Genomic DNA, 288,358 nt, shown 5'->3' with positions numbered 1-288,358 from the left:
AGGGCTGCAGCTGCTGTTTGTGAGGCCAAGATTGTACAGAGGAAGTCTTTTCCCGCTGCCACCCAGGCCAGCAGCACAGAGGAAGAGGTTGGAGCTGCTGCCGCTGAGGCCAAGACTCCAGAGACAAAGTCTTGTCCTGTTCTCACCCAGGCCAGCAGCCCATGGAAAGAGGCTGGAGCTGCTGGCACCCAGACCAGGAGCCCAGGGATACGCTGCAGAAGAAAGGTTTCCTGGGCATACCTCCAGGGAGCAGCGACTCAGCCAATAGCCCCAAGCTCCAGTATGGATCCCAGGGCCATCGACCAGCTGCAAGGGGTGGACAGCAACAACCGGGAGCGAGTGCAGGGGTCTGCTGAGGAGCTGCAGAAGATGGTGAGTGATGGGGGCAGATCCGCTCTGGCAGGGGATGGGTGTCCCTCACCCTCCTCCTGCTCTCCCAGCCCTCACCTCCTCCTGCTCAACATCTGGGTGGGTGTGAGATGAGACCCACACAGAGGCTCGTTGGTCTAGAGGTAAGATTCTCACTTGCCGGAGAGGACAGCGACACTGGGAGGGCTGTGTGTGCCCGGGGAGGGACCAGCGCCACCACCCGCCGGGCCTGGTGACCCTGGCACCATCACCCTGGTGTGAGGTGCCAGGGGCGGCAGCAGCGAGGCCAAGGAGTTCAGAGTTCCCGTCTGTGAGCAGTAAGTGCTGCAGTGGGACCCCCACCCGGGGCGGCGGGAGCGGCGGCGGGGCAGGGCCCGCACAGGCCCGGCGGGGCAGGGGGAAGGCCGCTGGCTGCCCACTGTCTCTCCTGCTCACAGGTCAGACTCCCGCTGTGGAACACAGCAGCAGCGATGGCACCGCTCAGCCCGTCTCAGCTGCTGGACGCTGCCATCAGCACGTCCAATGTGGGACATGTGAATTTCAGAGATGCACAGCCTCCTGCGGGCTGTGCTGGGGCTCTTGGGCCTTGGGGACCTGCCTGTCCCAGACAGCAGGCAGCCTGCCCAGGGGTCAGGGCCCGGGCCCAGCATGTGGGGCAGCAGCCCCCAGAGCCAGGCAAGCGGCAGCCCAGGACAGACCAGCTGCAGGGCACCACCAGCGGCTCCCGAGTTGACGCCGTGGCTGCCGGTGTGGGGCAGCTGAATGAGCTGGAAGCCATGGAGAGCAGCAGCTCCGAGGCAGGGGCTCTCCCGAGTCCCCTGGGCTCCACAGCCCTGGGGCTCTGGCCCCACCGTCCTCCCCATCCCTCCCTTCCCCACTCCTGACCTGCGGCTGGGAATCAGCCAAGGCCATTGACCAGCTGCAAGGGGCGGACAGCAACAACCTGGAGCGAGTGCAGGAGCCTGCTGAGGAGCTGCAGAAGATGGTGAGTGATGGGGGGAGATCTGCTCTGGCAGCAGATGGGTGTCCCTCACCATCCTCCTGCTCACCCAGCCCTGCAGCAACATCTGGGTGGGTGTGAGATGAGACCCAGCTCAAAACAGAGCTTGGGGTGTCCCATTTGGAGACAGGGAGTCATTTAACCCTTGGTGTGGCTGCCTGAGGAGGGCAAAGCCTCCTTGGATGGGAGGCTGGGACAGAACAGAGTGTCAGAGCCTGCGAGCAGGGAGAAGGGATCATATCCACTTACTTGTGCTATCTCCATTGTGGTCACTGTGCCTCCCACACTTTGCAGCCCCAACCCCACCATCCCCTCTCTAAATGCCATGGGTGCTCTGGAAAAGCATCTTGATGCCACCAAGACCTCCAGGCAATGATGGGGGCAGGAAGGCAGCCAAGACACTGAAGCTGGAGACCCCCCTGGCTCTTTGGCCCTGTCCAGGCTGGGTCTCACTTGCTGGGGTGCCGAGGCTCACCAAGGGCTCACCAAGAGCTCACTGTCCCTGCTCCCTCTGCTCTGCAGCTGCAGGAGCATGAGCTGCAGGAGGCCGTCTTGCTGGTGTTTGCCAACAAGCAGGTCATGCCCAAAGCCATGGCCGGGAGCGAGCTGACCGAAAAGCTCTGGCTGCAGGCGCTGCACACCAGGACAGTGAGTGCCTGGGATGCCGTCCCTATCCCCATCCCTATGGGATGGACCCGTGGGGCTGCTCCTTTGTGACCTGCAAAGCCCAGAGTTCTCCATTCCCTCTGTTTTGCAGTGGTACGTGCAGGCCACGTGTGCGAGCCAGGGCACAGGGTTTTACAATGGGCTGGACTGGCTCTTGCTCGAGCTCTCCAAGCGCTAGCGGTGCCAGTGGCACAGGCACCAGAGGAGCTGGGCACATCTCTTCCAACTGCTCTTTCCCTTTGTTTCCTTTGGGGTTCATTATCTGGGGGGGGTGTTTTTCCGTTCTCCCCAGAGTGGCCTTGTCTCTCTGTGTTTATGGGGTAGGTCTTGAAGCTCAAGGACTCTTGGGGCAGTCCCACAGTGGTGCCCTGCCCTGGCCCCGGCAACGCCATGTGTTGGCCCCCCTCCCAACCCGCATGTGCTGTCTGCTAGAGCCTGCCCACACCTCCTGTGGTGGTGTGTACCTCAGTGTCCCTGTGCCTTGCCTGGAGCTGGGGCTGGGGCCTGGGCGGGGCTGGAGGCAGCAGGAAGGATTCTTCCTTTGGTAACTTCAGAGTTCTCTTTCTCCTGCAGAGGGCTGTGGCTGCAGAACGTGCTGTTGTACATCGACCATTAAACACCACCACTTTGTACCCTGTGTCCGGCCTGTTTCTGCCTGCCTCCAGGGAAAAGAATCATGGAATGGTTTGTGTTGGAAGGGAGCTTAAAGATCATGCAGTTCCAACCCCTGCCACGGGCAGGGACACCTTCCACTAGAGCAGGTTGCTCCAAGCCCTTGTGTCCAACCTGGCCTTGAACACTACCAGGGATGGGGCAGCCACAGCTTCTCTGGGCAGCCTGTTCTAAAGGCCCCACCACGATCGCAGCAGCCTCAAGCCTCGAAAGCCACCTTGCAGCAGGGGACAAGGTGATGCCCGTGCCTTCGCTTCCTGGCATGGCTCCTGAGTGATGGTTAATCCCTGTGAGGTGGGTGATGCTTTATGGTGATGGTGGAAGACCTGCACCCATCACCTCTCAGTGCCAGGCACCCTCTGCTGGGTCGTGGAGGGTCCTGTGGCACTGGGGACAGCTTTGTGCCCCCGTAGAATCAATGGGGTTTGAAAAGCCCTTTAAGCTCATCCAGTCCAACTGCTCCCCATCACTGCCAAGGCCACCACTAACCCATGGCACTGAGGGCCTCAGCTACACAGTGTGTGAACACTTGCAGGGACGGTGATTCCAGCACCGCCCTGGGCAGCCTGTTTCAATGCCTGAGCACCCTTTGGGGAAGGAATTGGTTCCCGTCTCCATCTAAACCTGCCCTGGTGCAGCTTGAGGCCGTTTCCTCTTGTCCTGTCCCTTGTTCCTTGGGAGCAGACACCAGCTCCCTCCTGGCTCCATCCTCCTGTCAGGCAGTTGTGGGGAGCGATAAGGTCCCCACTTCCCTGGGGACAGCCAAGAGCAGTCCTGGGGGGACTCAGCTCCATGTCCACCATACACAGCCACCTGCACCCACAGTATGGGCTTCTCTATGCACTTTCCAACATGATTGTTGGAAACATTCATGTTAAACACACAAAATACTTTGAGGTTTAGGTCTTATCAAAGTCCTTTAGAACTGACCATTTTTTAGACTTCAGTAAACTCAAGATCAAACCTTTTGGTTTAAGGTTTAAGATTTTTTCCTTAAAGCAGTTTCTAAGCAGATGTATACAAGGTGATCACTCCATTTGTGAACAGTAGTATAGAAGGAATGCTACAGGCATTATGTATGCTCACGTTCTGTAGACACTGAATTCGAGAAGTGATGTAATAGTGTGAAGTGCTTTAAAGAACTAAACCTTCCCAATTCATCATTACAAAACACTAGGCTGTTAAGTGGTATGGCTACACATGCAGGTTGTTCAGGCTAGATTTACAAGGGTTGCATAAAAGTCTCTGCTCAAAATGCCTTTTAAGACGCTAACGAAATTCTCCGAAGATGTGCCTTCTGCGTGTGAATATCTGAGCCTCTGAACTGTCTCCACTGGCAGACTTTGCTACATGCCTAACTACTTGCTAACAGGAGTATGCACAACTGCCTCTGACACTGCTGAGCAGATGCTGCAGCTCCATACAGCCTTGCCTCTCTCTAGCACAGTCATTACAAAATAGGTTTGGCCTTTTTTTATGGTTTTTTTTTCCCCCTCAAATGAATGAATGAAGCTTAAGGAGGTTCTTGTCCGGTAAATGGCCCAAATGTTCTTGGGACTGCAAGTTAATAAACATTGGTATAGTTATATTTATACAGCATAGCTATATGGAAGAACCATAGGATGTTACATTTAGACCATTAAGCACAAGAAACCAAACACCTGAGGGATGAATTCAGCAACCATAAGAAGAAAGGAGATGAAGCTAGACCCATAACAATGACCTATCTCATTATATTCATGTCATCATTGCCATTTCATTTTATAATGGTTATTATAAAACTGTGTAGAAGCTAAAACCCCTTCATTTCTTGCACATATTGTAAAATCTGTTACATTAATTGCAGACTGTAATGACTTTCCTGCCATGACTTTTATTTGGTTTGCCTGCATTACTGCAGTCGACTTCTACGTAGATATTAGGCTAAATTCAGCTGTGATTTCTAGTCCACACAAATCTACTGACTTTACAGGAACTATGTTAGATGTGACCCAGCAGGTCTTCTTCTCGTATTAGGAATCCAAAGCAGATGGAAGAAATTCATTGTCAACATATCCATCTCACTGTTGGCTTGTCAAAGATCCTGAAAGTTTATCTCAAATTATCCATGGAATCAATTTGATCAAACAGCCACGTGCATCTGAGCAGCTCAATTTATAGCCCCTTAACTGCTGATGAAAAGGCATGGGATCTTTGAGGTTGCAGCTGGTCACACCTTGATTTAGACAGCAATAGCTGGTGAAAGGATTCATCACTGCATTAAACAGAACCAGAATCAATTACAATGCTTTTAGTTGTTAATATTGCGTCACAGAAGACTGACTTCGGCTGATATAAATCCCAACTGAAGTAGCTAAATTTTAGATGGCTTCTGTAAGTAGTAGCAGTTCCTGTCCTAAACCAAATTATTTTTACTTTTGGTAGCAGCAAATTCATGAAGTCATTAAGGGAGAACGTTGCTAATGTTGATCATTAGCTTCTAACCCAGTCTGCAGATTGAAATATTATTCCAGTTTGCTCAAGTCTAACAATCTTTCAGAATATATACCATTACATGGAAATCAGTGTTTTCTTACCATAATCATAATTAGATAGAACTACAGAATAGTTAGGCTTGGAAAGGACCTTAAGATCATCTAGTTCCAACCCTCCTGACTTTCAAACCAGAGTTCCCTGTCACTATGACCCGCTGCTTTTTCCTGGCAGCACCAGCAGAAATCTTCTTTACCGGTGCATCAGCCGGTTGTTCATGGTGCGAGTGTGCTTCCTCGTTAGCCCCCTGCAGACCTGCAAAGCGGTTCTGGGTGGGGACATCAGATTTAGAAGGAAGCCCCTTGCTTTTCATTGGCCTCTTCCTCCTTTTTTTGTTGGTTTTTTCGTTGCTGTTTCCCAGCTTCCTGGGTTAACGGCCTCCTTCTTTCCCCCATGAGCTACAGAGGACGCTTGAGGCCCCTGCACAGTCTGGGCCTGGAGCAGGCAGCGCCGCTTCCTCTCAGCTTCCCTGACATCTTGCAGCCTATTGATTGACAGCGTCCCGCAGCTCAGCCCTTGCTGCAAGAGGAGCTGCACCAGGAGCACCGGGTGCAGCCCTGCCCGTTGCGCTGCCGGAGCAGCCAGAGCACAGCTCCCAGACGGGGCCTCGCTCCTGAGGCGAGTGCTCCCCGCCCGCTCGCCTGCCCGCGCAAACCGCCGCGCCACGCCCTGCCGGCCCGCCCTGCTCCCCGCGCTCCCTGGGGCGGGTTTTTAACGCCTCAGGGCTGGTGCCGCTCCTCCCGGCTCCGCCCCCCGTGGGTCCCTGCTCGCGCCGGCTGAGCTGCCGGCTCCTGGGCGAGTCCTGTCGAGGAGCTGGGGCTCCCTCGGTGGCTCTCGGCGCTCTGGGTTGAGGCTCCTGGGCGCTGAGCTTCCCCCGCTCCGGGGTTGAAGGCGGCCTCTCTCGAGCTGCTCACTCAGCAATTCTTCCCTTGCTTCCATTAGCCTTATCTTGGTCTCTGATAACTGCCCAGTATTCTGCAGCTCAAAGTATTTTGTACCTACTCCAAATAGCAATTAATTACAATTCCAGAATATCCTGTATTATTCCCTTTGGTAGCTAGTTAAGTTTTTTCACTTAGATGTGGTTCTGTGGCAGCAATTTCTATAGTTTAATTATACATTTGTGATAAAATTTCCCCTAGCAGGCAGCCTGTATTTCTTGTTATCATAGTGTGCTACAGGGATGGCAGCAGTTTTAAATCTAAGTTCTCCAGAACGTTTGCTGCTGTACATACTTTCATTTCACGTTTTTATTTCTCCATGAAGAAAACAATTGTCATTCACTCTGTCTTGGTTTTTCCCTTCCCACCTTTAGAATACTTCAGTATTCTCCTTATTCTAACAAACTCTGAGCTTATTCCTCTGAAAAGAGGTACTAATACAGTATATTGTAATACATTTCATCTTGGATGCTTATACATGACCCTATGAGATTTCTTGCATAATTCTCCACTCTCATTGCTTATGCAACCTTGCATTTTGCTCCTTAGAGCCCACTTACACACTGAATGATCTTGCACTGATGTCTATGACAAGACACTAAATTTGAACATACCTCTACTACCTAAGGTTCATACAGGATCTTAAACTTGACAGTTTTTGATCAGTAAAGACCTGAAGCTGCAATTTTAAATGGTTTAATTTGCATTTCATGGCATCTTATTAGGAATCAAAATATTTCAGGTACATATCACTAAACTTTTTAGGTTTTCTCCTCATGATACAGGTTTTGTGAAGCCTTCGATGTTGTGCGTTCATTTTTTTCATCTTTCTTTTGTGCTGTTTTCATTACATTCATTATTTCTGTCATTCTTCAATCACAGCTAGGTGCAGTCACTAGAATAAAATTGGAGAATCATAGACTGGTTAGAGTTGGAAGGGGCCTTAAAGCGTATCTAATTCCACCCCTCCTGCCATGGGCAGGGACACCTTCCACTAAAGCAGGTTGCTCAAAACCCCATCCAACCTGGCCTTGAACACTGCCAGGGATGGGGCATCCACCGCGTCTCTGGGCAACCTGTTCCAGCCTCACCACTCTTGTAAAAAATTTCTTTTCTATATCTAATTATAGCTACACTCTTCTTTATATCTACATCTACCTTTTATTAGTTTTAGAACTGTTACACTTTGTCCTGTTGCTGCAGGCCCAGGTAAAAAGTATCTCTTCATCTTTCTTGTAAGCCCTTTGCATAGATTGAAAGGGTGCGGTAAGGTCTTCCCAGAACCTTTTCTTGTCCAGGCTGAACAACCCCTACTGTCTCAGCCTGTCGTCATAGGATGGATATTCCAGTCTTCTGATTTCTGTGGCCCTCTGTAACCACTCTAAAAGGTCCATATCTGGGGACTCCAGAACTGGAAGCAGTATTCCAGGTGGGGTCCCACGAGAGCAGAACAGATGAGGAGAATCACCTCCTTCGTCCTGGTGGCCATGCTTCTTTTATGCAGCCTAGGATATGATTGGCTTTCCAGGCTACAAGTGCACATTTCTGGGTATTCTGCCACTATCCACAAGTCCTGTTCTCAATCCGTTCACCACCCAGTCTTTACTGATACTCGTACAGACTGTACAATAGCCTTTTCTCCTGCTGGAGTACTGGCATATGCTCAAGCTGCAGTGTAAACAAAACTATTTAGAAGCTTAGCTTTGGCCCCTTATATCATAATGGATTCCCTTAATTTTATTACTTGGCACTGCTACAAACCTCTTGTTAACAGGAAGCTCAGTGATTTACCAAGTTTGATGAAAATGCCAATACAAGTACAAAAACTAGCTCAACTTTTGTTTCAGAAAACAGCCATATGAAAAATTACTTCATGTGTGTGAGAAGATGCTCATTCTGATACGAACGTATCTTACAGTTTCAGGCTTAAAATTAACATACCTCCAAACAATAGAAAAAAATGTGGATTCATAATGGCTTAAGTCAACAGCCTCTGTAGTAAATATTGCTGAAAAGTAATTCTAGAGAAATTGCTGTGGTAGCTGACCCCAAACCTTACAGGTCCTAGTGAACTCAAAAGTATATCTTATTTCTGGCATGTGTTTCACTTAGAGCAGTGTGAGTTACAAGTCATTCATCTGACTAAGACAGCATTTTCTTATGTGGAAGGAATAGAATATTCTGATAGAGGAAACACGTATTTACATTCTATGTAGCTAAAGAATTTTCTGCATTCTGAGAGATAATAAAACGTATCAGATTTTATCTTCATGAGAACTGTAACTCAAATCACGGACATCTTAATTTTATTAGCAGCAATTTGGCTAACTACAGTAAATCCTGACTGATCTGGGTTTACCTTTCTAACTAGTAAACCTCTTCATATATTCGCCATAACTTTTGCAGAAACCTTTAACAATTCTTTTTAATGATACGTGCAGTGAACAAGAATTATCTGTATTTCTCATCCACTGTAAGGAAATGTTCCTTTTTGTAAGAGCACTTTAAACAAGCATGTTGATATAGACACTAAGAAACCTTGTGAAATTAGCTAACCAGCCCATCTGATTGTGCTTTCTGTCTTCATGATACTATCCACTATCACCTTTATGATGGTATTTGTGAGGATATATCTGTCTTCTGTTTCCAACTAAATAAAAGTAGAACCTCATGGTCAACGAAAGCATTCTCCTGAAAGGATTATCTGAGGTATGTGATGCCTTACTGTTTCCAAACATATGATTCTTCTGCTAAATTATTAAGTTACTGTTCCCATTAGTGGGATTGTTCGGTTGTCCATTTTTGTTGGTTTGCTCCTAAAGGCTTCTTTGAACTTTAGTATCTTTAAGAATATTTCTGTTTTAATTTAAATCTATATTTATTTTAGATTCTAAATTAAATTTGCTTTAGCAACTTAAAGGAAATGAATTTTAATATTTCTCTTTTATCTATCGGTTTTATTCTGTCTTGGTTCAGATAACTGTTCTTCCTTGATTTTAAGTATTGGAGCATTAATACTCCAATTTCTCTTGCTTTTCTGATTATTGTTGCTTTTCTAGACAGCTGAAGCTACTGAACAACTTCACACATCCAGGGCCGAAATCCTTCCTTTCTAAAATTGTCAAAATACCTAAAATACCTCAAACAAAACAAAAAACATTTTTAGAGAAGTACTGTTAGTTTCTACTTAGATTTGACAGAACGTATCTGCCTTCTTCACTTATTATTTGCTATTATGACTTTACATCTCCCTCTTTATGATATGAATGCATATACCTGCAGAAGGAATGTATTTAGCTATTAAAATTGCTACTTTTTCCCTACCTCAAACCAATTGATTGTAATCATTATGGTTGTTGGTTTTTTCCTTCCAGTTCTTCTTTTGTTTAGATGAGTAGTTGAGATGAAAAATCAATTATTCATAGAGCCTGAGTCCACATAGATGTACTTCATTTCCCTTGTCTAAAAATTCACTTATCAAAAAGATATCAAATTAATCAGGCATGAACTACCTTTGTTAAATGTGTGCTGTATTTAATCCAATTTTCCATGTTCTTCCATTTCTCTGATTACATTTTCCTTTAAAATTTTGTTCAGAGATTTCAGTACCATTCATTCATGTGACAACGTCTACACTTATTCCGATTGCTGTGTTCTTCCCTCTTAAAAGCAGACATTATATTTTTCCCATCTCAGTTACATGACACCACATTCATTTGCTTGCTAATGATATATTGGTAATTTCCTGTACAGCATGCTCCAGCATACTGTGATAGAAAATATTCGATCCTTTGTCTGAGAACTTTTACAGGTTTTTTTGCCACCTTAGTTTTTGGGGGTTTGGTTTTTTGTTTGGTTTGGTTTGGTTTTTTACCAGGAGCTTTCTTTGTGATGTTTCAATTACCTTCTTGCATTACTAACTTCCAGAGTGACATTCTAAAGCAGTTTACTGTAAGAAATGTGAAGGCAAGCATCTGATCAAACTAGCATTAAATATCTGACCCAATGTAGACTAACACCAATAGCTTTGTACGAGCAGATCATCCTACGCCACTTAGAATCATAGAATCATAAAATAGTTGGCTGGAAAGGACCTTAAGATCATCTAGTCCAATCCCCCTGCCATGGGCAGGGACACCTCACACTAAACCATGCCACCCAAGCCCTCATCCAACCTGGCCTTGAACACCGCCAAGGATGGAGCATTCACAGCCTCCCTGGGCAACCCATTCCAGTGCCTCACCACCCTCACAGTAAAGAATTTCTTCCTTATATCCAATCTAAACTTCCCCTGTTTAAGTTTTAACCCGTTACCCCTTGTCCTGTCACTACAGTCCCTGATGAACAGTCCATCCCCAGCATCCTTGTAGGCCCCCTTCAGATACTGGAAGGCTGCTATGAGGTCTCCACGCAGCTGCCTCTTCTCCAGGCTGAACAGCCCCAACTTTCTCAGCCTGTCTTCATACAGGAGGTGCTCCAGTCCTCTGATCATCCTCGTGGCCCTCCTCTGGACTTGTTCCAACAGTTCCATGTCCTTTTTATGTTGAGGACACCAGAACTGCACGCAATACTCCAAGTGAGGTCTCACGAGAGCAGAGTAGAGGGGCAGGATCACCTTCTTCGACCTGCTGGTCATGCTCCTCTTGATGCAGCCCAGGATACAGTTGGCTGTCTAGGCTGCGAGCGCACACTGCCGGCTCATGTTCATTTTTTCATTGACCAACACGCCCAAGTCCTCTGCAGGGCTGCTCTGAATCTCTTCTCTGCCCAACCTGTAGCTGCTTCAACAGAAGCGGACAAGACCACAAGCAGTTTCACTGCAACACGAGAAAGAACTTCTTCACACTGAGGGTGGCAGAGCCCTGGGACAGGCTGCCCAGGGAGGCTGTGGAGTCTCCCTTTCTGGAGACATTAAAAACCTGCCTGGAGCGTTCCTGTGTAACCTCCTCTAGGTGGCCCTGCCTTGGCAGCCCTAGTCCAACTCTAGTGATTCTGTGAGATACACAACATACAATCTAACTCATCCCAAAGCAGATCAACTAGGTCAGATGAAAGTGTGTTCTAAAAGTGTTTATTTCTTCCCATAAACTATAAAGGGGATGTAAAGCAACTCGCACCCCTAGCAATTGATAGAATGGCAGATAGACTTTCAAAATACAAGTACCACCAAATTCATGATCTGAAGAAATCAAACATGTATGCATTCTTATCATTATATTGAATACAACTTTTGAATTATTAAGGAAAATTCGTATAGCTAGCAGCTAGTATAATACGTTGCCTTCCTGAGAAAAAAAACACAACCAAACAAACCCCAAATCAAACCAAACAGCAAAAAATTATCTACTTGTACAGACACTTTGATCCATTTTTTTAAACTAGAGCTCCTAAAATAGTAAGCCATTTTTTTAATCTGGGACCTCAAATGAATGGTTCATGTTAAAGAATTTATCGTTAAAATAGCATAATTTTGACAAAACGATCACTTTTAAAAATGGAGTCCTCCATGTGGTTGTTTAATATTCAGGTGGTCTCTTGAAAGGATTTGTTTCCATACTAGCACTTGGTGTTCCACCTGGAGGTTTTCTAAAACAGCAATGGCTAACAATGGAAATGAAAAATGTCTGTAAAAGAAAGAAACAAACACAGCACTGGCCAAAACACCATAGGAACATCATCCTGAGTATGAAAGGCAGGTAGGCATCTGCCTTCTCACTGGAGCCAAACAAGAAGCTGCCGAGAAAACTCCCAGTGTCTGGATCTCACTGCCCAGGGAGTCTCTCGGTCGGTATTGGTTATTTACTAGATAAAAGCCTTATATGCTATAAAATTCCTAACCTGCAACTACTTCCATAGGGCTTTAGTTATAACTTGAAGAAATAAATATAAGGCAGATTCAGTCACAGTGCTCATTTATTCTCTATCCACTTCAAATGATAAGTTCTAATACTGGTACTTAGTTTTGCAACTCATATCCATGTACTGTCAGTGCAGGAAATTAATGGAGATAATTTGAAAATGTCATGGTGCCTGTGTTTAGGAAGTGCATGCATTCAATTAAGTTAAATTTTGGCTTCCAGGCCTACAATTCTGAAGTCAACTTGTAAAAAATAGGATGGGAGAAAAGTTAATTGAAAATCTACATTTAGTAGTGTTCCAGAGATACGTATCTCTGCTTAATTTTAGCTTAAGAAATGCTAAATGCTGCCTTTAGTAGGAATGGCTTACAAAGTTGAATGGTCAAATGATCATGTTTTTGCTGCCACAGGCAGGAAAACTGGCTAGAGGGCTATAAGGAAGCATGAAGATCTTCAGGAAGTCAAAGTAACAAAAGACTAGTCTGGTGCATACTGTGAAATATGATCTCCAACAATCCTAGGAACATCCAAAGAGAAGTGAAATGGCTATGAAAGGCTTTGTTCAACAAGGCCTCAGTCTTGCATATTAGTATCAGAAGGAGACAAATTAGCACATAGCAGTGATATGTAGTGGTAGAAGCATAGGCCTAAATGAATCAAAGAGCATGAGAAATGACAGGTAAGAAAGGCAGAAAAGAGGCTCAGACAAATGCAAAAGCAAAGGAAAGACTGTGCTGAAATCAGAGACATTGAGGGAAGTATTTTGGACCATACCTTTTAGTTGTTGTAAACGAAAAAAGTATGTTACATTCATTCTCAGAAGTGGAACTACCAAGTACGTAGAGAAAGCATTAAGAATTGAATACATGTAATTTAAAGACATAAAACTGGAGATGGAAAACAAAGAGAGTGAAGTCCGGATGTAAGCATTTCCTAAAATATAATAGTTCTATGGATCATGAATATTTTCTGTGATGCATATTCCTGCCGTACTCCAGTGCTCTCTACATTTGAGCAGCTCTTTCAGATAACACATGACCACCATGCTGAATGGTTAAAGGAAAACACATCAATAGTCACACTTTTTCACAATGCACTATTTTTTGCAGGATTCTGAAATGTTGCCCCATTGCCTGTCTATTCTACACTGCACCAGGTGGAAGCAAAGATCTTTATTTACCATCTGTGCCAAGTGAACGAACTGATCTAAAATAATAATCTAAAAAAGGAGAGAGGGTGTTGTACAACTGCATGAACACAAACTGACTGCAGTCAGATGCAGTAAAAAACTGACTTGAAAACTGGCTCAGTTTTCAAGTGAGATAAATTCTGGACAAAGCTCTGCAATGAAAGCCAAAAGAAAAAAGAAATAAAAAAGAGAAAGAGAGTAAATAAGTCACTTCTGTGGATTTTTTAACCATTGGTTTCCCTTATTTAGGAGAGTTGAATACTGAAGCTGCTATGAACCATTCTCCAGCAAAAGAGAAGATAAATGAATTGTAGTAAACAGGGGAAGAGATCAGAAGTGACTGTTAGAAGGTCGACCACAGGACTAAATGCCTTTGCGAAGAGGTCAGTGTTTGATATGACTTTTGCTGTTGGGCAAAGTATTGTACTTCCTAAAAATACTTTGACCTGGTGGGTTTCAACTTGTTTGCTCCTATCCTTCAGCTCTCAACCAGCACTAAAATGTATAATTAAGCAAAAGCTCCCTTGCTTCAGTCCATGATAAAGGAAGAAACTGTTTAGAATCAGAAGATCCAATTAGGTCAATAACAGAGGGAGAGTCTGAAGGTTTGAGTTGCTGAAGGCTGCCAAACTGGAAGCAAGAATAGATCCTCATAAGTTAGTTTGCTTCGTAGCAATCAACAGTGCCCTCCTTGTTCACTTGCAATGAAAAGGTCCTGATGACAACATCTTGCTGTCTTTGAATCTCTGCTCAAAATGCCTTGAAGACGCTAATGAAATTCTCCGAAGATGTGCCTTCTGTGTGTGAATATCTGAGCCTCTGAACTGTCTCCACTGGCAGACTTTGCTACATGCCTAACTACTTGCTAACAGGAGTATGCACAACTGCCTCTGACACTGCTGAGCAGATGCTGCAGCTCCATACAGCCTTGCCTCTTTCTAGCACAGTCATTACAAAATAGGTTTGGCCTTTTTTTATTTTTTTTTTCCACCCTCGAATGAATGAATGAAGCTTAAGGAGGTTCTTGTCCAGTAAATGGCCCAAATGTTCTTGGGACTGCAAGTTAATAAACATTGGTATAGTTATATTTATACAGCATAGCTATATGGAAGAACCATAGGATGTTAGACAATTAAGCACAAGAAACCAACCAGGAGCCTGCAGGGGAGAGGCAGGGAGGGCAGTGCTGGGTCGGGAAACATGCAGGACCCAGCCCTGGTTTTGGCTAGGGAAAGCCAGGGATGAAGCTTTCTTGCCTTGGGCAACATTCCCGCTGGATGGATGCAGGTAGGCATCACCCCATGCCATGGGGGATGGCTTGGGGAGCTGCCAGGGGCCATCCTGGCCACAGGATTGGAGCTGCCTTTCACCGGGGGGGGCACAGAGGGCGGTTTTGTCCTCTCCCCAGCTCCCACAGGGCTCTGGAGCTGGGACACAAACCCAGACATCCCAGTGCCCAGTGCCAGATCTCAGTGGGGTGGCCCCTGGACCCCAGCCCCATCCTTGGGCATCAGATCCCCAGGTTCTGTCCCCTTTGCCCTGGGCTGTCACCTGCAGCTCCAGCCTCCAGCTCCTGCTTGGCCTCCTGCCTCCACTTCGCTCGCCGGTTGGAGAACCAGACCTGCGGAGGAGGGAGGAGAATGAGGCTGCAGCACCCACCCTGTGGCACCCCCCTGCGGCACCCCCCCGCAACACCAACCCAGCAGCACCCGCGCCCTGGCCCCACTCCAGCTCCTTGGTGCAGCTCTTCATCCCGGAACATGGGCTCTTCACACACAACACCGGGCATAGGAATGAGATGGCCATGGGCATGGTATGGGGATGAGGATGGACATGGGGATGGGCATGGTCAGGGGGTGCTTTCAGCCTGCCTAGGATGGCTCCATCTCCTCCATACAAGCTGCCAGCTCCAGCCTGGCTTCTCCCACAGGGTCTTATCTTCGGGGTGCACAGCAACGACCAGGAGTGAGTGCAGGAGCCTGCTGAGGAGCTGCAGAAGATGGTGAGTGATGAGGGCAGATCCGCTCTGGCAGGGGATGGGTGTCCCTCACCCTCCTCCTGCTCACCCAGCCCTGCAGCAACATCTGGGTGGGTGTGAGATGAGACCTGGCTCCACACGGTGCTTGGGGTGTCCCATGTGGAGACAGGGAGTGATTTAATCCTTGATGTGGCTGCCTGAGGGAGGCAGAGGCTCCTTGGGATGGGAAGCTGGGACAGAGCAGAGTGTCAGAGCCTGCAAGCAGGGAGAAGGGATCATGCCCACTCTCTTGTGCTATCCCCATGGTGTTTACTGTGGCCCCCACATTTTCTCTACATAACCAATACGACCCTTTCCCTTCAGGAACATTCCAATAACTAGTTAGAGGTTTTCGAAAGTGAAGTTGCATTGCCCAGCTGCAATACGGGTAATTTCCTATGGACATGTTGCCTTGATTAAGAGTTTTGTTAGTGGTTGCACATTTAACTTCTCACATATACGAGGCTTGTATCCTTAAAACCTGTAAATTTATATGGCTTTTGTCAGTATAAATGGGATCTCTCCATAATCTATTCCAAATTGTCTTAAAGGGGATAAGGAGGCCAATTAAAGGAATACCCGTTCTCTCTCCTGATTTAGATAGCTGAGTGCAGGTACAACAATCACTCTTGTTTAAGACACTGGTAACATTTTGTATCAATCTCAGATAGAGATTTTGATTCCACGCTTCTACACTTATTATTATACAAGTCCAGATTATGATCGATGCAGTCTCACATGTGTGGGTCCTGAAGACTCAACGCACCATATCTTCTCTGTCTCTGGTGCTTTCTTGACTCTTGAATGGTGTATCCAAGCAGGTTGTTCCTTCATCTTCACTGCTGTAAAGGCAGTCAGTAATACCTGGTATGGTCCGCTCCACTCCTCTTCTAGGGGATCACCTGCAAAATTCTTCATATAAACCCAATCTCCTGGCTTAAAAGGATGAACAGGATAATCTAAACCTCTGGCCCTGGTCCCTAACACTCTACCATTTATTTCTTGTGTTCCTAAGTTTACCAAGAACTGTTGAAGTTACCCTTCTCCTACTTCTTGAAGGCTCTCTCCTTTAAATTGAGATTGATATGGCCTTCCATATAGACTCTCAAATGGGCTAATTCCTTCCTTTGACCTTGGTTTTGTTCTGATTCTCGATAAGGCCAATGGCAATGCTTGACACCAATATAACTTAGTCTCTTGACAAATCTTCCCAAGCTCTTGTTTAATTAAGTGAATCGTTTTGTCCACTTGCCCACTGGACCAAGGCCTACATGGAACATCTCATTGCCTATCTATTTCCAATTTCTTGCTGATTTCTTGTAATAATTTTGCACTGAAATGGGTACCATGGTAAGAGGAGATAGTTGCTGGTACCCCAAAATGAGGTATTATTTCATTTAATAGCACTTTAATCACTTGGTTTGCATTATTTGCCCTGCAAGGGAATGCTTCTGGCCACCTTGAAAAAGTATCTGTCAATACCAACAAATATGGATAACTTCCTTTCCTAGGTAATTCAGAAAAATCTATTTGCCACTGTTGTCCCGGATAATTCACTTTTCCAATTGTCCCAACCTCATTCCCATTTTCAGTCTTAGGGTTATTTTTCAGACATAGTTGACATTGTTTTGTCACTAATTGCATTATGGTATAGAAATTTCTTCCTATGATCTGTTTGGTTACATGTTTATACAAGGCATTACTTCCCCCATGAGTTTTGTTATGTTCTTTTTGTATCTTCCATAATTGATTATAGGGGATCACTACTCGCCCATCGTGTATTTTTATCCAGCCCTTTTCGGTTTACTGTCTTTCCAAGTCTTCAATTAGTTTCATATCTTCTTTAGAGTACCTAGGTTTATTTTGCTCAATTACCAGTTTACCGTCAGGAATTAGGGACATAACCTCAAGTCTTTCTGTTTCTGCCGTTTAGCCTCATGATCAGCCAGTTTCTTTCCAATCTCTTATCAGAGTTACCTTTTTGATGTCCTTTACACTGTATGAGAGCCACTTCACGAGGTAATTGTATAGCTTCTAAAATGCAGAATTTCCGTTGCATGTTTAATTTGTCTTCCCTGGCTATTTAAAAAGTCCTCATTCTTTTGAAATTGCTCCATGTGCATGAACTACACCAAAGGCATATTTGGAATCAGTCCATATGTTTATCCGCTTGTCCTTTGCCAATTCCAAGGCTCTAGTCAGGGCTATTATTTCTGCCTTTTGTGCTGAGGTGTTAGAGAGTAATGGTTTAGCTTCTATTACCTTTGAAGTTGTAGTTATGGCGTATCCTGCTCTTCGTTTACCATCTTTAACAAAGCTGCTGCCATTGGTGAACCAGGAATCTGCACCCTCCAGAGCCTCCTTCTTCAGGTCTGCTCAGCTCAAGCATACTGTCTCTGTAGTGGCCAAGCAATCGTGAACCAATCGTTTGGTAGGGGTTTCCTGAAGGACAGATGCTGGATTCACAACATCAGTGATCACAATTTCCACATCATCCAGTTCTGCTTGGATGACTTGATACTTCAAGAAACACGATGGCGATAGCCAGTGGCTACCGTTTTGTTCTAGGACTGTTGATACTGCGTGTGGCACTAACACGGTGATCTTTCGTCCCAGTGTGAATTTTCGTGCCTCTTGGATGTTTAAGATAACCGCTGCCACTGCTCCCAAGCATCCAGGCCAGCCTTTACTTGGTTCGTCCAGCTGTTTTGAAAAATAGGCCTCCGCTCTTTTATAAGGTCCCAATCTTTGAGCCGAAACCCCCAAGGCTATTCCCTGTTCCTCATAGGAATATAGCCAAATTTAGTTATGTCCGGGAGCCCAAAAGCTGGAGCTCTCACGAGTTCTGTCTTTAAACTTTTAAATGCTTCTTCAGCTTGATCTGTCCATTTTAGAAAGGTTGGATTTTCTTCTAGCAGCTCATATAAGAGTCTTACCAGAACACCGTAATCATGGATCCCGAGTCGACACCACCCTGTCATTCCCAGAAATGTCTGGAGATCTTTAACCATGGATGGTCGTGGTGTTTGACCGATTGCTTCCTTCCGAGCTGCTCCAAGTTCTGGTTGTCCTCCTGTTATTTCTATCCTAAATAAGATACTTGGGTTCGAATTAGTTGAGCTTTCAATTTAGACAGCCGGTATCTGTTTAGCCCTAGAAAGTTTAACAGTTCTACAGTCCATTGAACACATTCTGTCTCAGTTTCAGTAGCAATTAACAGGTTGTCAACATATTGTAGTGAAGTGCCTGTCTGGGTGAGTGCTTCCCAGGATTCTGATTCTCCTGCCGATTGATTTCTGGAAATGGTTGGACTGTTCTTAAATCCCTGAGATAACACCATCCAAGAGAGCTGTGTCCTTCTTCCTGTTTCTGGGTTTTCCCATTTGAAAGCAAATAAATTTTGACTTTCTTTGGCTGGGGCAGACAGAAAAATGCATCCAGAACGGTAAACCACTTCTGATTGTTACTCAGTTTAGTCAATAAGGTATGCAGGTTAGCTACTACTGGATGAATATCCTCCACAATTTTGTTGATCGCTCTGAGATCTTGAACTAATCTGTAACTTTTCCCATTGGATTTCTTTACTGGCATGATAGGAGTATTATATTCCGATTCACATTCAATTAATAATCCATACTTTTAGAAGTTATCAATGATTTCTTTGATTCCCTTTCAGTCCTCCAATTTTAAGGGATATTGGTGTATTCTAATTGGGCAGCCTCCCCCTTTTATTTCTACTTCAACAGGCAAAGCATTTTTTCTCCTTACCTGGAACTTCCGATGCCCATACTCCCAGATATACCTGATTAAGGATTTCTTCTATTTCAGGGAGGTCCTCCTGTTCACTTTTCTGTTGAATTAAAGATAAACTCAAAACTTCAATTAATTGATCAGTTTTGACTCTTAATTCCATTTTGCCTTCTTTTTTAAATGTTGCTTCTCGCCCTAAGAAAGATTTTGGAGAATTTGGCATGTATAAAACTTTATGCATTCCTATTTGTTTTCCCAATTTGTACTCCAAAGGTTTCAGAAAGAATGTTTTTTCCTTGGTGGCCCGTAGCTCCCACATCTATAACAAATTCTTTTTCCCTCTGATTTAACACTGAATAAGTTGCTCCTGTATCCACTAAAAATCCCACTTCATTTTCTCTAGTCCCTAGCTTTAATTTAACCAGTGGATCTGCTAGGGTAGATTCCCCAGATCCCCGTCAGTCTAGTTCTAATTCAGTCACCGGAGCCACCTTGTGGGTATTCGTTTTAGAGCAGTCTCACTTCCAACGTCCAAATTCCTTAAAGTATGCACGCTGATTCCATCCCACAGGAGAAGAAGTCACTCTTTCACCTCTGCCCGACATTCCTTCTCTACCTCTGCCTCCTCCTCTCCCATTAGTCCCTCCACCAGTTTCTGCTTGCCCCAAAGCAGCCACCGTAGCCGTGCCTGTGGCACGACTCAGCTCTTTCTTCTCTACCTGTTCCCAGTTCCTATCCCCTCTCCAAGCTTCTTTAACATTCTCAGGTCCTTCTGCTCTGTTGCCAGTGACAGCAACCTCTTCCTCTTCATCAACAACAGATGGGGCAGATGTCGAGGGTGCTCCTCTCGGAGGTACCTGTGATATGTAATCCTCCAACCTATCTTCCTGATGACTCTGGTTTTTAACTTTAAACATCTTTCCCCAGTATCACAGGCTGAACAACATCTCTCAATCTTAGCTTTCTGGTTTTCCCTGTCCTTTTCCAAAGCCAAAATTAAGGGATCTGCGGGGGCTATATTAATTTTGCATTCCGTCTGCCACTCCGGGTAGTTTCTTAAAGTGAAAAACGTGTCTGCATACATCACTTCATCCCATTTTCCTTGTTGTCTTAACAATAACATTAATTGCAACAATGTATTATAATTTCAAATCCCATTTTTGGGCCATTTTCCCTGATCCTCCAAGGTATATAATGGCCACCATTGGTTACAATATTTCATTAAAGTCTTTTTATTTACTGAGCCCCTGGGGGATCTCCTAATTCTTTCCAATGAGTAAGAACACATCCCAAAGGGCTCTTTTCTATTATTTCTCTGCTCTATTTCCCATTATTTCCTTATACACGCTATGCACACGCACACTCACACGGGATTCCAAAAATTCTACTCACTCGCTCACAATTTCCAAAACAAAAACATGCACCAAGTACACAAATACCAATTAGCAGCATGATAAAAATATATGCGGTTCGCCGTTCATGAATTACCCAAGCACAGCATCAAACACCGGTTGTCAGAAATTGGGTCACATACCAGGAAAATACAGCCGCGTTCCCGCATGTGGTGTCTCCTGTGCCTTACGGAACAATTCAGAACATATACCTGTATACCAAACGGACACTAGCAGCTGGGTATACACCCTTACCTATGAGATTTTCCTATCCCAGTTTACGGAAGGCTTTGTTATTCCTGCGTACACCTTACGGAATGTTGACCACGTTTCCTGCATTCCTGCGTTCGACATCTCCTACGCCTTATGGAACACTAATCGGCATTCCCACATAGGATATCTGCTATGCCTTATGGAATTCCATAAAGCAAAATAATCAAAAGAATACCTTTGCAATGATGGTGATGGTCCTTGTCTGCTCCCCCAGTAATCCCACTGAGTCGAGGGGTTCCTCCGGGGAAACTCATCCCAGGGGCCCTAGGGAGCCCTGTGCTCAGTGAGTCCTGCAGCTGAGCAGAGAGGGTCCCACCTGGGCCGCCAAATTGATTTGGAGAAATCTCCAGGAACTCGCCAACAAAGTTGAAGCTGACAAGCAGGAATTCTTTATTGCAGCGCTGGGAGACATGGGGGATAGTTCCTCCTAGCGTGTCTCATCCAAGCATCAACCAGGCTGTGAATATATTGTCCTTAAACAGACATGTTCATTATATTACATACATTACATCCTGCTCCTAGAGAATCCCTCCCGCATGCGCACTAAAATGTGGTAGTGGGCTTTGGGACCCTGGTGGTTACTTCATCACTTCATTTCAGGATCATTGTCATATCAGTAACCACCTGGCCGGTTCTGGCAAAGCTGATCTTGGTTATTTCCTTTTCTCCATAGCTGCTAACAAAGACTAAGGTCCTTGAAGTTACTTATTTGCAATCCTATTCTTCAATCAACCCCATTCTTCAATCAACCCCATTCTTCAATCCCCCCTATTCTTCAGACAACCCCATTCTCCAGTGACATGGTGGGGGGTCCCCAGCATGGTGGGATTGAGGGTCCCTCCAAAGGGTGATGGGATGGAGGACCCCAAGGTGGTGTCACCCCCAGTGACATGATGGGGGTCCCCAAGGTGATGTTATGGGGGGTCCCAAGGGTGTTGTGACAGGGGGTCCCCAGGTTGACATAAACGGCGGGAGCTCCCCCCCACAGCGGCGTTGCCCGGGGCAACGACGGGAAGGGGGCGTGTCCACGGCAACGGGCCAGGCCTATAGACAGGGGCGCGTAAACGTCAGGGGGCCGTGGTCATCGCGGCGGGGGGCGTGGCCAGCGCCGGAAACGCAACTGGGAGGCGGGCTGTGGGCGGGGCGACAGCGGCGTTGCCCTGGCAACGACGGTACGCGGCGTGGTCAGTTGGAGGCGTGGCCACAGAGAGCGGGCTAGAACCGCCAAACCGCAACCCCAAACCGGCACCGGCCGGCAGCGGTACCCCCAAACCCGGCACCGGCAACCTCAAACCCCGGTACCCCTCAGCTCCGGCACCCCCAAACATTGACACCCCCAGACACAGGTACCCCCGAAACAACAGAGACCGGCACCCACAGACACCAGCACCCCAAAACCTAGGCACCCCCAAGCCCCAACACCCCATTCTTGTGGGGTGTCCGGGTGCTATGGGGGTCCTCAGGTTCTCCCAGGTCTGCTTCACGAAGGGGAAGAGGAAGATGATGATGCAGGCCACAATGAAGTGGATGGAGGGCTTGAGGCTGATGGTGCTGTCCTGGGGAGGGACAGGGACAGGGTCCGTGATACTGCACACGGTGGCACCCCCAAACCCCGGTGTGCTCCCCCCCCGTACCTGGCCCAGGGTCCCCTCGTGGTTGGGGTCAGCGAAGTCGATGGAGTCGTCGAAGCAGGGGGAGACGCTGAAGGGGCTCTGGCCCTCGGGGCACCTGCGGGGGGCAGGAGGTGGGGAACAGATGCAGGCACGTGGGGACACGGGGACACCGGGGGCACGGCTGGGGGATGACGGGAATGGGGCTGGGGGCACGGGGACATGGCCATGGGGCAGAGGGAAATGGCTGGGGGGTACTGAGGACATTGACAAGGGGACAATGGGGACATGGCCATGGGGACAACTACAGGGACAAAGGGTACCTGGACATAGGGACAGGGGGGACATTGCCAGGGGGCACAGGGGATATGGACAAGGGGACAACGGGGACATGGCCATGGGAACAGGAGCCACTGGGACACGGTCATGGGGACGTGAGGGACATGGGCCGGTGGGACATGGCCTGGGGGCAGTGGGGACGTGCAAGCCGATGAGCTGTTTCTTCACACGCGCACCCGGTTGCACCTCTGCACACACGTGTGTGTGTGTGACCCCTCACATGCACATGTGCCCTTCACCCCCTCAGAGCCCCCCGCTCCCTGGGGTGTGGGTGTTCCGCACAGCATGTCCCTGTCCAGCCCCCCTATGACCCATGGTGTGACCCTGCCCCATGTTCCTGTGCCCCATAGCATGTCCTTGTCCCGCCCTCCCTGTGCCCCAGTGGGTTCCCACCCATGTCCCTCTCCCACCCCATGGCCTGTCCCTTCCCTGTGCTCCATAGCGTGTGTTCCTCTCCCACCCCGTGCCCCATAGCATGTCCCCATCAATGTCCCTGTCCCCTTGTGCCCCACATAATGTCCCCACCCTACATCCCTGTCCCCCCTACGCCCCACCGCCTATCTCCCACTCCCCTCCCCAGCCCCACGCCGCGCCCCACAGAGCACAGGAGGCCGCCAGCGGTGACAGCATGTGTTAGGGACTCGCGGGGGCGGCATGGTCCAACGGCTGTGTGTCCCTGGGGGGGCCCAGACCCGCTTGGGGGCAGGGATGGGGCAGGAGTGGCCATGGAGCAGGCAGGGAGCAGGCACGGATCGGCAGGAGGGGACGGGGAGCAGGCAAGGACGAGGCAGGGATGGGCAAGGAGCGGACAGGAGCGGTCAGAGTGCGCCAGGATCACGCAGGACCAGTCAGGATCACCCGGGATCGGGCAGGATCACGCAGCCCCGCGGCGGCACTTCCCGTTCCAGCGCTGCTGACCCAGAGTCACGGGAGCTTCAACCCCCCCCCCCCCCATCAGCACCGCGGGAGGGGTCTGAGGCCCGGGGGGGCCGGATTAGGGTCCCCAGGGAGGGATTTTGGGGTCCAAAGAGGGGATTTTGGGGTCTCAAGGGGATTTTGAGGTCCATGGGGGCGGGTTGAGTTCCCCCGAGGGTGTTGATGACCCCGCAGGTGGGGTTTAGGACCCTGGGGGTGTTTTGGAGTCCCCAGGAGGGTTTGGGGTCCCAAGGCGGGTATTTAAGACCTCTGGAGGTGTTTGAGGTCCCGGGGGGCGGTGGGGTCCCGGAGGAGGGGTTTAGGACAGCACAGGGGGTTTTAGGACCTCAATTGGGGGGGGGGGGGGGGGAAATTGGGTTTCCCGGGTAGGGCTGAGGTCTCCCGGGGTGGTTCCGAAGAGGTTCCAGGGGTGCTCCATGGGGGCTGCTCCGGGGGAGCCCCCTCCTAGCGCAGGTCCTCGGGGGCGAGGAGGCCCCTGGCGCGGCGCAGCACCCAGTCCTTGCTGGGGTCGTAGGGGTGCTCCTTGGAGGGGATCTCGAGCACGGCGGGCAGCGGCCGGCGGTGCGCCTCCACGGCGTGCCGGATGGGCTCGGCCACGCACCGGCTGATCAGGATGATGCCGATGTCCTCCCGGCTCAGGAAGCTCCTGCGGGCGGGCCGGGGGCTCCAATCAGCACGCGGACCCCCTCATCCCTACCCGTGGATGTGTGTGTGTGTGTGCGCCCCGCCCCCGGCGGAGCGGCGCCTACCGGAACGCCTCCTCGACCTTGGCCACGCTGGTCTCCCTCCCCAGCACCAGGAAGTTGGGCTTGCGGTGCTTGTCCAGCTCGCCGATGCCGCCCAGCAGGAACCCGGTCACCGTGTCCATTGGCACACGGTCACGGGGACGTGGGGGACATGGGCCGGTGGGACATGGCCTGGGAGCAGAGGAGACGTGAATGGGCCATATACAGGAGGGAACAACCATGGGGACATGTAGCTCCTTGGGGGTCCAATGGGGTCTGTGGGTCCTGTGGGTGCGATGGATGCTGTGGGTGGTACCGGTGGCAGCAGAGGTGGTGGCAGTGCTGGGGCACAGCTGTAGCGCACACGGCTCCTTCTCCAGCTGTTCCTGCGGCACCGGCGGCAGAACCAGCTCCTCTGCACGGCCCGTGGGACACACCTCAGCCCCACAGCACCCACCTCAGCCTCACAGCACCCACCTCAGCCCCACAGCACCCACCTCAGCCCCACAGCACCCACCTCAGCCCCACAGCACCCACATCAGCCTCACAGCACCCACCTCAGCCCCACAGCAGCCCCACAGCACCCACATAAGCCCCACAGCACCGGCGGGTGGTGGCGCTGGTCCCTCCCCAGACACACACCCCCCTCCCAGTGTCGCTGTCCCCTCCAGTAAGCGAGAATCATACCCCTAGACCAACCAGCCTCTGTGTGGGTCTCATCTCACACCCACCCAGATGTTGCTGCAGGGCTGGGTGAGCAGGAGGAGGGTGAGGGACACCCATCCCCTGCCAGAGCGGATCTGCCCTCATCACTCACCATCTTCTGCAGCTCCTCAGCAGGCTCCTGCACTCGCTCCTGGTCGTTGCTGTGCACCCCGAAGATAAGACCCTGTGGGAGAAGCCAGGCTGGAGCTGGCAGCTTGTATGGAGGAGATGGGGCCATCCTAGGCAGGCTGAAAGCACCCCCTGACCATGCCCATCCCCATGTCCATCCTCATCCCCATACCATGCCCAGTGTTGTGTGTGAAGAGCCCATGTTCTGGGATGAAGAGCTGCACCAAGGCGCTGGAGTGGGGCCAGGGAGCGGGTGCTGCTGGGTTGGTGTTGCGGGGGGGTGCCGCAGGGGGGTGCCACAGGGTGGGTGCTGCAGCCTCATTCTCCTCCCTCCTCCGCAGGTCTGGTTCTCCAACCGGCGAGCGAAGTGGAGGCAGGAGGCCAAGCAGGAGCTGGAGGCTGGAGCTGCAGGTGACAGCCCAGAGCAAAGGGGACAGAACCTGGGGATCTGATGCCCAAGGATGGGGCTGGGGTCCAGGGGCCACCCCACTGAGATCTGGCACTGGGCACTGGGATGTCTGGGTTTGTGTCCCAGCTCCAGAGCCCTGTGGGAGCTGGGGAGAGGACAAAACCGTCCTCTGTGCCCCCTCTGGTGAAAGGCAGCTCCAATCCTGTGGCCAGGATGGCCCCTGGCAGCTCCCCAAGCCATCCCCCATGGCATGGGGTGATGCCTACCTGCATCCATCCAGCGGGAATGTGCTACCCCCAAGGCAGAAAAGCTTCATCCCTGGCTTTCCCCAGACAAACCAAGGCTGGGTCCTGCATGTTTCCCGACCCAGCACTGCCCTCCTTGCCTCTGCCCTGCAGGCTCCTGGCGCCACTGGACCCTGCTCCATGGGGTATCCATGGCTGCTTTCCACCACGTGTCCCCAACAGCCACCAGCTCTGCACAGTTTGACATTTCTGAGGTCCCTTCCCTCTATCCGGGGTGATGGGGAGGCCCCACCAGCACCCAGAAGGCTCCGGGCACTCTCTGGAGCCCACACTCCCATTGCCCGGCTGCATTGAGCTTTCCTGGTGCTGCCTACTCCACGGAGCATTCCTGGAGCCACTTCGGAGGGTGACAATTTGCTGGTCCCCTCCGGGATGGCCTGGTCCAAAAGCATCCCTATGGATGCTCCTTCACACCCCACTGTGCTCCCCACTGCCCCCCATGCCATGCACAGGTACCTTTGGCACGGGCACTGTCGGGGTTGGGCTCCTGCTTGTGCCGGCGCTGCAGCTCCTCGCGCAGGGCTGATCTCGTCCCGCAGCCGCGTGGCCTCGGCCGCCTCCTGCTCCGCCACCGCGGCCGCCGTGGTGCCCTCGGCCAGGAGCTGGGAGATCTCGTCCCGCAGCGCCCGCAGGCTCTCTGGGAGCAGTGATACTGACACTGCATGGCTCTGCATGGCACCCACCCCGGGTACCTGCAGCGCCCATAGACCCGCTGAACTCAGTGTCCCTGGCACTGGCACCAGCACTGGCACCAGCCTATGGGTGCCCCTCCTTTGGGTGACCAACCCTGGGGTGCCCCCAGCGCCTACAGACCCACTGGGACCAGCGTCATCAACAGGGCATGGACATGGGGACCAGCACCCACCCAGGGGGACATCCTGGGGGTGACCAACCCTGTGGGGTACGCGCAGCACCTGCAGGCCCGCTGAGCACAGCATCACCAACAGGGACACCAGCACCAGCCCTGTGGGTGCCTCTGTTTAGGGTGACCAGCCTTGGGGAGACCAGTCCTGGGGTGACCTTTACCCTGAGGTTGTCAATACCTACGGATGCCCTCTTTAGGGTGCCCCTCTTTTGGGTGCTCATCCTTATTGGGTGCTCCTGCTTAGGATGCACATCCTGGAGGGTGCTGGTGCCCATGAGTGCCCGTTTGAGGGGGTGCCCATTTGGGGGTGCCCGCCCCGGGTAGGGGTCCCACTGCAGCACTTACTGCCCACAGATGGGGACTCTTTGAGCTCCATGGCCCCCCCGATCACACACCCCTCCCAGTGTCGCTGTTACCCCCCAGTCCCCCCCCAGCTCCAGGCTGCACTGTGACGAGCGTTCACTCTGGAACCTTCTGATGAGGCCTGCCTGAGGACCGGGTGTTCCTAAGTCATGGGGGGGGCCTGACCCAGTACAGCCCAGTATGACTCATTACAGCCCTATATGACCCAGTACAGACCAGTATGACCCAGCACAACCCATATGACCCACTCCAACCTAGTATGGCCCAACCCAGCCCAACCCAATATGGTACAACCTGGTGCAGTTCAGTCCTGTATAACCAAGTACAGCCCAGTACAGTGTGTTTTGGTACAATACAAGCAGACCTGACCCAGTCCAGCCCAGTCCAGTCCAGTACAGTGTGGAACAGCCCAGTATGTCCCAGTAAAGCCCAGTAAAGCCTGGTATACTCTAGTACAGCTCTATGCAGTATGGTTTGGTACAGTACAGTACAGTACAACCAGACCTGACCCAGTACAGTCCACTATGAACCAGTCCAGCCTAGTACAGTATGGTACAGAACAGTACAGCCCAGTATGACCCAGTCCAGCCCAATCAGACCAGTACAGCCCAGTGTGACTTCCAAAAAAAAAATCTGAGAAGTTTTTCGCATGAGGCAGGGTTTGTCCAAAAATCTTCAGAGGACGTGGGGATGATGCTGACAACAGTGCTGGCAAAATGCTGAATTCAAGCAAGATGACTGTCCAGCCCATAATCTCTAAAAAGGTACCACACATCAATGAATAATAGTTCTCAGGCACATCATTCAAAAGCAGGTCTCAAAAAGAGTATCTAGATCTAGCTAAAAATTCAATGGCGAGTTTACAAACCTCCGGCTGACTAATCAACCAGTGTTCTTCCTACTAGTACCTGAGAATGTCAAGGTTACACAAGGCTCACTAATGTTCTTAAGAATGATATTTAAACATTAATTAACACTCAGGGGAGAGACCTCTCTTCAACTCTCTTCACTTTTGCTGGACCAAGTGTGGTATTTAGGGATCTCTACTATTCTTTTCTGACTTCCAGAAAGGCACCTTGAAGCAACATGGAAGTACTTTGCAATATCTGCATTAGGATCTTTGCTTCTGCCTCATGCAGATGAGTAGTAACCACATATCCGGCACATGTATATTGAGACTTAATGCTGGTCTGCTTCACACAACTAAATAATTAACCTTGTGAGTAAGCAAAGGATTTGCCACTGACCCGCTTCCTGAGGAGCCTGCATGAGGCTGCCAGCAGTTTTGTTCCATCAGCACCAGAACAAACCTCTCACACAGCTTTTGTCCTTCCCTCTGTATTTTTCAATGCCATGAAGCTCGAGCAAGTGTCCTGAAAGCCCATTAGCTGTGGAAAAAAAGTATGGGAAAGCTAAGGGCTACTCAACAGGTAACAGCACCTCATGGCCCAAAGTCCTCTTGGTGCCCTTGTCATTTTTGCCTTAAGACAAGTGAAAGGCTGAACATCTCAACTATCTTTCCCAGACCCTATTCAGGGAATTGCAGGAGTTGCAGGTAGCCACACTGGGGTTAACCTGCGTGTGTACACATGTAGATGCCTGATTTTAGATGCCTAAATGCAGTTATCATCACCAGGAGTTATCAAACGGAGTTATCATCATCTGGAGCTGTTCTTCAATTTCTGCAGAGCAGACCTGAACAACAGCTTCAAAAGCATTTTAAATGCAGTATTGTTTTCCTTTAACATCATACAGACTATTACTATTGTTCCATTTGGAGGTTCTTATCAGGATCCCATTCTACTAGACATTCAAACAGAAATAAGCAAATACAACCTCAACTTTTCAAAACACCAGGAAAATACGGGTTAAGAATTTAAAGTGTTTGTGACAAAATAAGCTCAAAGGTTTAGATAAGCTAATTTATATGAATACAGTCAGGGTTTAGGTGACAGAATGACTAGCTATTGCAGGTGATGTAGGCTGTCCAGTGAAGACCATTAAAGTCCATTGGAATTTGTACAGAAAAAGTAGTTGTGTTTCATAAAGAGACTCCATATGATGCTCCCAAAATTCAAACAGCTCTTACTACTAAATTGAAACTGAAGATAAATATTAGCAAACTCAAAGCAGGGTATGTTTTGATGTTTCATTCAGAGAAACAAATTCAAGATTGTTTCCCCTTCTACAAAGACAGTTTGTAACATTACCTCCATGGAAAACAAAACAAAACAACAACAACAACAAAACCTTCTTGCCTATAACTGGGCCATCAGCGTAGCACTCTATTTCCACAGGATTCAGTCTTACACATGGAATAAAATGATAATGCTCTTCTTTAAACTTTAGCAGTTACTAAAATAACAAAGGTGGGATTACAAGCACAGACATCTTTCAGCTTGATCCTGACCTTAAAATATAAAATACCTCACTTTGTCAAAATAAGATTGCATCCTTGAAAAATGAGACTTGCATAAATGGACAAACACCGTGGAAGAAGACTTAATGTTAGCATTAATTTATTAACAACCAGCACTACCTTATTAATTGCAGAGATATATTGATCCTGAAGTCCTGCTTTCAAAGGGAAACATACCCACCCTGACTGCACTCAAAATGTCTCGCCAAATTGCATCAATCAAACTGACATGTCTGTTCAAAAGCTGTTCAAAGTCCTGTTCTGCTGACAGACAGGGTACGCCACAAAGTGACCACACACTAGCTGTATAATATGCAGAGTTTATTAAACAAGTACACTAAAGCCAATGAGCACACTAAAAGCAAGCACACTAATGTGAATTAGGTAAATCTCTCCCTCTATATAGTGAATAAGTACAATACGGCAAATCAGAGATACAGGTATATAAGTAAAGTACCAAAGAAAGTTGGCAATGCATTAGAACAGTACTGTATAGAGAGAATAGAGATTAAGAAGAAATACATCACCAATTACCACTGAATCACAATCCAAGCCCACATTTCCAGCTGGGAAGCCCCACTGCAGCCAATGCCAGGAGCCTCAGGTAATCGGGAAAATTCCTATGCAGTGCATCCAACCATGGGTGACGCATTTCTCATTGCCACAAGAGGGTCCTGCTTTTATATCCTTAGCAAAACAACTGGCTTTATGCCAGATCTCTAATCGGTTACTCATGGGACAGTGCAGTTTCTCATGATCTCACTGTTGTCCACTCTCAGAGCGTTGGCTAGGCGCCTTGGTCTGACCAAGTATGAAGGTCGTGAAACTCCTGCACACCTATGTTTTCCTGCCTCTTTCCAACAAACAGACATGATGAACACAAACATATATACTCTGCCGAATACACTGTGCCACATCCTTTGTTATAGTTCTCAGTCATGAGAGGGAATGAACTCCCTCATCCACTACAAGTCCTTAAAATAAAAGGCATTTAACCTCCTCACTGTGCTCCCTGGCAGGTAAGCTCATACCCTCATGTTCATGGACTAGAGCTACCAGCTAGCTCCATTCCTAGCCACAACTCATTTCTTTTGTATCCTCCAGTGACTCCAAGACCCAAAACTAACTTGATTTGTTTTATCAACAACACAGTGAAAAAAATAATGGAGCTAATCAAGTTACAGTATGGTGAGGTATAATGAAAAAATACATAAGGGAGATGGGATTTAATAGGAAAAAAGATTATACATATCATTAGGCAAAGATGAGGGCTCAAGCAAACTAAAAGAACATTGAGAGACGCTTTTCATCCTGGAATAATGAAAGGTTGGTTTGGTGACCTACTTGTGAAAGGGTAGAGCCTGATCAGCCGTGTATTTTGAAATATAATCTGGAAGACCTTCTCAATTACAAGATTGTCTCCACTTCTTATGGAAAACTTCGTATTTTGAGTGCAACGATAATTTCACAGTAACTTAAAGTTTCTTCAAATTAAGATTCCTCGGGGCCACACAATAAAATGATCCCTCTAACTTAACTAACCAGCTATTTCAAAATTAAGAGAACAAAGTTCACCTGGGGATAGATTAATGGTTAATGGTCATGCGGATGCACCTATATAATCAAACTTCTCTGTTTTCCCACATCACTTTGCATCTGAACTGTGTGCACCGTGCTGTTCCAAACACAAATTGCCTGGATGTTACCTCCTTGTTGAAAGGCTGGCAGGCAGCCACAGGGCCCCATGTGTGACTACATACTCCTGTAATTGCACACCCTGCACTCCAGCGATATTACAGCAGTCGTATCTCATGCATTTGTATGGAGCCACGCAGAGGTCACAGACTTTGCAGTCTGGGAAGAGGAGACCACTGTGTGCTGCCTCAACAGCAGTCATGATGATGTGAAGATACACAGATGTATATCAAAGCAATGCTGAGAGAGGTCACTCCAGGAGCACTGCTCGAAGCTGCAGCAAGCAAAGGGGCTCTGGCACAGTGATTTAAAAACAAACCTCTGGAAAGAAGCAGAATCCTGGCAACACTCCAAGTACCTTTCCCAAGTACCTCTGAGCACCAGATGGACTTTTTCCAGCAAAGCCACCGATTTTGTGTAATGCAGACAAAAGGCACAGAGGAGTCTGTGGTCCTTAACCAGGGCTCTAGTCAGAGCGAGCTTCCTTTCCCCATACCGGAGTCCAAACCAGAACCTGCAGAACAGAAAGCTCTTTCATCCCTGCACGCACACATGCAGAGTGGAAGCGTCTAGCCAGTCCCAAGCAAGTCACTGTGGGACTGCAGTGGTTTCAAATAAAAATAGTGTAATGGAGGTATGTTTATGGAAACATCAAATACAGAAAAGAAAAGCAATGTAAAACATACTTTGCTTTTTATAAGGCATATTTAGCATTTTATAAGGTATACTTTCCCAAGTGAGGAATGGAAAATTGCAAAGACATTGAAAAAACTCAGCCAGGCTTGGTGTTATTAAACTTTCGTTCAGTTCAGTGACTCCAAAGAGCTGCTCACTGCACAGTGCATTCTGTGTGAGCCTGCAGGTAACAGAAAAGTATCTTAAGACAAGAATGATGATCTCTTTTGGCATGAAAATTGCAGGCTTTATCAGTATTGCAGATGCAAATAATTTTTCCATTTCTACCCTGGCAGATTGTGCTCGTGAGTCACCGAATCATTTGCTGCTTTGTCTCCTCCCTTTCTGAAATAAGCCCACTGGCTTACATCAGATCAACGTCTTTCACGCAGCAGGTGCGTGTGTGGAAGAGCAAAGGTGCACATGCCTGTTTCCTGTAATCTCTTATCTCCTAGCCTGTGCCTAAAGCCCAGGCTAGCTATTCCACAGTTTTGCCGTGATTACCCTCAGAAAGTTCTCAGGTTTTCACCCTGAATCTTCCTTACTGCAGTCTAAGCCGCACTACCTCTTACATGGTCCTACTTTCTCCACAGTGGGAAAACTGAAACAGCCTTTTATAAAGCAGTTGAAGATGACTATTACGTCTCTCCTTCAACCAGCTCCAGGCTCAAGCTATTTGCAGGAGTCAACTCCGCAGCAATGCTCTGCAGTTTTCTGTTTCTCACACAGAAATGAGGCTACCTTTAACAGGCATTTTAAAGAAAATTGCACTGGATGTTTTAGGAGAAGGCAACCCAGGATGCTTGTCCAGAACTCTAAATGCTTCTTCTGGGAAAACATCAGTGCTGTTCTTCTGCAGAGCCGCGCACAAGAAAGCAGACAGCATAATTATTTCAAAAGTTATTATTCAACAATGAAAGCAATGCATAAATCTCCAAATTCAGGATTAAAGCTGAAAGATACTGATCTGCAGCAACTAAAAATGCAACATGACATTAGGAAAACGATAAATACTTCCCAGATTATAGAGTCGTGCTCATATTTTTTGTATCTGCAACTGAAATGTAGTATCTTAAGTCAACTCAGTAGAACTTTGCTCCAAATCATTTCATCACGGAATCATATAATTTATTTACTTCTCCCTGGAGAATCTGAATACAGCAGAGGCCACTATTTTCCAATTTTTAAAAGCACTTTTAGTCTAATCTATTGCATACATTTCTAAAGTGTCTATCACTTCAGTTTCTTGGCAGGCGTTAGGTGATATTCACAAGTTAAAGAATAACATATTGCACTCCCCATCCCACATCCCAAAATCTTAGTTTTTGTGGATTCCTAAATGTGAGCTACCATGTTGGGCAATTGGGAAGAGGGAGGGGAAAAGGGAGCAATTCCATGAGTACAAGGTCTGACTGTACAAAGTGCTATGTGGTAATCTGAGAAATGTTGAGCATCTTTGTGTTCTAGTGAATTAAACTGAGTTGACTTTGAAGGACAGGACACAAAATTAGAAGACAGCTATTTTGTATTAAGCGTTCATGGAAGTGAAACGCATCTCTAGTGGGATGTACACTGAGGGAGAGCATTAACACCCAAAGCTTCTTCTATTGGATATTCCTGAATGCAGCTGTGTGTTTGCAGCTGTGGACAGCCCCAGCTTGCTGGAGAACTCATTCTGCATAGTAGGTAGAAGTGAATCCAAGGTGAACACGAGTGAAGATTGTTTACTTGTTTACTTTTCACAAGGTGAAAAATCACTGGAACTTCCTTTTCCAGACCTGTCATACCTACAACAGGCACAGGAAGTCGTGTTCAAGATAAACACAACCACAACGCTTCCTCAAGCCATGGTGCACCATGTGCAGGGCAGGTCTGGCGTAGATAACTGTCAGCAGACACGAGAGACCGCCACAGGAAACCCAGTCCTGCTCTACCATGCAGATACCGCACGTAAAGGCCAAAAGACGCAGGTGGCTCTTCCCTTCCAATGTCACTCCCCACTCGTCACCGCCTTCCTCATCCTCCCTCCCACTGCAGCCTCTGCCCACGCCGCAGAAAGAGCGGCGCGGGCCGAGACCGTCCCCCTCAGCCGGTTATGGCCCGCTACGACGCAGAGAGCCGCGTCTGCCACCGCCCCTACCTGCGGGGCACAGCCGCTCCACAGCGCCCCCTGGGCGGGCAGGCCGCCGCGATCGAGCAGCTCGGCCGCTCGACAGAGGGCCCTGCTTGGCGGTGCGGTGTGCGACGGCCCTTCCCGGAAGCGGGGAGGTTGTCGTCGTTGGTGCGGGAGGTGGCGGCGATGGCGATGGCGGAGCAGCTCTATCCGCGGAGCTCCATCGAAGATGACTTCAATTATGGCAGCAACGTGGCCTCGGCCAGCGTTCACATCCGCATGGGTAGGGACTGGGGATAAGATCGACACACCGTCCCCACCCCTAACCGCCCCCGCCAGCCCCTGCGGAGAGGCCCCGCTGCCTCCCTCTCTGGGTCGTGCCTCGGCGCTCCCGCAGTTGCTGTCTGTTAGCCCCGCCGCATGTGGCGTTTACCTGCGCTCGGGTTCTGCGCTGTATTTTAACCACCTGAGCTAAGGCTGTGAGGGGGGAGCCAGGGCCTTGCTTAGCCCAGGTTAACTATCAATGATAGAGGTGGAGGTAGCATCAAGGAAAATGAGGTTCCGGCTATAGACTCTGACATTAAGCGTAGAGGGGATACGTCTTATTATCAGAGGGATTAAACCAATATATAATAAACTTTATTTTCCCCACAGTGATGCGTTTTGAAGCCCAAACATCATACATGAGGTGCATACCTGCCAAAATTGGTGCCTGTTAGAGTAGTTTAAGCAGGATACTGACAGAGTTGAGTTTTATCTGTGAGGGATTGAAATGCTGTCTCTTCCACTGAAGTGTTTGTGTGCTATAAGGTCATACTAGTGGTCATGAAGTATTGCTTTGCTGTTAATACGCAGGTCTCAAATGCTCTTGTATAATGTGTCTAATCAGGAATTCTTGCTGGAATAGTTAGAGGGTTATTGGGTATATCTTGGAATAAAAACAGCTGTGTGCTGTGAATTTTTCATTAGATATTTCTGATAAACTGGAGGCCTTTTCCTGTGAAAATAAAGTTTTATCTTGTCTGGAAAATAAACAACATAAAAGAGCTATTGCTTTTAGCAGAATTGCTGATGTATTTAGTAATGTGGGGAGAAGGCCATGGTAGCTAGCAGGCTACTTCAAGGTTTGTTCAGTTTATTATAACAAAATAGGCCCCAGTCCCTCATGGCTTACAAGTATGTTTAACCTTACCTGCTGCACACAGGTCATTCAGCTTCTCATAGTATGTACTTTTAAACTTGTTTAGGCTGTGTTACTAAAGATTGAATCCATTATCTCCATAAGCTTGCTCTTCAGAGCATTTTACCTAATGGGTTTGGTCTCCTTTCATACGGGGAATATCTGTATGATATATTTGTATGTGCTGAACCACTCTTCAGAATTCTAGAACTATGAAGCCTGTTAGCTTAATTCTGGGATTTTTAATTTATTTTTTTCAAAGTCAGTATCTGTACGTACCCATTCAGTACTATGCAGGTTACAAATTATGATAAATTACATTTAACATGGTGAAAGGTCAATCAGGTAGATACTACCGTACATGTTTTTCCAACTTTTATGGCAGTTTTTGTCTACCAGAGAACTTGCTAGTTAATCTTTCTTCATTTATGTCCATTAGATACCACTAATGTGATGGAGGTTTTATACTGTTATCAATTTCTTAGTGAGATTAGGTATACGTAGTTTTTTAAAGAGTCTGAAGTAAGTTCCTTGCAAATGTTTTTTGCATTTGTTTTGTTATCATTGTTATTGTTTAAATACTGTTGTCCAGAAATAAATGTAATTTTCCTGGAATTTGCAATTTTTTAAGGAGACATAGCTTCTTGCCATTTAGCTCTGTGCATTTTCACTGAATAGTTTCTAATGATTCCTTACCAAATAGAAAACTTTCATCTGATTTACTATTGAACTTTGTAAGTGTAAATCAAAAATTATTTAATTTTTATTTTCCTTATTCTAGCTTTTCTGAGAAAAGTCTACAGCATTCTTTCCATTCAAGTTCTTCTGACCACAGTCACATCAGCAATTTTTATGTACTATACTGGAGTGCAGGCATTTGTTCATGAAAGGTAAATACTAAAATGAAATGGAGCTGTTTATCCTGTGTTAAGTGTAGTTAATGTAGTTCATTCCTCTGGAACACTTCAATATTACTAACCGTTTTTATACCCTGTGTTTTGATTCTGTGATAGAAATTTTGTAACCTGATTAGGAAGTAACTTTTCTTGTCTGACATTCTCCCCCTTGGTTTATTATTAGAATTTATTATTAAAGTTTATTTTAATCAATATTTCATTAATAGTGCTTGGTATAATAATTATGCTATGAAAACCTATATATGAATTGGAGAACATCTCAATTATTGACATTTCTTGTTTTATGGTGTAAGTATCTACTTTTACTTTTCATCTGTTTGGAATGCTGTTGTTTAGTTACCTGTTCCAAAAAGCTGAATCATGTCTTTTTTCTCCCCTTCCCCAATTTTCTTTTGTTCTTTGGTTGTTGTTGGTTTTTGATTTCCAGAAAACTGGTCTGCTAACATTCCCATGGGCTTACTTCTTTCTGCCTCTCAGATTTTCATGGGGAAAAAAACAAGTCTCAGAATCCAAACTGTGGTGGACGGGCAGGGGTAAAGAACAGCTTGGTGGAGAGCATTGAGTGCAGTTTCTGGTTTTCCCCACGTGTACTTTCAGTCTTTGCTTTTGCTTTCATTTCAAAGCCCAGATGGAAAAGGAGTATCAAGTGCTCTCTAAAGGTTTCTGTATAATCTATACTGTATGCAACAGAGGTTGTAAAACTACAGTTTTCTACTGAAATCTGATTATTTCAAATCATCCTGCTCACTTAGAAGTGTTGAAATTTTGTGATTGATTATGGTGCAGTTTTTGTTTGGAGGGCTGCTTGGATGATTTAATTCTAGGGATACTTACTATTCAGTACTAATTTCTTTTGGTGCATTTAATGCCCACATTTGTTGCACTCAGGTGCTTACTAAAGCCAGTTGCCTGAATGTGGCATTCTTAATAGGTTAAAATATTACATGTTCTTTAATACTGTTAGTTTAGTACGGATGGATTTTCTTCTTCATACGGGTTCATTTCCAGGTGATGAACTCCTGCGCAATCTTCAGTTTCAGTATGAAAAAAAATGTCTTGTGATTGTACTATTTTTAACTGATTATAGTGGTATGTTTTCAATCAGTTTTATTGTGAAACTTGCTTTACATTTCCTTTATCTATATGGAGCAGTACCTTATCTAGGTGATCACTTAAAAATTACTTTTATATAAACTGGTTTTTCTTCTTCCAGATGCTTCTTTCAAATTTTGATGACTTTTTGTATGGAACTTTACAGGCCTGCCTTGCTTTTGATATCTGGCTTGGGATCTTTGGCTGTTATAGTGGCACTGACCCTCTACAGACACCAGCATCCTGTTAATTTATACCTGCTTTTTGGATTTGCAAGTATTTATATAAATTCAATTTTAATAATCCCTAGAATATCTTTCATTGTGATGAACTCCTTGAAGCAAACTAGTGGTGGGTAATTGGTTTTTCTTTTATTCCTCAAAAGATGCCCTACAAACTTCCAAAAGCCTGAGTTACTTTTTGGAGATCCTGTTCACAGCTTATTTCTAGAGAGCCTCTATGTCAGGTTTCTTCCAGTATCTTTTTAGGAAGAGTGTTAGAACTTGGAATCAGGTTGAGCAAGCTTCCCCCTGCCTACCCTTTGTGTGTATAATTATATCTGTCCTTCTGCTCTCATTGTTCTGTTGAAGTTAGTGATTTTTTTCTATTAAATTGCTCAGTAGGAAAGGAGGAGGCATTTCTGTTACCTTATTTGTTTATTGGACAGCCTCCAGCAAAGATCCAAATACAACCAGCCACACATGTTTATTTCTTTAATTGTTGGCTTTTTGATGCTGAATTCTGGGCATGTTTTGAACACAGGCAGGTCACTCAGAGCTGTACTCAAATTCCAGTCTCCTGCCTGATGTTGCGGATTTCTAGATATGGGCTAAATGTTGATCTTGGATATTTTGGCTTATGTAGCAAATCAGTCTTCTGGAAAGGAGTCACAGTAGCACAATTAGAATTTGATGTTTTAGGAGTTGCCTGAATTACATGTGTGATACAATGAGGTTTGCTGTGTAAGTAAATAAGACTGTTTAAATGGTAACACAGTTGTATGCTTCCTGAGTTTTGAACTCTTGCAGGAGAGTAAAACCTTTAAAAACTTTCAACAAGTTCAGCTGTAACAAGGAGTGATGTAATAGTTTGGCCAAATGTGATGTGGGAGTTTGTGGTATGACTCTGTAAGTATTACATTGTGTAGGAATAGTAGGATTCAAACCCATGATAAATCAATCTAAACAGAATATGGGTTAAATATTCTGTTATTTCTGGGCTCTTGGTTCACAACATAGAGACTTTTCTCACATTTTGTTTAATGAAACTTAATTTGAAATTATCTTTTAGAAAAACTCAGGGCCCATACTAGCCTTCAGCCCAGACATTGATACGTGTGGTTTTAAAGTTAGCTGTTTCAAAACAAGGCCAGGTGGGAAAAGGAAGCTGATGCAGACACTTAGCTGTCTCATAAGACATTGAGTGTATTAATTTTATAGCCCCTTGAATAGTGTGTAAGAAGTGTGATAAGAATGCTATGTGCTTTGAGTGGAAAATCTAAATAGCGTTTTTGTATAGGGGCTGTCTCTCATTCATTTTCAGTTTATGTTCTTTTTATGTAACACAACAACTTCTGGCACAGTTGGACACTATGATTGCCATTTGCTTGTTGAAAACTAAACGTGTTTTCATATACAAAGATTTAGCAAGAGAGCTAATGTAATGCATGGGGGGATTATATAGCAGAATGGGCTCATTGTGTGTGAAGTCTCCGTGTGTTTTGTGATCTGTTTTGGTTTTTTTTTTTTATCCTTGTAATTTTTTGTTTTTACTTTTTGTAGACCCTGCTGGAAGCACTGACAGTTGCTATTACAGGTAAATGGTAGCCATCCTATTGTCTGATTCTATAAAGAAATTGGAAAAGGTATCCAGTATGTTGTACTAATTGCCATCTGAGGTTTCCTAGATGTGACTAAAATGATAATATTTTGAATATTTGTTTGAAAACTTCAATGACAGTGATACGAGTTTGGCAAAAAACCAGGGAATCAAGGGAGGAGGCTGGATTCTGATCCAGAACTGAAACTGTGCAAACCTGAAGTGAGAAATGAGCTGGGTCATCTGTTCTTTCTGTAGATCCAGTCATCTGTTCTTTCCTGTAAAGCAGCTCTGAGCAGAGCTGATTGGCAAGTGAAATATCCTTATTTTGGCCCTCAGTTTCCTCCAGAGTTTGGAGAGTTCTGTACTTTGTTGTCAGGGTTGAGATGGAGCAGTGTGCAGATAAGTCATCACCTTCCACTATAGCTTCTAGCATAAGATGAAACCTTGTTGTGGCTTGTGATCTCCTGAGGAAAAAAAAAGAAATTGTTTGGGGAAAGGAAAGAAGGAAGAATTAAGGAGGAAGGGAAGAAAAAGGTTCCACTCATTTGTGTTATCTTTCCCATCTAATCAAAACTTTGTGAGCCTTTGCGTAGGACTGATTTTTTTTTCCCTTATTTCAGTATCATGAAAAATTCAGATAGCTTTTCCCTTAAGATGTCTCACATCTATGCTTAAAATACTTTTTTTTTTTTTTTGTTATTAGGGAAGATCTGTTATTTCCATTTAAGAAGCTACAGCTATAAGGTGACTGTCAAACTTAGCTAGTGCAAGGTCCATGAGTTCTATGATCATGATTTTGAAGTGCAAAGACAAATTCAGGCATAATTTACTTTTTTTGTTCACAGTTAAGATTTTTTTTCCTGTCTGTGAAAGTTTAAACTTCTGTTTCCTCAAAAGATAACTTCACAAATATGTAGTGTAGTGCTCTTTAAATGACACTTTTTCTGTTTATAGTGAGTTTCTATGATGTCTTCATCGTCTTGCAAGCCTTTATTCTTACTACTGCTGTATTTCTTGGACTGACTGCATATACCTTGCAGTCAAAGAGAGACTTCAGCAGATTTGGAGCAGGGTATGTTCTCATATTGATGATTTTTTTTCTTGTTTTGTTAAGATGAATTTTCCTTTTTCAAAGCAAGCTTTGCAGATATAATAAGAAATGCAGGTCAATAGAACCTGCTTCAAGGGGGTGAGGGTGTTAACTCATAAATTATTAATTTTATGTGGTTCTTCTTTCTTGGTAAGAAATTATTTTCTGTGATTATGAATCTTAAAACTGTAATATTAGACTAAAAAACTAGTTTATCTGGGTTTTTCACTGAGACAGAAGGCAGCTGCTCCACATACTTTTTAAAAAGTAGTTAGATCATAGCTTTTGACAGCTTTATAAAACTGAGTTTTATTGCTCATACCAACGAAAACCTGGCATCCAGGAATTATGGGCAGTTACTTACCAAATATAATGTGAAGAGGTTTTAGAAGAAGGGAAAAGATTGTAAGTAAAATTTAAAAGGAAATGTATTGTTGCTCACAGTTGAATGTGTTTTTTTCAGCCTCTTCACTTGTTTGTGGATTTTAATCTTGTCGGGTTTCTTGAGGGTAAGATACTTTTTCATAGTTAAAAAGTATTCTTTAACATAAAACTTTTATTCTAGTGTAACAAAAAGGTTTTAGACAGTGCAATATAGCTTAACGAGTGAAAATCCCTAACCAGATCCATTACTGTTACAGATCATGCTGGTGATCTTTTAACCATTCGTTTCTAGTTCAGATTTTTGTTGGATACTGTTCTTAATGTAAAAGTGGTATTTGCGTCAATTGACAAAATGTATCAGTTGAGATCCACTACTTGATTGAGACAATGGAAAGGAGATTGGGGGTTTAATTTTGTTTTGTTCTTCTCATTTTTCTGCTCTTAATACTCTGGAGACCAGAGCTTCCTCTCTTTTGAGTGGAGACATTTTTACTCAGTTAAAGAGATTGTGGGACTGAGGACTATATGAAATAAGAACACTGAAATGTCATCATAATACCATATTTACGTGTCCATAGCAGTAAAAAGGAAGCGTGCATCCTTGTTTTAAGTGTGACATATCAATATGCAGGGATTTAAATATTAAAAAGAAAATTACATTTACAATTTTTTTTTCATGTTTCATTTGCCTCCAGTTTTTTTTCTATAGTGAGACAGTAGAGTTGGTGTTTGCTGCTGCTGGAGCTCTTCTATTCTGTGGATTTATTATTTATGACACTCATTTGCTGATGCACAAATTATCCCCTGAAGAGTACATACTGGCTGCAATCAATCTCTACTTGGACATCATCAATCTGTTCCTGCACCTACTACGCTTACTGGAGGCATTTAATAAAAAATAGTCAAAAGCGATGTAGTTTGACTATAGCATATGAAAAGTTAAGCGTTTGGATGATCTGCAGGCTGTGTAGTTCTGTCTTCTAGAGACTGAATCTTTATTACTTTTTCATTCCATGAATATTTCTCTCTCCTTAGGAAAAGATAAAAAAGGCTTTTTAATGTAGCTACAGTTCTTCTTTAGATTATATATTTTATGTAGTTACCATGCTGTCATCATTTCAGTCACTTTTTTAATCACTTCATTTGCACTTGACAGAATTCACGATTAAAAATTTGCCAGCTTCCGTTTGCTCCAGAATAAGGACTTGTCTGCTATTTTGTAGCTGCTAGAAATGTTTCCTATGGCATTACAAGTATGTGTACCATGTAAGGGTAGCCTGAGCTTATCATCATGCAATGTTTTACTAAGTTTTTTGGTTTTTTTCTAGTTTTTGTTTGGTAAAATGGAATGCTCTCTGTAACAGGGATGCTCTGTTCTTGTTCAGGGCTGTCAGGTCATTCTGGAAGCTCAGAGGGTTTTAAAACAAAGGGAATGTTCTTCATTTAAGTGTTATTTATTGCCTAATTTTAGTGTTCTGGAAAATCATTTGGAGATGGATTCTGGCATTTATCAATTTATGTAGATGAAGGTTAGTTGTCTGTCAATAAAAATCAGAACAACTTCAGTCTGTTCTTGCAGTTGAGGCTGGAAAACTTCAGAGTGCTGAAGAGGACAGAGCACAACGGCCCTGTACTGAACAGGCAAGTGTGTGCTAGCAGGGAAATGGTGCTGTGACAGTGGCTGCTTTCCAACCTGTTGAGCTCCTGGAATGGCAGGCAGGGTACAAACAGTTTTGAAAGGCTTTCTTACTTCACAGTATTGAAGTCCAGGTATTGTTCCTGCTTACCTGTCCTGTCAGGTTAACAAAAAGACAATGGAGGGCTTGGTAAACATCACGTGTCCTGCCACAGGAAGTGACTATGGATGCTTTCTGTGCTGGAACTTGACTATTGAATTATGGAATCAGAGAATCAACCAGGTTGGAAAAGACCTTTAAGATCATCAAGTCCAGTTGTTACGTCAGGACTGCCAAGTCCACCACTAAACCATGTCACTAAGGGCCACATCTACACGGTTTTTGAACACTTCCAAGGATGATGATTCCACCACTGCCCTGGGCAGCCTGTTCAAATAACCTGATCACACCTTTGGTGAAGAGGTTTTTCCTAATATCCAGTCTAAACGTCCCCTGGCACAGCTTGAGGCCAGTTCCTCTTGTCCTGTCACTTGTTAAGTGAGAGACATACCTCCACCTCCCTACAACCTCCTTTCAGGTAGTTGTAGAAAGCGGAAAGGTCCCCACGGAGCCACTCCCAAAGCTACACAATCCCGGATCCCTCAGCCGTTCCTGATAAGGCTTGTTCTCCAGACTTTGTTGCCCTTCTCTGGACCCCCTGAAGCACAACTGCAAATTGCTTTGGGCAGGCATGAGGGTTTCTCTCCTCTGCTGGGGTTTCATTAAGAAATGTGTGGCAACAGCTACGAATAAAACTGCACTTTTTCCCTTATGAAGAAGGACGTGTGTATTTAACACCGATCCCCCCCCCCCCCCCCCCCGCCCGAAGTGCTGCCGAAAGGAGCCAGAGCGGCGGCTGCGCGCTTGCTCGGAGCATTACGGTAGAGCTTGCAGCGCCCCGCTGGGTGGGCAGGGTCTACCTGGCCAGAACGCGCATGCGCGGGCAGGGAGCTCAACGTAACGTGAGCGCGGGCGGCGGGCCTCGGGCACGGCTGGGGTGAGTGGCGGTAGTGGTGGACTTGTGTCCGCGCGCTGTCCGGCCGGTCGAGCCGTGGCAGCAGAGCGAGTGGCGCGTGCGCCGCCTTAACGGCTTCTCTGCCCTGCGCTTATTTCGCCCTCACCGTGTCCTTCTTCCCTCCCCTCAGGACATGGCAAAGAGCCTAAGGAGCAAATGGAGGAGGAAGATGCGGGCGGAGAAGAGGAAGAAGAACGCGCCCAAGGAGCTGGAGAGGCTGAAAAAGATCTTGGGAACCAACGCTGATGTCGTCATGGAGGAGGTCAAGGAGGTGGCGACTGTGGTGCCGCCCCAGAAAGTCCTCGAGCAGCCGGGCGGTGAGTTGGGCTCTCGCGGGGCGGTGCGTGACCCACGGGGAGGGCCCCGCTGCAGACCGGAACAGGCCGCGGCGGAAGCTGAGCGGGCCCTGGGCTGCCCAGGACCTTCCTTCTGAGTGGCCGGCTGGTCTCCCCGCCTCCTCCCACCACGTTTCTAGCGTGGTTTTTATTATACTAGGATTTTTTTTTCTGTTGCAATCATCTGCGTGTCGGGGCGTCCTGCGTTATTTCTTATCGTTGTTCCTGTGACTTTCAGTGTCGTGATCATGCGTACAGTTATTACAGGTTGAGATTGTTGAGTTGGAAGACCAAATGGTTGTCTTTTACAGCCGTAAGATGCTATTTAAATCATTGAATCTGGTCACTTTGCAATAGTAGCTTCTCTATGCATCCAGTCACTTGTGGAACAAGTTTATTAACGTGATTTAAAGTATGTAGTATCTTACCTAGAGTCGTTTCTTTGTGGAGACAGCTTAGAAGCTGTTCTAATTACAGCATTGTATTTGCTGTTAAAGTGGAGATGGGGTATTAATTCCCTTCTAGTTTAAGGAGGACACTAAACATACAAAAGTTGGACCCAAATATAATGTAATTTTGTGGATATTTTATCATTAATAGGGTGATTTCCCTCCTCCCCCTTTTTTAAATGTACTGTTTCAAGGTAGGTGTAGCAAGGACCTTGGTTTTGTATGCTAATTAGTGCTGCACTGCACATGGTGCAGGAACAGGTATTGTTATCTGTCTACAGATGATGCCACCTTCCTCTATAGTCTGTGGGTAGGATGTAATTTGTAAAGGAAGTAACCCAGGAAGTGGAAACAAAGGTTTTAAGTGGGTATATACTGGACAGGAGTCAGAAGGACACATTGTCTTTCCAAAACTGCAGTCCAAACTAAATCATAGTACATTTTGCTTCTCCAGTTTTTGCCACTTAAGCTGTTAGGATATTGCAGATACGAGCTTTTTATGTGGCATGCAGAAGACTCTTGGGAGATCACAGTGAGGATATAGAGTAATGATAGTAATCACTGTCAGTCATGCAGTCAGTTTTGTCAGTGTTTCTGGAATTAGGAAAGACAGGTGGTGTGAGGTTGAATAGCAGACCCTCTGAACTATATTGAAAATGGAAATAGAATGCTATATAAAAATACTTGCCCAGTTAAGGGTGGCTTGGAGTATAATTTGTAGTTTTATCCATGGTTCTGATTTGTATACCAGATGTAAAAGTTGTTCTTTATGGGATTATTAGAATTGAATTTCCAGAATGTTTTGAAACATTGTCAACCTTCTGATGCTGGAGCTGTAGGAAACAGTGTTGTCTTAAACCTAATTTCGGAAGCAAATGCCTGGCTGTCTGTCATTCCTGCACCCCCTTCCAACTCTGCTGGCAACTTTTCTACAAGTGGCCCGTTTCACTTGGCCTTTGTAGATTGATAGCCGCCTCAGACATACCTAAGAATACATTTCACAAAGCACCTACAAGTTTTGTGAAAATTATAGTGTCTTCTTTGAAAGGACTTTTCAGCACTAGCTGTCTGTGCAGGGGAGTTCACATAGTTGTAAGAACTGAAGTAGATGATAGCTTCGTTCAGAATATGCACTTTCCATAGATAGGTAAATAATTTTCCAGCCCAAGAAAATATATAGGTGTACATTAGGGGCATTTTCTTGTCTTGCTTTAAGGTGTTTTTCACAGCATGCCGTGAAATAATTTCAGTTTTTGTTGTTAGGAAAAAAAAATAAGATCTGGATAGCCTTTGGTCAAAAATGGTTTTTAAAACTTTGTGGACAGGCACAGATTTTTTTCATTATAGTGATATCTATTGAGTGTGCTTGGATAACCTACAGCTTTTGGGTTTTTTTCTTGTTCATTTTCTCTTTGTCTTTAAACCTTTTGATAGGTTTTCTTTGTGTCCTTGCACCACTTCTGTTCAGTAGGTTTCTTCCTGTTGCCAATTCCTGTAGCATCCTTGAGATTGCAAAGTATGATGAAAACATTGTGCTGCATGAGCAACAGGTACTTTTTGTCCAGGAGTATTTCTTCATTTAGTCTATGTTGCAGCTGGCACTTATTGTGGGTGTGCTTTTTTGCAGTCAGAATTTGTGTAATAGATGAACCTCAGTCATATGACAGGACAAGAATCAGAGAAGAAGATTACGTAGAGTTGGTTTTCTTGGGGTGGTAGGGTTTCTTGTATTTTGTTGTTGGGGGCCATCTCTCCTATGACATTTGGAAAGGATTGCTGTTAAGAAAGTCTCATGTGTTTCTCTGATGTCTCAAGAGGTTTCTGGAGCTGGGACTTCTTGTGCTGCCTGTCTCATGCTGGATCAGCCTTCGATTGCGCCAGTAGGCCCATGTGCTGATTCTTTGCTGACTGCAAGTATTTGTATCTCAACTTCAGGGTTCCCTAAGCACAAACTTGTGCTGCACATCCAGGTAGACTGTCAGCATGCTTCAAGTAGTGAAGCAGCACGTGGACTTTTTGTTTCCCAAAATTGTTCCCTTTATTGTTTCAGACAGGCACAATATAAAAAGTCTTTTTTTTCCTGTTTATAAAACTCGTGTTAAAGTGTTTAGAGTTGTACGTGGAATGAGACATGGCATTTATGTGGTGTTAGCTAACTGTGGGGGCAGTGTTCTTGAGCATGACTATGTCACCAGCGGTCTTCCTGGTCCTAGAGATTAATCATAGAATGGTTTGTGTTGGAAGGGACCTTAAAGATCACCTAGATCCAGCCTCCCTATTATGGGAAGAGACACATTCCACCAGACCAGGTTGCTCAAAGCCCCATACAGCTTGGCCTTAAACACTTCCAGGGATGGGGACAGCCACAGCTTCTCTAGACAACCCTGTTCCGGTGTGTCACCACCCTCAAAGTGAAGAATTTCTTCCTAATATCTAATCTAACTACCCTCTTTCAGTTTAAAGGCACTCTTTCTTGTCTTATCACTAGATGTTTATGTAGAAAGTCCCTTTCCAGATTTCTTGTGGGCCCCTTTTAGGAACTGGAATGCTGCTTTAAGGTCTCCCTGGAGCCTTCTCTTCTCCAGGCTGAATAACCCCAGCTTTCTCAGCTTGTCTTCATAGGAGAGGTGCTCCAGCCTTCTGATGATCTTTGTGCCCTCCTCTGGACTCACTTGAGCAGGTCCATGTCCATCTTACCTTGGGGGCGTCAGGGCTGCACACAGTACTCCAGGTGGGGTCTCACGAGAGCAGAGTAGAGGGCCAGGATCACCTCTTTCGACTTGCTGGTCACACTCCTTTTGATGCAGCCCAGGCTTTCTGGGCTGTAAACACACACTGCTGGGTCATGTTGAATTAATCCTTTATTTCTGTCTCTAAATATATTAGACTTGACCTTGTGCTGACTTCTTGAGCCAAACACAGCATCACTGGCTCCCTTGTGCTTTATACCATCATTGTATTTTAGCTTTTCCTTCTATTTTATCTTTACGTGTCTTCGTCTTCCACTCAAATTAATTTAATGTTGCATCATAAAAAGTGTTTAATTGTGCATATGTTTCAGTAAGCCTATAGCTTCCGGTTTGGTTGCAGCTTTTGATGGAGACCACACACAATGTTTTTATACATGGTACTGGAGCAGATGGCAGACTAGAAGTATAAGGTGCCTCCAGACATGGGCCTTGAGGGACAATTCTGCATGTTTATTATCAGCTGTTGAAGTTTCTGGGTTGTAGTTGTATTGGTTTGGAAACCGCTTTCAGAGTATAAAGCTTTCAGCTTTTTCTGTACAGATACTGTTGTGTGGAGGAGGTATGTTTTCATTGTTTTGGGAAATCTGGTGACAAAATAGCTTTTTTGAAGCTGATTCATGTATTTTATTCATTTTACTCAAATAACTTTTTTTTATTTTCAGGTGACTGCAAAATGGATGTAGATAATAAACGGAACAAAAAGACTCTTCTAGACCAGCATGGACAGTACCCAATATGGATGAATTCCAGGCAGAGAAAGAAGCTTAAGGCACAGCGTGTTAAGGGGAAAAAAAAATCAAAATTGGCCAAAGGCCTAGTCTGGTAAAATCAGAGTTTTGTAAGATCATGAATATTTTACTTGCAAAATAGTTATCCCAAATAATACATTATATTTTTGTGCTTGGCCACCAAATATAGTACATTGTGTTGCATGAATTTTTTTAAGAGACTGTTGGGCCAGAAAATGATGACAGCAGTATCAACTTGGTGTCTAACAAACTTAAATCAAGCTGAGTGCCTTTGAATAGACTGTCTGTTGTGATCTGTTTTGTTGAGGGGGAAGGGTCTTCATCTTTTATATTGTAAATGTTGAAAATGCTTAAGGAAATCCTGAAAATAATAAAGCTGTAAATGTTTTTTATACTGTGGTCTTTGTCAATGTAACTTATCTTTTAGTAAATTCAACCAAAGGATTGTGTAAAGTCGCCATATCCTTTAAATTCTTCTGTAAAATCACTTTTATTGTGCAGTTGTGTTGCTTTTAACATCTGGTAATTAATGAAAATGGGCTTTTGACATGTAATTTGAAAGAGATTATACCCTGAAACCAACTCCAAGGCTTTGTAAAACTTCTGTTAGTAAAAAGACAAAGTGTCAGCTGACTTCAGCTCACAAAGAGAAGGTTGTTGGAACAAAGAAGTATTTTGCTGCTGTCTGCAACTGAAATATTGTAGGAACTCTAAATAACTGAAAGTAAAAATCATTATTATTGATATGAGGGAATGCAAATGCACAGATTGGAAATAAAATAGTTTTTATTTAAGATCTTTTCCAAGTTTTAGTAAAGTAAACGAGAATTTTCTTTTCCAGATGTGTTTTCAGTAGCCATTTTTTCCTCCTAAAATGGTACTTGTCTGTCATGTTTTACAACGTGGGCATAGGATAAAATATTGCATGGGGGCGTAACAGATGCCATTTATATGTGATTAGCTACAGTTGGTTGCATATTACTTGGCAATAACATGTGATGACAGATGCAAGAATTAGTTGCCCTGAAAGCTTGTGTTTTTAAAATGTCTCTCATTTCAAGGATGGAAACAATTACAGTACCAGTCCTGCAGGATGTTGCCTGTTGAAGTACCATTCGTCAGTGCAGAGCATAACCTGTGTCCAGGTTCATCCAAGGTGGAATCCATGTTCTGTAATTGACCACAAATTGTGATATGTGCCTGTTGTGGTAACTTGGGCACATGAAATAGGATATATTGCTTTAAAAGTAATCACACTAGCTTATACTATGCTAAAATCCACCAAGAACAACTCATCCTGATAGAAAATCTAGTTTTTCGGAAAAAAATACAGTGGGGTTTTTAGTATTCTTTTTGTTAGGAGAAAAGTATTCTCTTCCTCAGGTAAAGAACTACAGTTTGTTGGAGGAAATACCAATGCATCTTCTGTTTTCTCGTACATGTTGACAGTTAATGACACTTGGTAAGATGCATAAGTCAAAGTTTACCAAATTATATACCATTAATAACTTTGTACTTTAAAAATATTTCCATTAAGTTGATAATAACCTGCTAAAAACCAGATTCTAGTCTCAATTTTTTATTAAATAAATGGGTCTAGATTTTGGTATCAAATATGTTAGCATTTAGATTAGTGCTACTTTAAAATTTATAAACACAGAGGAAAGTTTTATTTAAGGTTTATTCTATAATTATCCAGAAATTGAATGAACAGTCATTTTGTATTTCTTTAGTATTTTAGTGATGTAGGCTGTATTTTGCTTAGGGTGTGCTTTGGAGAGTTGTAGAGACGAGCTGCTTGGGTTTAAACACTGATGATTTGGGGGGGGGGTTGTATAGGGTAAGCACAGTGCTATTTTTGACACGCTTGTTTGTAAATCAGATTTTCAAGCACCTCCTGATGGGAAAACAGACTGCTTTTCCTGCTTGGAGATAGTCACACTGGTAAAGTTGTCCCATTTAACTGTACTGCTTCAGAGTCAGTTTATTTTCATTCTTTAGGTACACAGCCATACTCTCATCCTGATTGAGGCTGCCACTACTGTACTTGCCTTACCCACTCCTCTCTGGAGGTGTTCCAGTTCTCCGTCTGCTCCTTTCTCACAGAGAAAATTGCCCACGCAACTGAGCACTCTCATTTCTGCTTTTATGACTTTGCCCTTGAGCTTGGTTGCACAAGTTTATTAGTTACTGCTTTTGTGACCAGATTAAGGTTTTGAATCTCAAGTGGGAGACAGCAGATGCTGCACTGATGTTTTATTTAGCAGTTACTTCCTACCAGCTGAAACAATACTGGCTGTGTGAGGTATTTCCGTTATGGTGTCCAGGATAAAGTCAAACAGGTTCACTTAAACTACAGATATTTTAAGATATCCTGTTTGATTTTTGAGCTGAAACAGAGAATAAGAAAGGAATAAACCCCAGTGTTTACTGGGAGGTAGGTCTTAGTTTAGTACCAGTGTGCTGTGTGCAGTGTTGCAGAGTGCTCTGAGTTGGGAAGGGTGCTGAGAGGCTGGTTGAGTGGGATCTGTAATCTGGGCGGGAGGCTCCCTTGTAGACAGGCAGCGGGAACCTGGTTATTGTGCAGCATGGATGTAACCTCGCAGGTGGAGTCATAGATGCAGCAAGGAAATTTTACCTGCTAGGATTTGAGTGTGTACTGCATGTGGCTACTGTAACTTTGTATTTGGAATTTCCTTCAGCAGCTGTATTTTTTTTTATATGAATACCAAATTTTTAGTTGTCATTGGATATTTGATTTACATCACTGAATCTGAAACATGTTCTGTTTGATCAGCTAGTGAAAAAGGTGAACCTTCAGGGAGCACTGAGCCATCTGATAGCTCACTGCTGCAGGAACTTTTCCCCTTCCCTCCTCTGGCTGTACAGCCCAATTCATGATTTCCCACTTCAGGAAATCATGAATTTCACCTGAAATAGACTTTGGGATATTTATTTTTTTTTTTCCTGAGCTAAAAGAGGGAACTGACAACCTTCTTCTGTTTAATAAACCCTGAATGGTTGTGACAAGCCCCCCATTCCAGTGTCCTTTTATTCTTCCTGCCCTATTCTGGTGTTCTATTTTCAACTTTCCCTTATCAGTAGAAACAGTACTCGGAGGAAAAGAGAAGGCAGAATGGAAAGAAGATGTTAGAAACAACACATGGTATGGCAACAGAGGGAATTGTGTCAAGGGTCCTACACAAGGTAGCACAAGGCCTGCTTTATGAACGACTTGTGTGCAGACAACAATCAATCAGTGACTTGTTTTCCTCTAATTTCAATCTAGTCAACCATTCAGAAGACTCTGAAGCTTATGAGTTATATTATGGTTTGGTAAACTATTATTTAACATCTTTTCTCTCTAATTCCAGTTAGTTTTCTTGCAAGGCTTCTGAAGTCTAGATGTAGATTTTCTAGCATTTGTAAACTTTTGCCTTTAACCAGAAATGGGGTTTGTGAACAGTATTTCAGCAAACAAAGGCACATTCATTGTGTCAGTACTGCTCATCCAACTCAGCCCAGCAGATCCATTCATACCTGTTGCTGTTACGTGAAACATGCATAATGTCTCTTTTTGGAAAACTGACAAATGCATAATACGTAGGTGCAACAGCTATTCCATGTTACAGCTTGCTGCCCTGAGTCTGCATTCCTTTGACAAGAGACATTCTGTAAATTTGGCTCTGATGGATTGTAACGTCTGTGTATGAAACAAGAACTTTGTCCATCTGTTGATTGCTCTGCCTGGCCTGGTGCTGTAAGCCCTACTGTTAATTTATGCCTATCTTGCTTCTGCAAAATGGGACACAACTTGGTGCAGAGCAGATCAGAGCTGCATTTTGTCTCGCAAGTGAATTAAAAAGATACCTGTGGAGGATTACAGGGAGGGCTGTGCATCAACAGCTTCTTGCTCACGGAGCCCCAGGTTTAGATTGTGATCACTACTGCTGCTGAATATCCTCACCCCAAATGCAAAATCCAACTTAGGTCATGAATATAAAGAATATATGCAAAAAGATATTTAAAACTAAATTGCTTGTGAAGAATAATTAAGAAAAGTAAGATAAGTTGTTTTTTCCAAACTCGCACACACACACACCCCAAGCTGGCATTGTCAGGGGATGCAAAGGAAGAAGCCAGAGCCCAGGTGCCCCAGGTTATGTGGGAAGCTGATAGTAGAGCTGTAAATTGACCTGAACCCCAGCCTGATGTCCTCAGACACACTGATTATTTTTTTCTCTCCTAAATGATCTAAAGGCTTCTGGGTTCTTGTGAAAATGATGCAAGGTTAGGCAAGCTTATCCTGAAGCAACTGCAGCCAAAGCAAGGTGCATGTGCTGGCAGTTCCCTGGGCTGCTCATCTTGGCATCAGCTGTTGCTCTGTTGAAGACGGAAAAAAAAATAATTCCTTGAATGTAAGACCAGGGTGTAGAATCATCCATGGGAAAGATTATGGGTTAGTCTGTTGATGCAACAACTTTAGGATATGGCGTATGGTGTGTTTATATAAGCCTATGTTTTTATCCACCCCTTTAGAGAGGTAACTAAGTGCAAGTCAAGCTGTAAGCCTTCTCTTTGTCTCTCTTAAGGGAGAAAATTATATGGGGATTTCCTGTTCTTGTTTTGCTTGCTGTTTAAGTTAAATACTAATCTGCTAAACTCTCTAAGTGTCTAGTATTTCAGAAAGATTGTTATAAAACTTAACAAAAACCAAGCCAAAACAACTTGCAATTCTGTTTCTTTTGCCAACCAGTAAGATGCTAACAGCCAACGCACGTCCTTAATGCATGTTATCAAAGCTTATCTCGAGGACTGTATCCCTGCTAATTGTAGAGAGATTAGAGTTTGAGAAAGTTATTATTTATTTATTTATTTCCCTTTATGGAAAAGAAGCTTTTTGTGTATCTCCTTGACCAGTTCCTGACAGATGCTCTCAGCAGTGAGAACTAAATCCATGTCTGGTGGTTGTTCTGTAATGGTGATGGGAGAAGGAAACAAGAAGTGTGCCAGGCAACGTATCACCTTGTACGGAGCAGCATCATCCAAATTCACCAGATAGGCTGGATTATGTGTCACAGTGCTCAATGGCATCAGCTCCTGAACGAGCCATTCAAATTCAACAGTGACAGCGATGAGTTAGTGGCTCCCATATGTTACTGGCACCACCAACCGCACCGTCTCTGGATGCCTTGAGACAGATACTGTGACTATTGACCCACCCTTCAAGGAGCGACCCGATCAGGAGCCGACAGGGACCTCTACCTGGACTCGGAGCAGGGCCAGGCGCGCCTGTGCCGGGCGAGGGCAGGGCGCCTCCGTGCCACCCGGGGTTTGCTTTGGAAGCAGCTGCCCGGTAGGTGGCGCCAGGGGGAAGCGGCGGGGAGCTGGGCCCGCCTCACCTCGGCCCCGCCGGCAGCGGGAGGGAACCAGAGCAGGCTCTGAGCGCCCTTCGAAGGCGTCCGCAGCCCAAGATCTGTGTGACAAATCACATCTCTAACGCCCCGAACAGTATTTTTTCGTTTAAGAAACAACCTTAGTTTCCAATCGGGGCGTGTATTAACTGCAGGAAAAAGCTTAAGGCTGTGTGTGTTGCAGAATACTGCAATAGCCTCTGTGTGTGTGTTGCTGTGGGTATTTCTGGTGCTCATAGCCTCACTGTTTTCCTAACTGCCGGAAAAACTGCTGGAATTATTGTCAGATATTTTGTCCCAATAAAAAATGACGTTTAAATGTGCAAAACCACTTCGTGTTTTTACCGATTTCAGTTATCCTGTAAAAGTACAGTTAAAGTGCTGTTTGATGTGAATGCTTCCGCAAACTAATCCTTTTCCATTTTCTTGGGGTTTTTTTTTCTGTTAAACATGTAATTCTTCCAGGAAAGGACACAAAAGGGTCCATGATTTCTCCTGAGAGGTAGTATTTTCTTTTTAAAAGGAAGGTTCTTGAAAAGCCTTTTATCAAGTCTGAATGAACATTTCAGAAACCCAGTGGAATGAGAGTTGTTTTATATTTGCTTGGTTTATTTGGATTTTAAAATCTCCACGTGGTGATTTCAACTAAGGTCCCGTGTCAGGGAAACCCAGAAGTGAAGTTGACCAGAGACAAGTAAAAAATGCCTGGGTTGTTTTCGTTGTCCAAAAGTAATTATGTGCAATAATTTAAACCAGCAGTTTCACGTGGTTAAAAATGAATTGGATTTTTTAAAATTCTAAAAGTAACCTCAGAAACACCAAAAGGGATAACTGTTTGTGTTAGGGTAGGGTTAGTTTTCAAACTACAAAACCTGTTTTCTATGCATTTGCACACACACAAAAAGGTGGTTTTATTTTTAGGAATGTATAAGGGAAGAAAATTGGGTTTATACCAACAAACAGTGTTACAACAAATGCATCCATTCCTGTGGCTTTCATTGAAGCTGAGAAAAATAAAATAATAAAATAAAACAATCAGGAGTAAGATAATGTAAAATAATATAAAATTAGAGAGGAAAAAGCATTTTTAAAAAGCAAGATTCACTTTGTAGTAGAACCACAGAGAACAAAGTCTCTATCTAAACACTAATTAAAAAAAATCCAAATACACAGTGATACAGCTGAATGAATTTATGGAATAATATTTAAAACTGAAAAATGTTTTTTAGGCTATAAGAAAATAAATGTTGCTTGACTTGGGGAAGTGGATTCATACTTGAACAAACGAGTGAGTTACATCTAGATTTAGTTTGCATAAATCTCTACAAATAAACTAAATATATGTTGTAATTAAATTTGCCAGTTTCAGTGAATGGGAATTTTGCTGTTGGTTTGCCAGGAAACAAAGATTAAAGCATAAAAAATAAAAATAAAATAGGGAAGCTGAAGTTCCAGCTTTCATTAAAGAACAACAAATGAAAATAAAATGTGCAAAAAGTTTTTTGCAAAACGTTTTCAAATGTAAATTAAACTTCTAAATACATTTGAAACAATTTTCAAAATATTATTATTATAATATCATTTTTCATTCACAGTCTCTACATTTTAGGATCTTATTTCTGTCAGAAACCTCACTAACACAAAAATGTAAACCAACGAATGCAGCTTCTGGTCTGCTCTGATATCTTTAGAGATTGTTTCATGAGAAACAGAGGACCCGGAGCTTCCATTCACTTTTAGATGTAATGTGAATTTGCTGTGGAAGGAAATGAAATAATTTTCAAAATGATCTTTCCCAAGTATCTTTTTGCATTGAACAGGGTTTGGACTCAGTGACTCCTAGTGAATTTGTGTATGTTAACAGTGACTGGATCATATCCAAATACGACTTGATGGGAGAGCCATTAGTTTTCTTCCCTGAGGTTACGCTGGGATCCCATCTGGTGATTGCTAATAAAGTTGGATATGTTCTGGAAAAAAAACAAAGAGCTTGACTGGATTCTAGTATGGATTACTGGGAGAGCAGTTTCTTGAAGTTTTATTCATGCACTTCAGGGAAGCTGAGTGTGGAACACCTTAAAACTTGACAAAAGGAACATGTTGCTCACATGACATAAGCCTTCAGTTAATTTTTTTTGTTCTTTAGCAATTGTTTGTGCAATATGATTGTGTTTGAGATCAGCAAAAATATATTATTGGGTAAAAACACTTCTGAGAAAAAGAAAAGCAAAGCTAATCATTGAAAGAAATTTTATATTTGATTGTAGCTACCAAGTGCTTACCCTAAAATCAAAACTTCAGTTACTGAGTGCCTGAGCAGCTTTCCCCCTTAGTGGGATGAAATCTAAATTCTATTTATCTTTCCTCAGAGCCATCCAAAGCAATTGAGACAGTTGTTTCATATTTATATGCAGTGTTAGGGAGAAAATCTGAAGAGGAAAAATGTTTGTCTCAACAAAGAGGAAATGCTTATACGTTTAAAAAATCCTATAAATTCTTGGAAAATACAGCAGCACCCTTAAAACAGGAAAACTAATGGTTGTATGCAGTGTATATTATTTGTGAGCACTACAACTATTAATTACACACAGGGAAAGATTACATTTCTTTCATACAGAAAAAAATCCGTTGTTCAGCTGTTTTTTGGGGGTTTTTTTACCCTTGACAAACCAATTATTAGCCAGGGCAAATTGTTTCTTGTTTTGATCAAAGGAGCAATTCATCTCACCTTGCAAGTCCAGCCTAACAGCTATCTGTTGTTGCAGAATGTGCAGGTTGTCCTTAGCTGCAGACCCCATCCATGAGAAAAGGGAGTGAGCAAAAAACTATAAAAAAACCCTATAAAAAACCCTAGAAAAAACTATAAAAAAACCTATACAGCCCAAAATAAAACTGCAGATTCTTCTGGTTCTCGTCATGTTCAATTACAGTGGGACAAACACAGCAGTAAATTCACTGAAGCTCTATCAGATCAAAACAGCGCCGTTATAAATATCATTCATACAACCCATGTGCATGCGAGAGAAACTGTCAGAAGAAGGGATAGGAAAATAGATCTTCTGCACGTCAATAAATTATATTATGTTTTTATAGGTTATAACATAAAAAAATAAAACTTAACATATGTATGCCTATACATGTGTGAATGCATTACCCACACAGTGGTATTAACGATTCAAACATTATGAATTCAAATATTTTACTTTAATAAAATACAGAGATTTCAGTAACCGTAGATAAAATTAGAGTACAGTATAAATCTAGGAGAACAAGAGCTTTGAAGAAGTGTTTTACATTTTCCTCAATGATTTAAAGTGCTTCTGATGGGATGAAGGACGTAGCCCTGCTTGGCTTTGTATCTGGTGAGTAGCTCAGAAGGTTGTGGTCATTAAGGATGATGACCTTTAAAGGTGATGGGGAGGTGGTGACCGAAACCCTTATTTACCTACAAAGCTGATAGAAGGTTGTTTCCCATGTCTCCCTGCTGTCATTTAAATTATCAGCAATAATCTTGAGGACACACAACTTTGCCAAGTTCTCTGTGCTTGATAGTGATGTTTTGGGTTGCTTACATTTTGAGATGCCTTGACACTATTATTGGAGTACCATTAACAATCCATTTACATGAAATAGCAAGAAGTTGCCAGATGATAATATGCTTACCCTTCTTTCCTGAGCTCAGCTAGACCTAGAGCAATGTTTTAGCAAACAGTGTTCATTAAGCTCAGGCTAATATTTATGTGTTGGTTCAGCAAAGCATAAATGAGAGAGGACATGCTAGCAAAACCACTAACATTGCAGCAACTACAGCTATACAGTAACAGAATAGGAATACATTAAAATGATGGGAGTGCACCAAGCCTTTTAACATGGGAATTGGCTTTGTTACAGAAGCTCATGAGAAGTGAAGTTTTGTACAGATTATACATCACCTATCAAATTGAATAAACCTGTTTTCTTCATAAAAAATGTCATACTTTCGGGCACACTACTAACTTCGAACTTTATAAACGTTTTCAAGTGAGGTTTTTTCCCACTGTCTCTTGATTTCTCACCCTGAGGGAGCCAAGGTCATTGAGTTCTATTGTCAGTGCCATTTGTCTGCTGGTTTAGGTCCTGAGTCAGCTAAACATACAGATACTTGTTTAACTTCAAACAGGTAAACCACGGCTTCAAGATACGGTTGGTACTTAACTGCTCAGGGTAGATTGCTCACTGCCTTATAGGTCAGTCCCAATGACCACAGGGAATAAAGTCAGAGCCAAGGAAAAATGAGGTTCGATGGGAACCAGGAATACAGAGGAGGAAATGTACAGAAATGGGAGCACTAACTTTAAAACTGTGAGACAAAAAGACCTGCTAGCTGCTCCCAAAGCTTCCTACATTGTTCTCTGTTGCGTTCTCATATTCACTCGATGCCTATAATTGTGTCTCTGGTCATGTCCAAATTATTGCAAACTGATAGCACTTAAACACAGCTGGGAAATCAGAGCAGCATGCATTTGCTCCAGCTTGAGGTTCGTTATGTTAGACACTTTAATCAGAGCTGGTTATCCTTAGGTCTCCTTTCAATCAGTGGAGGAAATAAAGGACAGCTCAAGGGGATATTTAATTTCTGTTGATTCCTTCTGCATCTACTAATGTGTTGTCCTCTGCCCACTTCTGTCTGCTAACTACAGTGAAAGCCTTGGGTGAGTTACTTAGATTAGACCTTTAGTATGGGGATGCCCGTGTTTCTTCCCCAGAATTTCCTCTTTCCCTCCCAACCACAACCTGGTAGCTGAAGCCATAGGGTAACAGGGTAGAAGGGCTTGACTCCTTGCAAGCAGAATTTGTGTCTTATGTTAACCTTGAAACTACTGCAATAGTGGGGCTTCTCCTCTGTCATTGTCTGAAATTACAAGACCGTGGAGTTTTTTGGGAGAAAAGATGTAAGCAGCAGCCAGTCCTCTAGAGAGCTTCTTGGTGGATGCCAGGTGAAGAGACATCTCCTGTTAGTGAGGCACTTTCAGAGTAGGACAGGATTCAGGATACATCTTGAAGTAGATGAGATTGATTTTAGACAGCTGCCTTATCCACAGCTCTGACTCTTTTGCAGAGTTGCTTATTGCTCCCTGTTGATTGTAAAGAATCATTAGGCATCAAAGCCTGAAGATCTCTGCTGAAGTGTGTGATCGGGAAGATTAACATTGAGCACTTCTCTTCTTTGGAACTTACGTCTTTTGCTGAGGTTTGCTGTAAGGACTCAAGTCAGTAACTTTTACACATGCAGATGTGTATAATTCTCATGAGTTTGTGAAGAGGGAGATAGTGTAGAGGATGATAACAGTGCTGACCTCTGAACCTGCTGCTGCATGCACTGCTAATGCAGTGGCAGGCCAGACCTAGCACATGTGCGTTTGTACTACTAAAGACCACAAAAACCCTACAGCTCTCACGTTTTAAAACTGAAGGAAAAGTTCAGCAATACCTTTGATGGAGTCAGCATTCTGGTGACCTCCCTACTGCTGGATGTCAGAAACACCTCCTCTCACCAGGAGTTATCCTTCCTGCTCTGCCATATGTTGGCTTGGAGGGGGCAGAATTATCAGTAGCACAGTCAGATATAGTGGGGTGGCCGTTTATCCAGAGGTGAATCAGAGTGCGCACACTGGGTCAGCATTGCCTGTGGAAAAGATACGCTGAGTATTGCTGATGTCTGAATGTACAGACCCCCTTTATCAGGTATGTTTCTGTGTCTCTTCTTGACTATAGAAGATGAATTATATTTTTCTATAATTTCATTTTCTGCTGCAGCTGCTGTCCAGCCTTCTGAAGTAAAAATCTATAAGCTACTGCTGTAAGTCACTAGGTGGAAGCATCTGCCTTAATACTAGTAGCATAACTCGTTATTAGAGAGGTAAGTTTTTTAGTTCCTTTCTCGTCTTTGTCACATTACACAATGTCTCTTTATCAAACATTATGAATTGTAGTGCTTTTATTGTCTGGTTCAGCAAAGTGCTTCAGCACAAGCCCAAGTCCATCCTAGATCCTGTAACATTTGGGAATGCACTTTATTTTGTATAGTGACTAGTACTTGCAGTGTTGGGATGTAATTCAGTGAGACATGCAAGTACGTGATGTGTTTAAATTAGGCTCACAGGAGCAAATGCTTGAGTGGCTGAGCTGGGACTAACATGAGTCTTTCTGCCTTGCAAACACTAGTAGCAAAATCCAGTGTAATACCTTTACAGAAGGGCTTTCTGAGTCCCTTCTTTCTGTACCAGTACCTCCCATTTTCTCCACACAGTGATTTCTCTTCTCCCTTTCCTCTCTTCACTCATGATAATTGTTTGCCTTGGAAAGAAGTCAGGATGCCAATTAGCTGTGAGCTGGGCAGCCTGGAGAGTGGTATTGTTATGATGGTAAACATCACTAATTTGAGCAAGAGGTCTTCCACAGTATCATAGCTCTGTTAACTGGATGACCACAGTGCACGTGCCCTTCTTTCTCCAGACTTTGGTATCCTGATTCTTCTCCAAATGGTTTCTGGTTACTGAAATCTGGAATATTCACTGGAGCTCTGGAAATGTCCAGGTGGAGGACAGTGATGTTATACAGATAAGGAGGCAAGTGGAGATAAGCCATCTGCCTGGGTGTTGAGTTCTGGCCTGCCAGAGGCTAAGGCTTCAGGATGATGATTTCTAGGTCTCTCAGCGCCTGCTGAAAAGGCTTCCCTCCTCTTACTGCTCCCTGTTAACTCTTTCTGGCTGGAGAAATGATATAAGTATCTCCTAATTTGCTTTAGGCAACAGCAGCAGGGCTAATTCAGTTTAAACCATCTAAGCTAACCTGCTAGATTTTGCATGAAAGTGGATTAGTGAGTGCTGAAACCACCGCTTTGCCAGCAGAGCTCCATGAATGATAACCTCATGGAAAAAGGACTTCAAGCAATCATCAGAGGTTTGCAGTATGAAATCCACACTGCCCTGGCAGTGTTTATCCTTCTCAGCCATGGCGACCCTGCAGCAAAGGGGCAAACCAGATCCTAATCCAGTTCTTCTTCCATCAGTGGATTCTTCCCAAATGCCAGTCTTTATTGGGGGTGAGACATGAATCTGAAAGCATCGAGTTTGCTTTTCATACTGCCTACAATGCTGAGAAATAAACAAAAAGAAATCTGGTTTCTACTTGTTAACTGAGCAGTTTTGATTTGAAAATCACTGACAGATGTCAAACATGGGACCCCACAATGAAATGTTTACAGTGCCATTTCAGAGAGGGACTCCACTTTGAAATTAAGTGAAAGTATGTGGGAAGTTTGCAGAGCAGGGCATGTGTAGGGTTAGAAAATTAAAGCACGATGGAGCCATCAGCATTCAGGGTTTAGGGAAAAAACTGATACTCATATTCCTCATGTTTCTTCTCAATTGACAAGATGATCCCTTCCATTTGTGGTTATTGGGCTAGCTTTTGTCTTGATTTCCCTCTATTTTTAATTTGCCAGCTTTGTGTTACTTTCTTTTATAAATAGTACTAGCAAACTGTGGAGCTCTGCACACTTTATTGTGAAACAGACAAAGAAAATGATTTCTTTATGTTTTGATTCTGATTGGTTTTCTTATGTGAACACGTGCAAAGTGTTTCTTGTAAACCAACATGTTATTTTGCACTGACTCTGTACTTGTATTTTAATTCAATGGAGAAACGCTTAACACTCTTGACACTCTTATTTCTACTTCATTTTATCTTGGAACAGCAGACTCTGCTTTCCGTAACATAACTGAGGAAGGCTAACTTCTAAAATCTGACACTCTGAATGACTTTATTAATAGAATCTGTCTGATTTGTTTACTGTTGGCAAAACCCAGACATTCCTCCTAAGAGGAAGTTACTCTGTTGGGCCTGTCTCTATATATGTTGTACCTCGTGTTTTATTTATATAAGGTTCGTTTGCTTCCCTGTTCACTGTTTGTTACAGAGAATAAACGATTGCAGGGCAACTTGCTTTTTCATTTTTAAAATGTAGAAGTTACGAGCTGCAGTGAGTTGGAAAAACCCAAGGGACTCCGTGGGACAGGAATACTCTGAAACACATTCAATCGGCTGTGGAAGTACAGCAAACAGGATGATCAAGAGACATTTTGTGGAGGTAGCTGGCAGTAAATGAGAAGTGAATCTCTTGTGCCTTCTGCCAGCAAAACTTTCTTTGGAGTTTGGGTATGTGTTTCAAAAGGTAGCATACAGACGAGTGGAGGAAGTAATTCTTGCCTTATATGATCACACCTGCAATATCGCTTTTGTACTGCATGCTAGTGATTAACAGGAAGTATTGTAAAATCCAGAGAATTGTTAGAGAAGAGCACACCAGAGTAGGGACAGCTGGGGGAGAAAGGGATGCTCATTCTTGTAGTGGGGATTACATAAAGAGTTGTGTAGGGGTAGTGCTGGCAGCATACCTGCTCTTAAAACTCTGTGTTCCATGAAGGAAGGGGGGCTATAGGGATAGGCATAACAGAGGGGAAAATCTCACGATAAATAGATGTAAGAGTGTAAAATGGAAAGAAACGTATCAAAAAGGAAGATAATGGCTGAAGAAAATGAGGAGAAGCCTTCCTGTGGGTCAGTGGTATGAACTTGCTGACTGCTCTCCCTGGGGAAGTGGCAGAAACCTCGTTGTTCAGATCATGTGAAACTAGTCTAAACAAGACTATAATAAATGTTTGCTGGAGAACAGTCTTGTGCTGCCACGGAGCGCTGGGTGACCTGACTGGTCTTTTCCATCTGTAGAATCTATAAATAGCAACAGAGGATGCAAAAAAAGAAAAAGATGTGAAACTTTGGGAGGCATTTTTCGGATAGCAAATCATTTTCCTAAAACAGAGAAGCAGCCATCTGAGATCACCCAGAGACATGTACTGTACCATATCTAAGTCTGTTTTTACAAAATGTGCTAGTAATCGACTGGTGGAGTGAAACTTTTGGCTGCTTGACATCCAATGGACTGGTAGGGCCCATTCTTCAGCAGGGCTGGAGTTTCACCGGGAAGGAGGCTGTATTGCCTGCAGCTCTCCCGAGAAGACCTCTCTCCACTTCAGCAGTGGGGAAGACCAAGGCACTACAGCAGCCCCACAGGTGTTTTGCTGATGGAGCTAGCACATTGCTGCCATGCGGTTCCCCCAAAGGCACTATTCAAGGTATTTCGCACCATGGGGATCCTGATGCCTCCCCAGCCATGTCCTGAGGCAGGTGAGGGCTCAGCCACACTGGTCAGAGCAATTGGGGAACCAGAATTGTTTGGTTCATTTTATGAACCAGAAATTAGAAATAAGCTTAGGCATAGCCCTGCTCAAAACAGGTTTTTGTCTCATTTACCACCCCAACAAAGAAAGAACAACTAAAAAGGGTCACAGCTATTTTAAAATCATCTAACAAAAGAGCAGATAAGAGTGTTCCATTTGCAGTCTTGCTCTTTCCTCTTCACAAGCCTGCCTCTCCCCCTTGCCTGTCACAATAATCCCGCAGGGCTGTTTTGTTTGGTTTGCGTGTTTTGTTGGTATTGGAAAATTCCCATTAGTTGTAGCTCAAAAATTGTGTCAGGAAAACTAGGAAGTGACACCAGCCAGATATGCAAGAAAAATGAACGGCCGGCTCTCCTTGGTTTTCCCTCAATTTCAGATGGCGCACATGTTCTCTCTTTTCCACTTGTCCCAGAGCCAATCCTCTTCTCTTAGGCTTTGTCCTCTCTGTCCTTTAGGGATGCTCTGCCCTTGCTGGGCTTTTGGCTCTGCCTAGCTCCCCTTTTGCAGTGATGCTCTTGGGTTTGGGAACATGAGGACGACGTGAGGTGGGGAGAAGTAGGAGATGGCAATGAGAAGTAGGGGGACAACTGATGCAGGCAGGAGGGCTGTCCCTCTGTAGTGGGCCAGCTGGGTGGGCAGGGGGATGGGGACAGGACAGCATCCCCCAATGATGCTCAATGCTGAGCGCAAGCTGCTGCATCTCAGTTGGGCTCTGTAGCTCCGCAGAATATTTTCCTGCCCATTTCCCCCAGCAGCCTCCTGGTCTCATTTTCCTCCTCAGATCCCCCTTTCTGAGGGATTTCTGTGACCCAGGGTTGCCCACCCTTGGTCCACTTCACTGGGGGAGGGGTGTGAGAGGAAGGGAGTGGTCCCAGTCTTCAGCCCTGGTGTGATTGCTGAGGCTGCGCGACCCCAGGATGTTCAAGAAAGCACAATAAAAAAAAGGGCAGTGCTGAGCCACAATGTCTTTGATTCATGCTCAGTAACCACATGAGAGGATCCCATGCTTATAAAACTAAACTGCTTCAGCATTAAGAGAAATATTTATGAAGATGCTGCCAGCACAGCTGACCTGCTAGTCTTCTGCACACAGACTGATTTCCTGATGTCTTCTCCCTCCCACAACCTTCTTTTTTCTGCCAGGTTGTTACATCTTTCTTTTGTCAGCAGTTGTCTTGTGTCTTTTCAGGAAGCAAAGAGACGAGTCCCTTACCTACTGCGCCCCAGCAGCCCTCTGACATCCCCTCAGTGTGTGGTGATCACAGTGCTCCTTTGCTGTATCTGACTGCTGAGTCTGGCATCTCTCTAACCGTTCCCATGACCTGGCCACAGTTTTGGGAACACCAAAGTTTACCTCCTTGGAAGTTGTGCCTTGGTTTTCTGGCCCATCAGAGCCTGCGCTTGGCCTCTCCTGCCAGTTCTTCTAGGGTGTGCTCTGGTGGTCTGACTTTGCTAGCTCTTCCCTATCACACTCTTTCCTCGCTTTCAGGCTTTTGAACGTCGTTATGGTCAGCTTTGTTTTGATTGACCCCAGTGACTTCCAGGGTGCTCAGAGAAGGTGCCTTGTGTGCACCCATTCTCATTTGGGATAGTTGTTCCATTATACCTTTAGCAATGCCAAGGTATACGATATCATACACAATGTCCCTTAACTTTCCAGCTCACAGCTCTTGTCTGAATGTCCCAGACCATCATGTTTTTCTCCCATTATTCTCTGATATATTTAGACCTATCCATGGGGATGCTGGAGAAGCAATGTTCATTACAGAAGAGTGTGCATTTATGCATGCATATGCATATATGTTTATGTGTGTATGCGGACTTTCTTGTGCTAGACCAGGTGCCAGCTATGAGGTACAGTGAAATGAATGGTCACTGCATGGTTTTTTGGAAGTGCCAAGAGTCTTGTGGTTTTCTTTTGGATCTGTGATGTGTCAGAGCTGAGGAATTCTTTTGTTGTCTTTTTGACAGTTTATATCCTTTGTCAGGGGTAGGTTTTGGTGGTTTGGACCTGAACAGCACGAAGAGGACATTTTGGACTGGATGCTAGCAAAACCTTTGCCAATAATTGTTCTATACCATAGTAATAATATTAACAGGAAATGATGTCTAATCGTGTTCAACTCAAAGCAGTACAAAGATGAAATAAATGGGTAATAGAGTAGTGGTGTAGGTTGGTGGATGAGGACTGTCATTTTGCAGTGAGAGAATACAAACAATATTCAATGTCTTAAAAAGTGAAACATTAAAACATTTTTTTTGAGAATGAATGCTCCAAATATCCCACTTTTGATAGTCATTCATTTGATCTGAAGAGATCTGTTGGGACCCAAAACATTTCAAAGGTGAGTGTCCTAATTAGATGTGTGCAGCAATTCTTGGTGAAGAGGTCTGATTTCCAAGCAATGTTTTTTCTTACAGCAAAACAAAGGATCAGTCTTAAAGAGCCACCAAAGTGAAGATGCATAATATTTGCATTATGCAGCCTTCAGGATACTGTAATGACAGCTCTGGAGCTTGCCCTGCAAAGCATCGCCCTGCAAAGCATCACCCTGCATGTTGCAGGCAACGCTTGCTTCTCTAACCCCACCAGCAAAGCTCTGAATGATGCTGCTAGGGCCAAGTTTTACCCCTTACCTTTGGTCTTAGAATGCTGCTAATGGCAGTAACACACAGGCCGAAAGTACAGGCATCTCTTTTTTTCTGCAAAATAAAATGATGTTCCTTTCACACGAGGCCCCAGAAGCCCAGAAATATCGTTTTCCGTGGCATTGTGTTGGCTTCTGCACTATGGAAGCCACACATATTTTTTGCTGACTTGTACCCCAAGAGGTTATGGTTTGCAATGTAAAATCGTTGACAGTAAAATGCATTGAACAATCATTTTTTATTAGGAGGTTGAATGGTAGCGGTTAACAAATTAATCAGGGAACAGGGATACAAACATAAGCCTTTATAGCTTATGGCATGGGTAGATCCCTTATTTTCTCCACTTAGTTTAGTCTGTATATTTTAAAAGGAACATGCTCATCATTTTTCTTGTTGTCCAAGAACTCAGCAACAAAACATTAGGGAACTCCCATTACACATTTCAGCTCAAAAACTATTCTTTTTTCCTCTTTGTAAAATGCGCAGGCCTAGTGATCCAAGTTAAACATTACTGGAATTTCACCATAAGTCAAAAACAATATTAATTTTAAGCCCACATATTTTTCTTCTGGTAGAGTATAAAAGTTTAAAATAAGTACACGCTCCAGACAATCTGTAAATGGTAGGGAGCAATAGATGAAACAAGGAAAGGAAAACAAAACAACACACACGTTTAACAACAGAGTAGCAGTAGTGTTGGGTGGTATGAACTTTTTTGGTATGATAGCAGGAATCAGAGTTCTTTCCCTCCTCTGTGGTCTGGTTCAAAGAGAGGAGAAGGCTGGCATCATGCCGCTGAGCTGGGGCGAAAGATTTCTGTCCCACGTAAATCCATAATCAGGGTTACTCCTTGTTGGGAAGCACAGGGATAGTTGCAGAATATTAGCATGGCACTTCTGAGCTCCTGCATCCCTTGCTCCCTCCCTGTGCGGGAGACACCATGCTGCTGTTTGTCTGAAGTCTAGGGACTGCCACAGCCATCTTTTTCAAATTAAAATGGCAATGTAAAGTTTTGTAAATGTTAGTTCTCCTAATTGGCAGTGGCTTGTATAATTAAAATAAAATCACTAATACTTTCTCTTGTTTTCTTTTTTATCACTGAAGTTCATTTCTCAGTAACTCAGACAAGGTCTTCATTTTTACAAAGACCCATGCTGACCTCTAAATATCTGATTTTTTTCAGTGACTGTTTATGCCCATCTGGTTTGAATTTAGCATTCTTATGAGTCATTTCACTTTGATAGGAGCACTATGCTATAGAAAACTTCTTTTAATATTTTAATGTTTTAAATCAAACATTGCACAGCACATTACCTAAGCCTCACTGCAATTATGGAAATCGGTGTGTTACTTTTCTTCATTGGACATTGCTTTTCTCTTTCTGTGAAATAAATGCTGCTCATAGTAGAAAGGTGTACAATGCACATGTGTTCAAGTGTTTTACCATCTTTTGCTGCCACATCCTTTCTCAGACTTAATAACAGCCTTTCTGGAAACAGGATCAGTAGAGGAAGGAGGAGTGATTCTATAGGAAGTAAGGATGCTCAGCACTTCCTTACATCTGACATTTAACCCAGGCAAAAGTGCTATATTTATTTCTCTATCAACACTGGTTTTATTACTTATTATGTTCTTACTACATGCATTTCCTGATGTTAAAGATATAACCAGCTCTTTCGTGCTCTTTCTTTTTGTGCAGGGAAGCTTTTAAACAGATACTTTAAGAAACTACAAGTGATTTGTAGAAGAAAGGGAAGGAAAAATGTTATAAGCAAGCCATTAAAAGTACCGTAATGTAGAGATCATCCTATTCAAAATAAAATCTGACCTTGCTGATATGTTTTGTTGAGTTGTAACTGAATCATCACATAAAATAGAATTGGTCAGTTCCAACTGGAAAACAAATGGAATATTTTAAAGCATTATTTGTTTGTGTTAAGTGGAAATATGTTCTAACAAGTTCAGACTCCACTTCTTTTCTTGGCTATTTAAGTACATTTTAGCTGTTAAGAAAATACAAAATGAAATAAAAATTGATGTTTTCTCTGAGACCCCCAATTAAAAGAGAATTAGTTTCTAAGTTAGTATAAGTGAATTATTTTAAATCAGATGGGAATTATAATATGTGATACAGGAAAATATAAGACACAAACTGTTCAAGCACTCACTTTGAGTAAATGCTTAGCAATTTTAGAACTGAAACTTCAAATGACCTTTAGCAGAAAATGTGTAGCCATGCCATGAAGATGGAGCTTCATGAGGAATCAGAACGATCACTTTTTTTTGTACACTTATATTAGGGTTTATTTTATGTTGACAGCATAAAATAGTAGCAGAGCAGCTAACGTGCTTTAAGCAAGACCTATTCATTGCAACAAAGCAAGTTTGTCAGTGCTACGTGAACTAGTCCTTGTGTCTGTTTTATTTTGGTTGCATTTTAGGTGGGATTAAAAAAAGGACTTGCCTGTTAACAAAGGTTGAAATATAGCCTCTCCATTTTTATCATTCTTTCCAGACTGGAACATGAAGTATAGTGTTGTAGTTCACATTAGTCACATTATCATGATGGAATAATGAAAGAAGAAAGGATTTAGTTTTAAGTACAGTTCAGAGGTGTAGTGTTGTCAAACTGATGTCAGAATACCACACTCTTAAAAATACTTAACCTTCATCTGTCAGACAGGTAAGTACTAAAGACTCTTTCTAATTCATTGAGGATGTTATGTTTTTCTTATCTTTCTTCAGAGCAGACAATGGAGAACTTCAGCCTTGTTAAGAAATCTGGGGATGCTATATTATAGAATTATGATTTTGCTAATTTTAATCCTAATTTGTCACAGATTGCTGAATTTTGTTCAATCCATTTACAAAGACGAAAAGCAGAATACTTTCATTCATTTGCTCAGTATATATATATGTGGTGACTGTTCATTTTCATGAGAAGAGTTCTAACACAGACCTAAGAAACATCCATCACATGGTAGTATGCATGTATGCTCTCTGCCATTTTACTCGTGAGGATTAGGGAGAGGTAGTGGAGAGGCTGCTCTTGTGAGTGTGTGAGTTATAAGGACTGATAAGCAAAACACATTTTGAAGGTCTAACGCTGTTTTGTTTAATAGCTTCTTGCAGGTAATCTGTTCCTTTGGGACATACCAAGTACACAACAGTACCTAAGTATCATCCACAATTAGCAAAGCACAGAAAGGTGTCCCCACAGAAAATCAGTCTGTTGCTGACTTCTGCTTTAATTGCCAGTGTATGAAGGTAGAAACAGGATAGGCTTGAGGTTAAGGCACTGATCTGAAATGCTTAAGAATGGGCTCAGTTCCTGATTCTGCTACAAATAATCTTCCTGCCACGGTGCATGTTATTTGGAATACAAGTATCCCCTATGGCAGATTTAGGTCTGATGCTGACATTACACGGATGCAATGCCATGCTCAGGTGGTTTAGTAAAACTGAGGAGAAAGTTTAGGCTCTTGCTCCTATGGACACTATGCAAGCATGCACTGACCCACAGTATGGGTGGGGAGGACATACCCCTGTTATCCTAGCTGCCTTCATGGTGACAGCAGGTAACCAGCCTTGGGCAAGGGAATCAGCTGAGACACCTTTCCCAACCTGTCCTGACTCCTTGTCACAACAGCAAACAGGATTCATAGGCAGTTGTTGCTCAAGCTGTCCTTGCAGCTCTGAGTGTACACCCCAGTAAGGCATGGACACCCTGTGTGCCCCAGGCTAAGCTAGCTGTGGTCCTGTTAAATGATGTTAAATTTGGTTGAAATTGACCAAAAGTTGACAGGCAGATGGGTGGTGTGGTTGCATAAACCTAGTTTCCCAAGGAAACTGTGTTAAGAAACACTTTCCTGCCACATGAGAATGGCAGTAGAATAAAAACCTTTCTGGTAGTGAGGTGCTCAGGTGTTACAGGGATGGAGAAAATGCAGATTCCTAGACAACTAGATTAATTTTCACATCTTTCCTTCCTTTTTGAAGCTGTGTACTACAAATGGTTACTTACGGACATATCTTTGGAGCTGGTGTCTCTGCTAATACAGACTGTGTATGAAGTATCAGCAGCAGTGAAGAGAGATTCAGATACTGTCTGCTGAACCACTAAATGTGTGTGTGTGGCAAAACACAAGAATTCCTACTTATTTTTCCATGAGCAGAGTGTGTTTATGTACGGCACTAATCCTTTTCTCCAGAAAGTGCATCAACTGAAAGCAATCAAATAGAATTTTTTTATTTTTAATTGAGGTATATTTCCTTTCCTTGAATTAAAAAAAAAAAAAAGAGCCCCTGTGCATGTGTAACAGTGGGAAAAGCTTTGCAGTTCAAAACAGAAGCAGGTTTCAGCCTCAGCCGTGCACAGCAGGTTGCTCTTTCTGAACAGAATGGTGAGAAGAAGTAAATCATTAAAGCCCACATTCATGGTAAGCGCAAACACTTCCAACAGGAATCAGAAAGAATTTGGGAAGCTGTTCTAAGGCTGAGAGCCTCAGATCTGCTGCTCCTCCACTGCTTGGTGCCACAGGGCAAGAAACTGGTCCATTTCCAAACGCTGGGCAGGGGTAGCTCATCTCTTGCCTTGGGATAGGCGACCTCTGAGACGCTTGGGCACATGGGCATCTGCCTGGGCCTGAAGGTCTCCTGGAAACTGTGGATGAGGCATTTCTCCTTGTCATATTGTGGCTAATCCAGCAGGTTGCTCACTAACTCAGCAACAGCTCTTTCAATACCCAACAGAAGCAGGATAAGGAGCGCAATGTGCTGCCCGGTGCTGGCTATCCTGTGGTTACTCCATGCATGCAAGATGGGGCTAATCCCCTGATCAGTTTTTCATGTACTCTGCACTTGCTGGGGCAAATCCTGTTGCTTAACAAAAGTAGAAATTACTCTTCCAGGAAGAACGAGCTGGTACATCTTTGTGCTCCTCAGGAAGAAGGAATCCAGGCATTTCCTCCAGCATCTTATACATTTTACCTAATGGCTCCTCCATCTACAGGGAGAGTAGGAGCCTGGGCTGCTGCAGGCAGGCATGGAAACCAAGTTTGGGTTTCCCAGATGCTGCCTCTGCATTGCTTCATGCAAAAACATAGCTGCCACTGCCAGCTGGTTATTAAGGGCATAAAAAAGCAGGCTTGCTCTGCTTTTGAAGCAGGGAGGCTAGCCTCCAAGCTCAGAGGAGGAGGAGCTGTGTCATGCACCTCTTAAGTCCTCTTTCTCCTCAGTGCAGGTTTTTCTGGAGCATCTCCAAGGACCACTAACTCCCCCTGTGTGCTGGAGCACAGCACCCAGGGAAAAGGCCTAGACTCCCCTATCCATAACAGGCAACTCAAATTAGGTGGTGCAAGTCCTGGCACACAGTGATTTGGCCCTGCAGAGTCTGTGTTTGTTTAAAGAGCTATATGCTGAGCCAGGTCAGTGCCTATTGCATTAGTCATAACAAGCTTTCAAGATTATAAATGGGGAAAGTGCTGAGTAACTTGTGATTCAGCCTTATTATGATTTCTAAGTACATATTACTAATACACTCCCGGCTATTGCACTACTTCCCCTCTAGTTCGACACCTACACCCGTTCCTCTCACAGAGCCAGATCTGAGAAAGCTCCACTTATTTTCAGTAGGTGGTAGGAAATGTGGATTTGGCTCATCGTTCACTTGGCATTTCTATCACCCTTGAACCCTCCCTTGTTTTAAACTGTTTACTCTGTGCCTAGATGTTTTCTTTAGAAAATAGTAGTGACAGAAACCAGCCAGTTTAAGGCAAAGCTGCAGGTTCTGCATCTCCCGTACATAGCAATCACTGTATTTTCTTTTGCCTTCATATTTAACATGAGTTATCCACAGGATTTTTAAGGAAGAGTGAAAACTGAGCAGTCAGGTGGTTTCTGTGGCAGAAGCTTGAATGCTTTATATTAAAAAAAGACAACTTTGTTTCTTTTGGCATTATCTCAAAGTTAATGGTGGGTGGAGGCTTCCCAGGAAGGAAATGTGTAGGGGTAAAAAATGAAATTGTGGTGGGCCGCCACCCTGTAGGGCCTTGGTGGAAACCCTGAATAATTACCTGAATGCTTTGGGTTATGGAAGTTAGGGTCCTCTTCAGCCCAGGTTTTGCAGAGGAGCAGTGTTGCAGCAAAGCCTGTTTGTGTACCTTCCGGCGGGCGGGAAGAACACTGACCCATTTTACCCCAACAAGGGCAGACTCTTATTCACTGGAATTGGATTCTATCAACTTTGCTTGCATTGAGACATCTGCTATGCAAAGAAAGGTCTCTTTTGAAGAAAGAAGTTATTTGTATGGTGAGGGCCTGAAATGCTGGGGGAGGTTGGAAACAGCAATTCCAAGCTCAGAGAGGTTCCCAGCGCCAGAGTCGTGCTCCTTCTCTCCAAATGGGGCTGTGGTGGCTCCCAAAATGGGAGGCCTGTGGCTCCCTTAGCAGTAGGCAGGACAGTAGCATCCTCAACCCCCTGCTTGCCTTCTCTTGCTTTCCCTCCAGGGGCTGTCAAGGGAACCTAGAGTGACCAGGCTCCAAATTCAGACACCTGGGTTAAGTTAGAAGGGATGAGTCTGGGATCTGAAATGCAGATTACATCTGTGACAGCAACCTAAGAAACTCCTCTCCCTTCTTCCCAGCTCTACTTGAATACTGAAGACTTCAAATCTTTCTGGCATTGTCCCAGTTTGGGAGCCCTGGCGCATGGCCAGAGACATTGCCAGTTTAACATCATGATGAAAAGTCAGTGGTGTAGGTGAAGCCCTGGGGATGCTGAGATGGACACCACAGGCAGGGGACAGAGGAAGGTTGTGGGTGCTCAGGCCAGAGTTGCAGTGAAGAACCTGCTGACTGTGGATGTGGGAAATGCCACATCTGCAAAAGTGAGATTCAGCAAATAAAAGCAATGTTTTTAGGCATAAGTATCATAATACTCATTGGCTTCTCTAGAAACACTAGTGCTGTTTGTCCCCTTTGACAGAGTGGCTTGGTGGCTTGCCCAGGAAGGAGATGTTTGCTCCAGGTGCTCCTAGGTTCAAGAGGCCTGAAACTTCAGTACTCAGCTGAGTGCTTTAGCCACCAGGTTTAGGCTACTGTAGAACAAAGCATCCCACTGAAGCTGCAGAGAGATATTAAAACCTCATGCATCTGGAAGATCCTGCTAAAGAGAAGCTATTTCTCTAATCTTATAGTGAAGAACATTGACTGGAAGCAGGGCATCCTCTTGGTCTGGTCCCTGTTTCCAAATCTCCTTATGAATTCATTTCAACCTATAGATAAAGACAACGGGAAGCAGGGCCTGGGACACACCATCTTTCTTCTGCCATTCCTGCTGCACCACATTCACTCAGCCAATCCCAGCACTGGCCCAAGGACATCAAGCAAAAAAGAGTCCATTGGTAAAGGAGGTGTAGAGATGCCTGTTCTTCTCCTTGAGACCAGAGGAGACACTTGCACAGTGTGCTCAACACCACTTTGGACACTTTAGGGAGAATTTTCCCAGCTACGGTCTCCCTGGGAGCTGGGAATAGGTGCTTAAAGTGGCAGAGCAGTGAGGAGTGCTGAGGTCATGGCCAGGGATTAACTCTGGGCCACTCCAGACAGGTAGGTGCTAGCTTCAAACAGAGATTAATTTCATGCCTTCATCCATGGTTTGTAATCACATTTGAAAACTGCCATCAGATCTGCTGTGTACGGTCAGTATCATACTTCACAAGAGCAAGTCATCTGGGAAAGACCTTCTCCACGTCTGTTAAATACAGACAAAAGAAGACATGAACACGGAGCCCTTGAAGGCTTTAATGGTATTGCTTTTGTATGCAACTCTCGGTGACCTGTGGGTTGTAGTGTATGGTGCAAGTCAAGGTAAACGAAGGGCAACACCTAAACCCTGTGCGTCAGCAGGTACATAGAATCATAGAATAGTTAGGGTTGGAAAGGACCTTAAGATCATCTAGTTCCAACCCCCCTGCCATGGGCAGGGACACCCCACACTAAACCATGGCACCCAAGGCCTCATCCAACCTGGCCTTCTGCATGATATCACTTACTTCAGCAACTCAGTCAGACTGAAATAGAAGCTATTTCCTGTGAAAAAAGACCACAAGAGCTTTCCATTCCATAATTCTAATCTCACTTTCTTTAAACGTTTGGATATTTTCCAGTGCTTCCTAGTAGCTGCCATTATAATACTGTTTCGAACAGAGACTCATGTGAGTCACTCTGCTGACAAATTTAGACTTCATCCTGGAAATGCCAGACTCTTCCTTCTCCTCTTTCTCCCAGTCCCTCGAGCATTACACAAGCTTCCTCCAGATTTTATACCAAGGTCCTCACCATACTACCTGACCTCCTCTTTCTCATGAAATCTAGTTATTAGAAAATATCTTGACCTCTGAGAGATTAAGCAGGCGAGCTTACGTTAAATCCAGAGACATTTGGGTAAACACATTCTGACAAAAACAGTTTTACATATTTGCAGTTCAAGGTCTGGTTGGAAGTGCTATTTATAGAAAAAAGAATCATAGAATGTTTCAGGTTGGAAGGCACTTAGTTCAAACCCGCCTGTTCATCCAGTTCCAACCCCCCTGCTATGGGCAGGAACACCTTCCACTAGACCAGGTTGCTCCAAACCTCATCCAACCTGGCCTTGAACACTTCCAGGTATGGGACAGACACAGATCCTCCGGGCATCCTGTGCCAGTGTCTCACCACCCTCACAATCAGTCTAATCTTCCTAAAGTCTAATATAAATCTCCCCTCTTTCAGTTTAAAGCCATTCCCCTTTTTCCTGTCACTTCATGCTCTTGTAAAATGTCCCACTCCAGATTTCTTGTAGACCCCCTTTAAGTACTGAAAGCTTCTCTAAAGTCTTCCTGGAGCCTTCTCTTCTCCAGGCTGAACAACCTCAGCTCTCTCAGCCTGTCTTCATAGGAGAGGTGCTTCAGCCTCTGATCATCTTCACGGCCTCCTCTGGACTTGTTCCAACAGTTCCATGTCCTTTTTATGTTGAGGACACCAGAACTGCACACAATACTCCAAGTGAGGTCTCACGAGAGCAGAGGGGCAGAATCACCTCCCTTGACCTGCTGGTCACGCTCTTTTTGATGCAGCCCAGGATACAGCTGGCTTTCTGGGCTGTGAGTGCACGCTGCTGGGTCATGTTGAGCTTCTCATCAACCAGAAAGGCAAGAAATTCACACTTAGGAGTGGAAGGTTCACAATTCAGTTAAGGATATAGAAGGTAAAATAATGGTAATGATCTTAAGCATTTTTGTCTGAGGAATGTTCTCTTCCATAATTAGCTAGTTGTGTGCCTGTGTGGCGCAATTTGACTATTTAAAATTTGTGTCTATAATCCTGGATAAGATTATTTTCTGCATTACTGGAGTGATCAGAGAGCATCTTTGGAACTATCTGTGATAATAAGGTAAGACTTTGTGTATGTACTATTCCAGAATAGTTGAAAGGGCAGAGTACTGCAGGTCTCCAGGAGAATTGCCTCTATAACCTGCTTCGTTCTCTCTTTGCTTTTTTGGAAGACATATCACAATGCTCAATATATAGATTATTTATTTTTTTATATATATATACCCTTTCTGTAGATGCGATTAGTACAAAGTTTTGGCACACTTGTCTGTAAAATGATCAAAATTACAGACAACTTACGGACTGTGTACTCAGCTGGGCATCCAGAGCTCACTCTGAAGATAAGCAGTATCCATCAAAGGGATTTGAGGCTCAGCCCTGCTAATTGTGTTTCTCTTTATCTTAACACTTTATTTCCTCTAGCTTCTCTTCTCTATGGTAGAAATCATTATGGCATTCTTTGAACTTGTACAGTCACAGATCTATTTTTTCCCACTCTAGTGTTATACCTATAATGTAATAGGAACTGCAGTCTTGTTTGAATTACCATTGGGTTGCATTTGGATGCTGTTGTTTCTGGTGGTCAAAACACTGGGAAAAGTAGCTCATAATCTGTGAAACACATGACTACATTCCTGTGACATTTAGAAATACTTGGCAGAGAGAAGAGTGATGACTGAAAGGGTGCAATGCACCGTTACGTTCCCTTGTAGTTTGCTTTGTGTTATGGTGGCTAAGAGCTGTTGCATAACAATTTTAAATTGTATTTCTTTTAGGTTGAGGCTAGTTGCTTTAGCGTAATATTCATTTTAGTGCAGAAAGAACACATTCACCACCATGCATCAATGCTCATTTCCCAGTATATGTAACTGACAGCTCAAATGGAGAAAACCTTTTGAAGCTCACTGCAAGTGAGCTTTTAGGTTTTTACCTATTACAATTCTCTGCCTCTGAGAGATCAATTTCTTGAACTGAAAAATGTGGCAATACAATAACCAATGCATCAGCTATAAACATCTCTTTTCCTTGCTGAGGACAGAAAAGAAAACAAACCTTACTTTCTATACTAAGCCCCTCTAAGACAGTTTTAAATATGAAAAGGAATAACAAATCGTAAATGGGAAAATGGCAGAACTTAATACAGAGCCAAATATTACTGCATACTTTGTCACCCTGTCAGACTCTGAGCTATCCAAGCCTTCATGAGTTTATTTAGCCATAAAAGCTTCCTCTACATGGAGGGTATCGAAGGAAACTTTGAACTCTCAAGCATCTCCATGCACACTCCTACCAAACCCAATAGGATGTGATGGGATACATCCTTATGTCATGCTTTAAAACCGAGACTGACAGCCTGCAAGAGTGTTCTTGTTATTTTGGGCACTTTGATCAAAAAAGCTACCAAAAGCTACCATTATGACATGTGTGCCCAGGGAAGCCCCATGCCAAATACTTTGTGATAGGGCTGGAACATGCCATATGTGAGAACTCAGCAGCAGCTCACCCAGACTTTCCTCACTGTGGTGCCCAAGGCTGCAGTAGCTATGGGTAGCTCCTGATAATCTCTAACCTAAAGCAGTGTGTGTTTTCTGGTTGAAGAAGTCATGGATCTCAGAGGTGGGATGCACTCGGGAAACTGAATGCTCATTCTTCCATCAAAGCTCCAAGCTCATTTCCAGCCCACTACGTATAGGTGATACTAATGTGTGATAGGTAATAGCTAAAATGGCATTAATTCATGGTAGGCATATGATATGTATACTGCATTCTTGCGAAAGCCAGAAGCAGAAAGCCTCAGCACCTGCTTATTCCTAAAGGACACACTATTTGAAATGGCTTTTCATGTTACCACTTCCTTTTAAAAGGTTAAACTTGCTCTTCAATCGCACAACTTGCCTGTGGTCCAGCTAGCAGGCAGCTATCAGCAGTCCTCAAGGAATCAGCTGGCAACACAGGTCCTGTTTCCCTCTGGGCAACAGCCTTGTCACCATGGACCATACTGTTGTCTGACAGATTTTATTATCCAGGATGAAACAGGGGCTTGATCTGAAGGATGCGATGATGTCAGTTCAGGTGAATAAGTTTCTCCATGCTGAACTGGCAGTGGGAAGGAGAGAGGAAGGACAGAGCTATAGAACTCTCACCTTTCCTCTCCTACTGATACACACCAACTATTCATGTTGGGTTTGTTTTCAGAAATTTTAAAAGACTCCACCTGTTCTTAAGGAGAATAACAAGGATAACTACTGTTAGGTAAAAAACCAGACTAGTACTATCAGAGCCTACATTATTGTACATACTCAATACTACCTAAATTGTAGCAAATTGCTAGAAGAAAGCTCTGTTTAATCTCATGCAGTGGTTAAGATCTCCCTGTCTTAGCTATGGCCTTTGGGGTCCAGCTCTGGTAAGAGAGGTGTAACACTCACTGCTATGTTTAAGAGCATTTGTTACTGGGGACTAGTAGTTTTCCCATAGCACCCAGGAGCCCCAGCCCCGGTGCAGAGCCCTGTTGCGCTCGAAGCTGCATGAATGTGCGGTGGTGTTGATTTTGTAATGTTTCAGCTTGATCCAAAGAAAAAAAGGAGCCTGTGGGAGGAAGGTTTGTGTTGGCTGTAAACCAACACGTGCACAGTTTAATAACATACATCTATGTTCAGTGATTTCAGCTCTTATCTTTTAATTAGAAGCTATAGGACCCTAACCCAATTTTAAACAGCTTACAAGTGCAGATTTTGTAGTCTTACCTTTTATTTTCTTTCTACTGAGGTGAAGTAGTGAGAAAAATCACTGTTAAGGAAAAATCCCTTACAGTAACTATTATTCCTCAACAGATTTTAAGTTTTTCTACCAGCTTGGAAGCTGCTATTTCCAGGTCTCCCTTAATTAATCTTGGGAACAGAGGGATTTGACAAAAGTGTGTTTTGCTGGTTTGAGAAGCCCTATCCTTATGAGGTCTTCAATTACGTTAATTAATTAGTCTTATATAATTCAATTCACACAGCTAAATAGACCTAATTAAAAATAAGTACATTTACAAGCTATCTTGCTACAATAGCACTAAGAGTAATGAGTTCATTAAGCTCCACGTGAAGTCATTATCAGGCTGAGGGTACAGGCTGCAACATGTTGAAGACACTCTCTGCTGAGGAAAGGAGGCTCTGCCAACAGAGATAGCCTATCTGCACCAAAAGCATTTACTTCAAAGATCATAGATAACACTGAAGGGCTTAATGAGGGTGCATTTTTAAAATGTAAATAGGAGGATCTAGTGGGCACATAAATTGCATAACACTCATAGCACACCTTCAGCGCCGGCTTACGGAAGCAAAGAGCGTAAAAGCAGGTTCCTCTCTTTGTAGGTCGCTCCCCCTATTTTAAAGGGATTTTCTGCTTGTAGATCAAGTCTTATTAGTACAGGAGTACCTGATTGCTCTTACCCATTGAAATTGTATTATAAACTTTAAATAGCTGCTACACCTCCCATTTGTCTGAGTACCCGTTTTTGTGAGGTTAGAACCCAAAATGCTTGTTTGGTAACCGAAATAAATAAAAGGTTGCTCTCAACACTGTTGTGCTGCTCTGCTTTTTGCATTGTGAACTTTCAAAAAAAAATCTTTCAGATCACAGTAACATAAAAAGCTGAAAACAGGATTTATTTTATGATATGCAGGACTGATAATTGATTCTTTAAAAGTTTGCTGTGTTTTCACATGAAACATTAAAATGTTATGTGCTGAACTGGCAGACACAGGAAATTTTTAATATGCTGAAATAAAATGTGCTTAAATAACCCTCCACAATACTCTTGCATTCTTTGCTTTGCTTATATTGAGAACCAGCTGTCACTTTTAAGTTTTAATAAGTTTCATATGTTTTGTAATGGAACTGTGTTTGGTTAATTCTAACCTTTAATTAGTAGCCTCTGGATTGGAGTATACCCCAGGCACGGGGATGTTATTAGTGTGAACTGAAAGCTATGTGTGTTACTCCATAACAGATCAAAACAAACCTTGTATGCTCTGACAGCATTAAACCCCACTGAGACCTGGTGCAGGATATGGTTTTCCACTTGCAAAAGAAAATTGTAATTCACAAGCCTTTGCCAGATGTTGTCCCTCTGATACTTCAGCTTCATTACATACCTACAGAGTAGGTGGTCACTTAAGGTAAAGCCAAGTATGACCTGTTAGAGCATTTGTCAGACTAAATAATTTCTCCTTTTTTCCTTCTTTTTTCTATTTTTTTTTAATCTATTTTATATTGTTTTGAGAACAACAACAAAAAATATTAAAACTACATTCTGGAAAATGGCTGGTTAGTATAAATAGAATCCTGTTGTTTTCTGAGAGGCATACAGACCCCTGCTATTGATCTCTTGTAGACAGAAGGCTTAGAGGCTTAAAGGAATCTGCTGAGGACTTCTGCTGAACAATGTCACTGCAAAGCATGCTTCACACTGAGTGCTACAGAAGCATGGAAGCATGAGATGAACAGAACAAATTGTGCAGAGGATCACAACAGAATGGTTTGAAAGTGTAATTAAGAAGACTTTTTTTGTTAAAATTAGAGATGCTCCTGGAACCAAATAGAAGTGTCCCCTAAATGAGAGAATAAAGTGTATCAATTGCTGCTCATCCCTGGCATGTAGATAGAGGGCACAAACTATCAGACTGTTATCAGATTTTACTTGGTCAGCAAAAATCATCTCTGTTAAGGGCACAATATAAAAGAAAACTTTTTTTTTTCTACCAGAAAAAAATTGGAACTTTGCATGATAAACAGAATCTTGAATAAAAAAACCTGTATCCAGACTGGACCCAAAGTTACTCTGGAAGCAGCTTTGATGACCCTGTCTTTACATACTCAGTGGTAAACACAAAAACGTCACTTGCACATTGGCAATGTTATTGTAACTTTCATGGTCCAAGAATATAAGTGAGGTGGGGTTATGGACAGAAATTATAATAGAAACAGTGTTTCATAATTGGAAAACATGGAATAATTTTTAGATTTTACCTTTTTCAGTAATTTTATGTAAATTTCTGTAAGTAAAAGGAGAGGTTTCTGGTTAGGATGTGCAGAGAGCTTTTATTTGTTCCAGGAGCTTTTATAAGCATGGCAAGTAACGACTGCAAGGTGACTTTTAAAAAGAAATTAAATTCTCCCTGGCTTCTGGACTTTTTGAGAAGAATGAGATAAACTTTTGACTCTGAATGCCATAAGGTACTTAGGGTATGACTACTTGAAGCCATAGAAATCTTATCTGCTACCATGGTGAAAACGAGCCTGTGAACATCAGACATTTGGTGACATACTTACATGATCTATTTTTGACCAGGCCTAATGTAAGCATTGTGATAAAAGGGCAGGTCCTGCCAACAAGTCGGCACATAAAGGCAAATGCCCGTGGTGCCATACAGCACTCCTGCACAGAGTTTTCATTCCAGTAGGAGCTCAGTGGAGCTGTGTCTGTAGGCTCAGGTGCTCTCCTGCAGGATCAGCCTTGCCTGCATGCAAATAGAATTGCTTTTTTGATTGTTTTGATACTTGCCTGAGTAATTTCTCAAGAAATGCGTTGCAGCAAGGACATTTCTTAAATAAAAAGTTCACGCAGCTTTAGTTCTATTGGTGGCCTTCTCCGTCAGGAAAGTCAATAGCTGTCATGAAAGTGATTTAAAACTAACCACAGAGCAAGCCCCAGCTATTTTTATTTATAGTATGGAGAGTGCAATGTTATTTCTTTGTCTAGAAACACCCCACTGGTGACCAATTTTGAACAACAGCTCCGTATCTGTGTTTTCACGAATCTTGGATTTAGTGGTATCACATTCTATGTCCATGTAATTGAGGAAAAAGTTCTTCTGTCTCATTGGCAGCAAGAGAAAATTATTTTTTTGAACCTGCCCCAAGGGCTTCCAGCACTAAATTTTGTGTGTGAGCAAAGCAACAAAATTTGCAGGCCAACCTAAGTTAAGCTTTGAGGTTTGAGAAGAAGTCTGAAAAGCCAGAGTAGCTTTTTCCCCTTCTTTCCCTTCTTGTCCCTTCCTCTTCCTTTTGAATAAACAGACGGAGGCAGATCTTCCAACAGCCTTTGCAACACACATATTTATCTACAGATGAACAGCAGAGGTCATTTCTTTCAAGCACGCTGTCTTCCCGAGGTTAGACCTGGATTAATCTGTTCTTTAAGCGGGTGACTTTCAACTCCTTGGCGGAAATCTGAACAGCACAAAGAAATTATTCTGGTTAAAATTACAGATCAGCTGGAAGTTCACGTCCAGTCACACAGGACTTGCTCTGGAGGACAAACTGATTGACTGACTTGGAGACATTTTATTTGTCAATTATGTTGTTTGCCTCCAGAGGATAATAGCCAAGCAATTAATTAGTGAAAATAAGCCACAAAACCATCAAAACATTCAGGCAAGGCTTCACTCAAGCTAACATGTTCAACAAAACAGAAACTCGGACTGGCAGCTCAGTGTTTTTACACTATTTGTTGATCCTACTGACAGCTTTAATCATTGCTGAGCTGACACTCTGGTGGTACAAATGAGTAAATAAAATGTCAGTTTTGCTTACGCTGACATTGAACACAACTGGTCAGCCTTGACAGGTCTATATTTGTAGACAAGAGAATCACTTCTTTAGACTTCCCTGCAAGAATAACAGAGCTAAAATCTGCTCAGCTACCACATATATGGCCTGTAACCAATAAAAGTCAGTTATTTTTATTTGTGATTCTTTGACAGAAACTAATGGTGTAATTTTTTTTCCCTAGTCAGAAGGACAGAGCAGAATCAATGTGCACGCAGCTCTACATCTCGAGCAAAAGCCCCCGTTCACCAAAACCAATGGGAGTCCCACTATCAGCTCCTGTGGGCTCAGCACTGGCTCTACACTCGGTTCTAAGGATTACATGAAACTCCGGGTTTTTCTGCAAAAAATCCTGTGTCAAAGAGGTTCTTTGTTTGAGGCAGAACCTAAGTTGTCTGTCAAATGTGGGCCCCAGTCCAGCAAAGCACTTAAGCACATGTGTAGCGTTGTTGAAACCAACGGGACTACCGCTCACATACTGAAAGTCACGCGTGTGTTTAAGTGCTTTGCCGGCCTGAAGCCTTGCAGAAGTCCTTTATATCATGTTGATTTCAAAGCACATTTCGTTATTACATCACTGTGCTGTTCTTGGCAGGGAATGAATTAATAAATGAGACAAGAAGAGGTCCGGCAGGAGCTGCTGGGGGAGTGGGACACTGCATTCCTTTCAAAACAAGGCCATGGCAATAAGTTTTCAGGAGACATGAATCAGCCACGTAGACAGTTATAAATAACATGAGGCAGCCGGGACGGGTGACATGTCACAGCACTGTGTATATTGCAAGAACATATCAATACTGGGTACTTTGTGTTTTTAATCTTCCCACAGACTTGGCACCCACCCACCCTCCAAGGCCAACCGAAGTCCAGTTGGTGGGAGAATGCACTCGCTCCTTCTCTCCACATGGGATTTTAATCATAGAATCATAGAATGGTTAGGGTTGGAAAGGATCTTCAGATCATCAAGTTCCAATCCCCCCTTGCCATGGCCAGGGACACATCACACTAAGTATTTTAATGCTATTTCACGAGCTAGGATTGTATAGCTGAAAAACACTGCTGCTGTTTATGCCATGTTATTGGCATGCAAGTACTGTACAGATATATTAAAGACAAACTATCTTCCCAAGAACACAGTAGTAAGCATAGGGTTGTGTGGTCTCAAAGGCCACATGCTGAGCTCTCCCAAAGAGATGTTCTGTTGCATCCTGGACCCTGCGGACATGCCTGTGTTGCCATTTGAACTTCTTTCATATGCACACTCTCATTCAGATCATGTGTTTTGGGAAACCCAGGAACGCACCACCATGGCATGGTCGTGCTACTTGTTACCAGCAACCAACCTCGCACTCTGTTGCTGGTGGTTTGGCTTGGCAGTGCCTGTTGGTGAGGTCTCAAAGCCCACACTGCAGTTAGTGCTTTGCCACCGCACTCACACTGACACCTCACCCAGGCTCGCAAGGTGCAATGGGGTCTGCGGGCAGCACCTGTGCAGGTAGGGGTGGTGGCAAAAGCCACATTGTGTCTCCCCTTGTCATAGTCACAGGAAGCCTATTCAGGAAGGGAACAGCTAAATGGAAAATAAAAAAATGGGAATAAGGCAGCAAAAATAAGGCAGGTGTAGAGGGGATGAGGATAGAAGAAGAGGAGGAAGAAGGTAGCAAAAAATTGTATGAAGGCAATGTTCTAGGAATAGCTGAAGGTCCCTTTTGGGACCTTTCACCAAGAGACTACCAAAGTGAGGGTGGGGAAAGGTTGCAGCCACACTCAGCCATGACAGTGAAAGCATGCGCTCCATGCTGCTGGAAGAGGGTGCCAAGGGGGGAAAACTGGTACCAGAAAGCATTTGGCCTGTCATTATCTAGGAAAGGCATCAATGTCCCTTTTGCTTTGCTGGGATTGAATAAGATGCAATTTGTATTGATTGCACAACTGGGAGGGAACAACAGAAGCTATGGAGCTTTCAAAGCTATCTTCACACACAATAAAATGTAGATAAATAGCACAAGTCTAGTACTTCCCTTGGAAAGTTTATTTTAAGGAAGCCACTGTGCTACAGATACTGACAAGCAGCTGGAATAAAAAACTTCCAGTACCGTGGAGGCCAGTGGGAAGAGGGGCCAAGCTCCCTGTCAGAGCCTCAGCTCCATATGCCTTTTCTGTTGAAATCTGTGAAAACTTGATAGGGAGGACAGCGGATTTATTTATCATTTCATCTTGGAATTCTAGTAGCTTGGGCCAGTTTTTCATTTTCTTTCACTCTTGATTTGTTTGCTTATTACTGATAGATTATTTTAATGCCATTCATGACCAGAATACAACAGATCACGTAATTAAATGTAAACAAAGTAAAACCAACTACAGTCTTCTAGTCTGAAAAGGGTCATGATTTAGATTATTTCCTTGAACTAGGACCCAGTGTCCCCTTTGATGAAATTTACAGGAAAGCTCTCAGCAGTAGCTTAAACACACGCTGCCAAGCTCACAAGAGAGAAGGAGCACTCGCACACTTTCCAGAGGATGTTTTGCATCCTGTTATTCCAGCAGCATTGCTGTTATCATGAAGGCTGAACTGCTGCATTTCATGGGAAACCTCCTCTGGAGAGGGGCTATAATCATCCTTTCTGATGCATACATTGCTGAAGGCTGAGACTCGAAACAGAATGAAGACTTAATCCAAACCCCCCTGAAAGCAATAACAAAGTTTCTGTGGTTCCTCTGGGATTTGGATATATTTCTCTGACTGTAATGGCTGATGTATGAGGAATGCTACTTTTGCTGTGGTACTTGCATTAAGAATCAGAGCTATCATTTGATCAAGCTTGTTGAAATATGTTTTCTAGCAAGAGACTTAACTTCTTTGAAGGACTTAAATCTGCTAAACCATCTGGGAAAGCAAAGATAATGCAGAATGTAATTTTAATGTATGTAAATGTAATGCAAAATGTAATTCTAATCAATGTCAGAAGTGAACCACTTTCTACAATCTGAGTCCTATCTGCAATTCTTATCCACAGTGTACTACAGGTTTTACATTTCTTGTTTTAGGACAGCTACTTCCCAGTGAATCTCCTTTTAAAAAAACTTCATGGAGGAGGCAGGAAGAAGAAGAGCTTGCGATAATACACAACAGGATATATATTACATTCCCTATGCCTGCCACATCCCATTCAGCTTATCACTCTGTGTGCCATACTGGTGCAGCTGTGATTGTGCTAGATAAGGAGTCATCCCTCTGGCTTGGCCCCTGTGGTTCATTGCTGCCCTCCTGCAGCGGCCGTCTCCAGCAGACAGGTGTACCTAGCTTTTCCTTAACTTGGCGGATCTCAATTTGAGCATCCTGTCTAGTGTGGGCTTTTGTCTGGAGCAGCTTTGGGAGCACTCCCCAAGCAGGAGATGCCTCCTCCAAGTAATGAGGGCCTTGGTCACATATCATCATGCTTTGCCACCCCTTATGAGCTCCTTGGCCATGTCTTGCCTGCGTGGGGCATTATCCATCCTAGGGCTTGTTGGCAAGATCAACTCCAGCCACTACAGCTGCAGGCAGGGCTACGGTGGTGACCACTGATCAAGCTGAGCCTGTGGTGGTCTTACCATGTAAAAGCCATAGATGCCGACAAACTGCAGCTTTTAAAAATCACTGAGATATTAAACCTCTGCCACCAGAGAAGAGTTAGATACTAGAAAATCTCTTGGGATCCTAACAGAGGTTTTAACCCTCTGCATGTGTTGAGCCAAATGACTCTATTGAAGAAGGGTGCCTGGAAACTAAAATTAGAGGAAGGAAGCTTCAGTTTAGGTAGGGGATGTCAGTGCATGGACAGGCTGTGAGTAAAATTGACAGCACCTCCCAGAAAGAATAGACTGCTATACAGCAGGAGAAATTGGGGAGGGCAGAGGTCTCCTGGGAGGGCAGGGAAGGAAACTCCTGCAGCCTGCAAAGTGTAATGGGGCAGGGAGCAGGGGAGCACCTGGTCACTATTTACTGCTTTCCTGTGCTCTTCTGCCCTCTGCTCCATTTGGTGATGGTGTTTATTGCTTTTCAAAGATGGCATTTCTTCTGCATGACACTATTTACTCTGGGTGTAGAAGGAGGTGACCCACTGATTATCCTAAAAGACCAAAGGAGCAAAAAGTCAAGTTTCAAGCTATTGCTGTGACTTAAGAAACATGCAAGACTTTTGCCTCTGGACATAATCAACTCAATGTGTTCAGTATTGGTTTATGCTTAAAAAGCAAAGTAAAAGCAGATGAAGTGTATTTATAGGCTCATCAGCCAATGAATGGATGAAAGGGAAAAAGAAATTAATGGGAAAATGTCAGCCAGGATAGAGGAGGAACTCGCTGTGAAGTTCATGTCCAGACCAACAATTTGGAGCTAATTCCAAAGGCCAGGGTCTCTTGATTTACAGTAGAAGAAAAATTGACACTTTATCAACTCTGAATTTAGAAATGAATCAGTAAAAATAACCTAGTGTGAAGTAGATCCTTTTGCCAGACAACCTCCGGCTAGGAAAGGCTTAGGGGCATGTAGGTCTGGCCACTTGCAAATGTGTGGCTTTGATTTTAAGCTCAAAATCTTTAAATAAAAAAGGGAACATAGAAAGCAATGTTACAACAAGGCTCCTTTACACTCCCCAGCTTCAGATAAACCTGGGTATAACTCTGAGAGCGATGAGGAGGAAAAGAAAGTGGGGGAGTAAAACACCGCTGCTCTGTGTCTTTGTGCTTTTCTGCTCTGCTGAAATTTCTGCTTTTTGTGTAGGCAAAAATCTCATATTTAAAATCTATTTTCAGCAACATGAAATACAGGGAGAAGCAGAAGGAAACATCAGCCTTGTTATCTGAAATGTGAGGGCAGGCTAAGAACACAAGATACAATCACTGAACCATCCCTCTTTTAAAAATGATTTAGGGAGTTGAGAAGAAGACTTTACATTTCATAAAAATCTCATTGTCTGATCTAGTCCAGTATTTAAGAGAAAGGGATATGAGGAAAGCAGTGTAATGAAACCCAGCCCAAGGAGGCCAGACTAGAACAAAGGAGTTGCTGTTGATTTCGTGTCAAGCTTTGCCACAGTTTGACTGTGTGATCTGGACCAAGTCTTAACATCCATGCTGCCATCAAAGGTGTGATTGCAGCTCATATAATTGTGCCCTCGAGCTCTCTTCGCATCAGTTTAGCCATCTGTACCAGAGCCATCATACACTTTTACCTCTTTTAAAGGCTGTAGCAAGGACTGACGTAATCCAAGTTTGCAAAAGCTTTTGTGGTCTTCAGATAAAAAGCATAGAAGAGCAAGACACCGTAATATTCCTTCTCGTTGAGGTTACTGATGTGTCTGTAACACTGAGGCATGTGTCTTGCCACTGGAGGAATCCTTTGATAAAACAAAATCCATTCCTCATCCACTTTCTTCTGGCTGCAAAATTGTTGCTGTGAATTGACGCAGGCTTAAAAATGTAAGCCAGAGCACAGAACTAAGCAATAATGCACATATATATGTTCTTGGCAGTGCCTTGATGCAGATCATGACAACGATCTGTTTAACGAATGTATATTATTTAATGGTCTCATCCGGTGTTGATTTAAAAAAGAACAAATTAGAATATTTGTGCCTGAATGGCAGCTAAGGGAAGATGACATAAAACCAAACCGTTCCCTTAATCCTGGTAGATCTCAGGGCTAGAAACAGCCCTTTGAAATGGCTTTAAATGAGCCCGAGTGCAGTTTACACACTGGTGTTCGTAATACAACTCATGTTCCAGAAACGTAATAAAGGAGAACACACGCACAATAGAGGCTCAGTGCACAAAGCCTGTAATGTATAATTTGTGATGAATATTTCTTTAAAAATGTAGAGCAGGAGTATCACTTATTGTTCCCACATGGAACAAGTGGTGAAAAGGTTGTGGAAATAATTTTTATTGTTATCATATGTTTTCCCTAAATGTTGCTATAGGAGTAAACGTTTTCTGATATTACTTACAATATGCTATTGTTTGACATCCAACATTACACTTACGTTTGAATAGCTTACATTTGTAGCGTCTTTCTTTCCCTTTGTTGATTACGTCTGAGATAAATATACCATTGTTTTCATGAAGACTTAAAAACTGTTCAGTCTCCTGCTGGGTGACTGAATATTAAAAGAATGGCAGAAGCAATCTTAGTGAAATAACCCACTCAGACAGTTCCTCTTCAGACTGAGGGATCCAGATGCAAAGCTCTGCTCTCATTTCCTTCAATTCCTGTGCCTTAGGATGGTACACCCAGTTCCTGGAGACACTGAATGACTGCACAATTGCTACCTAACTCCATCAATAAGAGGAAATTTGCAGTCTGAAGCAGTTCTATAGGATTTGGGGATGACTAAAACTTCCTATAGTTGGTTTCATTTGACTTGTGTGATCACTGAATCATTGTGGGTCTTCTGTGAAAGCTGATCATGGAGTTTCTGCTCAAAAATGTGTAAGTCTTTTGTAGAATGTATTTCAGTTTTAGGAAAATGCAACTTAGAGATGTAGGGGAGAAAGTAGTCTTCAATCTTCCATTTTTGTGATTTTCAGAGGCACACAGAATCATAGAATAGTTAGGGTTGGAAAGGACCTTAAAATCATCTAGTTCCAACCCCCTGCCACGGGCAGGGACGTGTCACACTAGAACATGTCGCCCAAGGCTCTGTTCAACCTGGCCCTGAACAGAGCATTTACCACTTCTTTGGAACATCTGACTTTTCAGACAGATAACTTTATTTTACTTTTTTTTTTTTCCTCAGAAGATCTCATTTTCTGACCATCTATTGCCACTTGCATGTGAAAGGCATAGCAGGTCACAGTTTAATTCCCTGTGAAACAGCTGAAGTGAGCCTGGCAGGCACCTTTGCTATGTCCCAGCTGCCAAGAAAGAGTTGAGCTCTGCTGATGTCAATGGATATATGACACACAAACATACTTTTACATGTACTCACTTCTGTCAAAAGCTGCGAGGTTCTGGGACCGCCTGACACAGCTCCTTTTTGCGCTTCTCAATGTGAGAACCAAAAGTGCTTTTCTCATGCTTAAAGAGATACGATGAACAAAGATAGACATTAGGATACATAGTTATGTAAAGGATTCAGTGTTTAAAAAGTTCAGCGAGTCTCCAAGGGCTTTAAAAGAGGCTGGGGCTCTGAAGATGCTGGTGAAACCACCAGAGAAGGTACACTGTCAGGGTTGTCACAGAATTACAGAATGGTTGAGGTTGTAAGGGACCTCTGGAGGTCATCTTGTCCAACCCCCCACTGCCCAACCCTACAGCAGGTTGCCCAGGACTGTGTCCAGGTAGCTTTTGAATATCTCCATGGATGGAAACTCTACAAACTCTCTGGACAACTTATGCCAGTGCTGGGTCATCCTCACAGTGAAAAAGTGTTTCCTGGTGTTCATGAGGAACCTCTTGTGCTGCATTTTGTACCCATGGCCTCTCATCCTGTCACTGGGCACCGCTGAAAACAGCCTGTCTCTATCTTCCTTGCGCCTTTCCTTCAGCTATTTATATGCACTGATAAGACCGCCCCTGAGTCTTCTCTTCTCCAGGATGAACAGAACCAGCTCTCTCACCATTTCCCCATAGGAAAGATGTTCCTGTCCCCTCATCATCTTTGTGGCGCTTGGTTGAACTCTCTCCAGTATGTCCACGTCTCTCTTTTAATGGGGCCCTGGATCTCAACACAGTACTCCAGATGTGGCCCCAACAGTTCTGAGGGAAAGGATCACCTCCCTTGACCTGTTGGCAGCAGGAGACATTTATTACCATCAATGTTCCATTGGACATAATTCAGCTCCTAGACGGCTTGCAGTGTTTTAGCGTTCTCCCCTGAGCACACCTAGCAAAAGAGCATATCCTGGATTCACTGACACTTGGACAAACAAGTCCAGCACTGGCAAAAGAAATACCTCTTGATCTATAACACTTTATCCAGGAGGGGAAAAGGAAGCAGAATTTCTAGAGAATTTTCTAGAGAATTTTCAGAATTCTGAGCCTGTGCAAGAAAGATGCATCCATCACCCACAAAAAAACAAGAGTCCTTGATTGCTGGGTTGGGAAAACCACTGGTGAGGCACAGCCAGGACTGCTCCAGCCTGGACACTGTGGATTGGTGCAAGGTCCAAAAAACTTAATAAAGTAGCCCTGCTGGAAAGAGCACAAGGAAGGGAGGTGATAAATATTTTCACTGGTTTTCTCAGTGCAATGCAAAGGAGAGAGTGATCTGTTGCATGGCCCTGCTGAGGCTTTTTCACCCTTCTAGCTCTCCTCCCTTCACACATATCTGTTGCCAAGTGCCTGCAAGAAACCCTGACTGCCTAGTATGCCAGTATGATGCAGAGTTTCACCTGGTATTGCCTGTAGTTACTACTACACAGTATTTCTCCATAGACCAGGCCTGGTAATACAAAAACTGCAAAATAGCAGGAAAAATTCCCTGGAAACTACCTTGAGACTTCTGGTCCTCTCCTTATAGGAGCACATATAACTCCAGTTTGGGGCCAGCGGTACAGAAATCTATATCCCTGCAGAAGGAGTTTGCTGTTAGCTGTGAATTACATGCTGCTCTCTGCTATGTGGGCTAGCGTCCACACAAAACGGAGCTGAAAACCTGCCTGAGCCTGCAGTCACATTACACGCAGCTTCAGGTCATGCCTTCTGAGGTGCACTGCAGGGATTTTATCAGAAAAGTGGTTCTTTGCGTTGAAGTGTATTGATTCAATAAACTTACTTCAGCCTTTAAAGGCAACTGGCTTTCAAATAATGCTTCATAACGTCAAAAATACATGTTGTGTAGCTTATGTGAAGTTCTCATCTCATTTTCAGTAGCCATTTAAGCAGAAATGTTTCATTTTAGGTAAATGTTAGCATTATGTTAAACTGCATTCTACTTCTGTGTACTAACAAAGGTCATGAATAGAGTAAGAAGTGTTTAAGGTCTGCAAGATTGCTTTGATGTAAATTCTATTTGCCACTGGTATTCTTCATTTACCACATATATCCCTGGAGAATGGCTTGCTTGCATAGCTCATAAATTTGTTATAAATCATAATGCTTCTATTACATCATTTCCAACCTATCCAAGCTAAAAGCACAATGTGATTTTTTTTTCTCCCCCTATGTGAAATTTCCAGTTTGGTGGCATATCTGCCGCATAATAAATTCCAGACACTCATTCTTTCATGGTATATCTAACGTCTGCATTTTGGACCCAATCTAGCTGATTATTGAAAACTGTGGGAGTTTACCAGTGGTTACAGCAGGAACAGAATTGGGTCCTCTTTGTATCTAATTTGCCTTTGTTGGAGCAGCATGCTGGTTGGGAACGAGCATCTAATGAGAATGTATCTGGAGCTGCAAACATCAGATGTGCTAATTGTCTGCTGAAATGCTGGTTTTGGTGCCAGCAGTAAGTGTTGGGTTTCTAATTCAAGGCTATTTGTTTTCTCTTATGATTTAGTGCCACAAAATTCATCTGTTACAATTTGGAACAATGGCAAATGAGGAAAATGTTGGCTTACAACGAACAGTTCTGCAGCCTGCAAAATAATGGCAGCAATGAACCATATTGCTGATAGGTTTCTGCTACACACGCTTTCATTCCAAAATAGGAAAGGGGAAAAAAATTAAGTGATTTTATGTCACAGTATTAGGAATGCTAGGTATTAAACCTTGTTGAAAGATAAGTCTGTTAGTCAAGTAAACTGTAAAGTGTAAGCCACCATTTGTATGCATTTTTATACGCATTAGTCTCCAGACATGCATATTCCATTGAATTCAGTGAAATTATACATGTGCATTCAGTTATTCAGTTGTTTGCCTGTAGAGCTGGGACTTTGGTAGAAAGCAAAAAGCGGAGATAAAACTGTTCTTTTATAAAATCCAGAAATACTTTAGCCTAAGAATAGCAAATGCATCAAAGTCACAGTAGTCGTGTGCTCTGCTTTTGACGAGGGCCATAATTTGGTGCTTACATGTGAGTCTACCTCTTTTCTGTTTATCTCTGATAACAATATAATAACAAATAAATCTAAAACTGCCTGAATAATGAAACAGTGTCAATGGAACAATCTCTAAAAGTGAAGAGATATAACTGAACTTGCAGCTTTCATCCAGGTTTTTATACAACTCAGTAAGAAAAAAAATTGGATTTTGCGAGGCTAGTTGTTTTGGGTGGTAAAATGGTGGAAATCTTTTTCACAATGCTATTATGAAAATGTGTTCAGATGCTGTCGTGGTTTAAGCCCAGCTGATAACCCAGAACCACGCAGCCGCTCTCTCACTTCCCTACTTCTTCCTCACCCTGCTCCTGGAGCGATGGGTAGGAAAATCGAAAGAATGTAACTCCCATGGGTTGAGATAAGAACAGTCCAGTAACTAAGATATAACACAAATCACTACTGCTACCACCAATGATAATAATGATAAAGGAAATAAAAAGGGAAAAAAATGCAACCGCTCACCACCTGCTGATCGATCCAAGCAGTGATCTCGCCCTTCAAGGTAACTGCCCCCAGTTTATATAGTGGGCATGACGTGCTATGGTATGGAATACCTCTTTGGCTAGTTTGGGTCAGGTGGCCTGTCTCTGCTTCCTCCTGGCTTCCCCTCCTCCCTGGCAGAGCATGAGACTCACAAAGTCCTTGGTCAGGGTAAACACTCTGACCAGCAACTGAAAACATCAGCTTTATCAGTATTATTTCCAGCCCGAAAGTCAAAACCACAGCTCTGCACCAGCTACTAAGAAGGAGAAAAACTGACTGCTGCTGCTGAACCCAGGACAGAAACAAAGCTGAAATATTAATTTTACATTTGCTCATCTCTTCTCATCTTGTTCAGGCCATTCACTGCAAATGCAGCAGCATTCAGAATCAGAAAGTGGGACAAGCTGCCTCTGGAAGTGAAACTAGGGGAAAAACTGTGATGAAGGAACCAAAAGGGTGCAAAAGGCAAAGATTCTTAATGAACATTTTGCTGTTGTGAGAGGACCAGGAATGTGCAAGGCCTAGAGACCTTTTGGGTTTCAAGAGCATTGCACGGCAATGCAGCTATCAGCAGAAGGCTGCCTGCACTCAACAGTTTTCCAGTGAAACCAGAGCAAGGACACAGCAAGCCATGGGGAATGCGTGGCTCACTGTGCTAAGCACAGAAAAGATACAGGGAAGCCCACATACTCCCTTTTCCACCCCACCAAAACACCCTGCAGGATTGCAATGTACCTGCAGAGCTGAAACAGGAGGTAAAAAGGCGCACACAGCAATGGGTCAATTAGGCACATTTTTGCCAGAAATTTCCCACATAAACCCAAGCTCCACTTAAAACAGAAGCATCCTATCAAGCAATCCTTTGAAACTGTTTACTCTTTAATGGTTGCAAAGTATGGCAACAAAATACATTTAATGGAACCCCAAATAAGCAGCATATGCTGCAAAGTGTCTATGAATGGTTTTTATGGGCTTGAATTCTTACGTCACATACTGGTCACATGACTTCAGCAAATGCCTTGGGGATGTAGAAGATCATATATAGAGTTTTAATGAAAGCATATACTGATAATACTTATTTTAGAAGTATATAATCACACTGAGACATGAGGTGGGGGAAACATCATAAATAATGAAAAGATTTATTGTTGCAAAGTGCTTTACAAGTGTTTCAATATATTAAAAAATAGTGGTCCACAATTAGTCCCATCAGCTCGACACCAAGCACCACAAACACCACATGGATTGGGACTATGTGGCAATATGTCCAGGCCGATGGCTTGTGGCAGTGAGCATCTGCCCAAAGGGCTGTCTGGTCCAAAGGGTTGACACATAAGTTTAGTGGTTTACGCAGACTGGGACATATGAGGCACATTTGAGTGCACCCCTGTGACTTGTTGGTGTAAACTGTTATTAACTATGATTATCCAGACTTTGACATCCTTTTGAGTATGCTTGGTGCCAGCCTCTAACCCGCCTTCAATCCTTCGTGGGAGCCATTTTCTGTACATATTGCCAAGCTAAGACAACAGTATGTGACTGCTTCAGCTGGAAATGTTTTAAAACCAGCTCTGGTGTAGCTCAGTGTTTTCATCCCATTCCCATCCCATACTATGTTCATCTCCTTTTTTGTTTCAAAATCTTATTTTCACAGTACCAGAAACATGATTTATTTTTCCCATTAGTAGTTGAAATGCAGTTTCTTTACAACGTAATAACTATCTCATGCATAACCTTCCTTTCCCAAAAACTTTAAGATCCCACACTGTTATGAGACTATTCCAAAACTGATGTATTTATGATCAAGCATTTCTTGGCCATATTTGGTGTGTGTTTAGCTGTTTCAATATGTGTTCAGCCCAGTTATACTCAGCAATTGAATAGCTGTTGTATGAGAAGAGCAATCACTTCATGAACAGCTTTAGTGTTGGCTTTCCAATGGCATGAGAGAGTTAGACATTGCCATTTTGGTATCCTGCCCTGGTCTCACCCAGCAGAAGATGTCAGGAAGGTGTGTGAGTACTTGGGCATATCAAGATCAGGATTTACGAAGTGTCCAGAGCAGATGCCAAGTAATTAGTGAGTCATGGGAGAAAAGCAGAAGTCACATAGGAACCAGAATCCAGACCTACCCCATCCATCTGAACACCATATCTTTGGTATCAGAGTAATGTTTAGTCATAGAACCATAGAATCACAGAATGGTTTGGGATGGAAGTGACCTTAAAGCTCATCTAGCTTGAGCACTGCCAGGGATGGGAAAGCCACAGCTTCTCTGCACAGCCTGTGCCAGTTCCTCACCGCCCTCACAGTAAAGAGCTACTTCTTTATATCTAATCTAAGCCTGCCCTCTGTCAGTTTAAAGCCATTGTCCCTTCTCCTATCAGTATTTGCTCTTATAAGAAGAATCCATCCTTATGGGACGGCAAAGCAAACTGGTCCTGAGCAGTGCGAAGGGAAGAGTCACCTTTCTCATGTCTTTTTAGACCCGTATACATTCCCTGAGCTGTGCTAACATGGCAGATCTCACACGCTTCAGTCTTGCTGATGTTCCTGGTGGGTCCAAGCACCCCAGCTTGATCCACTGGTCCAGAAGTGCAGGGACATACCAGGGCAGCGCCAGGGTCTGCAGTGGCACCCTATCAGGGGAAAAAGGAAGACTTTTCTCCTTCTCTGAAAGGAGTCTGTCTGGGCTCGTCACTCGTTCCTGCTGGATTGATCCTCACCCAGGAGGATGCAGGCTTTGGGCAGGGTGTGCAAGCAGCAGGAGAGACTGGCAGTGACTGCAGATCGTAAAGATCAGTGCCTTCGCCTGCAGCGTGGGCTCCTAAATCATCCAGGGAAGGCATCCAACAGCTTTACCCTAACCCACCACATGTGAGATACTGTACGTGATTCCCGAGCTAATGTTTTATGAGAAATACAAACCAGAAATCGTTGACCCAATCTTGCTTAGTGCTTCTTACACTGCCCTTCCCAAAGGGTGCTGCTGTCACGAGCACTAATGCTGCCCTCACACTTCGATCTGGCCGCCTGGCTTTCCCACTAGTGGTCCCTCCATGTGTATGAAGTATCAGATGACCCCTCTAACAATATGTTAGAGGGGTCCCATCACTTGCTCCCATCACTCGGACTATTGCGTTGGACCGCAACAAACACATCCACTCTATCCTTACATGGCAAGGATGGAGGGCCTGCATTTTGGGGATCAGCAGCACAGGTAGTCCTTTCCTGTGTTTCTGAACACAGGAACATGGAGAAGCTTGGGGAAAATTGCATCCCAGTACCCTTTCTTATAGCTGCTCCCAACCCTTCCTGCTCCCCACCATGCAAAAAGGCTTCTCCATTCACCCTATATTTGGAACTGGGTTAGTGCTCAGAACCAGCTGGCATAACTACCCTTATTCTCTGCAGGAAAGGAGGAAATCCTGGCTCCAGCAAACTTAAAGGCAAAACTCAGAGGTGTTTGCTTTATTCTAAGAGCATTTAGCAGATGAGTTTCCTTGTTAGTACGAAGCCCTGCACCTCCTTTCCAACTGCTCTGTGATGTGACTGCTAAAGTACTGGAAGACCAGCATTTACTATAAAGCTGAAATATTAGTATTTATACACTGTATTCATTGGGGTGGAGTAATTACCTTTTTTATTAAGAAGCTATTAAAGCTTAATTTTTCTAAATTGCCCTAAGTAGGTTTTCCACCTAGAACATGCTGTTCTTTTCCCCTCTCAAATTCTTTTTCTTTTCAGTGTGTGGCTTGATGTTTTGTTTGACTTGTGCTTCACAGAAAAATGCTCATAAACCTTCACAGTAAGGTTCTCTTGGCTTATAGCTTTATTCAAGAAATACAGTGAGTCTGTGGCAACACCATTTTAGGAGCACTTAGAAAAAGAAGTCTATTTGCTGAGTACCAGAGCAAAAAAGTTCACTTCCCCAAAGGTTTAGGAAGACTCTTTCCAATACAGTGAAGTCTGATTTCCGTCAGAGATTGCACCACACTTCAAAAAGCTTGGCCCTTTAAAGAATGAATGAGTTTCATATACTCAGTTCTAAAAAGCTTTCCAGAACACTGCAGCAAGTCCATGCAAGCCCTTCTGAACACTTCCCAGGTTCAGACAAGCACAAATCCTGCGGCTACAAACAGGTCCCTGCCTGCTGTAACTCCAGGGGCATGGTAGGACACAACCATGAACAGGAGGGTGAGAGTGGTGAGAGTTAGCAATTTGCTGTAATCCAAGATTACTACAGTTTTATTGCATGTCTCCACAAATTACAGATGGATGTGGAACTAATGGTTTTTCTCAGCACCGATACAGGCTCTGCTCAGGGCTATGGAATTAAGAGCAGAAAGATTATTTCTCAACAATTAACACTTAAGCTGCTATTACTGTAGTTTACTAATAAAATCCAGGCAGAAAGTTCACCATGTCCATATTGTTTTTTCTCTCCCATGCTGTTTCAATCCTTTTTCTTACAATTTCACTTTCTTCTGCTGGAAGCAGATATTATTAAAGTAGTAATGAAAACCCAGGGCATTACAAAGGGTTCTGAATTGCTACTGTTATTTGCATTCTAATGTGAAAGCTTCACAAGAGATACTGTTTGCAGATGCAAGAGAAAGAGAGATGGTCAATGCTGCAAGGTCAAAGGAGAACTCAGGAAAGAATAGGTTGGGTTTTTTTTTAATTCACTTTTATTCTATCCCAGTCCCTTTGAATCAAAGTTTGCCCCAGGTCTCTGAAAGCTGAGGTACAGCACGTCCAATGGGGACCTCACCAAGTGTGGTGCAAGCCAGCTCTCAGCTTTGGCTTCTCACATTGACTAGAGAAACTTCATGTGAGAATCTCATTTAGTCGCAATACCTAATGTAGGTTATGGAATATAGGTGCTAATAAAAGGCTGCTCTTCCCCCAGGGACAAGCATCTGTTCCGGGAAACGCACTGACAAAAAGAGGCTAAAGAAAGAAGGGGAACAACCTTTAAACTAAAGCCTTCACTTTCCCATGCAATGGCTCTACAGGATGAAATAGAATAGAGTCACTTTCCCACATAACAGCTTTACAGTATAAAATAGAAAAAAGCTGTGTTTTTCGAGTTCTCCAGAGTTCAGAAATCTTCCTCTGGAAATTAATAGAAACATTTGTGTCTCCTGCTGAGGGCTGTAGTCCAGTTCATAGGCACTGGAGAATGCATCTCTCTCCATGACATTGATCAGGTTTGCACAGCACCAGAGTTGGGGTGGTCTGGAGGTGTGGATATTAAATTTTGCAGGGTGCCAATGCTGATGACTTCAGGTATTTGCAGTCATGTGTGTTCATGGGGATTGTCCGGGGGAGCTACCTCAGCATCCAAGGGGGAGCAGAGTGGTTGTAGAGCCCAAGGTCCTCACTGGAAAAATCCAGTTCAGTGCTTTCATCCAAGAGCCAGTGCATTGAAACACAAGGTTTGTTTTTCTCATTAAGGTCGGTGCCAACCAAGATTGGCTTCTCCAGACAATGTAGTGAGCCATGGCAGGGTGAGCGCTTGCAGGGCTTGGGATGTCCTGTTCATCCACACAGGAGTTACCCTGACAGCCCCTGCTGCTTCTGAGTACTCAAATCTGTCACCTGCCTCCGTTGCTGGTCCTGCCTAACCACACAGACCATTCCGTGGCTGCCCCTGAACTGCACCACAAGATGGCATCTCCACTTTTGCTGTTTCAGTTGTGTCCAGCCAGCTTATACTGAACAGGGAAATGTTGGAAACGACCTGAGGAGATGAGAGAGGAGAGATTGCCTCTAGCAGCAGCACAGATTTGTGCCCAGCTGAAGTGGCTCTGCAGCTTCAACCTCATGTTCCTTCACACCCCTTCTTTTGGGTTGGGTTTCTTTTTCCTTTCTGATTCCTAAAAGTTCAGCTCTAACTTGCTTTTTTCTTCCTCTGTCTCACAGGTTGCCTTTATTCCACAGCTTCTCTTACACACCTCCCACTATTTTCTTCCCCATAGCCCATCATCTTCATCTCCTTGATCTGGCACCATTTGCTCTGTGCATGCAGGGAAACCTGTTTGCAGGCATACAACTGTTTCAGTGAAGGCCAGTTTGGAAGGTGGATCCGTGGCTCTGGATAAGGTATGGCTGTATGAAAACAAACATAACAGATAGCACAAACCACGGTGGCCAGCATGCGAGTGAAGTTTCTATTCCGCCCCTTCCGGCTGCACAGTGAAAGAGTGGAGGAAAGAGGCAGCAATTGGCAAAGCATTGCTATTCATGCAATATGTATTCCAAAACGCCTGGAGTTCAGTGCAAATCTCTGTATTTACTCCAAGCTTTGGCCTGAGAAGGGCAGGCAAGGTGTGGGCCTGTGAAACTCAGTGAGAGGGCTCCCACTTCACCCTTGGGCTATTTTCTCCGTGAAGAAAGGGTGCCAGCATCAGACTGTGAGCAATGCTGTAGGATACAAGCAAGGCTGCTCAGCACTTTTCTGTGACCTTCTCTACACTGTGTGAGCAAGGAGAGAGGATGTGGCTGGATATCTAAAACAGATTAAAAGAAATACATCCTCTTTTACCCATCCTCAAAGAGTGCTCAGTAGGATAAAAATATTAAACTTATGTTTATTCCAGCTGAATTGCTGGTTGTCCCAGTAGAGTTACAAAATCTTCAGATGAAGTGTTTTCAGTACCTTGCAGCATAAATTCTGACCCTTCTGCCTCCTCCCCAGATAACTTGGATCCTATAAAATGAATAAGGTACATTTTAGATTTGCCCCAGAAAAGTACTGTTACACTATCCTAATGTTCAGAAGAGAAGCTGTGTTTACTTAACACATGAACATTAGCAGCCAGGCAGGACATTATGATCCATGGAGAGCTGCACTTTTAAACATAGGAAGTACAAATGAACCTATTTCTCATTAACCTTATCTCAAAATCTGGTTGATGGGACATACTCTTAAGTTTACTCCTTTTAAAAAAGCCTTTCCCTCCTCCAGGGCTGCTGGTGTTTGCTGCTTAATCAAACTGCCAAAGTTAGCCATGAGGCTTTCTGCTAACTACCTCTTGGATTAAGACATTCTTCTCAAATTGTTTATATGCTTCCCTCCCTTTCTTCTCTAGTCTGGACATCTAATTTTAAATTACATACTGTGTTAGGCATCTTATCCATCAATCCATGAGATGTCTTCTGTGCCCTCCTAGTTTCCTTTTATTCTAAAATAGATGGATGCCATATGACTAATCTCCTGACACAATTCATTCCTTGCAAACCTGTATCATTTTACTAGTTTTTCTACCGCACCTTTCTAATCTTAGCAATATTGTTCCCATAACAATAGAGTTGGCCTCTTGCACGTGGTGCTTGGAAAGGGCTCTCACCAGTGTGCTTGACACTGCTGGAATAGCTTCAGTGGATTTAAACATCAGGCCTATATACCCAAAGAGCTCACTTGGCTTTCTGACAGCTGTCTAGCAGGGTGCAGATGGTTTTAGTTTATTCCCCATTTACCACCAAATGATTTTGCCCTTAAAATTAATAGAAGAAAAATATTTGGAAAGTGATAGCTGGTTGTTAGATACTACTTTTAGTGTTCCTGTTCATATTTTTCTTTCTTTTCTTTCCCATATGCGCTTGTTCTTGTGATCTGACAGGGTTGTAAAGTTATGATTCAGCAAAGTGCTGAAGGTAAGAGCACCGCTCTGCTGATGCCATGGCCACTGCTGCAGCCAGGACTTCCTTCCCAATGTGCTTTCTGGTGGGGTGCTCAGCTTGGCCACCTCCATGACAGCATCCCTGCTCTGGTGTCACCATCACCTTCAGGATGTGGAGGAAGAGGTGGTGTGCATGGTGCTGGGAGTGCAGCACAGGGATGGGCTGTAGTGTGGGGTTGGCACCATCTCCGTGTTTGCCCTGGACATGGTTTTGGGGTGCAGCATATAGATGAGAGAGGTTTTTATAAGGTTTTCAAAGCGGAGTATAAAGAAACCCCCAGTTGTCTATGGTTTATTGCTTTTGAGGACATCCAGCCTTTCAATCCAGACCATCCCAAGGCTGGAAAGAAGAGGAGGTTTTTGATTCATATAGAATTGATAGCGTCTATTGAAATTAATTCCATATGGGGAAGTAAGTACTGTCTCCACATAGTAACACCCAGTGTGGAGTATACTGTCAAATTCAGGCTCTGACTTCGAAAACACTTGAAGGCAGAACATATGTTTTGGGTGGTTTTGAAGATACCACAACCCATGGGGTATCTAAGACAGCATGAATGTGTTTTGTATAATGCATGAATTCTGAAAGAAAAAAATCTCAGAAGGCTTGAAAGTTTTCTCATACGTATTGCGCTCAAATGAGTGTAACCAGTTTCTGCAGGGTCATTCCTGATTTGTCCTTGTACAATGAGAATACAGTTCTGCCTTCCAACTGGATCTCATGGAGATCTAGTCTAGGTGTTCAAATGGGCCTTTAGAAAACCCACCCCCATCTCCAGGGAAGTGCTGTTAGATATTACTTTTGCTGCATCTCCCTTCTCCTTTCAGCTGAGGAGACTCTGAAAGTGTTTTGGCCTGAGTCTGATAGGCCAGCTTCTTCAGTGGCATTAGGCAGTGGTTTCATTGACTTCACAAAGCTACACAGACTCACACCATCTGGGAAGCTGACACGAAGGATTTACAGTGAAAAAGGTGCATCACATTATTATTATTTCCTGATGTTGTTGTTTTGTTATGACATCACATTCTGAACAATGATAATTCAAAAGCCTCCTTTTATAGCCTTTTTAATGGGCTGCAAAGATGGATGTTTAGGCTCTGTTCAAAGGCTCGACTGTAGAGTTTTCACTCAAGCTCAACCCAGCATGGGCAGAGTCAGCGCAGCAGGACAGAGCCCAACAGCAGTGCTGCTAGAAATGAATATTGGGTTTTAATGAAAAAATCCAAACCACAGGAAGTGGCTGGCATGTTTAATTGTAATATTATCTATAGCTGAGGGAATCTGATCAGATTTGGGCTTGCGGTCTCCCATGCCCCAATGCCATCACCTACTCCAAATCAGGAAGAGCAATGCTGAGAAACTTCCACGGTCTCAAAGAAGCTGCTGGCTCTTACTTGAACTATTTGTCCATGATGTCTGTGACATAAGTGCAGTCAATGAGGAGCAGGGCTCAGATGAGACAGTTGTTCTCCACTAGAAATTTTAAATCTTGAGCATTTTTTCCTGCTTCTTATCCTCAGCCTGCAAGGAATGTGACTGGACAGAAGAAGCCTGAAGTTAAGCCATGCAGGTGTTACATTCACCACAGTGAGACTTTTTAGGAAGATAAGAGAGTCTGTTTTGTGTAGAAGTATGTTTCGGAAGGATGGCTTGTGATTGAGGACGCATAAATTCTTTAGTCTAGACCTGTAATTAGCCTTTCTAATTTAATGAATTGTTCCAGGTGATTTCAAGTGGAAAACGTATTTTTGCCTTTTATTTCTGTGGTTTAGATGTATGCTGATGTTTATTTGAGGCTTGAGTTGGCAATATAAGAAATTAATATCTCCTTGCAGGTATGTGATAACGTTGTATGACAGAATGTCAAAGCATGCATGATCTTAGTGCCCCTAATCTACTAGGAGCATCAAAGGAGGAACTGGTGTATGTGAATAAATACCTCTAAGCTTTAAGTCTGAAATTACTCTAGCCTTTGACATGTAGCATTCAAGGGACAGGTATGGAAATGCCTTCCTGCTCCAGGCAGCGGGTTCTGCTGGCTCAGAGAGGAGATGTCTATCTAGACTGACTGTCCCTTTCCCAGTCTGAAGTTAGCTGTTTCTGTGAAACTGGGACACAGAGCCTAAACCCTATTCTGAATTTTATGCACCTGTGTATGTGACGAAGACAAGTGGCTTATTTCCCTTTGAAGACACATCTGGAAGAGGAGTGCAAGGGTTAGAGCAATTGCCCATGAGTAGGAGCTCTCAACAATGCAATTGGAAATGACTCATATTCCCTTTTTTTCTTTTTTTGAAGCTAGGTTAACACCACTGTCTCAGCTTCCGGAACAGTCAGTGGGGGGGGATCAGTGATTCATACCACCCAGCTCAAATCCATATTTTAGGAAAGAATGAATTGCCCTCTGGCTGATGAAAACCTTAGATGAGACATCTAAGTTTTAAATGACTAAAGCTTGGTGACACAGATCTTCTAAATGCAGAAAACCTGTTTAATTTGGCTACTCTTTTGACCTTCATGTGGAAAAAATTCTCACTAACTTTCCATCAACACCAAACACATCAGTGTACTCTTTCGTTTACTACTGTCCCACTGCTTCCTGTGGTCAGCCCTCCTTGGCTTGTGGCTTTTTGCCTCAATTGAAAGCATGGTGTGGCTGCTTTAGTACAATCCCCTACACCTCCATAGACTACAAAAACACACGCTCATTTTACTGATGCTATCAAAGTGTCTTTAACTGCCTTTGTGCACGTGGTGGGGGAGAAGATCTTACCCCAAAGGTTTGCACTGCTGACATTGTTTCAGGGCTCTGTCACTGAGGGACTCAGTCCCCTTAGAACAGGGAAGCCTTTAGACTTTTGTCATTGGAAAATATTGTGTGGTTCACCTTGGGTCCATCTCTGTGCACCACCTTCCCTGCAGTGTGAAATCACATCTGTACAACTTAATCACCCATCACAGTATTGTGGGGCTGGTGCAGATGCAGTGAACTTATAAAACTAAGGACTTTTTGAAGCTTCTTAGATGAAGATTGGCTTTTCTCTGCTTAGACTCCACTGGATAGTTTTACTGAAGCCCCAAACAACAGGAGAAAGGGAAACCTCACGTAAACCAATTTAAAGCTCTATATACAATACAGTAGCCTTAGTGAAGGAACTAGAGTGAGACCAAATTCAAGGCCATATCTTGCAAAGTGCTAAGTCTCTCAGGTCCCTGGGGCAGGATGATCAGCATCATCTAGAATGAGGGCCTGGATTGTGACACATGCTTGACAAAGCTCATCATGCTTGGTGAGTTTTCAAAGACGCTTCAGAAGAAGCCCTGATTTTACCAGTAAGGGTATTTCAAAGCAACTCTGTTGTAGAGAGTAATGGAGTTGGTGCATTAGCTGTGACAGTGTGGAGCAGGCAGGGAGGAGTTACTTTAAATAATTTATTGACCTGTTTCCTCATTTTTCATTTTCTAAAGTAACTCACAGCTGTGCTTAAACAAACAGCAGAATGCTACGTTTATTAGGAGCTGTGCGTTAGCCTCTGAATTACCATGAAGTAGTTGAGCAGAGGAGAAGCAAGATGTATAAACAGAATGGTATCAGCAGCCTGTCACCTCAAAGAGCTGGTGTAAATAGGGGCAGTGGTCCCAACCTGATGATACACTCTGGGATGCCCTCTGGTCTGTTCTGCATATGTACATATGACTGGTTTTGAAGATTCTTCCATTTCCAAGCCAAGCAATTAGCCAAAATTTAGGGTGCTGGATTTAATTTCATTTACAAAGACAAATTGAGTCAAGGGTTGCTTGATCTTAACCTGTGCGTTTATGAGGAAGGCACTGAATCCAGTCTCCTGAGCAGAGAAGGGATGGATCAAGGAGCCATATGCAGCTTCTTTGCTCACAGGTTTAGTCTTTGTAGTTTGCTCTTAGATCAAAAGCACTCTTGCTAATCTTTCCTCCGGCGATGCTCCCAGTGCTGTCTGCAATTGTTCTGTTGCTCCTTTCTTTGCTTCTGTTTTTCCCTTGCCTTTTGGTGTGGTGTTTTTTTTTTTTTTTTTTTTTTTTCATGTAAATTACTATAATAACAATAAAATGTCTTTCACTAGTTTCTGTGTACAGAACAGAGGTTGCAACTTTGGCTGGTCTTCACTTCCATGAAAGAGATTAATTACTGCTAACACTCATTGCCATAAGCAACTCCAGCAAGATTTCAGCCAACTCCCTAGCACTGTTTTCTTCGCTGCCTCTGTCATTCATTCATTTGTCCTCAACATAAAAAGGACATGGAACTGTTGGAACAAGTCCGGAGGAGGCCCACGAGGATGATCAAGGGACTGGAGCACCTCCCGTATGAAGACAGGCTGAGAAAGTTGGGGCTGTTCAGCCTGGAGAAGAGAAGGCTGCGTGGAGACCTCATAGCAGCCTTCCAGTATCTGAAGGGGGCCTACAAGGATGCTGGGGAGGGACTCTTCATCAGGGACTGTAGTGACAGGACAAGGGGTAATGGGTTCAAACTTAAACAGGGGAAGTTTAGATTGGATATAAGGAAGAAATTCTTTACTGTGAGGGTGGTGAGGCACTGGAATGGGTTGCCCAGGGAAGTTGTGAGTGCTCCATCCTTGGCGGTGTTCAAGGCCAGGTTGGATGAGGCCTTGGGTGACATGGTTTAGTGTGAGGTGTCCCTGCCCATGGCAGGGGGGTTGGAACTAGATGATCTGAAGGTCCTTTCCAACCCTAACTATTCTATGATTCTATGATTCTATGTGTACCCCATTTGTGCCTATTTAGCCTCATGATTTTGCAGATTTTGGTGTTACCAGAAAAGTCATTACTGATCCACAGTTACTTTCAGGGCTGCACATCCCAGGAGTGTATTTAAGACTTTGAGATTCCCCATAATGCAGAGTTCAGAAAAGTACAAAGGTAAATCTATGAACTACAAGCTGATCTAAGTCAAGATTTCATGAAAAAAAAATGCAATAGTAGAGGTCATCCTTTCCAGGTCAAGGCTAATTACTGAAAAGAATGGGAACAGCCTTGAAGTTGTTAAGGGAAAGGGGATAGACAGAAGATTATGAATGCTTCCTGTGTTCCACAGGAAATGAAAACTTCCTATTTGCCTTTCTTAAGCCTATTTCCTATCAAAACCAAGGGCTATACCATTTAATTGTGTGTATTGGTTAAGAAGGATGGGGACTGTTCTCATGTAATACACATGCATAACTGAACCAAGGTGTTTTTTGTCAAATTCTGACAGAAGGAAGCCAGCTTCCATTCCCAGCATGGATAATGAAGTGCTGATGAAGCAATGTAATTCTAAGGATTTTAATCAGAAACTGTAACTTTTGCCCCTATAAAACTGTGAATAGTGATACTCTGAAACTTATTTATGAAACAAATGTCCTTATTCATCTGGATAACACAAGGCTTCTGACATTCATTCTTACCCTGCGCTGTGTCATTGCTGTACTGTTGTTTTAAATACAATAGAACACTTCGCTGAGTGTGCCAGAATCATGTGTGATGGAGAATTACCAGAAGTTTTTGAAAAATCTAAAAAGCCCCCTTTTTTTAAAGTATTACAAAGACACAGTCACAATTACGGTCTGTGGTAAAGCTCCATGCACCCAAAGGCAAACAAATGGATATTATGATTCTAGACTGTTTGTAAAGGTGAGAGTGGGGTTTTTGTTATGGCCACCTCAAACTCAAGTTCTGTGGCATCAGCTTTGCCACACAGTCTTGCTTAGAGCAAGATCCCTTTCTCCCCACAAAGAAGTAAGGTGACCTGTTGACTTGCCATTGTGGTACCTCTGAGACCTATGGGGACTATAACTGGGCAGTGAGGTGGATCTCCAGGACATTGCTAGTAACACAACAACAACCATATTTGGTTCTGCTTTCCTCCTGTCTTTTCTTGTTTCGGGGAGACCAGAAGTCTGGATCGCAGAGGCAGATGCCAGCAGGTGACATTCCCCAGGTCTTGGATCTCACTGGAGTTACTGTGTTTGTCGGGATATAAATGCCAAACCTAAACCATCCCAAAGAGAACACATTACGAATCTTTGGCAAAAACAGTCTTATTAACAGAGCTTAGATAGAGATTAATTTGTCTTGGCCCCAAGCACAGCTGCAGTCCAGGAGTGTTAATGCACTGTAAACACTTTTAGAGCATGTCAGGCCTCATAAAAACCTTATCTTAGACCACGTTGTAGCTTTAAAGACAATACTCTTCAGTTAAGTAGGACCAAGGTAACACCTTCTATGCATCTGCTGAGATGATTTGTTTTAAAATATTGATGTAATTTTTTTTTGTTTTATTATGTGATATTGCTAAAAACTGTGAGTTTATGGCAAATTTATTCCAATGCAATAAAAATGTGCTTATTTTTCTGCCTACACCCTGAACTAAGAATAAAATGCCTTAAGGGACTATATATATTTAATTGATTTTCTGAATTAAAAACCCCTACAATTAAAATCATAATCCTTGGTGGTCCCACATAATGTTTTGTAGCTGACATTCATACATAATGTAATGTAATCTTGTTTTCTGATGAGACTTCTGCATTTGCTAGGTTTCCTCTCTGGCTAATGAGCGTTTCTGCCTGCCATTGATTTTTCAGATCCATCCAGCTTTCATTTGTTATTTTCTGTCACTGATTATTTTAATAGTGTGCCTTAATGTAGCATATGTTTGGATTCCTGCTCTAGCTTTACCCTATCCATAATTAACAATGTAAAGCTCTTCCTTTATATGCCAACGCTAACGGTTTTAGCTGTGCTTAATTAGCTCCATCTTAGTAGGAAAACAGTGTTGAAGACTTGTGTCTTATCTCCTAATGTTTCAATTTCCCCTTTTGCTAGCAGATAAAAGCTGATGACAATCTTGTGCTACAGGTCTGAGGAACAACCATCTGCAGCTTTATTTTAGAGTGTAAACAGGCAGATTGCTTCCCACTTAACCTGCTACTTCAGTGGACTATTATCTTCAGGCTAATCATAATTACATTCATGTATCTTCAGAGGATGTTAATTACAGAAAGACGCTTTCTTTTTCTTGAATAATGGAACAAGTGCACTGCAAATCTGGAGCACTAAAGGGTGGGAAAAGCATTAAATCACAGGTGGGAATGAAAGAAATGAAAACAAATTTCCAAGGCACCAAAAGGTTGTTTGGGTGACAAAAGGGAATAAAAGGTGGGAATGAAAAGGGCATGTTAAACCTCACTGGCACATGGAGGTGCATCAACCTGGAAGGTAAGAGAAACAGCACAGCTTGTTACACCAACTGAAGGATGTGAGTATGGGCAGAGCAACAACTTGGCCAGAATTGTTGCCAGAGATGTCCTGGAGCAAGGTGGAGTGTGTGCATGGGGCAGCTTTGCTCCTCGTGCACCCGTGAGTGAGGTGGGGTAGCAAAGGGATCGGGGTTTCCCTGTCACTAGTGTTTCTTAGCATGGCACACAGCCCAGGGGTCCAGGAGTCAGGGGTCCAGGAGTCAGGCAGGAACAGAGCATTAACCCACACTGACTGTGCCAGGGATGAATGTCCAGACAGCAAGGATGACTGTATTTTTCAAGCAACGTATATAACACACAGTGTCAGATATTCATTTGACTGAGCAAGTTGAGGTAATGATTTGGGTTGGAAGGGACCTCAAAGCTCATCTGGTTTCAATACCCCTGCCATGGGCAAGGACACCTTCTACTAGACCAGGTTGCTCCAAGTCCCATCCAGCCTGGCCTTGAACGCTGCCAAGGATGGGGCAGCCACAGCTTCTCTGGGCAGCCTGTTCAATAAAGTTTCAATTGCCATTATTTCTGGATCAAGAAGGCATACAGAAATCGGAACTTTATTTGTACTGAAGGCTATATGACAAAGTACTTTTGTACATTTGACAATTAATGTGATCAGGAAGATGGTCAGAGATTAAAAAAAAGATTGAGTGGCAGAAGTTCTTCATCTATGTATGCAGAGGTGCCAGGGTGAGATATAATCCTTCATTCAGGTTTCAAGCGACATTTGATGTGTGACAGATCTGACTCCTTTCTTGTGATCAGAGAAATACATTGCTGTTGTGCTGGATCCTGTCTGTAATGACGGCCAGAGCAGATGTTTTGGGTTTCAAAAAAGCTACAGACAATTAAATTGCTGTGCAAGCCACTGGCAGCACCAGCTTTCAGTAATTCCCCGTCTCCGTGTGGATGTGATGTGATGGGAGTGGAAAGTAAAAGCAGAAACTTAATATGACCCTTGCCACAGACATCTTGGATAAAGCACTCTTGGCTGCTAGACAAACACAGGCCTTCATCCTGCAGAAGCTGATTAGTTTTATACACACAAATAGTCCCACTGTGGCATGAAGCGTGCAGAAGTTTATTGGAGGATGCCCCGAGAAGGGAAGTGGGAGTGCAGCAAGCTGGAGGAATGACTAATAAGTAAAGGGGAGTTAAGCAGAGGGTAGCAGAAGTTCAGCTACTTGGCTGATCCGTTAGGTGGGTGGGTTACAGCTGGAGCATCACATCAGATAAAGCAACAGGAAGACCTGAATGATGGCAGCCACAGGGAAGAAGACCACCAGGAAGTCTGAAAAGTGGAATGATTCTTTAATACCACCTAGGAGGGTGAGAAAGGAAGATACATAATGAGAAAGGAAGATACATAATGTGAGGAACGCAATTGCTCACATGTCTGACTCAGGACTGAATGGGTGTTACTTCTTTATGCTTTTTTTTTTTTGTGATTGTGTTTTGGTTATTTTATAAGTAACCAAGTCCAAAGAGAACATGCTGTGAAGCCCTTGGCAAAGCAGAAGTTACTAGGCCAAAGGAGATTAGGGGGAGAGTTTGCAAATGAGTGAACACAAAGAATGTGTAAACCTAAACATCTGAGGAATTAATATCTGAACAACCACCTTAGGTGAGAGAGGCAGAGTTGCAAATATGAATCAGCGGGCATGCACCACGATCTTTAAAACTCTCTGTTAACAGGCAGGAGGGCCATGAAGAGAGCAAATGAAGAGAAGAAGCCAGAAGAATCCTGCCCAACTTGCCCGTCTGCCGGGGGGGGGGGGGGGGGAGGCTTTTAATGCAGGGTTTCCTGAGCTCCGCAATTTGTGCCCCAGACCATAATCCTGTTTTTGCTGCTCTGAGTACCTGCTCTTTTTAACCTAATGGCTGCAGAATGGCGACTCCATAAACTTGGATGCAAACTGTGATCTTGCCTAAAAAGGCACATCATCTTGGTGGATCCCCAAGAGGCAGGTCTGAGGCTAGTCAACAAAACCCATTTCAGCTTGGCCCTTGCTATGGTGTTTCCTGTCTGGTGGGCAAGACTGCAGCATCCACAGTGCATGGCTTAGCCCTTAGCTAGGCACAGCAAGTCCCAGAACAAGAATGGGTGCCTAACCTTTAGGGGAGAGTCATCGGATGTGTCCATCTGCTGAGCACCCAGCCCTGGGGCCCCTAACAGCAAGCACACTTCTTCTCAGGCACATGCTTACAGTCCTGGGACAAAAAAAGAAGACTCCTTGCATGCAAAGCTTTTACAAATTTGGTCACTGTGACCAAACTTTATTACCCATTTTATGGAACTGTGACAAAAAGTCTAAGAATCAAACAACATGGGGATCACAGAGGCTATTATGTTTATTGTGCTGAACAGACTGTGATAATCCATTAAAGGAACATTTTCAACAAGCAAGCGATTTGAAGTACAATCATAGACAGCAACTCTACACGAAGAACAAAGCGTAAAGTTAGAAGACACTCAAAAGAAAAAGTAAACTGTAGTTAAACATCTTGAAGCGTTTTTTTCTTTTTCCTGCAAACACACCTCTCTTGCAGAAATGGTAAAGAGTTAAATGTCCAGTCTTAGTTAGCAGTGACCACTGACAGCAAAGAACAGTCGTATAAAATTTATCTCCCACAAAAATAAACTATATATATAAAAAATTTTATGATGTTCTCACTGATTCAATGGCCACATGCAATTTTTCAGTCTGAAAAAAATGAGGTATAGTAGGCCCTAAGAGGTAGTAATGTGTTTTGATTGTACTACAATATAGAGAAAATACAAGATTCAGTTCATCAGAGTGGTAAGTCTCTCAGAGGTTGAAGTGTGACACACACCCAGCCATTATTTGTGTCATCCACTGAATACTGTGGTTTTAAAAAATGCAAAAATAAAACCCCAAAAGGGACTTGCTTAAGGCTTGATTTGATGCCCTTTGAAGTCAGCAGAATTCCTTCTACTACCTTCAAGTGACACTGGATTTGGCCTGTTAGAGCTACCGTATAGCTAGGATTATTTCTCTTTCACTCGGTATTAATGTGTCTAGTTGTAATACTCTGATCAGCTGTTTCTCAGCGATTTCCGCCACTGAACCCTCTGTGGGCTTTCAAGGAGGTCCGTATTTCTTGACACTGCCTCTGGGAAGAAGCCAGTAAGTAGTTATCTTTAACTGCATTTGGCTTGGTACTAAAGCCATACTATCAGACGCCTTCCTGAGAAACTACCCCTGGCCCAGTTATTAATACAATGGTAAAAAGTACTGACTAGGAAAGAGAGGAAGAAGAGAAATAAAACAGAACTAGAGAAAGCAAAATAGGAGGAGAGAAAGAGAAGGAACAACAAAAGTGAGAGAGAGAAGAATAAAAAAACCTCTACATAAGAAGCATTTAAAATAAATCTGGCTGAAACATATTACAAAATCACATTTGTGTAAAATACATGAAAATACTTGTCAAGTATTTTCTTACAATCTACTAATTTCTTTTTTTTTAAAACACATATTTGTGATTGCATTATGCAAAAGCTGAGCTTGTTGCTTCCCACCTACAAAGCTTCAAGTTTCTTTGAAGGTTTTTTTTTTTGTTCTTTTTTTTTTTTTTTAATACGAAAGTAATTTAAAATGTGTTCATTTTCCACAAGTTATTTTACAAAAATAGTTTTCAATTAGGGATTAGTTGCAGTCCTAACTGTTTCAAACGTCTCAAAACTAATGCTGAAAGTAACAAGTTCATTCTATTTAAAGTCTGGAGGTAGGTCTTTGTCAATCAATTAGTCCATTTCTTTAAACAATTCGTTTGAGGTACAAACTTGGACAGTAATATTTAAACATTACAGCTAAATTTTTTTTCTATGTCATGTAGTGTCATTGAAGAAAATTATCCTCACAAACCTATCAGCAATTCAGTACAAAAATATATTCAAGTTAACAGTACATTACACAGAAGTCTAGCAGAGAATAGGGTAAGTACATTAAAAAAACTCCAACAAAACAAAACAAAAAACAAACCAAGAGAAAGAAAAATACATAGTCATGCCAAAACACAATGAAGATATTGCTTCCTTAACTGCAATTAAGTGTGGAAGTAGAAACAAGGGGAAAATGCAGATACTCGTGATTATCTACCCAGTAAAAATTTCCTGCATTGAATGTGTATAGCAGCATGTATTTATCAGTCTGTTGAGTTATTTGTAAAAATCAGAGGTAGCACTGAATAGTGGAGTAATATTGCATCTGGTGCTAAAAGTGCTGCTTTGAATGAAAAGATGGAAAAATGTCACTGGCACTGAGGTGCTCAGTGAACCATCCTATGTCAAAATACATTGCTTAAAGTAATGCACGAGCTTAGCTGAGGTACGTGGTGTTTGTTCTTACATCAGGACTGACAAGTACTGAGGAGAGATGCAATTCTTTTGAAATACTGGTATGGGGCGAGTGGAATTAGGCAAAACTAAGCAAAACATCTGGATTATTTTTGTTAGGACAAATTCACGGTTAATTTTGAGGTACCTTTCTGTATGTTTTAAAACACTTTTCTCAATAAAGACTTAGTCATTAATGGCATAAGGTGTTTGGTGTCAGTCATTTTTGTTTCCATAGAAAATGCCTGGATCTACAGAAAGCCAATTCTGGTTTCCTATCATCCAGAAGATGAGGGCTGTTCATTTTGTTTACTACTACTTCCGCTGATATGTTTGTATCTATTACTATACAACGTATCTTTGTCTTTCTTCCCTTTTGCAAAATGAAAGTACCTTTTTGGTGTTGATTTCTTTCTTCCGCTTACCAGCTGAATGAAGTGAAAGATCAGCTTTCAGTTTTTTTCCTGAAATAACAGTAAGTCTTAAAAAAAAAAATAAAATAAAAAATCAAGTACAAGTCTACAAGAAGGTTACAAGAGAAAAAGAGTAGTATCTATTCCCTATCTTTGGTGTTCTAAACCAGGGAGTTCACTAAGTAGAGAGTGGGTTCCTGGAAGAGTTGCAAGGCTTTAGTGTTACACACACAGCCTTTCCTATTTCAATGCCCATTATAATGACTATGTTACAAGTTAATTGTTTATATGCAGTGCAGTGAATGACATAAACCTGATTTGGAGCAATTTTTGACCCACTCACCATTACTTAGCAGCTCAAATGAACTATTAGTAGGTTAAGAGAAAAGAAAACAGTAATTAAAAGTTGCATCGTTAATCTGTGTCCCCTTTGTGTTACAGCAGTTTTTCACTAAACCTGGGACTGTGAAGGGATTACAAAAAAGATGATTAGTCAAATCCTTTTTAAGGTTATGCAATTCCCCGCCCCCCCCCCCAGGCAAAAGTGGAAAGACCATGGCAATAGAAAATAAGTGGTCAAGGCAGTGTCTTCTCCCTTCAAAAGACCCAACTGCTGATGAGGTAGAAATTGCATGGTGCGGTCTCCTAGTCTTCCTCTGCAGACTCTTGTGAGGACGTTTCTTCAGTCTCTTCCTAGAATACACAAACAGGAAAAATAAATGCTGTGGCAACTGTGTGTCTTATGCTGCTGACAACTACCTCCTGAGCTAACAAAATGCCCTCTACAGCTGCTGTGACATCTCAAGAAGCCACCTTGGGAAGGAGGTGTAGGTCCTCTACTCTCTGATCCCCTCACTTTTCCCTACCAGGCTTTTCACCTACCCCAGGGGGTGCGAAGAAAAGGTTATCTGTGCCATGCTCCGTCAAGGGCCTCTTATGGCCAGAAGACATCAACAGCTAGAAAATGGAAAGCATTTTGAGCAGGTAAGCTAAGGCTCTGGGAAGCTTTCTCCTCCCTGTAGGCTGTTCTCCTCTGCCCTAGTGCTGCCTTCATGTTTGCCTTCAGCAGGCCTGACCAAACGCGACGCTCTTATGCTGCTTATTTAACAAATGTGCAGTACCTTTCAGGACACGGGTGGTAAACCGGGGGCAACAAACATTTCTAATGAAAGGGGCTGTCAGTGAAAAGTTGTTTTTTATCATTGCCTAAGACAGCACGTGAAAAAGATCTAGGAAGAAGAGGAATTTACCCCCTCAGCCAACTGAGACCTTTGAAGAATGACCAGCTTAAAACAGCTTATAACAGTCTTCATACTTTAATAGATTTGATTTTCCACATGGCTTCATTTTGTCTGGGTGGCTAACTGACACAATTTATAACTCTCTTCCTTTCCCAGGCCACTACAGTACACCATTCAGCAAAGCATGCCTTAAAGCTTGCCTGCGTTATATGACCAAACTTCCATTCATTAGTGTTTGAAACACCTCAGCTGTGAAGGGCTCCTAAATGCTACCATGTGTGACACTACTGCAGAGGCGCAGCATCAAGGAAAAACACTGGGCTTTAATCATAGGCCACTGCTCACTGCAATCCCCTTTCAAAAGGTTTTAACCTCCCCCCCGCCACCTCCCCACAAAAAAAGACTGAAAAAAGCTGTAAATCCAGGAAATAAACATAAGCATAAATGAATAGATGACAGCTTAAAAAATATAACCATAGCGGCATCAAGCCATGAGATTTCACACTGGTTTTGTTTAGTCTGCTTTGGGTTATGTGGGAAATCTGAAAAGCATGAAGCGAACGGTCCCCCCTCCCCCTTCAAACCCCTACTCCCTGCTAAAGCTTGGGCCTCAGATATTTAAGCCAGTAGGTTTATACCTCTTGACTAGGAAACAGTCCATGACGCTGGGGTACCCTCTCAAGCACCAGGCACAAAGAAAGATGTAGCATGATCAAAGCCATGGACAGAGGAAAGAGAGCAAAGTCAAATGTCAGCTGCCCTCTGACCCTGAATTTTCAATTAATATTTAGATTCCAGAAGACACTGATCTATCATGCAGATGAACAATTTCTTCCTCACAACTTATGGCCACTTGTGGCAGTGTTATAATCACAGTGCTGCTATAGAAATGATCCCCAGCTCACAAAATGAACAAGCAAATTTTACTCCATCCCTGGCAGCACTGGGGGACCTGAGCTCACACTCCATCGAATCCCATTAACGCGTAAAGGATTTTCCCTGCTTATCTTCCTCCCAGAACGGGGACTGTGACTGTTACAACATGTAAGTCAAGAAGAAAAATGGTATGCACAGGCATCTAATGAAGGGCTAATTTGGGTTGCCTGTGGAGAGACAGCGCAAAGCATGTTGGTTTGAGCCTTGGTAATTCAGAACTCAGGATGATCATGGCAAACACTGGCTTTGCCTCCAAGCCAAGTATTTCAGTTAAAAATTACAACAGTGGGTTCTGTGCTCTTAACATAATACAGGTAGACATGGTTTGGTATTTGATGATGACCACATGCTTAATTCCTCACAGCAACTCAGTCAGCCCTGAGCCTCTCCTCATTGCTTCCCAAGATGGCAAGTGTATACGTGAGTGTGGAGCAGCAGCTGTTTTATGCTTGGCTTGTCAGGAGACTACTGAAACCTGATGGACTCATTGGACTCATTTTCCATGAAGGTAGACTTCCGATCACAGCATAAAGAAGGATGGGGGAGAGGCAAAGTATCTGGAAGGACTTACTTCAGAGCCCAGCCAGGGTGGCCACAGAGAGCTATTTTAGTTAAAGAGTTGCCTACTCGAGTGATTTTTACTGTCAACCTCACAATATTTCTTTTACTTATAGTCCCTGCTCCATTGACCATGAAAATTAATGAGAAGCTCTTCCTTCATGTATATATATATATATGTTCATGTAATGAAGGACGAGTTTCTCTCATCTGCATATTTACATGCAAATGTGTGTACCTGTAGTACCTGGAAGGATGAGAAATGAATAATCAAGCTAACCTCCCCCAAATATATGTAATACTTATTAAATTACTTATTTAATAATTATTAAATAATGAACTAATTATTAAAAATATTTGATACCAAAAGACTTTGAATTCACATCAGTCCTGGGAAAGACTTTTTTTAATGAAGAAAAGCTGGCAAAGGGATCATCAGATTGTTGTGCAGCAAAAAGAAAACTTTCCTTCATCAAGTTCATTCCTTGCAAAAGCCTAGGATAGCTTAGTTACAGACGGGTGGTTTTAAGCCAACCTATCATGTAAGTCCCTTGTCAAGGCACAGATGGAGACATGATTGCTGCTCTGAAGGGCTTACAATTCAAACAAAGGGATAATACAAATCAGACATATATGCATGAAGGGACCCAAAGGAAGAAGCAAGTAGAGATTCTGAAAGAGAAAATGCAAATGTGTAAGACCAGAACAGAGAGGGAATTTTTGCATTTGTGAAAAACTGGTTGCAAATATCAGAAGATCGTGCAGCTGTGATCCTTAACCCCTCCTATGCCTCTACAGCACCCACAAGCACACGTCTCCCCAAAAGAGGGAGGGGGGCAGGCGTTTTGAACTGTGCATCCCTTTGTTGCAAACCAGCTCTGTGCTGAGTCATTTCAGCCAGAGATTCATTGAAGTGCATTGCTTGGCATGTCAGGGAACTGGGCACCCCAGGGAAAGGATGTTTTACCATCAGTTAGCACCCTCCAGGCACTTGCAGCTCCTCACAGACCCACCAAAGTCGATGGCCTAGCCATGTATTATAGGATCAGTCCCTGGGCCAAAAGCGAAACACTTTGTAAGTTGCAAAAGTGCTTCTGATCAAGTTGAAGAGAAGGGCAAAACCCAAGAAGGAAAGCACGTTCATTAGAGCAGACATCAGAAATCCAAGTCATTCAGTCACAGCATGATAGCCACGCAGAGCATAAATTCAGCACCATCATTGCCACAAGAAATGCTCAGCCAAGAAGCAAAGGTTTCACGTTGCACGGCAGCCTTAAGTCAGGTTGTTCTCACTTTTTAGGTGCATTCACTGTAGTTGTGGAGACAGAATGGTGACATGTGTTAATTGAGCGTAAATGTTCATTGACCCAGTTTTGCCTTGAACTGCTACTCCCCTGGTTATTTGTTTTCTGCTCCAGCAAGCTGGGGAGCAGCTGGGCTATTGACTGCAAAGAGAAACCTGAGAAAGCTTCAGACCAGGTCAAATCTGGCTAACAGGGAAGCCACAGCCAAGCAGAGCTCAGGTAAATAGGACAAGCACCTGAAGGGCAAGGTAAATACTTCCATGCACAACTCAGGCTTTACTCCTTGCTGCTAAGACAATATCTCAGGTAGTTCCCTGTGCATCTGTGTGCCCCACATACGTGTATCCTCAGGGGCTGATTGGCATGAGAATGTGCTGCAGAAGCAGCTTTACTTGGCTCCATGCATGCTTATCACAGAGTGATATTGCAAGACAAGCTGCAAGCTGTAAGACAAACACCCTGAGCTGTTTCCTCCCTTAATTGCTGGAAGTGCCCTACCGAGCAGGGAGTGATGGGGAGTTGCTGTCTCTCCCACAAAAAGAGCACCAAGAAGACTTTCTCCAAAGCTCCTATGTGCACAAATGTTTAACAGGTATTTTCTTGAGGGATATCGCTGGCAAGCGTCTGGCAGACGTGGACACCAGACTGGGACCCTCATGCCTGACTGATGTTGGGCCCAGAAGAAGATAAAGGGCAAATGCTTCACAATGGCTCAAAGCAGGTATTTGCTCTCTGAAGGGCTACTCTGCAGGGGGGCTAGCGCCACAGTTGTTGGCCCCGATTTAACAGTGGTGAAGGTAACAAAAAGGAAGGAGGCAGGACAGCAGGCTTCAGTCACAAATGCTATTTGCAGTCAGCATGTCTATTTCAACTTGCCCAGCACATGATTTCATAAAATGCCATCCTTGGTGGGATCTGGTTGCCTGAAGATAGGAGCCCAGGACTGCTTTAGATGCCCTGGGTATCTCATCTGGTATCTAGCAACCACGCCAGAAGGGTCCTGGTCTTCTGTGTCATGCCTGCCTGCCTTGTGTGGATGTCTTTGATCCCCTGGGACACCTAAAAGGGCACAGACCAGCAGTGTTGAAATGTGTGACCCCACTAACCTTCTCCAGAGTGACAATGATCCCTGCTTTTCAATATTCCCCACTGTGGGAAACAAACCAGAGTATGCTGCAGGAACATGTGAAGCGCTAACCACTACCATGTGCATCTCATTCCTAAAGCTCAGAGAAGAGCATCCCCCACCTGCAGAGGGCAACTGTTCGGCATTTTTGTAAAAATGTTTGTTCTGTTCTAATACCCTGGGGCAAAGCTCCTTTATGGCTATTTCAAGGTTAATTGTCTTTGCCTCACAAAGCTCACTGACAATTCAGCTGGCGATTCATTTTTTTCACCTTCTGCTCATGAATTTCTGAACTGTGGATTTAAAAAAACTAGAACCAATTTTTTGAGATGAACCGCAGGATCACAGTAATACTACATATGGAGCCTCTGAGTTTGTCAGAGCTTTTATTTTATAGCAAAGTATTAGCTATTGGCACAGATTTTGCTGGCTGCTTTCTAAGCCCAAGAGGGTATGCTTGAATAGATATGTCAAAAAGAACTGCTGACAAGAGCAACTTGCAAACTGTGGACCATTGTCTGTTGTTAACTTGTCTGAAATCCCCTGGCATGCAAGCTAATATTTTCAGAGGAGTCCCTGAAGGCAGTGGCTCCTATTGCAGATGCAGGGAGCCGGGCTGCGCCCAGCTGAGACACAATGCCAACACACCAAACTGCTTTAGAAATTCTTACAACACTAACAGACACCCAGTAGGTTTGCTCTGTGTGAAGCTTAGGGTAGGGATCTGCTGCTTCGAGCTACTTCATTCTGCAAAGCACACTGACAAGCTCGGTGACAGCTGTCACTCAGCAGTAAGGCAAAGTTTAACTCCAGAACCTGGATTTAGAGCTCAAATTGATGCACTTCACACATCACAATAAACAGATTTATTGGGGCAGAAGAGATCACCATGGCCATATACAGAATGGCCACACAATTCTTACTGCTGGATTAAAGCATGTTTTTAAGAAAGGCACCTAAGGAAATTATTTCAATACAGAAACTCTGCATCCCAATACATACGCATAAACCAGCCCACAGGCAAGAAATTTCCGTCACTGTAAGAAGGAGCACAACTTTTCTAGCTTGGTGACTAAAAGCACAGCTAAAAACTCTGCCTACAGAGCAGTTCTGGAGCCTCACTGCCCTCTCCCAGCACTGCTCCTGCAGTCCTTGACTAAGACATGGGACAGCCCTGTGGCAGTGACCAGGCAGGTCTCCCCAAGGAAGCAAAACTCAGTACTTAAATGACATTAAACAGAGGGACAAAGAGAGATGGCAACTGATGGGAAAGTTTTGGGTTGAGATTTAAGGAGTGGAAACCAACATTTTACTTTAAATGTGTAAATTCCTATGGACTTAGCCTCTAATGGCCCACCTTGTCATGTAAGGATGTTAGCCTTTGAAAGACTACAGACTTGGCCATAGTGTGAGTCCAGTATTTGAACATCAGCAAGGAGCCTTGCTGAGCTGCTGCTTAACATTCCCAGTGCCCAAGTGCATAACGCTGGGCACATGCAGAGCTGCCTGCTGCTGTTAGGAGCAGTCTAAGGGTTGGCAACTGCCTTAAAGATCATTTTGACTTGTAGATGTCATCAAAGTTTCCACGCTCAAGAAGGCAATGCACAACAGACAGCAAGGATAAGACTTTGAATGTTCACATACAAAATAGCACTGGTTTGGAAACTCACAGGCAGACTTGTTTTGAAATCCTCATGATCTCTGATTTGAACCTGGTACTTCAATCAGTGTTTTCTACTTTCTACAAAGCAACTTACACCCACCCAGCTGTTGTGTGTGGAGGATACATCTTTATTCTGTTGAAGTCACTCCACTTTTATATAAATAATCAAATATTTTGTGAGGGATGGAAAAGGAGCAGAGAACAACAAAGCAAAGCACTGATGCTGTCCTGCAGGTGACCAGCATGTGGCTTCTAAGCTGCATGTTTAATAAGCAAGTTAAGAGTGTCCTCTCCTTTTGCTGCAGGAACAATAATGCTTGATTAGCAAAAAGGCTGCTCATAGGGATTACTGGATGATCCACATCCCCAGCTGTTGGAGGAAGTGAATTAGCTGGGGCAGTGTGATTCGAAGATTCGTGGTTTAACCAGGACAGGCAGTCAGAGTGAAGTTGCTGGGACTCAGCTGTTGCTGAGCATGACAAAGGCCAACAACAGTGGGCAAGGTGGGAGATCCAGGAACCACTCCTACAAAGCCCCTTCTTCTGTTGTAGGAAGTGTCTCGCAAGGCTTTGATAAATTACAGTCCTCGAGTAACAGGTTCAGATAACTGGAGGGGACTAGGACAGTGCTCAGGAGGATCCCTACAGGACAGGACAAGACAGGACAGGACATTCCTCTTTAAATACAGATTCAGATCTCTCTTTCCTGTTAGATTAAGGGGGATTCAAAAACATTTCTCTATCTCCTAGCTTATCTCCCACTAGGAGAACTATTTGATATAATGGAGTGATAACAAGTCTCCCTGGTTACTCTGAGAGAAAAGGCTTATCTGACACAGGACTTTTAAAGCCAGGAGTTCTCACATTGAGAACTTCCTGAGAGGGGAATTAGACTGGCTGACTTTTAGATACCTTAAAAAGTACCTGCCTTGGGCTCTGCTTTTCAATGTCTGTTACAGATGGGCATGAATGAACCTCAACTCCAGGTGCCCAACTTTGCCACGTATTTTAGAGCAGCCCTGAGGTTAACTCAGCAATGAGGCTTCTGCAAGGCAGCAGGTCACTCAGCGCTGAAGCCTGTGCTGCTGAAGCCTTTTGAAATTGAGACTCAGCTGTCTAAATTACGTCAGGCCAGATTTCTTAAACACATTTTGGCATCTGAGTACAGCAAGTGCCTTTTTGACCTAAGTAGGTCAAAACACTTTGAAAAAATCTGTTCCCCATGTGATTAAAACGAGACTAAAAATCCCCAGCAAAATCTCAGCACTAGTCGGAAGAATTTTGCAGGAAGCACCATTTAAAGTCTGCAAAGCATGGACCTGAAGTGAAAATGGTGCTTGAAGCAATCACGGGTGCTGTGCTAACACTGACAGAGCTGTATTTTGTCTTGGAGAGCTTCAACCCTACAAGATGTAAACAGTTCTGGTGGGAAGGAAATAAAATATTAACGAAAAGAAGGCAGCAGTGCTATTAGAAACATATACAACTGAGCTGGACTAACCCCAACTTTGAGAAGCTGCTCTTACAAACCTCTTGTAGAGCTGTAAACTGGAGGAGTGGTAAACTGCTCGCACACCACACTTCAGAGCCAATATCCAGGCTGGAGCATAAGGCAAGCAGAGGCTCTAATAATAGTCTCTAATCACTAATACACATGACCATAATTAGGTGAAAGAGCAAAAAAAAAAGAGTGGATGTCAATCTTTAAAAATCCTTAGCCTTGCGCAGTTCACTGAAACGCTGTGGGTCACTGCATCAGCTCTGCCTTCTTGTGGCAGTGGAGGCAGCAAAGCCCAAAAGGATCCTGGAGCCCACACAGGTAAGCCTGAGGGAGTCTGCTTTCCTCCTGAGCCCCTGTGGTACTTGACAGTGCCAATTTGTGTGCGTATTTTATGTTGAGCAGCAGAAGGAGGACCACGGTGAAGGTCTCCCAAGAATGAAGCAGGGAAAGGAACACTAGTGCAGACTTTGAAATGGAGATCAAACCCCCACGGTTTACCTTCTGCCACTTCCCCCCCATTTTAGAACATGAAAAGGAGAATGAAGTAAGGCCTGTTAGATTTCTATTCCTTTTTGCCCCCTAAAAATGACTACTTGTTACAGACAGGAAGCAACTGCCAGAAGTTATTCACCTCCAATCCTTTATCACTTAAAACAGCATTACAGCTCTGTTCACAGACCCACTGGCAACTCTGTGGTTTGGGAGCACCTATCTATCTGTAATGATAAATAATAAAATAAGGCGTCTTCCCTTTTGAATCCCAGCTCAGAGATTTTGCCAAATGATCAAACTTGTCTGAACCTTGGAGCAGCAGCTTTGAAGTATTAAGAAAGAGACTGAAAACCTGCAGCCAAGAGCCACACACACCTCATTAGGGCCCAGCCATGCGGGAAGGCCGAGCGGCAGCCGCCAGCCCCGCACACCCACTGGAAAGGGGCTGCGGGAAGGGAAGATAAAAGAGCCTTTCACAGTGGAAGTGCACCAGTGACATATTTACGAGCGCCAGCCCCAAGGCTGAGCGTCCCGCGCCATGCCAGCGCAGCCGTCGGGGTGGGCAGGGGTATGGGGGCTCCGCCGCTGCCGTCACTCTTCCGCAGTCTACCCTGGCTTTCCTCTTTCTCTCTTTAATTTTGTTTCTGAAGGAGGGAGTTTAACGTACAAGGCTCTACCTTCCACGGGTCGTGCCTTGAAAAGCCCCCCCCAAATGAGAAACATATTTGTGAAAGACAGCGAGCTGGGCTCTCCAATCTGGTTCAGCAGAGTTCATGTGAAACTTTGTGGTATAATTCAGCTAAATGGTTTTTTTCTTTGTTCTTAAAAAAAAAAAATACCCCAAACCCCCCAAAACCCAAAACAAAAACAATAAAGCTTAACAGACTTGTAAAACACTTTTAAAAACTTCTGAAGAGTTTAATCATAGACCTTACCACACAGACACTGGTGAGGCTGTGTGCTGGCAAGTAAAGCAGAGCATTTAACTTTGAGAGCTGAAGTTCTGGGTTTAATTTTCAGTTTCAGACTAAACAGCAGGTCTGCAGCGAAAGGCAGGGAGATGACTCCTGAGCAAAACGGGGTAATGGAAATGCTTTCCTTGCAGACTTTACTGATTGTGTAGCCATGGAGCGCCTCTTTGTGCAGGCAAAAGCCCAACATCCGAGAAGTTTGTGTTGGTTTTAATAAACTCCCCCCCATCCCTTTTTTTTACTGCAAAGAATTCTGCTGCTATTTTATTATGTAATGCTGCAGGCTAAAAATATATCCCTAATTTAAGCCATCTTGCCAATAAATCTACAAATACCAGGTAATCCAAAAAGGGTAGTTATGGTTTAATGACATACTCTTCTTGTCATCTTAATATGTTCAACTCCTAAAGGATTTAGAGTTATGCATTTAAAGATTTTTTTCAATTTCTTGAATATCTCCACACAACCTGGTGGAAAGTAAATAAAGGCAATAAAGTATGGTTCTCTTCAGCACAGACCAGCAACACAACTTCCCAAGCTCCATCTGCACCGCGATGCACGCTACCACAGGGCCAAGCTTTTTCTTTCTCTAAGCAAGATAGTCTGATTGAAAATGAATAGGGCTGTCCAACTTAAAAGATAGTGATTATTTCCTTTTGATTATAAAACCTTTTATGGGAGTTTCTTTTCCATTTGAACACATCTATATTCTCTAATCAAATCAGAAAAGGTATCCTGGGGAAACGAGCGTTCAAAACATGTTTTCTTTTAGGACTGAGACATTTGTTGCAATTTATACCTCAGTGTTAATTTATTCTCCTCTTCCTAAACATAAAAAAATTATAATCTAAATTACAGTTAATGTTTCACTGTATAACACAGTTCTCAGAAGACTATTAAAGTGATGGGTGAGCTGCCTACCACACTGTAACTGTCTCTTTGCTGCTCTGATTTCAGTTTTCAGATTTTACCTCAAAATAAGCATGGGAATCATGGAAGGGGAGGGGGTAAAATCCATTCACTGCCTTGAATCTGATATCTCTCAGGTCCTACAGCTCACGTCCCTTCCTTCCAGACTCAAGTCTGGTTTCAATGGAGCTCTCATTTTTCTTCCCACTAATCCTGCCGTGAGATCAACCATTGGTAACTCTGTGAGAAATTAAATACTAGGATGTGGGAAATCTGAGATCTGAATTCAGGCAGAAAGTGGGTTATTAATTTTTTTATTTCCTTCCTTCTATTTTCCCATGATGTTGTGTGGCAAATTACTCTCGAAACCTGATATCAGACATCAGCCCCAAACATTTGACTATATTGACAGAGCAGACTCAAAGCAAGAAGTACACTGGCAGTATTATATCCTTTTTTAATATAAGCAACAGTAATTTCTAAAGAGAGATTTTGGCCAACATTTTCTGAAAACATTCTCGCATTTCCAGAATTGCCTTACAATGGGATCAGCAGCAGAACTTCATCATGGTGATGCTCACCATCTGCTGGAGCAGACTTCATAGAGAATTTACCATCTGTGGCATTGGGATCCCAATGAAAAAAGATCCATGAGACAGTTTGCTTCAGTGATGTGAGTGTTAGAATGCCCAACAGCCAGGCAGTCATTTTGAATGGCTTTTTTTCTTTCCTCAAGAGTGAGAAAAGCACATTTATTCATTTAGGTCCCATAAAGATGAACTTAAGAAGCTCACAAATGTTGGGCTGCCCAAAGGTTTAGGTCCTTCATTCAGAAAATCACCTACATATTCCTATATCCTTCATCGTGAAGTATCTGGGAGCGTAATTCTCACTGCATAGTCTCCTAAGAGGCTGTGATACTCCCAAACTTCTTACTCTGTCTATAAACAAAGCAGCACCATGCTCACAACACCCAATGAGCAATTGATAAGCATGAGCTCTGAACGGCTCTCCAGACGGCAGCCTGTCTGTCACAGCCAGTGCTTGCCATCTGGGTTTCTTCATACAATCACAGCACTAAGGGACAGCACAGTAACAGCCTCAATGGAAGTGATACGGGATGGAAGCCCCACCAGGGAAAATGGTTTTAGAGTATCTGTCACAATTTTATTTAGCACTGACTTTTATGAATTCTTTGTCTGTGTGGTCCTCTCTGACCTGCAAGGGAGGAGACATGCTCATAGATGAGGCCTATCCATCCCAGCCTTAATGTTTGGCCCAGGTGTCACAAGCCGATGGACTGCCCAGGGAGGTCAGATGTCACCCCAGGGTACATGGCAGCACTGATTTCAGGGAACCAAATTCACTGAATTCCACAAATGCCCCACTGAGACTGACAGAGTAGCTGTGAAATGCTTCTTATTCTTCTGTTCCAAGACTGTTATTTTGAGCAACAAGGGGACCTTATAAAATTCTCCACATGTCATACAGAATCCAAAATAAAATACGATATTAGCTTCTTACTGTTTCCTTCCAGAATATGTTTAAAGACATATATCAGTTAATAAGAGCTGAGCATGCTGTTCGTTTCCCTAGCCAAATCTTTTTTAATAGTACTGGTATGCAAACATTGTAACTGACCATCCCAGCAAATTATATAACAGATAAAAAATGTATTTTCATTGGTCTTAACTTTGATTTTCATTGTGTTTGCCTTCATTGCAGCATACCTTATTTTTAACATACAATTTGCCACAGAATTTACATGGTCCTGAACTGGCATGGCAAAGATGTGGCAATTTGTAGAAGTGGCTGATGAACTGGCTTATAGCCCTGGAGTATCCGTTAACGATATTTATGTCAGGAAAAAGACCTTCCAGTGACCTGAGCCAGGTGTGGAGGAGCAAACACGACGCTGACTGTGAAAGATGCAGAGCCTTTATGAGAAGCTCAGGAACCAAGCTCTGAGCGAAGAGCATCTTCTTCCTGCGCAGCTTTCTGACATCCCTCATCTTTGCTAATTAGCATTTTGATTACTTTTATTGCTATAAGTCCAGAGGCTCATTGTTCTGGCAGTTTCAGCTTTCTGGATATTGTTCTGGAAACATCTTAATCCAGTTTTCAGAGAGTAGTCAAGTACTGCCTAGTATCCTGAATGTCTGTGGAGTTAGATACCCAAATACTACCAGCACAGACTCTTGTTACTCTTGGACATCTCGGCCCAAGTATGTACCATGTGTATGCAAAAGTAGCACTGTTTAATTTACTCTTGACTGACATTCTTTTAAACACTGTTCCCTGTCCAGCCATCTTCCTCAATGGTGTTTCCCAAGCACACGTCATAGCCCCCTCTCTTCTGGCTATCATTAGTGAGATTTCAGTTTGTGTCAAATCAGAGCCAAGTTCTGAACTGGATGGAGTACCTCCCTAAGCAGCTTCCATGGCCACAGTCATGGGGTCAAACATAAAGCCACGCTGTCCACAGCCACTGCATGCCTGTCCAGGGCTTCTTTCTCTGGCAGGCTGAGGAGAAGGAAGAGATGGGGAGAGGGCAGAGAGGGAAATGTTTTAGCTAACCCCTTTGGCCTTCAGCCTTCTGCCATCAACTGCAGTGTCTACTCGAAGTGCTATGCATGGAGAGGTTCTACAGCTGTAGGCCATGAATGTTTATGTGTGCTTTTAGGGACAGGTCTTGCCCAGCACACAGGGAAAGAGCAGCAACCTGAGATCACGTCTATATTGAATGGCAAATGTGACATGCGCTGCATTCAGAAAGCTGCCTCCTGCTATAGGGCTTGTCTCAAGGGAATTAAATGCTGCATGTTTGAACAGTTAAAATAACCTTTTTCTTGTTCAGAGCTGAAGGCTCCTCCTGCATTGGGCTATGCCATGGCACTCCTGCTATTTGACTGACTCAGGCACCGGTTGACAAGGACATGACATCTCCAAGCAGCACGCTGCAGCAGGCAAGACTCTGAACCTTCCAGACAGTCCCTGACAAGCCATGAAGCAAAACGACCTTGCTAAATCCGATTCCTTTTTAGTCACATCAAATTGTGGCTGTGTGTACTCTTATAACTGCCTTACTCAAAAAGGGAGCATCAGCACCTCAGTTTTAGCAGAAGGGGAATTGCAGCACTGGGAGACTGCCCAAAAATGCGACTTGCACACTGCAGTGCTCAGGGCTAATGTCTTCAAAAGAAGCAAGAGGCTTACCTGGCACAGTGCTGATTGGGGCATCCCTGCTCCTTAGGCAGTATATGGGGACACAGGGACAGGCACCTCAGCCTGCCTTGTAGGTCACTCAAATACCAGATCCCAGCAAAGGCCATAAACAGTTTCCAAGTTCCAAATAACTTGAGACAGGAGCCTGGGGGTCAGCTGCTCGGCAAGTGCCTCTGGTTCCTGTGGTGAAGCCAAGGCACCTGCTGACTTCAGGAGGAACTGGGCAGGTAGGAGTCGGGGTATGTAGTAATTTTCTCCATTAAACATCCAGTTTCTGCCTGCAGAGAAACAGGGCTACCTGTACATCTGCTGGTAATTCGCAAAGATTGAGGGCTGGACTGCAGAGGTTATCTGAGAATCTGCTGAAGCAGTGGTTATAATGCACACTTCAACACTTAAACTACCTTTGTAAAAACCACCAGCCTGTTCCCTTTGTGCTCTCCATGAAATGGTGGAAATGCTGGGTGAGCTATTTCTAGATTATCACTACTGGTAGGCACTCACATGAGCTGTGAGCAAAAGCAACTTTTTATGAAAGTGATCTTTGTAAAATCGAGTTGTGATAATGGCCCTGTGGCTCCAGTGCTCACTGTGTGAAATGGTACTTGCTGGCAAAGTCTTTGCCATCCCCACACTGAGAGGCCAGTGTGAACCTGCCACTATCATAAAAGAAACTACAAAAATGTAAAAGAAATTGCCTCACAGAGCAGAAACCCACATCTTCAGATCACCACATGTATTTCTGATTTCTGACTCTTTAAAAGTCATTCTTTAAAAGAATATCTGAATATACTCCCATTCTGAAGGGTTTTTTTTCCTCTTCCTTCCTTCCTTCTGGTCACATAATATCTCAACTTATTTGTTTAATTTATTTACAGCCAAATTTCTGGAAGTAGCCATCTCAACAATGGCTGCTCTATCATAGCTATGTAATAAATGACAATCATAAATACTTAAAGCCTTGGAAAGCTGAATCTTACACTGATTTGGATATTTAGGTGTAGCCTCATTGAATTACATTATTCAGAGTATATTCAGAAGTTATGTCATAATGTAACACAAGATTTGCTGTCAGTAATACCTGGCTTCCTCTTCTAGCCTTCATTCTTTAGAACAGGTTAGTGCTTCATCTGTTCATAGAACAGACTATTTCGCGTTTTATTTCAGAAACTGTGCTGTTTGATGTTTTGTTTTGAGGTTTTTGGGGTTTTTTTTTCAGTCATCAGACAAACTTTTCAGTTTCCCTGTCACAATAAACCAGTCATAAAATAAAACTATGTCTTCCTTTGGAAACCACATTATGCAGTTGCCACCATTTTGTGCTGGACGGAGAAAAATGGTAAGGGCATAAAGCTCAGCACCATCCACAAGTCTCTATTTACTGTATGCATAAAGGAAGCATGAGACTTTCCTGATTTCCTTAAAATCAAATGCAAATCTCCCCCAGTTCAATGGTAGATCCATTCCTGCAGTTCAGGCATCCACCTAATTTCTTAATAATTCTGTCTGTAGTTCACATATTTGGCATTCTAATTTTGTCTTTTTCATTTTACACCAACCAATCCTTACAGGCTGCTTGAAATATAAACAGCAGGAACTGGTAACAATGAAACATAATTTTCAAATTGGAGCCATTTTTCATAAGAGTTCCCATGACATTATTATCCATTTGTTAAAGTGGTATTTTCAAATCAGAAAACTGTTTCCAGAACACTCAAAGGCAAAATCTGGAAGGATTTTGTGAAGTGAAAGTGTTCAAAGGCCGCAGATCAAACCCTATTTTTATTTAAAAAACTCAGTTCCCAAGTGATCATAATATTGTGAAGCTCTGGAAAAAGAAAAATTCCAAGGACACCTATGGGGAAAAGGGTCAATAAAAACATGAAGCTATTTATGCAAAACCTCTGATCAGTTCCAACAAGCATTGTCCCCCCATGTGGGGGCGGTGGGAGGCAGGGCACTGAGCTGGAGGGCCCACAACAGTGCTGGGGCTCAGCCCCAACAGAAAAGCTTTGAGCAGCTCCAGTGGGTCCAGGCTGCACATGGGAAGGGAGGTACAATGAGTCTGAGCTGATGGAGCTGTGATAAACACTTGCTCAGCATGTGTTCACAGTATACCAAGAGCCTCAAGTGCATATAGGATGTCCCCCACCACTGCCTTTGGGAAAACATTCAGTATTTGCTTTAAAAAAAACCCAATAATAAAAGAATGGTAACTGAGACTTTCAGAGGATGCTCTGGAGTGGTGTATGTAACACACATACACCCACCCTACACTAAAGCATAAAATTCCACATATCATTGAAAAATAAAGTTTTACCTCTGGGATCTGACAACTTCTTGACTCCCTGTATCAGGAAAACCAGAAAAAGTACACGACACACAACACAGCTTGCTGGATGCATTGGGACGAACAACAAATTGAGGCACCAGGTCAACCTCCAGGGCAGTTTTTCAATGTTTCTACAGCCAAGGCTCAGTTGAGTAAGGCTGCAAGAAGGGGCTTGGACAGTGGCACACACTCTCTCTGATGTGTATGTGCACCTACTTGGGTGTGAAGGATTTGCTGTCTCACGTCTTTGGCACTGGAAGCTTCTTTTCAACTTACTGAAGTGTATCTCTGGGGTATTTCTACCACAGTTCTGTCTGAGATTTCCCAGAAGAGCAAAAATAAATCCACGGAATGCCAGAAGCTTGTGGAAGTGAAGATTTATTCCACAGCACAGAGAGGTGATGCAGCATGTGCACCGAGGGCCTGATGCATGTCCCAGTGCATCAGACCTGCCACACAACCAACCAGAGTCCCAGGCTCAGCTCTGCTCACTGTCTGCTGCTTTTGGGCTGCATATGAATGTGTGAATCACAGATGTAGCTCCTGGGCTGCAGAGCCTTACTGTGCTTTACATTGGGTAGGCATACGTGATGGATGCAGCTGGGGAACATATATAACTTGTGGTTGTGAGTGTGTATATATATATTTTTTTTTTTATATATATATAAGGACTAATTAACATGCGTAACCTTATTGATACCAAGACTTAGAAATGAGTAACACGAAAAAAAATACAGCAAATCTGCATTTTCTTTCCTATGCAAAATTACACTTTTCTTTTTACTTTTATTCTTGTTTGGATTTGATCTTTCTGATCATTGTTTTAAAGGCATCTAATATATTTGGCATTAGATACCAAAGTACACTTTGTGCATTTTGGTGTACTTTTTCTGTACACTTTTTGGCGTACACCTTTCTATATACACTTTATGTCTACTTTTCTGACTGCCTTTCAACTGATATGCTGTCTTTCAGACTCAGATACAAAGGATTTGAGATCTGCATAGACCTCCCAAAGAGATTATAAGAAGATTTTCAAAGGGCTGTTCTACACTCACAGTATTTCTTCTCTCCAGAATGATAAAAATAAAACATGTCCTGATTCCAGAAAACTCTGATAGCTTTCATGATGTTTTCCTAAATATATCTATTTCCTTTGTATTACTTAAGTGTGTAACTCCCCCATATGGCTGAGTCCACAGCTGCTGCAAATTGCTTAAAAACTAGGAAAATTGAGACATTTCTATTTGGACTGCTTATTCACACACCTCGGTAAGAATATTCCTGCATCATGGTTGTAAGATCTGGCTGTCATTCTTTAGAGTCAGAGCAGATTTCAAAGGAATGTCTTGGTTTTTAAGTTCAGGCACATATTTCCATGAGAGTGCTAAACTTACCAATGTCACGCAGTTAGGCTGGCTATCTTTTCCTCATTTTCCCAAGGAAGTGTGAGAGTATGAGTCAGTGATCATCACAAAGATGTGTACAGACCACAGGATTTAAAGGTTTGTATTAATGATATGGGTGTGTAGATTTCCAGTGGATTTTACTGCCTGCATTTACCGTCTGTGTGATGGTAAATATTCAGTGCTCTGTGGATGTTTGAAGACATTGTTTTATACAAGGTTTATACAGGAGTCTGTATGGCCTTAAACTAGACAGCAGATATTCATAAAGAGATTTAGAGCATGACAGAGCTCTGCATGATGCTTAAAATCTGGGAAAGAGTGATGGGAACTGAGCTGTTATTCATAAAATGAGAATTTTATCTGGTCTTTCTGCTTATTTTTAAAAATGACACAAACCCAAGAGGCATAGGCACTAAAATCATAGAATCACAGAATGGTCTGAGTTGGAAGAGACCTTAAAGATCATTCAGTTCCAACCTACCTGACATGGGCAGAGACACCTTCCACTAGACCCAGGTTGCTCAAAGCGTCATCCCAGTCTGGCCTTGAACACTTCCAGGGATGGGGCAGCCACAGCTTCTCTAGGCAACCTGTGCCAGTGCCTCAGCACCCTCATAATCAAGAATTTCTTTCTTATATCTAATCTAAATCCACCCTCTGTAATTTTAAAACCATTCCCCTTTGTCCTGTCACTACATGCCCTTATAGAAAGTCCCTCTCCAGATTTCTTGTAGGCCCCCTTTAGGTACTGGAAGCTGCTCTAAGGTCTCCCTGGAGCCTTCTGTTCTCCAGGCTGAAGAATCCCAGCTCTCTCAGCCTGTTTCTATAGGAGAAGTGCTCCAGCTTTCTGATTATCTTCATGGCCTCCTCTGGACTCCCTCCAACAACTCCATGTCCCTCTTGTGTTGGAGGCTCCAGAGCTGAATGCAGGACTGCAGGTGGGGTCTCACAAGAGACCTCCTTCAACCTGCTGGTCACGCTCCTTTTGATGCAGCCCAGCATACAGCTGACTTCTGGGCTGTGAGTGCACACTGCTGGGTCATGTTGAGCTTCTCATCAACCAACACTCCCAAGTCCTCCTCCTCAGGGTTTCTCTCAATTGATTCTCTGCTCAGCCTGTATTTGAGCTTGGGATTGCCCTGACCCAGGTGCAGGACCTTGCACTTGGCCTTGCTGAATGAACTTCATGACGTTTGCACAGGCCGACCTCTCAAGCAGCAGTAGTAAGAGTAATGGCAATGTAAACTAACGCTCACTGAAAACTTTGACAATACACCAAAAATTCAAAGCACAGGAAAGCACTCGGGGATGAAGCCTGACCAAGAGTTTCTGCCACTTTTACCATAGCAGGCTGGGGTAACACGCTATCACATAGCAGTTCTCAAGTGTAACCTCTTACAGTCCCCACTGATGAAGAAAGGATACACTTCTAACTTAGTCCAGACTGCCACATGGTAAAGCCATCTGGGAGCATATTTTGAAGGAAACAGATGGAAAAGGAAGAGATTCCTCTGAATGTAGTGTAAGATTTACATTATCCTCCATGAACTTCCATGTAGTCCCCATGTTTATATAATTTATCACTATTTCCTTAGACAGCTTAGATTAGGAAGCCTGCATGAGCTCATGTTCTTGTCTGAATTCTGAGTCTGAACCTCCGTCCTTTAAAGAGAAATTCAGTAGTGTAAAAAGAAATCGGAGAAAGGCAACTGGACTTAAGTGAAACCCAGCAGCATGAAGTTCCTGATCACTGTCCCAGGAATTACACTGCTTTACCTCCTGCTTTCAACCTCAGGAAGAAAATGTCATTAGCGCTTGCTCACAGTGATAGTTTTTGTTCTCTGCCATGTACCCACACCCAGCAAAACCTCTATGCTGTGTAAGCATGGGAGAGTGGCCTATTAAAACCAGAAAGGGTTAAAGACAAGTCAATGATTTCACTGAACATCCCTCAAGCCAAGGATTGAAAAAAAAAACAATGTTCTCTGAGTGAAGACATGGCATACAAACAATCTAAAGAGTGTCATTTCACTAGTTGTGCTGTGATGACTTGCGATTTCTAAACAGCCCTCTCTCTCCTTTCATGCACTCTTCCGTGCCTCCTCATTTTCTATACAAACATTTCCATTACTAATGGGAATGTCAAAGGGCTTCCTTTTCTCTCTCTCTGCCTCTGACCATAGAGATGCTGCCAAGGCTCTGTGCAGCAGCGGCTGCATCCGTCTGGCTGAAACACCCTACAGCATCCCCACTGAAATCACTGCTCCAGGAAAGAAGGGACAGCAAAATCCACACAGGGAACCCTGGTGCTTTAGTTTAAATGCCTACATCATTTCACCATCAATTAAATCTGTCATTACTTTGTTCTGCTACCAAAAGACGGAGTCCCAGGTTCCCTCTTTGTCCTCCCACACCCCAGCTCAGCCTCAGACCCAGACATTTCTTCCTCTCTTGCACTAGGGCTAGCACTTGATTACTGTTCTAACAAAACACTTGCAGAAGTAAGTGCCTGTGGAGACTGGAGACCTCACAGCTCCACACATGCCATCAGCAGCAATGGCTTCTGCCAAGCCAGGCTGCGGGCACAGCAACTAGCTCTAGATCCCCTCATCCTGCTGACCCCAGTGGGTATGAGCTCTGCTATGTGCCAGAGGAAACTGCAACATGAACCACCTCCTGGGAGTCTTTGCCTCCCAGATCTGGCCTCCTTCACACAGCAGGGTTTAAGCCTCCCTGTCTCCCAGGTGCCACAGAGCAGATGACTGGCCTTGTGCCCACTGGCAGATTTACTACCATGTTGTAGCAGGAATAGCCCAATACTGGCTGTAACAGTTGAAGGATGTAAATGAGACAAGGGAGAGGAAATATCTTTTATTAGAACAATTTGGTGTGTTTTGAATTGTGTGGGGTAGTCCGAAGGTTATAGACAGTAAGTCCTTGGAGACAGATGTTGTGTTTCTTGCATAAGCTGGCCTAATATAAGACATTACCTCTCTTTGCAAAACTTACCTCACTTGAAAATACTAGTACATTTATCCTGTACGTTATCTCTGCCATTTGGAGAGACATTAATACTATTGCCAGTGCCATGGATTCACCATTGCTGCAGCTGTATTCATTTCTTTTTGTAGAAACCTGATTCCTGCACATGCTTTGGAGAGCTACATCATTTCACCCCTTCAACTCACAGCTAGGATGTTTTCTGTTTCTTATGTAACAGCTCCTAATTCAGATTACAGTTATTATTACACAATAATGTACATTGTACAATAATGTACTGAAACCATAAGGCAGAAAAACAGAAGTATTATTTCCTTCCGAAAGCAGACCTTTTTCTAGAAAAGCAATAGACCCTTTATGGTCTTGACCTAGCACAGAGGTACAGCAGCACAGCCCATGGACTCTGCCAAGCAGTGATGGACCTGGTCCCACACCAACAGTCTTTTCTCTACTGCTGCATATATAAAAAAGTGGCATAGTTATATTTTGGGGGTTTTTTAACACAGGGCAGGCTGGGGAAAGAAAATGGAGGCAACTGTAAACGCAGTGTTTGATCAGTTTCATAATGCCTTGTGGCTTGCACTTTGTCCAAGGGTGTTAAAGAGGAATAATACAATCCAACAGAAAAAGTTCAAATGTGTTAGCCTTTATGATGGATCCAGTCTAGTTACCAAGTTCAGCCTATTTTATTTTGTGGACTTAAAGACTCCTTTAGACCAGTGGGGAGAAGGTTTTTATACCTGTGCCTCCTCCTTGCTGGAAGCAGTCCCCAGTTAACCCATGTTCAGGACATGCAGAGATACTTATCACATGCTGTGTGTGCGTGTGCCTGCATTATCATGGCAAGGCGGCCTCTGCAGAAAGAGCACCAAGCAAGCACTGTCTACTGCTTCCTCCTCTCCTTCCCAAGGGCCACTGCATGAATTGTTCTGGTGATTATGCCTAGCAAGCCAACAGCTGTCCCCCAGCTCAAACGATTGATGTATTTCCCTTCATTTTTTACAGTAAAGGAGACCCATTTAAATATAGAAGAATTATTTCATTTAAATTAGTCTAAGAATTTAAATTAGCTTTTCTTACCTGAGCAGGCTTCTTTTGAACCACTTGTTGAGGCTGAAAAGTAAAACAAAAGCACGGTGAGAAACTCACTGAGGCCACTTGACCATGATTTCACAGATGGTAGGAAAAATGCTTTCGGCAATAGAAATAAAACACAGGCAAAGCCCACATTCAAAAACAGAGTGATGAACATACCCAGCTCTCACATCCAGCCTCTCCTGCACCTATCTACGACCTTGCTCTGAAGTAGTTCAGATTACTGTTGATTCAGAGCAGTATGTTAAGTTTGTATAATTAAAACCAAGGTGAAATCTAATTTAGCATGTTACATCTTTCAGCTCTTCCATGGTACTGCTAGATTTACTTTGCTGCACTACTGACCAGACTGTGAGAGTGGCCTAATTTTGTAATTGGAGTTTGTTGTCTCCACTGATGCTGTTCACTCTCTTACCACTTTCAGCTATAAGTGGAATGTTCCACTGTGGCAAAGTCTTCCCCTTGGCCATAAGCAGGAGCACAGCTTGGAAAGAGAGACGAGGGACACATAACCACATTTCCAAGCCAAGGCTTCCCACTTGATGAAAGCCATCCCTGCCAAAGCCAGGAGGCTGGGGTAGGCAGTGGCCTCAGCCCTCAGAAGTTCTGGTTTGAGATCTCTAGCTGCACAAAGGTGATGCTGCACTGACCCTCATGAGCCTGTTGACGTGTTTTTGGGGATGCTCATCATCAGGCAGGTTGGCTGTGTGGGCAGGGAGAGCCGCAGGCTGTGCCCACCTGCCTGTGCAGGACCTGGTGGTACAGCCAAGGGCTCCTCAAGCAAGTCTTCTTCCTGGATGCTTCCACTTGGGAATGGGAAACACGGTCCCCACACGAGCCAGAAGACCCACCAAGGTGTCAGTGTGTTTCAGTCCCAACCCAGGAAAGGAGGAGGAGGAGTACCAAATAAAGAACTAATACAGGCACATTTAAAATACACTACCACCACCCAGATGGTGTAACAAACCTTGTGGGTGCTAGGAGCAGCATGGAACAATAAGACCACAGATAAAGGATGAAATCCTGACACCAAGAGCACAAAAGGGCTTTTCTTACTTTAGTGGGACAAAGCTGCAGCCTCTCTCCCCTCCTCCTGACTGTTTTCAAAGTATATGAATTGCACTCAAAGATTTTCTTCCTGCCCTTCCTTCCTGCCTGTTCCTAATCCTAGCTGTGATTTTAGTGCCTCTCTTGGGCAGAAGCCAACATGCTGTCCCTCTGCATGGCCAAAAACCTAATTTTCATGACAGTGTAGTAGGAAATAACTTGAATATTTCTGAATAAGCAGTTTAGTGTAACTGGCCTTTCGGAGCAATATTTCAGTGGGAAGGATCAATGAAAATGTAAATTATATGTAACTGATTCAATTCAGAATGCCCACAACAAGTGTCCCATTTTAACAAGAGATGCTTTGTTTATTTTCAGTCTTTTTCTAATTCAGTGGAATCCTATGGCTGTTATGTTTTTGTGTCTGTGCCCCAGGCTCCAAGTTCTGCTCTCAAATAAATATGAGAAAAAAACCCCTATGTGATGACTGGGTCCGTCTTTAAACTTCAGGGTGGACCCTTTTCTTTTCCATTAAATACCCTTGCAATGGAGAAGCTATTACCAAGGCACACATTTTACTGATGCCTTCTCCAGGTGGACTGCAAGCCCTGAACTCATTAATGGACATTTTCTGCCTTTGGACAAAGCAATGATTTGTTTCAAAGAAATCCTTTGTAATTACAGAACTCACTGAGCTCTTCAGTAATCTGCCACTGGCGCTTTTCTGCTTTATTTTCTTTTTTTGCTTGCTGATTACACCTGTGCACATGTTTACTCTCAAACCACATGAAATCCATAGACATTCTTAGAGGTTGACTGTTTTTTCCTGCTCAGAAATCCCCATATATTTTTGGCTATGCACTCTGCATTCACGTGACTCTCACACACTGTAGCTCAATGAAATCTTCTGAAAGAGCTGCCAACTCACCAAATTTTCCATGAATTAGGTCCTGACACTTCAATGAGAGGAAAGACAATGTCTGAAACAAGGCCAGCTCTGGCTTTCTGCCTAGTATGTGTCACAGTAATTCTACCAGCTGCCCTTCTACACAGCACTTCATACTTTTCAGACCACCAAAAAGCCCCTTGAATACTTTCAGTGATAGCTGGGGCTCGAGTTGCCAGCATGTTTTCCCAGCCTCTGGCACCCAGTGGCTCTGGACTGGACCTAGAAAGTTTTGTGTGTGTGTTTGTTTTGTTTTGTTGTTATTTTTTTATGAATGGCTTTCGCAGGGGACTCTGACTCCAGCACAATCCTATCCAGCCATTCATAAAAAGCAGAGAGAAAATATTGTACTTTGCCCAGTTGGAAACTGTCTCTGATACTGACCAAGGCTTTCAAGAATCTTAGTCATTCAAGACCTTCGCTATCATAGGCTTCACGTCGAGCGCTCCCTGGCAGCGCTTGCTGACTGCCGGCTAGGTTTCCACTGGATTTGGGATCTGGAGTTCAGTGTGTGCTATGCTTTCTTCCTTAAATGGAAGCAGCACGGCTATGAAAGCTGGAAAGCAGGGCTCAGCCCCCCAGCCAGTATGAACGGCGCACCCCACAGACACGCCGGGAACCGTGCCCACTCGTGTCACGCCAAGGGCTCCAGCTTGTGGCTGCTGAACCCATCACAAGTGCTGGTTTTCAGGAGCACTGCGTTTCTTGCTGCAGCCTGGGAGAGCTATCTGGATGAACGCAGGCCAGACAAAACCAGCCAGATCCAGTCCTGCGAGGACTGCAGTGTTCACTCACCTAGGTCACCCCAGACCAGACGAATGGAAGTGTGCAGGGATCATGAGAAATTTCCCAAGCACCCCCTTTCATCTCTTTAACTGCTGTGGATGTGATGCCTTTGGAAACTTTGACACAGTATAGATACAAACGCTAAGCTTTGTGTTCACCAAGTTAAAAGATCATTTCAGGGCTCCAAGGAAGACACCTCTGATTCAAAAGAGTGTTTCAACTGCATGTTCAACTAGCTGGAAAGAAAGAGAATCTGTCTTGATTATGGAAAAGACTGGAACCATAAAAAAGCCAAGAACAAGAGACTTTAAAGAGGTGCTAAGGAGCAAAATAAAGTTGCAGATAAGACACGAGAGTCCTGAACTATTATGTATCCTCCTCAGGAGCCTGAAGAGTAAGATGGCAGACCTTATTTTGCTCTGACAAAAGCTCTCTCGCTTGTGTCAGTGATCAGATGTAAGGGGAGCTTAGTGATCATATGTCAGGGGAGCTTTGTGCAACACAGGACTTTCACATTTCACTTTTATCCTGTTTAAAAAAAACCTATTGTAAAATGAATGTGTGTCTGCTGAAATACCACACACTTGAATGCAAAATTCAGGGATTTTTTTATATTATATTCAAGTACAAGTCAACCTTAAGTCGCTTTCTTAAACATGTATGAGACAGAAAGAACAAGTGACAGTGTTGGAAAAACCTTATGATCGTGTCATTTAAATGCCTACCATACAAGAACAAATCCAAAATACAGCAGGGTTTCTTTTGCCATGTTTAAACTATTAGGCATGTGTGAGCTAAGGCAAAAGATAATGATTCAAAACTTCAGGATAAGAGTTCTGATTTTGAGCAGATAAAAATTAACCCACCTAATGAAGGAAGTACACAAAGGTTTGGGTAGTTTATCTTTGCTGTAAGCTTTGGCAGTTCAAAGCCCAACTGTTTATATTCTGCAAGACACTTCTTCCACTCCTCCTCTGTCATCACATACCTCATTTTATTTTCAAATTCCGTTACTTTACTCTTTGTCAATATCTTAGATGCATCCTTATGGCCTACACAGTTACTGGTCAAACAATTTCTTTGCTTTTTATAGGGGAACAAAAGGGCAGCCTCATGTGATGAGTCTATATTCATCGTGTAACAGCAGTCAAAAGTTGTTTCAAATTCAATTTGTCACACTTCTCATTCACTGGAGTAGTTCTTACCCTGTTGCTTTTCAGAGTGTTATAAAAATAAGGAAGGAGAAGGGTAAGTCTATGCCAACTAGTATGAGCAATGCTGGAACACATTTTTAATGATCAGAGATAAAAGCTCTGATTTTAATGCTAATCATCCCCTGACTGCTGAGCCTGAAGCTCCAAGGGCAAGAGACACACTCACAGCACTCCTAGATGTTGCATTTCTGTCTTCCTCTTCAAACTAAGTATTATGAAGATGTTTGACTGACGCTTCTTGGCAACAGTGATTCTCTTTTATTCCCTCAGTTTGACACAGACAGGACATTCACATGGACATAGCTCTGTTGGTGAGACTAAATGACCATGATGGAAATTAATACCTAGTTAGGATGACATTCATAGTGCTGACAGATCAGTGTTGTGCAGAAATCATTAAAGTCATTTCACAGGTCACCCAAACACTTGTAGCTCTAAATTAAAAGATGAGTAAAACCATATTTAGTCTTTTTGTCTACATATCCTCGAAAAATCAGGAAGTTCATATTATACCAGTTGAGACCAATATAATCCAAAATAAATCATGTCTTCCAAGCAGTTCCATATGACAGCAGAGGAACTACTGTTCCGCCCTACAGCTTTAATTGGTTCTAGTCCAGGCTTTCCTTATCTTCTCCAGTACAGTGATACAATGCAGCCTGCAAAAGAGCCCTCACCTCTGGGCAGAAACTACTTTCAGCTTCATGACCATCAGCAGGATTGTATGGGATGGTGTGCCTGTAACTCCTCTAGTGCAGTTATGCTCAAAGCTTGCTGTAGAAACTATCTTTCCTTCACGAGCATAGCAGAAAGGCTTTTTCACCCCATTAAAAGCAAGGGGGAGATGTCCCCTTCATCCAAGCAGGACTGGCTGGTATTTCGGAAGCACAGGTCATGAATTCTCCTGCCTCCATTGCATGTTTGCAGTCAACTAGCAACCGTGGTGTCTGTGTATGCACACTGCTGTGGGTCATTAGGATCTAACAGCAAAACCATCTGGCCCTTAGAGTTCAAAGGAGATTTCACAGTTCTCTGTGCAGTCTCATAAATGAAGCTAATAGTAATCTGTGGAGAATTTTGGCAAAATCTGTGGAACTTTTATTCTTTATTTTCTATTCTATTTGGCACTCCTCTGAGCTTTTAATACCAAAGTCAGGTCATTCAAAAAATATTTATTAGCTTATTAAACTGACCTCCCCTGACTGCTTCTGGAAAACCCTGCAAGATCTCAGGAGCTGCACCAATAATTTTAGCTGATGACAAAGTAAATAGTACCTCTATTCCACTTGTGGAGGGGAGCAGAGAGCACCAGTGTCTTCCAAGTACACAAAGTGACTTTTAATAGTTGACTGGCAACAAAATTTTATATTCTAATTGGCAAATTCAAAACACACTGCTTCAAATCACTCTTTTGGTAGCCAGGAAATTCAGGCACTGGCACATATATTCAGCCAGGTATGTATATACCCAATGGAAGTCAAACAACTGACTTTAGCAGGGCTAGGATTTCATACGTTTTCTTTCTAGAAAGCTATCTTCACTACAAAATGTCTGAAAGTTGCTACATTTGCAATGGGTTGATGTTCTGAGAGGATAAAAACTGTGAAAAGAATGTATCAAAAGTCAAATTCTGTTTCTTTTACGCTCATATAACCTATTTATTTTTCAGTTGCTTTGATCAAAACTTCCTCACAGATGACATCCCACCATTACAAATTTAATTGTTAGAACAGGAAAGGAAAGTATAAATTTAATGGTTAGAACAGGAAAGGAAACTCCTTAATTTTTCTACATCTGCTAGCTGAACTTCATATGCAAGCACAATACCCCACTGAGTTTATCAAGGGTATAATCAAAATTCAAAGCACAGTAGCTGTTACTTCAGTGCTCTTGATAGACGTTACTAATTTCTATAATGTTTCAGCCAGTATTGGTTACATTTCCATAGAATATTTAAGGTAGTGCAGCATATGAAATATCCATTTAATACGGTTTGTATCAGTGATTCAATATCACAAGCAAAGTGTAAACTGGCATACTCAGCTAAAATCAATACAGTTTGTCAGCAGAAGGATCTGTTGTTGCTGACTGCTTTTTAGAGTCACTGCTGCTCTGTTGTGTTCCCCTGTTACTTTATTATCATCCATGATGTATTTGATAAGCTTTCCTGGTGCATTTTGCTCAGCTGAAGTTCAGCACCTTTGCATTTTTCTGTTAAAATATCGCTAAGCAATTCCTGTCTTTCAGAATAATTCTAGTGCACAGTCCAGCATTGAGGTTTTCTTGATATGCACCTAAGGAAATGTGAGCTGGCTCTTTTATCTGGCAAACGTCATATGTATCTATCTATTTATAACTCCATGCACAGACAGACTATTGAGAAAGCCAAATGGGATGTTCCAGTTATTCTTAGTTATAGCATAAGGGGAAAAAAAACCCCCAAACCTACATTTTAGTAGGCAGAAATAAACTGTAAGTTATTAATCCAAGCCCTCATGATTCAGGGATATAAAAGGATCAGAAACTGCTTAGCTTTATACCTTGCAGACTTCTTCAGACAAATAACTATTGTGCAACCGTTTATCTCCAGACTGTCTTGTCTGTTTGGATACAGCAACCCCTGTCTTCACGATGCATTTCTTTTGGCCCATGTGGAAATGATTTTGGGTCACCACTAAACAGGCTTGATTTGAATTGATGACCTGGAGGTGAAACGCACCGTATCGCATTACCATCCAGTTCCAACTTTTGTTTTAAAGTCTTCCCTCTCTTCTTGCTCAGGCACCGCCTGCCATACAGACTGAAAAAACAGGGGCAGTTCCTGCGCCAGAGGCCATTCCTGGTGGTACCACTAAGGGTGGCTGCCTGGAGCTGATCAGAGCTACAGGACTGTCATCAGTGGACGCATTTGTAGACCTGACTGCAAGGAGCTCCCAAATCCCCCTGAAATTTGCCCTGGCCTCCAGAGAAATAACAGAGTAAATAGGGCGGTAAAGTCTCAAACCAGACAACCTGCTGCAAAATCTGCTGCTGTTTGGAAAGTGAACACTGAACTTCAGTGATTTTGCTCAAAATATAACTATTGTCAGGTAACACTTCTCTTTCTGGCCTTCTACATTTATTCCCCTCCACATTTCAAGGTCACAAAGACCTTATACTTAACTCGTTCATTGATAGTGTCCTTGTGTCATTTTGAGACTGGAAAACGCGCACAGCCTATTTTCAGCAATACAGGCTTAGATAGAAGCAGTCCAATTAATTTCCAGGCCTATGAAAGGTTTTGCCAACAACAGGCCCAAGCCTATAGGCAGCGATGGAAAAAGAACTGAAGTGCCAGTGATGTAAAACAAGGGACAAACTGCTCCACTGGGCAGCCCTGGGACCACAGCAATGTCCCAGCAGTGTCAGGTGGCCACCCTGCCCTCTGCCTCACATCTTCACCACCATGATGCTGCAAGGCCCATGCCACAGTGCAGAGCTGCACTTTTTCAGTGCACTTTCCTTCACTTATTGAAGGAAAATACCAGTGAAAATACAATATTCACTTCCCTCAGGCACTGGCCACCTTCACGATTCTTCAAAGGCAGCCACTCAAGCTGCCTTGAAGGTAGTAATTCAAGCCAAGAAATCTCAGCGTCCCCCCTTGGGTATTTTTCGGTGGCAGCCTGTGGCATATTTTTTCAGTTTATTTGCATGCTAGAAGTGCTGCTGCCTCCAGAGATTGTGCTTCATGTTTTAGCAAGGTACACCTCAACCAGAAGAGGAGAGCATCAGAGCAGGCACTATGTAAAGGCAGGTACAAGAGAACATGATCTGCCAGAAAACCAGCAGACTTCACCTACATGAGAAAACAATACAGTCCAGGTCCACAGCCTGGCTTGCATCCATACTTCCTTTCTTCCTCCTGTACAGTGCTCTCTTCCACGCTGCCTACAGGGAAGAGCCTGTAGGCAGTGCTATTTCCTTAGCCACATGTGGGTACCATGTTAGGTGGCAGAGGACAAGACTGTGTGCAGGAGAGAAGGCTCCCAACTGCACAGCACAGATGACTGCAGACATCACTGAGGCTGTGCCCAGGCACTGTTCAGCTCACTGAGCACAAACACAACTTTATATCCTGTTAGGAAGAACTATCTGTTCCCTCGTCTGCACAAATTAGGGTAAGGATACAAGGGATCTAAGCAGCATCTATTGCACAGCATTTCTGCTCTTTCAGAGATGTAAAGCATCTTGTACCAAGCTTATGTGGTCCTCCCCAGGCCCAGCCTGAAACTACAGCAGGAGCTTCCCTTTCCCATACAGTCCATTGCCTCTGTGACCTCCCATTGCCCTGTAATGGCTGGGCAGGGTTTTCCTCCAAAGAAAAGGCACACAGTGCAAGGCAGGCCAATCGACTGTGCCTGGCTGATTTTCTGCAGCTGAGGATCTGGCCTCAGGCACTTCTCTTGAACTTCTTTGTCTGAGCAGATCCATTGGCAGCCACATGGTTTTTGTACGTCTGGGATATACAGATGTCTGATAGCTGTCTGTCTATCGAACAAATTTGATAATTATTAGTGCCTCCAGGAAGCTGATGCTGCTAAAAGTGTCTGCCAGAGTCCGACCAGAGCCTGCTGACATCCTGGCACAGTTTCATAAAGAAGTCAGTGTCCAAAATAGAAAAACACTTTCCATGCACTTGAAATATACCAGGGGTTTGGTGGCGAGTTGTTGTAATTAACCCACTTCCTGGCTTGATATATTTTGGGATCATTCTGGTGTGTGGTATGTTAAATAGGGAACTCAGCTCGTACTGTTATTTTTTAAATGGAAATTACATTCATTATGTCCAAAGGCATGATTTGTAGGGACTCCTTGCAAAGCAGGCAAAAACTCCATTGCATTGCATTGCATTTCTGGTGTGCTTTTACCATTCACTCATTACTAGCAATTTCATCATTGTGAAATCCGCATGACATGGTAACACATTTTAAAAGGTGGTAGCAAAACAATTTTCTCTTCTATTTAGCAAGAACTCATTTAATAGAAGATTGCAAAGTCAAAGTCTAGGGTATCCTATTGTCAGCCTCTCAACAGCAGCAGAAATATGAATAGTGTCTCTGTACACATGCTTCCCTTGCTCTGACAGAGAGAGAACTGGGCAGAGAGGGAGGGAGAAAGAGATTCGGCTGTTGATAATCCTGTTGTAATTTTGGATTTATTCTATTTATGTCCCTGGACAGACTCTAAATTTAGCCCAGCCTAGGAGAGATTTGACTGTAGTTGTTACAGGACAATTACCTGACTGTCTAGCTACATTTATTTAATAGCCTTTTGGAAGCTACATCTGATCTGAAGATCCTATTTGTTGCTTGGATCTAACAATGTGAACATCGAAGGTATGTGTGTTTGGTATGCATGCAAATCCCCTGCAGCTTTCTTCATAATAGTACTGCAACCTGATAGCACATCAAGAACGCAGTGCCTGGAGCACCCTACTACAGCCCCGCTCCCTGGTACTGCTCCCTGGTACAGCTTAACGTGGTTTTCTCGCTCACAGAGCTCCATTCACAACTTGGAAAGCGGCCTGCCTTTAAATGTTATGGTTGCTGGGAAGGGCTTGTGAACATTCTGCCAAACCCAGGTCACTGCAGAGAATAGGACTGCTCAATATTTACTCTAGGTTCCTGGTAATTCTTCCATATTTTGTTGCTTCTGTTGCTTAAGTGACAAAACCTGATTTTTCATGCCATAAAAACCAAAGCTAAATCCTGTCCTTGGCTAAATTCTGCCCTTAGTTCAAACCACTTGCAGAGTCTATCCAAAGAGGTAAATCCTTCCACCTCCTAGCTAGCCACATTCTATTGTGCTTGGAACCTATGTGGTTTGGGACGTGCCAAAAATATACTGGTTGGTAGCATCTGTGGCTAACTGGTCCTGGCAGCAGAAGTGAAAGCCTCTTGCTGGATGAAGAAGGATAGCTGGCCTCCAAACACTGCTGCAGTTGGCACAGAGAGACATACCTTTTCTGGGAACTAGGTACACTGGGTAGACAGAAGCTTGATTTGCAGCTGGCTGAACATAAATCACCTCTGTGAGATCAGGTGGTATATTAGCATCAGACCACTTAAAGGCAGCTGTAAGATTATTTTAGCATTGGCAGCAATGTGGCCAAGGACACCCTCGAACTCTAGATATTAACAGGTGTGAGAGCTACTGATGATGTGGAACAAAGTCTTTCTGCTGGTACTCACCAGGCCACTGCCAGGCACTTAAATATCCCCATGTTCCATGCCTGTGACTCAAGCAAGGCTTTATCTTGAGAAAGGAGCCAGAGAGCACCAGGGTGTGCCTTGAGGCAAGTCCCAAGGACACCAGAGGTTTCTTTGAGCCCACTGCTCTCCCAGGCAAACCCTGTGGCCTGCAAGGAGGCCACCAGCGAAGGAAGAATAGCATTTGGAGGAGAGGTAAGGAAACAACAGTATGGCTTGGGACAGCATGTGTACACTTAGGAGCTTCTGGAAATCTTTGGTTGGTAGGGAACAGCGTTGGGAAGTTTTGGTTGGGTTGCGTAGTGGGAAAGATCCAAAGGGATGGAACAGAGGAATAAGAGTGGCAAGGAAAGATGATGGGGAAGAAGGGGACCAAACACACACCATCTTCCCTACTTGCACACAAATGGGAGCGAGATCTCTGCACTGCTCGTTATGTGCAAGGAATTGAAAGGAAACAAAGAAATACCTTACTCATATTTCTCTTTGTCCACCAATGCACACAAGACTGCTGTATTGTTGTCATATTTTTGGCTTCTTCTATGCTTCTTGGTGTGCATTACTGACATATTTTGGGGCTTTTGTGGTGTTTTCTAGAGAGTAACTGTAAAATTTGGTTAGAAAGACTGTTTTCAGGTACCAGTGGGTTTTTTAGATTTGAGGTTCAGATAGATTTTGTAGGCTTTATGGGAACGCTTCATTTCCTCAGATCACAAAAAAGGAAGAGAGAAATAGGAAGGCCCTGGGACTGTACTGCCTTGGGAGCAGAGGATTACACCCCTACCCAGAAGCAGAGAAACAACCTGCTATTCAAGGCTGATGACAGCAGGATCCGCAGGAACACGTGCTCTTCCTGAAGAACTCAAACCATTTTTCAGCATGGCAATCTCTGCATAAGCAGGTCTGCTTCAGCTTTGTGGTGAGGCGGTGCTGGCAGCAGCACAGCCAGGACACTCACTGTTTGTTACACAAGCCCTTCAAAAGGGTGGGGGACAGTGATGGGATTAAGGAGCTGCCCATGCCTCTTTGCTTCTCATCACCTCCCAGGAATGTCTGCCTTTGGGGATAGTTAGATGCATTTATGTTAATAAATATGTGGCCTTTTCAGCCATGTTTTTTCACTTTAATTCTTGTCTGCCCTTGCTGGCACGTGCCCTCAGCCATTTGTGGTTATTATTTTGCTCATTCAACACTGTACAATTATCTTTTATGACTGAATATAGATTTTTTTTTATAGTTAAGCAAATGCAGAGCTCATGAAAGTGATATAGTCTAGATCCACTTTGCCTAGCAAATACTGGGTTTTCTTTTCTTCTGTCTCTCAGTCAAAAAGACAGTATCTTGCTCACTGTACACTGGTTTGCCAGCCCCGAATTGATGATTTCATGAGTCTTCCAGATGCACCATCACAATTCCAGAAAGCCAGGATTTCTGTGAGATCTCCACATCAGGATATTATCAATAAACATTCTGTACCTCAGAGGGAACCCCTCAGTGTCACATAAGCTCCATACAGCTCCCTACTCAACTCTGTGGTGATCTCCTCCCTCAGATGGGGCTGATGGGCTGATGGGGCTCAACCTTTTTTGGCTGTGGTTGGTTGAACGGCCCCTTATGAGGTACTCAAGATCTCGATGCTCAGCACCAACCACGACTTAATACATGATGACACTTCTTTCAAATCCATGCTTATCCCATGACATGATGATCCCTGTGCTTGGACCAACTGATAGACATGAGATCATACGGCTGAAGAGCAGGATTCACACATCCTTAAAGAGAGAGCACAGTGAAAAGAAGGCTGCTGCCCTCTGCGCAGGATACGGGCAAGAAAAGTAGATGCAGGGTAATTTTGCATTGTTGATAATTCTGGCAGGGAGGATGCAGCCCATGAGCTTTAGTTTAACCAGCCCTTCCCTAGAAAACAGTTTGGCCATGTAAAATTTTGAAGCTTCGCCAGCCAGTAAAACTCAGAAGTGTGCTTTCTCCCAGCCTGTCTCAGCCATAATACACTCCAATCACTGGGCTGTCAATGTCCTGAGAGAGTCTTCAGTATGCAGGAGTTGTGTTCCTGGAAGGGCTTGGGGTGCCAATGAACCACAGAAACTTTAGGAGCAAAATGTGTAATGCATTTGCTGAATAGCATCCTGTGAAAACACAGATACAGACAAGGGCATCTAGCTCCTGAAGACTACAGAATGAACTATTTGCAATCTGAACTTTCCTACTGTTACACAGTAGACAAGGGCAAACTTCAAGCAGGGAAATTTGACAAGTGCGTGGACACCACCATGGTGAACATGTTTTTATATCTCTTCATCAATATGACTCATGGTTGATTTGTTTTGGTTTGGGGTTGGTTTGTTTGTTGTTTTCCCCGAAGTACATTTTTCTTAACCATCAGTGATTCGTTAGAAATGGAAATTAACTCAAACATTCAGTGGAAGACCTGTGATGCAGTGATGGGTCATACCAATACTACTCCTCAGTTCACCATGGACTTTCCCATGAAAAGCTTAAGAATTTATATTAGATAACTAAAACCAATAGCACTATTTAAATACATATTATCTTTAAATATCCTTTTAATCTCTGCAGATCCCAAAGTGATTTGCATACTTGAAGTGACAGGAAAACACTATAAAGGGGCCTGTTTCACTCTGCTCTGCAATGCAGCCATTGCTGGGATGTTTAACAGCACAAGACAGTGTGCTGGAGGGGCAGGAAGTGAAGAACAGCATATTCAGTGTACATGGCAGGGAAGAAAGGATGTAATTATCCAAACTTGAATTTGGCTAGGACACTGAGGTCAAAACCCCAACTCTTTTGAAAAATGCCATGGGAATTCTGATGACCACATGTGGTCGTAGCCTTGATTTTATATCTGAAAAACACCACCTCCAATGACAGTTTTCTGGAGTACCATGCAAAGACACTCATTCTACATGAATCAGAAAGAAAAGTGCACCCCAGCACAGCAGCTAGGTGTCTTTGGAAGTATTTATTTTGTTTCTTAGTTAGCTTATATAACCTCATAGCACTTGGGACACATACATCCCCTTTCTCAGCACTGGTGTACAAAGAGAACGGGACACTGCTTATGTTGGATGTATTTATCAGAAATTCAGATCACAACCCCGCTATTTTCAAAGCAGCAACACTCCTCCTAAGATTAAGTTGTGACTTGACTTCTGTTGTCTAAAATGTAAATCACACCGAGTTTTTCATCTATGAGCAACTACTAACCAAAACAGACAACTTTGCATTTCAATTTGCAGCCTACTGCATTCTGCATGATTGAAGGACATAAACATATCACTGCCTTAAAAGACTGTTTAAAAATCACCAGCAGGTAAATGGCAATAACAGAATACATACACGTTTTAGCCTACTTCAGATGTCAGGTTATACAGCATCACTTTACACTTACTTTACTAAGCTGAAAGCACTGAGGACAGGCTAGCAGCCTGTGCATGGGTAATCACTAATACTCATCAAAGCCCAGCCAGAATGCTGTAACTGCATTCAATGCCTCACACTAGAAATTATGTCCATCTCTGTTCCTACAGACTTGGGGAGAGGAACTTAGTGCTAATGTACTAAAGTGGCTTACAACTTAAGAGTGTTAATTTTTTATTAGTCTTAATTCTTAAAATCAAGTTCAGCAACCTGAACAGATTCTGCCTGGCACAAAATATCACTCACTTCTCAGCTCCTGCTGCTTCTAGGGTAATTCTCAGACTCATGTCACTTGAGAGCTGGACCTAATGGCAGGTACTTCCAGGCACCCAGATGCCTATAGCCCTCCAATAGCTCACGAACTGTATCATGCTGGACTGGGTACCAGAGCCAGCAGTGGAACCACAAGGAACCACATCCTCTACTATTGAGACGGAAAACACCAAGGCTGACGTTTCCAGGCTGCCCAGCAAGTGTTCATCCAGCTCCTTCCTCTATTCCTTTCTTCCCATGGCACTGCACTACTCTGGGGCAACAAGTAATGAATCCAGCAAGTGAGGCAGAAAGCCTCTGGGCAACAAGATTTTCATGTAACATTGGGAGAGGCAGGGGAGTTTACTGTCTTTGCATTAGATGCTGCACAGCTGATCCCTCACATGAAGAATGGGAGCTCCAAACATGGAAGACTAACAAAAGGTGAGCTGTGAAGAGGCCCAGAGAGACGAAATGCTTCGTCACAGAACACATCAATGTCAAAAGTATTAGTGAATGCAGGTTTCTTGGAACTGGTCTAGACCTCTATCACAGTCCCCATGTTTAAAATATGACTCAAAAGATTATGAGAGTTTGTCACTTGCATTCAAATGCCATCCATAGGAAGGAATCCCTTTCTGGCCATAAATCCTAAGCAATCTGTAGCACACCTTTGCTTGTGACAGACTCTGATGGCCCATCCTACACTGGAGGTCACATCAGAAACAAATCATCCCATCTGGCTTTAGCATCTGTGAATCAAGGGTTGGATACCTACATCACTAATGTAACAAGGGAGAGCTAGTCTGCCTCATAAGAACTACTGCAAGAGGGTTACTTTTTCACAAGCATTTCCTTTCATAGCAGGAACATGCGTGCGTGTGCTGCAGAGAAATTAGATGATAAATTATGATCAAGGAAAATTAAAGGAGTTGACACAAACCCCACTAAGACCAGATGCACATAATTAGAAATCTCAAATTTGTTTGAATAATCTCACAGAAGTGAACCCAGCTCAATTCATCAGGTTGATAGCACGAGTAACTGCATGTGGGATAGCGTAAGACCAAGGCACTTGAAGGAAATGAATCTTGGAGGTTCTACAGTGTGAGCCAAAGTATCAAATATATAGGTCTTTCAGCTATAAAGTTACATATAATGTAGGAATATGCTGCAATGCCTGTTCAGAAGAAAATTAAAATCAGTTATCAGTCTTTGCTTTAGGCAATAACTGGTTTTGAATACGCTTGAGAAAACAGCATTACATACATACAATCACATTAGATAGCTTTTGCTCAAAAGAGACACAAGTCACGCTACACGAAGTGTAAGCCATCAAACCTAACAGTTCATATCCTTTTAACAAAACCGGAATCAAAATTGTGATTTCTGCCTGACAGTAACCAGGTACAGACTGATTTTTCAAAGCAAAATCTAGTTAGCAGAAACACAAGTACGCTTGCATCTGATCTCACTGTTAGAAGCTTGAGTGAATGTTTGTCTACCTTGCTGGACATATACAAGTATGAGTTAAATTGTCACCCAGCTGATTTTTACTTATTTAATAATACTAATATTATGAATATTCCATTTCATAGAATAACAGGCTGGTTTGGATTGAAAGAGACATTAAAGTCCAACCCCAAGGACACTTTCCAACAGACCAGGTTGCTCAAAGGCCCATCCAACCCGACCTTGAACACTTCCAGGAATTATTTACTTGTGCCCTTTAAAGCAATTGAACTTAATGTTAAATGTGTTCTCCTATTTCCTTTCTGCCATTGCCTTTTCTGTGAAAAGAGCATTGCTGCATCTTAACCATACACAGTGCCCACAGAATTAGAAAAAAACCCAGCAACAAATATACAAATATAAGCCTCCCCTTGCTTGTTGCTTTACTCCGTTTACTATCCTCTCATTGTTTTACTTTAATTGCTGGAGCTTGATACCATACTCATTTTACTCAGTCAGTTCATAATATCAATTTCCCTGAAGGTCAGAAACAATACTTCAGGAAATACCACCTGCTATTCAGGGATATCACAGGAAATTTGCATTTCCACTTTGGAAGTGTTATTATTTTGGACTGACAAGCTACATTTATTTCATTATCCCAGAGTTAGATATCTGAAAGCTAGAAAGAGAATGGGTGTCCTGGCTGGCCTCCCACTAGCATTTCATGGTCATTAACAATCAAGGGTGAGTAGACAAACAACTTGCTGCTGAAAGATGGTGCACGCTTCACACGCAGCTCTGTCACTTCCACAGGAGTGAGGGAGTGATTCCGCTTCTTCGCTGGTCTCCTCCTTCAGAGCTGGGCTGCTGCCTGAGCGCATTCTTCCACTTCTGCAAACAGCACTGAGGAATGAGGTGGTGGATGATGCCAGAGGATTTATTCCCCTGCAGGAATACAGGAGACTTGAGTGCAGTTTCTGCAGGGAGTTGGATGTCTTCTTTCTAAACTTTGATTCATTAGGTGTGAGAATGCAGCATTTTGGGACCATCCTTCCCATTCTGGGGAGGAAAGCTGTCCCCAGTTGCAAGCCTTGCAACTTTCACAATATCTGTAGCAAATCCAAACTTCAGTCCTTCAGTGTTTTTTCTCCAGGTGGGCATTCTGAGGTGGCCACCAATACAAACTCCAGCAGTTTTACTTCCTTAGAGTTCTCAGCACAGAATGAGGGGTTGGGCGACCTGTTAGAGGGAAGCTGAAATCCTGCACATTTCTGATGTATTTTCTGCAAAACATGGAGCACATTAAGCTTTAGTAGCCTTCTTCCCAGCTCTTCAAACTCAAACTTGTCTTCAGCTATGTTGTTTTCTCCTCCTGGCATGGAACAGGCATGCCCCACAGTGCAGAGCAGAGTACCTGCTTCAAGCAGACGTGGCCCTGGGAGCAAGCAGCAAAGCTGCATGTCACATCCCTTCACGCACATGTCAGGAAGCATATACTGAGTGAAATGCTGAGGGAGAGGGGTATTCCAACTGCCTATTGCTTCTCCCAGGGAGTCTGCCCTGTCACCCAGAAACACACCTAATGGTGAGCGTGAGGGAAACCAGCCTGAAGGCAGAAACGGGCTTTAAAATGGATTTATTTCTGGAGGTCTGTCCAAATCCAGCTCTGTGGCTCAGGAGGAAGCACGACTGTGGGAACTTTCTTGCACAGTTTCTTCTTGGCTGGCCAAACACATCCCAGAGATTTCACTTCTGGGAAGAATGCCTTGAAGTGATATTTTTTATGATGAGGGTTTCTCAAGACACATCTCTATTTCAAGCAGCAGTGCTAGAGACTGCTGAGGGAGGTCAGCGAGCCTTACGGGGCGGACTAAAGGAAACTCTCTTTTTAGCTGGCTCACAGAAGGGCACAAATGAGATGGCAGCAGAAGAGTGCACTCACCAACAGCTTCCCCGAGTCACTCTCCAGCCCTGCTCACAATGGGAAGCTGTGTGGCCACTGGCACTCCCAGAGCCAAGGCAGCCAGCTCCATGCTATGCAGAGCCAGAGATGATGCCAGCTCCTCTTTCCTGATGCAGAGGCAAGGCTGGAAGCTGCTGCTACGTCAGCATATCCGAGCTACAGATGCAGCACTGGCACAAGTAGCTCCAAAAGCTGCCCAAAGTTGAAGGAGTTTGGTTTGCTCTACTTGCCCAAGAAGAGGAAATGCAAAGAAGCATAAAGTCACCATGCCCTTTCCCAGACATGAGGGCTATCACATATGCCCTGAGAATTTCCTCCCCCTCACAGAGTCCTGCCCAAGTATCAGGATTTAGCAGTTGGTGGCGATGGCAAGGTCTTGCTGGCAGAAGAGAGCTGCTAGCTGGCATTGGCTCAGAGGCTGTTTGCACAAGGGCTGTCTTTTAAAACTTCAGACTGATAAAACTAATGACTGTGTTGAGAGATGCTCATAAAACACTGAGTCACTCCTTATTCAATTAAGGAAGCCATCACTGATCTTTCAAGGAGGCCTGAATGGGTTATTCCCCTCTGTGCTGTGCTAAACTCAGAAATATCAATCTGCATAATACTTTGGATGACCTGTGCTGCCAGCCAGAAAGTTCAAAAGGTGAGGAACACCTCTCAACAGGAATAAACAGTGACGCACATTTGGAAATAACCCTCGCAATTACGATTAACTGTTTGGTACCCTCTCCTGCCTGGAAGTTTTTCTGCTACGGAAAAGCTACCTAGCAGGGATGGCAAGAAATAACTATAAACCAGCCCCAGCTGCCTTCGAGGTGGATTTAAAAATCAGGAGGAGGAGAAATGCCAATGTTTAATATTTAAAGAAACAAGCAAAGTTTAATTTTTCAACACTTATGTTCATTTTATGATTGTTAAATCAATATTAATACAAAATGTAAATCATTTTATAGCCTCCACACAAGTCTCCCTTGTTGCTCCCTTCCCAAGAAGCCTGGTTTTAGGCAGATGCGCATTACTCAGAAACGCTGGTCCTAATAAATAACTCCAGAGCAAGATCTGCTGCCCTTCTTCAGACACACTGCCTAATGATTTCTGTGAGAGTTCTGCCTGAGTAAAAATACCAAGTTTTGGCCCATTACCTTCAAATGAACAGAACAGTTTATTTGTGGTTCAAGGTGCTTCCTCCTGTCTGAAGTTTCTGCTTTCCAGGCTGAGCCAAAGAGGTACAAAAGGGGTTTTCCTGTGATCCCCCAGGTTGTACGTACACTCAAAAGGGCTCCCAAATTATTCTTTTGAGTTTTGTGACTTAAGTTGGTAGCTGCAATCCCTGCCTCCACTGAGCAGAAGCCATGGGTAGAGATGGGATGTCTTGACAATGAGCTTTGATTGAGTTTTAAAATAATATTTCTCCAATGCTAGTCTCCAAAGACAAAAATATTTTCTAACATTCTTTAGCCTTTATCCCCACTGCAAATTATATACACAAAGATGTGCTGTTTCTAAAAATCTCTTACAACCTATAGATGAAAACCAGGACAGTGCAGAAAAGCAGGAGCAGAAACAATAGCTAACAGCCATGCTTCTACTATTTATTTTTGTGAGTTTGCTGCAAGAAGTCCATCCAAAAAGCAGTCAGTAAATCCTCGTGAGCAAACCTCACACCAGCCCACTGCATTCTGCTAACATCACACAGCTGCTGCCCCCATCCATTCACTCCCTCATGCATTTGAACTTCATTTATCCATTCACTGGGGAGAAGGTGTTGCAGTCCTCCTTCCCTGCCCCTTACTAGCCTGTTTTCCTTCCAGAGAGCACCCCAGCTCCAAGGGCTGCAAAACAGCCTCCCAGCTCCCTTCCTTAGAATCCCTCCGCTGTGGTCCTCAGGAGGGGGCACAGAGAGGAAGTGGTTCTGACATGTTCTACTGATGTTTTAAAGCACATGATCTGAATGTGCTGAATGCCGTGGAAGATTACTGTCACATGTCCTAACCCACTGCCTATCTGTTGACACAGTATCACCTTTCATAAATTGCTGGATATCGTTTTCCAATCAGCGTTGCCCTAAACACAAGAATTATAGGCAGGACACAAACCCAAACAACCCTTATATGCTTAATAAAATAAATAACAATCAAGCCCTTAAATGTTTCTCCTTTAAAGGAATTTTCCATATTTTAGATCAAACACTTCCTAATGCAAATTTATACTTTCCAGTGCCATAAATAGCTAACACAAAGGAAAAAAAAATATAGCACATTCAAAATCAGCCAGATTTATATTTTTAAATTATAAAATATATGTTCACACCATGCTTTGGGTATTGGCACAATTTTTCAATGAATGCAAAGAAAGCAAGATCTGCTTGAATGCATCAGATCCCCTAATGCATTCTTAGCATAGCTCCAGGTCAGTGGAGCCAGATCAATTCACACCAGTTCAACAGTTGGCCAGCAAGGTTCACATGAACTGGTATCTCTGTAAGTATCTCTTCAGTTCCCTCCTTCTCCAACCTGTGAATGGGTTAATGCTGTGTATCTCGGTACACCTCTGAACTCTCTGGATTCGGTTCAAGTCACACAAAAGCAGGCTGGAAGACACACATGCACCTTTGCCACCTCCCCCTACTCCACACACACCTCCACACACTGATGGAAAGATAACATCAGCTTTTCATAGGAAAATTGATTACTGAGATGCTAGCTCAGCATGGACTACAAAATGTTACATTTGGGGTTTTCCATGAAGACAAAATCTTCAGAAGTGAGAACGTACTTTCAGCTTACAATTTCCTTTTCACCTGAAATCAAATTTTCTAATTAAAGTATTTCAACAGAAATAGTCTTGTCAGTAGCTAATAAAGCTTTATACTCTACTATAACAGCACATTTCTGTGTGCTTCTGCTCCCAAAACCTGTATCCATTTCAATCCCTACACATTTCAGCTTTCAGTATGGCCTGCAGGCCCATGGATGAAGACTGATTTGGACCCCGACGTGCCTGCTTTTATTCTCTTATCATCCAGGCAAACAGGAGCTTAGCTCATATTAAACCATTGGATTTGTCTGCTTGAAGTATACAGGGAAAGAACAATGATGTGTTGGAGAGGCAAACATAAGCCATTTGGGGATGCACCAGACAAAATCAATACCTGGCAGCTGGTGATCAGCCAGGTTTCACTCCAGTGGTGCGGTGAGAACTGATGAGAACTGGCTTGTGTTGTATGAGGAGACACACTTGGCTATGGAGAGCTCCAAGAGGAACCAAGTGTAGAGCCCTTTGGAGCAACCCAGTCAGTGAGCATAGAGTACTGAGCAGAGTACTGTGATCTCTCTGGCCTGCAGTACTGTTTGAAGTTTGTATGAAGTCCCTGTTGCTACAACACTGGCCAATTTCCCATACACTAAAAACTATCCATAAATAAAGACTCTTTTCCTCCCTTCCTGCTGGCTTATATAAACAGCTTAATTACTGTGTTGAGTTTATCTCATGTTGCAAGTGTCTAAGGAGGATGTTCTTGTGAGCATGTACCAAATTCCAACACATTTGAGCAACCATCAAAACATGACAGTGGTATCTCAGTTCTGCTGCAGCAGCTGTTCATAGGCAAGGAGGTTGCAACTGCTGCTCGTCAAAGCTCTTGTTAGCAGTCACAGACCAAGGGCAAGCAACCAAACTTTCAGGCTCTTTGTTTCTCATGATCAGGACTTCAGCAGATGATCACCTGCTGAAGTCATGGTGCTAATACCTTTTCCAGGCAGCTTCAGTAGTAATGATAATACAGTAACAATGGAATCCAGATGAGGGATTATCATAGAATCATAGAACCAACTAGGCTGGAAAAGACCTTTAAGATTATCAGATGACTTTCATTTCCAGGACTGCCAGGCTAACACCTTTCATGAGAACTAAATTCACTTGACAAAATAGTTTTTAAGAAAGACCATACATAGCACCAGCCTCTGCAAAACAGCCTGGGAAACACAGCAGCTTTATAACTTTAAACAATCCTAGAATTTCCAGGTGAATCCAAACTAACAATACCTACAAAAGCTCCATTTAAAAATACTCCTGCCACCAAAGAAACCCCCAAAGCAATGTGCCACCAAGAAACAGGAGGAGTTTAACTCTGACGAGATGAACTTCTCTTCCCCTTAGCACCTTGCCGAGCCTCAGGCTGCCTGTTTTGGGGCTGGCCTCACTATGAGAGGAGCAGCAAAGTTTATGTTGGTGAGCAGGGTGTCACCCAATGCAACTGCTGACCCCTTTGGGTGATCAGAGACCAGAGCTGATGGAAGCTGGGAGCAGAGAGAGTGAATCACCCTTCTCCAGCACACCAGCCTGCAGCCACAAAATGTCTGGGAACAGCACATCACTCTGCTTCCAGTGTTTAGACCATGTCACCTCTGCAGTCCCCAAACTGCCCACAGCTAGAGAGTGCTCTGGGGAGGGCAGCACAGGGTGTCAAAACATCATCCTGTTTGTGAGTCATTTATTTACATCGAATTATCAGAAGTAGCTATAGAAGCTAAAGTAGAATGGAGAGAAATGAAGAAGTGGATTAGTGCCATTTGACATCTACATCCTCATTTTCAAGGCATCAGACAGCCATTAAAGGCCCATAAGGAAGACTGGATTTTCACAACGGGCTTCCTTTGCTAATAACTGTATTTAGGAGATTGTTTCGATCCTATTCTGATGCTAACTACTATATACAAGACATTAGATTCATGAATCCATAATCTAATCCTGTATCCTGCATGTATTTTTTTTAAATGAGATGGCTACATGGTACTTGCAGAGTGTAACTGTCATTACCTTCCAACCCCAGTTGGAAACTAAGTACTATGCAGCTGCTTGCTCACCCCCCCCACCTGCTGGGATGGGGAGAAGAATAGGAGAGAAGGTAAAATTTGTTGATTGAGATAAGAACAGTTTAACAACTTAAATAACAACAACAACATTGTAATGGAAATGGAGGCAACAAAAAGAGAGAAATAAAACCCCAAATAAACACAAGTGATGCACAATACAATTGCTTACCATCTGCTGACCAATACCCAGCCTGACCTGAGCAGTGATCTGAGCTTTCCGGGTAACTCCCCCCAGTTTACATACTGGGCATGACGTGCTGTGGTATGGAATACCTCTTTGGCTAGTTTGGGCCAGGTGTCCTGTCTCTGCTTCCTCCCGGCTTCCTGTGCCCCTCCTCAATGGCAGAGCATGAGATGGAAAAGTCTTTGACTTAGAGTAAACATTACTTAGCAACAACCAAAACATTGGTGTGTTATCAGCGTTGTTCTCATACTAAATTAAAAAACACAACACTGTACCCACTAGAAAGGAAATTAATTCTATCCTAGTCAAAACCAGGTCAGTAATGATCCCTACTCCTTCACTGATGACCTTAAAACAGAATCCCCTTGCTAAGGAGATAGGGAATTATGCCATATTTTCACATGTGGATAGCCAGTTAAATTGTATGCAAAATCTTTTTACTGCCTGGTTCCCTAATTCTGTTATATATATGAGAACAGTAAAGAAAATTATTGCCTATAAAATGTTTGTTTCTGTTTTAGTGCAAGAAATGTAAAATATGTCCAAATGCAGCCAAAATCCGATTTTTGTCTTATTTTAACTAAACCATGGCCAAACCAATTTCCTTAAAATATTAAGGAAAAGAGAAATGTTCTTGGATATCATCTGAGAACTTGTGCACTACATTTCAATCTGGACAGAATTTTTATGGCTCTGTTATTACTAATAAACAAAGCTTATAATGGAAACATTGACAGGACGTCCACTGAAGTGATACAGTACGGGCAACTGTAATAAATTCAATTAACATTTAGTAGGAACTCTGATCTCATCAGATGCCGAATAGCATTATGCTTGGAGAAAAACAAAACTAGCATGGAATGGCTGCTGTCAGTTCCCAAAGGCTGCCATCCTCAAATTTCTCCCATAGATTAGGAGGTTTTAAAAACCATTGCACCTTCTTCAAATCAACAGAAACTACCAATGCCAGACCAGATTCCCTCTTCATTTGACCAGATTACACTCCTTTAAATAAAGAATATCACTGTGGGCTATGCAAGCCTTCAAGCCTCCGTACTGAGGTTATGACTATGGCTGACTTTGGTTCAGTAGCTGTTAAAAAGATTAAACAAAAATCAGCAGTTCCTGTACAACAAAATATTTGGGTATTAACCATAGTTAAAAATCAAGCCTTAGTTTGCTTCCTGCCCATGGGACATGCTACACTGAACATCCTTTTTAAATTCCGCAGGTAATAAAATTTGGACCAAATGAGGTCAGTCTCAACACAAGTCTGTACTGATGCCAGGCACAGCAATCTCTTTCATGTGTGCTGCTTTGCAAGCATTGAGGCTGCGAGGCATAGGGGTTCATGAAAAGACACTGCATTATAGGCTCACTGATATCTTGATAGAGCTGATAATGCAATTATTGTTTGCTGGGAGCTGACAAGTTAAACAGATTTTCACAGTAGTGGCAGAGTAATGTCAGAAATGAGCAGGAAAACCAAGAACAGTACAACTCACAGGATGTGAACTTCTGTTTCCTAGACAAGTAAATAAAACAAATCCTTTTCAAAAGGACGTGGCTGTAATCCGGACTCCATATAGTGGAGATGCAGTCAAGATAATTACAGTGGAATTCAGGTGGGGCTCGGGTGTGTGCAAATAGGGCATCAAAAAGCCTTGTGCCACAGGATAATTAGATATGTAATATAAGGAGCCTAATCATCTGCTCCTGATGAGACAGTCCCCAAGGTGGGAACTCAGCAGTAGAGAGGGGAAGGGAGAGCCCACTCTGAACCTGAGGACAAGCATCCTTCTCCCACAGGAGGACGGCATCACTGCTGGCTGAGAGCCACACTCCCTGCTCCACACAGGCATGTGCTGTGGCACGGCTTCCCATCCCCTTTGGACAAAACTGGCTAGGCTCGTCAGACCAACCATTTAAACTGACTGAACTAATCTGGCTGGTTTTGCTTGGAGTGTATTAGAAAGAGCTCACAGACACCACTTGGCCTCAGCTGGACAATGTCAGTAACCTCTGGACAGCAGGCTGTGACGAGCAGCCAAGGGCAGCAACCTCTTCCACTGGCACAGCTCAGCTGGATCTCGAAGGGAACATCTTCCTACAGCTTAACTACATGGGGTCCTCTATGGGCAACGGGCAGCCAGGCCAACTTGTCCTCTTTCCTCCACTGACCTCATCCACTTTGTACCACCCAGGCAATCGATCAGTCCCTACTTGCTAGCACACAACTCTGGAAAGGATGAAGTTCTGCTTTCAGATCATTTTTACTGCTACACAATGTGAATAGTATGGTAACAGCAAAGAGAATAAAACACTGAACTGAGGCACCGTGTACAGGTCATAGTAATTAATAAATCCCCCAAAACACCCAACTGACACCAATAAGACCAGAAGGTGCCATTGCTATCACCTAGTCTGACGTCCCACACAGACATCAATGTATGATCGAAGGTGCTATTGTCACGTCAAAAAGACAAAGAGTTTTGCCCAACAATTCTTGCATCAACTTAATAATTTTAGGTTGAAATGTTGCATATCTTTTAGAAAAACATTCAGTTGTTATTTAAGAACTGCAAGTCTTGAAGAATTCACCACATCTCCTAAGTAAACTGTTCCCATGATGAATTGCCTTCATTCTTCAAAATGTATACCTCATGTGCATAGGGGAACTAAAAATGCAAAGGGTGAGTAAGCCAAGTTCTGGTGCTCTGGCATGAGCGAAGAATCAACCTCCTATCAGTTTTATGAGGTTATTGTAACACCACATAAGAGGCTGTACTATCTTTTTGGAAGATCTCGTGCAGAATTTAGCATGAGAAGTGCTAAATATTTTCCCCACTTTGTGAGAACCTTCCAGACTGTGTTTTCTTCTCAAGATGAAACCAGACCTGACAAGTCGCTTATTTTTTGTGCAAGATACACAATCCACAACAGCCACTGCAATGGTAGTGGCATCATGGCTCTTCTCTAGCCCCTAGACTGGCTTGCTTGCCAGCTGGGGCTGAAAAGTTGGCTGCTGAAGTTAAAAGACACCATGGTTCTATCAATCAAAGAGCATGTTTTGCTTTCCAGCTGAGCTCTGGTTCTTCCATATGAACCAAGACAGAGGACGCGCTGCTGACATGCAAACCAACTTTGCCTTGCAATCCAACAAATGCCATGCCAAGTAAGGGTCAGGGAATTAGAAGTTGGTTGACCCAGCAACATGGTATTTTGAAGGTTGAGGGAAAAAGTTAATTAAAAGTCCTTCAAAATTAAAACATCACAATAAGTTCATGAAACAAAATGACCAATGCAAGGAAGCAACTGAAAGTTCTCATTTCACATATTGCTACTCAGTTCTGATCCCTCATGTTTGTTTTAATCATGGACTGATTCATATTTCAAGCAGAAAAGACCTAATTTAGAAAATGCCGGAATGGGACATGTAACAGTTTTTGTTTTAATTGAAATGAGAAATCTGTTGAAATGGACCTTTCTTATTAGGAATCTCTGATTAAAAAAATTTAGTGTTTCTGGATATATATATATATATAAAATATCCCTGAAAAATTCCAAACCAGTTCCAGCATACTCTTACCCAAGCTGAAACCCACACCAGAGCATCTTACATTTTGCTGCAGTTGTAACTGCAGCACTATGCATCACAGAGAGGATGCATCTCCTCACACTCAACTGGTACTGCTCATGAACTACACCTCTTCAGCAGAGAGTAAAAGCAGAGCCTGTGCCGCAAACTCATGGCAATTGTGGGACACAGCTGCTCACGGCCTGTCTGCGCAGCAGCCATGGGAAGGAGGGAAGCAATGAGCAGTACAAGAGCAGTAAGGGATGTAATTTGGGGGGAAAGTAAGTGTTGCATGTCTTTTGTTTTCTTAACTTAGACTAAAGTCCAAAGCAAGCACTTATGTATGTGTCATCTGTTCTCCCTTGAAGATGTCAATCTGTTAGCATCACTGGGATATAAGGAGACAATTGTCATCATGCTCTTTCTGTAATGCCAGAAGGTTTTCTCCAATGTAAATTTAATCTCCCATACAAAGCATCTAAGTTTCTATTTACTTGCAAGAATCAGATCACCCAAAGGGTATGACCGTGGAGAAGACCCTCAGCAAACCCTCATCTGCTACTTCACTCCCTCCAGCAGAGGCAGAGATCCAATGTCTTTTTTAACTGAGCTCAAAGAGGCCAACTGGCATATGAAGGCACAGCCTTCCCCCTCCTTTTGCCAGTATTTCCTGTTTGATGGGAAAAGCTGCATTTAAATTGAGCCACCACAGTTTTCAAATGGTTATTCTTACCCTTTTTTAGTCAAATACATGAGAAACAGATCTGCAGAAAACATGACCTTATGGCTGAAGACTGATCCCTTCATGACCCTACTTTAGTCTCCAATTGAACACTAGAAGGACTTCACCTTCAATCTCTGTTAAATGTGACCTGGTTACTATATTTGCCTGCATCAGTTCAGCTGCAGACCCATGTTTTAAAATTCAGTTCTATAAAAAAACCAGATTAGACACAATCAAGAATTAGACTTCAAAGACCTTTCTTTAATCTGTCACATGTAATTAGCATACTGAATCAAAAGTAAACGATGATTGGCATTTTACAGCACTAGCTTTTTGAGGACAACAAGATCATTTTTACCAATAGTCTTCAAGGAAAAGACTCCATTATTTAAAGGTACCTCTAAATTCTATGCAATTCAGGATATGAAACATGGAATTTTGAACATAAAGTTGCTTTCACATTATTTTGTTATCCCTGCAGTATTTTTGGCAATGAGCGTTTTGGAAGGTGAATTTAAGCCAAGAAAAAGTACAAAATAAAGTTGTCAGTGCACTGATTGGAATTATGGCTACGCGTCCTTTTATCATATGTCCCAGTCAAACCATGCAACTCTGAGTCCACATGGCCCACAGGTGAATCTCCCACCGTGGGCATTAAACACTGTAACACGTTTCATTAAGTCACTAAAACACACTAAGGTCCTTGGACATCGTAGTGATTGGTGCCAAGTAAGTGCTTATAGTTACAGCAACTGCTAATAAAACATCGTGCACTCTCGGTTTGGAAGCTGACGTGGAAGAGCTGAGGGGCTCTGGGGCCTTGAGGTCATTCATGTCTTGCGTCTCCTTACAGTTAAGGAGACTGATTTTTTGTTAAGCCAGTGCCTTGACTCCTTCTTGTGCTCTCCCACCCTCTGTAGCTGCCAAATTTCCACAAGCGCATGCTATCAGTTGTGGTCACCTGGGAAAGACAGCACTTGAAAGCTGCTGAAATACACCCAACAGGTCCTGGCTGTGGCATGTCCAAGGCAAATGTCCCACCTGGGTGACCATCCTGTCCGGGCCATCCAGCCTGGTTAGCTAACACAGCACCACAGCCATTCTCACCCTGCTTTTCCCTTAATCTGTCAGAGATGCAATCTCTTACTTTCACTAGTTCACATTCATTCTCACTTCAGAGCTATCAGCTGGATCTACAGGGGGTTTCCATTCCTGTGACTGTCAGCTCAGACTTTTCCATCTCCCAAGCACACGAGAAAAGCCCTGATTTCTCCAATTGCTTTGCAGTGAGACCAAGATGGGTAGACAGATAAACAGGTGGACGGATGAACGAAATGAAGGAAGATTTGGGGAGTCTTCCCCAAAAGAGCTATAAGTAGGCCAAATTACAGTAGATCTCCTATGTTTTCTCCAACATAAACAATCCCACCAGGTGTTTAAGGTTAAGGCTCTTATCTGAAGAGCTAAGAGGGTTCTCCAGGGTACCAAAATGAGGACTTATGGACTGTAATGCCTTCACGTGTAGCCTGTTGAATCTATAGTTTATGAGTCTAAGAAGATCTCTCTGACAGACTCACAGTACATTCAGCTTTTCCCTTGATATTTTCCAAATACAGTGCTGTTCATCAGGATGGAAGTATAAGAAGTTATGTGCAGCACATGGAAGACAGTGTGCTCATTTCCCTTCTGTCTGATTCTTTTAATTTTGGAGAGGAAAATTCCAGCAAAAAATTCTTTTTGTTTCAGTTGGCTTTAGGAAATTCTGAAACAAAACCAGCTGGTTTATCTGCATTTAACTGACTCATTCTCAGCTTCACATAGAGATGATTTAACAAATTAAGTGGTGAATGTGAAAGTGAACTGATTTGAAAGTGCCAGTTGGAAATGCAGTGTTTATCAAATTTCAAAATTATCAGAATTTCAAAATCAAAAGGTTTTATAAGAAAAATCTTGTAACTTTTGTTTTTTCAAAGGGAGCTGTACTGCTCATCCAAGCCATTCGTATAACATTTCATTGGAAGGTGTGTGGGATGTTGTCATAGTTTGAGCTGAAACCAGGACAGATGTTTAAATGAAAGGAGTTTTAGTAGAAAAAGCATTACATTGTTTACATTTTATGGAGTCCTATCACTCCACAAAGAAGAGCAGAAACAACTTCAAAGAAAAGATATAGTTCTGTCCTATCTTTGGTTGCTGAGCTTGTTTTTTTATAAACACAACTACTTTTGTGTTCAAAAAATGAACAATATTCTGTGAGTTCAGAATACTGCTTTTCACAACATATGCATTACTAGGACAGTTGACTACTTGTTAAAAAGGTACTAGAGGAAAAAAGCTGCACATGTGCTGTCAAAAAGACTATAAAGTCACTATTACCAATGGAATTTAAAAGCAGAGGCAACTTTGGTTTTTATTTTGATATCAACGTGAGTCTTCCTCAACTTCTTTTCCTTCCCCTCCTCATTTTAACACCAGTTATTTATGGGAGTGAAACCCATTGATGGGAGTGAAACCTACAGGAGAGAAGACAGGAATCGGGATCCATAATGTCTCTGTTCTGATGATGTATAACACTTCTGGAGAAACCACTGAGCTGCTACAGCTGGCAGTACGGGTTTACTGGTTTACTGCATCTCCTGGGGCCGAGCACGGGCAGTGAGCTAGCCCACTGCTTCCTGAGGTGAGCAGAGCTGGCAAGATCTGCCACTAAAAATGGTTCCAAAGACAAAATAAAATTATGTATGCTCATAAAAGCAAGGAAAGGATGAGGAAAAAAACTAAAGGAAAATGGAGAATGGAGGGAAACGGAGAGAGAACAGAGGGAGAAAGAACCACACTGCCCTACAAGAGCAGCTTTGTGATTCCTCCAGTAATGTTACTCTGTTTTGTTTATCATGAAAAGATGCCATTAATGCTTCAGCCCCATCAAACAGCAGACCAAGTTCATGAATGGCACCTATCAGAGCCCAGGGTAAATCCAATGATTAGAGGGAATTTGCCAAAGGGCCTTTGTAGCTGAGAAAAATGCCTACTCCAGAGAGGAATGCAGAAAATTCCTGGGAGGACAGGCCCTCCTTTGTTGGCAGTCCAGCGGTATTCTGGAGCAAATAAAGGCACACAAAAAATGGGATCTTAGAAGCAATGAACATTTGAAGAAAACGTTCAAAGACCTCCTTGAAACATCCACACCTCCCCCCCTTTCCCAACTGTACTAATTCTGTTTAGGATGACCGAACAGGCTATACTGAAAACACTACTATTTTAGGATTACATAATAGAAATGTCTCCCGACAGCAACAGCTTTACTTACTTAGTTTTTTCTGCTGCCTTTTCTCCAGTTAAAACTTCTGTTGACAAAAGCTTTTAAGGGCCAAATTCTCAGCCAGTGCAAATTGCTACAGATCCACTGAAATAAAGGGATCTCCTCTGGCTTACAGCAGTATAGAATGTGACCTCAAGTTTAGCCTGTAAAATGGAAGAAATGCACCCGAACACCAGAACAGACCTACAACCAGTGGAGAAAGGTATATTGACACCCCATCTCTGATTCACCCCATGCTATTAAAGTCTGTTCCAAATGAATATGCATCACCTATGAGCTATGCAGTGGCAGCTAAAACAGACCTGTACATGGAAGATTCGCCTGGGTAGATCCATTTTGAGAGTATAAACACATCCAGGCAGAAATTAAATTCACAAGATCAGACAAGACAAGCTGTCACTTAGCAACTGCAAAGGACACGACATGTGGGGGTTGATGCAGTTCAGACTCACACGATAGATGCTTTTTACATCTTCTAAGTTAAGAACTCCTTCATAAGAAACACATTGAGATCAGCAAAATCATACAGAGACCCAAAGACCTCAGCCAACTATGAGCAAAATTGTATTAAAGCTGCAAATTGTTATGTCCATATTTGCTTACCATGACCTTGTCAACTACATTACAGCAATATAGGTTTTGTATTAAAATAGCCCCAAACCATACTAAGCATACAGAGACAATGTTCTCTCTGCCACAGGCAAGGTTCTAATCTTGTCTATATCAGTGTAAATTCAGAGTATTTCCAACAATTTCACTAAACACCAGCGAAAGTGAGGTCAGAATTTGGCCCTATGCCTCCTTCATTCTGTTTTTCTCCAGAGAAAACAAAACAATTTTTGTTATTTCTTTGGTGTGAAAAATCAGATACAGACTTTATGGCTGATTTAGAAGATCTTATCTGCTTCTGAAATCTTGAATTGCATAAACTGCATGTAATCCTCACATAAAGACATTCAACAAACATGGTTTCCTCCTTCCCTCCTCACTTCCTATGCTCAGAACAATCCTAATGCCTCTTTTTTTCTTCACAATGTGCACTTAAACACAATATGCTTCCTCATAAACATTCTTAATGACTTTTATTTTATGTCTTGCATTGCAGAATTTGCTGTGATGATGATGGAGTGAAGCAATAATCATGCAATTGGAAGGTGGTTCTGTAATCATCAGTGGGTGTGTGTTGCATCTGTTTGTATGCGTGCATCTAATAAAAATATTATCTGCAACATTGGAGACTGATGGGCTAATATTTTTCAAAACGAGCATGAATTGTTTGCAAAGGTGTTTCCTTTATTGCTCTGCAAATGCTGTTCATTTTACTATTTGTTTTAAATGTTCTTTTACAGCTCCAAGTGGATTTATGTTCACACAGCAACGCAGTGGCAACGAAGGGATAAAAAGCTGGGTGCACAAAGCTGGGCTGTGCAGAGCATCACTGTGTTTTGCAATGGCATGTTAAAAAAAGCAGTAGTGTTAAAAGAAATCTTTTCCTCTGTTTTTTAAGGAAGGAAAGCAACCTAAGTTTTCTGCTCACACCAAGGTTCTGCTTTCTCCTGGATATTCCCTAGGGAGCTAGTTAGGGGATGCTCTAGCTTCCCTCAGCGTCAGTGCATTGCCACTATAGCTGACACAAAACTTGGAACACTATCTCCTTCTCTAGTAGGGAGAGCTGGAGTCTCTCATCCTTATTCACGTTCGTTTGTTTTCTTCAATGTGATTCCTCTGAAAGTAAGATATCAAACTGCACTCATGGATGAGATGCTCTGAGAATAGGGCCTTGAGGTAAAAAAACAGCATTAAGGCAGACAGGCTGGAAGGGCTGTGGCACTTGCACCCCCAAAGCCCACACTAAACATGGACACTGAGGGAAACAACAGATCTCAAGATGTATTATTCCTCCAGCAAAGGTATACAACACTTACAGTGCTACTTAAATATAATGGGAAGTGCAGATATCCAGCACCCTCCAAGGTCAAATAATCAAAGCAGAGTTAGCTGTAGCAAAGAGAGAAATACACTGAGTGCAATTAAATTCCCTCCAAACAGAGCACATGACTCCCCAGCATAGTTCTTTAATTGCCATCAGCTGCCTAAATCCTAGGAGCATCTTCTGCAAAATAAGTATCAACTTAGAAAGCTGGTCATTGGAGAAGTATGCACAGCCTGCAGAACACACGCGCACACGTGTGCGCACTAACCTTCTCCTGCAACCTTGATTTATTGAGCCTCTGCCTGGCAGATGGCTGACATTTTATAACAGGCTCCTAAAACTTCAGATCTGTTTGGTTGGTTGGTTTTTTTCCACCAAACAGATCATAACAACTCCAGCCACTAAAATCCAGGCTAGCAGGGTGAATGACTGTCACTGGAAGCCTGACTTGTCATGCTGCCACAGAGCAGTGTGAAGCCCTGGGCTCTTCCTCCCAAGCCAGGGTTACATCATCTCACACATGCTCCTTTTACTAGCTGGTGTTTTGAGCTCCCTTCAGAAACATCCACGAACGACGTACTGATTTACTCGCTGTTCTGCGCCGTCAGGGTCCCTCCCTCTGGGAGAAGTTCCTGCTCTACCACAGACTTCCTCTGTGTCTTTGGGAAGATGCATACACCCAGGCATTTAAAGATATTTTAGGAACCTAAAGGCAGAGACAGATGTTTTCAATAATATGTCAGATCAAAAAAACCTTGTGTTAACTCAGCAGCAGACACCTTGGCCATTCAGACACCCCCGGCTCAGCCGGCAGCACAACCTCCTTCCTGCATGAGGGGTGACAAAGAGGCTTGGGCGGGCAGGAACGGCATGAAACTACCCTGCATGAGGTGGCTAATGGGTGAATCATGGCAAACACAGACAGTAACACCCCAGTGACTTCTGCTCTGAAGGAAAATATAAAGACTGGCTGTTTAAAGAGAGGATTCGGTTCATAAGATTTTGAACTCTCAATCAAAGGCGGAGTTATTTACCACTGCAAACAACCATTAAGTCCTAAGCCATTAAATCCTGTAGCGAAACAAGGATTGAAGCAAGAAATAACTGACTGGCCTAGATTCAGTGGCCCATACAGATTAAAAGAGAAGTGGAAAGGCAGCTTGGAGGCATTTTTGCACCCTGTGATTTCTGGAGTTGGTTCAGTTTCTTCAATAGTCTTTTCCATGGAGACAGGTACTACCCATGTCCATGGGAGACCTGCTTCTCCTCCAGTCTCCTGGCAAAGTGACTAGATCCCACAAGAGCAAGCTAAATAAAAAGGGTATTTTTCCAACAAACATGAGCAGTAAGAATATTTACAGAGGACAGAGAAAGGGTCCATGTGTCACTGCCTCCTTCTGGTTCCCACTTAGCATTGCCTCCTTCTGGTTCCTGATTCTGACTTAGAACTGAGAAGGAATCATTCCAATTAAAACAGTGGTGCCAAATCAATATGAGACCAGAAGGAAGACTGTGGTTTATCAGAGCAGCTTCATGATGGGGTTCTTCAAAGCCCCAAAGATGCTGGCACCATTCCTAAAAGGTGCCAGGAACCTCTGAAGCACTTACTGTAAACATCAGAGTTTTCCTCCTCCACAGTCACAGTGAAACAGGGAGAGGGCAGACGGAAAGGAGGATAAGATGAGGAAGTATCAGGTCCTAGAATACTTTGGCAGAGCTAAACTTGACATTTGCTCAGCTTCTGGATCTGTGGCTGGTGTTCGCACCCAGGCTTGGCTGCTCAGCCCCAGTACGGGAGGCAGGAGGAAGCAGTCACCATCAAGGTCAGACAGAGGATATGGTGATTACCCCTCTGAGCCACCCCAGAGTTCATCAGGATATGAATGTCTGTGCAGGAGTAGGCACTGCTTCCAAAATGAAATCTGGACAGTGTTAATTTATCATGTCTAAGCCTGAGGCCTGAAATAACAGTTACCAGCATTGGTGGGTTTTTATACACTTTGAAAGTTCTGGGTAGCTGAAACAGTCTGGTTTTTTTCAAGAATTAAAAGCACTTCTGACCTTCTTTTCAAATACCCTCTGTAAACATAATGAGATAGATAGGCACACATTTACTGGCTTTTTGTAGGGGGAAAAAAGCGAACTTAACATAAAGCAAACTGGTGAAGAGAGGGCAGAGGTAGCTCCGAACACAAAAGGTCTTGCTCTATTTCTTAAAGGTTCTCCTGTACTAACAGCAGTTAGAAAGTTCAGCTGTAATTTCACCCCTTATGCATATAGGACCTAGTCTCACCTTCAACAGGAAACAGGGACTGAGTTAGGAGAGCCTGAATATAATAGAAGTCTGTGGCTGTGGTGCACTGCTGCCATCAATATAAATCTGCCATAAACACACTTGGCGAGGAAGAGGAACTTCCATACACTGTGGCCTCTAGATTTCTGGATGCAGATGCAGATTTATAACACATGGGAAGCAATAAGACTCTGAGCCAATGTGGGCCTTGTGAGTGTGTGGGGCTGTGCAGGCTGGTGCTCCTCAACTGAGCGGCACTTCCACAACTGTATTTGTAACCATCTCCTGCCAGACAAAGCTATGGAGATGGTCTTGTTACATTCGATTTTCACAACGAGGTGGCCTACAAAAGGAAAGCCATAATTTTTAAGCTGGACTGGAACTGATTTGTTATATGGCCTTCAAACTGCTGCCCTGTACTCCCATGCATGCTAAATGACATCTTCTGTTTCTTTCATACACACATGGGATGTGAATGGGACACGCCTGCAATGGAGAGTTAAGCAGCCATCCTCTACGAGGAAAGGTGGAAGAATCAGCCCCACAAAGCCATTATTATTCCAGTCCAACTTTGCTCACCTTTCCAGCAAATTCTGCATTGATTAAAAAGAGCCCTATCTGGAAGGCACTTACGTCAAGTGACTGGATTAACACGATTACTCTTCTGAATCATGGTATCTTGAGACTGTTTTTACATAAAGGGAACTACAAATGAAAGCAGTTTTGAGCAAACTGAAAAACAGCTCAGTGTCACAATTAATTAAAATCAATTTTTCATAGTCAGCCTAATAGAAGGCTTCCTACATGCAACCAGTAACTGATTAAGTGAGTGACTCAAGCAGTAAAATCACAGTTGGGCCCATTTTCTTCATCCTGGAAGGCCAAGTTCAATATTTTTCCTATGAGGCATGCCTTACTATAAAAAGAATGTGATGTTTGAACGTGAGCATCTCTGCTCTCGGTGCTGGCACCGAAAGCCTTTCCTAGCCCTCCTGCCACATTTCAAGAGTGCAGGATGAATCACAATCATGTGGCTCATCTCCCTGCCAAATTCTTTTCTTCTACTACCACTGCAAGTTCCTCTCAGACTGCTGCCAGCAGCGGCTCTCCCCAGCTAAGACCTTGGGAGTGAGTGTCAGAGGGAGAGACTAGATCCCTCACTTCCTCCCTCCCTCCCTCCTCCTCTGAGGAAACAAGCAGACGCAGTGTTAGAGACCTGTAATCATGTCTAAATAGATGCTGGAGGAGGCTGAGGAGGAGAAAAGGAGTAAGTAGGAGACAAATGGAGGGAGACAGGAGAAAGAGGATGTGTAGGGCTGGCTGGATGCTGCAACCTGCACAGCACTGTGAGTTGACTGAGCACCACATCCTCCCACCCACCCATGGACACACTCTTCATCTGTTCATCCCGTAGTGATCAGCATAACACTGCTTTCAACCAGGCAAGGGAGACTCTGCACAGAAGAGCTGCGAGGTTGCCTAATTCCACTGTGAGTTATCTTCCAAGGCTGAAAAGCCTTTCAGATGCTTTTCAAATAATATGCTGGTATTATTTAACTGTGCAAAAATCACTGCCCATCTTAAAGAAAATGTTTCCTTTCCATAAGAAGAATGGCACTGACAGCCCAGAACACGAGACATTGGAGCAAGACTGAAGATTCAGGACTGTAGAAGGTTCATTCTTTAAGACAGAACTAAAAGCATCTCTACCTGGCCTGCTTGTAAATGAAAAATGATCAAGATGAATGTTTGGCCACTGGAAAAGCTTTCCTAATCTTGGATGGTTTTACTTGCTTTAAGGTAGCAAAAAGGTTCTAGTAGAACAATACTGAACTAGCTTTATTGTTTTTCCAAATTATGCCCTGATTCTTGTATGCAGGCACTGTCCCAATCTCTTTGATGGCTCTGCACTGATTTACACAGACCTGAAACCTTGAACTTTTACAGCTTACCTGGTGCCATAAATAATATGAGACTTAAAACAGATACAGTAAATCTTGACTTACATTATTCTCCTAGGTTTATTCATTGTCCATAAAAGCAAGGAAGGAAAAGCACCCCAAAGGATACTAAACTCTGGAATCTCTTGAGCTCTGGTGTTTTGTTCTGTGTACTCAGCGTTCCCACACCCAGGCACCCTGGGCTCAGGGATATCCCAGAAGTGAGTGCCCTCCTTCCAGAGACATTGCAGCTCTGCTGAGAACCCTGCTAATGCTAGGATGAAAAATTTGGACTGACTTCTCCAAATTTACATTGAATTAATCCCCTTTTTCCTAAGTCTGCTCCCATATCAATTACATCTTAAACTTCCCCTGCCAAATGTCTCTCAGGAAGGTTTTTACTACCAATTGACCACTTCTGGGCCAGCTCAAACCAGGAATCGCAGGGACACAGTCAAGTTACTGACCATGTGCTTGCTCGCTGAGAGCAGTTTATGTGGTGCCTGTTACCTTCCATTTGCAGTGAGCTAACCACACATACGTGGCCAGCTACCACAGGTCAGCCAACAGGCAAAATAGATCCTAGGTCCCACTCTTTTTGTGAGCTTTCTCTATGAAATAACACACCATGGGTATCACAGGTCTGCCTGGCTTTACAGGGAAGAAACACTGAATAAGAACACATGAAACACCCAGGGTCAACCCTTGCTCCTTTTCTGTAGTGACAGCAGCTCACTGACTAGATTTTCCATTTTCAAAGTATTCCTTAGTATGGAGCTGAGGCAGAAACCTCTGGCAAGCTTCCACATAAGAGTAAGGACAGTCTTTGAGAAAGCGCACTGTTGGTTTCTGAAACACAACACTCTGTTCTCCCAGTTGAGGGATAAAACTTTTCAAAATACATTATTTTTCTTGCAACCAATAGGAAAATATATTATGTACTTTATAACATAATTTAAGCTCCTGAACAGTTATGGGAAACAGAAGTAGCAGAGTCTATTGGGCAGGGAATGAAGAACTGGAATACACCACTGATTCACTTTCTGCAGCCTAATTTCCTATGTGGAACAACGGCATTCTCCTTTATACTATGCCCAAGAGATCTACAAATCAGAAATGTGGTATATATATAAGATGATCGATTTTTCACTTTTCTAAAAAGTACTTCTCCATTCAGAGGTCCAGAGGACTGAGAAGTAAAATTAATTCAGTTAATTCAGAAGAAAAGGAGACTACTTAAAATGTAGGTCATTCCATTTAAAATTAATACTTATTAACTTTTCGTAACTGTATCGTATCATCTCAGTTGAGAAATTTCAGAAAGCTGGATAAATCATTGTTACCTCTATCTTAATGGGAGAAAGCAGTAGGCACCAACAAATACTGCAAATAAAAGTGTTTTGACTACAACAAGACCATACTGTTAATGTTAGAAATATTCCCTTCCATCATTTGTGATAGCAAGTTGCTTTAGAAAACATAACAGACTTATCTGAGTCTTTGAACTAAAGGTAGTAAGTGGTTCCACTCAGGTTAGCGTACAACACTGCACCTCAGGTACACCTTGACTCCCATGGTGATCACCTAAGTTGGTGGTTCAGAGCAAGCGTGTGGAAGAAAAACTGAAAGATCATTTTTCAGCAAGACAGCAAGAGCAGAATTCAGCCCCAGCATCAGTAAGTTCCATTCCCATGGGGGGGAGGCTGGGACAAGCCTGTTCCTATGAGCAAGCGTATCCTTTCATATCAAGCAGTCCCAAAATGACGACTACCTCGACAAACAGCTTTTCAGTAAGAATTGTATTCATATTGCCAGTTCCCATTCAGCATCCCACATGTCATTTGTAGGCTACTTCTCCAGAGGATGTTTTCAATTACTTGGCTGTTTTTCTTGCTTCCCCATGCCCTCTGTTTCTCCCAACTATTATTCAGTCCCTAGAAAAGTATTTCTGTTGTGGCTGTAACTTGGGCATGAGACACGCAAGTGTATACTCTGTCTGCACATGCAAGTTAATGACTCAGATTCTCTCATTACAGGCTGTTTATAAGCAGCTTTTACCATTTCCTGGTCAGAAGAGATTTTTACTTTTCTGCTTTACCAAAGCTCAATTAAACCATCTAATCAACCTGATCAGTTCACACCAAGTTCATTCAGCTCCACCTACATTTGAGTAGTAAGTGACTCAGGGTTTTCCTTCTGCTGTTTTGTTCGGTTGTTTTTTTTGTTTGTTTTTTTTGTTTTTTTTTTGTCTAACAAAATAGCTATTCAAGTTTAGAGAAACATATGCCCATTTTTGCTTTGGATATTAAATAAATCTAATGCTTTTATTGTGACTAAGAAGGAAGCACCGGGGCACTGCTCCAATACTATTCAGTGGACTTATTTGCTAGCAAACACAGCTGATATGATGGAGTTGTTTTGTTTTGTTGCTGGATCCACTACAAACACAAGCCACTGGCAACTCAGCCAGCGACATATGAGAAGGGGCTTCCTCTCCCGCTGTAGTGTTCCTGGCTGCTTGAGCATGAACAGAAAAGGTGGATGGATGCCAATTGGCAAAACAGATAGAAATAGCAGCATAGGATTCCAATACAAGCAGGAAAAAAGACCAAGCACAACACATCTCTCTCTCTCTCATTGACTAAGGTTGCTTTTGGCAAACAGCAGCAGGCTTTTGCATGCTTATTTCCCTCTGGTTGCGGAAGATAGCTTTAATTATGTAGCCATGCAAGGTAATACTGTACAGTCTCTGGCACTGTTGATGTATTCGGGCAGTAAATAGAGGGCAAAAGGACTGATCAGCTGTTAAGCAGCTCACAGATACTCCCCATCTTGGCTTTCTAATGAAATTCCACAAAAGGAACGTAGCTGGAGGACTCCTCAGACCAATTCACATGCACAGCAGGAATGCATGGGAAAGGGTGTGCACCTACAGGGAAGGGAAATGTGTCAACAGCAGTGACGCAGTAATCCCTGCACATTATGAAAGGCAGGTTCACTAGGATTCACTTACTTCCTTCGTCAACAGATCTTCATTAACAAGTGTGTAGAGCCTGCATATGTTTCGACATGTACAAAGTATGCTAGTGGGCAGACAATATTCTTCTAACAGTTTTCTTTCCTTCTTTCTTTCTTTCTCTTTTTTAGTTTCCTGCAGGATATTGGCAGCTAAAAACTGATGCAGACCAAGGCTGATCTTTCTACCACTTTGCAATGAGCATGAGGACTTGCAGAGGGATTTTTTTCATAAATGATTATGATTGTTATTATGATTATGACTATTACTATGACTTTTTTATGTTTTGCTATTAAGGATTCCTCCCACACCCAACCAACACTGTGACCAACCAAAGCCAGATGGCTAATTCAGGGACTCTATAGGGCAAGAATATATAATGTAAGACCATTCCCAAATCAAGAGGTGACTTTTCTGCCATTTCTTTCTTTTTCTGCAATGTTTTATTTTTTAACAGGCTCATTTGATAAAAATCACAATTGCCATTTCTTTGTAAAAGCCACTGGCAGATGTTTTGTTGCAAGAGAGACTGAACAGAAAGGGATGGTGTTTGGTGAAGTGTTCCACGCTGGGAAGTGACAACTGATACAGATCTTCCAGGAAGACATGCACTCTCCTGGAGTACTAAATTTGGTGTCTGCAGAGTGGGAGACTGCTAAGCACCTGAGGGCAGCACCAAGGGTTTGGTCTAACCCTCAAGTTCCCACTGACTTTGGTGGGTTCTGCATCAGCCTGATAAGCACAGTCACTTTACACTCAAGCCAGATTAAATGTGCTCAAGTACGGTAAGAGTTTCTATGACATCTATTTTGATACACAAACAAGGAACTTGATGTTTAGATTCAATGAAGGCATGTATATGGCCTGATGTTATTAAAAGATGGCAACTCTGAGATGTATTTGAGGATGCCAAGGTCAGCACTTAGCTCGTGAGCATCCTGACCAAAGGATTTAAGACTGTCCTAGGATTGGTCCCCTAGGCAGTCAGATCTCCAGTTAAGTCAACATGGTGCTTAAGATGGAGCCTTTACTATCCTGTCTTTGGGGGGTAATCCTATATAGCCCTCATGTAAGAACACACAGAAAAGTACGAATCCTCATCATAAGGTGTTCACCATCTTCAAGAATCCACTCCTCCCTGCATTACTATTGTAAAGAGGGAAGGCAAGAGAAGCTGAGTGCACATACAAAATATCTCTACTATTAGACTTACACTGTGTATACATGAATAGTCCTACTGCGACAGAACAGATACTGATCTACCCCTGTGTTGTTTTCCTGTAAGCAAATGCCTAGAAAAAGGACACACACAGAAAGGACAAACCCCTGACACTCTCCAAGCCTTTAGTTATTTTAAGTCTGGGGATAGGACTCCTCAGCCAGATGTGGTCTGTAGGTGTCTACTAACCCTCAAAGGATCTCCCTTCCATGAGTTTCTCCAGTCTTTCCTTGAACTCTTACAAAATGTTAGCACCCAATGCCCTGTGGCAGGGAGTTTCAGATCTAAAACCTGCAGAGTGAAGAACCATTTCTGCTTGTTCTGAAATAGGCTACTACCGATTTTACTTGATTGCACTCACTTCTGTCATAGAAAAGCCAGTCAATAGACAATCCCTACCAACTTTCTCCATGCCTTTCATGACTTTGTAGACTCTTCTAAATCATCTCTCTTCCAGGCTGAAGACTCCCAGCTCTTCCACTCACCACAGGGTAGCCACTCACATAGCAGCCCCTTGGATTGCAAAACAGAAGTTTCTACTACTTTCTTTGCAGGATGAGCAGACCAGAACTGCATGCCCTATTTCCAAGACGTTGACAAACACGTTAGCATACAGACCCCAACTTACCTTCAACTCGCATGAAACAATTTTGGTGAAGAACTCAATGCAACAGAAGTCTAATGATAGGAAATGGTACCCTATAGGACCTTAATAAGACGGTTTCTCTGAAAGACAAGTCAAATATAAACACACAGCTCTACAAGTTACATCTTGTTGTAGTGGAAAAAAGTTCAAGGAAACAGCTGAATAGGCCTCACTACACATAGACAAATCCCATGCTTTTTGCTTGGCTATGTGGGTGAGTGGGGAAGAAGGACCAAGGTGGAGTGAGGGCGGAGAGAACAGTGTGTTTTGTTTACAACTTGAGTGATTTGGAAGTGTGTGTGTTTTCCTGTGGGAAGTGCCTCACTCTATCTCTAATGATCTGAAATCAGTGTCAAAGGTTTGTGAATGGGTTACAGAATGAGCAATGGCACCTCCCATTGTTAGCTGTCTACATTTTTTATAACCACTTGCATACTTTTGGTCAACCACTGTAAAATAAACAGTCCTTCCCAAATGTTTTTGTTTTCTTTGACAGCACAGCAATAATTCACTTGGAATGCTGCAGAATATAATAGCACTTTAAAGCTGTTGTAAAGCTGCCTTTTTATGATTTATGTGTGAGTTGTTTTCAAGCAAAAAAGATGCCAGAGCTACAAAAGTATATGAAATTAGAAGATGCATCATGTGTGCATATACATCATATGTATGTGGGGGGGGGCTCAAGTGGGAGAGGCTAATTTTAAATAATTTTCATTTTGTGGGGAAGATCTGCTCATGTGCCTGTGTCTGAAAAAATGACTCATTACAACAGCCAGATTAGTTTCTACCACTACTAAAATCTAATCAAGATGACCAGAACGAGTATCTTTCAACATGAACTTTTAGGACTTCACGCTTGCTATGCCCCTTGAGTATAAAAACAATACACATGTGACTGGACATTGCATCTGACCAGAAAAAACATTTTAAACATAGAACATTATATGACTGCAAATGCAGTCAGCAAATCATACTTCAGACTAGAACAGAAACCTGTGACAATTACACCAGTGGCTGTTACCCTGCACTATCAGGGAGTGAGTCCATGTGACCACAGATGTTTATGTTCAGTCAGTACCACCGTATTTCTCTCTCTCATCTTCTTTCTGAAAACTCTTGTCTCCAGACTGCACAACAAAGACCCTAAATTCTGCTGTATGGGGAACAGGAATAAGCTGTACATTAAGTTTGGTCCTGAAGGCTCAGAGGTTATAGGTCCAGCCATCACACCTGCACTCCTGACAAACAGCTGGAGACTCAGAGGTCTGGCCCAGCTCAATGCTTCTCCAGCAGAGAGCAGTGATACACTGTCAGTGAGCTCAGCCCGGAAAAGCAGGGCAGCTTCCAAGCTCCTGAAAAGGCAAAGCTTGAAGCTGGCAAGCTTGCCAATGTGAATGTCAGAAAAGCTGGACTTGGAAAAAAACTGACAACATGGGTCATCTGAAAAGAAAACCATTAAAACAACCTGCAAAGGCAGTGCCTGAGCCAGCAGCCCTCACTTCAGGAGCAAAAGCTCTCAGATCAGATATGCGATCCTTGCAGCATTTTGCACTATAAACTAAGAGGTACAGGGGGCATTGGTACCATAAACTCCACCTGTCTCCAAATTAGTATCTAGTACTCTCCGGCAGCCATTGCTAAAGATGCCTATACATGTTCAAGTGATGTCAAGGAGAAGATTCCATGTTGCCAAGAGAATGGCATCTCTTACAAACTGTGTTTGAAATGTCACTGTAAATTTGTCCAGCTCAAGTTGTGAGAAAAGCAAAATTTTCAGGCTGAAATAGACTCTTTTAGTAGACCACCCAATACTGCCTTGAAAAAACTGACAAGCTTGTCTCAATCTCTGTCCTGTATATAAGCTGCTCACACATTTCAAAGATAGGCTTACATATACACACAATGCACATCCTCACACATTGGCAATTCACCCTTTACACCTCATATGTATTTTATAGAATCACAGAATAGAATCATAGAATGGTTTGGGGTTGGAAGGGTCCTTAAAGATCATCCAGTTCCAACCCCCCTGCTATGGGCAGGGACACCTTCCACTAGACCAGGTTGCCCAAAGCCCCATCCAACTTGGCCTTGAACACTTCCAGGGATGGATATATCCTTGTATACATTCTCAAAAGTCACTACTAGTAGCAACAAAGTCCAAATATGAAGCCCTCTTAGGCAATAAAAAGTACTGCATGTTAAATTACAGATTTCATTGGTGTGGTCTAAGCAACAGGTAGATGATGGCCTTACTTGTCCCAACCCCAAAGGAACTATCTGGACGCCTAGAAGCAGGCCTTCCCAGGCAAAAAGGTTTTCCTCTGTCCCATGTGCCAGTGAAATAAATGTTGTTTTTTCATCTAAAGATTTTAAAAATATTTCACAAAGCAGAAGACTGGAATTGCCATTTCTATTTTACACATGATGAAAACTGAAGTACACCAAGTACACTGCACTGAGAACATGAAGCCAGGCAGGCAAGTTTGCTGTTTTATGCTGATGCTTCCCAACCTGCTTGTAGCCAGAATACCTTGCCATGGCTCTTCTGCCTGTCTGTGTGGCTCTCTGCCACTGCTGCCTCAACATCTCCTGCCACTTCTCCCGTGACAGGCTGAGAAAGTTGGAGCTGTTCAGCCTGGAGAAGAGAAGGCTGAGTGGAGACCTCATAGCAGCCTTCCAGTATCTGAAGGGGGCCTACAAGGATGCTGAGAAGGGACTCTTCATTAGGGACTGTAGTGATAAGACGAGGGGTAATGGGTTAAAACTTAAACAGGGGAAGTTTAGGTTAGGTATAAGGAAGAAGTTCTTTACTGTGAAGGTGGTGAGGCACCGGAATGGATTGCCTAAGGAAGTTGTGAATGCTCCATCCCTGGCAGTGTTCAAGGCCAGGTTGGATGGAGTCTTCAGTGTGAGGTGTCCCTACCCATGGCAGGGGGTTGGAACTAGATGATCTTAAGGTCCTTTCCAACCCTAACTCTTCTATGACCCTATGATTCACTCTTTCCCCTGTCAACATCAGCCTGCTCTCTCCTCCCTAGCTGCTTCCTCATGTCTCACTTGCACTCCTGTGACAGCAGAACTGGTGGAGATGCTCATACCTGCCTGAGGAGCTTTCAAGCCAGTCCTCCCTGCAGCAACCTAGCTCAGCAGGCAACCCAATGTAGTGAGAGGAACCTTCTTGGGTGACAGCAGTTGATTTAAATCATAACTCTCTTCTGGCTTTGTGTCACACATGTAGACACAAGTCTGTTCTTACAGTGGAAAAAACCACAGATCATCCATTATATCACACAAATTGTGTTCTCTGAAAAGCAATGTTAGGCCAGACTCAATATTTGAGCTGTAAGGCTATTTTGCACCAGCTACCACCAAAAGAAGGCTGTTGTGTCAGCGGGCAGCTTCATGAGTCAAGAGCATGCATGCATGCACGCACCCTCCACCCCTCACCATGGCCACTTCACCTTGCCTAGAGCAGCAAAGGAGTCTTTCTTGTCTTAATGAAACCCAGGCAGGAAATACTCTTTAAAAGCAATGATGGTTCAGTCAGGGCTGTCGCTGGGTTATATACAGCTGTGTAACCTGGCTAGCCAGTCTCTCTTTCCACCCATGTGCAAGATAAGGAAAGCCTGTGAATCCTGCTACACCTCCCATTGCAGGGCATAGCTGAGATGTAAGAGAAAGGGTAGTGAAGAGAGCCTTGCTGGTGCTGGTAGGAACAAGACTGGTTTCCCTCTTGTTGGAGACCATCTGGGTGGTGGAAAGGCTGGAGAGTTCAGGCAAGCTTGTATCCTCCACTGCAGTAACCCAGAGACATGCTGGTCATTGGCTCCAAATGAGGAGCTCATCTCCATTCTTCCTAATTTCCTCTTCCTTGTTCCTGGCTTGGTAGCACTAAGATATTTTCAGGCAAGGATCTACTATGAACTTATCTGTAAAACCATTAGGCAATTGAAACATGTAAGAATTAGATTAAAACAGAATTTCACAGTGGTAAATATGAGATTTTAATGTTTCCTCCTCTCACCATATCCTGCCTGAAGTAATCCTATGCTTTTTAGTCTCAAGTATGTATGTGGGCGCAATTCTTTTTTTGCTGAAATGACTACATGCTCTTTCTGCATCTCATGGGCACATGACCCTACAGGATACAGCGTGAATGAAGAGGGTCTGAGAGAGAGCTTTGTCTTCTGTAACGTTCCCCAGCCTTTCCCATGACAGGGCAACAGCACTAAAGAAAGGGAAACCCTTGTTTTCTCCATCAGCCTGGGCTGTACTGCCAAGTTCATGTTGTACCTACGGATCATACTAGATGGTCCTGTAGATACCATGTAGCCAGTAAGCAGCAGGTCAGCAGCCTAAATGGTAAGAAGAATAACCATGAAAGTAGAAATGAAGGATTTTTTTTTGACAGATCCTTTGCAACACACTGACCTTACACCCTCTCCTTGCAGCCAACATCCCTGTTTCTGTTTTGACTTTAAAAATGATACAAGCCTATCTATTTGTCATCAGCATTTTCGAACGTAAGTCTGGAACCACTTGGACAGGTAAAGACCTATTTTTTCTATTATTATTATTATTATCATCGTTGTTACAGAGAGAGATTGTATTATTTCAAGGACAGCCCCTGCTAGGGCTTTCTGATATCCTCTCTGCAATGACCTCCTTTCCCCAAGAGGGCATAAAACCTGGAAACCAAGCAAAACAGTCCTCTCTGCGCACAGGAGGGGAAAAACTTTGGAGCAGATAGTTGTCTGCTCCAGGAAAAATTCTGGGTTTAATTAGTATTTTTTTGCAGCTCACTGCTCACCAGTAGCAATATTGTTCATACCGTCACATCTCTGTAAGGCTCAACCTTTTGTGCTTTCAGAAGAAGCCAGAAAATGCATCTTTTTTGTAACGTTGAGGAAATGTGAACAAAAACCCCCAAACAGCTACAGTGTTAATCCAGGACAGTGACCACCAGGACAGCGATGAGATACTATGTGTGCAACAGTGTTTGTTACCAAGCCTATAAGCGGGAAAGTAATGATCTCAATATGCATTCCATGTTCTACTTTCAAGGAGTGGTTCACATGAACAAGAGCTTTAGGCCACCTTCCTCAGACAAGCATTCGAGGATATAGTGGAGGAAGAAGGGTCAGTGTGGCTCCTTTCCCAAAAGGCATACGCACAGTGAGATGAATTTTGGATGGCTGGATCAAATCAAGTGACAATCTACATCTCATGTTCCTCTTGGAAATCACTATCTCCTGCCACTGTGTGAGATTCCCTTCTAAGTGATCCTACCCTAAGCCCCAAAAGCACCTATTGCCCTGCTTCCTCCTTGCTCTGTCACCAACCTGGGCCACACTTGCAGGCAGCAGCAAGGAAAGTGGCACTCAGCACACCTCAGGCCTGGGCTCCCCAGCTAGGGAAGAATGCAGGCTGCTGCGCCGGCTGAAAGCCTTGGGAAAGTGCAGCCCTGCTGTTTCATGTCAACATTCCTCCCCCTCTGCCTTTCCCAAGGTCTCTGGCAGAAAATCCTTTTTTGTTCTTATCAGTTCAAACAAGAACAATGAATTCCTCAAGCCCACAAGAATGTGACAAGGTGCCAACAAAGCCAACCAGAAAGGTGATGTATGGTCTATAGGCTGTAGCTCAAATAAATCACTTCACAAACCAGTGCTGCAAGGAGGGAATTCAAACAGCTTAGAGCCTCTATTTCTAGTTTTCCCCTTCAGATTTTCACCTGCCAAGTATCCCAAATAAAAGCAGTATGTGTGATGCTAAAACACTGCATGCCCTTTGCTTTTGTTACCAGGAATAACTGTGCAGTATCTAATTAAATTGATATTATAGCAGTGTGTCTGCACAGCCTCGGTGAAGGCAGAGTTGCAGTTTCCATTATAAACCCCTATATTCGAGTTTACAACTGGCTGTAAAACTGGCTCACTGAGCAGGACTTGGTGCACACAGCTGTGAGCCAGGGAGCAAATTATTTTTACCATATTTCAAAAATAATTGGTTTGGCTCTTTTAAAATCATACTAATGTTTTTTTAAAAATGAGGTTACTATGTCTGGATACTTTTGTGTATATATATCTTCCATTTCTACAAAGAAACTGATTTCCTAGTGAGCTAGCCTGACTGGGAAAAGAATAATGACCAACATTTTCAGTCACAAAAAGGCAGCTTAGCAGGTATGTATTCTGCATGTGCAAGGATTCAGATGTCTCACTCTTTGCTTGGGACAATATGCTTTCTGGACAGAATCTACATGATGCTTGACACTGAAGAAATTATAAGAAGAATTGTTTCATGCTAAATTACACTCACTATGGTGAAAATTCACAGTCCAGACAGAAAGGCAAGCACGTGTCTGAGATGCTGAGCTCACACATGGGCTCTTTACCAGCCAGTGACTTCAGTGAAGCATGCCCAGCCTTGCTGTAAGTTAGGGGCTCCCCAGTTTGGTTTTGCTGGTCCATCCCAGCCGATGCAGCAGCACAGTGCACATGCAGGAGGTGCTCAGCTGTGCAGGCAGCAGCTGGGTAGCCCTCTGGAAGAGCCTGCATGCTATTACTGGTATGTATAGCACAGTTCTGGTCCTAGGGAGCAAACTTTCTGGAACAACCACCCATGACTCACCATCAAACTTTCTTCTCTGTTACTAACGTTGCCACACCAACCCAGTCACTTGAAAAATAGCAGGTGTTTAAAATGGTTCACACTGTAGACCCTTTTCTTGGCCAGGGACCTGCGTGTACTTCATCAGCCCAGCTCTGTGTGGGGTGAGCAAAGAAAGGCTGCAGGGGAGAAATCCATCTGCCAGAGGCAAAGGCCTGCCATGGGCCAAAACCCTGTACTGCTGTTCTCATGCAAGGCAGGGGGGCTATAGGAAATAATGGCTTACAGCTTGCTAGTGTGGATTCCTCATACTTCCCTAACCCTGTCACTTAGCATTAACTAACATTAGTATCAAAAACTTTGTTGGTGCTACACCTGGAACATCCAGCTCTCTGCCTGCACCTCCTCAACATAATCAATATCATACTTGAGTGGTGTTGAGAACGTCTTCAGCACGGATGGACTTTCCCTATTTTATATCATATCAGCTCAGGAGGACCACTACTTGGCAGACACTCCAATACTGCTCCTGCTCCACCATCTACATTATCTACAGGCTACCCCATCAGTATACATATCACTGTGATGCCAATTGCAATAAATACACTAAATCCATGCATCCCTGTCTCACCTTTGTATCCCGGAAAAGAAAACATCACTGTATCTCCTACCTCTAGCAACCAGACTTTGCTAGATTTGTCTGGTCTAAGTTGGCCACGTTTGCTATCTAGTGAAGAAGAAACACAGTAAAGAGGAAGAAATAACATACCTGGCTGATGGAGTATTGCATTTTTAAGATCAGCTTTTACTGCTTGCATTAAAAACTGATAATGCACCAGCAAATGTGTTGCAGAGCAGTGAAAAAAGCTGTAATGTATCTTTAATAAGAAATCTTAGTATGGCTCTGGAGTACTACATTCTTCTTAATGAATGAGGAAAAAGAGAGTTAGCATTGGGTGAGCTTCCAGTCTACTGGCCACCTCTTAAAATAGTTTGGTCCTCCACCTTTAATGACCAGGCTTGCACTTCCTTGAAGAAGCAGTTTTCTTTAACTACACACAGATATGTTTCAAAAGAAAAAAAAAAAAATAAAATAATCCTTGCCCTAAATGCATTTTTTATATGTTTTATACAACATACCAAAGCATTCAAGTAATTCATGTTGAAATGGCTGATTTGGAACTGCTACAGTCTGCTGAGCACATTGTATGGGTCAGGAGAAAGTCCTCCTCAGAGAAGCCTAAGTAGAAGTTATCCCAAGCAGAATGGGAAGGTTTCTCTTCTGATATTCACCTTGCCATTTGTACTGACCAGAGAAGTATCTGTGGGTATGGATCTAAGCCTGGAAATACTCGTGCATATGAGTACCCCTGGATTATGCCAGTCAAAACCATCATTCCAGAAATACAGCATTCCTGCTGGGTGAGGTGTGGCAACAAGAAAGGTGAGACATGGCATGGAGCCCAAGCTCATTCCCTGAGACACCACGATCAGGCTGAGCTCTATGCCACTTTGGTGGGACTGAGGGAGAGGCAGGGAATAGGAGGAAGAGAGGAAAGCTGGGCTAGTGGGGACAGCAAAGTAGGTTATGGGAGCAACAGTCCAGACTGCTGAAGAGGAGAGAGGATGGCAATGAAGACTGGTAGAAGAACAGTTGGGAGCTACCACCTTGAAAGACTGGTGCTCTTAAGTTCCATGATGTGCCCTGCGATACTTAGTGAGTTTCTTAAACCTTAGATACTGGAGCCAAATGCATATAGAAAAATATTAAAATACATCACCATTGAACTATTTAAAAAAAAAAAAGCTCAAAATCCTGAAGGCAAATATAAAAGCAGTTTCTCTTTTAAGTCTCATGATTCTCAGCCAATCTCATGAAGCCTGGTGTATACATTCTCCTTTAGAAAAACTTCCGTACAGTTACAGAAATTACATACAGAAGGCACCAAGGCACTTTCAAAGTAACATATATAGTTTTTATAGGATAAAGCTTTTGATGTTTTAAGAGAAATGACAGCTAAAGGGCAAAGACAAGGAACACCAAGGAACAGAAACTATTTTTACATTATCACTATACAGTTACATTTTACATTACGTGTTGACTGTTTCTACCTGCCCTACAGATTGCTGGCCCAGATAAACAGAAATTTAAAAAATATAAATGCACTTTACTTTCAAGTAAAATACATAATTTCATTGTACTCAATTCACTTTTGCCTTTTAATTGCAATTCAGACCTTACTCAATTACTTATCTACACCATATAAAAATAAAAAAGCTTAAAACCCCCTGAAATTAACTAAATTCTTCTATTAAATCACATTTTTATATCAAGCTTGAAGAACACCAAGGGAATTTTAGCAAACAGAGACATTTATGTTAATCCATTTCACCTAAACAGGCACAAGGTCTTAGCACATATTACAAGCAGAAATGCTCCTTAGCATCCTCTTATTCTCACCTCATAAAACAAAGAGTGTGCAGTTTGGCACCAACCTCCCAGCTCAAGCAAGGCCCCAAAAGACACAAAAGCAGATGTCACATGCTGGGGCTGAACTGCAGTAAATAACCTCCCATAGTGAGCACTATCTCCTGTGGCTAACACAGGTATATTCTGCTGCAGCATCTTACTCAAATAAATACGTATTTGCATGGCAAACAAAAGCACATTTTTAATAGAAACAAATGATGCAGTATGATTAATTACCAATTTCTACTTCTGAACTAGTGTTCAAAAAGTCAACTGACTGCCTAACAAAATTGCAGCTCAAAAGTAGTATTTAACAAAATCCTGTATGTAGTTTATCATGTACTAATTTTGTGCTGCCTGTTAAAGGAGAAACTCATTTTCCATGTGACCTAAATAAGCACTTTCATCTGAGGGGAAAAGGGATAAATGACCTAATCCTGCTTGTTGCCAATTTGAATTCACTGTGCTCTAAGAAGGACTTCACTGACAACTAAGAGTATTCAGCACCTGGAGCTCAGAGACCTCACAGAGTTTCCAAACAGTTGGAGCAGGGCTGCAAATTTCTCTCATAACGAAAATAAGTGACTGGTAATATAGTATGCTCCGTCCTCCGCTGCTCATTACAGTAATACCTTATTTAGTTGCTTACTAGTATCATGTTACTAGTAAAATCTCTTCATCATTATTCAGATCTCAAACACTATCTCTTCTTCATTACCTCTTTCCTAAAACTATAAGAATGGGCATTCCAGTTAGACTATCAAGGCCAGTACCCCTTCTGAAATGGTTCCCAGTAAGGAACACTTAGGAGAGAGCATATAGGTAAGACAAGCACATACTGCCCATAATGCTGCCAGTGATTTAGTTCTGGCACCAATGATTTAGTTCTAGGACTTCCAGAACCTAAGCTTTGGTATTGAATAGCCCAAGATAAAAATCACATTCTTTGAATCTGTCCAATTAACCTTTGAATTTCCATAAAAACTTCCAGTTTCTGTAACATCCTGTAATAAGGAGTTTCAATATAGAATCACAGAATAGTTAGGGTCGGAAAGGACCTTAAGATCATCAGGTTCCAACCCCCCTGCCATGGGCAGGGACACCCCACACTAAACCATGCCACCCAAGGCCTTATCCAACCTGGCCTTGAACACTGCCAAGGATGGAGCATTCACAACCTCCCTGGGCAACTCATTCCAGTGCCTCACCACCCTCTCAGTAAAGAATTTCTTCCTTATATCCAATCTAAACTTCCCCTGTTTAAGTTTGAACCCGTTACCCCTTGTTCTGACACTACTAATCCCCAGCATCCTTGTAGGCCCCCTTCAGATACTGGAAGGCTGCTATGAGGTCTCCACGCAGCCTCCTCTTCTCCAGCCTGAACAGCCCCAACTTTCTCAGCCTGTCTCCATACGGGAGGTGCTCCAGTCCCCTGATCATCCTCGTGGCCCTCCTCTGGACTTGTTCCAACAGTTCCATGTCCTTTTTATGTTGAGGACACCAGAATATGCCTTGTGCAATAGAGCATCTTCTTTTGTTTCTTTCAGACCTACCAGCTACTGCTTTCAACATGACTCCCAGTTCTGTTATTATTAGAATGACAGTGAGCATTTCATCTTCCGTGTGCCATGACTGATTTTTGAGACCCCCTAAACACATCTTACTCACAGTCATGTTCCCTCCTGACCAAACAGCTCTGCCCTGTTTGATTCTTCACCTGAGATTCATTCTACACCTTCCATTATCCATTTTACTCTCCCGTGTGTATTTTCCAGTCCTACTCTCCTCTTCATTCCTCAAACCCTCTACACTCTCATTTTTAGCCAGCAGAGGAGAGCTTCCAGGATGGCTGAGGAATACTCAGTGGAGTCTGGAGGAGATCTGAAGTTTCCTTTGGCTGTCTAGACTAAGTGGTGGCTAAATGCTGTGGTGTGCCAATTGTCCAGATTAGAGATGTGGCTTGAAAACGCCATGCCTCCATTCTGGCCCACACTCCGGTTTCCTCTGCATGGAGAAAAGTGTGTGTGTTTTGCGGGAGGAAGGAGTCAGAGGCTGCCTCACTCCTGGGTCTTACCTGGATGTGGATTTGAAACATGGTTCAGGTTCACATCTGGAGATAGGAGCTCACAAACACTCTGAAGTCAACTAATTTATGTCACCTTTTTACTCCCATAAAGCTGATAATGACTGGTCTAGCTGCTTGGGCAAGGCAAGTAAGCTGCTTGTTGTTCTGAGGGTCAAGTAGCACACGCAAAGTCATAGAATCATAGAATAGTTAGGGTTGGAAAGGACCTCAAGATCATCCAGTTCCAACCCCCCTGCCAGGGGCAGGGACCCCTCACACTAAACCATGCCACCCAAGGCCTCATCCAACCTGGCCTTGAACACCACCAAGGATGGAGCATTCACAACCTCCCTGGGGAACCCATTCCAGTGCCTCACCACCCTCTCAGTAAAGAATTTCTTCCTTATATCCAATCTAAACTTCCCCTGTTTAAGTTTTAACCCGTTACCCCTTGTTCTGTCACTACAGTCCCTGATGAATAGTCCATCCCCAGCATCCTTGTAGGCCCCCTTCAGATACTGGAAGGCTGCTATGAGGTCTCCACGCAGCCTTCTCTTCTCCAGGCTGAACAGCCCCAACTTTCTCAGCCTATCTCCATACGGGAGGTGCTCCAGTCCCCTGATCATCCTCGTGGCCCTCCTGTGGACTTGTTCCAACAGTTCCATGTCCTTCTTATGTTGAGGACACCAGAACTGCACACAATACTCCAAGTGAGGTCTCACGAGAGCAGAGTAGAGGGGCAGGATCACCTCCTTCGACCTGCTGGTCATGCTCCTTTTGATGCAGCCCAGGATACGGTTGGCTTTCTGGGCTGCGAGCGCACACTGAAGCCGGCTCATGTTCATTTTCTCATCAACCAGCACCCCCAAGTTCTTCTCTGCAGGGCTGCTCTGAATCTCTTCTTTGCCCAACCTGTAGCTGTGCCTGTCACCATGACTTTGTCCTTTACAACTCAATTGAGAGTGGTGATGCTTTTCTGATGACAGCATGGACTCATGCATTCCGGAAATTCTGCATGCCCTTTCAGCACACAGCTCCAGCAAGAGGCCTGCTGCCATCTCAACTTCCCAGTGTCAGTCACGTAACATTGCCCGCAAAGACAGGGGATAAACTATACGGCAGAGGCATGAAACCTGGTGCCAGCTCATCCCTTTTGTGTCTCTCCTCCTCTGGTTTGTTGACTCCAAGCCTTTTCTTGTGACCATACAGAACACTGCACATTTGGAAATGCCTGCACTGGAATCACCTCACATCAAGCCTCCGTCCTCACCTGCAAACCATCAGCTCAGCTACAATCTTTCCTCAGGACTTCTGGCTTCCCCAAAAGTTAATTCTGCAAAAGGCAGAGGAGATCAGGTAAAACTGGGGACAGTCATGCAGGTTCTACCTTGTTCTCTGTATAGATCTAGAGATTAACCAGAAACGAAAATACAGCCTGTGGCTGTTTCACTGAGTTACCAGTGTTTCCAAGACTCATGCTAAGCATGAAAAGTACACTCCTGAGGATTTGTTTTTGTTTACAGTTTCTTTGCTTTTTAAACTAAGCTTCTTAAATTCCCATTAAGGAATCATGCAGTGCATATGCAGGCCCAGCTAAATTAGTTTTGCAGCAACCCGCCTTTGCCCTGAGCTGCTTCTAAATTGCTCCTCACAACATTCCAGTTGTTTTGGGAAACCCAGGATCTGTCAAATGGTAATATGGTCTTCCTGCTGTTAAACTGTCCCCTTCAGCAAAGAAGACAGGAGCTCAAAGGATCTGGTTTCTCTTCTCATAGTTCAGTAACTGGACTTAAACTGGAATTGGAGTGGAATTTCATGGTGAAAACAGACACACTATCATCACATTGTCTCTGCATAGAGCCCCTGATAGATTTGCATGCTCAGGAGATTTTTATGTCCACTTTAACACCTGCTTTTCTCCAAAGAGTTAAAAAAATGGGGAAATTAAACCACCATTGAGCTACATTAACATGACAGGCACTGCATTATTTGACAATGCTTTTATAGCTAGAATTAACTCAATCATAAGCATTTAAAAAAACATGTAACTGGTCCACAGTCTTTGGCTGGAATCTCTGTAAAATATTATATCAATCTACCCTAACATGCACGATTTCAGAAACTGCCATTTAAAGGCTTCACGTCTACAGTGCAGAAGTTGATGCAGGAGGAAGAACACTGTAGAGAATAGGACTAATAAATTTCAATGCTGTTACTGGTTGCGCTAAAGACCTTCTATACTTCTCTGAGAAGCACAGTAAATCTAATTTTTGCTGACTATAAAAGGGGATATTACTGTCTTGCGTCTGTTACAGCTTAGGTCAAATCTTTATGGAAGTGCTCATACTTCGCTGCATTAGGCAAAAACTATGTTTTCAAATGGTATAGGGGATAAAGAGTCTGTAGTGGTTGAATATATTAGAAAACATGTCTAATTCACTCAATCTTCCACTGATATAAACCAGAGAAAAAGTGAAAAAAACCCTGAAACTCTTAATCAGGTGGAGACCGTAACTGTGCTGGACTGCAGAACAAGGTCTAACTCAACACCTCCCTACTGTCCCTGCTGCCACCAGGACTCTGCCTGTGCAAGGAAAAGCTGCAGCTGCACCCCCCCCCGGCCCCAAGCCCAAAAGGAGAGCTACCGCAGAGGTGCCTTTGCTACACCATCTGCTTGGGGACCTGCCTCCTTGCCTGGCAGCTCAGTCGAGTGGTGCAGTTCACCTTCCAGCACCCACTAAGGGCATTTTGGGCCTCAATCATCTAATTGAAATTTCGTGCATTTGTGTTTGTGCAAAGTCATCTGGGGAATAACTCAGCTGATTCAACAGACTTCTACCACAGGTATACCTGACATTGTTTTGAAAAGGTGCTTTTAATCTTTATCTTTGCTTCTTTAGAGGTTTGGCTGTTTGGTATAGGGTTTGGTTTTGTCTTTTTTTTTTTTTTTTTTTTTTTTTTTATGAGGAAGAAAACAATCATAGAACCACTTAAGTTGGAAAATGCCTTTAAGATCATCAAGTCCAAACATAAAGAAGAGCTGTGCAGCAGGCGTTACCTTCTTGCTCTGACTATTCATTACATCTCACCTCATGGTATTAGGCTGAAATTCAGTGAATCCAAATGTAACTTCTACCACAATACTACTTGAAATTCAGTATGTTCTCAATTCTTCCTCTCTGACCAGTAAGTACACTTCATTATGTGTAAGTAACCCCGAGCATTTAGAAATGCTTAGGTATTAATATGGAAAGTTTTTCATACAGAGAACTTACCTGCAACATGCTAAGCATTATTCTCTGTCACAGACATATATAGATGGGTGTATATATGAGGATGGAAACAGAGACATGGATATGGTGCTATAGAATTGAAGACGTGCTGTTATGGGGCAAATTGTCCTACATTCATTTCATTAAAAATGCTTATATTTCTGGTCAGTGTTAAGAAAAGTTCTCCCACAGCGTACTACCATATACTGGCATATCTAAAGCAGGTAAAGAACTGATGGAAAACACACAGAAACAGCTGAAGTTTCTCTGCATTTAAGAGAAATTATAACCTGGATTTGTGTCATGTGACAAGATGCTAAAGTTGGATACACACTTATATCCCGGGGGGGCAGGTACTTTACATCCATCAAAATACCTGTTCTTTTTGTAAAATACATTGGAACTGCTATTTCAGCTTAAATTTCTTATTATCGATATATTAACTATAATATAGAAGCATAGAGAAGTAGAAATTAAGACTTTAAGAGCACTTGCAGTGAGTCAGAATAAAAATCTATTTCTAGAGTACTGCCAGCTCAGACCGTGGCTAATAATGGATGCTGAGGAAAAATACATGTGGCAAATACGCAATGACACTTCCTGCATTTTCAAAGTGGAAGATATCATTGAGTCCACCGAGTTTAAAAATACTTTCTGTATAAAGTCTTTTAAAATCCTTTTTTTTTTTTTTTTATCTTTTTCCTTTGAATTTTTCTAACAGTTTTGTAAACCAGTTTACACATCTGACATGAAGAACTGTGCTAATGAGCTCAACAATTTAAGTGTGTTGTGTGAAAAAAAAAACACTTCCTTTTGTTTGTTTTTACCCTAACTGTTTCTGTTGGTCTTCTTGTTGTTACATCTCGAGAAGCAAAAAGTAATAATTTTCTGTTCATGACCTATACAGAATTAATTAAATTTACAGGTTTTTGTCACATTTCTTCTTAATTTCTCTCTTATTTTAAGTTGGTAAGATGTGGTCTATTTATCTCCCCTTGTGGGGAAATGATTCTGTACCTCTGAACAAACTAATATGTATCTGCACTTCTTCAGGTCCATTATTATTTGTAATGTTCAAATGCATTAAAAATCCAAGTGCACCACTGAGTTATCTATGTCAGAATTATGTCTTATATTTTGTTCTCTATTCCCTTCCTAACAATTATTAGTATTTATTCCCTTCTTTTGACCACTGCTGTCAGAGAATTGACATTTTGCAAGAACTATACATCATGACTCCCAAGTTCTTCTTCCTGTCCGGAAAAAACTAATTTAGAGCTCACCTTTGCAAAGGCAGAGCTTCTCATTACCTTGAACACAGCAACACAAAGCGTTACCTACCATTGCACTGCCAAACCATTCAGTACCATGAGTTCCTTATTCTCACAATTCTTTTTGGTATTAAGTAATTTTTTATCACCACCAATTCATAACTTTGCACAACTATTTTCAGAATCATTCATTTTGAGCAGCATATGTCCCAGAAAAATTCCTGCTAAAAATATACTAGTATCTCCCCTCCATTGTCAAAGTAGCCCAGAAGACAACCTTCCCTCTCATTCCCTGACCACTTAATTTCTTTAAAGCACTCAATGAATAACACTGAAAAAAATATTTTGGAAAACCAGACACATCGCATTGATTGAACCATCCATAGCCACACGATTACTAGTTTTCTTTCAGACAATTCCATCAGGTTTGTGATACACAATTCCTTTCTAGAAAAGCTTACTGATCTTTTTTTCTTTTTTAACTTATTTTTCTTACCAATATTATACTTGACCAAGTCTCTACAATTTTATTCTTTTTTTTTTTTTACAGCTTATATCTATTTGCTTGGTGTGGTGCCCAGAACTACTAGCCAGGTCTCTGGCTAGTAGTTGCAGGAGCTATCTAGGTGTCAGTATGGCTGCCACCACCTTCTGTGGGCCAAGCCACCTACCGTATGCCCTACAGCTAGGGCTTTGCCGTAGGAAGTTTGGAAATTTCACGTTTCAGTTTAATCTGACTTTTTTTGGAGAACAGTGTTTGGTCCTGACAATTTGCCACTGCTTTTGATCTGTTTAAAAACTCTTTCGCCTGCATTTCAATATTAGACAGCTCCTTTCCCTGTAAAGGAAAGTTCTGGTGTGGAAATCTTCCTAAATTCTTCTAGGATGCCTAGAATTCGTATTTCTCTACTCCTGTGGCCTTGCCTTACTCAAGCTCTCCTTTTACTTGCTCAAGATTCATTGCCTCTACAGACTCTTCAATGACCTCCTGTTTCCAGAATGTTTGAAAGTGTTTTTATTAGTACTTCCAAGACTTTAACAAGCTGTTCCTTAACACCTTTTTAGGCCTGCTTCATCAATGCTTCCCATTTAACATACTTCACATTTAACATAAACGTATTTTCCTTTCTCCTTCATTTGGATATGACTTCTACTTCTTGAAGACTATTTACTTGAAATTGTCCTCTCCACTCATCTCCTTAAAAATAGCAAGCTTTTCATAATCCTGCTATATCTTTGATAGCTGGTATATTTATACATTGAACATTTAAGAAGTCTGTAAGCAGTCTTCCTGAACAGTGAAAGTCACTTCACCCTGTTGACTCTTACTTTTAATTCCCTTTTAACTTCAGTGTTATGTTGTTCCTTCTTATAAACTCAGATGTTGACTGTGGAGAAATATGTGAAGCAGAAGAACAAGGATGATTTAGTAGGGCATCTTTGCTCATTATGACTGTAACTGTATGGATTTTATATATGCTATTTTTATGTAGGATAATTCAAGGTTCTTTTTCCAAAGGGCCAGTAAAATGCTCTTTGTTCTATAATCGTGCATTCATGTACAGACCCAATTATGAGTGACTGAGTATTGCTAGGCTTTAAATGCTGGTTGATTAGCTTACATTAAATGAGTCTGTGGCATCAGCTTCAGCTCCTCATGCATATTAGTTCCCAATTCAAGTACGTATTTTTAAGAATTTCAGAGAAAAGACCCCAGAGCCTGTATTTAAATCTACCCTTCAACAGCTTTAGGCAATCTGGTGGAGCAGTGTGGACCAACCTGCAATTCTTCCGGCTATAATCAAATTTTTATTTGCATGCAGAATACTATTTCAGAGGCCATTTATTCAGCACCTCTAATTAATACCTTTGGTTTCATTAGGATAATTATATTCTACACATGTATGTCTTTTGCCAATACTGTAATCACAGCTTTAGGTCATGGCTTTTCCAGATTAATCAAATATTTGTATTATCATTCACCTCACAAAAACTGTGGCAGTAACCATATTGTGAGAAAACTAATTTAAAGGCTCTAGGCTTTTTGCTGTTATTGAAAGAGCTTGACCTCATTAATTCTTTGGTTGGAATTTTGCTTCCAGAAATACCTGTGAGGATTATTTCATAGGTTCATTTGCTAGTTCTTAGATGTCTAATTGTCTAATTTGTAGATGTGATCAAGCAGTTAGTGTTCTAAGTATCATAAATGGCAACCACAATTATTTCCTGAAGCAAATTTGCAGGCAAAAGAAGGAAGACGATTTTTCAAAAACAGACCAGAAATGTGGTTTTAATTGTAGATAAAAGCATCCACAGCAGCACTAAAATACAGCTAGAGGTGTCATGCCCAAAGTGACAGAGGCTAGGTTCATAATTGTTAGATATTGGCTATTTTTAGTGAAGCTGTAAATGTCACGTGGTGGCAAGTAGTACTTTGTGTTTGGCCTTTTCAACCCATAATTATTATAGACTGGTTAACAAACCTAAAAAAAAGTTGCGCAAAAGCACCCAAGATCTGTTTGCATATTTGTGCTCCACTGCATGGTGCCTTTTGCATGTATACCTGTGCATACAAGTGAAGCCTCCCTTTCTTCTAACTACATCATGTATGAAGAGAACGAGCCTGGTAGAAATGCTACTCTGAGTTACTCCCTTTCAACTTCTGGCAATTTCTATTGCATCATAGGCTCTGGTTTATTATCCTCAGGTCTTTATCTTCTGTAGATTAAAAGAATAAAAGGCAAACAGCATGTGAAATAAACATACATGGGCATACATGTCAGCTGTATAGACAGACATATATATAGCCATTCTTCTACAGGATATTTGGGCTGTAGGCAGCATAATGCCTTGTGCTGACATTAAGACTCCTTAAAAATAGGAGGTTTGGTTATAGGAGCTGACTAGTGATCCTGCTGGCAGCACCTACCACAACCCTGGTAGACCTCAGTATTGTCACTCTTCAGTTTCCTGATGATTTATATGGAATTATGAAAAATGTTTTTTACAGTGAGTGTAGTATGCTGGAATCCTCAATTAATGTAAAATGCAGTAACTCAGTGGAGCTATTGCAGCTTGCTGCAGTAAGTAATCCTGTGCACACCCATCTCTAACTTTGCTCACTTACAACCTGGCCTCTGCCCATGGAGCTTAGCACCCTTGCTTAAGAGAAGGTCACAGTAACACAGACCTCACGAGTCTCTGAAAACATCAGACTGTCTGTAAAGTCTTTCCATAGGAACAAAAATTGACAACAGAAAACAGGCATTTTGCCTGTTTTTGCTTTGGATAGTAATGAAGGAAAATTACAAAGTCAACACTCTTGAGTACAGAGGCAAAGCCTTCTTTAACTCCCATTTGTTTAACTGAAAGTCCCATCTGTGGAATGCTGGAACTGGGGAACTGAAAATCTGACTCAATGTAAAGCACTTAGTTGTCATTAGATGTAAAAGTGAAAGGTATCTCTACTATACTTGCTGTCCTGGAACTTTAAATGGAACATATGGCACAAGTGGGTGGAGAGCCTGGATGTGAAAATACAGATACAGCTCTCTTTCCAGAAAAACTATGAAGAGTAACTTACTGTTCAAAAGAAATCAGAAATTCACAGCAAACCAGATATGGTTAAGGAATGTCAGAGTTTTAGCAACTGCTGATTAGTTACAGAGACCTAAACTTGCTTACAATTGTTTGTTATCTTGTACTTCTTAGGGTTAAACCCATTATAAAGAATCAACCCATCTCAACCAAAAGGGAAGGAAACAAAGAGAAACTGGAAAATAGTATCTGGACTGTTAGTGATGGCTGCATGTCTAGCTGGTATTATTAAGGGACAGAAGTATGTTGCAGTGTTGAGTACCTAAGATAGGAATGCCATCTAAATACTGCTTGAATTATACCAGTGAGCAGTTTGATGGGTGACAATGCTTGAACCAGCTCTGTGTTACTTCCTTTTCCTTTTAACCACGGACACTAATAGCAAAAGTATTCTGTCTCACTGCTCTTATATAAGAGTCCTCCTCCTACACCAGTGTTTTAGTCAGAGGGCAGTCAGTGGGCAAAACATGCTCATGACTATTTCCTTTGCTTCAGAAACACTTGCCAAATTGTAATGGCCAAGGTTTTACATTTGCCTTTTGGACTCAGTGGTCTGGAAGTTCTGGAGACAAGCCACCGTACAGTGGGACAGTTCTGCTGATCACACTGAGCTCCTGATCAACCTGTGAGCATTGCCTTCAGGACTGCTCAGAACAGCTTCACAAATGAGTAACATCCTGAATAGTGGAAAGCTTCACTGACTCTCCATCTAAATATGCAAGTATAAACTTAGAATTCTGTGAGTTTATACTCAGAAACTCTGAGGTTTCCTCTGAATTTTTGTCTTTCTATCCCACCCAAACTCCTATTTCCTCTGTCCCTTCTTTGAGCTTCCCTCCCTCATTCTGCTTCCTTAGTGTCACAGAATCACAAGAGTCTGGACTGTGAAGAACTCTGCTTCATTTAGTCCACTGATTTCAGCAAAACCCATTGAGTTTTTAGTACATTTTTTTTTATAACGCAATGTAATCTCCTGCTTTTTCTTACCCTTTCTGGTTCTCTTTCCATTTGTCCTTAGTGTCTGTTTCCTCTTTTTTTTTTTATCCACCCTGCCTTTTCTCAATTTGTCTTTCTGTGATGCCTTTTCTACATTATCTGTGCATTTTATCTTTTCTTCTTTCTCACACCAAATCTCTGACACTCAGTCCTGTTTGACCATCCCATCTTTACACCCAAGGACTATATCTCCTAACCGAAGACACAGGTAAGAGTCATCTGTGTCTCCACAACCCCAAGTATGACAACAATTACTTTTACACATTATCATCATATTTTTAACTGTCTAAAGAGTACGAATCTATCTGCCCTTTCAGCTTCACTTGCTCTGAAAGTATGGTCTTATTTGCCCCTTTTCTTTTTGTGCATGTTCAGTCCAACTGTCCATGGGCTTTTCTGACTTCTCCACAATCACTGACAGATATTCCTTATTATTCTACCTCTTCTCAATTTAGATTGTTTTCCCATTTCTGAGCAGAAACACAGGACCTATAGAAAAAGCAGAACAAAGAAACTAGGTGTCCTGAAAAGCTTTTGAAATCAAAAAAGTAAGGGAGACAGGGACAGGACTTGTGAGCAGGAGGCTTTAGCAGGAAAGAGAAGGGTGGTTTCCCAGGAGGGAAATGTGTCTCACTGCTGAACTAGCTGAGGCAGATGGAAATTCACTGCCAAAAAGAAAGTGACTCCATGTTTTGGAAGAGAACAGAAGCATCAGAAAGGTCATCACAGATTTCTCACATGACTTTACTTTCCCCTTAAACTAAGAAGAAACAGAGGTGGGGAAATATTGTGGACATTCATTATATTGCATAGGTCTCTACAAGCTAGGGCATCTTTAAGTCACCTTATATTTGGAAACTCTTCTATGTCTATTTTGTTTCCTAGAGTGTACGTCTCTAAGAGTGAATGAGAAAGTCGTACTGCTGTCAGGATTGGCCCTCTGGGACAGTATGAACCTGAGAAAGAGTAAGGGTGATCAGTGGTTACAGAGGCCATCTGGCTTCACATCTGTGAAAAGTCACAGCTGTAACACTGGGAGAGACTCAGGCAGACCTTGAGAAATAGTGCTGTAGATACCTTCCTGGATTGAGAAAGAGGCATGGGACTGCCTCTGCTGGGGCAGCAACACAGCAACCTGGCATGCTTCTAAGTGAGCCTCTGAGTGGGTTGGTTCTCACAGAGCAGCAAAAGGCAGTGGGAAAATCAAGCAGCTAAACTTGCTGTGATCACTCCTGACCACAACTCAGCTCTCGGTGTATCAGCAGACACAGCTGAGTTTAACTCAGATTTTATTTCAGTTTGGTAGCTCTCCTCGAAGTGACTCAGAGCACTCTGTTTCCAGTACAAGCCTTGGGAATCTGCTCCATGGCCTAATACATTTTGCGTTTTTGGGGGAAATATTTCTGATATTCAGTTTAAATTTTCCTTTGTTCAGTTTTTCCTATTGCATCTACTTTATCTTTTAGTTTTTATTGGGTCCTTGTTCATCTTTATATTAAATGTGCCAAAAGTGCTGAACCTCTGCTAATAGCTTTTTTATAGCATGCAGCTATAGGCATGTCAGATACCTTTCTGCATATTGACCCTCAAACCCCTGATGGAAAAAACCCTTTAATTACCAAAATCTTTGAATCATGAATGTCATTAGTGTAAAAAAAATATATCGGTAGCAACAAAGGGAAAAAAAACCTAGTGTACTTAACAAATCATTGTTTCTTTGCTGCTGCATTATACAGGATACTTTACAAAGAACATATTTTTCTATTATTTGCTACGTCTTTTAGAAAAATTGCTAAAGAAACAATTTCTAATATAATGACTCTTCTATGAAAGTGAATTTTCAGCCTTACTCATTTAATATGTGCAAAATTCCTTCCTGGGAAAGAAAATAGTAAAAATCACTGGGAAAAAAGCACTGAAAAGCAATTACATATCCATTGGGGGTTTCCCGCATTGATTTTACAACTCATTACCGCTACTGCATCTATGACTGTCGCTATATTGATTTTTAATACATAAAAGAATTTTATTTTAAGCCATAAAATTCCGTTACTGCTATGTGAAGGAGGTGATTTAAATCACAACAGCCTAAGATAATAACTCAGCAATACTTCTCCTGTCTGACCTACAAATGCCACTCACAAACAGATGAGAGAAATGCTTCGAAGCTCGGGTGAAGGGAAATGGTTTTCATGTAAAAGAGTTTGTCATGTTCAGTCTAAACACAAAAATGTTTTGCAGCCCAGCCTAAGAGACAAATATATTGAAATAAAGTTTAGCTGAACAGCTTTCATTGCTTAGCTCTGCTAACTGCATTCTAGTACTGAAGAGCCATTTTGGTAGTAACAGCATACTGACAATTTTACATCACCACCTCATGCCTATTCACAAATTTCCACTGACCACCACAGAAGGCAATGTTAATAAAGGTCAGAATTACCATCTATCTGCATAACCTCCTGTAAGGACTGTGCTGTAAAGGATCAACCAGTCTAACAGTTTAACGTATTTCTACAAATCTGATTAACCCACACTAAAGTCACAGAAAACACTTCCAGATATTTTAAATACTTGAGAGATGACAGTACAATAGGTTCTTTATCAAATATTTTAGTTTGATATTAAATTATTTCCATTCCTTTAAAGAGTACATTAGCTGACTTATTAAATTGACTAGTTACTCATTTAAAATTACTTCCTCGGTTTGTGGTACTAGGAAATGACTCTTTAACAAGTAGTCTTGAAAGTGTATCATTGCTCATTTGCTCACCAAGATAAGTGGATGCCTTTTAAAGCAGCATATCAACTTGCAATTGTTAAAATAAAAACTGAGGCAGAAATTAGCACTGTAAGCATGCAAACACGTAAAGCACAGGACTGATTATCTACCTAACCTTAACTCTTCACACTAACCCCGCTAAACATTTACCTTTCATATTTATTTTGTAAAGTGCTACATTACCATTATTTTCCTGAAAGAGATTAGCTGCTGCGAAACTTCCTTTTCCTAAGCACTTCAAGAAAACCAGTGCACCTGTCAGTGAACCTAATAGAAAAGTCACAGGGAGCTGAATGCCACATGTAGGACACACCACACTAAATGCAGCCCAAGCTGCATGCAGAGAATGATATTGTTTGCCAAATCATGAAACATTGCTCTTAGCGCATTTCAACCATTTTATATATTCTGAATACAGCATTGCATATTATTTATTCCATATATGTTGTTCCATAACGTAAAGATTTGTATCGCATCATTTTCTATTTAAGAGCTAGAAGAGCTTTGTGACTAAGGACATAGAAGTAATTGTAGATCACTGTTGTTGGGTTGTATATGACTTCAGGAGCAAGATAGACTTATTTTTTTGCAAAGAAATATGTAATTAAGTAACTTTGCTATCACTGGGTACAAACCAGTGACATCCTCCTCACAACTTGCAACTTGAACTTGACTCATGGACAACTCATCCTCCAGACCTGAGTATGTTCCCCACACAGCCAGGCAAAAACAGGAGCTGCCACAGTGGATGTAGACAATTTAATTTTCTGTAAAATTTTATATTTTCTAGTTCTATGCTATATTCATATTTTCTATTATCCATAATAAAAGGTTTTTGCCTTGGAATTTTGGTTTGAAAATATGTATGTCTGTGTGTATAGGTATAAAGAAGAATCATTCAAATACATGCACTTGTAAAGATCCTATGAGCCACATACTGGACAATCTGCTCTTTCTCAGACGGCATCCGATTCACACAAAGGCTATCTCTTTCTCCCTTCTCATTCACCATTTCATTCTGATCAAATCAGATCTGACTGATCCTTACATGGCTCCACAGCACAGCCACTCACAGTCTCCTGATGTCTCCTTCAAACAAATGAAGGCATTATTCAGATGCTACAAAATAACTGCAGGGCCTCAAGTATTTTTGTAACTTACATAAATACAGTATAATGCACTCATCGGCCACAGAGGTTTTACGTATGTGACATCTGAAAAATATTTAAACGAACAAACACTAACATGCATTCCCACTAGCCTCTGGAAGCACTCTGCACCAAGGCTAATGGAATAAACTAGTCATTTAAGAAAGAGAAGCAGCTAAGGAGAGGCTAAAAAAAAGAAATCAAACCACAACATAAGACTAACCTTAATTCTTTAATGCTGAAACCTCTTAGTGAACTTGTTGTCTCCACCCCAGAAAAGCTGCAGAAAAGTCAGTTTTGTTTTTTAGCAGAAATGTTATGGTGCGTAGAGTGAAATAAAAGCTACTTACTTGGAGCCTGTGAGTTAAGCACTCCCAGCTGCAGGAAGCCCCAGCTTGCAGCAGGGCTACAGCAGAGGTGTATGTACAGAGGATTCCAGCCTATGCCACTCATCACTGTCATTTACATTCAGATGTTTCACATTGTTGTTGGTGTAATCATTCCAGGTACAGTTACTGTGAAACTGAGACTAAAATAACCATCCACATCACAGCTAAAGTATGGCTTTGTGCATATAAAGGTGAATGACTTTGCAAGAACTGCAAGCAGGATTTCCAAGTACTTTAGTTGTGTGCTCTTTGGATTTGCTCTTTCACCTACAATGCCCAGGGAAAACAGTGCCTACTAGGGTGAATATTTCTAAGAGCACCATTCCTATACAACAGGTTTACTTAGGTGAAAGAGAATTGGAAAGAAGTGCCTACAGTAACCTGCAGAAGCCTGGAAGACCTGTCCCAGGGTGAAAAAACAGGAAAACATGATAGGAAACAGGGGCAAGAAGAATTAAATGAGAACCTTACAACTGGTCTTCTCACTTCTTCATGGCATTATAGCCATGAAGAAATGGCATGGCTTTATAGTTGAACCACACAGGCAGCTGATCACCTGATCATTAAGGGATGGCTAATCACCTCTCATCTTGATTCATCAGTCAATGAGGAAATGTGGTTAATCACCTCAATTATAAATCTATCCTAGTTAGCTGAATATTGCCCACAGAGCCTGAAAATACTCCACATCACTGGAAAAAAAATATCAACAACCCTAAAAACTACTTCTGCATAGTACATTTACCTTTACACAACCTTAATTTTTAAGCATCTTAAGAAATTATACTGGGGCCAAAGTTACTAAAAATGCCTAACATTCCAAAGGGAAAAGGTACCATCTTGACAAACTTTGTAATGGTTACATGAGAAATCTGATTAAAATGGTCTGCACAGTTTGTCCCACTGCCCAGAAGGACTGCTCTATCTCTTCTTTCAGCTCATCAAAGTGAAGAGCAAACTCACACAGGCCATTTCCTCAGGATGGACAAATAAAGAGTCAGCAACTCCTCCCAGCCAGTCCCACTGCCCAGGAAAAGCCCTATGCATTTATTGTTCTTACTCCAGTACCATTTGTGAGAAGTCTTTCTGCTGTCTCAGGAGCAGCAAACAGAAAATTCCTATATGAAACACAGTGTGTATGACTTCATTAACAGGCCATGGCTGGGCACAGAGGATGTAATTATTAAAACTCCAGGAAGTGGAGAGTCCCTGTCCAAACTCTGAAATGCTAGGAAAAAAAAATGAGACAAATCCTAGGGGACATATTTCTCAGAAACTAAGAAATAGCGCCCGTGGGAAACTAAAAGGCAAAGGAAATTTGGGAAGCATTTAGTGTTAGAATGACTGGATCACACAGAAACCCCTCCTGTCATTATCAGATGAGGGAAATGAGAGTAAGACAAAGATGCCTGAAGAACACAAACACAATTTAATGAGGCAAGACCTGCTGTAACTCATCAACTTTATTAATTGACATGTCCATAACTATGAATCCTGTCCTTAGCTCTGATATGGGAAGAGGCTGAAAACAAAACATGGAAAGAGTAAAGCTCCACACAGGATATGCTACCCATTTAATGAAGTCTCCATTAACTTGCTATCTCTTTTCAGGAGCTTTCTGGTAAAGATGCCCAGGAACAGGGTAGGGGTAAAAAATAGCTGCTACAGGGAGATGAAGTGATTGGAGGGTGGCAGTTACCCATCTGATGTGAACTGGGGCCATGAACTCTGCACAGAGCCTCGAACTGAGGCCAAAGCACAGGCGTGGACTGATTTCCATGTCTGTTAGCAGCCAGAAAGAAGCGGTAAGAAACAAGCCCCCAGAGCTGCTGAGATTTGTAAGCCTTCCCAGTAGCTTGGCCAAGAAAGAAGAACAAGGACTACAGGTGTATGAACACAAAAGATGGCTACAGAGACTACTTGGTTGTTATGGACCCAGTCCTGCATCTCCAGTCTTGTTTAAACTAATGACTCCAATGTACTGGAGAAGAATTAAAAATCTACCCACTTGGTGATGACATAAAGCAGACATTCCTGAGCCTTGAGGGCTGTCATGACTCCTTCAAGTGTGTTTTATGAGCCCCACTAAACAGCAGAAGTGAAAGAGTCATAACTCAAAAGTGAAGTTGGAAGTAGGAAACATCATCAAAATTTGGGGAACTCTGACATCAAAGGTAAGGTTATTCCTGGCAGAATCCCTTCACCATGTCACTCCAACAGAAAATGCAGTGAAGTTCATCAGAAAGGTTTGTTGCTGACAATCTGAGGAAGCTTTTGCAAGAAACTCACCACAGCTCTTGGCTACACATGGATCACACTTGCAACAATGTCCTTGAGGAACCAGGAGTGTCTTCTTCAACAAAAAGTTATACCTTGTGGGTTCGTGTTGTTTTGAAACAACACACAAGTCAACACTTCTTTCTCACAAACACAGCAACTTTAAATAGCAACTTTAGCATTTCTAACAGAGAGGTGAAAACAAATAATTCTTGTAGATTCATGCATTTTTATTGCCTTCAAGCAATGCTATAACCTCACAGGAAATCCTAACAACTGTTGGGCTTAAATCACCTCTGTCGGTACTGCACAGCAAGTGTTCAGGGATTTTTCTCTCCCCTCTCATTCCTTATCAATAGTGTCATTTGCCTGAAAACCTGTTCATTCTGCACCTGAAGTCATAATCCTTTGTTTGCAACCTCACAATTAGTTGCTGTGGAAATCATTCTGATGTCACAAAAACAAAAGGATTAGTGAAACTTCAGGTAGGAAATAAGCAGGTTGAACAGATGAACTCTTAAAAATAAGAGGCTGTTTTCCTGCAACTATTAAAAAAAACCAAAAAAACAAAAAAAAAAAAAAAACAAAAAACAAACCAGAAAAAAAACAAAAAAAAAAAAAAAAACTTTCACCCAAACCTAATCTATGACTTACGTTCACACAGAGCTGTCAAAGACAAGGGATAGAAGAATTTCCTTTATGACTTATTAAGGCCATTCAGTACTTAAAAGGGGCCTATGAGAAAGATGGGCTCATTGCAATAGGATGAGAGGTAATCGTTATAAACAAAAAGAGGGAATATTCAGGCTGGATGTGAGGAAGAAATTCTTTACAATGAGGGGAGTAAAATGATGGCATAGGTTGCCCAGAGAGGTGGTGGATGCACCATCCCTGGAGACATTCAAGGCCAGGCTGGATGTGGTTCTGAGCAACCTGATCTAGTTGAAGATGTCCCTGCTGATTGCAGGGGGGTTGGACTATATGATCTTTGAAAGTTCCTTCCAACCCAAACTACCTTATGATTCTATGACTTTTGGTCCAGGAGAAATGTCTAGAAAAGTCTACTGGCTATAAATATATTTATTGCATCATGATAAAGTACTTCTAAACCCCAGGATCTTACATTCAAATTACTGTGGACCTTATGCTTGCCTTCTTAAAAAAAAAAAACAACAAAACAAAAAAACCCACCACCCGATCTGTGGATATTTTTCCCCCAGAAAATGATGCATTTAGCATAGTGATAAAATAAGCTTCTTGATGGACTTCAGATCAAACTAACTAAAACTAACCCCTCATAGCTCCTACCTGCTGTGCCACCCATCAGAGCAACCACTGCTCACTCATCTTCACCACGTGACACCCCTGATGCTCAGACTTGTGAACACTCTCACTTTGGCAGCAAGTACAGGAGTGCAGCAAGTCACAGTACAGGGACAAGGCTGTCCAGCTGTGGGGTCAGGATGGCAGACAAAGTGTTTGCTAGTTGTTTGCTAGTTGTTTGCCACTCCGCAGTGACATGACAGAAACACAGATGAAATTGTCTTTCACCTTTGTTTCATGATTTAAGATACAGAGCAGCAGATTATCAGTACAAGGGGTAAAAATCCACTTAATAATTATGGAATAGCTGTTCCTCTTAGAAGCAAAGAGCACATGCAGTGTGGGATGCCATCTGGTTCTGGCCCGGAGTTCAGAACCAGGGCTCTCTCTGTCCTCTGCCCTTCATTTATTGTTGAGTGTGATGGACAGTAAACCTGGGGTAACTCTACTATTCATTCCAGGTTTGATCTTCCACAAAAGAAATCCACTAAGTAGTAAAGACCAAAATACCTGTCATTTCACTACTGCAAATCAGGAAGAACCTGAGGAAAGCTGGTCAGCTCTACCACGAATTTCTCTACCCAGCTGCTTGGCAAAAAGGGCTGCCCTAGCATGCTCTGGCCATCCTCAAATCCCTTTTCTCCTTCCCCTCCCAGGTGAAACAAAGCAAAGCTGACAGACTTATGACAGGCCTGCGCTTGATGGGGAGGAACCCAGCACACAGGTATTGATTGCATAGAAATACTGAAAATTTGTTTTGGAAAGTGCCTAGAGCTGGAAGTTGGACTTCTTAACCAAAAGTTAGATCAAGTAGGTCTGGACTTTCTCTGACTGATGTCTGGAAATCTCCAAGGAGGGAGATTCCTCAGCCTTTTCGCAGAGCGTGTCCCATGCTCATCTCCTCCTACTGTGGATTTTTGTTTTCCTTTGCTCCATGGAGATTTCCTCTGCCAAAACTTGTGGCCATTGCCCCTTGTCACCATTACATAAACTGGGAAATGCCATGGACTCAGTAGACCTGTGCAAATGAGAGAGAACTGAGTTCTGTTTCTGTTAGGAATATGGCTAGCGCACAAACGACATTCCATTCATTTGCATCCTCAAAAGCCTCCACTCCCATGGCCTGAATTTGTACATAATCTGTGCCTCCCAGCGGGCTTAGAATAGGGATTCTGGTATAGAATAGGGGTGAGCAACCTGCACATAAGTACAGCATGTAATTGTTTATTGCATCTTTCAACATGTCTTAAAAATAATTTTTTTTCAAGGTTTCAACAAGCATAATGTATTGATGTCCTATTTATACTGAGGATCATTAATTTTAAGAGGTTACAAGCACTCTGCATATGGAGTTGGAGAGGTAATTCTTTTGTAAAGAATTAAAACTGCCAATAACATTTGACTTTGGAAAATAGGTGCTAAAATGTTCTTTAAGAGAGACTTGCATCTTCTCATTAAAATGAGTGCTTTAGCTACACAAGCAACAACCACAGATCTGAAATGAAGAGATGCCTCGCACTTGGTAGCTACACAGTGTTCATGAAAGTTTTGTGACCTCCTCAATGGAAGATTGCTTTTACTTTCATTAAATATATATATATTATAACCCCAGTAAAAACAACCCAAAAGACATGTAACACCAGAAAAAATACATTGAAATAACACTAATGATCTAATATAAATCCACGAAAGCCAGGAAATTCAAAGATAAAGAAAGACCTTCAGATGAGGGAAAACTTTCCAATATGTTAATCTGGAGCATAAATTCACTTCCTCTTCACATGTTTGTCATCAAGTCATTCCAGACACAGGGGGTAAGTTTCTCCCTGGGGTAACTCAAAGTGCCTTCAGCAGTACGACACCAAGAATCAATTTGGCCCTACAGAACTACGTCTTAATACTTTCTCTAGTTCTGATAATTACCATTGATTTGAGTTTAAACAGCAACTTCCTCTCTTACAGCTCATTTTCCCGTCATTCACAGACTGCTACAAAACTGGATTTGTGAGATCATAGTAGTTTCCATGATAACAGACTATGATGGCAATTGTGGGGTTATGACTTCATTGCCTTTTGCAAAGGCAAAAATCCACACTCAAATACAAATACATCTGAGATTAGCAAAGACAACACTGCACTTCACTGGACATGGACATTTCCATCTGCATAAATAATATTCTCTGCTTGTCACTTCAGCCAAGTATGAAAATGCCCCTTAAAAATTTCTGTTTCATTCATAAGTCATTCATGGTGCTGATGTGTTGCCACCCAAACTCAGCCTTGGTGCTAGTGCTGCATAGGCCAAGCTTGATGTCAGCAGCAGTTTAAATCATATGGTGTGGGTCCAATTCTTTGCTGCACTCTCTGGAAGTGCAAAGTCAAATGTACAGCTTAAGACAGGATATGAAGGGAATGAAATGATTTTGAGCTGTCTTCAAAATTCCCATGATCTTGTCCTTGTCTTTAAGCTGACATGGCTTTTGGCTCTGGGACCTGGCTATTCCATCCCCGTCAGAGCAAGATAACCATAATGAAGTACTTACTAGAAAATCCCCACGTATTTGGTTGAACAATAGGATCCAAAAAAGGAGTGTGACAAGGAAAACTGGAAAAAGGAAAGACAGGATGCAATCTTTCCACAGCTAATACAGGTACATAAGAAAACTACCCTGATCCCTGAGATACAGAGCAGAACTGCTATAAACAAGAGGTTTCCACATCACTTTTGTTTCTGAAAGAGGAAAAATTATTTTTCCTTTCAGTTTCCTAGACTGCAAAAGGCAGAGGGGCTATGGCTGACCCCACACTGCCATGTGAAATAAGAGATGGGTAGCTTAAGCGCTCTTCCACCCTAGACTGAAAACTCTTATTATCAGTGCATGGAACACAACTGAGCTGACAGCCGGTGAGGTCAGATTCAACCCAAGAAACAAGGAGTGACAATTCCCTCTTGCTCTAAGTTTTACAGACACTTGGGCTCAGACCTTCTCAAAGGTTACCTGAAATTTCTCATATTTAGTTTTGTATCAGATGTTTATTTTGTTGGATAGCTTCCAAATAATTCCAGACATTTTTTAATTAAATAAATGCCATTTTTCAGATGTCTTATCATACCCAAATTAAACTAAAAACTTTTTCAAAGCTTCTATCCGTGACATTTATGTAGCCCTGAATGAGCAGAGCAAGCAAGCTACATATTCAAACTTTGACCTGGAGAAGACAAACAGAGAATGGATGCAGGTATGGTTCACCTCTGTCTCTATTCTTGTGCAGCGTCTGGAATGCCCACATTGCAAAAGTGCAAAGGAAGGACAGAATCCCTCCCATGGCTTCTTATTATAAGGCCACAAAAAACTTTCATGAAAACTAACAAGTCAACAAAAAATGAGGATGCTAAATATATCGAGTTCTGCCTCCCAGTTATTACACACTCAAGATAATGGCTTTTGGGGCTGTAAGGAGGGGTGTACAGAGCTTTGCAATGTATAAAGTTTGCTCTGGGACATTTTTTAATTAACTATTTGAAACTGTAATCATGCAAAGCAAACCAGAATGATTTATAATTATGCAAAAAGATTATGATGGCTCTTAACTTCCCCCTTAGATAGCTTTGTTAGTGATTTGGAAGGGTAGGATTAATAACCTCTTTTTTGGAAACCAATGGCATCTGGTTTGCCTGAAGAGGCTCTGAGACCTTCTACTTCCTGAAATGAGCAATAAAAGAGATGAAATAGCTTCTGCTTGGAGCAAAACTGTTATTAAGTATATAATTTTAAAACATTTTTGTGTGCATGTGTGAACTTCAACTTTGTTGCTCTCTGTGCAATAGATATTGGCCTTGCCTAAGGAATTTTGGTCTAGTTTAAACAAAAAAATGCGATGCACAAAACCTTCTCCCTTTAGATATGCTGCAGATTAAAGGGCAAATTCTTTCCCTTACTCAAAACCATAACCAGTGGCTTTTTGTTAGCATAAGTGAGAGAGGCTTTCCAATTTATGTATCATCATTTACAAGTATTAGTATTAACTCCAACCAAGTCAGTTACAGTCTTGCTATTGAATTCACTTCAATGGAGCCACTGCCTTAACAGACTTAAACAGAATTTTCTTCAGTGAGTAATGTACCCTCTGCACGTATCTACCTATGAACACAGGTAGGCGTATCCTTAATGAAAGTCACACCTGAGGAAAAAAGCAAAATCATTCAGCATTTTCAAAACCACATCTTTGCGTATCTTCGAAAAATTTGCTGAAGGGTGAAGTACAGAGATGTCCATATTGCAGTTTTCAAATAGACCATTGAAATGATCAAACAAGAAAAGCCTTCTACTTTTCAGAAGCAATACTGTTTATATGACATAAAAGTTGCCTTACAATTAAAAAAAAATCATCAAAACCCCCCATCTGTCTGTATCTATGTACAAGTCTAGCCTACCTGTTCATTCATGCAGTGACTGCTCAAAACTTACTGATGTTAATAACAAGTTTATTATATTTACATATTGAGTCAAACACTATTCTTGCTATGTGAGTCACTGTAAACTTTGTGTTCATCTGGTGCCTAACTTCAACATGTATAGATATTCTTCCTCAAATTACCTGAGTTTTGTGCAAATGACTATTTGCACAATTTATAAAGCTTTATAATGAACCAGCAGACAGTTATACATCACGTTAGTGGCAGATGGAGAAGGGCTGAAATCCAGACAACTGATTTCATTAGGAGTTTGGCCATTGACTTCAACAAGCCTAAGATTTTATCTCATGGCTGCATATTCCATCTACTTGATCAGAGGCATCATGTGGCACCAACAGACCACTTCTCTATCTACATATCTCAATCAGACTTACATATAAAACTTGATGAAACAATTTCGCATGATTGAATCATCATCCCTGATTTGAATGGGAGGTTTGCAAAAGAAGCTCCTTAAAAATTGCCTACACCTTTTCCTCCTCCAAACAGTTCATGAATGTTAATTAATGCAAGAGTGCATGCCATGGCAGAGACAGCCTTGTCTCCTCTACATTTGTAATACTGTGATCCAAGTACAGTATGTACTTTGTCAATGTGTTGTGTGAGTTGTTTTTTCAAGACCCAAACAGACAGTTGTCTGTGGAAGGAGAGTCTCCAAGCAGATTTCTCAAGGTGTGTAGCATCACTAACAGGAAACAATGCAGGAGGAGCAGCCAGAGGGTGAATGGGTTCTGTGTGAATACTAAGGAAACCCCAAGAACATGTTAACACAATGCAACTTTGATAAGATCATAATAGTGAAGCTCAGATATGTGTTTGTATTACATTTTGTAAAAGGCCCCAATTGCTGTCTATTGGGGTAACTGATATAACAGTCAAAATGGATTAGGATAATATATTGGGCAATGATTTCTGCTGTATACAGGAACTAACAGTCTGACTGGTTTTTAAGCTCCCAGCAGTTACTTAGAACAGACAAGATGTAAAAACCCTCAATCTTGCCCAATTCACTGATAATCTTAAAGGCTCCAAAACAGAGATTGCCACTACTGGTAAACTACTTTTAATCAAAACAAACCAACCTCTGCAGACCAGACTCCTTTCTCATTGACACCGATACATATACACAAGTAATACGTTACTTCAAATGTAATTTATCAATACTATTATTTAAATCATCACAAATAGTGCCAAAGCCTGACCCTGCAATTCTGCAGTTCCACAGTTCTCAGGATTGACAGACTAGAATAAAACAAACTGAAAGTAGAAAGTTTATTTTAAAAATGTAAAATGAAAAGAAGAATATAGACATATATTATGCATTACTAGACTCCTAAAACTGCTATGGGAATAGCACACATGCAGATATGTAAACAAGCTGCAAAAAAACCTCTGAAACGTTGCAACACTTGCAATAACAGGCAATACCATTCTAACTGGCAAGAGAAAGAATTAAAATCACATGCAAATAGATTACAGCAAGCTGTCGCCTGCAAAATTCTTGCAGCCATGCTTTAAAACACACAGATAACGTCTTACGTGTGTGGAGGTTTCTCTAGGGTGGGATTTAATCCATCTGTTCTCTGTGACTGCCTATCTTTGTAAGATCCTCAGATGCCTAATATTTTCTACTCAACCTTAAAGCCCTCTGCAGACTAAAGGTTAATTAACTGAACATGCTCAAAATTGCTAATCTAAGATAGCAAGTCCTACCTCTCAACAAACACTTCACTGTATTTCAAGTTTCAGCTGAAAGCCCCCCCCAAATCCAGGTCCACCCTATAGAGAAACCTTCAGAGCTACATAAGGTCAGGGCATAGAACAGCTCCATTCATAGTGCTCACGGCCAACTGATACATCAGTGTCTTGGAGCAACAGCACTCACAGGGGGTCTGCCTGTTAGCAAACATGATGAAGATTTGAACCCACACCTCCTGTACAAGTTTCCTAATCATCAGCTCCTATGCTTTCCTGGATGAGAAGCATTCTCCAGCCCTTCTCTTGAAGCTGAAATGCCATGCACAGAAAAGGCTTCCAGGATGGGCTACTAAAATCCCAGTGAGGCAGCAGGTAGCTTGGGTGGAATAGACTTCCCACACTGTCAAGCCATGAAAGAAGAGGGATGAAACCCAGAGATGCCTGTGTTCAGGAAACAAACCCACCTACTTCTCCTGTCTGTCAGCTCAGGAGAGGCTGCCCTAGCACAGCAAAAAGATTTCCTTCCTAGAAAGCAATCACTATAACATCAAAACAACAGAGAGGAAGCCTCCCTGCCTTGCAAAGAAGAAAATCATACCCTGTCAACAGTCTCCAGTAACAGCGAGGCTGATACACATTTGCTGTGCAACCAGAATCAGTCTGAACAGGGAGTAACAAAAGATTGCAAAACAAACAGCGTGCTATGAGCATTATCAGCCTCTACACCACAATTACATGCTCCTCAACATACAGCTTTCTCATTCAGTCTGTCATCTTCCCAGGCTTTGGTGTTTCCTGTTCCAGGGTTCCCCTGAAGACTGAAAGTATCTGGGTTCTCTTGGATCTGAAAAGATCTCTTCCTCTTTTAGCAGCAGTGTCACTACTGCAACTTTTAACCACTAAACCATACCCCAGTCTGACTATCGAAACAGTACAGCCTGTGAAGTCACAGTTTTCAAATTTCAGGTTCTTGTCTCTCTATTTTTATTTTGGTTTTCATTTGCAGTCTGATGAATCCTTCAGATAGGTCTTGGGATGGATAAACAGGTGCACCTGTAAATGCCACTGTAAACTATGTTCGCTTTGTATTTTAAATTGGTAGCTAGCACAAAATAAGTTCAAGACAGCAAAGTAAGAATGCCTCATGCTAAGTAAATCACATCTAAAGCACATTACTGTTGATACAAAAAGCCTTTTTTTCCCTTGTTTGGAGTTGTGTGCTACAGAATTAGAAGCCACCTCCTGGTGAGGATATTTTGCAGCTATTTACTGAAAAAAAGCCCACTTTCTTGTTGAAAATCTAGCCTCATACTTAAAATGTAATACTGAACTGCAATTTGAGGTAAGGCTTAGACCCAGGATAAAAGGAAGAGGAAATAACAATACTCACACTTAAGGCAAGTAATGACTTTCATTCAAACACCTGAAAGCACTCTCCAAATATTAATTATCACAATACTAGCCTCCTCCCAGCCCTTCCAGGAGAGGATCAACCCCACATTCCTTCAGCATCCACATTGCCTGCTTGGGTCTATAAAGAATGCAGAACAAAGCCAGGATTACTTTAATTATTATCATAACTCTTAATTGAAAGGAGTAAATTCACCCACACAGGGACTGACTTATAAAATGGCCCCTTCCTATTACTGCTGGAGAAAAAAATGTGCATTTTTTGTAAGGCTACTGCATTACTGGGGATTGCAGTATAAAACAGAACAGAATGAAAATAAATTACATTAAATAAGGTGCACAATAAGTCAGAAATTATAAGAAAACCTAGAAGTCTTGACTCTGAATATTCTGTCCTGGATCACACTTTAACATGTGGGTTTTCATTCCATCTGCACCATTACCTTTCAAGAGGACAGGGCCCTGTCCTGCAGCTATGGCTCAAATTGGCTAGTCCTGGAAAGCAGAGTAACTGCATTCAAAACAATCCAAGAACTAGGCACATTGGTTTCATGATTACATTCATCATTTACTGAATCAGTATTGAACTTCTACATGTAATTAAGGTACAAAGATGAGAAAATACCATCAATATATATCAAATACCTTTCAGCCTTATATTTGGGTTTGGTTCAAAACCCTTCTGGTCTGAAACCTGTCCATTCTATCCTGTATACAGAATCATGGAATCATTTATGTTGGGAAAGACCCCTTAAGATCAAGTCCAACCATTAAGCTTGCACTGCAAAGCTCACCACTAACCTATGTCCCTAAATGCCACATCTACATGTCTTTTAAATACCCCCAGGGAAAATCATAGACTTTTTAGTACCATACGTGTACCCCTCATTGCCCACCAGCTAGACATAAGCTAAACGTACCGAGATTACTCACATCTGAGTTTACAGAAACAGGTAAAATCCATATATTGGCTTAAGATACAGAACTGCAAAGTGTGTTTCCCTCCTTATCCAACCTGTTCACAAGCAACCTTTACTGGAGGATGGCCTTGACTGAAGGCACAGGCAGGCTGCCAGGAAATCCGACTTCTATTCCTGGCTCTTCTACAGATTTCCTTGGGCAAGGCAATTAACCTTGTGGAGTACATTTTCAATGGAGGTGAGGCCCAGCTTCTCTTTCTGCATTCATAACATTTTCAGTGATTAAAATGGAATTGTAAGAGCAAGAATGAGTGCCTGTGCTTTTCACTAGCTGATATATTTTCTCTGTCAGGTAGCTGAGTGCACTGATAACTGTGCTAGCAACAAAACCAAAAATGCAAACACCACAGGTGCAAAAACGTCTCCTGATGCTGCCATGACCAGCCTCAGTGCTCAGCTTCCTCATATGTTAAAAGGGCAATGAGGCTTGTAAAATCAAAATAAACAGCTGAATGGGAAACTAATTTTCAAAGTTCTTGAACACCAGTTACCTGAGATCATGAAAAGGCAACAGCTCAGAATTCCAGTTTACCTTTCACTACAGATGCTGCATTTTTTGCCTGTTAAAATTTCCTCTTTGGGCCTCAAACAGAGTAAAAGATTTTCCTTTAAGGATTCTGAAATGACAGCTGAAGGCAAAATATTTTTTAGCTAAACTGGGTATATTTTAAGATCCCTTAACGGTAGTGGAAATGAATTAGAAAATGAGAGAAATATTCTTTCAGTAATATAAATGTATTTTAGAAAAAAAATATCATGGCTAAATTTTCTTTTGTGGTCTACAAGATCTGCACTTGAAATAATGGTGCCACATCTTCTTATACCAACAAGGAAGAGGACTCCAAGAGTCCAAGGAAGGACACTATTTGCTTAGATAAGCTTATAGAGAAACGAAGACACATACATCTCTGAACACAGGTGAGACAGAACATATTTTTAGTGATTTTTTATGCATCCTGTATGAGCACGCAAGATAATTTTTCCTTTCAAAGAATGCTGAATAAAAAAAAAACATAGACAAAGATTGGCAAAAAAGAGCATTAAATATCTGTTAGTCATAGGAGAAAAGTTCAACAATCTCTGCTTTTGTCAAAATGTTCAGGTTTTGAGAGATGATTTCTTTTACAGATCATCCGAACTGGAAAGTGAATGTATTGGTATAAAGCTTTTAAGGCTTCCAATTCATGTCCTTCATCTACTTGTTAAGTTTAGTAATTTTGAAGGAAACAGGTTGTCTGTTTTTCATAATTATAAAAGCCCCTTCAAGCTCTATAGAAAACTGAAACGATGACCCCCTCCCAGGTGATGATCTTGCCCACACAGATGTAAAACATGTTCATGAAAGAAGTTATATTACCATACATTAACATCTATGACCTTCACGAAGAAAGTAAGGTAGTTTGGAAAATTAAAATAACAGCAACATGTGTAAAACAGCAAAACAACTGCAGTACAAAGCAGTAACACCACAGATATTGCAGTCAAAAGTTGTAATGACATAAAGTCACTGAAATTAGATTATTCTTCCAAATACAAGAAACTGAATTTTTATCTGTATTCTACAGATAAAACTTCTATATTCTATATATTCTATATTCTATAATTACATATATAGCAACTTCCTTTTTCATTCATCATCATCCAATACATGTGACTTAAGTTTTACCTCCATCACGGTTTGCTCCAAACAGACTATGAAGTAATTCCTTCAAACAAGTACAGGTTCTCATGACAGTGGAATCTCTAGCCTAGCTTTGGGATACACTGGTAAGCATCATCAACAAGCCAGATCGGTCACACATAGCTTTTACCATTTAAAACTCAGATTTGCGTCTTGTTTTATCATCTAGATTGTCTTTCCCAGTGTTAAAAAGTTGCTCTCTCCAGATGAGAATTCACCCCACCTATAACTAAGTCTTTTATAGAGGAGGATGGACTATGATCTCAGAACACCTTTCTCTCTCTACCACATAGTGAAGAAGCCTGCATGACTTTAAGCACCTCCTAGACTATGACTTCATATGAGACAAAAATGACTGCACTGAATGAGAAATAAGCGCAAAGTTACATGGCTTCACATCACAGAGCATGGCACTAACAGACAGAAACTTCTACTTAGATAAAAGTTTGCAAAAATTCATTGTGGGCAAGAAATAGCCTCAAAACATTGAAGGGTCCTCTGAGGCAACAAGGTTCTCTTGATATGCATTTCTTCAAAATTCAGAACCTGGCTTTCAAAATCTTACAAGTGAATGAGCATTAGGAGCCCTTGGCCTGACACATGCCTTCTGGAACTGCTAGCATAGAAACATCGCACAAATTCCACGTTTAAGGTTTGATATTTCAGCTATGTCAAAACTGCAGTGGGAAATAATCTGAAGAAAAACTTACCAGAAAAAGCATTTTCGTAATGACTTTTTTCAACATTGTTTGACACTGCTTAAACTGACTTTCAAGTATAAAGTGAAACTCTGCCCTCATTATAAAGGGGAAAACCTGAGCTTCAAAAGTACTGTAATGTCTATGTAATCCTGATTGGATCAGATAAAGCTCCTGCTTAAGGAAATTAAGTTTATTTCTGATTATCTTTTATCTCCTACCAACCTGAAATGTGCTACCTAGACTATCTAGCAGAAAACAAAATTCTTGAGAGAGAAGTTTTCTGAACAAGTCACAGTTGTTTCTTGGGCATCAGTGATGAGATGTGCAAATGGATGCTTCACATGTATCCTGCACTTGGAAAGTCACCGATTCTCCTCTGCTGTTATAATCATGCGGCTTCCAGAACTGCAGCTCTGGACTTTTGCTTGTGTTTTTTTGAGCAATTCTGCTATGCCATGCAGTGAATCTGTGGTTCAGGTTAAAAAATGTGGAGCGGAAATCAGACAGTGAAAAAACAAAAAAAAACACCAAAAAAACTATCTAAAAATGTAACAAAAACAATGGAAATGAAAAAAATACCCTTTTAAGTATCAACTTCAGAACTGAGTTTCAGGTTTCCCCATTAAGCTAATGACTGAGAGCACTAGAAGTCTATGAAATTTCCAGGGGTTTTCAATGCAGCTCTTTGGAACAAACAGCAGAATAATTGATTATTCAGTCTCTTGCTTTACTCATAACCCTTCAGTCTCCTCCTTTCAATCAACTTCTAGCCATACACAAATTAAAACAAAAGAAACAAGAAAGCATCGACTGTGAGCTCTTTACAAAGGGTTATGTAAAGCCATCAGCAAAACTGTTCCTGATTCCACGAACAGCAGCAACAGGAGGCCTTAAGTGGTGAAAACCTGGCACTGATGAAGTCAGCGCAACCTTTCACTCCATTCTGAGAATGTAAATCTCTATGGCTATGGATTTGATGTTATGCCTATGCTACATAAAATAATTCTGCTAATAAAACCCAGTGTGCTTCATCAGCCTTTTTCAAGCATCAAAGGCTATGTCTACAATACACAGGCAATATGGATCAGCAGGAAAAAAACAGCTGGTGCCGAGGACTTCAGGTCCAGACCACATACCTATCGAGAGGTTTTAATTCCACTCTAGCCTAGTCCTATGGGTTGAATGCCTACTGGATGGCACTTCTGCAGCACAACTTTCAGTTTTGTTTCAGTTGAAAGGAGTCCAGCCCATGAGCTCTGGGACTGCTCCACAATGCATATAATACATGAGGGACAATTAGGAGATGCATTTCCAAAGCACACTCCTGATTTGACCTAACACACTAATGTAGATGCATCCAAAGAGCTTACAACACGTTGCTGCATTAAACCCTCTAAAATTAAGGAGTACCAAGGTCACAAAGAGGTTTACCTCCCTCTCTGTTAATAGGACTTGTAGCCTTCAATGTGCTTTACACAGGGGCAGCAACCTATGGTGAAGATGACTTACAGCAGCAGGCACTCTGTTTCTGACTCCAAATACGTTAATTTCTCACCAGCTTGACCTTGTTATCTCCAGGATTTTTACTTAGTTAGCTCTCCAAATTTAGAAAGCTTAGCTATGTAGCTGAATATTTTATTTTCAGGAGAGTTTGTCAGCTTTTACGTCTGTTCTACTGACATGGGTCTTCTCCTTGACGACTTTGCAAAGCACACATTATTGCATTGAAAACTCATCAGATGTCTCATACACTTGTGAGAAACTGGGCTACTTGCCTTCTTCACTTGGGCTCTCCCTCCCCCTTCCAAGTTTTATAGTGATCAAAAAGATTTATTTCTCTTCTAAAAAATAATACATAAATAAATACATTGCAAGTCACAAACATTAAATACTTAATTTGAACCGGCAGAAAGACCAGCTACCGGAATTCTGCAGTGGTCTGTTAGGTCGTATGTCTCTGCATGCGCATATTGAAGGAAACAGCAGAAATAATACTTTACAATTTGATGAACAACATATGACACAGAACCTCTAGACTCGTAAGAGAGGGTTACAAATTCAGGAAAATACCTTCCATATAGAATTCTGCCCTCTCCAAGAAAAAAATACCTGTACACTCCTTACTTTCACTGATACAGAACCATCATCATTAAGGCTTGAATAAAGAACAAAATAATCACTAAGGACTTGACTGAAGTTTGGGTGATAAAAAGGGACATTTTCTGAGCACGTGTTAGATGTCAAAACAGAAAGGCTGATACTGCGCCATCTGCTTTTAGGCAAAATCCTCCCTTGATTTCAACCATAAGCTTTGCTTATGATTGGCACCATGGCTTGTAATAATTTTACCGTATTTCTTTCTGGAGCAAAATAAAACATCACTCTCCATTTCATCATGCACACAGGAGGAACCCATGAGCCTAGTTTAAACTGGAAAGAGAAAAGAAAGAGAGGGGAAAATAAAAAGCATATTTGATTCTCAGAGTCTATAGAATTATCTTAATGCCAGCTGCAGATAGGAGCATTATCTCTGAAAATCACAAGAAACAATCATAGCATCAGAATAAGCAAATGAAAAGACTGTGCTTTCAACAGGCACAATAACAAAGTAATACCAAGTTTGAAAATATGCCTAAGTTTTTAAAAAATGAGTGAAACTGTTGCACTGGTCTCACAATAAAGTAATGCATATACCTACTAAATAGCCAGTAATTCACATTTCTGCAAATCAGATTCTGCACCCAACAAACATCCCATACTAAACTTAATGATACTGCCTATTCTTTCTTCCTCATAACAATACAAAAATAAAAGGGAAACAGTCTAACCTAAAAGATGCCACAACGGTTGCATTTAGCCCTTTCCACTGGAAACTCACCTTAGTTTCTGACTATGAGTGCTTGGGAAAGAGTATCTTTTTAACATTTCACACTGCTGCGCTTTCCCTCTTTACAGAGCTCTTCAACCACCCCTATTCCACTGCCACACATTCCTAAAACAGTGGGGATGCCCTGCCTGTTATAAATTACTCTCATAAACCAGCTATTTCTGCTGCTTCCTCTGGGGTTGCACCCAAGGTGAGGACCAGGCAAGCAACACTCAGCATCCCCATGTGCAAGGTTTGAGCAGGACAGGAGCAACCAGATAGTAACTGATCCTTGTTTTACCGCCCTTGGCATTTGCTTTCTGCAAGATGCCTTTGAGAAGATCACCAGCACAGGTACATTTGAACATGCCACCTTCTTCCTAATGCCAATGAGCCTCTTCATGTACCTGAAATCTGCTTGACTTAAAAACTACAGGCATAAGCAGACATCTAGTATGTAATGGTCTGTTTTCCCAAAGGAATAACCTGGGGTATTTTATCACTGTGGACAATGCCACAGAACTAGTTCTTGAAGCCATTTCTTTCCTTATTTAACTGCTGATTCTCCAGAGAACCTCAGCTGTAGCTTTAAGTACCTTCTGGTCTTGTTTGAGCTTTTGCAAGCATATACTTTAAAAGCTGTGTTGACATCTATGCAAAAGAACTGAACAAAATGAGGGGAAAATTTACTGCAGAGAGGAAAGAAAAGGCAGAGTAAAATAAGGGAGCAAAATTGAGATGGATTTGAAAAATAAGTTTAAAGAAAATTGTTGAGCAGATAAAGGCAAAAGGAATTGGAAAAGGGAAATCAGAAATGTTAACTTGTGATGGAGCACGCAGCCACAACTTCATATTTTCTAATACCCGATCATGCTTTCCAAGTGACATCCCCATCACATTTCTTTTGAAAGCCTCTGCATAAGTGAAAGATGTGCAGAGGAGAGGTGCACAAGTCAGACTCTCATCAGCTGTAAACATCAGTGAGAACACAGAATTTCTACTATCTGAGACTGAAACTTTTCCATGGCCAAAGAATCAAACCACATATACCTGATTGCCATGTCTACAGACTAAACGGCCAGGGAAAAAGGAAACTTTTAATGAAACATATTACTAGTCACTACAATTACATGAGGCATGAAGATGGCCCAGACTGGAAAAACTGAATTCTAAGTGCAAGTATCCCACTGTTCTTTCTCTCTTTCTCACTGGATTTAAGGAAAATATGCTGTTTCCAGGCAATGTAGGACAAAGAAGTTTTGGTTTTAAAACTTTTAAACTTTATCTTGTAGACATTACATCTGAATATTATCACCTCTCTTAATCACCTTCTGATGTCTGATAGTGCCCCTTTAACCTTTGTTAGTCAATTACTGGACAATTTATCTCCTTACTCTCTTTTGAAGGAAGAGTTGTGCCCCTTTTCATGCTGATAAGAGACACAAAAATATTCACTCCCAGCAAACATTTAAAAGTAAAGTGTCTTGAGTAAACTACCAGAGTCTAAAGGTAGAAAGCTGTGGTTAACTTCTCTGTTATCTTAACTCTTTAGTCAATCCACCAGAACAAACAGGCATAGAAGATGGATGCTCTTTTTTACAAGTTAAGCAGAAATACTTGTTCTCTGAAAGAATGGACTTTATAACATGAGTTATAACACAGCAAATAAATCAAATGATTGGAAGTGAAATACCTACCCATTTTCTGGGCCGGCCTCTAGGTCGCTTTTCACCAGTGGCTTCTGCTTTCTGTAAATGGAGAAGAAACACAACATATTTTATACCTCAGCATTATTTAACAGACTCAGTAACTAGGAACTCCTTTCCTGTAACATTAGCCACAATTATCTCTCTTGGGTGGCACCAAGGCCCCTCCTGCTCTATAGGTGGAATAGTATTCGACACAGTGATTATGTTGGTTTTCCTGACATTTCCTAGCCAGAGTGGCCAGGGAATGCCTCACCTGCACCCTGCACCAAGGGTGCTCCTGGTCCTAATCCACCCCATGTCCAGGGGCACAGAGGAGCACGCCCATGCACATCCAGCTGCTCATCAAAGTTTGGGGTGCCCCAGCCCGGGCCAGCCATGGGGCATGCAGACTGTGGAGGGGTGCGCAGGGCAGTTTGGGAACCTGAGAACCCCCAATAACACCAAATCTAGTCTTCCACAGGCTGTCAGAAATTTACTTCAGCATCCTCCTTCCTCCTCTCAGTATTTTAAACGAGAGACTAGGATGGGGACATTTTAAAAAGCACCACTACTATGTACAGTGGAAAGTATAGTTTCTGGTTATTTCAATCAATTGTGATGCACTACATCAGCAAAACACTTGCTAAGCATTAGAAAGCTGAAAACAAACCTAAAACATCTACATACACACACAGTCACTAAATCAAAAATACAGCCTGTTTCAAGCCTGAACAAAGCACATTATAGAAGCCACAATTCCTTCTTTTAGTCTCATGATGTTTATGCATGAAATGGATTTGGACAGACTATTACCATGAACATGTGTGTTTGTATTGGGAAATAACTTCTCTACTTCATGCGACGTTTTCCAGATAAAAGCACACCCTTAAGCTGCAAGTAAACCTTTTACTGGTCCAAAACACACCTTCTCTTCTCAGGTTTAAGGAAGCAGCATGGAAGGTGCCCCAGAAGTGACAGCTATGTTTATATAAGCCCAGCAATTGGTCCTGGAGCTCAATGCAAAGGAAATATGGATTCTCTTACAGACTCTTCCATTAACTAACTGTGTGACACTCTGAATACTATGTCTTATGCGCTACACTAAAATAGAGGCTTTAAAATTAAAATTGCAGGTTATTTTTGCTAGATAGGTTCTAGCCATCCACACTCCTCATCAGGTAAATAATCCTGTCCTACAGAGGGTGATGAGGATTTTGCTACCAGCTTTAGTGAAGGCAGGACTTGCCACATACAAAATCCCTGAGAATAAAGACTTTCAGCACACATTCTGTGAATGTGCTTTCACATTTCCATGAATTTGTTTTTTCCCAGTTAATCGTATGTGTATTTGATTTTCCCTTAGAAATCAACTGTGTCATTAAATAAATCACTTGCTGGTCAATCTCGGTAACATATACTGTAACCTAATGCTGTGTAAATCGCATTCCTCTAAAAGAGAACCTGAGCTGAAGCAGTTGTGGAGGAATCTCTACAAAAAAAACTGCCCCGTGAGTTAAATGCAACTATTTTGGAATAAATATCTCAGTAAGGAGAAAGCTGTGAAAAATAAAATTCACACTCCTGAAGGGCAAAATTATCACTCAGACTTGTTAAAAGAGTAAACCTGCTCTTTAATCGTTTATACCGGTGTTACATGTAAGGCGAAACCCTCTTATGAGAGTACTTGTTAAAGTGCATTTACTATATCCTGTAGCTGTCTATTTCAGAGTTTTGTTTCCTTTTAAAGTGTTCATTTCTTTATACTTTATAACCTGAAAGATGGAAAAAAAGATGTGGCTTAGTTTTGACAAGCTGTAGCCCCCTCCATTTACATTTACTTCACAAAACACTGGGCAAAAACTGAAGAGAAAATATTGTTCTTAACAATAATTAAAGGTTAAAATTGTTCTTAACAAATCAACACCTGACGTACTATTGAAGCACAAACATCATTTATTTTCTTCTGTATTTTACCGCATCTGAAGGAAAGACCCTTTTCCAAAACTCTATGAAAAACAATTAACTTTATGAAAATGAAAACTACTTTGGTCTTATAATTAAAGTTCCTACAAACCTGACACAAATTGTAAGTGTAACAACAGCATATAATCCATTCTGATGGGAAAGACAACATGAGAGATTTCTTTGAGTAACTAATCTTTGCTTCCTGCCATAAACTGTCACACAGCGTGGCCGCTTGCCACAAACAGGGCTATGCTTTACCCCCGAGGAAGGGCCTGTCAGAAGTGGCTAGTGTTCCTGCTGGCTAGTTTGGATATCAGTTTGTCAAGTGCTTGGGGACCTTTCAGGTTGAAAGGCACTATATTCCTGCTGTATATGATTTCCACCTCATGTTAGAAGAAAAACATTTCCATGGTTCTTATCAAAACCAAATCTTTCCCAGAGGTGAGCTGAGCAAACAGCAAGGCATGCCAGAGACAATGTTTTGGTACAGAGCAATTCTGTAAGTAAATAGGAAGGTTTCCACAGACTAAACTGCAGAAAATGAAGGACAAGAACCTCCAAAGTGAAGTTTTTTATCTCCATTCCAAGGAAAAAGAAAGACAAAACACTTCTGGAACAACCAAAAGGAGTAGTGGAAGTCCAGTAGTGATGATAAAGACATGAAGTTTAGGAAAATATTCTAACTCCCTCTGGATATTTTTTAGTTTACATTTTGCAAACATAGCTTATGTTTTCTCCAACAGACCACAAGACTGTCTTTTAATTTGAGCACCTGAAGAAAGGTTTTATTGCATATCAGACAAGTAATTCAATGTTCCTCCACATAATTTTAAACTAATTAATAAGAAAAAGAACACGTAAGTGCCAAAGCACTCCCTTTCCTCTGAAACAGGTATTTGCATAATCAGAAACATGCCAGCCTGTTGCCTCTTTGCTTTAATTGAAGTGTTGCCTCTGAAGCTAGGAACAAATCCAGAGAGAGCTCCAAGCCACCCAGAAGTAACACGGATCTCATCTGGGGAGTAAGATGCACATGGTCCCAGCCACCCTACACACAGCAGCTGGTACCTGCTTCATCAGGAAGCAAGCTGCTGCCTTCATCCTGTAAAGCACTTTTTTAAAATTGAGATGTGTTTGGTCAGGGCTTTCTTAACATTTGGTGCTGCATTATGAGGCATGATCTTGTTCTGTACAGCTTAGACACGAAATCACCACACTTAAAGGAGGGTCGGGAATGTTATCTAACACAAAACAAGTTTCATGACAAATCATGACATTCCTCATAAACAATAATATGAATACATTATTTTTGCTATGTCACATTTTAGGAACAGAATTAGACTTACTTGTTTTTAAGTGCATGATCTATATGGAAAATGGGGGTGGGTTTTGCTCCAGGTGAGGAAGATGGCCATTCCAGTCACTGCTGCCTGGAATCAGCTAACAGTCCCCAGGTGGATTTGCAATTCACCTAAGCCCTGAACCACAGGGCCATCAAACCCTGCTTCCAAACAGATTTGACTGCCTATCATCTCTACCTCCTTGTTGCATAAACGTATTGTGGCCAGACAGAAACTGAGGCTGTACTACTGAAAGCAATTAACAAGACAAGTATAAATAATTGAGCAGCTATAAAGTGCTCTTTGGTCATCTGTCTGTTGTCAAAGAAGATCTCAAATGCAACAGAATCCAAATTTGGAGAACTCTATCCACTTTGCAAAATGATCTGCTGGAGATCTCAGATAAAATGTGTCAGAGCTGTAAATCAGGTGAAATAACTGAGAGGTCTCAGGAGAAAGATCACTGTGTCAAAAGACCTTTCCCAGGAATGTGTCCCTCTCCTAAAAAAAAAAAGTTATTTTGTTAAAAAATAGGCTAGGCATTGGCTGAATACAAAAATATCATGCTTCCCATGTCCTGTTTTACCCATTTTAATTCTAAACCGGAGCCAGTCTTCTGCTTCTCCTATCTTGCTCAAAATGCCTGATTTTGAGGTCTTATTTTTCAGGTACAATCACCATGCTACAATCACTTGATAAATCTGATCTTGTTTTCCCTTTAAGCCTGTAATGACCAGTGTTGGTGAGAATGAATGAAGCATGGAGAAGCCAAATAGATTTTCACGAACCAATTTAGGGCAGAGTCCTGGTCACATGCACTTTTGTTTTACCTTTGGACTGCTTAACTCGGGGACATGCCTTTCTACATACCAAACTCTGGCCATGTAATGTAGAGACAGTAGTAAGTTTAGTCACACACAGTACCACAAAGCCTGGTTTGCAGAAGATGGTATTTCAAGATCCATAGGCATTTTCAGTGAATTTCATTACATCAATAACTACAACAAAACTCCAAATATTTTAACTGAAGGTGAATTTCACTAAAGAGTTTACTTTTGGATATTCCTGGGATATCCCTTTACATTTTCTTTCAAGATAAACACATAGTAGCTACTACTCCTTTTTTTTAACCTCACAATTGTGTTTCCTCCTTCCAAACAGAAGAGTATTTATGCCTATACAGTATTTTTGTCAAGCCCAACTACATGAGCTAAACAAAGAAAAGCCCTTGAATGCTTAAGGGAAATGCAATGGGCTGGGAACACAGCTGAGCTTAACAAATAAAGCTCAATCACAGAACACCTAGGAAACTAAAAAGGAACATCCCTGCTAAGATCTTCCTGCAAAACTAGTCATTCATTAGGGAATAAAAGGGAAATCTTCACTTTTTTACTAATTTTTAACAAATATGTTGAATGAGTAACATTCTGATTTGTTTAAAGACACCGACTTCAATAACAGCCTAATTGTGGGCAATCAAATACAAGATGATCAGGAGCCTTTTTGTGTCTATCTCTTCTCATCCGCTAACATGTTGTGTTCCTTCTGTTTGCAAAAATTAAACAATTGGGAAATGGTTTAGTTTTCTATAAAATTAAGGTTACCTTTTGTGTCCAGTTTCTAACAAGTCAGGCATGTGTGATATGTGAGGCTTTTAAAAAAATGCCTATTACCTAAAATTAGAGTAATTGCCACATTATTAGCTGTCCAGTTGGTCTTGCAACATTCTGTATGCATTGTCAAGTTTCACATTGCTAATTTCCTAACAAGCACAGTTTGTTTTCAGATGCCCCAAGGCCAGTTTACTAAGACCAAACACAAGCTCTGAAAGCTACCAAAAAAAAAATAAAAAAAAAAATAAATCCCACAAACCAAGGAATTTAAAATACACAACACAACCATGATTCCAGGGTAAATTGTATGTCAACTGATTTAACAGCATTTCCTTTTTCAAGTGTAACAAAACAAAGCCTCAGTTCTGGAATATTTTTAACTCACTGCCAGTTTGTGCAATACATATTTAATTGTGATGTGTAATGGTTTGCAAGAGAACACCCAATCAATTAATCATGAGTGCCTTCTCATGGCTGCTCGGTGGGTTCTCCTGGCCAACGTTTATCTTACATGTTGTGAACACTCTCATACATTTCAATGAGCCCCCTTTGAAACAACCAGGGCACACACTATCCTTTAGAAATTCCATCACATTCCAGTTGCATGTATAGTACCCAGGTTCACATGTAGAGGGGCTTAAGCTAAGTTAACCAGCTTTCTTTCTGAGAGTTGAGGGAGGCTGTGGAAAGCCTTAAATAAATATATGTATGCATATGGATGTGTAAATATGTTTACCACAAAATGAAACATATAGCTCACTCTTATAAAAGCTGATACCCTCACCGCCAAATGAAGCTTTCTCACAGTGCCAAACCCTTTCCATTCATATCACTGTTAGAAAAACTATCGGAATTAATATTACATAAAAAGGACTTTGAGATGCCTATTGAGAAGCTGAACCATTTTAGAAAAGGTTAATTATCAATTTGGAAAAAGAGCTAAAATATTTATTTGAAATGTGATCTCAGTGACTTTCTTCTAGTCAGGCTTTATAAGTGGTTTATGTTTTAGAGGATTTATCAAACATTTATATATTTTATCTATAAACCTAGAAACAAGTCAGTCTTGTAATTACATACCTCTCCAAGGGGTTTTTTTATGATAAAAAAAGACAGGTGGTCTTTGGTGAATTTTTTACGTTATCAACACCCAAAAAGGTTTGCTTTAACCAGAGCAGTAATTTGATGCATTCTGAAAATCAAAACGTTACAATGAAATTGCTCAGTTCATAAATTATATTAAAAAACCCCAACAACTATATGCATCAGAATTATCTATAAAGCCCTTGATTTGATATACCTACATATAAATGAATGTTTTTAAGTTACTTTCCATTTATACTGATTTCCAAATCACTCATATAAATGAAATAATGCTAACATTTCTTTTAGAAATATCTTTTTGAAACACACTTCTATGAATTACTTAAAATTTAATCTTACTACAAATATTTCTCCTAGGAAAGCCAACACTCCTAAGAGTAATGTTTAAAATACTAAAGCTCACATTTGGATTTGCTAGACTAATAAAAATCTGCTTTCTCTCTTTTGAGGAGTGAAATTTAAACTATTTTAAATTGAAACTGAGGAGATTTTTTATTATGTAGGGAAAAAAAAAAATCAACATTTTAAGCTCAGTAGGTTGCAGAGTGGCTTTGATATATTTTAAATACTTAACCTGTAAAGCATTTTTTACTAATTCATGAACTTCTTGACAGAATGTACTGGGGTTTTTTTCCAGTTCACCAAGTAAAAAACAATTTTAAATTTAAAGAGTTGGAAAACGTTCCTCAAATAAATGTTGAAAACACTTAAAACAGGCATGAAACTATAGTCCCCCTCTAATGATTTAGTATTGATCAGCAGTTACTATAGCAATTTATAACACTGGAAACTATCAAACTTAATATGGTCAGTACCATAGGCATACTGAAAAGTGAACCATAATTACATGAGACCACAAATACCTTCCCCACACGTTTTTGTCACAGATCTACTTAAAAGATACTGATATACTTAAGCAATACAGTTCACTACCAGATTTCCCAAGCTTTTGTTTCCAATTTAGTACCTGTAAATTAGTGCTAACTGCTGTGTAACCATCAACATAAACAAAATCCCCATATCTGTTTTCGAGCTTATACACAACTATTTGCCTTCTCTAAAATAATTCCTACAGAAAGATCTTATTTGCCTTCATAATTTTCTAATGCTGAGCTTCCTCCAATTCAAGTAAAATTAAGTCACAGTTTCATATTGTATTTGTGATTTAAAGTCCATGCACTAAATGCAGTGACTTCAGGGAGCTTCTCCTATAGCTAAATGCATTCAGAACCCCCAGAATGAAAGTTTGCTCCCATCACCAAGCAGAAGCAGTGGTTCAGAAGACTAACAGCACTTCAAGTAAAAGTCTCTGAAAATGATTACTAAACAAGATATAGTAAGCTTTTACTGTAATTCAGTTTACCATCACATTTTAAAGCTGTAAATTTCAATATATGCACTTATTTCCATCAACACATAATTGGATTTACTTCTAATTAACCTATGTTTGACAAAACACTTAGCTTTAAAATACAGATTTGGTCTGGAGTAGTAACAACTGTAAGTGGACAAGAAATTAATCTTCCTCTTTCAAAAATCCTAATTGAGAAAATAATACCCTTAACGTTGATATTCTTACTAGATACAGGAAATCTCAGTAAATACATCAAATACATTATGTTATTTCCCTAATGTGCATACTATTCAGAAAGTAAGCCTAGGGTCTGTACCTAGGGTCTTCATGCATCATGTTAATATAAATCTTAAAAATGTGAAAGATGTGCATTATTATTATTATTATTATTATTATGTGTATTATTACAAAGATTCTGACTGCACAGGTTGCAGTCTAAAGGACTGGATTTTTTGCTACCAGTTAATGAGAAAACAGCATTAGGAACTCTCTTTAATAATCTCACCTTCTGAGCTGCTTTAGAGGGACTCTTGTTTTTGCTTCCTTTGGGTCTTCCTCTTGGTCTTTTAGGAGATGGTTCACCAGTTGGTTCCTAAATACAGGAAAACATGCTATTGTGGCAAGAGGCTACAACTAATCCATCTAAAGGATAAACTGTAACTGAGACATTACTTAAAACATGTGGATTAACAGTATAAATAAATAACAATACTTAAAATGCAACATGAAAAAATAAACAACTCGAGGTAAAGAAAAAATATATTCTGCACAACAAAAGAGCTTAACTTCCCTTGTAATTGCATAAAAACTTTGAAATGTTTGCTTATACTAGCACATAAGTTATAGAAGAAAACACAGTGTTAGAAGATGGCTATGATTTCCCTCATGTAGGAATGATTATTCAAAAACTAAGGTTTAGCCATTTAATTTCAACTGCATTTCATTATAACAAGATACAATTATATGCAGTTTCTAGCAAAAACTTTCTTTTTGGGGCAAAAAAGTTAACTACTAGAAAACTGTAAAGTAAGCTTAGACTATTTTCTTTCTCCAGGGCACAAATATTTGGATTTTTTTTCTGTTGTTCTGCAGTCAGCATTATATTCACACCTATTCTAAGCATAATTGAGTTGTAGTAAAATGCAAATGTAGACGTTTCTTCAAACAGAGCACTAGCAAGCCAAAAAAAATCGACAAAGGAAAATATCTGAAACAAAACCCCAACTCTGAAATGACTCGACAGGAACACTTACTATTTTAGCTGTTTCTTAACTAGCTCCTCTGCCTGACAGTAAATAACCAACCCTTAAAAATGGGTATGAATTACTAAGAGTTCGGATTCCAAATATTTATTCAGTGAATCACAAACACTATAAAACTCTTCTAGCCTTAAATATTATACATTTCATTCAGATTACAGGATGTGGTAAAACTAATTAAATGCAGTTTGTTAACTTAAACCAGCTTAAAACCCTTCAGCTTTTTGAATTCCCGGGTAGGTTGAGGGAAGGCTGGCGAGGTGACTTCCCCAACCGCTCCAGCCCTCAGTGGCGGGCCCCGCAGGCACTACACAGCTGGGCTGAGAACGCTTAAGGGGACACACTTTTCGTTCTCTTCCATACATCCAAACGCTATAGGAGAAAAAAAAAAGCGGGGGGGCAATAATAGTAGTAACAAAATAAATATAGGAAGCCCCGGCGGGAGCTCGCAAGGCTGGGGCTGGACGAGGGAGCCTGGGGGGTGAAGCAGGACTGGGGGCAGAGCCCGGAGCCGCTCCAGTGAATTAAGTGTCACTGAGGAGGGCAGAGCGGGAAAACCTTAGGCTCCGCTTTCATGCCTTTCCAAAAAGTAGTACTTTCTATACGATTTGCAGCAGCACATGGTTGGGAAAGAAGGGGGAGCAAAGCAGCTGGGTTTCTCCCCTGCTCGGGGCTCTGCTGTTCAGCTCCCGACGTGTTTTCGGCGACCCTCGCAGGCTCCCGGGGCAGCGGGCTGATGCTAAATGAATGGGAGTCAACATTTTTAAAGCCCACGGAAGCTCGCTTTAAAAAATGAGCTCCCCAGGCAGCGCTACTTCCCAGTCGTTACTTCCGAGGGAAGCATGGAAAGGGCTGCGAACAACCCCGCGCTGCCGGCGCAACCGAAGATCCCCCCTCGGCGGCGCCCGCGGAGGGGCTGCGGGGCTCCCGGCCTCCCAACCCGGCGGCGAGGCTGAGCGCGGCTCCGCACCTCCAGGCGTTGCGGCAACAATGGCACACGGGGAGGGCAGAGGAGAGGAAAGGAAAGGAAGGGAGGGAGGGAGGGGGTGCGGTGGAGATAATGCACGGGTCTGGCAAACTTAGCGAGGATTCAGGTCTTGCAAGTCAAAATAGGAGCCCGGCGCGTCCCCTTCGCCGCTGGGGGTGTGGGGGGAGGAAGCGGGGCTCCGCTCCCCGCGTCGAGACCCGGGAACGGTGCCCCTCGGCTCGACCTGCTTGGGAAGGCGACGAAGCAAAAGCAATAGGTGTTGCAAATGCAGGGCAAGCCCCCTCCGGCTACCTCCCCCCACCTCCATCGGCAAAAGGGGCACCTCTCTGCACACGATGACGGGGTGAGGGGGGAGGTGGGGAGGGGAGGGGGGCGCCAGGGGGAAAAAAAAAAAAAAAGGCTAAAAAACCTATGTGACTTTCTAGACACCCTCCTCTCCCCCAACCCCAGGATCTAGGGGCAGTCAGGGGCTGGGCTGGTCAAGATCGGAGGCGGCAGCAGCCCGGTGGGACCCGACACACGCACACACGCGCACACACACGCACGCACAGACTGAGACATTGCAAGGGCCGAGAGAGGAGGGAGACAGGAGAGCCCCGTTCCCCGCTCCTCGCTTTCGCAATTTCAAAATCAGCTCGAAATGACCCAGCGAGCGCTGGTTGGTCGGAGCCGCGCTGCTCCATGTTCCCCATTTACATTGAAAAGCCCCAGCTCGCTCCGTGCACAATAGTGAAAGTCCCGAGGCAGCGCGGTGGCTCGGCCGCCCGCCGCAGCTCCCGCCGCAGCTCCCGCCGCTCCCGGGGTCCCCCCGCCGGGGCGCCCGGCGGAGCCCGTCGCTACGCCTCTGCACCGCCTCGCCGGGAAGCAGCGCAAAACAAAGCCCCCTGCCCCGGCTCCGGGACTCCTTCGCTTGCAGCATAGTACATGTACATGCCTATAACATGCCTAGAGATCTGCGGCTCTACGTATCTATGCGATACTGACTTGTGGTTGCTTCCTGGGTCTGCCTCGTCCTCTCTTCTGAGGCTCTGCGGTTGCAGGTTGCTCCTGGGCAGCAGTGGAAGGCTGACCGGGTCCCTCACCTTGTGCACTCATCGTGACTTCTGCTGCTCAGCCTTAAACCAGTCTCTCCAGAGCACCTTGGAAGGGGGGGAATCAAAACGAGCTCTTGCTGCTTTTGCTGCTCGCTGCCACCACCACACCGGACGTCCTGGTGCTGCCAAAAAGGAGAAGAGAAGGGGAGGAGGAGGAGGAGGAGGTGATGGTGGTAGTGGTGCTGGTGGTGGTGGAAGAGGAGGGGGAATGAATCTCTCTTACAATTTAGGAATGGTTAGTAAGTAACATGAAGCAATTCAAAAAAGGGGAGGTTTTTTTTTAAAAAAAATAGAAGAAGAAAAGGCAGAGTAAATTGCAACCCTGGAAATGCAAGAAGAGAGGGAAACACTCCGAGGGTAGTCGGGAGCAAACCAAGAAGGGGAAGAAAGATCCTACAAATTGAGAGCAAGTGGTGGCTATCGCGCTTAGATCGGATCAGGACAAATTAAGATAAGACACACTGAAAATGGACTGAGAACACTGCACGGTCCTGCCAGAAGCATGCACCCTGGGAAGACCGGGATTTCGGCAGCAGCGGGAGCAGCGGGCAAAAAGAGCGATCATTTAAAAAATAATAAAACGACTTGGGAGATTGGGGAAGGGGAAAAAAAAAAGGGGGGGGGATGGTGCTGGGTTCGTGTCTGTGATGAGAGCTGCTGCAACTGGAAATATTATTATGTGAGTCCTGCCCACGGACTCAACTAGGATGAGGGTTTAAAAAGAAAAAAAAAAAAAAAAAAAAAAAAAAGAAAAGAAAATCCACCTTTACCCGCGGGTGGAAAAACCAGGAGGGGGCTGTGCGAAAGGAGTGGGGAGGATGCGGGGGGAAAGAAGGAGGAGGCAGAACGAAAAACCGAAAATCCAGCGAGCGGGGGCTGGCGGCCGGCCAGAAAAAACACGAGCAGCACGGCAGCCGGGTAGCGCCGCCGCAGCACGCCGCGGCAGCCTCACGTGTCCCGCACCGGCACGGCCCCGCCGCCGCGGCAGGTTTAAAGGGCCAGGCCGGGGTTCTGGTGCCCCGCGCAGCACCGCGCAGCTCTCGGCGGGGGAGAGCGCGGGCTCGGCGCCCCCCGCCCCGTACACATCCCCGCCCCGCCGTCGCTGCACGTGGGTGCCCCGCTGCCGAGCGGAACAAAGGCGGCCGCGCCGGGGCCGCCCTTGCACCGGGAACGGGACAGGACGGGCCCACCGTGCGCCACTCGCGTTCCGGCCGCGGGCAGCCGCCGGGAGCGCGGCCCCTTCCTCCGCCGCCGGTGCGGCCGCCGGGGTGGCGCTGCTGGTGCGGGGCTGCGCTGCTGGCGGCGCACGGTGCGGCGAGTTCGGCGCCTCCAGGGACGGCGGCCGCCTGGGTAAGATGTGGGCGGTGTAACCCGGCAGCGGGTCGGAGCTTTCCTGCCGCGACGGTGACAGGCGCGGGAATGACCTCTTCTGGAGAGCTCTGGCCCGACATTGTTCCCATGAGCGCGGCTGGGCTGCGGTCTACAGACCTTCCCCAACTCCCCAAGTAGCGTGTCCCACACAGCCTTCTCCCTAGTTTGCCGTTTGGTCCTGTCCCGTGCAAGCCGCGGTTCGGCGCCCGTTCACTGTGGCACACGCAGATCGCCACAAAGGCCAGGGAGGACCCCGATTTCTGTGCGTCCCCCAAAGAAAACGCTCGCACCTGGGCTCCATGTGCGACTTCGGCATTTCCCCCCGTGCCACACCTCTCCCAAGGTCTTGCGTTTTGATTGAGAGAGAGCTACTCCTATAACTGTCTCCTCACATCCTCGGGTGTGGACAAACACAAGAGAGCTCTTAGAAGGGGAAAAAAAAAAGTACGTTACATTTTCACATATAATGCTGAAGAGGGCAGAGATACTGCTGCGATGCTTCTTGTACTGGCTAGCTAAATACATCTAATTGTCACGATACCTTATAAATTCTTAGCTGTCTACAGATAAATAAACATAATCAGGCAAAAAGTTACTGCAGTCAAACAAACGCAACCATTGATGAGCAAGGACTGTGCTGAGGAGACAGCTGAGTTATTTTCTGTGGAATAGGAAAAGTACACTGCAGACAGATGGCCTAAAGAAAGAGTAATCCTAGAACACTTCTTAAGTCTGAAAATATTCCCAAAGTGTTCTTAATCCAATCACAAGCCTCCCAAAGCTTGCTCCCCTCCCATCTCCAAAAGCAACCAGCTATGGAAGATGGACACAGTCCACCTGTTAAATCTCACAGCCACCAGGAAAGTCTTGTAGTTCCAAATATACTTTGTAAAATACTCAGTTTCCATCACACCATGAAGAAATCCACAGAGCCCTACATCCATTCTGTACATCAAAAGATGAAGCTCCTGTATGAGATCTGGATTCCAAGTGGAGATTGTGAAGTCTGTTAAGCTTTGCAGCAAGTAACTTTTATAACATCCATTTATCCCTTTGAAGCATATTCATGTATCCATTTCTTTAAAGAAAGTGCTACATGCAATTGCTAAAAGCATGTAGCTCCAAAATTCCTGTTCCACAAATTCATCCTACATGGGTTAATAATAGTTCCATTACTCTTCCCTTGAGTAGTTCTACTAACAATACCATAGTATGAAGATTCTTTACATACAGTCATAAGCAAATAATTTTCACATGGCAACAGTGCTCCTAAAATCACTCTTTGAAAGCTGTCTGGATAAAAAAAGACTTGGAACTTGCACTGTGCCCTGCACAACAGTTTGGGTCTTTCTAGGGATGTCTGCCTACAGATTCACTATCACAACAAAAATAAATATCGGAGATCTGAATGACTCTTGGTCTTTTCCTTATTTGAAACTGTCTTGATTCCCTCCTTAACCAGAGGTTCTTTGATTATAAACCAGTATGGTATTCCTGATGGCAGCTCTGGGGATACAAGCCTGTCTAGACTAATCCAAAAACTTGCTCTTACATCGAGTGTACCCTCAGCAAGTTTGCTGATGACACCAAGCTGTGTGGTTCGGTTGATATGCCGGAGGGAAGGGATGCCATCCAGAGGGACCTTGACAGGCTTGTGAGGTGGGCTGATGCCAACCTGATGAAGTTTAACCATGACAAGTGCAAGGTCCTACATCTGGATCAAAGCAATCCCAGGCACGGCTACAGGTTGTGCAGAGAAGAGATTCAGAGCAGCCCTGCAGAGAAGGACTTGGGGGTGTTGGTGGATGAGAAAATGAACATGAGCTGGCAGTGTGCGCTCGCAGCCCAGAAACCCAACTGCATCCTGGGCTGCATCAAAAGGAGCGTGACCAGCAGGTCGAAGGAGGTGAAGCTGCCCCTCTACTCTGCTCTCGTGAGACCTCACTTGGCGTATTGTGTGCAGTTCTGGTGTTCTCAACATAAAAAGGACATGGAACTGTTGGAACAAGTCCAGAGGAGGGCCACGAGGATGATCAGGGGACTGGAGCACCTCCCTTATGAAGATAGGCTGAGAAAGTTGGGGCTGTTCAGCCTGGAGAAGAGAAGGCTGCGTGGAGACCTCATAGCAGCCTTCCAGTATCTGAAGGGGGCCTACAAGGATGCTGGGGATTAGTAGTGACAGAACAAGGGGTAATGGGTTCAAACTTAAACAGGGGAAGTTTAGATTGGTATAAGGAAAAAATTCTTTACTGTAAGGGTGGTGAGGCACTGGAATGGGTTGCCCAGGGATGTTGTGAATGCTCCATCCTTGGCGGTATACAAGGCCAGGTTGGATGAGACCTTGGGTGACATGGTTTAGTGTGAGGTGTCCTTGCCCATGGCAGGGGGGTTGGAACTAGATGATCTTGAGGTCCTTTCCATCTCTAAGTATTCTATGATTCTATGATTTGTATCCAGAGTACACAGGTAAGCAACATGACATCCAGAACCCAGAAAGCCTGGCTTCTCAGCTTACACCAGCCAGAAACAGTTCTTGGTTTTGTTACAGATTCCTTCCCAAAAGAGATGTGATAACTGGTCCTTCCAGTGTTCCAGTCCATCCCCTGACAGTATGGATTATGGTCCAGTGCAGACACCAGTGAATATAACTGCATAATTCATTGAAGACAATCCGGCAAAGTTACTGGAGTACAGATGACCTACTTTCCACTAGCCTTGGCCTGAGATTGAAGCTTTGCTCTATCAACAAAAGTATTACTTGTCAATCCTTTTTTTTTTTTTTTTTTTTTTTCCCTTTCTGGAAGCATTCATAATAGGGTAGGAAAAAAATTATAAATATAAAATAAGGCCTGTTTTCCACTCTCCATGAGCCTACAAACTCAAAATTTCCAAAGAAATTAGAGGAATTTCCTATAAGATTAAGAAGACGAGAATGAAAAATAAGATGGAGATTTTGTTACCTAACCCAGAACACTTCTAAAGAAGCTGTTTGTTATTCTGTAGTCAGTGTGATGACTTGTAGAAGGTTAAATGGCCTGTTCCCAGAGGGGATCTTATTAAATTGTGCAGTTTAACAGCAGCAATAATGTTTTGCATCAGAAGACAGAGCTCCAGGTTGCAGCAAAGTATCTTCTAAAAAGCCAGAAAATCACAGGTTAGATAGGCCTTGGAGATTCTAAATAGCAGCAAGGTACCCCCTTTCCTTGTTTACTTCTTCATCTATCTCCTTTCTCAAAAGCCTGTGGATGCAGAAGAATCACATTGTGTAAATCGACAGGCTTGTGCTATGCACCATCACAAGGAGATGTCAGCTATGGAGAGCAACCTAACGTAACTCATACGTAACTATATCTAACTCCCACCTGTGGAAGTCTGGGAGCTCAGACGGTCTCAACTGTTACTGCACTACACAAAGAGAAAATATTTAGTTTTTTTCCACGCTGCTACTTTTCCTTGAAGGTCTGCAATGCAGTCTGTGATAGGAGGTGTGCCTGCTCACCGTGTTTTCTCCACCCCAGTTCTCATGGAAAGCAATCTACTCAAAAGAGATAACATGGTGAGTTTAAGGCCCCGGCTCAGGGGGAGCACCAGTGGTGTGTGACTTTGAAAGATGTCTCAGGCCAGGGATGGGAGAGCAGTAAAATTCAGGAGAATTTTTGTCCATTTCCTCAGTTCTTCATGGAGCTCACAATTCACTTAGAGAGCTCCTTAGAGATCCCTCCAGTGCTAGAAGCTACCATGTCTAATAAGGGTCGGGAATTTCACTTTTTGTGCCAACCAAAGTAGCTAAAGACACTTACGTAGTCAAAGGCTGCAGTGGGTACTCAAGGAACTGGGAATCCTGATGCTCTGTTCTAGAAAACCAATCCTCTCAGAAGTACGTTTTGCAAACATTGTCTGTATTTGTGGGAAATGTTAACTTTTGTTTTCCATGGTTCTTTTTGCAGGGACTCCCTCTGGTCTCTGGGGATACAAGAGAGAGAAGGAGAAGAGCAGGAACAAGAATCTTGAGCGCACCTATCAGATGGGCCAGGATGAATCGTCACTCTTCTGCTCATTTCTTTTCATCCAACTGGTAGAACAAACGGCGGCTGCTGCTTCATAATCAGTAATCTGCAGATGGCTGGGGGAATGCTTTAGGGAAGCATGACTGTGGCTGACAAACAAGACGCAGACAAGAACATTAAGGCTAACTCTCAGGCCTCATCTGTACTGGAGAATTTTCTTCCCTCCTCCAAATTCCCACCATTGCTAATACGAATGCAGCTGCACAATTGTTAAGGATGTTGGGAGTCATAATATATGAGTTTTCATCTTGTCAGCCATTTGCAGTACTGTGTCAATTAACCCTCCTCAGAGCAGGGTTAACTGATACAGTGCTGAAAACGACTGCTGGAGCCGAAAGCTGTCTATGCTAGGGCTCGTATTGTTGCTAACCCTGATGCAGCTGCAGTGGAATCAGCCCTTGTGAGATTATTTGGTAACAATTCTCCAACCTAAAAACAGCCTAAAAATGCAACATACCCACCTTATGGGCCAAAGCACGCTTCTGCTGCACCTCAACAGCTATGCAGCTAGGCTGTCACCCTTCAGAATCAGATTTTTCTTACAGTCCTTTCAGTCCAGGATGTACCTTTTGTATTTCTGCATGAAATACTCAGTAGACTTCATCTTGGCAAACTGGTGTTCCTCTCAGCTCCATAAGTGATTGCTTCTGCTCATTAGCTCTCACTCGCTCTGGACTTGAAGATGCACTGGGGAAGAGCCAGTTGTCTGGTGGTGTCTTTTCATTGATTCGTACATTCATTAATTCAAAACAAAATTTGCCCTTTCACTCATGGAAACTTTGTGATTTGGTTTTTACTTTTAATTTCTTAATGCAGATCTACTTCTTTGGTTTATGACTGGAGATTCTTGTTCACCAGCAGTTTTGCTTTTTTTGATGCTAACAAGAAAAACCTTAGTTACTCAGAGCAGCACTGTGAAGACTCAGGCTGACTTTCGGTGGAGTAAACTTCTGTACTGAATGAGCACAGTTGGCAGAATCAGTCCCACTTGTTTCCATGTGCTTTAGGAAGCAGTTATGAAACAGGCTGGTCAAATGGGTGTTTCACCTCTTGCTGAGTAAGGCTAATATTTACAAAAAGCCACTCTCTATCCTTCTCCCACATCCATGTCCAAGACTAAAACAAGGAAGTGTTGTTTTGCATTTATTATACTTCTGAACAACTATTTATCAGGCAGATGACGGCAGTCAGGGTTTTTTTCAGTGCAGTTTACAAGTGTGAAAATATTGAAGTCCAGAGTCAGCAAAAACCTCAGTGAAAAACTCCAGCTCACTAAAGCCCTTGATTAATGACAAGCAGGTTTCAATTCATGCACAGCATTTTATGCAAATACAGAACACAGCTACATGCAGAATGGTGAACAACTGCATTTGCCTACAGGTATCTACAGAGGCTCTACCTGCCCAGGGGCAGACACAGAGGAGATGCTGTCCACAGCCTCCCAGCAGTGGGGGTGAGCTGCAGAGCTCGGCTCAGGGTGCTGGGATGTTGAGCGAAACCAGATTGGGCAGAAACTTGGATACAGCTGGGTATTTTGAGAAGGGGGAAAAGAACTGGCTCGCTCTTTCTTCGTCTCTGATACCGGTACTGTGGCTGTTTCTCCCTCCCAGGGATCCCTTTGGACAAACTGAGGGAGTAGGCAGGCTAACCGAGCTGCTGCAAAGCAGGTGCGACAGCAGCCTGTGGAAGGAAGGAGGAATGTATTGAATACCCCTTTAGCTCAGATTTTGCTATGGGATGCGTGACAAAGTTCTCAGGTCACAGCTGTCACACAAGGAGCCTGCCTCTTGGTAAACATGCTTATGTATTTGCTTAAATGGTTTGAATTAATCTCCTGAAAGGTTCTGGTAAAAATGCTAAACAACTCCCATCCCAAATCCCAGCGCAACTGGATTTCTCATCTCTCTTAGCCCGTTTTCTCTTCAAAATTAGGGTCAGTATCTTGAATATGTTTTTATATGAAACTCTGATTAAAAGTACTTAAGACTGGCTCATTTTTCTTTGCAATGAGTTCAGTTATTTCCTTTTTATACCTTCCAGAATTTACTATACCATATCTAAATATTGGCTGCAGTCCACATGTTTTAGATCATTCTCTATAATGGTCCTGTTGTTATAGAATCCTTTGTGTGTATGTGAGAGAGAACATGCATATGTGTTGGAAGCGAGGCAGGGTGCATATAATTGTTTGGAAAGAGAAATCAGGGTATATTAATTCCATAAGTGATTTCTGAACTGATAACATAAAAGTGATAAAACCAGCAAGCAGTGAAATTACATACCTCTAGTGCATTACCTTGTATGTGTGGTAAATACTTCTGAGCCCTATACACTACTCTGTGTATTCTAGTAATAAAATGACTCATTCACTTTTCATTGCTATATAATTTTAAAGATCAGATTTATTGTCGTCACATTTCCTCATTTTTACTTACGTCCTAAATGTTGATCCTTCAAACTGAGCCATACAATGTGTTAATTGACATTAAAGTTACCTGAAGATGAAACTAAGGCAGCAGTTGAAAGTCCTTACTCATCACACAAAAATCTCATTACCTGCTGAAGACCATAAAGAAAATGTACACATGTAGGACACGTTAGTGATCTAGGGAAAAAGCAGGATCTGATGCTTCATTTGACAAATCAACCAAAAGACCAAATAACCAAAAGAAAAAAACCCTTTTTCACTCAGTGTCACAATGTATGGACAGAGCTCATGAGGATTTAACTAAGAAATGCCTCTCTACTCCCAGGACAAAATGAAATTAGTAGTCCTGATCCCATGGACACTTTGACTCTTGCCTGTGACTCCCCACATAGAGGATACATGTAAGTGGCAAACAGAGAGCATCAGTCTACAGCATGTTCATTCCCCACATGGACTGATTTTGTGGCCAGCAAGAGTCACTTAGCTCACAGCACATCAGATAAGCCAGTTCATACTTGCAGCAGGCTGACTGCCCTCACGGTTGTGTTTATGGAGACTCCACTGCATGGCAAAGTTGCTCCCAGATTTCTTTTAGCTTCTCCTTGTGGACAAGTCCAAAGACAGCCTGCTGGTTATGTAAATTCAATCCACTTTCCCATGCGGGAGAAGTTCTCAACCACCCAGAGCAGAACAGAGGCAAAACCTCCTGCGCTAACTATTCCACTCATGTCCCACCCTGTAGGGCCATGATTCAGGGATTAGGCAGTACAGAGGGCTGAGTAGATATCCTTTTGTGCAGGAATGAATTTCACCCAAAGAGAGTGTACTTAGTTTCGATAATTTTTTTCCCCACAAGCTAAGATAAATTTCTGCTTTGGTCCATTAACAATACTTGTATTTTTAATGAAAATTATTTTGTACTATATTTTCTTTGGAAATAACAGTAATATAGCTTATGTGAAATACAAACAAATGAGGGAACAATTTTTACCTAAATGTATGAATAGCATTTTGCAATTTGTCATTGTGATATATTTATCTTTTGAACTTTAAGTGAGCTCAGCTGAAAAAAATGCTTCTCTTCAGCACATGACTGGAAAATATATTACACCAGAGAAGTATATTGCTGTTTCAGTTTAGAAATTAGTGGCTAAATATAATTTTCCACTATACTTACTTTCACAAAGTATGTAGTAAATTATTTACATTACAGTAAATTCTTAGTACATATTCCAAAAGGTGGTAAAATCAGCATTCTCACTCAAATTAATGGCTGTTTTGTGAATGTGCATTAAAACTAAGATTCTTAAGATCCTTTGCTGCCTGCTGAAGCCTTATAAAACTACTGCAACATGGCTAGAACAAAACAAATTTGTCAACAAAATGAACCCGGGGGGGAAGGAGAAGAAATTGGTATGGAGCAGAAAGATACAGACTGGCCAGGAAAGTAATGACAGTTTACAGCAGCTGAAGATTTGGGTCTGCTGCATGTATAACACCCATCTTTTAGTGGCACATATGTAGTTAGTGGCGCATGGTAGTTGCTGTGTGTAGTCTTTCTGATTGAAACCTCACACAGATCAAGAGATGCTGTGGTTTCAGCTGGCCATGCTGCACCGCTGGCTGCCATGGCCTGTCCTCAGGGGCAGGAGCAGCGCAGTGCTCAGGCTCCCTGGCAGCGCTGCATTCATGCACGCCGGCGCAGGTAAGTCCCTCCCTGCTTTTGAGCTGCCCCAGCAAGCTCCTGCCACAGCAGCAAAATCATCCAGCCTGTGCCTCGCTGCTTCCCTGCCTCTCAAGGGCTTGGGAATGGGGGGAGAGCTGTCTTTGAGCTGAGCCGAGCTCTTCCAGCAATGGCAGCTGCTCCCAGCCGCCATTTTGCCCAGGGGTCATTTGCCTGTCACATCCCAGACATGTAACCCTCATGTGATGGGAGAGCAGCCAAGCAGCCATCAGGAAAGGCTGGGGCCGGGTGGGAGCTGCGGCTGCTGCCAGAACAATTCCTCTGACACACAGCCCGCTCCTTGTGCGCTCCAGAGCTGTACCCAAGGAAGGAGGCTGCTGGGAACACGTTACGGGCCTGATAAATGGTCCTGTCTGCCGCGAAAGCTGGCACTCCATAGGATGAGCACCTGTTTCCTACAGCATGCACTCATTGTATTTCCACACTGCTCTGTTTCTTTGTTAATTAGATTGCTTTTTGTCCGATTTCCCTGTGTGCATATATAGAGTACAAAGGAGGGTCCAGGGCTCATAGCACCAGTTGGGAGTTCAAGAAATGGAGATTCCTCTTTTCCCATAGCCAAGCCTTCCTTGCTCTCTGACCATCGGCAAACCATGTACACCCAGCTCTTCAGAGGTGTTCGTACGTCTACCTCCCATCAAGCCAAGCAAGAATGAAAAGTCTGTGCCCTATCAGGAAAACTCAGATCAGAGTATTCGCTATCTTCCATGGCCATTATGAAGACGAAGACATTTCTGGTCTACAGAATTAGGGTAGTGGCAGTCATTGAAAAATCACATATCTGAGAGAGGGTAGTGCAAACACTGAGGAAAAGCTGCATGGTTACCTAAGGCAAAGAAACATCTTGCAAGGTTTTTAGTAGTGACTCAGAATTAGCAAAAAGAGGTTTAAACAAATCTTCATACTTAGCATTCTGTCTGAAGATATTCCTAGCCTTTTATTTATTTTTTTGAATAATGATATTAGTTGGAGTCCATTATATAATCACAGGAAAATTAAAACTCCCCAGGGCATGATCTTACCTGTGTAATTAACTGGGGTGGTTAGAAGTACAAAGTGAACCCGAAGCAAAATTTGTACCAGAACCACACCTCATTATGTTTTTCTGCCTAAGTCTGTCATAAATAGAGATGTTTATTACACATCTGCCATTTAAGGTCCATATTATGTGCAGTGTTCTATTTTATTTATAGTTAAAAATTCAAAAACACACAATGACAAGCTACATTACTATTAACTTGTGCCTCAAGGACCAGGGGTGCACATTCACATTGAGCCTTAGGTGATATTGCAGTTCAGCCACTAGAGAGTTACAAATTGTTTACAGAAGTATACCGTATAATTAACATGCTTAGTTTCAGTCCATGGCATTTCACTGGTGTGCAAGACCAATCAAGCCCTATATATCCATTCACATTTATTAGACCAAACTTTGTCCTTAGAGCACCACTCCCTCCTCTGCTTTCAACAGCAAATGACACTAAAATCCCCAGAGTTTCCCAAATCAAACCCAGTTATTTTCTTTCCTTACAATTATTTTCTTTTTTCTTTTTCCTCTTTTTAGATTTTTTTTCTTTTTTTTTTTTTTTTTTTTTTTATGTCCTGGGACCCAGTTGAGTAGGCAATTCTGTTCTCTTCAGTGACGTTAGTCACATGCCTAAAATTAAGCAGGAGATGATGTGCTTTGCTGAGCAGAATGCAGAGTGCTCCACATCTTTTCATATTCTCATCTGCAGGCTGAATATATTGACACTTTGTATTTTGTTTTGTTCCATGGAGCTGCATAGATTTAAAAAAGTAGAATCAAGAGGGAAACTAATGAAACTAGGAACAAAGACTTGAAGTTGGCCTCAGTTTTGATACAGAAGTGGCCACCAATCTGGTTTTGCAGGATTCTGACACTGCTGCAGTAAGCAGAGAAGATTAGCTGAAGCCATCTTAGTTTTGCAGATAGGTGGTGTTGGAAAGGTACTATTGCATTAGTACCTCTATTATGTTAACATTTAGAGCAAACTGCAAGGCTCTACTACTTTTGCAGGGACTTAGGAGTCTCAATACAGAAACAATGTGGTGAATACTGCAAAGCACTGGAATATTTGGGAAAGGTAAATTGCTTTTGATGGCACGATTTGACCATTTATTTTCTTCTTTGGGGAAGACAAGCTTCTCAGAATTGTATACTTTTAAAAGAAACCCCTGGTACGTTCAGCAAAATGGATGGCACACCACCAGCAACCATGTTAAGCCTGTTCTAAAGAAACAATCCATTAATTTCAACCATACTTGAAAGAGCAGTCGAAGTCTCAAAAATAATTAGGCTCCTACAAGTAAATGGGAGGGATGGATCTAAATGACTGCTCCAGCAGGGGGAAATTTGGGAAGAACTGAGGTGCAATATGTTAAATTTGACAGTAGCCCTTTATCCAATCAGTACAAATGATTGACTGGCCATTTAGATCATGTGCTATTCCAGCCCAGCTGTAAAACTCCTTTTTGTCTGGTAGGGAAAGTGAAATGTGGGATTATTTACAGCAAAAAAAGAGAAGGGGAACCAGAGGATAACCAACACCCACAGAGAATGTGTTCAGGCTTCATTAGCTACTCACAGAACAATGCATATGGTTGCTCCAGACTTAGTTGTCATTTATGACTTTAGATCATAAGCATGTAGATGTAGAATCCCATAGTAGCTAGAGCAGGAAAGTGTGGGAAATAGCATGAATGAAGCAAAAAGGGATTCAAGCAATCAGTGTTTTGGGGCAGGAACTCCAGTTACAGAAAGTACACATTTTGTTCACACTGGAAAGAATAGAACAATGCACATTGAAGAGACATTTACTGGATACAAGAAATATGATGTTGCAAAAAGTAATAAAAAAGGATATATAGACAGTTATTAAAATGGAATATTAGAGAAGCCAAACCACATTTATGTATTCATTTCCTCAAAGAAATTTTGCAGTGTTTGAAAACTGAGATTTGTCTCTCACAAGAAGTAATCAAGTGTTCTCATGGATTTCCACAGAGCAACACTCTGGGACATTGCAGACAAATAGAACTCAGCAAATGGGTGAACAGATACAGGTGCAGAGTTACTGGCAGCTCTGCCCTGAGAGTCCGGTAGGTTCTTCATGACAGTTCTTATTGTGGGATTATTACTAACACATATTCCCCCCTTTTCAAAGAGTTTTTATTGTTTATTTATTTATGGAATGCTGATTGCTTTCATGAGATGCTTTTGTTAAAGAGGATGTCTCAAATACAAGCAGGCAAATGGTAGCCCAAAGACATTCTATATTCTTTTAAATGTTCGTCTTCTCTGGGGTCCATGACTTGCAGGAAGAGGCATCTGGAAGAAGAACTGAGTCTCCTTCATTCACTTATAATGCCAAGGGTTTTAGTAAAACAGTGGAACAAACCCCTTAGATAAAACAGTACTGTGTCTCTTCTGACAGTTTAGAAGAGGTGAGTATCTTGGGGGCAAAACATGAAGTTTTTACTTCTTTGTTGTTCATTCATTCCTTAGGCAGAACCCCATTTGTTTCAACAGCTTTGCCGGAGGAACAACCTCAGGAGTCAGCTCTTAAAGGATACAAAGTATCTTAAAGATAATCCTAAATGCAACTAAGATCCTTCAGGCCCAAATTAACCATTCCAGGGGCTACAGGAGAGATCCTCATAACTCTTTAAGCAAGAAACAGAAACATCATTATTTAAGCCTGTGAACACTGGTTAAGGGCAACACTCCTCTGCTTTGATGTTCTAGGAAAATGTAAACAAAAGCTGTAATTTGTGAGGTTGAGGATTGATCAAGTTTTCAGAGTGCAAAATAGCCCTACAGGAATCTGGTGAAAGTATCTGAAATTACTGTAGGGAAGAAATTTGATCTTATTTTAAACCTAATTAAAGCCTTCTGCATCTCCACAAAAAACTCCAAAACTCTGGAGATCTCTGATGATTTACCCTCTAGGGAGAACACACAGATACGAATTTTAATAGTGTCTTTTGGTAATGTGGTGGATAAAGACAAATTGATTACAGCAGCTTGGAAAAAAGCAGGTGGTGCATTACCAGGGCCATGGGGTTCATGTTTTCTCAGACATGGTGAAGGCCACCCAGATTGTAAAAGAAAGTTGATATCTTTAAAAACTTGAGTTCTATGATTTGGGGCTTGATATGTCTTTCTTGTTTCCGGATAGACTGGATTATATCAAAAGGAAAACAAGATGTATGGTCCAAATTCTGTTCTCATGTACACAAAACCAAATCTAGGTTAAAACTTCTAACATCGATGGATTTGATCCCTTTTTACACCCAACAGAAGAGCAGTACTGTCCCAGTTACAATGATGCCTACCATTATTCAGTATCTGAAGACCAATGCGAAACCAAAAGAGGGTAAAAGTCTGAGAAATCTTAACTCTGACCTAAGTTTTTCTATATATTTGCATGAAATATCAAGTAGAACTCTCACATAGAAGTACCTTATGAAGATACTTGTGCCCGGTCTCAAAGGACATGGTTGTTCAAAATTTGTTCCTGAGAAAACACTGGCTGTGTATCTTCATGGAACATAAAGTGAGTGTACTGTGATAACTATAGGCTCCTTGCATTCTGTTTCTTTCTAGCCCATTTGTATTTATACTGGGACAATTAGATATACACATATGAATATAAAAGACGTTTAACTGACATGTATAAATATCATAGCAGATGGCAAACCAGATGACAATACTACTATTGTTTAATTCTCTGGCTTTGAACACTGTCTAATTTTGTTGATTAGTATTTGGTACACATGGATATACACACACTAATGTAAGTTTGCACATATGGGTCAGATTGACATGTGATCTGCTTTCAGATCTAGCTGGTTTTCAGTATCAGAGCTAGCCTGCAGCCTGCCACAGAACCCTGAGCTTGGCATGCTGAGGAGCCTCACTCATTCCAGTGTGGCATGGTATTAGCCTAGGTTTGAAGAATATGGATCTAATCCAAACAGAGGCAAACTCTCCATACAGAGATGTGGCCCTGGAAAGTTCTGCTCAGATGCCCCTATCTGAAAAAAATGAGACACCTCTATGTGTGCCATGGAAAAGCCTGAAACTTCTGCTTCCCAAGATGTGCAGGGCTGTCCTTTATCAGGGCTAGAAATGAAATATGCATGGGAAACACTGAGAGAATTAGATGTCTTTTAAAACAAGCACAAAGAGAAAAATCCTGAGTTCTCATCCTGTCTGTCAGGACCATTCATATTTCTACGTTAATGTGAGGAAGTCCTTGCCTAAAATACAGAAACCACACTGAGAACAAGTGTAATTTTCTCAGCCATTAGAATGAAGTCATGCTTGGTCTTAGATTCTTATTTACTGTCATGGGTTAACCACAGCCAGCAACTAAGTACCATGCAAGCACTCTTTCCCAGCCAAAACCAGGACAATATACCTTTTGCAATGGCACAACTCTTTCCAGAAGGAATAGATAAAGTCCAACTTCTCCCTCTTTCCAGTAGCCTTTAATCTGGTGGTTAAAGGACCAGACTGGAAAGCAATTCTCTTAGGTGTGAGTACCCACCAGCAGAGCTGGGGATTGACCCTAGTCTCTTGTGCAGGAGGTGCGTGCTGAAATTGTTATACCAAAGGCAAGATGGCTAGGCTACCAGAACTGGAGCTGCATGTCAGAATAAAAATGAGCTGTGTTGAATCCTGATAGAAAGGTTGTTGATAATCACCTTCAAGAAAGTGCCAGGCTCTAGATGCAGAGTGAATGAAAACAGTTCCTGCAGCCTTGCCAAGATCCACTGGGGAGGAGGTTTACAGATTTGCCTATGTCCTTCAAATTTCTTAACTGTCCAATTCCGGCATTTAGAGCAGCTCAGCTTGCCAGATGCTTTGGAACCCAGCTCTTTGCCTGCTGCAGAGGGCGCGTAGGCATCTAGCACAGAGCCCTGAGAAGCAGATGTTAAATGGCTGGTGTTACAAGAATTAACTTTTCGGCACTTAAGTCCTCACTAGATCTGGCCTTCTGCATCTGTGAACCATATTAAACACCAGACCGATAGTTTAAATTCTTTAGCTCTTCCTAGGCAGAGCAGTGCCTGCATACCTGAAGAAAAGTCTAGGTCATTTAGCTTGCATTTACAAAGGTGTGCTAGCTTAGCAGCCCTTGTCTGCAAGTTCGAGGTAGCCTCGGAGTCTAGTCCCCTTCCTTTATCCACCCAAGGAACTCAGGATACAAATAAATAGATATTTAATTTTATTTGGTTTGTGGTTTTCCATGCAAGATTTGAAATTACACAGGTCTGTAATGGGAATTTTTCTTCTGAGTCATGCCTTTATATAAATCCTATTTTTTTGGTCCAAATATGAGTTAGAAAAGCCTAGCTGATATACTGCAAGTTAGTATTCATCTTTTGATCAAAGCTCATACTGTTGTATGTTTTAAAATAACTATCTATCATGCCGTGCTAGTTCTGCATCAACCTTTTTCCTCAATAAAATGTACTATAGCCACCCACCTTTAGAACAGCAGAATGGTTGCATCTTGTAACAAGCATCAGTGCATGGTTGACAAGAAGATGAACATGTTTTCCTGCACAACAGAGTGAGTCTTTGACTTCAGGAACCAAACTGGGAGAGGAGACTACTAGGCACACAAAAACTTTATAAGAACAGCCAGCATTTCTGATACACTTACAAAACTGGGACTTACTGGCTTCAGAGAGTGACAAAAAAAACAAGTTAAATAATATTGTGTAATATCTGTTTGTCACGTATGGTATGAATTTACAGCTAATTTGCAATCTGGCAGAGTTTATACAATTAATACAGTGATACAGTTAATATAGAATAAAAACAAAAAACAACACAATAAAATTGCCCCCATGACTTAAAGCTGCAAGAACATGGGTTTCCCACAGAGTTGTGACAAAGAGTCTGGGAATTACATTTTTTCCCACTTTTTTATTATTTTACTTGAGATAAAACTTTGAGTAGTTTCTCCTATATCCATTCCAACCTTGCAGCTGAACTTGTTAGCTAGCTAACCATAACATCCTAGCATCTAGGCTGCCCTTGTTGAGTGATGTTGCCAGCAACCAACAAAAAGTGCCATGCCATTGCTTTGCAAATAGCAGGAGGTGACTAAAAGCATGTATATGAATATGGAGCAGAATGATCAGATCTATGTTGTGCTTAGTCTGATAGCCCATCTCCAAGAATTTCAGCAACTGATGAAGGGTCATGAAACCAAGGTATAGGCCATTTTACTGGCACATAATGCTATCTCTGCTCAATTAACTGTTTATACCAGCCACTAATAACTTCTGTTCAGCTTCGTGGGCTGAGGGTTTGTCTCTCTATGGCTCGCATTCTTTGTTTACTGTTTTAAACCGAATATATGTGGTTCTAACAATCTAGTTGCTTTCTTTGCGCTTGCGAAGTTTGTGGTCTGAAACTTGCAGCAATCAGTTCCTTTAGCTAGCTATTTGCCATGTTAAGCCATATTTTGCTCCCTTCACAGTTGACAGTAAGTAGAAGCATCCTATTTATCTTCCCTGCATTGTTTGCTATTGCATACAGCCTGCAAAAAAGACACACAGTAAGCAGTTCCTATTTTGTCATTTGCCTTGGCTGGATCTCCCATCTCACAGACACTCTAATATATTACCCATTTATGCCCTGCTTTCTTGCTTTTCCAGCCCAGAATTCAGATCTGATTGACGTATCAGTTGCTTTGACTAGCTACAATAAAGAAAAAAAAGTGCCACACAGCTGTAACTACCCATTGCTCTTTAAAAAATGTGACCAGCTTGCAAAAGCTGTCCAACACTGTGAGAAACTCACTGACGTAAGAGTACTGCTGCCAGAAAACTAACAGGAGCAAAATTAGCCAACTGAGAGTATTCATGAACTACAAGAGAGAGAACCAGAGACCTGTCTTCGAAGACAGCAGCAGAAATAATACAATTCTGTAGTATGGTTTTCATGTGATGAACTAGCTGTTCCAAAAGCCAGTATTCTTTCATAGGCTGCCAAAGCTGACTGAAGGAAACATCCAGTCAAAACCTGTAACTTAGGACCAATTTTCCAATTGCTTGCTCAGTTTCCGACTTGTACAGGTAGCAGTAAAGAGCAGTGGATTCATATTACACAGAACTCAGGTTAAATCTAAACATTGATGAGGGTCTCCTGAGAATTCTCTGTAGGGTTTGCATATACTTTTTTTCCCTTTGACAATCCTGGCACTAATCAGCAAGGAGTTCTTTGTTTGCTCCCTGTGGAAAATTTTGACTGGTTTGTGTTTACAGAATCAAAATCAGAATCAGTGAAGACAGACAGGGAAAGCATGAAAACTGATGTGGAGCAAAGAACAAACAAGGAACTACCAACCTTTGTTGATACCAACAAAACCTTACCCATTAGCCTTTGTTTATTCTCCCCAAGTAGTGTGTGCTCTGTCTTCTCTCATTTCTATAATCTCGCAGATGAGTTAATGTGAGAAGATCTATCTCTATAAAACAGGGAATCCATTTTAGTAGGTTGACTGAGTTAGTTTGCTGGTCCTCCCATTGGAGCAATTTGCGAACAGCAGGAGTGTATCCAGCAAAATGTAGGTCTTCACACAGACCTCCCAAGTTGTCCCATCTCTCCATCAGAGAAACTTTTGTGGGGCCTAGGGAAGGGAGAGTCCTTCTGTGAAAATAAAAATAAAAATGCCATGTCTAGGTGGAACCCTGGAAAAATTCCACAGAAGAAAATCTCATTATGAACCCTTTCCCTACACACTGTATGGCTAATCTGAAATATTAAAGAAGAAGACAGAATATTAGCAGGCAGGAAGAGAGGCTCGGAGTACGTGGGATCTGGATTCTCTTGTTTTTTCTTGTTCAGGCTTCCTAGGAGATCTTGGGTGAAAGACACAGCTGCTGTGCCTCACTTTCTCCTCAGAAAATAAAAATTGATTAATGCTACCAATGTTCCTCCCAAAACCATCTGGAGAGGTTATTTATTTGGGTTTATAGAAATCTCATGAGGAGGAGCAACGTATTTTTTAAACATATAAAGTAAGTGTGGCACCCACTCCAAATGGCTAGTGCAATGCACAGGACAAGGATTAACATGCAAGCTTAATAGATCTATTCTGCATAATGTACAGTGTTCCACCCCAAGATGCTGTCTTGCTGTCTGCATGTTTGCTTCTACATGTGTACACTATAAAATAAATCTTAGATCAGCTGAGCTGTTTATTGGCAGAAACTGAATGTATTTGGCTGGCAATCATTTTGAAGGTTTCTAAACCTTGGTAGTTCCCCCAGGGAATTGCACTCACTTTAGTCAATCCTTAAAGATAGCAAGAGGAGATGTACACAAAAGCAGATTTGATGCTCTTAAAACAGTTATTTTTGGTTGTGCATCTGACTCGGCTTTCAGGAAAATAAAATGGTTTATACGGGCAGGGTGGGGAATGACTTAAAAGTGCCCGTTATGCACCTGGACTATTAAGCTGTTTGTGTTCCTTAATACCTGGTTTCTGTTTCCAAAAATGCACACAGGAGTATTTTCAGACAAAGGATATGTTCTAGTCTCTCATCAGTTATACAAGTGGGACTGAAAAATACCAGGTTCTCACTACTTCTTTGCTCAAATGCCTGTTTCAATAGAGATATGAGTTCTGGGAGCAATGTATGACTTCATGCATTTCTTTCCAGAAGTAATGATAAAGTAACATGAAAGACCAGCCCAAACAAAATCTTTGAACTGGAAGATGAACCAGATAACAGATATATATTTTCCAATTCATTTCTATTTGTGCTTGCAAGTTTTTGGCAGAGCAAGTGCTCCCTTGAGTTCCCAGATGCCCCATTCCATTGGAAATCTTAAAGGCACAACCTAGTATATGGGCAATTTTTCAAGAACAAAAGAAATGTGCAAGCAGCGGCCTGTTCTGCTTTGAAGCTGTAGAGCATCTATGGATGAGCATTTCTGAGTGCAAACAACTTTTACACTAAATTTGCTTTATATTCAAGAAAAACATTTGCATAAAAACTTGCCAAGATGTGTGTTAGTCAAAATGTATTGTGCTCCCTAGAAAGAGCCAGGGAGGGAGAATATGAACTGCAACATTCCCTGAGCTTCTGCAGTATTGCAGCTGCTCTCAATTAAAGTGAGAGGTGGTTTCTAGGGATCGTATCTATGATATTTATCTTCCAACCATTTTTTTATTATTTTGCAATGATTTCATGAATTGCAATTGCAGCTTAAAAAAGGGGTGTTACAGTAGTGACCATATTGTCTGCGTATTTCTTCCGCTGAGAATCCCAATACACATTACGTTACTGTCAGAGATTTAAGGTACAGCTATCTATAACGTATCAGAACATGAACAAGGCTTAAATAATTAAATACACTATATCCACAGAAAGCACCCTCTATTGAGGGACAAGAGAAAAGAAAATGTTTGTGCTTTCAAGAACCTAGTAAAAGATACCTGGCAAACCACTGTCACTAGTTTATGCACAGTGTAAATCAAACACAGACAAGCATTGTATTTAAAACCCTAAGTAACTGATGATGTTTCATCCTGCTGCATATTTTTTTCTGTCCCCCTTCTTCTGAAGTTGATGGGGGACTTCCACGCTACTTAGTAGCCAACTTGAGCATTAACATGAAAGGGTTGAAAAGGGACATTGTGCAGGATAAAATCCACTAATCAATTCTAATTCAATCCCAAATAGTTCCTAAAAGTGGGTCTATTAGTATTTGCCTATTTGCTATTTGTCACCTGTAATCACTGGTTGAGGCATATGGTGAGGTGTCAGAAGCCCTGTGTTACAGCATGTCTCTGCTTTGGGCTTCTTCCCTGACTCTGGATGATTTTTTAATATCTGTGTGAAAGGGATGGTCACAGCCCAAATTCCTTCCTTCTGCCCTTTTCTCTCCACAGCACTGGCACATCGTTACCCCTCTTGTCTGGATGTAAAGTTCAAACAGGTAGCTCTGTTAGCTGCTAAGTAAGGTGAAAATAACCACCTTATGCTCATGATGTAAGGTAAAAAGGAAGCTCAAAACCAAGACTGAAGAATAGAGTTCTGTTATCCAAACACCATCATCCCACATTGTCAAATAGCCTCTCAGGTATTATTCTGCAGCTCAAAGCATCCACAGAGTGGGTATCTACTGCGTATCTGGGCTATGGCATGCTCAGTCCCATGCACAGAAACCAGGCAGTATCAGTTCTTGCAGATCCAGAGGGCATGGGTACTTCCGCTGAAGTGACCTTTTCAGGCAGATGTGAGGGATCACAATGAGCACGGTTGGTGAGTCTGAGTTTGTCAGCCACCTTGTCTTGTTCCTTGGACGACATCACCAATGTGTCCCAAGAACCTAATCAGGCTAGTCCCCTGCCAGGACTATAATGATGGTTACAGAATATAAAACATAAAAATCACACCTCCAAAGCCTATAGTAGGTTCACTCAATCACACAGGAAAGAAATATTTTACATTTTGAACTGCTTTTAAGGAATAGCCCTGCCAGGAAAACCGCAGAAATGTAGCCAGCCCATCATTTGACCTATATGAGCTTTGTAAAACTGCATTAGTTTGGTTCATGGGGCTTTAAAGAAAAGGGTTAGTCCACAAATGTTTCCCCAATATAAATATAAATTATCCCAACTACTTGGTCAGAAGACAGTGTAGCAGATATGCACATATAATCAGGCATACCCATATTTGAATGGTTGAAAACACTCTCTTTTCACATACCAGCCACTCCAGAAGAAAAGGTAGTGATCACAGGTTACCAGTGGGAATGAATGAAGGTATTCTTGGTAAACCTAGCAGTCCAAGGTGGCTATTGCTAGCCAGTTTAATATGAAAAGTTCACTTTTTAAACCTGCATGCTGCATTATTCTATATTAATATTGAAATAATCACTTTGAATTACAGCAATACATATCACAGCTGCTCCTGTGCTGCAACTGAAATGTCTTTGAAGATGGAATAGTTGAAAATTTCTGTATTCCAGAGGAAGGGACAATCGGAAGAAACAGGGAAGGCAGCAGCCTGTGGTTTTGGATGCCCCTGTACCTTTTTCTTGTAAGCGCTTGCCACACTTGCATCCAGCCTTTATTAACGTTAACAGCAATCCTGAGAGTGCAGTGGACTACTAAACTGATGGCACAGAAGAAAAGCATCAGAATCTCCAAAGCAGTTGAAGTAGTGAAAAAAAAAACCCAGAGATAAATTTGTGTCAACAGATGTGTTTTACCACTAATTATCATGAAGCCATGATACAGTTTTAATTACTCAGACTTCCCCTTATTATAATGGCCCCATAAAATGCTGACTAAATAAAAAATAACATCAATATACATAAGATGGAAAGCAGATGGCTGAGATTTTTTAACTAGAAGCCATTGCTGGAAAAGAACAATTGCTTTTGAGAGTCAGTCGCCTGTTTGGCTAGATATATTCTTTTAACATGTTTTACTACACGATTAGAAGGGTTGAAAGAGTCAGATGCCTGAGGAGTGTGCTAACAGATATGGAAACATGAAAGGGCAACTTCCTTTTAAAAACATTGGTCCAGATGCTGTCCTCTACCAGAAGGCACAGAGGAGGGCAAAGCAAACTCACACACAACCTTCCATAATTCTTAGTACAAAGAAGAAAATCATGTACTCATGAGTCTTGATAGCAGTACCCTTGTGAACATAAACTTAACATTTGCAACCACCAATAAATAGGCTTTTTTATGATGTTCATTATGGCTTTGTTCCTCAGACTTCCATCTCACATTGCTTTCCACACTATTTAGCTCTCCAGCCTCACTCTTTGACTCCTGCAAGATGGCTCCATGATTCCCGTGTCCTTTGTTCCACAGTACAATATCTGAAGCATACAACAAAATCAATTATTATTGTGAGAAAGTAAAAGGCTGGCAGGAAACTCCAGTATGGTAAGACTGAAACCCTAACTCTGGCTGGATGCAGCCAAAGATTGAATTCCATGGTGTTCTGAGCAAATGTCATGTTCTTCAGCTGCAAGACCATCTGCAGAAATCTATGGAGAAGATGAAAACAGCAGTTTACTTCTCTGACTGCTATTATTAGAGGCTACTTGCCGACTCAGACAGGCACTACTGAATGCATGACACGTGCAAACATTTTTGCAAGAAATATCAATTGTAAACAAAAAAGAAAAACAGGCACAGGAAATTAAAAAGATGAAGCCCCAATTCTTTGGCACCTCCTTTGAAACTGAGGTTGGAATTTCATGGATAACAAAGCCCTGGGACCTTTTTAAGTTCTCCAAGACAGAAGAAAATGAAATGTGGTAACTGTCAAGCACTCTCTGTGAACTCTCTACATAAACTTAGTATGGGTTTAGAGCCTCATTGGCTTTGAAGGAAAGGAAGAAGCTCGACAGAAGAACAGTAGCCCACGGATTAGCCCATGCACTCCCCTGGGGATGCCAAGGAGAGAAAAATTATTTCTACTTCATGATTGCATCTGAGTTGGAAGAAAAATTCAAATACGTATACATGAAATCCATGATGTCCAATGAAGAAGGGTTCATCTTCTATAGAACTCAAGCTGACACATTTTCTGCTTGTTCCCACTGACAGCTATTTTCTCTATAAACTGGACCTCTCAGGATTCTCTGCTTAAGTTTTTCTAAAGACCAGTGAGTATGGAACATGAGAACCAGTATTTTCCTCCTGATGCTGTAGGTTTCTGCATCCACAACAATGAATATTAAAGAATTCCTCCATAACATCATGACTCACGTAACCAGCTGTAGATACCCACACTGTGGAAGACTAACTGATTTAATTGTTGAGACTGTTTCATTAGTCAATGGAAAGAAAGAAGGTGCACATAAACTGGTTCTAAAATAAACAACACAAACGCTGGTGAATTGTGCTCTATAAGTATTTCTTTCTCTCCTAACAAGGAGCCTGGGGTGGCTCCCTCAGTTGTAAAGGGCTCCACTACAGGAATACTAAAATGGGTGAGATGAATCGCAAACATGTATTAAATGCAAGTGCCAAGTGGTGACGCAATAAACAGAGAGCAACAAGGAAGGCTCTAAATACTGCTGAGTTTTTCTGTCTCAATGGCACCCTTGTAAATTTGTATTTTTGATACCACTAAAACTGAGTAAGGCTGGTGGCATTTTTCACTCTGATATGGAAATTCAAAACACTGCCATCAGATCTAAACTTCAAACCTTCACTGGCAGGTACTAAGCACGCTCGTGTGCGGATGAGAGACAGGGAAGAACAAGTCTCAGGAAAGTCCAACAGTTTTGAGAACACTGACTGTATCATGGTGAACAGAAAAGAAAGAATAAAGTGTTGAGGTCCTGGAGTGAGCACCACAACTTTATCAGCAGGGATAATTTTCTGGCACTCTCAAAAATGGGGGCAAGACCAAAGCTTCCCTAAACAAACCATGTTTTGGAAAACCTGCCTCAAGAAAAGAGAAATCAAGCCAGAGGAACTTTGATAACATGAGAGTGACTAAATGAGGAGGACCTTTGCAAGGCAATGACAGAGCTTTTAAAACTGGCCCAGGAAAGTGTTGGCATGATTGACTTCTGCCTTATGTACAGTACAGTGCAAGAAATTAACAGGAGAAGCAAAAAGGAGCAAAGAGAAGCAAAGTAAGAACAGTCCATTTGTCTACATATTGAAAACAAAGAGAGGTTCTCCACATGCTGTAGTCACACTGTGGAATTATGCGCCCTAGGATACTGTGGGTAGTAAAAGTTTATTAGACAAATTAATAGGGAAAGGAATCCAATGAGGACTCTTAAACACAAAATTTTAAACACAAAGACACAACCCTAGACACAGGAAATCCATGAACCGAAAGTTACTAGAGGCCAGGAGACATGTCTTCCCCGTTACAGCCTTCCTTTTGGCTGCTGCTGCAGGCAGGATATCAAGCCAGACGGATCTTTGGTCTGAGCTGGACTGGCTATTCCTGTGATTTATCAATTTATTTTTATAGTAACCATACCACTAGAGTAAGGGTGATTCCATGGGATTTTTTTTAAGCAGGAACTGTATTTTGCCTCAGTTTTGGCAGCATGTGTATGAAGATATTAAAAAGCTTTATTTGTGAATGCAGGCACTTTTTGTTTGCTTTATTAGAGGTATTGAAGTACAAGTTAATTCAAAGATTTAAATCTTTGAATGGCATTTATTGTTCTTTGCTATATACTACTGCTACATATTCAAAATAGATGGTTTTAATTCTTATTTTTAGATACGTTGTTTAAAACCTCAAGATAAATGGTTAATTTCTATCTCTTTCTGATGGACAAACTCACTTAGATCATCACTGGTGTCCGTTTAGGCAAGGCCAGGTACAAGCACAGTAGATAGTGAGCCATCATGTTCCCTGCAGAGCGAGGTGGTTACCGTAGCAGGCAGATTAGTGGTGAAGTAATGGCTGCCTATGTTATGCATTTTCTAAGGATAAACAGGTTAGTTCAGTTTCGATTATTTGTCATTCTCATACCTTTCATGAAGTCCCTCTCTCATGGAAAATAATTCACAACCATCAATAGGTCCAAAAATTCCTTTACAGAGCTCTTTTTTCCTGGAGTAATAAGGGTTTCAAATATTTAGGAATTACAGTTTGTCCAAAAGTGGATACAATTTTTGATTCTAGATCTAAAATGCTACTTAATACTGTTCAACAAAGCTGGACAGATGTTACTAACAGTACAGAAAAGAACAAAACCAACCAAGTCTCAAATGTTTAATTCCTTTTTCATTTTCTCTGCATTAAGTTACCAAACTAATTTTTACATACATATTAGAAAAGTCTGTCTTAGAGTCCACTTGGAATGGAAAGGAGTTAAAGATAAAAACATGAACTAATAAAGGAGAAGAGACAGATATGGCCTGGGCCTTTCCAGTGTTCTGAACTACCATGCAGTTGCTGTCTGGTGTATTTACTAAGTGAAGAACCCTGCTCAGACAGCAAGTTTAAGAATGTAACCTGTATCATTGCCATCAGTTCTCCATTTACCATCTCTTTCCTATAATCTGAGCAAAGTAACATGACAAAATATCACAACTCCTGCTTCCTTTTTACTTTGGGGGGGGGATGGTGATGAGGAAATAAGGAGGTGGGGGTGATGAGTAACTGTAAATATACAGTTAATGGCAACAAGACAATTTCTGTGAAGACTCAGAATGTGCTACCATTGCCATCAATGAGGCAACGGAGGCAATTCAGCAACTTCTAGAGCATCAGTTTAACTAATTGAAGAAATTCTCTCATAGGGTCCAATCTTGGAGGAACCTGAGGGTAATCAATCCCTGGTCTCAACAGAATTTGAGAAGGATAAACACTAAGAAGGGCAGGTCCTTAAGACAAAAAAGAAGTCATCAACAGTTCCTAAAAAAACACCCCTTCATGAAGACCTGTGAAGATCTTATAAATATTTAGCAAAATGTGAAGCACATGAGAAGATGCACAGGAGCACTGTAAATGTTTCTTGTCCTAGTGAAGGAGCCACCCTTTCACATCTGAAGGATTCACTGGTTTTGCTGCTTCTTTGCTCCACTGAAGTTTCAGCTGTCTCAAGTAGATGCTCCAAACTTGAAGACTTCTAAAAATAGTGGATTTACTAAAATGATAGCCCCAGAATCTTTCCAGTGTCTACCTATTTCCTGAAAATGACATCAGCCACACGGTGACATGTTTCTGTGTGTTAAAATGACATCAGCCACACAGTGACATATTTCTGTGTTAAAATGACATCAGCCACACAGTGACATATTTCTATGTGTTGCAGATTTATTGACTCTTAATTTCTTTTTATATTCTTCTTCATACTCTAGTAACTGACATAACTGGAATGTATTCTATTTTGCCACAGTGACAAAAGACTGATTACACCAGATGAATTTTTTTAAAGGCAATAAACCAGATCATATTGATTCAAGAAGCTCTCTTCCACCTGAGAGCTTCATACAATTAAAGAAAAAAACAAAAAATCATGCCTCTGAAAACTATCCATTTGATGTGTTCCACAAAAGCCACCAACAATAAGCTTCTTTATAAACAAAATAAATTAGTGGCTTCTCTTTAACTAGTCAACATAGCCTAGTGGTAGGGTAGAACCTCAAACAACAGGCTAGTTTGCAAGATTTTTCTCATGGATTTACGAGTGTCTAAATGTGTACAGATGTGCTAGGGCACATTAACAAGCCTGTAGCTCACAGCCAGGGATTAAGACGAAAAGAATTACTTTGTCTAGTCCTTTCTTCTTACCAAACATATTATGTTAGTCTTCTCTTTTCATATTTCTTTATGTTTACTTAAAAATTACTGAACTATATTTACATGGATAATGAGTTATTATCATTACAAATGCACTCTGTCATTAGCCTAGTAGCTGCCAACCACTATCTGCGTTTCTCTCTGACTCTGCTTTCAAAACCTGTTCTAATGGAGACCTCTAACTACCCTTTAAAACCCAGGAAATTGTACTTTTGTTATTGAGTCAGTAAGACCAGAGATACGGAATTCAGGACTCTATCTCACTTCTGTGGTCCCTGAAGGAAAAGCCAGAATGACAGTCCTACTGAGTGGGAACAGGTTCTGAGATTCCAGGTTATTCGATGCTCGATAGTAGCTCTTTTAGTTGTTTGCTATATGAAAAACTGATGTTGATCAGTTTGTGAAGTTGTGGGAAAACAACCACCATAGAGTATTGTCAGGAATTACACTCTTTCTGGTGTCTACACATGTGTATCTAGGGAAAAGGATAAAACCAATAGCTTTTCCCAATACTTCTTAACCCTTTATTCATCTTCCAGCTTCCAACTCTGACCTTCCAGTTTCTCCTGGCCATTCTCTCAAAGCCATTAGAGTAACTGAGAGCCATGTAAGTATGCTGACTCTTATTTTCTGCTCATTTCTTTTGAAAGCATGCTCTCCACTTGTTTAGCAGTGAGCAAGAACAGGCAACTTTATAAAGGACAGTTGCCGTAGTGAGAAGAAAAAGTAAACCTCTGTGAGCATTCAGCTGTACACAGGCTGTGGAGCAAGGTTAAACTGCACCATTTGTGGCTCTCATTTGAGTATGATTTCACAAGGGCCTGAGAAGGGTACTAGAATTACTAGTGAAGAGGCATAGCATGAAATAACAGGCACATGTTATAGTAGTATTACAGCAACACCTGTAACTGGTAGACCAGAGTATGGGACTTCTAATAAATAGACACTGCCTCTCTCTATAATTATATGCTGGGAAATTTCTTCCTAAAATCTAATAAATGACTATAGCATAGAAGGCATGCTGGCACCTTTCCAGTCATTGAGTACTTACCCTCATTTCAGACTTTGCCCAAAGGACCTGCATTAGATAAGCAAAAGATTAGGGTGGATGCATGTGGACAGAATCTGAATGGGGATGGAAAACATCCTGCTTGTGTGTCTGGAGCAACATTGCTATGGGAGGAACTGTGGTTCCCACAGACTAGCAAAGAGTATGAAGGCTGAAAATGCACTGAGAAAACGAGGGATAGTGGCTTTTCTGAGGATGGTGCAAGGCAGACAAAGTGAGTGCAAGATTAGAAAGACCAGTATAAACCAGGAAATATATGTGGAGCAATCATAAGGGTAATTTCCCTTGAGATTAAGTGAGTGTGAGGGTAAACGTCTGGAAGCAGTCTCTGCACTAGGGTTCAGAAGAATGTGGATGGAGGAAGCAATGCAAAGCTCTATTAAAACTGAATAAAGCACTGCTATAGGATTGTTCAATCATTTCCATTAAAACACAGGATATTCTCCCATCACAGAAATTAACTGCCTGTCACACTGCATATGATTCTACATCAGGCTTTCAAGTAAGTAAGGATGAATCTCAGCAGATTCTCAAGAACATTGGTTTGGCCGTTTTAAAAGTTGGAAGCCAGTAGTGGTATGGGAGCTGTTTTGTATCTGAAAACTAGCTGGTTTATGTTTTATACAAGCAGTCCATAATGATGATTAGCCTCTTCTAGAACCATTTTTTGCAGTAACAACTGGGAAGTTTAATATTTGCAAATTAGCTACTAAACACCTGTAATACTTTAATATCTTAAAAATGTTGTGCATGAATTTGGGGGATATAAAGGCAAAGGACAAACCACACTGGCATAAGTCAAGAACTGCAAGCAAATACTGGTCAAACTTTCACATACAGCTATCCATGCATTCAAGTTCTTACCTGCAACACTTCTTTGTGAGGCGTGAGCAAAGTCCTTGCAAACCTTTGCATGGTTCTGATCCCAACTCTCTCTTCTCCTGTGAGTATTCCCACTGCCATCAGTCAGTCCAGTCAGGCTGCTCACAGTCATAAGGGTCAAAAGAATAAAGTTATTCCTTCCTCTAGGACACAATAAAAAAATCCCAGCTAGTAGAGCTGTGAGAAGTGTGGGTAATGAGTACTAAGCAATGTCAACTTACTTCATTTTTATTATAGTTCTAAAAGATTTTTGCCTACTGGTCCTTCACTCAGCTGTTTCACCCTGTCAGTTGTGGTGGTCACTTACTGATCTGTTTGGTTGGCTGTGCCAATACGACATTGATGAAACCACCTGTAGGACAACCACTGAGACACATTTTAACATGGTTAAAACTGATGCTTGAGAAGGCAATTAGCAGCTGCCATTAACTATTACCAATGTGCCCTATCCTTCCTGGTATTGTCCTGTCACTATTTGCACCACCAGCTTTCTTGTAGGACCACTTTAGATACTGGAAGGCTGCTATAAGGTCTCCAAGTTAAAGACTATTCAGTCATCACTATTCAACATGATTCCATCTCCCTCTGAGACATGCAATAGACCTTGGTAATGTACTGGTTGTAGTTTTTATAAGCCTTGTTGTCTGCATGTCTAGCTGAACTTGACATCCAAAGAGGCATCCTACAGATACACTATCAGCCTGACTTTAATAAACTCTAGTTCTGATCCCTTGATATGTTTCCACCTAAATCAATCTTTCTCAAGAAGGATATACCTCACGTTACACCATTTTTCTGAACCTGTTCTTCAAATATATCTAGTATCTTCCTGGGTCCTGCTAAAGATGGTCCATGAAACATTGCTCAATTTGTATAAATTCAGTTTCTGCCCCTATAAAATTAGACTTGCATCTATTTGTTACATATATTATAAGACTAAATTGTCTGTAGGAGGCTGAGATTTCCAGCAGGACGAAGTCTTACTGCAGATTTGACATACTGTACCCAGATAGCTCAGCACAGATGTGATAAAACATAACTAACTTTCTTAAGTTTTCCCCAAAGCATGACAGAATCACTTCAGTACTTGAAAGTGCCATCACATGATTACTTAAGCTATCTGTGAAAAATAGAAGCTATTCAAGTCTTAGTGCTTTTATTGGTCAGTGGCAGCAATAAGTTCAGAACGCCTCTGTTGACACTGGAACATGCCACCTGAGTGCTTCCAGTGCTTCACAAATTGCCCTATAAAAGAGGGCAATTTTAGTAGGTGTGATTTTGCTAAATTTTCAGCATGAGCATGTGCTAGGGTAGCTTGTCAGGCCAATAAAATCTCACTGAACTGAATTAAAACTGAACACCGAATGACCTGCAAGAAGTCTGCACACCAGCTATCTGGTGCTGCCTGTAGCTTAATAGTTAGACAAACGATCCACCATGCAAGAAGGTGTTTTTCCAGTTTCTCAAGGCTGACAATGTGAAACAAAATGCAATGGCACATAGCCTCAGGCCACAGGACCGCTCCTGGAGATTGAAACCAAGGAAAAAGTTGTCCTGCAGATGTGATCTGCCTCTTACTTCCTCAAAAGGCATCGGATGCCTGATGACAGTAACACCCCTCATAGAATCTGATCATACAGTTGCCATTCCACAGTCTCCAACTTACAACAGCTCTGGAAGCTCAAGAAACTCAAGGAACAAGATCTCTTGTGTTCGACGCAGGGGTGTGTGTGTGTGCAATAAATCTTTTATTTCTCAATTTGAGTCATTCATTCTGAGCAAAAATATAGGAGAAGATCCCTTCAGCAAAGTCTTCCTCTCCTTGCCCAAAAGGAAATGTTTGCCGTGGTAATTTCACTGCACAGATGTTCCTTCACATGTGCTATTACTCTCTTCCTAGGACTTCCAGCCAACACTGTTTAACTAAAGCAGTAATGCACAGAAAGGCAGACCAAGTCATTCCTACAAACAGCTCCTACATCCAAGAGGAGTTTCCTACCCTGTAAATCTTCACAATCCTTAGACAGGGTTAGAAAGCAAAGGGAATTCAGAATTCACATTTCCACCCATAAATCCCTCTCTCCAAAACAAATAGTTCCAGGACAACACAGACCAAAATTTCACTAACCTTTCTCCTCAACTTGTTGAGTTAGCTTTCCATGTGAGGAGGCTGTATTCCTTCCTGATACGCCCAGGAGTGAAACATTCACAGGATATATACCAGAGCCCCAGTTTTGGTACCTAGTGCTCAAAATACAAGTGGAAGATACATGTAACAACAACGGAGACCTACTGGCTATAGTTCAGGCAGCTCAGGAATATACATTAGTCTCTCCAAAGCAAATTCAAGCTTTCCAGCTCAAATTCTAGTTGCTTTGGACAATGGCACATAACAAAGCTTTCTGTTAAAATTGCCAGAATTAGACCAGACCACAATCCTTTTGGAAACTTACCATCATAACAGTTGATGTGGGTATGAAGAACACCACTTTCAAGATTATTGTACGAAATATTGAAAAATAGTTCAATGATAGTTAAAATTCAAAGGTTACTTCAGGCCTTCAGACACTTCACAAAACAAACTGTCCCACATATTTTGGAGATATCCTGCTCAGCTCTAACACTGTCTTCCTTTTTTCAACATTCCACTATGTGCCAGTGTTGACTTCTGACTATATTTGTTGCGATCAAAGTTATAGTTTTTAAGAATGTGAGAGGACTCAGTGGTCTCAAAGAAAGATTTGGATCCCCGCAAATACAAAGCCAAGCCTCCCTCTCCCTTTCTCCACTTTTACACAGCAATACAGAATCATATCTGAGACCGGCCTAATCCAGGAAGTTATGTCAACCAGTGGAATCAGATACCTCAGCCTTAGCTGCTAGAAATCCTTTCTAGGCAGCTGTGGGATAGTCTGCCCTCACAAAATGGCATTCTAACCTCTCAAAAGCTGTCTTAAACTATGAATCACAATGAACTATGAATTACAATAAACTATGAATTATCAGGTTTTATTCTCTACCCAAATTATTAATCTTTTAAACCATTAACTATAACGGGGAATGTTCTTGTTATCATGTGTACCTCACTTGGAATATAGAATCATAGGATCATATAATGGTTAGGGTTGGAAAAGACCTTAAGATCAGCCTTCTCTTCTTCAGGCTGAACAGCCCCAACTTTCTCAGCCTGTCTTCATACAGGAGGTGCTCGAGCCCCCTTACCATCCTCATGGCCTCCTTTGGACTTGCTCCAACAGTTCCACGTCCTTTTTATGTTGAGGACACCAGAGCTGCACACAATACGCCAAGTGAGGTCTCACGAGAGCAGAGCAGAGGGGCAGGATCACCTCCCTCGACCTGCTGGTCACGCTTCTTTTGATGCAGCCCAGGATACGGCTGGCTTTCTGGGCTGCGAGCGCACACTGAAGCCAGCTCATGTTAAGTTTCTCATCAACCAGCACCCCCAAGTTCTTCTCTGCAGGGCTGCTCTGAATCTCTTCTCTGCCCAACCTGTAGCCGTGCCTGGGGTTGCTTTGACCCAGGTGTAGGACCTTGCACTTGGCATGGTTAAACTTCATAAGGTTGGCATCAGCCCACCTCACAAGTGTGTCAAGGTCCCTCTGGATAGCAGCCCTTCCCTCCGGCGTATCAACCGAACCACACAGCTTGGTGTCATCAGCAAACTTGCTGAGGGTGCACTCAATCCCACTGTCCATGTCACCAACAAAGATGTTGAACAAGACCGGTCCCAACACCGACCCCTGAGGGACACCACTTGTTACTGGTTTCCAGCTGGACACGTTTGCAACTGTTTGCATGCGGCCATCCAGCCAGTTCTTTACCCTCCGAGTGGTCGATCTATCAAATTGATGTCTCTCCAGTTTAGAGACAAGAGTGTCTTGGGGAACAGTGTCAAACGCTTTGCACAAGTCCAGATAGATGATGTCAACTGCTTTGCCCCTATCCATCAGTTCTGTAGTCCCATCGTATGAGGAGCTACATTTTTTGCTATATTTTTCACTACAAAATTTTGTTGAAGTCTCAAGGACTACAATCCATACCTCCTCACATGAGAAAATATTTTCTTGGGCTGGTTTTCGGTTTGCTGTCTTTCAGTAGACATGCCACTTGTAAACATAAAATCTATGATTATATTTAGGTAGGGTTTTTTTGTGGTGGTTTTTTTTTTTTTTTTTTTTTTTTTTGTGGTTTTGTTTTGGTTTTAATTATAACCTCTTTTACTTGTCTTCTGAGTAGATCAGTTCCAGTCTTTTCAGAATCACTTCTCTTTTCCCATGCTCCAGCCTCCAGAAGGGCCACAAGGATGATCAGGGGGCTGAAACATCTTCCATAGGAGGACAGGCTAAGAAAGTTGGGGCTGTTCAGCTTGGAGAGGACAAGGCTGCTTGGAGACCTCATAGCAGCCTTCCAGTATCTGAAGAGGGCCTACAGGGATGCCAGAGAGGGACTCCTCATCAGGGACTGTAGTGATAGGACAAGGGCTAATGGGTTAAAACTTAAACAGAGAAAGTTTAGATTGGATATAAGGAAGAAGTTCTTTACTTTAAGGGTGGTGAGGCACTGGAAGAGGTGGCCCAAAGACGTGGTGAATGCTCCATCCCTGGCAGTGTTCAAGGACTGGCTGCACAGAGTGTTGGGCAACATGGTCTAGTGTGAGGTGTCCCTGCCTATGGCAGGGGCTTGGAACTAGATGATCTTAATGTGCTTTCCAACCCTAACCATTTTATGATAAAGGAAGTCTCCTTTTGGAAATGGCATTAGTAGAACCACATGCAATATTCTCATCAAAGAAAACAAAAGTTGCTGGGTTTTTTCTAATGGTATAGACCATTTTCTGTATTGTTCTCAAGACCATCTTTACTCAACCTACAAAGCCCTCACCTTCAAGACTTTGCAGCCTTATTCAAAACAAGCCATTTCCCTGTTAAACACAAATGGAAGGTAGGAAGGAAAAATGTGATGTTCAAGCAAAGTCATTAATGTGACAAATACTAATGCTATGCTAGTTCTGTAATTTTCTTTAACATAATTGCTTTATTTATACTGGAAATGCTTAGGGAATGATTCTCCATCACCTTTGTACCATAATATGGCAGCTGGGCATTCCCTGATGTAGGAAATCCCTGCACAAAATAAGTCAGTGTAGGAGGCCTTCATAGGTGGCCAAGGCGGAAAGAAGCAAGTGGCATAGGATAGGCCCTTGGGAACTGTTCTAACTAGTGTAATTTAGAGCATTCCTGCTTTTAGTTATGCCAGGGGCCACTTTGGCATTAAGTCAACCTAGAATCCAGGGAATGAAAAATGGTTTAGAGTCACTTTCTCCCTCCCTATACCCTGGGCCTGCAACATGTGTGGTTTGGCTCTGAGGAACTGGCCCCTACATTTTTAAATAGAGCATTTTAAGTTGAAGTTGAAAAGTGAAAGAAAATGGAGTATGAAGAGTAAAAGGAGTAGAAAAGTGCTAAAGGGAGAGATTAAAAAAAAGAAGGGAAACAGAATGGGTGGTATTGGTAAGTGTGAGGCAGAGCTCATGTTTAGCAAACTGAAGGAGCACTGGGGAGGTCTGGGTTCACTTCCCAGCTCTACCAAAAACTTTTGAATGCCAAGACTAGCCTATTAGGGTCAATTTCAAGGTGACCATTGACCTTCTTTGACCATCTATGCTAAATATGTTTAGTTTATTCCCTGAGAACTAACCAGCTTTGCCTACAAGCACTGTCACAGAGTCTGAGATCTGAAGTGCCTTTTAGAGAAAGACACTACTGTCTTGAGCAGATCCACAAGACACATGCGTGGGATAGCTTTGGTGCGAGGCTGCACGCATGGTACTCAGGAGAAGATGCTCTGCATTGTAGCTTCTCCTCTATAGTGTGACGTAAGAGATCATGCTGTATCACACCATGGTAATGGAGAGCCCAGGTCCCGCCTTGGGGATATAAAATTCAATGTAGATAGGAGAAGGAGTTGGAAGGGCTTTTACAGCTGGGGGAGTCTGAGGTTTCACCTCAAAATGTGCATATTCATCAAGATTTACTTGGAGTCTCTCTTCGCCTCAGTTTCTCATCTGCAAAATGGGAATTCTACTTCCACAGTAGTGGGAGATACTACTTCCTCAACACAGTACTGTCACAAGAATGCATTGAGACAGAAATTGAGATGTGCCCAAACTCAACAGCAACATGAAAAAAGGAGAAGAAAACTCTAAACTGGAGGAACTTCGGCTTCAGATTTAAATGTATCTTGACAAATAGACAAAGAGCAGGTATCACTAGCATTATAATTCAGAATGTATCCAAATATTAAAATGTTAGTAAAACTTCAAAATTCTTAGTCCAAAAAGGTGGATGATGTTATTGGAATCTTACAGTATCTGTGATACTCAACTTGTGCCACACTATGCACCACTCTATGCATCACTCTGTGCCAACCAGCCCTATTGTGCCTCTCCTTTCTTTCAAGTCTTTTTGATATTACTCATGTATCCTTTCCATCTTAATGATGAGCAGAGGAGACACCTTTTCCCTATTCGACCAAAGGTATTTCTCCTTACCCTCTGCAAAGTGTTACAGCAGGAATGCTGGGCATACAGATGCAGGGAGGAAGGGTGCAAGGCATCATGCCCAGCACCTTCAGCATATCTTGTCTTGCAGCCTTTACCATAGTTGAAGCCTCCCAAGGACAAATCCTCCTCTTTCAATAAGATTAACTGGTAAGTAATAGTCTAACAAAGGAGAATGGAAGGAGGGAGAAGGCTAAAGAGAGCTAGAAATGGAGTGTATTTCCCTTTTACATCCCTCCAAACTTTCGTGACTGTGTCTAAAAGATTGCATAGTATCACAGTAGTGGTAGTGTTGTTTCTAAGTATGACCACTACTTCTTGTCCTGTTTTATGGTGGGAGATAATGTTCAGCAGCCTTGAATCTGTTCCTTGCAAGCTGAAGTCCCTGTTAGAAATGCCCAAGGAGAGACAGTCCTAAATTTTCCTGATTCAGAAATTCAAGGAGTCGTCAAACCCCAACCTCTTGTATCTTTCCCCAGGCACTTCCCAGCTTAGTGGAACACTACCCCGAACTTCCCCTGTGCCCAAAGCCCATTCAAGCACTAGCGCTATTCTCCTTATCAACCCAACTTAGGGCATCCTCTCTGCTACATATGATCCTCCAGACTGCCTTCTGCAGTTTGGAATTGCACCAAGCTGTTGCACTTAGTGCCTCCATGTTGCTGCCATTGCACTGTTGCTTCTCCCCCATGCTCTGTTACCACTCCCTCATTAGATAGCACACAGAATCAAGCCTACCCTTTGTCTAGTTCTCCCTGTAGCAAAACAAAGTGAAAAGAAGAAAAAGAGAGAGAGAAAACAAAGCAAAAGGCCCCATTTCCCACTCTGGCAGAGATACTAAAACACAGAGTGCAATTATGACAAGGTTACCCAGATGGGACCCAGAGGGTGGGTGAGGGGAAGGACAGCTGTCATCCAAGGGGAAAAAAATCAGATGTATGCTAGCCCTATTCCCATAATATGATTCCTATTCCATGTGCAAATGTACAATGCAATAATAGTTCTCTTAGCCAGCAGGGAATTTTTATGTTGGTTTTTTTTTTAATAACCCGTTCATTTGATAAAAATCCAGCCCCAGTGATCACACCAAGTACAAGTATTTCACTAAAAGGCTTGGTTTTAATTGACTGAAGTTCCTTCTTACTTTTAACTCTCCACCCCATTACACTGAAAAAACAACCCTGATGAGAACATGCCTACAATGTAAAACAATAGGCAAGTGCTTTTAGCATTTTCAATTTTTCTTTGTATTTAATCAGAGACTAGCTCCGGAAAAATTCACTCTGGGAAAGGAACCAGACAGAAAATTATGATGTAAAGGGTGAATAACTGGAAGGTTGCAATCAACTGAATGGAAATGGGGTTTATTATGTCCCAGCAGAAGCACAGGGTGTTGCCATAAGCTCCACCTGTATGGTGTGGTCACATATAACATGTAATCCTTTTACTACTGCAGCACTGGAAGCTGACTATTGCTGACTGTACAAGTGGAAAGATATTTGGAGGGTTATTATGTATATGGAGAATGCTAAAATATTATCACTTGTTAAAAAATACTATTACTTATCTCAAAACCCCTGAGAATGACTAAAACCCTGTCCACAGCATAACACAACTGATACCTAAGGTACTAGAGATGCCAGACTGACATGCAGTTATCTGTCACCTCTCCTCTGCCTGAGGTTAATCAAGTTCCCTCACAAGTTACCGCAGCCACAGGACTACCCTAAATTACAGTTGCTGGCATACCCCAGCATTTAAAATAGCTTGCTCCAGCACCCACTATGTGCTCCCGGGGGTTTTTTATGGCAAGGGAATCCCCAAAATAGTCTTAGAAATAGGCCTGTGTAGCAGCTTCTTTATGCATTTTTCTGCTGCTAGATGGGCACAAACTGGGGTGGAGGAACCTAAACTCTACTAAACAGTTACTCACCGAATTCAGTAATTTCCAATTCTGAACATTTAGCTTAGAGAGAAAACAAAATAGTGTGATACAATCAAAGGGTATTTAAATGTTTAATCAAGGCAGACCCGTAAGCAGTATAAAGTAACAAAACCATTGATCACATTAAATTCAGCTTTCTCACAGTACTAAAAAATTCGAGGTATGATAGGCAGGTTGGGGAAGTGGCTCTAGAGCTTATCCCTAACATATTGTTCAGAAAATGTCAGGAACCACTGCTTACAAAATAGCTGCATGCTTTTTCTACTCTAGTCTATCAAAATGGTGTTCTAATGCAATGTACTTCAGCGTGAGAGCACATTTCCATGACTTAGGGTATCTTTTCCTAGATGTAGTTTTCACAGGTTGGTAGATAGAACCAAAGTCCCAACAACAGCTGGCTGTGAACAGCAGATGTCCACAGCATGGTTATGTATTGTCTTGGCATCATACATGCTTCTCCCCCACCACTAAAACTGCATGCCATAGTAGATTGCTTTGTACTACATCCTATGAAGGACAACCCTCAACTGGTGCCAAGCAGCTATTTTTTTCCCCTATAGTAACTCACACTGTGAACTGCACAGTCCTAAAACTGACCTAGAGAGGGGAAAGGTAAAAAAAAAAAAACCAACAAAAACAACAACAACAAAAATCCCAAACAACCAACACACACAAAACCCCCAAACTAACCAAATGAACAAACAAAAAAGCCAAAACCAAACCCCAAACCCATCCACTATTCCGTATAGTACTAGAATGCAGCTATTTAGACAAGACGGGAGAGACAGAAAAAGTGCAGTCGGGAGCCTGTGTGCTTGACTCGGGTGCATTAACGACCCCGACTTTTTTCCTTCCCTCTCTCCCTCTTTCCACAAAGTCTGCATGTTATTTATTGATTGGATGTACTTTAGAGATCTTTAGAGGGCTATTCCCTCACCCCCACCCCATGCAACTTCCCGCTCCTGAAGAAGGAGGCGTAAGAGGGGGAGGAGGCAAAGTGGGTGCATTACGAGCTGATTGTGCTCTTGCCCCGACCTCCAACAGCCTGATCTGCCTTTGAAGTTTTCCACCCCTCGACTTGAAGTGAGATCGATTACAGAAGAACAACAGAGACAAAGAATCTGCTGCTTTACGTGCAGCCACTTTCCCACGATCGGGGCAGCCAGCTCGACAGCAGCAAGGGATCACCACTTTTCCCCTGCTCCTCCTTGCCACCATTCAGAAAACATGCAGCCCCCGCCCCGAGCCCTCCGCTTCGCCCAGGACAGCCGGGCGGGGGGGTGGGAGGTGTTACAAAAATGAATCATGTTTAAGGACATAGGGGCGACTAGCGAGGTCTCGATCTTCAAAAGGAAACGGGGGTAAAAAAATCGGTGAAGAGGGTTTCTTTTGGAGCGGGGGGGAGGCATTTAAAGGGCAGATTAATTAAAAACTACGGGTAAATGGCAAAGTTTACTGCACACGCAAAGCAAGCGCCTCCTTCGTTCCTCGCCGCATCGGGAGTGCGCTGGGAACGAGGCTGTAGCCGGGGCTGCCCCCGAGAGCGGGACCAACCCTTTACCTTTGCGTCGGGTGAACATCGCGGTGTGTGTGTCACTACCCCTGGGTCCGCGTAACCCGGGAGGGGAAGGAGGGCGGGCGAGTTAATTGGCAAAACGAGGGATTGTAAATGTCTTACCGAGGGGAGCAGAGCCCGCTCCGTCCAGCCCGGGGCCGGAGGTCCTACCCCTCGTGGCGACCCCGCTCGCCGGGCACCACCACCACCGAAGCCCCTCCCGCTCGCCTCCCTGCCCTTGTGCCTGTTTCCCCTCTGCCTCCCGGCCACCGGGACCGCGGCCGGCCTCAGGAGACCGCTCATACTCCCCATAACCCCTCTCCCCAAAGGACCTGCCAGCCCGGCCTGCGGGGTAGTGGGGAACGGGCACAGCCACGGACACCGCTTCCCTCCCCGTCCCGCAGTGAACGGGGAGAGCTGTTGCTGGAACTCGGTTTGAACCCATCCACACGGCTGCTGGCTTTTTGCAAGAACAAGAAAAAGCGGTTAATGTGTCACCGGGCATCCAGTCCATTCATAAAAAAAAAAAAAGATGAAGAAGTGAAGCGGCGGCCTGGCGCAGAGACCCCCAAAGAAGGAGGTTGCGGAGGGGGGATTTCCTCCCCCTCCCCGCCCGGCCGGGCTCCTCCTCCCCAGACTGAGCGGCGTCGGGGCGGTGAGCGAACAGGACGAGGACAATCAATAGCCATGGTCACAAATTACTGCAGGAAGTGTTAGCTGCGCACCAGCTCCTAAACAAGATCGATTGCCTTCCACCGCCGCGCACCCGGAGAGGGATCTCCCCTCCCTCCTTCCCTCTTTCCCCCGCCGGGCCTGCCCGGGGCATTCCGCCTCGCTCAGGACTGGATGGGACAGGGGCGGCGGGGCCTGGCGGCTGCGGTGTCACACCCGAACGCGCCCGAGAGAGGACCGAGCCCGTGCCCAGGTGCGAAGGGGGAGGCGGCCCTTGCGCCCGCCACCGCCGGTCCCCGCTACCCGCGGGGCTGGGTCGGAAGCGCCCCCGGCTCCGTGCGCGGTGACTAAGGCCTCGTCCGCTCCGCGCCTTGTTCCGCGGGGGCCGCCGCGCCGCCGATGACTCGGTGACTGACACAGGAAGCGCTGAGTCAGCCCCCCTCCGCCCCGGAGGCTGCCCCTGGCCCAGGCTCCCGGTGCTGAGCGGCTGTGCCCGCGGGGCCGGCAGCAGAAACGCGGCATCGCCGGAGGTGTGCTGTGAAAGGAACGGGGATGGGGGCGGCGGCGGAGTGACTAAATGCGAATGAAGCCGAGTCGGGGGCAGGCGGCGGCGCAGGCGGGTGGACAGCGATCGCTATGAATGCCTCAGCCCTGCAAAACGCTTTAGTTGCTGATTACAGCTCTTTTACCAGGCAACCCTGCGAGACTCCGACCGCATCCTACGGGAAAACTGGGCTTCCTGAGCTCGCCTTGCGGCTCCGGGTGCTGCTTTCCAGGCGCTTGGAACAGTAGGTGCTAGACTAAGAAAAAAACCTGCAGTTTAAATAAATACATATATTTCTATGCCATCTGTTTGTAAAACTACTTCTTACATGGTTGGAAAATCACTGTTCACTTTTAGGGTTTGTTTCTTTGTTGACTGTTTCTAAGCATGACCAAAACCAGTAGTTTGGTGCTGATGAATCACATAAGCAAGGTAAATAGGAGTCTTGCTTTAAACATGTGTGCTTATACAAGCATAATTACAGCTCCACGGTATGTGCGTACACTCTTACGTTTGTCTATGTCACAACAGGTAATCAAGTCACATGCAAACTTTATTCTGTTACGTTGGTTTAGATGAAGATTCAGCCTCCCTAATGTGATTTAATTGTCAGTACATAAAATATACAATGTGTATCACATACATCTATTACTGAAGATAGAAACATCACAATTTAATCGAGCTGTAAAGCATACAGTTTGGAAAATACCCAAGTTAAGGGTGCCAGCTTAATCAAAAGGCATCTTCCATCTTGGCGGTGGTCTTTTAATTAAAAGTTAACATACTCTTTCTATTACTACACCTTCTTCCAATGCATAGGATATTTTTTGTCAATCTCTTCAATAGTTTTTCTGTCCCTAAGCCTGGGACTTCCTATATTGATAACTACATACTATTCAAACTATTCACACTGAATACAGAATATCCTCATGAGACTTTTATTCTTTCATCATAATATCTTGTTATTATGTGCATATGAATAAAACTATGCAACATCCTTATGGATTGAGATTTCTTATCAATACTAAACCATCCCAAGACCTGAAGTGTAATGACTTCACCTCAACACCCAACAATAGACATCCTTTGCCCTCAATGAGGGTCCTCATTCTCTAAAAAAAAGATTAAGAATTTGCCCCCAGTGCCTTCGTGCTGCAGAGGTGTGATGTAGGTTGGGGGCGGGTATTAAGTTAGCAGTTCAGGTGTTTCTAGTAGTGATATCACAGCAGCACATTGCACAGCACAGATTAACCACCCAAGGCTGTACCTTAGCCAGCCTGAGGCAAGTTTTACAGCTCATGCTGAGCTGCTTGCTATTGCGTGCCTCCTGAACGGAGAACTCAAGCAACCTCACTTAAGGTAGCTCAGACACCTACAAGAGCTGTGCTTATGATGCAAACATATGTTTTACCTTCATTCTCAATTCCTTTCACACGATTCCTCTCCTCTGCGGCCAATGCAGCAGTTTCACTTGACCAACTTTCTTATTGCTTCCTCTTCACCTATTCTGCAGCTATTTTTGTCAAAATCACACACAGAGAAAAGATAACAAAAGCATACTTTCTCATTTTAATAGTGATGGGGTCATTTTAAATCTATAAAGCTTGGAACAAAAAATACAAACAACCTATTGCCTGTTTTGAATCATTAGATTGACATCCCTGACCTTTGTCATCTGTTTCCACACACAAAGGTAAATATACATATGGTAATACATACAGTAGCCAGGAAAAACAAAATTGATAAAAGCCTACTTCTCAAAAAAGTTATATTAAAGGCATTCAATGTACAGAACATTGCCATAAGTCTTGAACTTGCTGTCACCACAGCACCATTAGCCTACATCCTTAATGTATGTCCCTTAACATACATCTGTACTCAATGTACCTTGTAATTACCTCATTATGGTTAGCTACTGCTGACCCCTGTGTGGAACATGTTAACATACAAAGCAACTGTGAAATAGCTAGGGAAAAGCAAGGGGAGGTTTTTCAGAACTAACTTACAACTCCATTGACACGGTCTGTGCCACAGTTACCATTATCATAGGCTTTTCTTCCATATTTAATTAGTTGCCAGTCCATAAATATTTTTTTTAATTAGCAAAACAAAGAAACAGCTATAACACGAGAAATGAAGCAAGTCAGAAGAACTTACTGTAATACAATGACCAGGTGGTGATCAGGCCTGGTAGCTACAACTCAAAATGAGGTCCCTGAAATAATAAGTCAGAACTATGTTTACCTGCTTAAACAGAGTTCTTCATGGCACTGTTGTAAGAAACAATTAGCAAACTATGCTTACCACAGGGAGACCACTTGCTGCTTGTCCCCCAACCCCACTCGCCCTAAATCCCAGGGCAGTGCTGCTGTGCACAGTCCCGCAGCCTTGAGGATGGAAATTTCTACCTCATTTTCTGTGTCCTACAGCCACAGTTCCGACTTCTGACTTTACCCATAGAACTGATAGAGAGAGCTGGAAACTCAGGCAGTGTTACAATGGACTACAGTTACTCATGCTACATCCCCAGGAACTCCTCCAGCCCCTACACAAAAGCATAATTATGCACTTCTCTCTTGTATAAATACCGGTTAATTTTCATGAGCAAAATTCCTTCACCCCTGCATCCTCCAAGATTAATTAGACACCTCTCCTTCCTCCAGACACAATTTGGCCTAGCTGCATTCATTAACTGAGAAGCTATCTTAGCTACCACTATTTCTTTAGCTCTTCTTATCCCATGCCTCCTGTTATTGCATCCCCTCTCTTGTAAAGTAGTGGGCAGGAGAACAGGACTGCTGGAAAGCAAAGCCCAGGGTGCTTGGCTGTTTAGAGGGATGCAGCTGGAGCACCTCTGGGTGACTCTTTCCCTCGGAGGCAGCTGGGAGAAAGGGAATGACCAGTCAGGGGAACTAAACCTGTCCCAGATTAAGGAGCTGGGAGCCTGGCTAGCCACCTTTTGAGCCCCATGCTCACTTCCCAGCAGTTTCTGAGAGCAGGGGTCCAGACACAGCCTCCTGGCAAAAGGAGTCACTGCAGGTTCAGCTGGAGAAAGGGGAAGGTGTGGGCTGGCCTGGACTGGCATCAATCACCGGGAAGTTCTACATGAAGGAAAAGCTGTGAGTTCTCAACAGTATCAGATAGCACTTGATTTCTGTCTGGTGTTTCTTTTTCACAAGAGCTTTTCCAGAGGAGGTCACCGTTCCTTTGCTCACTATAAATTTGTGTGTGGTGGTAGGGCTGTAATTGTCATGCATGCATCCTGCCAAAGAGGAGGAGGTGTTAAAACAGAAAGGAAGGCTCAAAGAAAAGGCTCCAAATGACCATATTTAAATTTTTTCCATCTCACAACTTTCCTGGAGCCCTGATGTTTTCATTTGGGGGGGAGCAGCTCTGAGCATAGTGTTTGAAATAAACAACTCAGTAGCTCCAGCAGCACTTCCCAAACTAAAAGTCATGACCAGAAGTGGGGTCACAGAAGTTACAAGTGGGGTCACGAGCTTGACAGAAATGAAGTTGTTTACAGCAGTATCTGGGGTCGCAAGCCCGTTAGAAGTGTAATGTTTAGTATTTGCCTATCTCCAGTAGTTGGGTATTTTTCTGAAGCTCCAGCTCGTGGAGCCCAGTGATCTTCTATTTACATGTAGAGATCAGAAAGTGCAAGATCCCTTTCTATGTTGTGGAATAAAGCATGAAAAGGTGAGAAAAATGTGTCCTGATAACTTAAAAGAAATCACTCAGGGTGGAGAAGTTGTGTTTGGTTTGGTTTGGTTTAATTTTTAATGAATTGATGTTTCTTAAGATGTTTAGCACTGACAGCCTGCGCCAAGTGAAAGGGTGTTTCTGCTTAGATCAATGTTGGAAAGCTCCTCCCAGGGCAAATAGCACCTTACACTTTGTAACCTGCACAACTTTGGCACCTCTAATACATTACTCTAATCCACTTTCAAGATTAAAGCTCAAATGTTCTAGGGTGACATGCATCTATTTTTGTTATGGTCAGTCATTCACTGTAGAGGCAGAAAACTAGTACAGCAGTATCAAAGATGATATAGCACATTTATTGCAGTACATCTCTAAATCACAATGAAAATCAAATGAATTTGTCTTTATATTTTTCTGCTGCAAAGGCACAGAAAAACATATCTGTACCTGAAGAAAGAGGTGACATTTGGGAGAAAGAAATTAGAGAATTAGTGATTCTGGAACTTGTACCATGCCATTAGTTTCTTTATCAAGCCGAACCTCTTTGGCCTTCCTGCTTTGCTTTCCTCATGTGTCACATGGGAATAAATTAGGCTTCACCTGACAGCAACTCTCAAATGATTAACATTTAAACACTTTCAAAATCCCATGTAGGGGGTTGAATAGGAAAAGAATACAGTATATTGATGGTCCCTGAAAGTATAGATGCAGAAAATAAGTGTGCTATTCCATTGCTAACCATCTTTTGTTGGAACTTTTACTAACAAAATGCTATCTTTGTATCAAATTACTAGGTTTGGGTAGTAGGTTTTTACACCTCTCTTCCCATTTTTCAAGGGACACTGTATGTGTAATTTTGCCCCAGAGTAAATGTTTATGGGTGAATGATTAAATCCTTGGACAGAGAACTTTTTATTGGAAACTATGAAACAGTAGAAGCTATCATAGCATCTCCATATATGTAATGTCTTGTGATGTGTGGGTACATGGGTATTTCCTTAGTGTCCAGAATGACTAGCTATTATGCCCAAAATAGCCTTTGTACTTTACTCATTTTTTTGTCTCAATAGTGACACTGAGTCTTTGCAGTCAAAATTTCCTAGCCTGTCACGCAACCAGGAACATCTCAACTGTGTTCACACTGCCAAAGACAGCCTGTACCAGAAAGGCTCTTCAGCTTAGCTTCTTCTCACAACTTCTGAAGAACAACTTCATAAAGGAGCTTTTAGGTAGATGTTTTGGTCATTGCTGAGCCCACAGTAATCATCTGACCTGCCCTTTCCTGGAAAGCCGACTGGGGAGGGTCTATCTGATTGCCCTTAGAAGCCCGGGTTTCTCATTACTTTCCCAGGTGGGCTGCCCAAACCTCTCCCTCATCCAAAACAAGCAACCTACCAAACACCAAAGCGACACCTCCTGCTTCTCCATGATGCTCTGGCCAAAAGTGATGTTTTGGACCATTTTTTCAGCTGGTGGGGCTTGCTTCTCCCACTTGCAAGGCTGGGAAGGCTGCTGGTGAGGCTTTGGCAGAGACACGGGGCATAGCTCTTGAAAGCTGTTGACTTCCTTTGGGGAGCCAGGGAGGAAGCCAGCATGTGCCCTGTGAGTGGCCGGGCGGGGGGAGAGCTGGGCGCCAGGCAGGCAGCACCATGCCCTCCGGAATTGAGAAGGTGTGTCCAGGGAGAGTGAAGGGCGACCAGAGCTGCTGACAAAATCAACTTTGTTTCTCTGTGCTTCTCTTTCGGTGATAGTAGATACATAGGAATTGGCCAGCGAAAGGCCAGTGCTGTCTGGCTTTGCTGGAGGGAGCTCGCACCTCAATCAATACAGCCCCTGAACAAGGAAAGAGCGGTTTGCTAATTATTAGACTTTCCACAAACATTATTTATTTGCCTTGAAACAAAACACATTCCATTCCAAATCCCAAATGGCTTACATTTTTTGGTAAAGAAAATAACAATAAAACCTGAAATGGGCATTATTCCTATTTGGAAGTGAGTGGTTCTAGAAGTCACCTTTCAAACAAAGGAAACACTGACTTGTTATACAAAATTAACTGGAAAAAGTTACTGATAGTCCAGGCAGCCGTTCAGGGGTGTGAGCGGGTGAGGGGGATGTTTAAATATAGAAACAGCCATAACTATCCTGACCTCTAAAATTAAAAAGAAAAATGAGCACAAACAAAAATTTACAGTGTCAGTGAAATTAATTCACTGGAAAGTGAGGACAATCCACTCTCATAAAAAGCAGAAAATAACTTCACGCAGTTGACAGTTTTATTATAGGAACACAGGAAAATGGTGACAGAAAATGATATTTTGATGCTGATTGTTTTATTTGTGCCTCTTTCTTCATGTTTTCTTTTAACAGGTCTGAGCTTTTAATACACCCTGACTGTCAAGTAATAAGCAAATGGAATGGTGTGAATTAATTATCTCTTTCATTTAAATGTACATTTTAATTAAGTTTATTGCTGAGAGAACTGACATCTTGAAGAGTTCTTTACATTTAAGAGATGTTAAAATAACAAAATCATTGAAGCTTAAAGAACATCAAGTAGGAATGGCATTTGTTTTCCTTAACTGCCAGACATGAAAGACCGTTGACTTTTAAAAGGCCTAGAAAAGAAAGAAATTAAAATAATTAGAGAACTCGACTAATTGAAAATATAATTTCGTTAAGCCCTGAATCTGTAATTAAAAACAAAAAAGCAAAGTGGTAGCTATAATTAAAAGTGTATTCCTCAGGGGGAATTACAGTTTTCTATACCTAAAAGAAAAAAACCTTTAAAGAAGAGTTAATCGAAGGCTTGGTTTATTGTCATGGAGGGTGGAAGGAGACTTGGTCACTGATTTTTATGTTATTTTTATCTAGTTTTAAATAGAACCCTGTAAATATTTTTCACACTTACAACTAACCTGTTAACATGGAAGTATTTGCTGGCTTTACAAAAGATGGAAGAGATTGACTTTTCCTCTGGCACAGCTTCTTCGGTAGTAAAACCAAAACAAAACCAAAAGAGAAAGAAAAAAAAGCCTGTTATTTCACCAGCTTGGGTTTAGTAAGTGCCTGTTGTGTATCACAGCAGAGAGAGGGAAAAGGTCAAAGTTTAAATTAAGCTGGCTGCTTTGCAGGGTCTCTGAATTCTGCATGCAGGGCTTGATCTGTCCTTTCCTTGCGTGGCCCTTGCTCCTGCTGCCTTGCTTGCCACAGAAGAGGGGAGGATGGGAGAGGAGAGAAAAAGAGAGGAGAGAAGAGAAAAGAGGAGGAAGAGGAAAGGAGAGCCTTGGTGAGCTGTTTTGGGTCCTGGATAAGCTGCGCTCCTTGGCACAGCAGGAATTTGCCAGAGGAGAAAATGCGGTGCTTGGGGGATGGGGTGGATGAAGGCAGTTTAGAAAGGAAACGAAATTGGAGGGAAATGAGTCCTTGCAAATTAAAAGTTGAGTGTCTTCAGCTGTAATAAATAAAACACGCTTTCTCCAGTTACAGAGAAGAAACGTACCAACACAGTGGACAGCAGAGAAGCTATGGAAATAAGGATGAAACCTTCAAAAGGAGAGAAGGAGAAAGAAGGAGGGGCATATAACAAACCCTCCAAAGATCCCCTCTTTTCAAAATGAGAGCAAAACGCAGTGGCAGACACGAGTGCAGCATCTTTCCTCCATGTGCTGTGTGTTCCACTCCCAGGATCTGGGTTTCCTGAGTTCCTCATTTTGAGCCACTGGGGGCAAAGAGGTGGCAGGAGGATGGGAGGCAGCAGGGCTGTGCTGCAGGCTACCCAACTGGTGCCTGGTTCGGGCTGTGGTGTGGTCCCCCCGCGCTGGCAGCTATGGAAGCATGCAGGGTCCCAGCCACATGGCTAGTGGTGAATTAAAGCAGCTGCTCCTCAGGAGGGCTCTGGCCAGCCAGCACACACCTACCGCTGTCTTCTGGACCAGGCCTCTCACAAAAGCCATCTGCAGCCACAGCAGAGGAAGGGAAAGGTATAAAAGCCTTATGGACTTGAGACAGAAGAGCACCATATTTTGGTCCCCATCCCTAGAAGGATTTACTTATTTTAAATTGACTGGCAAGTGGATAACGTGTATACAGAGCTAGTCCCATTCAGTAACCAGGACTCTGTCCACCCCACAGTGAGGAAGCCAAAGTCTTTCCCTAGTGTCTCCTGATCTTGACTAGGCTAGAGTTTGGATGGCAGGATGTGGGCCTAAGCCCCATCACAGTAAGGAAGGACTAAGCCTAACTCTTCCAGCATGGGTAAATTATCTAACTTCCACTATGTTAACCATAACAGGGTGGCATGTTGGCACCATGGCTTAGTAACCAGCCTCCTGGAGAAAAGATGAGGCCTTTAGGTGAAGCGAAGCCCTTGTGTTTCTGAGGAAAGCATCCTCCTCAGGGTTACAAAGTACTGTGCCATGGAGGCACCTGCATCCTCAGAACAGAGACAGAAGCAAGCACCATAGTCAAGACATATATTGTGTCACACTCTAGAGTCAGGGGCTCAGAAACGAAGCACTGCATCATGCAACTCTCAGGTGCTTTCATTTTGGATCTGGGCTCATGTATGCATTTTTGAAAAGGCTTTTGAAGTAGGCTCACTCCTGTTTTGATCATATTTTTAAACAAACCTTTGCACTTTGTATCCATGGTGAAAAATGATTAAAATCACGCTAGTTAGTTGTGGTTATGCACAGGACTGACCATGATTGTTGAAACTGAACATGACCTAAGGCTGCTAGAAGTTGGCCCTGCAACTAAAACTTTATTTTCTGATTTCATCAGTTGCTGTTTATTTTGCTGATAATGATGTCTTGGTATCAGCAGAAAGAGTGCAACTCTTGTTTCTGTTTTTGTAAGGCAAATACCTGCTTCAGCTGAGCTATGGAGAAGCAAATTAGCTGTTTATAACCCCTTGATGGCACAGACAATGTCTTCTGTGTCCACCATTCTTTCAGCACAAAAATTAAACAGGTTAACTTAATAAATAGGGTGTGTGGGAGAGGTTTAGTAATTTGTAGTTGTGGTAAGGTGCAATTGGAGACTCAGTGTCTTAGATGTAGGTTGGAGTCAAGCAGAGATGAAGGCTCTGGTTCTTCACTTCTCCTCCTGAGTGAGCTTTGCATGTCTTGAACCACTGCCTAACCAGGCTTGGGACCTCAGGCCTGTTTTCTTGTCTGAGACTAATTCTGCAAGTGGAGACATCTTCAGATCACGTTGCAAGTGTTATTATGCAATTATACATTAATTAAATTAGATTTTCATTACTTGTCATGTAGCTGTTTTGCACAGATAAGCAGTGGATTTGTACCTGTCCCCATTAAACATCATCATGCATTAACATTTGGGTTTGTAACAGCTCAAATGGCTCCTCTTTTAGCAAAAGCAATGGCAGTTGTAATATTTTTAGCTTGAGGGGACCCCCAAATGAAATTTGTGACAGATTAGCTTCTGCATATGCACATACACAAACATAAAGCAATGGAAGGCAATGACTTGTCATTCACCTCAGCAGGACCTGCTCTTCACAGGGGAAACTGAAAGACCAAATTTCAATTGCAGTAATTCCCTTTGCTACAGATGGAAAGAGAAAAGAAGATGTGCGCTTGTAGGGCTCCGTTAGAAACCTGCAAAAATTGTACCTTGGACATCTATGAACTGGAGTCTCACACTTCTTTCTTTAATAATTTTTAAATCCAATTTGGTGAGCTTAATCTAGACCTGAAATTAAGTCCAATTAATCCACAAAGTTTCAGTACTGTGTCTAAGGAGTTAAGACCTCTTGCTTTTTTGTTTTTTTTTTCAAATGCTTTATATAGATCTGCATCAAGGTCTCCACCTCGGACAGGCAAGCAACTGATGTACAGGGAGAGGCTGTTTCAAATGTGAAGTCACTCTGCAAGGCACTGGCAGCACCTGAGACCAGAATCTCAGCCCTCTTGAAGCCTGGGCATGTGAGTGTAGCGAATGAAATACCCTGCAGTCCTCAGCTTCTGGCACTCATTGCTACGCTGAGGCATATTTACCCCGCACGTTTGCCAGTACGAATGCACAACAGTCTTCTGTCTTTATTGAGACTATCTTTTATTTGTAACTCTTCTGCAGTCTTCTTGCATGATGCATTTAACCTTTTCCTGCACCATTTTCCTTATCTACCAAGCGAGAATAACACCCACCTCCGAGGACTGCAGGAGGCTAAATTCATTAGCCATGGCAGGGTGCTGCAAGATGTGTGGGTGATAAACCCCATGTAAGTCCAAAGCGTATTTAAAATTGAATGAATGTTTGATTCCATCTCCAGCTGTTTGCTGTGGCTTCTCTAACTCATAGAAGAAATTGCTATAGAGGCTTGAAAAGCTGCTGCATGTGGCCCTTGCTTTTTTTACCACTCTTTTCATTGCATAGCTCACAGTTATGCCTTTTCCTTAAGCAGCTCTCCTCTGGCAAAACTGAGCTTTCTTTTCCACTTCTCTACACATGAAGAGTGCATTTAATTTGCTTGCATATGAGTTTTCTGCATTTTGCTTTTAGCTTTAATGTAACAGTTTAAAATTGAATAGATTCCTTTTAATAAGCCATTAATATATGCTTGTACTTTACCACAATCCTGAAGTGGTTACAGAAGACATTTCAAGATCAATAAACATCCAGAAAGATCCAACAGTCTCATGCACTTTTGTGAAAAATGGTGCCCTGATATTCACATTATTTTCCACAATGTTAGCTTAAAAATAAATAAATTTTAAAAAATATTCTTTTAAGAGGAGAAAGTAAAAAAAAAAAAAATCACAACATTTATAGGGCATGGGCTTTCCTTTTATTTTTGTAAAAGCACTTTCCAGCAGAGCTCAATCTACTTGTAATTACTCAACACTACAGAATCTCTCCTTGGGCAGAAGATTAGATAATAAAGTGTCTACCACAAGCACCAATCTTTAAAGGGACAGAGAAACAGCACCTAAGATATCAGTAAGAGCAAAAATTCTAGTTGAAAGAATACACTGGTGTTTCTATTTACTAACTTATCAGCTTTGCTTAAATTAACTATGACTGAAGTATGCTCTACCCCTTTCCTCAATTAACTTTTCATTCATTCACAAATTCGTTGGGCCTCACCCTGGAATGAGACCCTTCATTCTTCAAAGAGCCGGGTTGACCTGCCACAGTTTCCAACTAATCAGAGAAACAAAAAAAGCCTGAGATTAAACCCCAAGGAAGCCAGGCTATCTTGGAATTCACTTGCAAGAATAAACATTGTCACTTACAACAAGCAGGTCTGCAGATATTTAACAAACGCCAGGGTGCTCTATACAGTGAAGATTTCCACATTTGATTGCCATCTTCTCCAGCAGAGTTTTCTTAGGTCTTTATCTAATCAAGAAGTTAGCTGGTGTGTTAGACAAAAGAAACTTTCAGCACATTTATAAGGGTTTAGACAACCCTCTATGTCCTGCCCACTGCAGTCAGCTCTGATACTGTGATTCATAAAAATCACATTAAAATTGTAATTCAAACAAAATTGGGAATCGCAATCTGTGTGTGTGATGGGTCAACCTATGTATGACTTTTTTTTTTTTTTTTTTTTAATTAGGAAAAAAGGAAATGCACTTAAAGATCGTGGTTAATGCTGCATTTCCTGAAAAAGCCTTGTAATAACTCAGCAAGAATTATCCTTTTACAGAAAATGTTGTTTCAGATGTCTATTCACTAGTAAGAGCAGAGTTTATGCACTGGCTGAATGCTTGGAACTAAATTGATACCAGCATTGTAGATATCCTTAGAAAATAAAAATACGGCTCTGGAATCAGAAAGTTGGTAAGATTTAAGAAAAAATTCTTTCCTATGCTGGGGTGCTGTTGGTTGTGGTTTTCAGTTTATGCAGCAGACTGTTCAGTTCAGTTTAGACACTGCAGAGCTGTCTGGAAGGTGCCTGTCAAAAACAATCTGTCAAAGAAAGATCTCAAAAGAATAAAATTATCAACAAACAGTTTTAGGTAAAGTAAACTTTATAATATAGTGTTTCATGCTGTATGCCTTTGAAAGCTGTTTCTCATGTGTTTTCCTTGGATATGCAAGGTATGGATGGTAAATATCTTCTCATAACTACTGTGTTCATACAAGGAAAGACAATAGAGCAAGGGAGCAGGAACCTTAAACAAAATGTGCTAACCATGCATGACATATGTCATGAAGAATGAAAACAGGACAAAAGAAGTGGTCAGATCAGTGGGTTTCATGATGGAATCATCACAACACACGTAAACTGTGTGCATCTCCAGTGATTACTCTGACTCCTTTTAATGGTAGGACATTTCTCCCTGTTGCCTTTGCTGTATTCTGGAGAAGCAATGGAAAATGAATTCTTAAGTAAATTGAAAGACAGAGATGGAGAAAATGGGCAAGCTTCCTTAGACAGAAAGTTTTGTGCACCCCAACCTGTTCTGGGATGTTTAGATACAGATTAAAAGTCCACAGTGTGAGGAAATGTGATTGCATGTGTAAGCATGTGGCAGCTTTTGTTTCAAGACTGTGCCTTTATAGGACAAAACCCTATCTATCTATCTATCTATCTATCTATCTATCTATCTATCTATCTATCTTTCTGCCTACCTGCCCACTTACTACCAGGGTATAATATTGTTGTAGCAGTGGATAAAAAAAGAAGCAATGTTCTTGCAAGTTCTTGTAGGGTGAGGTGGTGTCTTCTTTTGCTTGTTTTTCTTTATTTTTAAGACCAGTATGGCTAAAAATTGAAAAGACATAAGCAGTGTGATACAGAGTCTTGTCCTTCAAGTCAGATGGCTGCTGGCAGTGGACTGAGCCCTCCCAGCAGCCGTTGTCTGCAGTAGGTTGCCTAAAGTCCCCTGCAAGTCCTTCCACTGGCAGAACTGGGGAGTGCTAAACAGATGGTGGGAAGTGTGAAGGAGCCAGAGATGGTAGATTCTTTGGTCAGCACAATTGGATTTGAGAGCGGATGTCTGCCTACCACCTTCGCTGCACTGAGAAAATGAAAAATACAGGAAGACTGGGACTGAAGCAGATTACTTACCTTCCATTTTAGTGCAGCTTAAGTAGGCACTATAAAATTTTAAATGGTGGTTTGACAGTGAGCTTTGCTCCTTAAAAGACAACACAAACAGGCTATGAAGAGAAAGTAAATTGCTTCTTGCACTCTCTTGCTTGCCAGAATGGCAGCGTAGGGCTTGATCTCCTGTATTAATTTAACCCTGCTCCTGCTAATCTAGTAGTCTATAGACTCCAGTGGTAGCAGTAAAAAGCCCCAGCGGAATAAATAAGGACTACTGTGCTGAGTAAGAGTTTGCACAAGCTGTGTGCTCTTTACAGTGTACGTCTACATTTGGGATGAAGATTAGCAGGCTGGATGCCTCAGTGCAAGCAGAAAACATGTTTCACACTGCACATTTTCATGGCTGATTTGCAAACTGGTTCCAAGAGTGCATTAACACAGACATATTAAAACCACTGTTGTTTGAGCCCTTTATCCTTTCTTGTTTAAAAATTTATGAAAGACTTAAAATTGCTGTCCTTTGATTTCAGTTAACCTCATGACTCTGTATTTCTCCGTAGTGGTTGGAGAAAACAGGATTTTATGAGCAATTCAAACTATACATGAAGAGTCTCTTAACAGATATGTAGTGCCAAACTCTTAGATACACAGGATCACTGCAGTAAAAACAAAGGGATTGTATGGGCGGGAATAGGAACAGATTTGCAAGGAATGTGGATTCCCAAAGGAAGTGGTAACTTTCATAAAATCTTGAAAACCCATCTTCCATACCCACCACTCTCACCACCTTCTTATAAACTGGGCCGCTCAGTAAAACTTGTAGTTTTCTGGCCTGCTGTGCTGTGCTATTATGGCTGGACAAGTGGGGTGAAAAACAGGCATGTGAAATTTTCACAACGCAGCACACACCAACACAAAGCCTTGCTTTGGTTTCAAATTTCTTTACCAATCCAAAACCCAGACAAGCTTCATTGAAAGGTTTGTTAAGGTTCATGAGCCACAGGATGAGTTTGGGGGTGTGCCAAAGAAAAGAAAGGTCTGGAAGAGCAAGCAGAAACTGGGAGCAGATCTACTTTGTGCTCTGCCACGGACTGGCTGCGGATCTTGAGCAGTTCATCCTCCTTCTCATCTGTCTCTCAGATGGCATTTCATGAACTCTGCCTTAGGAGAGCTGGGAGGATGAACAGCTGAGAAATGGATGTTATACTGGAATTAGAGTGGGCTATAGAGACTTCCTAGTAGAGCCATAGCAGCAAAGCTCCAACAGAGACCCAGCTGGAGAATCCTTTTCCTTGTTTGCAGAAGTCATCCTGAGGACAATATATGATACTTTCCTGAAGATAATTTCTTTCACTTCCGACTTACAGCTCCTCCTAGATTTTGCAAGGATACCTGTTCCCACTATTCCACTTCCTCTAAGGAGAATGAAATAACCGTAAACTGCAGTTTATCAAGTCAGGCATTGGAAGGACAGTGCTTTGGGCTCACTGCGAATAAGCGGGCAGAGGGGACAGCTCTGATCTGATGTTAAAAGTCAGATCAGTGTGTGTATATACATGTACATTCCTATCAGTCATGCTACAGCTCCTTAAAATTTACCATGAAGTCACAAACTGGAATTAGTCTGTTAGGAAAGTTCTGAACTTTCAAGTTTATTAGGGTCATTTAATGTTTTAGCAATTGCTTTACTGGGGATGTAAGAAAAGATACTGAGAAAGAAAGAAAAACAAAAGGCCAAACATGAAAACCATGGTTAATACTTTCAGGAAAAAAAAAAGGTCAAAATACTGATGCTTCCTTTCAAGTAAAATTATGCTGCTCTGGATCACATCTCTACAATTTCATGAAAAACAGAATGGCACAAAAAGTGTCAAGTCATCACTTCACGCACTTCAGAGAAGGCTTTGTTTTAAAGCTGAGTGAACATACTAACCTTTTTGCTAATCTGTGCTGTTGTTTGGAGAAATGTGACTATTTAAAGTCATGAGATTCCATGTAAAAAATATTCTGGCGTGTTACAAGTAATTATATATAATAAGGTATCCCCTTATGACTCCATATTTAATCATGCACCTTATTTTGCTGTTTAAATTCCATGATTGCCTTTAAGGGGAGCTATGTGGTTTTTGACCATGTTATTAGAAGTGTTTAACACATCTTGTTGTTTTGTCTGTAAGCTTCACTTAAATACTGTAAGTCTGCAAAGCCCTACCCACAAATTCCTGGTGTTGACCAGGGGCAAGAAAGAGCTTTTTCATGTCTGTAAAATAATTTTATTGAGTATTAAGATTACTTGCTGCAACCACATTCATTGTGGGGTGATGAAATCAGAGGCTTTGTGACAATCCCAGTGGAGTGTAAAGATATTGATTACACTGAGCAATTTTGGCCAAATTTCATTTTGCAGCAGCCACACCAAGTGGTGTCCAAGATATTCGAATTTGAACGGGGTTTTCTGCTGTGTGTGTCTAGACATACAGTCTAGAGAGGGTGGAGATATACTGAATACAATATTTACAGCCACGCAGTAGGAAATGAGGAGGTCTGTGTTATCTTTACTTCATATGAGATAAAGTGAGTCTTGCAAGTTAAGACTATTGAATTACAGTCAATATTGTTCTGATATAGGGCTACATAACATAAAAAATTGTATTCTAAAAATGGTGCCGAAATCAAGACTATCAGCTGCATAAAGGGCCACAAAAATATTGAGAGGGCTGGAGCACCTCTGCTATGAAGACAGGCTGAGAGATTTGGAGCTGTTCAGCCTAAAAAAAAGAAGGCTCTGGGGAGATCTTAGAGCAGCCTTACAGTACCCAAAAGGGGCCTACAAGAAAGATGGGGTCAAAATTTGTATCAGGGCCTGTTGCAATAGGAAAAGCAATAGCGGTTTTAAACTGAAAGAGGGTAGATTTAGACTAAATATAAAGAAGAAATTTTTTACTGTGAGGGTGGTGAGGCACTAGCACACGTTGCCCAGAGAAGCTGTGGCTGCCCCATCCATGGCAGTGTTCAAGGCTAGGTTGAACGGGGCTTTGAGCAATCTGGTCTAGTTGAAGATGTCTCTGCTCATTGCAGGGGGTTGGACTACATGACTTTTGAAAGTCTCTTCCAACCCAAACCATTCTGTGATTCTGTACTTTTCCAAATAAGAGGTACCTCTAGCTTTTTGAGACATTTGTGTTATTGTCAGCATTTCTGCAGGGAAGAATTCATTCCAAAATATGTGAGCAGAAGCTGGAAGGTGTACATGAAAGGACTCCTTTTCATTGGTACTAGACATAGCCTAGGCCAACGAATTCCTTCTGCCTACAGTAATAAAGATCAGAAGCCATGTGACAATCATAGTGGAATGTAAATCTAGTCTATTGAACTTGTCTTCCTCTAGAAGCTTCAGCCACCATCTCAATGTTGCTGGCTCACATTTATGCACATTCACACAGAGATCCAACACCCTTTCATTTGTCCTGCAGAAAAATAATGAACACAGACACCACTATCGCAATTTTCAGGTCTAAATACCTGGACACAAATAATCATTAAGGATATAATGTATATACAAGACAGTTTCCAAAAATGAAAGGTTTGCTATGAACAGACCCATCAGACACTTCATAGCTTCACCCTGCAACTTTTTTATTCAATGGTGATTGTTTGTATCACCACTAAATGCCTTGAAATCTAACTGTATTATTACTTCCAATATCTGTATAATACCAGTTAGGAGTGAATTGCTGTTTATGCCACTTTACATTTCAGAATTGTTGATATATGCTGATTAAATATGACAAACTATGTAAAAGTTGTCAACTCAAATTAGGTACATTGAGTATACTGTTTTACAGAAGTTTTTGTTTAATACATTACATGATACTTCTTTATCACTTTCTGAAAATACAAATGCATTTTCAACATTCATACATTTTGTCTCACAATAAATCTGTTAGGAAGCTGAGTGCTGCAGATTTATCCCCTGTGTATCAATAAGGAAACTGACACACAGGCCAGGATTTTTGCTGTTGTAATTCTTCTTCTGAAGTCTAACCAAGCCTGATGCGTAGAACAATAAATGACATTTGTTTATTTGCAGCACTGTTGTAAACAACATATTTAATGAATCAACTGCTCTATTATAATGACAAATAGTCACTGTATATTATTGGAAGTATGTGGCTGTATGTATTATATTAATATGCATATAATATGTATTATTGGATACCTTGTATCCAATATCCTAAATGTTGTAGTCTCATCCTAGGAATGTATGGGTTCTGGAGGGTTCTTCAAGTGTCTCGTAAGGTTACCGTGAAAAAGACATACATGGAAGAGTCTTATTAATAGCTGATTACTTATAAACTAACTAGTTATTCATTGACTGAATGTGGTTTCTTAAGAGCTGTGGAAATCTCCTAGGACTGTGACATAGCTGTGACCCCTTGAAGCCATAAAACCCTGTCCTGGGTCTTGTGTCATGGGTTCTCCGGGTGTGATAATCACACATTAAATACGCACTTAACCTCTTGGCAGTGTACATCGTGAATTCACCAGCCCGCATGCTTGTCCCTGACAGAGCTCCGGAGGAAGAGAGGGGCAGGAAGGCAGGATTACAGGGCTGCCGCTGCTAATGATTGCTTTCCAAATAAGTCTGTGGTCATTGACTGGGCAAAGCTGGAAAACTTCCAGCACAGTTGTTTAGACTACTTGACTGGGTGATATATAGGGACTCCTTTGTACAGCACTGTTAGTGTCTTCATACTAACGTGGAATAGCATTCAATAAAAATACTTTTCTTGTGAGGGGAAACTAGTGTTTTATTTTCGCTGGGGGAAACACTAAAGTGTTTCAATCTGACTTATTGGTGACTGAAACTCGCCGTCGGGATTAGGAGGGGGGGAGGCCGAGAGCCTCGGCCCGACCCTCGGGTGCTGCTCCCGGAGGAGAGGGGGCTGTGGAGTGCCCCCACCTTCCAAGGCTCGTGTTTATGTCTCCAGGAGCCTCCCGACCATTAGCCGGGACCTCACACCGCAGCCCCCCGCGGGCTGCAGGCCGGGTTCACGAAGCGGCAGCCGGGGGTCACTTTGGAAACAAGGTGTGAGCGCGGCGCTGGCGGGACAGGCTGAACCTTCCTGGGGGCAACCTCGGCGTGAGGGCGGGCAGCTTCGCACCAGCAGCAGACGCAGGAGCCGGCGAGGCCTGGGTGCTGGCATGGGCTGTGCCTAGCACGGCACCGAGCCCTGGGGCCGTCAGGGTTTGTCTGGGCTGCTCCCGGCCCGCCCCGGCCCCGGCCCCCCTCGCCGCCTCAGTGCCTCAGCTTGGGCCCGGTCCCCCCCTAGCGGCTCTGCCGGCCGCCGCTGCCCGCCGCGGTGCTGGGAGCCCGGGGTCTTCACGGCTGTGGCGGCTGGGCGTGAAAGGGCGAGGTCTGTGTGCGAAACCTCCGGCCTAGCCCCCTAAAACCCGTTTGACCCCAGAACGGGAAATGGCGCTTGCCGTCTCGGTGACCCCAGTATGCGTTCCTGCCCGGCTCTCGGTGAGGACAAACCAAGCCTGTGGAAACAGCAGGACCTTCTCATGGAAACTGAAGAACCTAATTTGAAAACCGTGTTTCAGGTTCACTCTCCATCACAGGTTTGAACCTGCAAGTCCTTCCCACTTAGGTTCAGGGTTTGTTTAAAGAACACTGCAGTGAGGCAGAAATTACTTGAGAGAAACGTCTGTTTCGGGCTGTGGCAGTACATACGTACCAGGAAAAGGAGATGTTCCGTTTGATCCTACGTATGTTTATATGTGCTTGAATAAGGCATGCTGCTGACATATGGATTTCCTGTATTTTCCCTACATAAACAGAAACATAAATGCACACAAACACACACATACAAAGGAGGGTGTATGGAGAGAATCTGCTGTGCTGGGCAGGTCAGCTTATCATGGAGTCATAGAATGGTTAGGGTTGGAAAGGACCTTAAGATCATTCTTGTAACTACAGCACAAATACTAATAGGCAGCTGTTACCTTCTCTTTGCTTTAATAAACATATCACATTTAAACAATTACGTGAGCTGAGAAGCCTATAAAATACAAGATAAATTTTTTTTGGAAAAACATTTGTGAAAGTTGTCAATGGCATAATGAGTTCCCAACACATTCCGAAAAATTCCCAACACCTTGAATGTAATAAAGTTGCCCCATTTCCTAATTTGTTTGATTTTATCTCTGTCACAAAAATGCTATCTCAAAGCTGTTCTCCAAAGACTGTCATAACTTGTGACAAACATTTAATCTTTTTCTTTGTAGACACCAAAAATGATTTCTGGGAAGCCCACCGTGCTTTGCAAACAACCAAATATAGTAGATATATATATATTACAATGGAAAGAATGTTTCCCTCTCCATCAAATCTTTGCTGGAGGAGTCAACTTAGCTGCATCAAGAGATTTGTAGAATTTGTAAAATTCTGGATTAATCTTATCTGGAGAGTACACTCAGTCTCCCCCTTCTTTCTTTGTAATTACAATTGCTTTCTCAACTTCTTTGCCTCACAGCTGCAGTGTTAATAATTTATTGGCCCAGTCACCTCCCTCAGACTAGTTGAGCTGAGTCTTCTTCAAAGCCAAAGGAGTGAGCTGTTGGACAGCATGTTGTACAGGCGGCACACTAACAAAGGGGGGTGCGAGCAAGCTTCAGCTTCTCCTTGGTCATGAGTTCAGAGCCTTGTAAAGCTGCTGGGCAGGGTAACCAAATAAAGCAGAGATTAACGAAAATAACCTTTGAGATGAGGCCAGATCATCTTTTATCTAAGGCAAATTTACACTGCTCTGTTACTGTACACTTACACTAAAACAGACCGAGCCTCCAGCAGAAGAATGGGTGGAGGAGTTGCTGAAGCAGTGTTGGGAAGCAGAGGGATGTTGCTTGCTGCCATCTTGCTGCAAGTGTTATCATAAAAGGGATGAGTCTGAAGACATTTTGGCATCTTAGTGATGCAGGTGCAGTAGCAGCCCCTTGGAAAGACCAAATGTTGGCACAAGTGACAGCAACCTCTAAGCTGCTCCAGTGTGTACCAGAAGACTGTTCATCAGCATGTGGGTCAGCAGTTGGGGCAACAGGAAGGTAGTTGGGTTGTACTCTGAGCTTGTAAGGGAGAGCAAAGATTGGGGCCAAACTGTGTTATCAGTCAAATATACAAACTGGATTCAGTCA

At 42.5% G+C, this 288,358-nt stretch overlaps 3 protein-coding genes across 4 annotated transcripts; 2 read left to right on the top strand and 1 right to left on the bottom strand.

The window, feature by feature from the left end:
* Positions 1 to 34,077: 34,077 nt before the first annotated feature.
* TMBIM4 (transmembrane BAX inhibitor motif containing 4) lies at positions 34,078 to 41,342 on the top strand. The gene is made up of 7 exons (XM_080621265.1): positions 34,078 to 34,229; positions 35,908 to 36,016; positions 37,302 to 37,407; positions 38,917 to 38,950; positions 39,911 to 40,028; positions 40,510 to 40,555; positions 41,126 to 41,342. Exons 1-7 carry the CDS (start codon positions 34,133 to 34,135, stop codon positions 41,330 to 41,332), a joined length of 717 nt encoding a protein of 238 aa, XP_080477391.1. The 5' UTR covers positions 34,078 to 34,132; the 3' UTR covers positions 41,333 to 41,342.
* On the top strand, positions 40,510 to 47,796 carry LLPH (LLP homolog, long-term synaptic facilitation factor). Of its 2 annotated transcripts, XM_080621408.1 has the most exons (4): positions 40,510 to 40,555; positions 42,010 to 42,071; positions 43,252 to 43,438; positions 47,318 to 47,796. In XM_080621408.1, exons 3-4 carry the CDS (start codon positions 43,255 to 43,257, stop codon positions 47,479 to 47,481), a joined length of 348 nt encoding a protein of 115 aa, XP_080477534.1. In that variant the 5' UTR covers positions 40,510 to 40,555; positions 42,010 to 42,071; positions 43,252 to 43,254; the 3' UTR covers positions 47,482 to 47,796. The 2 variants fall into 2 exon arrangements, with proteins under 2 accessions (XP_080477534.1, XP_080477535.1); XM_080621409.1 differs by lacking the exons at positions 40,510 to 40,555; positions 42,010 to 42,071 and adding an exon at positions 42,936 to 43,103.
* Positions 47,797 to 111,628: 63,832 nt separating this feature from the next.
* Positions 111,629 to 228,266, bottom strand: HMGA2 (high mobility group AT-hook 2; the record flags this gene model as incomplete). The annotated part of the gene is made up of 5 exons (XM_080636927.1): positions 111,629 to 111,676; positions 132,730 to 132,762; positions 217,558 to 217,608; positions 225,430 to 225,516; positions 228,156 to 228,266. 5 exons carry the CDS (start codon positions 228,264 to 228,266, stop codon positions 111,629 to 111,631), a joined length of 330 nt encoding a protein of 109 aa, XP_080493053.1.
* Between the last annotated feature and the right edge of the window lie 60,092 nt (positions 228,267 to 288,358).

The sequence above is a fragment of the Psittacula echo genome (assembly GCF_963264785.1).
Source record: "Psittacula echo genome assembly, chromosome: 1".
Taxonomy (NCBI): Eukaryota; Metazoa; Chordata; class Aves; order Psittaciformes; family Psittacidae; genus Psittacula; species Psittacula echo.
Note: the sequence above shows the minus strand (reverse complement) of the source record. Positions and strands in the feature narration are given on the sequence as shown.

Excerpts from the sequence above, each read along its gene's own strand:
- TMBIM4 (XM_080621265.1), top strand. The coding sequence starts at position 34,133 with ATGGCGATGGCGGAGCAGCTCTATCCGCGGAGCTCCATCGAAGATGAC. Across the intron at positions 36,017-37,301 it reads CAGGCATTTGTTCATGAAAG|GCCTGCCTTGCTTTTGATAT; the intron begins GTAAATACTAAA and ends GGAACTTTACAG. Across the intron at positions 40,029-40,509 it reads TTCAGCAGATTTGGAGCAGG|CCTCTTCACTTGTTTGTGGA; the intron begins GTATGTTCTCAT and ends TGTTTTTTTCAG.
- LLPH (XM_080621408.1), top strand. The coding sequence starts at position 43,255 with ATGGCAAAGAGCCTAAGGAGCAAATGGAGGAGGAAGATGCGGGCGGAG. Across the intron at positions 43,439-47,317 it reads AGTCCTCGAGCAGCCGGGCG|GTGACTGCAAAATGGATGTA; the intron begins GTGAGTTGGGCT and ends TTTTATTTTCAG.